Raw genomic sequence first — 247,466 nt, 5'->3', positions numbered from 1 at the left:
GAACATTTTCTTTTAAATAAAATTTAAAATAAAAAAATGATCCGAAAACCAAATAATAATTTCAAAAAATGGTAAAAACGTTAAACTATAATCGAGGGTGGAATTTTTTTCAAATTTATTTTTCTTTCTTCAAATCAATTGAAAATCAGTGAAAAATTTTAACGCAAACGTACAGCGGCGAGCGTCGAACCTACATCCAATTTTCCGAAAAGTGCTACCCAATTTGGTTTCGACTTAAAAAAAATCGTGCAGAAGCAGTGAAGCCTCATAAAGCTTATCGCCAAGCACAAAAAGCTTGCCACAAAGCTCTAAAAGCTTATAACCAAGCCCAAAGTGCTTTTCATCAAGCCCAAAAATCTTGTCACCAAGCCCAAAAAGCTTGTCACCAAGTCCTAAAAGCTTGTCTAACCAAAGATGCATCGGGCGGTTCGCTTGAAAGGTGATTTTATTGACGCAATTTTTGTTCTTTTAAGTTAGAACAACCAATCATCGGGATTTTTACTCAATCAACAAGTATTACATCAGTTCGGGCATGGCCCGTGACAAACATTTGTCTTATCAGAAAGTTTCCATTCGCCATTGCCGATGTTAATTTCTCACTGATCAAACTGGCGCACGAAATTCCAACGCTGCGTTACAATTCAATAATAAAAAGGAAAATGAAATGAAATTGAACACCCGATAATTCTGTGATTTATGATTAAATTTTAAATAGCGAGAAAAGTCGTCTGCCCCGGTGATTTCGTATTTTATTTTATGAATTTTGATTCAGCGACACATAAGTTTGATATTATTCCGGTAATATTATTAGACTTCTTTAAGAGCTTTAAGCTATCGAATGTGCGTTGACTTAATTTGTTAATTCAATTTTGTAAAATGTTAAAATTGTCCACTGTAAAATATTGGCTCGATTGGAGAGTCTGAATTACATTTTATTATTTTTAGAGCCAATGTCTTACAGTCAAAGTTTTAATAATTTTTTTATATCAACATTTCAACATCCATACAAACGATATACAACCACTGACAACAATAGATACCTCATTTTATCATTTTTCGAAGAATAAAAAGACGCAACTTTTCTCCATTAATTTAAGAATTTTTGTTAATTAATTAATTTGCACATAAAACATCAAAAAATCTACCTTACAATAAAAGAGTAAATTTTTTGTTCTTTGCTACAAACCAACTTGAGTTAACTAAAGACGTAAATGAATACCTCATTTTTTTTTAACAAGAAACTAATGATATAATAACAGTGAAACAATAGACACGGGTGTTTTTTTGAGATAATTTTATTTTTTTCATGAAACGTAATTTAATTTTTAGTCAATCCTACAAAAAAAAAGTTCTGACCGGCTCGTAAAACATAAATGACCGACTAAAACAGTTACTCGTTTTATGGACTAAACTGGTAAAAGTTATTGGATTCCAAAATCTGACTTCGAAAAATTTGCTAAATGGAATTCGTTTACTGCCATTCAGTACAAGAAAATCGAACAGCAAAGTTTCTGACTTCATTTCACATACGAAACTGATTCGTTTTGTATCAGGAACAGACGTCGTTTTCCAAACACAATAAGGCCTGAACTGGCCATATATGGCAACCTGGATGTCATTTTAGTCACCTTGACTTTAAGCGACTTTCCAAAAAAATAAGCCAGGTCGGCCCTGAACAAACGAGATCTGAATACCAAATTAGTGACTTCAGTTCACATACAAATCTGTTCCATTTGATGGGCCCATAACCTGTTAAAAGATGACAAGTATCAGTGGAAACACTGAAGAGACGCTAACTTAATGCAAGTTATGAAGATTATAACACAACATGCAGATATTGTGAATAAGGGAGGGGACTGTCACTGTTATGTGACTACTACATCTTCATTCAGCCAATTAATTTCGATATCAGTACTGTAATTACATTAGTCATTACTTGCAATACAATACATTTTTATGGCCAAACCTGAAGTTAGTGAACGCTTGGAAATCCAATAAATAGCCAAAAAAATTCGATGCAAACGTTACAACGTTAAATTAATAAGAAGTAACTTCTACACGCGCAAATGATGAAGAAAAACGATTCAAATCGATTTACAACAATAAAAAGTGGAAAGAAAGAAAATTCCAAATGAGAATTTCAAGTTCAAGTTAAAAACTAAATTGGTAAAATGGTGACAATTGAAAGGTTTTAAAGAATTAAAATAGAAAAAGGACGAGAAGAGAGGGATGAATAAATTAGAAAGTTGGACGAAGAAGATTTTAGGATAACAAAATTAAAGATTTAAAAAAAAGTGGAAAAAGATTTAAAAAAATTCAATGTTTAGGCTAAAAATTTGTTTTATCTTTTGGATGATAACAATAACGAAAAATTAAAAAAAAAATGATTTTTGGAACGTAAAACAAAATTATAGATAGGATTTTGTACATATTTTTGGGACATTCAAAAAAAATGAACATGAAAATAGGTAAAAAAGGAAAATCTTCACAGAAGTAAAAAAATTTAGGCAGGAAAATGTATGTATATTGTATAACCAAAATTTTACTATAAAAAAATAATTAATTTTAGGCATCAATCATGCATTGAAAAAGGAAAAACATTTAAATTAAATTTATATTTTTGGACGACAAAATACGAAATACAAAAAAATAATTCGAAGGCGTCACCATTTTGCACATTGAGCTCTTCTAAAATTATATACAACCAACGACATCATTATTAGTCATAATAATGAATGTCAGCGATTGTCGAGCTCATAACCTGTTAAAATAAAATGATTTGATGAGAAAAGGGAAACGTGTAGAGAAAGTTTGGTGTGCGTAAGAGAAGTGTTAAGTTTTTTTTAGGAAAAGTTGTGCTGTGCAGTGTTTAGTAAGGAATATGAGTATGACAAGAAAAGCCAGCAAGTTGACGCTGATGGGAAAAAATTAATGGTTTATGTTGTAAGTTTTAATTGTTTATGTTTTTGAGTTTCGAAATTATTTCTTTCAGATTGTAATGTTAAATTGAAATGTTTTTGTTTTATTAAATGGGGAACGTATTGTCGGGATTTAGAAGTCTTACAGACTTGATGGTCATCGTTTTCTTTACAAAGAAATATATCCTGAACGATACGTTTAATTTTAAATTTTTATTTTTTATTTCAAAGAGAAAAAAATCATTTTAAACGCATTGAAACAGTAACTGATTTTGAACAATTTAAAGACAAAAGTTTTTTTTTCTGAAATCGAAAAGAAATATTTTTTTTAAATAAAAATAAAAAAAACTCAACTAGTCACATGTGCAACACACTCAGGTAGAATATAAAAATTTTTCAGTTTTTATATTATAAAATATAAATTTAAATAAAAACAAGAAAATGAAAAAAAAAATAAGTAGAGAAGGATGTGTAAATTAGCCGTACATATTTTATAAGTGTAAAAATAATCATTTAAACAAGAAGCAAAAAAAAAAATATATAAAAAATACCCCCAAACGAGTAGTTCTTACGTTGATACCACACTTTTCGGTTTATTAAGATTTTTTCTTCTAAAATTTGTTTAAAACAAAAGATTTTTTTTCTAAAACAAACAAACTTCTGATTCAGACGAAGAAATATTAATTTTTTTCATTTGAATTCATCCTAAAAGAATGTCTTTAAACAAAAAATATTTCTGCAAACTCTGTCAAATCATTTGTTAAATAATGAAAACCTAAAACCAATCCCGAACCAATTCGAATTTTTAATAAAAAACAAAAAAAATTCTAATAGAAAACAACAACAAAAAACCAAACTTAAAACAAATCAGTGCCAAACAATAAAAATCAACTTAAAATCTGTTAACAGTTTTCCTTAAAAAATAAAGAAGAATTTTCAGACTTTTTTTTCTTTTAATGAAAAGTATTTTACACTAAAGTTAAAAAAAATAAAAAAAATAACAGAAATGCCTCAATCTCCATAGTAAAAATATTCTTCCAATTTGTAAGATCAAGTTCACCATATTTAAAATAGACAAAAAACTAATCCAGTTGTTTTTTACATGTATACAGAAACCGTTACAATAAGCTAGTCCAATTTTATTTTCAGCACAACAGGTTAAAAATGTGAAAATCGAGTTAATTCAATTGAAATGGATTAACCAACATCAATTGAAAACTTATAAAAAATCAATTAAAAAAACACCAGACAGATTTCTACAAATAAAAATAAACATTTTACGATATACACCACAGAAACCAATAGTTAATTTTAAAGTTTAAAACACAAAAAAAAACTTATAAATAACAGTTAAACAGTTTTTCATTTATATTTTGTATAAAATGAGTCCGTTTTATTACTCAAAATACCATCAAAATAACAATAGTCTAATAAATTATTTAAACTCGTTAATATGATTGTTATATCAAAAGCTCAGTATTCTTTTTTTTAATTTAAAAGGAAACATTTAGACCAAAACCATAGACCTGGCATTTTATTTTTTATTTTTTCAAACATATTATACACAATTGAATCAACCCGAAATCCTTTCTTTTTTAAACATACGACTTAAAGACAATAGAACCAATAAAAAAATCCAGTTTTTATATTTATACAATAGATGAATTAATTAAAAAGAATAAAACAAGCGAATCTTAAACTAAATAACCGTTACACCAATCAGAAGAAAAATAAGAAAAAGAATTAAGAAATAAAAAGTGAACTATAAAAATAGCATAAATTTAAATAATTTACTGTATAGAAATTATAATATATATATAAATGAAAAGCATCCCCTCGCCCTACAATCTATATATATATAAAAATATATGCGCCTCCTCCTCCTTCCCCCCTTGAAATGAAAAAAAACCACACACACAAAAACATTCAGTACCCATTTACAGTACTGCCTTTTTATGTAAATTTTGTTTATTATTACAACTTATTTTAATGAATTTTAATGCACAGTTAAAATTTTGGATTCTTTTTCTTTTAAGTGAAATTAAAATCGTTTTGTTTCCACATTTTTAAATTGACTGATTGAAGACAACACTTTTTATTTATTGATTTCATTCAATTGGTCAATTTAAATTTATGGAAATTTAAAAAAGAAATTTGAATTTAAAAGCAAAAGAAAATCTGAAATTTTTTTTAAATATTTTTTTTAATAAAAATCCAATGACAACATAAAACTTATTCGATATAAATTAAGGAGTAATTTATAACTACAAGTAATTAGTTTTATGTTTAATTATCAGTTTTTTATTTACAGTAAAATTTCACCAGCAAACTTTTTTTTTAATTTTTATTATAATTTACTAAAAGAACTTTGTGAGATTTTTCTATGTACTCACACTGATTTGCTGTGGATATTGGAATTATTTAAATACGCTGTCATCTAAGAAATTCCAGTAAGAGACCAAACTTTCTTCTACTTTGGCACCTCAATTTGTAAAATAGGAGAAAATAGGAGAAAACTTAAATTCCTCATTTTTGTTTTCATGTTAATGTTGACCTGGATATCGCCAAAGATCAACAAATTGTACACGAAAATGTGACTTCAAACTGATCAAATTGAAACATTTTAGCTGGTTTAAAAGGATGGGCTCCTGAAGTTTAATTAGCCTATTTACAGTTAGATAGTTTAAAAAACTTTTGAAATTTTGGCGCTCTTAAGGTGAGAAGTGTGAAAACTACCAAAATAATATCCGCAGCATTCAATCATGTGAGTAGTAGAAAAATGTTCATAAAGATCTCAATGGCAAATCAATTAAACGAATCGAAGTACAATAGAACCGGTCACATTACCAGCATCATTTATCTAAACAAAACGAAAAATAAACAAAAGAATTCATTTAAATGCAATCAAATACAAGCAAATTTAACCGCAAAAAATATAAATAGAAACAAAAGAAAACCGGAAAATGTTAAAAGTTAAAATATTTGACAAAAAAGAAGATTTGTGTTAAAGAAATGAAAAAGAAAAAATTTTACACGAATGAAATTCCATCGTACCATTTCTGGAATCACATACAAAGAAATAAACGGAAGATTATAAAACAAAAAAACATTCTGAATGAACGTGAAGAGTATATGTGAACGTATAATTGAGATTTTGTTTTATTTTAAAATATTGTTTTGATGAGTAAATGACGCTTCAATTATCAAAACATTTTTTTTTTGAAATTTATATCTATCTCGGACACATAATTTGGATGAAAAATAATAAAAAAAATTTATTGAAATTAAAAAAAAGAAAATATAAAATTTATTTAATGGAAAGATAAAAAATAGTTTTAAAAACAAAAAATTTTTAAAAAATTTAAAAAATGTTTTAACATTACAACAATTATTCAAAGAATTTTCGCTTTAAAAATTTAATTTCCTTCTTATTATTTTTTTTGGGTTTGGTAAACATAAGGTGTCGAAAAGACGTTAAATTCTTGCTTAAGTTATGAAAAACAAAACAACAAATCGCAAAACATTTATTACAACAACAACAACAAGAAAAGGGAAAAGATAAAAAAAACATAAAAATTCAGTGATTTCTCTTGTGTTTATTTTGTTTCGTTTTACATTTTAGAAAAACAACATTTTACATTTCTTAAGTTTATTTTTTTAAATAAATAATTTTGAAAAAAACATTTGATTTAAAAACAAAATTATTCTATCACGAATTCGTTACCTATTAAAATTTAAAAAATTGTATTTTGTTTATAAAACATCAAAAACAAAGATTTTAAATTTATATTGTGTTAATTAATTTAAGTTACGATTACACTTATTTTTACAAATTAATCACAAGTTAAAAACGATTTTAATACAAAAAAAAGAAATTTCAGTGTTTGTGTGCTGATGTGTGCTATGATCAAGTTTGACCGAATTTATTCCTTTCTTATCAATTGTACAAAAAATAAATTATTGTTGCTCTACCCGTTGCTCAAAGAAAGAAATCTATGTAATAATAATGTCTTTGTTTTATCTCAGGGAATTTTTAAAAGAATGTTAAGTATTATTATTATGTAATTTTTTTTGTTGTAAATTATTGTTTTCTGTTTGCCCACATTTGATTGAATATTTAAAATGTTTTAGTTATTTTTTGCTAATTTAAATTTCGTTTAAAAAAATATTTATTTTTCTTACTAAAAATTTTTTAAATTATTTTTTGTACCGGCAACTAATCATCTCTGTTAGCACACAAACATTTAATGATTAATTAAAAAAAACATTAAAAAATTTTGCAAAAAAACTTTAAAACAAAAATTTCTTGTGGTTATATTTTAGCTCTTACTTTATATTATTACGCATAAAAAAATCATTTTTTTTGTTTATATGAATTGTACTTTTAATTTCTATTTTTTTGTTTTGTTTAACTCTTTCAATTTATTAATTTAATTTGATAAAATTAAATTTAAAAAAAAAACTCTTTAACTTTCGGTTAAGCCTTTAAGGAGTATAAACTTTTATCGATTGTGAGTAACATTTTTCGTTCGTCTTTTTATTTTGAATTTCTTTTATGTTGTTAAGATTTATTATTACAAATAATAGTGTTATTGAAAAAGAAAAGAAAAAAAAAAACAACCCAGTTCAATGTCAAACATTTTTATTCGTTAAAGAAGATGAATAATAACAAATATTAAAATTATTATTTTGTTTGGTTTTATTATGATTTTCGCGTCTTTTATGTTTCTTCTGTATCGATTATGACACTCTTTATTTGGTACTATATACGAAGAGTTAATACAACAGCGGTACACGTAACTTTAGCGACTTATAAGAAAAATGACATTTCATTCATGAAGCTATGTTTCGAATATTGACATCACCACCGTAAGCCAATTACCGGTGCTAATTCAATGAAATTCAATTTTTCTTACAATTCGCTAATGTTTCAAGTACAGTTTCTGCATTTAACTGTTCAATACCGATCGACGCTTAGAAGCAAAGCATCATCGTCTCTGGATTCCAATTGGGACATCGATTCCTATTTTGGACTTATTAACACAAAAGTTGCATCAGGCGCAAAAAAGCAAGTCGAAAGAAGGGCTATTTACAGAATTAAAAGCAAAACACGAAAAAGCTCACACTTGAACGATTTCACCACATGACCGATCCTGATTCCAATTCGATTTTCATTTCACAATCTTTTTCGGCGGGGAATGTTACGAGCAACAGAATGTCACAATGACCTTCGAAAAAATATCGTTCCGGTGCTCAGATACTGAGAAGTTGCGTTGGCTTCTAAGCTGCCAGTTGAACGAACATTGTACTCATCTATAATGTCTGATTAAATTTGACTTTAAATCTCGACAAATATTTCAAATAGTGTTCTCGATGACGAGAGTAAATTCTGAATTTTAATATCAAGTAATTCAATAACACAGTTTTCAATTTGATCAAAGTCATAAGTAACCTGAACACCACCTTTTTCAATTATATGTTGAGCAGAAGTGATCGTAGCTGTTAATGATGCAAGAAAGGGTAAGTGCGAAATACCTGTCAACCTGTCTATCCTAAATAGTGATCGTCCGTTCATCGTCATTTTGAAAATAATTGTGCTAAGAACCGTGTTTGAAGCTCTGATATCAAATGTGAGAATTTCTAACTCCGATTTTTAACCCTAAGTCAATGAATCTTCTCCACTTTCTCATTGAAAGACTATGATTGAAAACGCTAAACAACTTTTACTAAAACTCATCTGTTACCGACAAGGACAACCAAAATGAGCGATGAACTCTGGTTAGTTTACGTACATACAGCAAAATATATGTGGACGGAACTTGTGTAAATCGATGTTTGAACGAAATAAGTAAAAGATTTCCAAGATACTTACTTCTGTCGTTTTTAAAAGATGTTAAAGAATGGCTTGCAGCTTGAGAGATTTTCCGAGAAAATATTTTGGTTTTAATACCAAGGGATGGAATCAATTGGACTAAATTTTCTTCAAATCGATGAGACATTCAGGCAGGGCTATTCTTGGGAAAACATTTTTCCATATTCTTTTGAATTTTCTCACATTTCTAGACTTTCCTTAAATTTCCCAAAAAACTTTTTTGGTAAAATTTTGAAAAATGTAAGCAAATTCTTCAAATGCTGGAAAATTCAGGAAAATATTGGAATAAATAGCTATATGTAGAAGGTAACAAGTCTACTAAAAGGTCTACTTCATAAAATAAATTTTAAATTCAACAAAATTTGCATGATCATGTCCAAAAAACGATAATTAAAAAAATGTTTTGATTGATGAAGTGTGAATGTTTTTGGTATAAATGAATGAAATTAAAAAAATAATTTTATGAAATAAAAATGAAAAACCGTACGATCATTTCAAACGGTATTCTTCAAACAGAAAAACATTTCTTTAAAAAGTGCATAACCGTCCAAAATTCTTAATAATATTCTTCGCTTAGTTCTGTAAATATATTTATATTTCACATTAACAAAAAACATCTTTGGTTCGTATAATAATACTAACAGCACGTGCATTTCTTTGGCAAATCTATAAAATAAAAATTATCGATTAATTTGGGTGAATATAAAATGTGTAGAAAATGTAAAAAAAAGTTAATTTGATGGCACAACATTCAGTGAGAATGACAATTCACGAAAGAAAAAAAAAAGAACAAAAAGAAAAAAATTTCGATTACAAAAATTGACATAAAAAATAAAAAGTTTTTATTTATGAATTGCATTTGTGATTTTCGTTTATTTGATTTTTTTAACATTGACGTTAGCATTTATTAGCAATAAACAAGAATTAGAGAAAAGAGTAAAAAGAAAAACAAAATTTCACAAAACCAACATTTAGAGAATAAAATTTGTAGTGTTCGATGTAACATTTTAACGGCTAGAGGAAGCAAAAAGAAGTCATTGTTAAAATACTAAATTAAGATTAAATAAATGAAAATGATGTATACTATTTCAGTAAAAAAAATACTATTCGTGTGTGTAATTAGGTGTTTAATGTATATTTTTAAAACAAAAAGAATAAAGAAATTTAACAAAACAAAATGAACAAAAAATTACGATTCAGACAACATAAGAAAATTTATAATCGAAACCTTAAATTTAACTTTTTGGTCAATTGATAAGAGAAAAAAATTTGAAATAAAAAAATTTCTTTCGGAACACCACCTCATAAAGTACAAATTAATATTACGAAACATTTGATGGCAATACATTTTTGGATTATTTGGAGAAAAAAGACCATATTGCCATTAAAGAGATTTCAATTTTTAAATTATTTTTTTTCGGAAAGTACAAAATTTCAGGGACTAAAAATGAAAAACAAAAAATTTACAAAAAAAATTAATGAAAACAAAAAAAATCTTTTTTAAAAATCGTTCTTTTGGAAAATAAAGTAAATTTAACAGAAATACGTAAATATAAGTAAAAAAACGAAAAGAAAAAATAACAAAATTTTGGAAAGAGAAAAATAATTATAAAATATACGATGTGTCATACATGTAAACTACCTAATTATACCGAGTATTTCAGGAATCTGAACTTTTCAATCAACATCATTAAGAAATAAAAACAAAAACAAAATTCTTTCGCTTCTAAATTTTGATAACAACGCTTCGTTTTTTCAATAATAAGCTTAAAGAAGCTGAATTTCTTTTAAAATATTTTCTGTCACTTTATGTTTAAAAATTATTTTTTTTACTGATAACACCCAACTATAAACCAACTCTATATAAATAGCTTAACTGAAACAAACTGATGAAAATGTCAAAGAAAAATTATTAAATGAAATAACAAACAAACAAAAACCCTAGTAAAATGCATGTAAAAAAAACTAATTTTAATAAATTGTAGCTAAATACATATAAATTATATCTCAAATTGTTGCAATTAATTTATTAATTGATTTGTATACTGAAATAAGAAATAAAAATTAAATTAAAATTAATGAAAAATAATTAAAATAAGAAGATGACGGAAGATGGAAGAACAATTTCTTTCTGGAGACAAGCGAAAATAATATGATAAAATATCTAATATTTAAAAAGGAAAGCAGAAATGGAACGATTATCATGTTATTTTAATATTTAAGCATATTATGTCTGTGATTTCATAATATATAATATATTTATATGAATATAAGTAAATAAAATGAGAAAATAAAAATAATATAAAAAGTTCAAGCAAACCATCACCACCCCACCACTTTCCACTGGGAAAATGGTGAAAAAATATTTAAAGATAAAGAAACAAAAACTAATTTTTTGGAAATAATTTAAGACAAACATAAAATTAGTAACCATCTCTTTTCGACAAACAAACAAAGGAATAAAAATAAAAAACAAATCTAAATTAAAGAGCACGAACCTTAAATGTACGATTCAAACAAAAAAAAAAACAAATAAACCGTAGATTTAGTAATAAATAAAACATAAAAAATAAACAAAAAAAAATATATTCATATAAAGAATTCACTTAAATTTAACAAAAAACAAAAAAAATATTATTAGGATGTAATAAAGATGGACACATTATTATGATTATTATTATGAATTTATTATGAATTCTTATTATTATTATTATTATTATTATTACAAAACATTAAATTAAACAAAAAATGAAGGAAAACTAAATCGATAAATGAAGACAAAATTTTTGTGAATCACCCACTTAGAAGTAAAAACAAAATGAATTTTTGACAAACAAAAACAAAATCCATATTATGAAATTATGGTGAAAATTAGACACGTTTATGTATAAATTATATGTTTGAAATCTCAATTATGTACTCCTGGATTGATGGAATTCACAAATGAATATAAAAATAAAATGAATTTGTTGCTAAGTGATGTGTCTTTTTTATGAAACTGTTTTTTACTTTACTAGTGAGGTAATGTGGCTTTTCCCTCGCTCGTAAAGAAAAACGTTATACACGTGAAATAACTAAATAATTTTATCGCATACGCGGTGTCATTCCCCGAAAAAATTATTCACCTAGGATATATAAACAAACATTATACTTCTGTAAATTGTCAAAGTGTCATTCGCATATCTTGTTGTCTCGTTTTCGCTTATGCGATAAAAAAGAATATGCACGTATGACAAGCCGTCTCGGCAAGCCTCGACCGCCTTGTCATACGTGCATAATATTTATTATTTACTCATCTGGATACGAGTTATTAAATTAATTCACTGGTAGAGTAATGTACTATTATTCAACAAAGAACGGCAGCCAGGTTTCTAAATTGAACTTGTTTCGCACAGCCTCACAGGAAATTTACCTAAAATTTCTTTTGTTGAAATGTCAGAGAACAAGAGAAATAAACGCCCAATACAGAGGGTCGCATTAGGTGTTTTTCGCGTTAGGTGGTTTTCACATTAGGTGTTTTTCGCATTTTGCACTAGATGTGTGTAAGTAGGGTTTAGTTATAAAAAAAGTCGTGCGCAATTGACTTCTAAATTTCATATAACCGTCCGTCACTCTCTCCCCACACATATTCCATACACTGCATTAAAAATGGCGTCATAATGCCATATGATTTGTATTCCGCAGATAAATGTCAGGAGTCATCGATAAAAGACGTTGATTTTTTTCCCCAGTTTTTAGAGACTGTCCTTCTCCATCAGCCAGAATCCATATATTAGGATTGAACAGCAAAAGTAAAGAACCCTGAGCCGCGTACATGCATTGTTAGAGAATCCCACAGTATGTCTATAAGGATCATTTTCAGTTTATAATGCGGGATTAGCGATCATAAACGAGAAATTTATCGCTGCAGCAGCAGTTCATTAGCAAGTAATTTTAGCCGAGAATGTTTATATATATATATATGAATTGAGAAGAAAGAACGCTTTCTCCTCCAAGAAATAAAAGTAAATAGAAACGAAAGAAAAATAAAATAAACAAATTTTAGCGTCCGTACCTAAGACCATTCGTAAGCGAAAATATTGTAACCAAAATCTATAGTAGGCCGCTGAAGATGTTAAATTAATTGGGACATGCATCTGTTATCGATAACGACCTCTGCTATAAACGACAAGCTCTTACTAATGTGGTCTTATATTGCGAAAAGCATTGATCAAAACAAATGAAGTAAAAGATTTGAAATCAATCTATTGACAACAATTCGATCAAACGAAGTAATAGATCCAATAGGAAAACTACGGATATGCTTGCCGTCTATTTTCATTTTCGTAGCTAGGCTAGGACTCGGGCCGGGGCAGTAGAAAACCAAATAATAAACGCTTAACATTAGCTGGTTTTGACTTTATTTACTCCAAATATTTTTGCTTTCAATTTTTTGCAAATAAAAGCAAATATTTTCACTCCAACCACCAGCACAACGAAAATAAAAGCCACCACATCCACCATATAATATTGGAAAATATTCAAATGGACAGCCGAGCTCTGCATGTGCTTGGCTCCATTGTGTCGAATCACATATTCGATCCAAAACGCGGCCTTGTCTAGTGGATGTTCCGGTCGATCCCTATACAATGCAGACAATTTCTGCGCTCGTTGCCGGTATTTCGGATTAACAATGATCTCATCAAGGCTCTTCGAAAATATCGTTTTGTTCAGATTTCCGAATGGAATTTTCAAGGCCCATTCTTCGGCTACGAGCACATCAATGTTACCCAATTGTTCGGCGAACAGTGGTATACCCAACACAGGTACACCATGGTACTTAGCCTCCGTGACGCCGCCTTTTCCGCAGTGGGATATGAAAACTTTTACATTCGGATGAGCAAGGATATCGTTTTGTGGTAGCCATTTGCTGACAAACACGTTGTCCGGCTTATTTGGCAGGTCAGTCTCGAATTTCCACACAACTTTTTGTTTCATTGATTTGAATTTGTTGATAAAAATTGACAGTTTCTCATCGGATAAGTCGGCACTACGGACATTCGATCCAAGACTCATGAAAATTGCTCCATCGTGGGCATTGTCCAGCAACTCTTTAATTTCCTGTTAAACGAAAAGTGGTGAATTCAACTACGAATAGAAAGTTCAACGCTAGACAATACCGTTGGCAACGGCGATGGTTCTTTCTTAATGTGCATGCCAGCTACTTCAATCATTCCAGGCACCAATGCTTCGGCCGGTCTTTCACTGAAATGTTGACTCAACAAAACCAATGAGACATTCTTCACCACTTCATCAAAAGTGGGATAAACGTCCGGCGGAAAGGCTTCATTGTACATGGGTCGATTGTATATGTAGTCAACGGTTTCAAGCATAACTGGTTCCATTAACGCAACAAAGAAATTGGCCAGCCGCTGCAAAAATGTCATCGGCGTTTTGCTTGACACAAATGGTGCCGGCACTGTAGACACACTGTTCGGACTACCAGCAAATTTACGCATCAGATAATTGTTCACATTCGGGAAAATGACGACAGATGGACAATGAAAGTGACCGGACAATCCCAATGTAAACTCGTTGAAGAACCAACCGACAATCAACAAATCAAATGATTCCTTTTTCAACTCTAACACCTTAGGGTGCTTCAACGTAGCAACTGTCTGTGACATCAACGGTTGGATTAGCTTAAGAATTCCCGCCATGTTCGCGTTGTTCTTGTTGGCGTTCTTTAACGCGTTCTCTCTGAAATCGTCAAAGGCTGGATGGTCCAAAAATTCGGGAATGGCAATGTATCGATAATTATCGATGGGTGGCTCGGACGGTTCGTAGGCACTTAGAACGGTTACCTAAAACAGATCGTTTGTTAGTTTTTTTTTAATCCGTTAAAACCTGCTCAATATAACCAAAAAACCTCATGTCCCCTTCGTGCTAATTCTCTCATTATCGGTTCCTCGACAACCAGATGCGATCGACTCAGTGTGACGAGAAATCCTAAAATTTTCGCACCATTTATGAACGGTATTTTTATCGAACAAATCAGCAGCACAATAACCACGAAATTTAACGTTCTCATTGTGGGGCCACAATTCTATGCAAACACTACCGGTAAACTACTAAACTCGAATCAATTCCAGCCTATTATTTAGTTTTAAAAAGACTCGCAGTCATATGTGAACATTTATCTTATGTATCAGTTATACGCGTGCGAAGCGTTGGGTCTTTTAATTTCGTACGATTTTTTGTATATAAGACAATAGGTCATTGAGGCAATAAATCGAGTTCGTGAGTTTGTACAAAGAAATCCAGCCGTACAATGTCCAATACAATCACCGCATATCTCTAACGTTTCCAATGCTAAATCATACACCTTGAATGATACGATACAAATGCTATGCTACCCCAAAAAAAGGATTCTGACTTTACCTATCGATTGATTCAGGAAACTCAAAATCGTTTTGGCTATCACTGTAGTATTGTGTAACACAAGATTAGATTAGACGTTAGACTACGGACCTGCATACTTCGTATCACTTATGATTGGAGTTTCTTTGTGTGGTATGCATAGTATATACGTGAATTAGGGTAGCCAAAATATTTCCATGGAATCGAGAAACCATGTTCTGCAGAAAATTCTTCGATTTTAGATTTTTCATAGATTGAATAAACCATAACACTGCTCCTGTTGATACGATTGCAGGTAATATAGGTTTCAAATAGGGCTCGGAATCGGTCGAACGTGGTCAAAAACCTGACCTGAACCTGTTTTATTTAAGCGTGACAGGTCTCGTTTCAGGTATACCTGAAATTTTCATACAACTTTTCAGGTATATCTGCAACCTGACCTGACAGGTTGAACCTGATGATTATCTTCAGGTTTTATGTTAATTCTCGCTAGGTCGGTCAGGTTTATGTAATACTTGATGACTTGATTCGGAATTCAGCTCTAAACAAGGACGTCAGTAATTTTACTCACCCCGAAAACTTGGCATTACACGTTAAATGTAAAACTCGTTTTTGCAGGGAGAGTAGTCTGATTGTCCAAAATGTTCGACAACGCTGATGCTGATCAAGGATGTATATTTGGGGAGGTCACGCAGATACGCCCAAAGTTTCCATACTGATGGCATCACTAAGTCTATTTGTCATCCTGACAGTCGTGCGGAAGTACGAGAATTGTCTTGTTTCAAACTTGGTTTATCGAAATTTGGATTAATTCGTCCAGTACAAATAAATAAGATTTTTACCATTTTTGAGTTGGTCAAGGATGCTTACGATTTGTTTTTCTTAATTCAAAGGATTCGGACATTGGAGTTGCACATGTGAAACACGTTTTACTGATTTGGTCCGAACATAGGTACTAAAAGTAAGAAATTTTGTAATGAATTAGCGATTCTATTCTGACCAAATGTTAATTTACAGAATTCGAATGCTGCACGAATAAATTTTCTTCAACGTTTACATCAGATTTACAGAATTTGAAGCTCTCTCTTTTAATTAAACTATGAAATATAAATTTAGTATGGTGCTATCAACAACGAACCGATCTCGGTAACCAGAACAGGTAGTCATCTGTTGCCGCCAACGACAACAAAAAATATGAGCGTCGAGCACTCGCCTTTACTGTCTTTTATTGTAAAGCGAATGTCAAAACAAATCCAGTACAAGATTTTCTGTCCACCACCGGACGATATTTTAAACAATAGAAATAGCAGATTTAACGATTGTGCCGTGATACACCCTCCGTTTCCAATCGGTTTTAATTGCAGTTAATTCGATTCAATTTACGTTTTAAGCTTACCCTATTATTCAATTGGTTGATTTTTTGTTGTTATCTGCCGGTTATTGTTACGCGTTGGTTATGAAATATTTCGTCATCTATGAGCTAAGAATTGAGCTGTATTTGTTTTTGTATGTAACAGCAACACTGTTCACATATGATTGATATTGCTGAATTATGTTGTCTTGATATGGTGGTGATGTAAAATTTAGTAAAATATTCGTGTCACCGTTCTTGACTCTGATTAAATTAAACAAATTGAATTCCGGCCACCGTTTTTCGGTTCAACCTAACTCAATTTTGTGTACGGTGTCAGTATTTTAGAGATGTTTGACAATTGAAATGAAACAAAAATTGATATTCAGAATAGGTTATTCTATCTTAATGGGTCGTGTCTAAGTAGTGACAGCGCTAGTCTCGGGTGGCAGATAACAAAAACAAAGATTCGAACCATCCAGCAGATTTTCTTTATTGCCGAACACACTTATTCCAGACAACATGACTCGTTCAATTTCACTACTCGCTCTTAAGAGTGATATCGCCAAAACTTGAACCAATTTCAAAACAACGGCTCAGCGATTCGGGCAAGCTATAGCTCGTTTGAATCGTCTTTCAATTCTGAGAAATAGGGATCTTTTACTTTTTCTGTTAGTTTCCCATTTTCGGAGTGAACACGTGAAAGTAATAGCATGTCAATTGGTCGTGAAAACAGTTTTTCGGTGATAGCTCGAGATAGAAATCTTTCTAAAATGTGAAATTCCTACGACCAATTGACATGCTATTACTTTCACGTGTTCACTCCGAAAATGGGAAACTAACAGAAAAAGTAAAAGATCCCTATTTCTCAGAATTGAAAGACGATTCAAACGAGCTGTAGCTTGCCCGGATCGCCGAACCATGGTATTCATTTTCACCAAAATTGGTTCAAGTTTTGGCGATATCACTCTTAATTGTACTGTGTGTGTACGTAATACTATGGTTAAAATAGATTGCTAAATATGCAAAATATGCACAGATGTTTTAAGACTTCGGTTTTCAAAGACACAGTTGTTGATTATATTAGGGTGTAGGGTTTTGCAAAAAGTTTTTTATTTTTTAAGGTCTGTGGGTATATATATTTTTCGAGTTTCTTCCACCATTGCTTGAACTCACTTTTGAGGATGTGGGTATGTTTTATCCAGAATTGACCCATTATTACGAAAAAGTTAATATTTGTTTTTTAAAGTTCAGACCTTCCGTGTGCACACATGAAATCGGAGGTTTGGTACCGATTGGAATTTTAAAGTTATTTTTCACCTAGTAGTGTAAATAGGAAGTTACTGTACCGGCATGATAATTACTCCTGGAGACTTTGGCTTCAATTTGTTTGTACTTTACAGTTCAAACAAACTCTGTATTGCCATGGAAATAAAATCGAAAAGTGCTACTGACTTTGACTTTCGACACTTTGGATTGTCGTAGTTCCTATGAATGGAACGTAAAATTACGAAGTTCGTTTTACAGGGAATTCCAAGGACTATCAAACAGATATAAGATTGATGAAAAGTGTAGATGGTTCTTAGATCACTTCAACTATTTTGCATCAACAAGAGATGGTATCACTCTCTTCGTCTTCTTCTTCTCTCTTTACGGACTTAACCTCACATCCTAATATTGAGAAATATTTCACTAAATTTCACCAAATTTCACTGAAAGAATTCACTATATTTAGGGAATTTCAGTGAAATTTCGGGAATTATTGCTCAATATTAGGAAACAGTGAAACTTCAATGACGTCAGATATAATGACATTCAGAGAAAGTTCACCTACGTGTACGAGGAGAGTTGGAAATTTAGGGCTCACCAAGCGTGAGCGGAAAAGTTTTGATCCAATTTTCAAATTATGAAAGTTGCTAGCTCTGATAAGATAAGACCACAATTTTCATATCAAAAGAGTTCAGGAATTTTTTTTGATTTCCTGTGTCATGTACCTAAATTAATTAAATTAATTGACGAATTAGAACGGATCGTTTTGAACATTAATTCACAGGTCGTCAGGATGGAATCAATTATAGCTTCTTCGTATAGACCTTAACGTCATCCCTGATGTCTGCTTCTAGTAACTACTGCAAAAACAAATCATGACTTCATACGGATATGCCGCCGGCTAGAGCATCGCCCCGGTGCGCTACTTTTTCGTTTCAGGCACATTACGACCCATTTAATTTTACTCATTTCTGTTCTAATGGTTCGTTGGCAAAGCAATTCTCGCGAAACAAACGACATTACAGACCGAACTCTACGTTTAGTGTACTTTCCATCAAAGATAGAACCGACTGGTTTAATACGAGACAATAATCGAAAGAAACCAGATGACATCCTCATGATTTTATGGAATTGAAGTATATCATCTGTTGTCGATGAAGACAATGATAAGCGATAATCTCTGGCAAGTGCTTTCTTAAATGATGAAATGAATTTTGAGTTAAACAATCGGAGTAATAGATTCGACAATTATAAAACTGACAAGCAATGTGCTTGTCTTCTGTGAAAAAATATATTCGTGGACAAAAATGCCCATTTGCAGTATAAATTGTATGTAACACGTTAACCCAACAATATAAAAGAAATTTTTAATCACACAGCACGGAAAATGAGTCATTACTTCATTGACATGAGTGTTAAAATTCATTTCCCGGGGCTTAGTGAGTAAAATGAGTGAGTCGCCCACAGACACAACTTATTACGTCATATTGATGCGGTCATCCCAGGAGCAGAAGAATCAATATTATCGAAAATTTAGGGAAAAAAATTTCGCGTACGATCCTCCCTAACATAAATTTAATAATCTAATTCGTGTAAATAATGTCGGTCCGATAAAAAAAATTGATTCCTACGAAATTGCCGCATTATCAAAGTATCGAATGTTCGCTACGTTGTTTCTTCTTCAGCAGTTGTAGTATCAATACGAAATTTGTTTCAAGTTAATTGTTAAAAATGAAGCTCATCGGAGTGTTGATGCTTTTGGTGGTGCATACAGCTAGTGCATGTGAACAAGGAAGAGCAAGTACGTAGAGACTTTACAAATTGCAATAGCAGAGCAACACTCAGCGTTTTCGATGTTTCAGGTCATTTCATACTCGACACGATCGACCACAATAAAGTTGTGATATTCTCAAAGACAACCTGCCTGTACAGTAATCTGGCGAAAGAGCAATTCCAAAAGCTCAACTATCCTTTTCTCGCTGTTGAGTTGGATGACAGACATGATGGCAAAATGATTCAAGATATTTTAGGCGAAATGACGGCCGCTTCGACGGTACCACGGGTGTTTGTTGATGGAAAGTTCATTGGCGGCGGAACAGAAATAAAGGCAATGTATGAGAGTGGAGAATTGAAGAAATTATTAAAGATTTGAAGTGATAATGAGTTGCAAGAACCTTTCGAGTTTGATTTATTGTGAGTTAGAGCTTTTTGTGGATTTTATCGTTGTGCGAAGAGCTGTGAATTTTTTTGACTGTTTTGCTGGTAAATAATAGACGTGAGGGTTGAGCCTGGACCAAGAACGCTGAGGATAACCAGAAGTCTGTGCTACCGACTGGTAGCCGGAAGTCTGTGCCACCGCAAGGAGTTTCTCGTGGTTTGCCGTGACGGTTTTTTCTGTGGCTGATTCATAGTTTCAAGTGGTTCTTCTGTAGCCGAGGTCTTTGTCCGAAGTTTTATGTGGCGGTTTTTCTGTAATTTTCCCGTGAGAGTTTTTGTGAAGCAGAAGAGTTTTGTGTAATCTTTCCATGGAATTGTTGTGGGTGTAACCCTGTGAGTTGTGATGAGTTTAATTTCCTTGTTGATTGACCGGTTGATCGAATTGCCTTTGTGAAATTGGTGTGTTTTGTCAGCGGTCTTGGAAAGGTACGGTTTCAGTTTTCGTTGGTTTCAATTTTGATTTTGATTTTGCTGCGTTTGGGGATGAATTTCATAGCAGCTTCCAAGAATGTCCGAAATTCCATCAGCCGATGGCAATTAATCTGAAAAAACTGAGATCACTTGTTCGAAAATAAAGTTTTTCGCTGTCTTGTGTAAGAGGCTAACGGAAGCAACTGAGGGTGGTCAGTCCACTCTGACCAAAGACCGCCGCTAGTTCTCGAGGTCGAAACAGCTTTTTTTTTATCTTTGTTACCACTTTATGTGATGTACGGGCAAGGGAAGAGCTAAGACTCTGTTTGTCGTCTGAAAGAGTTTTTATTTCAAAGTCGGAGGTGTAAAAGTGTAAGGAGGAGTTCAAAGTTTGGAGGTCCAGAGAGTGGTTGTAAATTTCAGGGCGAAACATCTTTTTATTATTAACCATGGCATCCTCAATCTATTGTGCTAACAACCGGTTAATGAATCGAAAATTGAAAGAACCGTCAAATGCAATTGCCAAGCCAGGAGCATTACATCATGTATCAGATAAAGAAAAATAACTGAATTATCTCTCTCATAACGCACGGAAAACAAAATTTTATTCGTTGTAACCTGCCTTAACAACCCAATTGAAGCTAGATCATTACTTTCACTGCGTATGGTGTCACCCTCATATACACTTTCACTTTCTATCTGTTTAATTGGGAATAGTGAAGCTGAACGAGCGACATGCCATGGGCCACCTATGATCTAATAGGAACGAGAAAATGGTGTAATAGATTGATGCGTTCGTTTCGTGGAGAAAAAACGGTTTTTATACCTTGCACGTATGCACCTCGTTTGCTCTGGCCATAAAAATTCGCTCTTGTTGGAATTTACTATTTTCTCCCATAACAATAATTGTGAAAGCTTTTCACCAAACTTAAAATGACTTCAACTGATTCACTCAGCTAAGGTTTGTATACAAATATGACTATGGGAGTAATTCACGACGAATATTTCGAGAACATACTTCGGTGAATTTTTGGACGCTGTGAGCGGAATTTCTTTGCGAGGAGACATTAGGAAGGCTTGGCGAGATTGGTACTCTTCTCAGTGGTGTGTCACTGCCAGGACTCTTAGTTGCTTTGCCTCACTCACCAGCTTTAGCTCTCGGTTGGTTCATGGTCTAAAAGTTTACTCACTGATGTGGCTGGGTCTTATTTTGCTTCTATATGAGTAAAATGATCCGGACTATTCATAGAGCTTAGGCTTTCGGGCTATAGAGTGGACAAGGTCGACGGATGGATTGGTGGTGTTATGCCGCTGAGAGATGCTAGTTTTTCCCGGCTTTTATTTTGATTCCTCGCAAAGACAACGTACACTCGATGAGGGTACATCTCTCTGTATTAATATTCGAGGAATGTATTCCATGTTGTGCAAAACTCTTTGCAAAGGGACGATATGGTCGCCGTGTCGGGTCGTTGTGCTATTCAGTGGTGTGCCATCGTCTGGACACGCTGTCATTTCGCTTTTTTCATCGAAGGTCCTCGTCTCAAAGGTGGCTCGTCCGTCAGTCTAATTTGGAAGTAAGAGCTTTTGGGCTAAATAGTGGTTAAGTTTGGCGGTTGACCTTTTGGTGGCGCGCTGCTGAGTGACGCTTCTGTCTGGCTCGGCTTTCATATTGGCCCACTGCAGAGAAAGTTTACGTTCGAACGGGCTAGTCTTATAAAATATGAGACTGGACCAGGTCAATATCGAGCGGAATGTAAATCACAGGCTTTATCAATCCCAATGACAAGGACTGTGATTCGGGCGACAATGTTGCCTTACTCGCTGTCATTAGTGTAAGGTCTAAGGGGTGAGACACAGCTGTCCTCCCAGTGGCTTTCTAGAATTTACAGTCTAATGAAACGAGGTTGACGCCAGTCACTCTTTGCTTTCTGCCCTAAGGATTAGCTATCATTTTGGTACCTAATCATAGGGATCAGTTTGCTCGCCTGGAGTGATTCGTGTAGAGCGTAAGGCAATAGGTTGAGAAGGAGATGAGGTCCTGAAAAGGGCTTCAAGATTTTCATGATGACAGGGTAGCACAAAGGATTCCATGATCTGTGTGCATTGATCAGAAATGATCACCCTAACTGATTAAATCTATAATGGGTGCAAATCTGTTTGTCGTTAAATTTTGAACTCATAGTGGCACCAATGTTAGGTTTTGTTCGGTCCTAAGACTAAGGAATTAATTTCCAAAGTTCCCATAAAATTCCCCAAGTTCCCATTCTTAGGGCATTTACAGAGCAAATTTCCACACCTATGAACCAACACAAAAATGCTGACTCGGTCGCTAATCCTAAGAATCTGTGAACATCTTTTTTTAAATTTTTGCTCCGAATTTTTAAATCAACGATCCTGGCTATCTGGACACATCAGGTTTTTCATCTTCCTACGCCCTATCGAATGAGCCCACTATCGAGTTGAAATGTAAACTTACATTGCCTCCAAATTGAAGAAAATATGAATTTTCTGATTTTGACCTAGTGACCTTTTGACCTCTTTACCGTCATTAGTTCCTCTATCGTTATCAACACCAAATGTTAACAAAAACAATCAGCACTTCATTTTGTGTGCTCATAAAATATAAATGATCTCCGTCAATTATTATACAATTGCATCCATTCCTAACAATTTATTGACGTAATGCCAATCAGTTTTCGTTTATCTCTAATCATTAATTAGAGTGTCCCATTTTTCTTAATGTGATTTTTCGTCTCGACGAAATTTTCCTCGATTTTGGAGGACCAACAGTGTCTGAAATTGAGGACTAAAATTGCCGACTGACGAATTTTTGATCAAGAACTCAGTGAATTCGAAGATACTTAAAAAAAAATCTGTTGAAACTGTAAACACCCTACTAATCGTGACGACTTAGCTTATCTACATTAACTTACGATTTTTGACTTTGATAATGTGATGTTGGAACTAAATACCAAACGAACAATCAGCGATAATCGTTGGTCAGTTTAAATTCGTACAGCTTCTGCTTCTGATGTTCTTGTTTTAATGAACTCCGAATCAATAGAAATGAATTTGAAATTTGTAATTTTTCAATGTGTGATCGGTCTAACTTTATTACAAACGAGATGTTCAAACGGCGCCCGGATATTAGGATTTTTCGGAACTCCCATTCGATCACACTTTATCGTTGAAGAGCCACTTATGAGGGAATTAGCTAAACGCGGGCATGACGTCACTGTCGTCAGTACATTTACTCAACACGGACGACCATTGGAGAACTATCGCTACATTGAAATATCAGACTTTCTCAATGGCACGTTCTTTCACAGTCTTGCATCTGCGGCAGTCCAATCTAACACTGAAAAATCGTCCGCATCAACCTTATTCAGCATTGTCAAGAACTTGGTGGGTTATTCAATGAACTTATTGAAACATCCAAAATTTCTGGCATTAAAGAACGAACACTTTGACTTGGTCATAATTGGATGGTTAACGAACGATTATGTCCTTGGATTGTCTGGACACTTCCACTGTCCATCTGTAATAATAACGCCGAATGTAAATTTTTATCCGATCAGACAATACAGTGGTAACCCTAGCAGTATGTCGACCATTCCATCCGTATTAATGGGAGTGAATCCAAAAATGGCCTTTTTCGACAGAGTTTCCAATTTCTTCGCATACATCGTGGAGTTTTTTGTGTTCGAGTTCAACTTTTATTGGTACGCAATGCCCTACTATAAAGAAGCATTTCCACCGGATCAATATCCCACATATGACGAAGTCTTGAAGAACGTGTCGCTGGTCTTGGTTTCACAGCATTTTAGTGGACATGTTCCCGAAGCATTACTGCCCAATGTGATCGAAATCGAGGGATTGCATGTCGAAAAGGAGCCATCGCCTCTACCTACGGTACGACAACTTCAACATGTGTGGTATAAATGATTGATGTGTGTGATCCTTTTCAGGATATCAAATATTTTTTGGATAGCGCCACTGATGGAGCCATTTTCTTTAGCCTCGGCTCAAGTGTGAATAGCTCTGAATTGCCGCCGGAAAAAATTTCGGTTATTTTACACAAATTCCAGAAAATGAAGCTAAAAATCTTATGGAAATTCGAAACAGACCTGCCAAAACTACCGGACAATGTTAAAATTGCAAAATGGTTACCTCAAAACGATATCCTGGCGCATCCAAATGTGAGACTTTTCATCTCGCATTGTGGCAAGGGAGGTATTACCGAAGCAAAATTCCACGGAGTACCGATACTTGCGATACCCATTTTCGCCGATCAGTTCAGCAATGCAAAGAAAATTCTCAACGAAGGATGGGCAGTGAGTCTTCCGCTTAGTGAGATCAATGCCAACACCTTTTCTACCGCTGTAGACGAAGCTTTAAATAACGCTTCCTATACGCACGTTGCCAAGAAACTATCGACATTATACAAAGATCGACCAGCGCATCCACTGGATACAGCTGTCTTCTGGGTGGAATACGTTATTAGACACGACGGCGCTTATCACATGCAGAGTCCTGCTGTTCATCTGAATTTCCTGCAGTATTATTCGGTCGATGTGCTTGCATTTATTGTTGTTGCTTCGTTCGTGCTGGTTAGAGTGATTAGGATTCTGTTTAACGTATTTCTGATGAAAGTGTTTGGGATTCGGAGGCGACATAAGGTGAAAAAGGAGTAAATTTTAAATAAAATTGGTTTATCGACCTCAAAAATAGTCTTTGACACTTATAAGTGTTAAGCTGGGCGAGAGAAGCAGACGACAAAAATTTATTGATTCCTTAAGTTTAAGGGGAAAGACCTGAACGATAACGGTTGAGTAAAAAAAAATTCACATGCGGAAAGTTGACATTTACATGTGCCCTCTCGGAAAGTGGTCATTACACGCATGTTTGGAACCCCACGGAAAGTGTTCATCCATGTAATAACAACTTTCCGCATGGAACAGCGAAATAAACAACGTTGGATACTAGAAGTAATTCATTAATTCGAGACAATTCGGGTGTTTTAAGCAACTCGCATTGGAATCTGTTATTTTGACTTGTGCAGTACCTACGCAGTAGTTGCTTACCTCGGCATCGGCTCGGATATGCAAACTTGTCGCAATAGCAGTTTCCAAAGCTTGTTGCTTAAATACACACTCGTGAGTTCGACTCGTAGCACAAAATTGATCTCACATCCAATGTAATCTACTATTTACGTGAAGTGAAATATTGCGTCTGGAAACTATGTAGATTAGCCCATTACATGACCCATTTTAGTAGATAGCCAGAAGCCGGTTTTCCAGACGTTCAAAGTGAAATAACTAAATAGTGGATGAATCTCTGAAGCAAGGACGTGGAATTGTTATGTCAACCGTATTATGCGGGGAGCCCGAGTAAAAAAAAGAGTTCTCACAAAGCCTAAATTGATCGAATACAGACTTCTCACTGTCTCAGTGAGGAAAATTTTGTATGAAGTTGAGGACTGAGAAGTCGGAATTCGTTAGATTTAGGCTTTTGAGAAGTCTCACTTACAATTTTTTTTACTGGGGAGGTTCTGGTAAGTAACACTCTATGAGGATGAAACTGGCCAAGGGCAATATTACGAAACTAAGTGGTCGCTCAATCTATTACGCACTCTCAGAGCCGGATTAACCCATGGGCAAAGTGGGCCCGGCCCAGGGCGCTGGGAAAATAGAGGCGCTGAGAAATTAAATTTTTTCGACAGTGTAATCATTTCACGTTCAACATAAGTCATGCACAAATCAACGTCGATTAAAAAAAATTCGCTTCGCTTGCGTCTGTACATTACATTCTTGGGGTAAATGTGAGCTACAAGAAATGCATATATACATCTAACTTGATATTTTTGAATAATACACGCACATCGACTAACCCAAGGCTGTTCGTATTTGGTTATTTAAAGCGTTTTTTTGATGGTCCTGCTTTAGAAAAGTTGAACTTTGAGGCTTCTGGCTGAAGACACTATAAATAATTTTCAATAACCATTCCATTGCTTCATTTTCGTCAGCCGCCGGTGATAGTCGGATGATGGAAAGCTGTTAGCTCATGAGGAATTTTCGAAAATTTTGTAAATTCCTCATGAGCTGAAACCTGCTCATGATCGCCGGACAACGGGAGTTTGGAACAAATAAAGCAGCTGGAAAAGCTGCAGAACAAATCCGTTTCCGCACATTGAAAATTGTTCATGGCATATATTCGCGATTTTTAGACCCGTACGAAGTACTGGGGTCTTATGGGTTTACGCATACGTTTGTAACACGTCGAATTGGACTCCCTGAGTAAGGGGAAACCTATTGTGGTTGTCTAGAGATGCCAAATCCGCGAAAAAAAAATGTCCGTCTGTCCGTCTGTCCGTCTGTCCGTCTGTCCGTCTGTCTGCACGATAACTTGAGTAAAACGCATCCGATTTTGAAAATTCTTCTTTTTCCCGTTTGGTAATGTCAAAAGACAGGCTAAGTTCGAAGATGAGTGATTTTGGATCGACCCCTCCCGAGCTGTGGCCCAATAAGTGCTTTACGGTTTTTCGAAGATATCTCCGGACATTTAAACGTTAAACTTGTAAGTGATACGTCAAATAAAAGGTATTTACAATACCGATCGACAAAAAAAAAGTTTATGGAAATCGGATGACCGACTCGTGAGTTAGACCCCTTGGTGTGGAACAGGCACAGGGCGGCAAGCAGTTTATTAGATAGGTATTGACCGTACCAATCAGGGAAATTTTTTTTTATGAAATTATGTTCTCCGGAGCGTGAGCTAGGTCTCTTGGAGTGAGCTCTTATCTGGCTACTCGGAAGTACAGTGAACGTGGTGTATTTTGACAATATCTCGAGTAAATTTTGACCGAATTTCATGAATTTTTTTTTGTTTGAAAGGTATTAACGAATGTAAAGCGTCGGTACTATTTCCGGTCTCCTAACAAAATGGCTGCCGGCGGCCATATTGGATTTTAGTAAAATAGAAATATCTTGGGAAAAATGATACTTAGAGAGTTTCTGTTAACATGGAAATAATTTGTTATGTGTGTGGGGTTTCAGGGATTCCATATACGGACATCTATATATACCTATATACAGCTATATTGAGCTATATACAGGCATATAGAGCTATATAATAGCATATATTTATCTGTGAAATGTTTATTTATAGTGAAATATAGTTAAATATAGCGGTATATAGCTGTTTAAATAGGAATTTATGAAATTTGTCTTCGTACGGGGCTGTCTATATTGCCTCCGGCAATTTAGTTGTATATGATAACAAGGCAAAGAGTGGATAATGTAAGTGATTTTAAAGGGAGAATAGTTTTTCAGCAGAGAAGAAAATGAAGTAAGAGAAATGAAGAGTTTCACATTAAAGGCTTTTGATACGAATAGGTGTTTCGTACGGGTCGGCGTTAGCTATGTTTTTTTGTCGAAATCCAAGGCCAATTACCTAAATTGACGCCGTAAGTGCGGTCGAAATTCAAAATTGAAAGTGCGGAGGTCTTTCTAACGTAGCGTCATTTTCATACAATGAAGCGTTGAAAAGTATTTTTTGGTTCACTTTTTCATCGAATCGTTCACTTAAAATTCAAATTTTAGGCACACTTACGGCGTGAATTTCAAGATCTAACACTTTCAGAGTGAAGACAAAGGATCATTATAGAGTGCCCTAAACTTCAATACTTTTGGGATCCCGAGTCCTAGATCCTTGAAATTGCTTCAACGCAAGTCGTTTTTTCCGAATCATGACCTTACCCAACGCACTGCTCCTAGCATGAACATAAGAAATATTTGGAGGCTGATGAAGTCACAGTAGGCACTGCGTTTCTTTCGTGAAGATAGGTGACTTGTTTTAGTTGTGTGAGTTCAAACACACAATACAATCAATCTTAAGCGGTAGCTCTCATCACAAAAGCCTCCAAATTCGACGTTTGTCAAAGTAGTGTTCATGCTAGGAGCAGTGCGTTGCCTTACCAAGTAGAGTAAATCTCGCAATATAATGAAACTTTAACAGTATCACAAATATTGTGTCAAAAATTCACGTTTTTTTCTTGGTTTTTCCAAACAACGCGTTCATGTTCTAACGATCTTCCAAGGGAAGTGAAAAGTGAGAATAATGAGAGGACATTCGAGTGTAAATTGAAAGAACACCTGAATGAAACTATAGAATTGTGATGTAAATTTGTATTGTAGTGTTCATTTTTCAATGTCTGTGATTATGGAACTTTGTATTTGAAAATAGCTATTTGCTAAATAAATTTGTTTCATTTGATTCGTTCTTCAAGAAGAATTTCAAGAAAAAATTGTTTCGGATTCATTCTACAAACTTCAAACTTAAAATCCCGAAAAATACGAGCGAAACCTTTTTATAACTTTACTTGATTTTTGTTTGTGGGAAAGTTTTGCGAATTAATCACGAAAACTGTGGTTATATCATATATCTCTCATTCATATATGGTTATATGTTATCATAAGCTTGCCACCTCGCCTCGCTCGCCGTTTCTAACTACACATTACTTAGAAAATAATATTCTTGAGGAAATGTTGAAAACATTTTATTTGATTTGGTTGACAATGTGGGAAACAATTTCTTTAATAAATTTTTCATGCGGCGCTGCAAGGCTCATTGCCCAGGGCGCTGTAAATGCTTATCCGGCCCTGCGGCACTCTGATCCTACTCGTATCGTGTGGTTAACACAAAATGCGACAATTTAATTAATTAATTCAATTGTCGCAAGGTGAGCGCTTTACTCACTCACGTTTTTTAGTGGCAACGGCCCTGAGGGCTATTAATTGAACGAATTGTATGTTTGAGTGATAATTGTAACGATGAAGAAAAAATAGTCTAGTGATATGAAGGCTAACGGGTGCAAATGGTTCAAGATACAGTGCACATACAATTTTCGTTTGTCACTAAACGATAGGGTGACGATTTAAAAAAAAAGTTGATTGGATCAAAATACGGATTTTTTTACTAAATAAAATTGACGATAAAATGTAACTTTTTACATTTAAAGTGGCGACAAATATTTTGTGCGTGAAAAATTTGAACATACGTATGTCCTATATTCATATACTTTAACATAGAAAGTAGTATCATTTGTTGAAGGTGAAAATCGGAAATATTTTTTGAAATACTTTTTGACCGAAGGTTTGTTTTAAATTTAAAAAAATGGTTTTGACTGAACTGAGTGAAAGTTTGGATGGACATTGTTGTTGGATTCCATGAATTACATCTAGTTAACGAGTTATAATTCAATTAATGTTTGATCATAGTGAACGATTTACTCTATTTGTAAGTCTTCTCCATTAAAGATCATTTTTCTAAACGTGCGAGTTTTCTTTTAACATCAAAAAACTTTTCATGGAAATTGTAGACACCCTACCAATCATGACGTAGTATATCTCTACTAACGTTAACGCATGCTTTTCTGTCTATGATAATATCTATAATATAAAGTTTAATATTTATTGGTCTAGTAGTTTATTTGTCTCTCTATAGACAGACGAAAAGTCGTAGAGACAACATGCTTGGTATGCCGAATGCAGAAACGTTAGGACTTACGCGCCAAAAATTTTCCACTTTCACGAGTTTATTTGGCTCGTGAACTTTTTTTTGTTTGTTTACTTTGTGGATGCATCAAAATATTGACGCCTCAAAACATTGTTTGGGAAGAATTTATTTGACGGGTGAAAACATTTTTGACGCGTGAAACATTTCTTCCGCGTGAAAATATTTAAGTATTTTGTCATTATAGTAATTCCGAGCAAAGACGGGTTTTCTCCTCTAGTCTGCTATAAAAACTGTCATAAACGGATAATCAGCGGTAATCGTTGGACAGTCACACATCCGCTGCTTCTGTTGGTGTTACGCACGAATTAATACGGAGATGAAATTGAGTTTTGTAATTTTCCGAGGTGTGGTTTGGTTAATATTATCACAAATAAGATGCTCACATGGTGCCCGAATATTGGGATTTTTCGGAGCACCTATTAGATCCCACTTTATCGTTGAGGAGCCACTTATGAAGGAATTGGCTAAGCGTGGACATGACGTCACTGTTATCACTCCATTCAGCCAGCAAGGATCTGCTTTGGACAACTATCGTTACATTGAAATATCAGACTCTCTCAATAGTTCGTTCTTTCAAAGCTTTACATCTTCAGCAGTCCAATCTGGCGACGAAAAATCGTCCATATTAAAGATATTCAATATGCTCTATAGCATGGCCGGAGAATCAATGAATTTATTGAGGCATCCCAAGTTTTTGGCATTAAAGAAAGAACACTTTGACTTGGTCATAATTGGATGGTTTTTGAACGACTATGCCCTTGGATTGTCGGGCCATTTCCACTGTCCATCTGTAATAATCACGGCTAATAAAAACCTTTATCCGATCAGACAATTCAGTGGTAATCCTAGCAGTGCGCTGACTATTCCAACCGTTTTGATAGAAGTGAATCCAAGGATGGCTTTTTTCGACAGAGTTCTCAATCTGTTCGCATACATCGTGGAGTTCCTTATGTTTGAATTTATCTTTCATTGGTACGCAATGCCCTACTATAAGGAAGCATTTCCACCGCATCAGTATCCCTCGTATGACGAAGTATCGAAGAACGTGTCATTGGTCTTGGTTGCGCAGCATTTCAGTGGACATGTTCCCGAAGCATTACTGCCGAATGTAATCGAAATCGAGGGTTTACATGTCGAAAAGGAGCCATCGCCTCTTCCTACGGTACGACAACTTCAACATGTGTGGTATAAATGATTGATGTGTGTGATCCTTTTCAGGATATCAAAGATTTTTTGGATAGCGCCACTGATGGAGCCATTTTCTTTAGCCTCGGCTCAAATGCTAAAAGCTCCGAGCTACCGCAGGAAGCGATCTCGGCTATTATACACAAATTCCAGAAAATGAAGCTAAAAATCTTATGGAAATTCGAAGCAGACCTGCCCAATAGACCGGACAATGTTAAAATTGGAAAATGGTTGCCACAGAACGACATTTTGGCTCATCCAAATGTGAAGCTTTTCATATCACACTGTGGCAAGGGAGGAATTACTGAAGCAAAATTCCACGGAGTACCGATACTTGCGATACCAATGTTCGCCGATCAATTCAGCAATGCTGTCAAAATTCTTAACGAAGGATGGGCTGTGAGTCTTCCGCTTGGTGAGATCAATGCCAACACCTTTTCTGCCGCCTTAGACGAAGCTTTAAATAACGCTTCCTATACGCAAGTTGCCAAGAAACTGGCAACATTATACAGAGATCGACCAGCGCATCCACTGGATACAGCTGTCTTCTGGGTGGAATACGTTATTAGACACGACGGCGCTTATCACATGCAGAGTCCTGCTGTTCATCTGAATTTGTTGCAGTATTATCTAGTTGATGTGATTGCATTTATTGTTGTCGCTTTGTTAGTAGTGGTTAGAGTGATTAGGATTCTGTTTAACGTTTTTCTGATGAAAGTGTTTGGGATTCGGAAGCGAAAGTTGAAAAAGGAATAAAATTTAAATAAAATACAATTTTTGCAACCAAATTGGTTTCTCTACCTTGAAAATAGTCTTTGCTATTAATATGTTGGGAAGCGGACATTATTAACTGCATGATGTCGATATTGTACTTTTTCAGAGGGCTCTTTTTTGAAAGTGGACCAGCCTCCGTCAAATCAATTTTTAGCGATGCTTTGTTTATTGGCCCAGATAGCCCTTGACCCTAACAGTCTAGAACCGCAGTCGTTTAATTTTAGTATTCTTTTATTGGCTAGTGAACTTCTACCAAAAGTCGAAAATAGTAATTTACTACTGGCTATGGACATTGGACATACTTGTGTGGGGCTGGGGGCTCATTGGGTAGGTATTGTCCAGGCGATACTGGGCAAAAACAGATGAACAAAAATAATGTTTCATTCAATGAAGTTTTGATGGACTTCAAAAGGTGATATCTCCCATCTATTGAATGTTTATCTTTAGATTTACTTCGAGGATTCTACGGGGTCAAAAAATGTACCGATCATAAATACAGTTCCAGATACAATTGATTTCACAATTTTCGTTTTCTAAAAAAGTCGCATTGTCTGCGGTGGTTGAAGCACTTTCTGGACTAAATTTTATAAGGGTCGATGAAAAGAGACGCGGGCTGATAAGATGTTGCTTTAAAAATCTGTGAAGGCAGCTGACGGCATTTACGGATGTTCTTTAAGGATGTCGTCAAGTGTAAGGCTCGGAGGTAAGGTGAGGAAAAATGCTAACTGTCCTGACCAGGTTTCATGTGATTTTGTGTCGGGTCGAGTCAGGTCGACAGGTATTTTGAAAGTCTGTTTTCAGGTTGACCTGACCTGTTCCGAGCTTTAGTAAAGTTGCCGGAAAGGGTTTGTAGTGTAGGGCTAACACCTCTAGCAATCAACCGAAGCTGAAAGTGAAATGAAAGACAGATATTTCTTTTCCTTGAAATTCGACTTTATAATTTCATTGTTTTTTATATTTGAAATTTGTTTTCTTTCTTTTTAACATAATATCTTATAAATATATATATTTTCTATTTTAATAATTTTTAATTGTTTTTTTCTTTTTTTTATAATATAACAATAAAAAAATTAAACATTACATTCTACATACACATATTGTTTTTTTCATTTTTTTTATTTTGTTTATTATAGATTATTCATCATTTCCATTGTAATTTTTTTTAGTACATTTTTAAGGGACCAGTTTAGTGTTTTTTGTAATAAATTTTTTGTATTTTCTTTTTCATATTTTTACCAATTAAAATTATTTTCGATCTTGTTAAGGATTTGTGCTTGTCATATCTTCATTTTTATTGTTTTTTTAATTTTACTTTTACTTAATCAAGTGTGTATCTAAGAATGGTAGTAGTTTGATGAATTGTTTTTTGCTTTTTTTTCTCTCTCTCTCTCATTCTCTCTAAATTTATTTTCCTCTTTTTTCCATTAACATTCTGTTATTATTATTCACAGAGAGGTTTTCTTCGCCTTCTTCAAGTTTTCCGCATTTAAATCACTACTCTTTACCAATGATGTGTGTCTTAATAAAACAATTTATTCGTTCACAATTTCATATGGTTTTTTTTGAAACAATCACTAAGAACTGGCACTTTAAATCACCATTTATGGGAACCAAAAAAAAACAACAAGATTCTACGTTCCATATCAATTTTACTCAAGCTACTCGGGATATATTCATATATTTATAAAAAAAGTACACCGATTATTAACCTCACGGTTAAAAAAATTATCGACGACTGTCGCACCCGTTTTTCGAGAGTAAAATTAATTACATTTCAATGAGACTTATGGGGTGGGCGGAAATTGTGGGTATGATTATTGTCCTCAGAGTGTTATTCATCTATTAATTAGATTCTAACGCTTCTCGCGTCGTCGAGGTAACAATAATGAATTTACCGCCCTTCGTCTCACACAGATATGTAATCATACCATTTTGAAAGTAAACTGTTTACTAAATTGAACGAACAAAAAAAAAAGTTAGTTTTGAAAGAATGAAAGAAAAAATTGAAATATTACAAGCGATTTTCGGATTTTATTTTAATTTTTTATCTTTTCACTTAAAGTTTTTATTTTGTTTTTTGTATTTTTTTCATCTTCTTCTTTAAATTTGTTATTTTGTTTGAATAATACATATACACATATCAATCAATTTCTCAATAACATTACATAATATAAATAAGAGCGAGATCAAATAACTTAATTTTCAGTTGATTTGTACTCCCTAGGTAATTCAAATTAGTATTTTTCTTTTGTATTTCTTTTCTTATTTTTTTTTCTTTTAAGTTTAATATTGATTTTGTTTTGACCTATTTATAGAAAAAAAAACTTGCACACAACTTCCACGTTTTTTTAAAGAATTTGTTTTTTTTACTTTCTTTCATTTTTTTTATTTTTTATTTTTTAAATATTTTTTTATTACACAGCATCTACTATTATCAAATTTTGTATTCACATTGAATTGATTAGGTTTTTCTTTTAAGTTTATTCTTTCAAGTTTTTCTCTTTTTTATAATTTTTTATTATTTTAAATTTTGATGTTTTCTTGTTATGTGTTTTAGTACGAACTCGATTTTTATTTTAAAATTAAAAGTTTTCTTAAAAATTTTTCCCTCTTGTGCGTGTTTACTTTCACAAATTAATACAAAAAAAACACGCGCCAGCTTTTCAGTTTGAAATTGAAAAAGAAGTTTAAAAAAACGAGATATTCAAAGGTAAAATCGACTTATTTAATATTTTCATTTATTCATCTTTGATTATCTATTGCTAAATATATAGTTCAATGTTTACTTATAGTTGTGTGTGTGTACAAACATTCAGCTACATGATTTTTTGCGTGAAGAACACGTTACAAGGAAAAAAAAAATATTTTAACTGATGATTTTTAAACGACTGCTTTATTATGATATTTTTGTTATAGAATTAAAAATTTGACATTGTTATGGTTAATTTATTATAAAGAAAATCATGGAACAATCGATGGAGTTTGGAAGTTTGGAAAAGAAAAAGAATTCAACGAAACTATGATGTGTTGTATTAGACGGTGTCACGTCACAACATAACCTCACAATGATTAAAATTCTAACAGAACATGCTATCAAAAATCTATCAAACTTGTTATAGAATTTGATTTTCGAATATTTAATTTATTGGAAATTTAATAGGAAATGCTGTGCTGTTCCGAAACTAACTCTCAATAATGTAATAGATTTTTGTATTGGTAATTATATTCCATTTCTAGTACATTTCGTCATAAAATTACTAATTTCAACGCTCTATTTTTGTGTGAACTGATTCTACTAATTTCTAACAGATCGAGATGTTTCATTTTTTTTTAAATTTTCCAAAAACTTACGTTTCCTCATTGTAGAAGAACAATGTTTTTGAAAAAAAAATAATCGAGAAGTCGCATCGCAGCATTGGTTAGTTTTATAAACGAAACAGTAGCAGTAATGAAAAAAGCAGTTGAACCAGATCTTAAAATGAAACTTACAGGTCAATTGCTTATTTGAAAGATTCCTTAGAATGTATTGAAATTTCGCTATTTATAGACATTGAAAAATAAAAAGGAATTTATTGTCGTGGTATTTCTTCGCGCAAAATGTTATTATTTGTCATGCGAAAAGAACAATGACATTTTGTACGAAAAAAAGACGAAGCAGGTGAATTGCTTCAGTAAATTGCCTTTTCTTACCGAAATCGTTAAAATATCAATATTTCCTAAATAATTGAGTGTGCAAGAGAGTCGTGTTAATTACACGATAAAGAGTTTGATTTATGGCTAAAAGAAGTGAAAAATTGATTCAATATGCGTGATTGGATTAGTATAGATCGGAGGAATCAATGACACTCCTCACATCTAATATCTCATTAATTCCTTTTTTAAATGTTTAAAGTCGCAGTGACTAGTTTAAGGAAAACGTTTTTCCGAAAAATGGAAAAAATAGATCTTTCTAATCATCTGCTGTCGACAACAATGCCGGAAAAGAAGCGATGAGGTCTGGCTACAAATCGTTTATATCGTTTAAACAATTGAAGTAACAGATTTTATTTTAAACGACGAGACTTTAAACAAACCAAGTTGCAGATTTTATTCTCAACTCTTTTGTCATTCCAACAATTCCAACACCATCGAAAATGTTACAGGATTCCAAGGTATTATTGGTTTTAAAAACAAAGGTATGGCTTTGAATTCGTACATTCGAAGCAAAATACATTTTGTAATTTAATTAATTAAATTGTGGCCTTTTTAAGAATCTAATTATTTTTTTTAAAATTTTTGTTCTACTAAAACACTTTAAAATTATTTATTTTTCTCCTTTTAATGCACAGAAATAAGTCGCAAGTTTTTTTTTTGTTTTTTTCCTTTTCTTTTAAAGTTTTTATCATTACGCATATTTGTTTTATGAAAATGTTCATAACGGACAGACAGATATATAATATCTATCCGCCTTACAATTGTGTATCCAATTACTTTTTTTCGCAAATTTACAAAGGCGATTTCTATAAACGAAATTAGTTTTTAGTTTTAAAGGATTTTCTCTTGAGATGACCATCTAACTAGTCTTCTTATAACAAACACAATTTTCTTATCTGTTTTGTTTGATAATTAGAATTCAATGAAAATAACCTAATTTGTACATGATCCATAAGCTAAGATGTAATTCCTTCACACCAAAGTCCATTTTTTGTCATTATGAGGTCACTTACAAAGCAGATAAAACATTAGGACAATAAGCGAGGGGGTGGGATGATGGTGGGGGCATTGTGCCAAAGAACAAGTGACTGAATTATATGGACACGAACAACGAACACGAATAGGTTTCTTTATAGCGATAATTTGTGAAGATTTTATTAAAGTGAAGCTCACATATCACAGACGATTTTTCAACGTCGCAAATTTTTTGTTTTTTTTTTTACTTAGTTAAAAATCTTCAACGGAGAGAATTATCTTTTCAAATTCATCCCTGCATATCCAGAGATCAGAAATTTGTAATCAGTTTCATTGAAGACAGACACAGGACGCAAGCCATTACTTTGTTAAGATCTTTGACAATTCTATCAATTACTTGGTTTTGCATGCCTTAAAGGTGCAGTTTACATAGATTCGCGTAGCGTATATAAGTGAAATTTTTAGTTTTGTTCTCTTTTAATGATACTAATTGCGTGTGCTAAAAGCGATGGTTCCTTCAGATTTTCGGTACGCTTAAGTCGAGTAAGCCACCTAAGGGGCCATATCGGAATATGATTTTCTCTGACAGCATAAGAGATCATATCTTGAGATGGCTTCATTTCCCTCTTTGTGCAGAAACGAATATGTCTGCCCGCCGAAAAAATACTTTTTCTCGAGTTAGACAGAAAGAATTAGTAAACATCAGAATTGGTACTAATTGGTTATTGCGAGACTGGCAACGAGATATTCTGAGTTGATTTATAAAGTCCAGACACATCGACCAAATTGCATTTTAAAATTGAGTCGATTGGGTGGGTACATGGTGTAATGCCATTTGCCTAATAACTTTAAAGCCTTTTTTGTCTACTAGCTGGAGAACTTCATCCAACTCTTTTGATGTCCTTTTATGTCACTCTATCAGATAAAACGAAATTGGCTTCGATATTTGACTAGTGAAATTGTAACACTTAAGTTTGCGTTACAGACTTCCAACATGTCCTGTACGTAATCTACTGGTAATTTAGTAAAAGAAAAACTACGTTTCAAGTTAGATCCTAGTCTAAGCATTATTTCGATGAATTATGATGATCATTTACACCTTGATCAATTAAAATAAATTTTGCAGTCACACGATATGTGCGTATACTAAAATGTGAATCGAGGCGCTGATAATTGCAGCAACTTTTTTCGGGAAACTGTTTTCCCACATTTCCCAGCTTCTCCTGTTAATTTTTAACAAATATTTGTGGGAAAATTCACAAAAATGTGTGAAGATCTAGGAAAATGTGAGAAAATTTTATGAAAAAATGGGAAAATTCGTATATTTCGTTGATTTAAAAAGCTCTGAGGATTTTATATGATTTTCTTGAGATTTTGTTTGCCGTTTTTGCTGGATTTTTCGAGATTTAAACAAATTCTTCAGTATTTCCTTTTTGAGCTTTGAAGTATTTCATTTGGTTGGCAGAGAAATTTTTAGTTTATCTATCCCTCGATATATGATATTAGCAAGCCATTTCGTTTGGGAAGTGTTTCAGTTCACATAGCCATGCTCTGTAAACTCTACTTTGAAAACCAAGTCTTTTAAACACAATTTACCCCTTTTGTTTTGATACGCAGATGGAATATTTAGCAGTTTCTTGTACACTAAAAACGTAATATCAATTTTTATTTTCTCTCTTTAAAATATGTAATTTTTTTTTTTAAATGGAAATTAATGAAAAAATTATCATTATCACAGCTAAAATATTAATGAGTAGTTTGTAAGTGTGCATCAATATAAATCGAATTAGTTTTCTTCTTTTTCTTTTAAATTTTATTTTTTGTTTTGTTTCATTTTATCTTTTTAAATCTTTAATTAATAAGAAAAAGATTAGTTTTTCCTTTTCCATTCCACATACTTTCACTGTTTGCATTTTTCATTAATAATTATGGCTTTATATGTACATTGATTCGTAAATTGTATTTTTAATATATAGAATTCCTTAGAAATTTTATATATTTTTCATGGACCTAATCAAATAAAAACGGTTTCCAAATATACAACACACGTTTCCATATTTTTTGTGATTTGTTTTTGTTTTTTTAAATTTCAGTAGCCTCGAGTAAAGCAAAATATAAAAATTCAGATGTCTGGGCGTCTAACAAGCATAAGGTTCAAGCATAGCCTATTTTAGGAATTATATTCCAAGAAATTCTTAAAAATTGTTGAAAATTATCAAAGTTCTCCAAAAATTTATAAATGTAAGAATTTTTAAAATTCGAAGAATATCAAGAATTTAACGCAATTTTTAAGATTTTTGGAATTTAATTCTTCAAATTCTCAAAATCACTTTCACTTCAAGAATTTTTCTTACAAATTTTTAATTCAAGATTTTGAGTTTTTGAAGAATTAAATTACCAAAACTCCTCAAAATCCTTAAATATTGGATAATTTTCAGAATTTTCAGGAATTCATTCTCCAAATTCATTAAAATGTTTGTAAACTCTCAAAATTGCTGAGGAATATCCGCTAAAGTAAGCTAAAATTTTAAGTAATCTGGAGTACCATAATTCCCAAGCAGGACATTCAAATAAGCATTAAATGATACCTCGATGAATATATTCAAATTTGCGTTCTATGGATTTTAGGGCAGAACATATGTGAAGTATTTCCAATTCTCCAAAAATTGTTTAGTCAGCCCAATTGAGAGAAATTACAAGGAAGTAAAGGATCTTCATATTGCCAAGGATGCTAGTATTCAATCAAGTAACTATTTGATCATTTCTACCAGGTTCCGAACAAAAACTAAAATTTATCGAGCAAAATCCAGAATGCAGCTATGTAGCTACGTATTTTTTGAGTTTCAGAGCCCATATTTTCAAATAATTGTTTTCGAAACCTTCTTCTAAATTATCATATCGTAGCCAACTAAATTCAAATTGTTAAATGGGATAACCGGGAGAAAGATGATTTTCTCAGAAAAAGAGGCATTGCCACAAGAGGTATAATAGAGTTTGGTTTGCGGTTCTTACACTCAATAATGTTTTTATGTACTTCTTATGTCCACACTATTAATTTGACTGTGCATAAAATCTGATTCAAATGTACATGGGGAGAGCAGAAACATCAGTCTTTAGGTATGGACAAAGAACGTCGGTACTTAAGTGAGCGGAGTCAAAATATTGAATTTGTAAAAAAAAGAAGAAGGAAAAATTCAGTGCATAACTCTACCTGCACGTTATAAGAACCGATAATTTCCAACAAGTTCATGCAATTCATGCCACATGTGCTATCGACACTTTACTATATACACCCGGCGTATTGTTGTACTCATAAGGTAAAAGTGTGGAATGAATGTCTGTCCATTTCATTCCACAAGCTTTACCGTATGAGGATTAAAACTGTCCTTTCTTTTAATTTCCTACAAGTAGAAATATGCAGAGTTAAATGCAGAAACATTAGCGACGTATGAAAAAAATTAATATTTTTTTCATTTATCTCCGTTTCGAATAGGTTAGTGTCAAATCTTCTATTAACATGGTCACTGACGAATCGTGAGTCAATTTAAAACGGAGATAGATCAATGAAAATTATTTTCTTTTATAATTAGCTAATGTGTGACATGACCCATTTCTACATTTACGCAGCGTTGTATTGCGTTGATTAGACAGTTCCTTCACCGAATTTCTTTATTGAAATTTCCTTAAATGTGATACATCAATCGAATCAAAACTTCCAACTGATTTCCTATGGATCGGCAATAAGGTGCTGGAATTTCTAGATACTAGTAAACCCCAGTGCATAGATTCTATTCATATAATGCGTCTATTAACACTGTACACACCGTTTGTTTTGTTGTTATTGCCCGTTGAACGTTATGCTTGTTATGTTAATGTGGATGAGCTTTACAGAATTTAAAAAAAATGGTTGAATTGTAAATTAATATTTGAACAAAATGCGATTGAAAGAACACCTCTCTCTCTCTCTCTCACTCTAGATGTATGTATATATTCTAGGTAATTATAATTTAATATAATACACAAGCACATCATACTCATACTATATATAATGTTCATTCAATTGTAGTATGGTAGATATATATAGAATTTATATATGGCATATATATATATTTGGATAACATGCACACAATGAACAAAAATATAACCAAAATAAATATTTGTTTATGGAAGCACACCAAGAACTAAGAAATTGGTTTGTTACGTGTAATTTTGGTGGAATTTTTCTTCGATTTTACTCTTTTTTTTCTAATATTCCTTTTTTTATAAGTGACCTAAGGTGAAATCTACAGTTTCTTTTTTTCAATTAAATAAAAAATTTATTTTTTGTTGTAATTCTAATAGTACAGTAGTATAGCTACTAGGAGTGCGTATATAAATGTTTAGTAATTTTTTTTTCGAATATTTATTTTGTTTGATGAGATGGTACTAGATGGGGTGGTCACAGGTATGTCGATTCGCCTGTAACACACAAATAAAATGAAAACACTACAATAAATAAATGAAAATGTGAGAACACAAAAATAAAACCAAAAATTCTAAGTGTTGTTGTCTCTTTTCATCATTGTGTTAATCATTTGCGCTATTGTTTTCCTAAAACATTCGGCTGATCGGAGGGACACCTAAACTTGGGCTATATACGTACAAGTAGTGGGAGAATGAATCTACAAGATTGGTATAATTATTGAAATTTGCGGGGGGTGGGACGTACCGGTTCACAACGGTACAATTTGAAAACTTGCGAATGAAAAAATGTGAACAATTGAAATCCTAGATGCACAATAAGAGTAAATAATTCGTATAATAATGGTAGGCGATCAGTGCCAATATTTGTGAAATTGTTTCTGGAAAATTACTGAAATTCTTCAATATTCTCGAAATTCATGAGAGAAGATTCTGAAAATAGGCCCTGAAAGAAGTCATAACTTTATTGATGACTTTGCTTGAATACGTTTGTTAATCATCGGAAAATTCATACTAATCAGTTGAGAGTCGGTTAGTTAAGTCAATTACATTATTACACTGAACAGGAAGAACATGAAAATTTAAAAAAAAGGAGCAAAAATTGTCGCAATTTTCGCTAGAAAAATTCTTTTGTCTATTCGGTTATGGCAAAATCTCTGAACAAATACGACGAGTGCAGATGAAAATATGATGAAGTCCTAGGTTCCTACCTACAATCATGCCACCAATTGTGGACGTTTGTGTTTTACCGAATGGAATGAAATTTGTGCATAAAAAGGGAAAAAAGGAAAATGATAACCAGAACAGGAAGAAAAGGGGGAAAATTGAAACGAAAATATTGACATAAAAATAACATTAAAAGAAAGTAGACGATTAAACCGCTGGCATATTCTCATTAGCACTTATAAAAATGACAAACAATCTCAAACATATTTTTTCCATACATCCAAAACTTTGTTAACTTTCGCTCTCTCATTAAAAATAGAAAATTCTTAAAACTAAATTTTAATTTTTTTTAATGAAAAACTGCCATGGGCTCAATTTAAAAAATTTGTTTTAAAAAAAGGGGGAGGGGAAATTATGGTGTTAGATTGTTAGTAAGTAGTTTAAGTATATAGTAGTAAGATGACAGCTTTTCTTTCCACTATATGAATATTATTTTACCAATCGCTTATTATCAGTACGTTAAAAAATATTTACAAAAAATTCTTAATTTTCTCATCATTTTTTTTTCTGTAATTGATCGTTAATAATGTCAGTTTTATTAATCATACAAAATTTGAAAAAATATTTTTTTTTGTTTTTTAATTTTCTCATACTTTTCTTCATCTTCTCTTTTACTTTGTTAATTTGTTAAGTCTAAGTTTTAGTTTTATTGAATAGTTTTCCACATTAGTTTTTACAATTCTTTTGTTCTTTTCCATTTTCTTTACCAATTTATTACTTTTGTGTGGATAGAGAATTGTAAAAACGAAATGAAATATCCAAAAACGAAAACATTTACAACAAGCACACATATATAAAAATTGATTCACAAATTCTCCTTTCATCTCGCTCGGGAGGAAAGGAAAATACGACAAAAAAAGTAGTTTCTCTGTCCAAATTTTTCTCTCTTTCCCATCCGATCCAATTGATTCATCACTGTAACTTTTAAGCTTGCACTAAATTGTTGTGCGAGTCTTGTGAGTATACGGCTCCGATGTCCGATTCTGATAACAAACGATACCGTCCGATCGGACTTTCTGGCGAATCAGCTGTATATATGCATTGTGCGCACGTGCAACATCCACAGATTTTGTTTAAAATTTCATTTTGTTGTCAATTTTTTTTTTTAATTTAAAACCAGAACAAAATGATCCACACAATTTGTACAACAGAAAGACAATATTTTTAAAAAATATTTAATATGTACAAAACACACAGGAAATTAGTCACCACAAATTGGAAATATGGTTAATGATGATGATGGAGTAAGCAAGCAGCATGTAAAACAGTTAGTAAAAAAAATATTTTTGTTTTATTTTTAGTTCAAAATCAATATTTAGTGTTAGCAAAAATGCATTCAAAATTTGTTAAAAGGTTAGTGTTCAAAATTTATCTAAAAATTTCTTCCCTCTCTTTTTTACAACCAAAACGGCACCACAAAAACAAAGCGTTCAGAACAGTGAAACTTGTTGATTTTAACAAAAAACAAAACCAAAAAGAAAAACTTTCATTTGGACATTATTTTACAGTTCAATTGATATACGACTGCGTAGAGGTAAAGTGTCTTGTCTTCACGTCTAATTTAATATTTCACTCTTACACCATTGGCCTAATCTGTGTGACTTACAAAAGTAAATCGCGTCTGAACAATGACGGGTAACCTGGTACAGTTCATAGTGACTCAGACATAAACAGATTTGGTGATATTCTACCAGCGACAATTCTTGGAAAAACGTTTTCCCATTTCTTCACTATTTTTCGCAAAAATTCCAACTTTTCTTTAAAATTTTACCGAAAAAATATTTTCCGAAAAACAAGAAAAGTTCGGAAATTTTCCCAAAAATAGTTCCTGATTTTTCCACTATCCATCGAAACAACAACAACCTGAGCATTACAATCGATCTGGTTAAAATTCTTGCTATGGAAAGGAACATACCTGCGGCAGGCACATTTTTTTTGTTAGTTTTTGATTTATAGATCGAGTGTTGGTTTTATTTACCTATGTAGTTGACCGAAGGAAAAAAACCTTTTCATCCCTTGGTCCACTTCTCCTGTAAAGATCTTTAAACCAGCATTTGACTTTAAGTATTTCGTCAGAAATAAAAACTAACCACTGGGATAGAACGTATTGTGCTAGACTACAGTTAAAGTCAACCATTGCTACTAAGTTTCCTTCAGCTGGTCCACTCATACAAACACACTGTCTATACTTCCTTATGAGAGTATGAAAGTTACACGCAAGCGCGTCGTAGCCTTATATGCAGTGTGAATGTATGAGTGGAACAGTTGGTAGATCAGCTGAAGCAACTTTAGACACAGATTTGGTTGACATTACCTGTACAAAAATTGAATTGTAAAACTTCTGGTACAGACGATAATCTGGCAAAACATTGAGATTACCTGCGAGGGAGCCACAGATCCAAGCACAAAGGAAGTTACGTTTGACAGTATGTCTGTTGGTCACTGTGTCTGTGTGGTGTGAGTGTTTCCATAATGCTTGAGCTTTTTGAATGAGTTTGGTGGAAACGTTTATGTATAGCATTGATCAACGACACTATTCCACATCTCTCATATGTCGAACCAGACATGAGAGTCATTGAAAATAGCCGAACCGCGTTCCACTCTATTCCATGACGGAAATATGTAACTATTATGTATCGGTGGTAGTTTGAACGGCGGCTCTCACGCCTGGTTTAAAAATATGCAAATTTGTTCATTTTGTAGTGACTAAACTGGTCGAACTGTGTGAATCTGTGATTTGAAGCAATGAGACAAACGATTTGCTTGACGACAAATGAACAGTTAAAAATAGCAATGCGAGACCGAGAGTAATTCAACAACACAAATTTGTTTCGTTTAATTTACGCCTATGACTGAGACGTCAAGCGCCCTCATATTTTGCAGTAATTTTTACGTAAACATAAACTTTGTAATCACATATAAGTAACGGTAAAGCAACGTTTTTTTTTGCGCTCCGCATACACAAAAACGAAAGATAAATTTAAACTTAAAAACAAAAACAGAAAAAAATTAATTAAATTAACTAAACATATCGGAATGAAACCATCAATGGATCAGTGTGGTCTCGTATTTCTGTCATCTCGCAATTTATGTTCCACAAAATTATAATAAACACAAAATTTATGTAAATCAGCAGGAAAATCATAATTTTACGGACTAAAATTAATTTAAATTCTAAATTAATATTATCGCAGCATTTCAGTTGCAAGTATTGTGTGTGTGTGCGTGTGTGTGTGTTTTTTTATTCTGTGACAAACAGCGACCACTTAGAGTGTTTGTGTGTGCGTGTTTTTTCGGTTTGTTTTATTTTCATGTGGACTGCCGTCGAATAGAATTCCTAAAGTGATTGGATAGCAATGATATGACTCCATCGCTGAGAGGAAAATGGGACATTCGTCGGTCAGAAGTTACAATTGTGTCTTTGTTTCTATGCACTTGCACGCTCCGGATATTTGTTTCTAGAAAATATTAGTTTTTTGGTTCAATAAAATCGTTTCGATTATAAGTTCAAATAAACAAAAAAAAATTGTTTTTAAAGCTCAGTTATGAATAAACAGTCTGTGAAGTCAGGAATAGAACCACTTAGAGCGAGTATAGTTAGGAATAAGAAGGTAATTGAGAAAATTATGTTTTGGGATTCAGCCGCCTCCCACAAAATCGCATATTTCTGGTCGACATTCCAAAAGAATAGACATATCAATTGCCCAGTGCCTGTAGTCCTTTTGGAATCAAGAAAAATTTACATTTAAGATCGTGGTCTTCGTGAACAAATGACTCTAAATTGTCAATATACATTTGTGTCGTGGTTGTTAGATAAATTCTCTTTGTAGTCACTTCATGAAGTTACCCATTCCGGTCTAGATGTGAGCCCTCTCGTGTCTTTTCTTTCGTTCGGATGAACAAAAAAGAAGAAGATCGATATGGGTTCGCATCTAAACTGGCGCTCGCAACTAGCCCGTTTACCCCATTACCAGTGGTCATTACCACTAGTCATTGTCACGCATTTTTAGGAGTTATTAGTTGATCGGAATGCCACATTTGAAAATACAGAGTGGATGACCATCGCTATAGTCATGGAAAGAGGCAACACCCGCAAAACTCATCCTACCATTCAGGATTTTTGTTAATGAATAAATTAATTGGATAGCAACGATTCGCAACATAGCAACTTATAGCCGGTATGCACTCTCAAATGATCCTGGGTACTTAGTGGTCGATACGTTTTTGTGGACCAAGGCTTTAAATTATAAATCCGTGGAGATGATCGTCAAATCACTGCAAGCGTAACGATCATCTCAACAGGTTAGTCAAGTCAGTAGAGCCTATCTGCTTTTGTGGATTGACACCTCAGGCCGATATTCACATCTTTACACTCGCTCTAGGTTTTTTACCTTTCGGTATTATGGACTCTGTGATGGGGTGTGCCTTAAGCACCTTAACGAATTTCTATTGAAAACTGAGAGATTTCAGCATTAGAAGTAGTAAGGCTTGGTTGGTTGGAAAAAGATACTTAATCTGTGTTTCCGCTTCATATTGTGGAAGTTTCCGACACTCAAATCCTATCTTATCTAGATTATCGCAGAACAGTTAGCACATTGAGACTCGGTTCAATTTTTGAAAGTTTCGGAGATTCTTGAAATTTCCTGAAGTTTTTTTATTTTATTTTATTTTTCAATGCATCACATAGTATCAGAACACGATTTCCGAAAAATGAAGACTATGCGATCGTAATTGCGACATTAAACGAAGTGAGCAGGAAGAATTTTGAAACCGTATAACTAACGGCAAAAGACAGGGGTGTTTTCGAATTTCTTTATTTACAGACCGACAGGTCGGTATGGACTTCTACCAGAGTTATCTAATTAAAATTTCTATGGATACGACGTAAGACAAGACGTTGGTGTGGGTTTCTTTAACATGTTCTTTGGTATGTTACAATTTTCGTTTTTCATTATCAAAAAGTAAAATTGTGTCGTTATCGGGCTTCGGTTCATGGAATCGCCCGTTAAATCAATATCCTCAAGACTAAATGCCAGCTGACTGACCAAGAGACCATCCAAACTTCCATAGGGCGACTAATGTCACACTAGCTAAGACGATTTTTTTACATTAAGGATCATTTGATTTTGAGCGCTAGAAAGACTCTAACAAAGCCTGGTGTATGTCTCATAGTTATGTTACATCGTAGAAAAAAACCAACTTGATGTGGAAATGAAATAAAATTAAATTTTGAAGAAAAAAAATTGAATCTGACCATCCCGACAGGTTACGAATTCAGAAGTTGTCTGGGACAACAAGATTTTTAAATTTAATTTTTTGATTTTACCAAGTGGCAATGATTCCTTCACGAAGATAGGAATCAATTAATGTAAAACGACTATGAGACATGCTTCCAGGCTACACTTATTAGATCTCTTCTAACATTTAGAATCAAAAGTCTCAAAGCAATTCGTCCAAACTTTTCAGGAACGGCTAATCGTCTGTATCAGGGCTGAACTGGTTGACACCAAAACAGTGCAGTGAATGACGAAAATTTGCTAATTTGTTCACATAAAAAACCAAAAAGCCCTTTAGATATTGTCCGAATGCCAATAGCGGGAGTGTCTGTTACAGACAACAATGACATTGAGATATGACCTACAATTCAATTTGGTTGTGTTGAATTGTTGAATTGTTAAACGAATGAAGTACAAGATTTTGCATCAGATTGTTACAGATTTAATATGGTTTGCCGTTCGTTACTAGGCTAAGTAGATGACAAAACATGGGCTTATGAGAGTCTGACATACGTGTATGAGCGTTTGAGGTATTTTACTTTTCTCCGCAAACCCGTTCTGTCAGTCAAATATTGGATCTGGGTCGAGAGCTCCCAGATTTCTGTTGGGAGGATGGTTTAATGTTCAGGCTGTATCGAAATAAATTTTTTACCTCATAAAAACGGGATTAGGTATCAGGTGATTCATAGGCAAGAAAATCATTGAAACCATTTGGTTTGAAGAGAAATAATAATAACAAAACAAGCGAAAATTCGAGGAAAAATAAATTCATTTATAAAAATTACACAGATTAAAATGATCAAACTACAACTGGTTGGTTATTGATGGTTGGTTATACAAAAAAATGTTTTTTTTTTAAAGAACATCGTTGCTGTACTCTACGTAAATTATTGTAAATTTTATAAAGTTTTGCTCTCTCTCTCTCTTTTATCAGTTTCTCTTTCTTCATCTTTCTTCCGTCCTCTTGTTATTTAATTTGACACACTTAAGTCAACATTTATAGCATAAAATCTAGAACTTAAATTTAAAAATGAAAAAAAAAATCATGAAACAACAACGAACGCGCAAATTAAACTTTTTTTTTTGTTTGTTTTTCACTCATTTTTCATCTACAGAATTTTCCCGTATGACCGATTGCAATTCGTTTCGTATTTCATCGAATTGAAACGACGAACTATTCAAGCTAGGAGCAGTAGTAACACACAAACTAGGAACATCTTCTTTGAGTAGTTTCTTCGACGACACATTGCGTTGGAAAAATCGCGGCCGAAAACTGGTCGACACCAGTTGTTTCTTTTTCGTTTTATCGAACATGTGATCGCATTTCGTCGCCGACTGATGATGATCATCCGAATTCGGTTTAGCCGTGTCGCTACCGGCCGGCTGGCGACACTTTGAACATAAATTATCACAAGATGGTAGCTTCTCGGAAGCTAAAAAACAATGATTATCATCTACCTTAAAACCTATCGCTTGAGACTCAATTGGCTTGGCTACCACTAACACATCACATTCGTTCGATGGGTGTTGATTATTCGAAATTGTGTCGATCTGATTTGGATTGGATTTGATTAGCAATTCACTGGGACTTTTGCACGGTGAGCCGACGCTCAATTGATTGTCGCACAATTTCGAATAATAGTCCACGTCTAACAAATTGTCGTTTGAGTGTCGTATACGGAAATTCACATTGTTGACGATTTCACAAAAATCGGGATCACTACGCATGGTCGACGATAGCCATCGTCGCCGGATGCCATTGTTATTTTTAATCTTAATATTATTGGACTTTGCTTTGAATTGTTGTGGTTGTTTAGTGGCGATAACATTAGTTTTACTTGATTTTATTTTGTTAATTTTACGCTGTTTTGGTCGTTCTACGTGTTCATCAATTGTATAGAACTCACCAGATTCCCAACCGTCACTGGACGATGAACCGGAACTGGACGCCTCGGTATTTTCGGATGGGGTGTGTGCATCTTGCAACGAAATCATACTTTTGCTGTGCATGTTTTTATGAAGACGATCCTCGTCACCGATTGCTGGCATATTTGGAAAACGTTCCAGAGCTAATTGTACCTGCACGCGATCGATGTGGGGTGGGAGGGAAGAAGAAAACATTTTTTCATTATTCTTTTTCCGCAAATTGATCGAATGAATCCGGCCATACCTTAAAGTTAGATGGATAAATTTTGTCTTTTTTATCCTTATGGGCACAGTCGATTTCATTCTTTGAAAGAGTGAAATCAAAACAGGCAGTATCACTGTTATTTTCTGGAAAAATACAAACAAATACAATTGCCATTAAATAAAGTCGTATCGTGTCATCGTAAGGTCAAATTACTTGCTAAAAATTCGATCACAAAGTCCTTCCCCAATATCACAAAATTTAGGGAATATTCAACGCTTTTAAATTCTCTGGAAATCCGTAAATAGTTGGAGCGCCATGAGAGTTATCACGTAGGAAAGTCATCCGCTCAAATATTTGAACCTTTTTTTGTAAAGACTTGCTTCTTCTTGAATGAATCTAGTCTTTGAAAGACAATCTCCGAATATTGAGCGGGCATCTTTAAGTTACTCTAATCCAGCGACTATTTTTGGGAAGTCATTTTCCCACATTTTCTTGAATTTTCTCCAATTTTCCCTGCTCGTCCCTAATTTTCCCAAAAAAATTTTTTGAGAAAATATTGAAAAACTTAGGAAAATATCGAAAAATATTTTCTCACAAAAAAGCCACAGTGTCGTTGAACAAAACTTAAATAGAGTCGCGATACCACCTCTGATTCTTTTTCATGTTCTTATTGAGTAACTCGAGTATTATAAGGAGCCACTTTCAGTTCGTGGATCCATCCAGCCGTTTCGGAGAACCGGAACTCATGGCCGTGCGGGACCGACGAGTCAATTTGAATACAGATTGTTATCGTAAAGGATAGAGGGACTAATTCTAAGCTAATTCGTGTTAAAATGGCTTCACTCGACAACCTGACCACGTAGACACAGCCAGCTAAAATCGAAAATTCGACATTTTTAAATAGTGATATGTCCAAGATGAAGAGAGTTTGAAACTCTTTGAATGGCGATATTGGTAGAGGATTCCATGCTCTATTAAACGCCTAGAATGGATTTTACAAAATTTGTCTAAATTGTACAATATTTGAAAAAGTTCATTTTCACCATCCTCGGCGAAACTTGGACTCATCTGTACTACACAGGTAGATCCATCTTGCAGCAAAACAATAATGCCTGATCACGTTGCAGTCTAAGCTTTAAAACGATACCAAACTTGCCATACCAGCCTCACAACAAGTATCTGTTACGACATTTTGTTTGCAGCAAGGTCACTCTACGACAAACTTTTCAATTTATGTCCCGCACGGCTATGAGTTCCGGTTCTCCGAAACGGATAGATAGATCCACGAACTGAATGTGGCTCCTTATAGTACGCGAGTCCCTCAATAAGAACATGAAAAAAAAAACAGAGGTGGTATCGCGACTCTATTTTAGTTTTGTTCAACCCCACCGTGATAGTCTGGCTCCAGTCAGAAGTCAATACTGCAACATTGCCCTTACTTGTGTAAGTTACAAGAATCGAAGCAATGAACTTAAAACTTAGAAGAATAAAACCTTAACACATCGGTGCCAGCTACGTAAAAATTGAAGTGGGTCAACGAATAAGTTGTACGTTCGTTGATTGTAATGGTCGCAAAATTTTATAAGGGGTTCTGGTTAATGTCGAAATTAATGTGGTCTTACGAAATGTTCTCTAAAACCTATCGAAGTAATAGATTTTGCATCAAATGATCGAAATACTAAACAAGACAAATTAATTGTCTCAATAGAAATGTTTTCTTTAACTTAATGGTCAAAGGTGCAATCGCAGAAGTGGTTGGTGAGTGAATCCAGGTAGTTGTAGATTTAGACGAGACAGGCAAACAGTTAGTTCATTCAATCTGAGCGTACCTTCCGAATCAAACCTCGAGGAATGTTAGGCGCATAACTAATATCTTGCCTAAATTAATGCTAGACATTATGTACACTCTTCATCGTATTTGGGTTCCGTCGTACGAATCATTCAATCTACAAGAACCACCATCTACACCACCACCTAAATCAGATCGTCATCACTGCGTTTTTTTTCGCTAGGAAAACTCCATTTGGAATTTCTCCTACACATTAATCCAACACTAATTATTATAGAAGGCCATCCCAATTTAAAAAAGCATTCGGATTGTAAATAAGAAATGGCTAGTCATCTGCTATCGACAACAATGATAAAAATGAGCACTGAGCTTGAACTATTGTCTTATTATAAAGCAAAATCTCGGTCACAACATATGAAGTAGAAGATTCTGTATGATACACCGAACGGTCCTTTAAACGAGAGACGTAAAAGATTGAACCGTAAGATGACTTTGCTTGACTTTTATGAAAGGTTAAATTTGTTGCAGTAGATGCTCCTCCTAAAGGTTTCCAATTTATTGACAAGTTGGGATCGTTGATGAAGAGAGCATCAGGGGAGCCACGTTCCAAAGATTATCTGTTGCAGAAAATTTCTATTGCTATACAAAGAGGCAATGCGGCATGTATTCTTGGAACTTTAGGAAGTAATAGAGCGGATGATTTTTATTTATTGTAATATTTGTTGATTGAAAAGATCGTTTTTTTATTGACTGCGCCGTATGCGAGCAGTCTTTTTTTTCGCTTTGAATAAATAAATAAATGTTTCCAATTGTCTTAGTCTTGGGTTTTGATTTTTCATATATTCTCTTCTGAGGCTCGCAAAACCTTCTCTATATCGAATGCACATATTATGTCGCTTGCTACAAATTAGTTCACATATATTCTACAAAACGTATACTAAGATCCAAAAGATTTGTTGTATTTAACACTAACCGGCGATGCTTTAAACAAGTGAAGTAACAGATTCGTCACATAAATAGTGGTACAATTATGAAGTCAATAACCGTAGCTGTTTTGTGATCGAATCGTTAGGTGCAAAATGGAATAGTCACTGCAAATCTTACCCGCATTCTCCAATTCGACAAAGTAGGTGTTGAACCAAAACCGAAACAAAACTTTTTTCTTTTTCGCCCTCAGATGTGATTCGCTGTAAAATTCTATTTTAATATCACCAGATAGCTGTACAACATTCGGATCGACAGGAATTGTGATGGAGTCGAACGATTTTTTACAATCAGGTACTTCTGAAGTGTGAATAACGCGAACTTCCCGTCGTTCTGATACACTGGTTACACTGGATACGCTAAAATGCACAGTTCCCTGATGACTGTTCAGTGATGGCGGCGACGACAATTTGATTTCCTTAAGCTGGTTTTTAACCGGGGGTGGGAAAATGATAGTCTTCGTTAGCAAAATGTCTGCGATTTGTTAGATCGACTTACCTGTAACAGATTTCGCCTGTACTCTTTAACGCCTGATTTCAGCAAACGGGCATAATATTCAACGTATCTCCTCTGCGATGGGATGGTCACCCCTTTTTTGTCATGCGTGCGTGTGTCACTGAAATGACTTAATGCTTCTGAAGCACTGTCGAATTGTTTACTGTATAACATGTAACAGCAGATCATTGTCCCTGGAAAATGTAAAAAAAAGAACAATCAACGAACAAGACAACATATCTGAGAACTATTTGAACGTTCAGTGGTAACTGGACACAACTTAAAATGAGATTTTTGTCACCTGATACGATGCTATAACAACTTGATAAATCCGTTCAACAACGAATGTCTGACCGAACGAAATATTAAGACCAAGGGTGTTAGGGAATCTCGCGCCGCTTCATTCACAATAACTCACAAAGTGACATCTTCCTTATACAAAATGTGTCAAAATGTGAATTATTGTGAATGACGCGGCGCGAGATTCCTAGCAACCAGACCGGGACCGTGGTTACGGCACTCTATTTTTTCTCTTATTGTTGGCGTCGTATTGAGCACCAGCACTTGAATACTGCTCATAACAAAATTTCGTCAAATATATTCCTGCTTAGAAGTCGCCTCATCATCGAATGTCTCTTAGATATCACACAATCCTCAAGGAGAATCGAACCGCAACCACTGCGCCAATATTTCCCTTCTTCTATGGAAGAAATTAACGAGGCCGGATGCGATGTATTGAAGTTTTCCTTTTAAGTCAGTCAGACGAGCGACTAAATGAGGTTAGCGTCGACCGAGGTCAAAAATATGAAACTTCAGGTCAGGTCAGGTAATTTTAGAAAACCAACCTGACCTGAATCTGGTGTCAATCAAACCTGTCAGGTCAGATTTGAGATTCCTGGTGACTTGCATTTCTCATACAAATTTTCGGGTTAATCTGTCAGCTTTCCGGTCATCTCAGACCTGGCCACTATAATCAGGTTTCAGGTAAAATAAAGTCAGATCAAAATTGATTGAATCAGGTTCAGGTACTTTCAGTTCAGGTTCAGGTAAACCTGATCTTGTCTGAGCCTTAGGTGTGACATCTTCATGCATTAAAAGAAAAGTTTCAAACCAACAAATGGAACAGTAGGTAAGTCTACACAACTTCGATTAGAAACCTGCAAAATCTACAACAACTATCAAAAATGGATTTAACGGATGCACCCTCCGGATCGCCAATATCTATGAATTTCTAGCGCGACTCATCCCATCTTCCTGTGATTTATAGAACAAACTTAAACAAGAAAATGCTCCAAACTTACCCGTTCTACCTTTGCCAGCTTTGCAATGCACGGCAGCTACATTGTTTTCGTTTTCATTTAGCCACTTATGGACATCATCACAGAAAGCTTGAATTTGTTCAATATTAGGTGGATTATGGTCGTGAAATGGATAATGTTCAACTCGCTGGAAGAGAAGAAAAAAGCGAAACAAAATTAGTCTACGCATTGAGTTAACAGTGCGCGTGGCTGGTACACATACCGAATCAAATTTCTTAATATCATAGTCTCTTTCCGAGCATAAATTATAAATTTTATAAGCTCCATCGTGTTTGGTCTTAAAAAAACGGACTACATGGTCTATGTGATTTCGATAAACTCCTTCAAGGCTAACGGCAGGAAATCCCATCGCTATTAAATTTGGCAGGATATCTACAAACCAAAAAGAACAAAAATTAATATCCGCTTTCCGGAAGCATCTCATCATCATCATCATCATCATCATCATCATCATCGTCATCACTTACATGATAGATCCAAATCGAATCCACCTTCTGTGTAACGCTTCTTTTGTTTACTGACCAGCTTCTTTATTGGATTTTTCATGCTGGACATAATATTGGCCATACTATTTTGTACCGATTTAAGAAAGAAGGTCTTCGTTTCGTACAATGGACATTGATACTCTTCTACTATCATATATACCGATTGTAAAGTGTCTATTGTTGGATTAGTGAAGAGCGCACTCTTTTATATTTTGTGGTTGAAGTCGGTGTATCCGTTCCTCTAGTTCTGTTTGCATCGAATGTATGCATCGAATCTATCGGTTTTTTTTATAGCGGTTCGTTTCTGTTGTCTGTACTGAAATCTGAACGTTTCCGTTTCGGTTGGATTGCGGTTATTTTCCTTCTGTGGTATCCTGGTTATCGGTTTGCTTGTTGTTTTTTTTTGGTATTCTAAAAATCTGCGGATTTTAAGTCGGGTAAAACTTCTTTTTCGGGCGGCACTTTCATTTATCACGAATTTTGTTTTGTATTTTCGATCACCCAAATTTGATTTCTTCCTGTTTTGTAGCTACCAGCTGAAAGGCAACAAAAGAAACGGAATGTTAATTTTGATTTCGTGTATGAAAATAGAAATGCTCCGACAACATGTAGATGTGACATAAAATGGCATGAACAAATGAATCGAATTAGAAAACATACACACTCACACACGAGAACAACAAAAAAAGGAATGTAAATTATCCGCTTGCAACATTAAGCTGCACTAATTAATAACGATCTATCATCAGAGCGAAATGTATGCGAGTGGATCGTCAAACATTCAGTTGGCAGAAGATATACAATGTTGCAATCGTCCGTAACGCGTCGTAAAGCTTCTTAATTTAGCAATTTAAATTACAATTCCAAGTCGTTTAATCAGATATCTAATTAAATCTGAAAATGTCTTTTCTTTGCAATCTGCAGCGCTCATACATTGTTGTTTTGGCTCCAGTGTCACTGCAATTATTACGGTGATTGTTCAATCAACTGAACTTCGTAAGACTTCTATTCGTTACAGAAAAGTGGCTTGTAATCGCGTGAATTTGTTATAATCCTTCAGGTTGAGGAAAGATTCGATAGACTGTTATGATCAGAGCGAGAAAACCGAAGAATAGTTATTATAACTTGCCTTGAGGTACTTGTCAAAGTATTTACTTATCTTTCAATGTGGTACGTTGAGAGCGATCAAGGCTGTATACTTTGGGGTCCCCAAAGTATACAGCCTTGGAGAGCGATAGGACCGAAGACCAGTTTATTATAACTTGCCTTGGGGTACTTGTCAAAATATCTCTTTCTCTTTCATCATAACTCTCTATTAGCTATTTTACAGTCGAGTCACGGACATAGCCGAGAAAACCGTACCAAGGCCATACGAATTGTCAAATTTCATCCATAGAGACATAACCTCATCAATATTTATATACAAACCGATCTCTGTGGATGAAATCTTGTTCGTTCGGCCAGTGAAAATTCGTGCTTACAGTTACTTGGAACAAACCTATGGGTAATCGACCGATTTATCTTGAGCGCACTTATAATTTAAGTCAAATTACTATGAAAATGAGTGCGTTTACAAAAGCCCAATATGCTACGGGCCGATATTTGACCATACCTATTCTATACGTTCATTGGCATCAAACCCATCTCAGGAAAAAGCCAATTTTGTATGACAGAAATTTTTACGCTCAGCAAACACTCTATTAGAAGGAAATGTGAAATATGGGTAGGATGGGAACGTTTAAATAATTGTTGACAAATTGCTTAACTCAAAATATAAAATCAATATTTTCAATGGTTGCCATTACAAGACAGTCGCGTTTTGTTTTCAAAATCTTATCGTTTCATCAACAGGATTTTTCGAGTGGCCATCGACTGATAAAAATCGAGTGACACCATTTGCCTATTTCGTTAGAATATTCCAGTGTTTTCACAAGAAATTTACTCTAATTACATATAGCACGCCTAGGTCAGATAATTCAAATGTTTCGTTTGTTCTTCTGTTTGACAGTATAACAAAAGAATAGTAAATTTCATACGTGTGGCGTGAATAACCTTATTTTCTCCATTCAAATGAGGTAAAATGGCATTTTGTTGATGCTCTTCTCTGACGACAGTTCAGGTGAGAAAATTTCTATTTTCTCAACTCTTGTTTTCTCATTGGGAGAACAAGAGTTTTTTCTCTTTACAACTGTCACTTTGATTGGTTCTAAAAAAAATGGTGAAACAAATTGATGTGATTGTTTCGTGGATATAAACGAATATATTCACGCCACACACATGAAAAATTATGTGTTCACCTCCACGGTGAACTTGTAAATGTCCATACCTGATATGTCATGCACACGACATTTTTTATTGATATTAGTAGATGGCAGCCCCGTGATTAAGAATAACATAATATTAAAATCGAATGTTCGGCAAAGTTTTGAGATAGACAAATTTTTCTTTGTTTGGCTGAGGTAGCCTAGAGTCTCACCTTTCCAACGATACCAAACATGCTGTGCTTCAACATGGACAAATAAATTTCTTGTGTCTGACATATCAGGTATGGACATTTTCAAGCCTCGTTGAGAAAAAGGAATTTTCAACTCGAGCGATCCTAAAAATAAGACTTTGGCTGTGGTTAAAGATTTTTATCTACCTAGGTGAAATAATAGCAGTGAAAAAGTGCTATTATTTCGCCGTCGGTAGATAAAATAGCGTATTCACCTCTGTCCAAATGTTTATTTAGACACTTGGGGTTATACCATTCGCCTTCGGCTCATGCAATAACTCCCCAAGTGTCTAAATAAACATGTGGACAGAGGTGAATAATCTACTATTATTTTCAAATGTTTTCCAAAAGGACTTTAACATCACTTGCACTTTCGTTTAGTTCAATAGTATTAAGTTGACTGAAGCCTTTATCAGATTACAAATCCCATCTGTTAAACGACAGATAAAGACAATAAATTCCGAGTTTTAGTGGCGATTAGTTCATAGTCTTCTGAAAGATTAAACCGAAAACAGAAGAGTAATAAGGGTCCATTCGGCGCTAGGAAGATCGAGTTTATTAAGTAAGATTTGTTTTTTGTTGGTTGTTATTCGATGCCCTCGATGCCCTTTACAAATTTTCGTCATTCAATGCCCGAAGGGCTTTTGGGCCACCAGCCTGGCCCTTTTTACGTATCGAACAGATCTTAGTTTTCTCATCGCAAGTGATATTCTTCCAAATTGGAATTCGGGGCAATAAAATTCGTAGCATGACAATCAATCGGAAACACCACTGATCGTCATAAAAGCAACAGAAAGAACCCAAGGAGGAAGGATCTTATCAAAAACCAAGATTGACTGGCTCTTAATATTTTTCAGTAAGAAGCAAAATATGGATCCAATATCAATGGAAACGTATGCTATACATATACGGTACGTATGCGACAACGATACAGTATGATAGGTTGAATCGAATTTGAGAAGATGAAAGTTGATTCGTAGCCATAGCGATACGATTTAAATATACGCGATACGAAAGTCGATACGATTTAACTGCCCAAACTGTGCTGAACACTTGTTCAAATGGTCATTCTTTGTATATAACTCCTGGAAACCCAGAAACTTTGAGTTGGTAAATTTGACATTTCACTTTGACGTGAATACCGAGAAATTAGAGAACCGAGACAGATAGAACAATATAAATTTCGATTCAGCTTTGTTGACTGGCTGTCAGACCTGTTACTTTCCGGTGCTAGTTCCGTTGAATTTGGATGATATACAAAAAAGAAGTCAAAGCTCTTTGACATCAACGTTAAACGAATCGTAAAACAGCACGACCTGATACAAAGAATAGTGAGTTAAGTAGGTAAGGGGATGTTTACAAAAGACGTCCAGAATAAGATGGGGGGACCGGCAAAATTGGAAGTGTTGAAAATATAGGAAAAATCTGGACGTAGCGAATGGTGAGGGTTTCAAAGTCTACCAAAAAAAAGTACTGATGCCTTTTATGGACAATCCCTAAACATACGACCAAGATGTGACGACAATTTGTTATGTTGAATATAAAACAAAAACCACAATTTTCAATGGTAAGCAGCAGCAGCAGCTAATGGTCCTTTACTGAAATCCACTCTTTTAACCATTAAGTCATCATCGTGACCATAATTAATTAATTGCGAAATAATAAGAGCGCAACAAAATATAGAAATATAAATTATGGAAAGACAAGGGAGCACAAAAAAAAACAGAGAGATACATCGGCGAGAGGACAAGACACACCGAAACAAGAAAAGCTATTTATACATGAATTACACACAATTTCCAATGCCATCCAAACCCCCCAAATTTTAATTAGACAAAAGCGAATGACACAAAAAGAATTTCTGCCGTCACAATCAATTAATCATATCCACACGAAGAATATCATACCAAATACACATCGTTGTCGTCGGGTTTTCACCAATTTCACAAAGATTTAGTATTGATTTATCGCTCGTTATCTTCTCCAGTTATTGTTTCTTGTGTGTGCGCGAAACATGTCGATGCAAGATTCTATTTCGGTGCAGTTAATGGAGTATTGATTAAATAACGAAACACACAAAAAAAAAATTAGATAACGTAAGCTGCTCCTCGTCTACCATTATAATCGAGTTGTACGAGTGATACTTGTTCTTCATTAGCTCTTCTTAATTAACAAAAAAAAAATCGATTAGCCATACCAGAGACGATAACGAATTTATACATTTCGTGTATAGTAATATCAATGAAATATTACACTCCAGAGCGGTGGCAGTCAAGTTAATATTAGACACACAAAAATTGAATTATAATGAACCGTTTCGCATAGCATTTTACTGCTATGTGCCGAGATAAGCAATTGAGACGAGTTTACCGCGAATAGATGCACTGTGGAATTGACTATACGTTCACAATCCCCTTGAATAAATTAGTTCGATTCAAGTGAATTGAGGTAAAGTATGCATGGGAACACTCTGATTACTCATTGCAAATAGAAAATCAAATGAATTGATCCAACACTGAACCGTTGCATATGATCGCATGAATCATATGCATGTACGGAATGACGAAGTTGATAAACGTTTTTGATCAGTTCACCAGTTGATTACACCGTGATAATAAAATCTTGCGACACAATCGGAACGATCCTGTTGCACACAGCTTATGAATTTAATTTGCCGCAGTCACACTCATGCTGTCCCGGTTATCTACTGAGGTATCAATCTAGTTTCGTGTGACGCAAATAAATCATTTCGATAAATGTAACATTTGACTCTAATAACTGAACGGGCACTAAAGTCCACTGGATAACCATGGTCCGATACACAAGTTTTGTACAGTACAGTACGTTAAACGTGTATTGTGATACAGATTTTACTCGAATGTAATTAGGTGTCATCATAAGTGTGTACATGTGTAGCTTGATGATGATGGGTGTGTCTGGCAGGGCCTGTTTACAGGATTTTTTTTCGAGAATGTGCAAGAATTTTATGAATTTAAGGTTTAAACTCTTAAAAATTCTTGAAAATTTCCATGAATTTCGAGCATCAATTTCACGGAAAGGGTTCATCTTGACTATTTGGAAATTATACAACAGGCACTAAGAATTCGAAAATGGTCTCCACATGATTCAAGAAAAACATCAGATTTTTTGTCCAATTAGTTTTTGAGTTTTTTTGAGTTGTTTCTCAGGTGCTTCCGTTTTACAACTCCGTTAAAAATTTCCAACGTCTGAAACGATCGTCTGAAAAATATCAACCGAATATCAACTCATACGGTGGGATATTAAACTGCTCTAAATACAGTCTAATGTATGTGACTTTAGGCATGTTTAAAGCATGAACCGCAGTTAAATTATCAACTTAGCGATTCCGATTCGTTGATTATTATCGGACGATTGTTTTAGCCAATATAAATCCTTAGTGGCTAACTAAGCGGAGAGGTAGAGAAAATGGGAACTTTAACTTTAATTGCGCTTAAGAGTGACTCTACCTTCCTTGATTACTATCCGGCAATATTAGCTCTTGTGGTACACAATACCCAAAGTGTAATTAAGGTAATGCAAATCCTCAGCGGATCAGAGAAATTACAGATCCCGACTTTCAGGTGAATTCATTTTTGTAATGTTGCCATTATCATATTTTCTTGTGACTTATGTGGTTTCACCTGCTTAGTTTGTAAGTTTGTAATCGAATTCACCACTAGCTGCAACTTGACTTGACGCAAATGAATTCAATTCAACATAACGAAGCCAAATTCACCTGAAAGTGGGGATCCGCGCGTAACTACACATTTGCATTACGTTTGCATTACGTCTTAGTACTTTGATAATACCAAGTCTGTATTGAGGAGGTCAAGCAGATCGCAGATCTCGATGATTTTACATACAAAAAAAATTAACCAAAAATCATCACGGCAACGACAATCATCACCGGATGTGATTTTTTATGAATTTCATAATACATTATCGTGTTACCCGCGTATCTGCATCCGCGTGACCTCCTTTTGAAGTTTACAACCTTGCACAACACATTCATTGATCGATCCATCTGGTTACGCATTCACTATCGTTATATAACTTTCGAAAAATGACGAGCGCCGAGATATCAAAACTCTATACGGTGCAATTCTTAGAGTAATTATATAATTACTCTAAGGTGCAATTTTATCGATGTGATGACATTCTGTCGAATCGGAAACATTTGTTTAAAAATGACATCGTAATCTTGTACGTTCTTTCAGAGGGTCAATTACATAATAAGTGACAAAATATTCAAACGTAGGATTTTCGTGTGACTTTTGTTGATTCGAGGCGAAGCGGACGCGGAGGTCAATATACACATGAAAATGTACGTTGTCAATTGTATTCTGAGTTTCGTAATGTTACGGCAGTTCATTAAAGTCGATGAGAAGAACGATTTTCGACCCGCAAGTATATAAAATAATATCGCGAGTAATATCGTGTGGTCGTTGGTTGTCTGTGTTCCGCAGACTCGGAAATGAGTTTGTTATGGAGTTATGGACATTCGAAATGATTCTCGTTCAAAAAATACTTTTATCTCTTAACTGTGACAAGACAGTATCGACTTGAATGACTGTCCATCTATCTCATTCAGAATCTTGTGTACTTTCGACACACCCAAACGCTACCAAAATCGGATTCGAAAATACCGTTTAAAGGAATGCCCTACTCAAACAAAATTCGCTCGTCTGATATCGACTTTCAATACATTGAAATCAAAACAAAAAAATTGGAAAATATTTTTTGTATAATTTCACGTTTATCATTTTTGAACGAGGTATATAAATAGCAACGAACGTGATGTTTGTAAAGAACTTTAAATGGTTGGGTTATGGATATTACTCGAATTAACAGCGAACGTGACATGATTGTTATAACAACAAATGGACAGGACACCGTTTGTTTTTTAGCAATTTAATTACGAAAGAAAGACATAAGAAGTCCATCAAATCTTCAGTGCGTTTCCTTTGACATTCAAGAGTATAACCAAATTGTCGAATGTGGAGCATATTTTGGGCTATAAAATAAAAATGTTTTAACACAAAATGCTCGTGGTCAATTCATAGATAGACTTTCATTGGTTAATTCACCGCAGATCAAAAAACAACTCCAAATTTTGATACAATTTATTGAAGTGGGACGTGAGGCTAAGACTGAACTGACTACCCAAAAGTCCTTCGAGCATTGAATGACATGAATTTTAACAAAACCCTTCGCTCATACAAAAAGTGGAAAGGCTTTTCAGACGTCGCCCGAATTCCTATGTGACAAGCCCAGCCCTGGGTGAGGAATGGCGATGAACATATTTTTTACTGAAAATTATTCTTCTAACTCCCATCAAGAAAACATGACTCTTGTCTCAACGAAAGAAATACAGAGCTCCTCTTGATGGCTGTAGCCTCCAAATATTTTCTGTGTTAATGCTAGGATCAATGCTATGCCTAAATTCATCCTTTATATCGAATTTGCTCTGAACAATTTTCGTGCTTGTGGACTGTTCACAACTGTCACACGGTTGGTAGACAACTAATTTTGACCATTTTTATGTGACGAAGGGGTGCCGAAAAGTCAGAAAAGTTGCGTGAAGTTATTGGTGAACAGCATCTTACCACGAATCAAGAAGGCGTAATTTTACACCAAGCGCATAAGGGCACGGTGTGTGAAAATGAGTTCAAGAACCACACACATTTGTGATGTTACTACTGTTGTTTGGGGAGCCATGTAATCAACCATTTAATCTTTCCAATTTGGTCACTAAACTTAAATGCTTGCACAGATACACAAAATAAAACGATTTACCCAATAGTTTGACTTTTAAAGAGAGCAGTGTGAAAATGAAGAGTGTCAAAACTCGTTTCAGCGGGTTTTCTCAGCGAAATCGACACAAAAGATTATCTCACAATAAAACATGGAGAAGTGAAAGTGCTTGGGTGAAATGTGATGGCTTAGAACTGCAATTTACCGGTTTAGTTTGGTAGGGTGATGTTTTCCTGGTAGAAAGAAGGTAATTCTGCACTGTAGCGGAGAGCGGAATAAGGAGATGTACCAAGCAGAAAAATTCTTTGGCGGAAAACGTTTTCATCCGGTTGGCAACAGAGTTTACATGAACAAGCGAAAAAATTGAACTACAAACCAGCCATCAGTATCTATTAATTTTTTGTATTACCTGTCGATTACCTAGGTAGATGGGCTAACAAAGCAAAGACATTAAATGGTTGTAGTAGCGAAAAAAAATGAACCGTCGCACAGGTGAGTCAAGATCATTTTTCTCGTCAAAGGAACATTAAGAAAGGAAACTGCACGAATCTTCTTGGATAATGTTTACTTCCGGTATTTCTTTGAATGAAGTTTACAATGTCAGACACTTTTGACGGTTTGCTGTCGTTCAGTTCTTTGCTGGAAAATGAAAATTGTTTTGAAATTGGGTGCGTAAAATACGTTAAATTACAATTACTAAATGGCCTTACTATGTGCTACAACAAATACTGCCTAATTTTCCCAGCTGTAGCGGATATATACCATAAAATTTCCAAGCTCAAACTCATACCCAATACTCATTACATACGTTTACTGGTCGAAATAAGCGAATATTATCGAAATTTCGTAATATGTTTCTCCATTGCATTTCTCTTATGTAAATCATCGAGTCAATGACCGAAAATAGTTTACTGATAAGAATCAGTCATCCATGATTTTTCGCAAACAAAATAGAAAGGGACAAAGAAAGTGAACGATGAATATCGAAGGGCAAATTAGAAAAGAGCCAAAATCTTGTGATCGAGACTATCGATTCTGATTAGATTTTTTTTGCGAACAATCGATAAATTGGAAAAAGGTTCACTTGCGTGCAACTTCACAGAAAAAAAAATCCATCCTAAATCACTTGTCACCTTTAATTTTGTACAAATTGCACGAGGACACAACGAACCCGATTGGTCGGAAATAATTTTCTTTTTCTTTTGTTTTAATTGTTCAAACAGAATAGTATTGGATGATGCGAAAGTAATTCATTAAATGAGGTAACAACTTTGTAAGTAAACCCAAAAGTGTGTCTTTGAGCAACAAGCTCCGGCAACTGTCTTTTCGACAAGTGCAGAGTTTGTATATCCGAGCCAAAGGCCACCAATTCAAATTATTTAACATAAACTTTAAGATAATCGAAACGTTCTGGGTGACACTACCAAGCTGACTAACCGGAAAACATAAGAACCAATGCAAGTAAACGGGTTTTACTTACTTTCGGAATAATTATTAGCTGAAAACATGGTTTTGCCGTAAATCTTTATTGAAAATCGCAAAATTCATTTTGTGGGGAATGCCGAAATCAGAATAATTACCATAAAGTTACCAAATAATGGTACGCTGTATGTAAAATGTATCGACACAAAACCGACCAAAAATGCAAAGGTAATAAAATTTCGGAAAATTCGGAACGCTTTTTTCGGTGTTCTTTGTACTAGCAAAAAGCAACGGAGGAAAAAATGAAAATTGATGAAAAATCGATATTGCAAAAAAAAAGACCGGTAAACTTGGAACAATTTTTCGGATAACACACTCGAATCAAATACCCACTTTCAACTGAACTATATTTAGTGTGAATTCAGTCACCAAACGCATATCATCTAAATTGTCAAATTAATTCACATTTCACACTTTTTTATTAGCCGATCAAAATTCAACACACAATCTTTGTTACACCGAACAAAAAATGCATCTGCTTTGGTATTTTATATTATATATTTTTCAACATGGAAGAGAGATACCGATATACCGATTGCACATACTACAAACCGAAATCCGATTTTTTTTTCTTCTTCTGTATTTTAATTCTAACAAGAACGAACGTTCATAATTAATTTAAAAGGAAGAAAAAAAAAATTGTCGAAACAAATCTGTCGGAATTTAATTGAAAATTATGTGATGGAATATCCCGTATTAAGGCTTGGGATTCCGAAAAGAAAGGAAACGAAATTATAAAAAGAAATATTCTTTTTTTTATATTATAAGAACACACTCAAGTGCACACACATAATTTCATCGTGTAATAGATTTTTCAGTAAAAAAAATTTATATGAAAAATATATAAAATATCCGAAACGTTCTGCTACAATTTTCAATATAATATCGTACAATTCGTACAGCATTTTCGATCGAGGTCATTTCATTAAAACGAATGAAGATGATTGAAAAATTATGATTTTTTCCATGCTTTTCGGTTTTGCATGCGATGCAAACGAATCGGCTAAATGAACGGATTGAGTTTTCACATCGATTTACTTACCTTTTCGGATGAAAATTATGAAAAAAATCCAAATTATCACATGACATGTCGGGAAAATGGAACAAAAATTTTTTTTATTAAAAAGAACAAAAATTTGGATGAAAAATTTATTAACACCTCCACTACACACACTTCCTACTTAATTAGATAGAACGAAATGCTTTTTATCAATTCCAATTTGCCGTAAATTAAATTGAATCGACATAAATCACAAATAAAATTTAAAAAAAATTTTCTTCTTCTCTTCAATCAAAAAAAAACTCGAGTTAACTTTTTCGCTGCCGCACTTTTTCTTCGACCGATTTTCACATTTTCACATTATTTCCAATACATTTTCGTCACACACACTTAACTAGAATTCTTTGCGAATTTAAGTATTACAAAAAAGAGTCAGTACAAATTATCGCAAATTTGATAAATGTGCCGTTTTTTCCTGTTCTTTTTTTCTGAAGTTTCTGATTCCATTCACCAATAAATTATATTCTTTGCACAATTTCGAATTTCGAACATCTTCTTGGCGATGGCGTTCAAAGAGAAAAATTTAGTGTATGAAATACCGTGTGTGCGTTCACTCACACACACTAACACCATATCCAATCTCTCTCACTCCATTCGGTTGCCAATTGCCGGGTCTTGAGTGAACACATTTTTTTTCTTTCTTCTTTTTCTTCCCGATCGGAATGAATGATTTGAAATGAATTCATGTTGAAATTATTGTGGCAAATTCAAATTTTAATTTGTGCTGGTCTTAGAAATCAGGTCAATTTGCTCTAGTGTCTGCTAATTTTAATGGGGTAATTTTATTCATCGATGAATCGATGAAAAAATGAACTGCATAGATTTATTTATTTTTTATTTATTTATTTTTATCAACGGCAATACAGCTTACTGATAATTATGGTAGAGATAGAGGTAGATAGAAACATAGAAGTACGAAATGAGAAAAACAAAAAACAAATGTTAAGGCTCCAATCGAACCCAGTCTTAAAAAAAGTTAAATAGATTTCTAGACTATAAAAGGTGAAAATGTTCATTGATGTTATAGACTTCTCTCAAGAAGTCAGCTGAATAATGAGCCTGTCCATTTCAATACCAATATTTTTGATTGTAACATTCCACACAGCAAGCATAAGAAGTAACTATTAATCGAATCTATTACTTCTTTTGATCTAAGTAAATATTTTCAACACAAATTAATGCAAAATCTATCACTTCATTACGTGTTTACCACCCCCCCACCTAAGATACAAATTAATAAATTTTGTATGGATCGTACGAAACCACGAAATTCGAAATTTCTGCTTTATTAATAGATTGATGAACGGTCTTTTGCTTCATAAGTCATAACCTACACACATTGCTGCGTAGGGCCACATTCTAGGTAAAGCTCATCATTTTTTCCTTGTCAATGCTATTGTTAGAAGACCTTTTCTTATTTCAGTCATATGGAAGTGGTGAACCGCTTGCAATATTCACTATTTGTAGCTTCAGTTTTTCACAAAAAGTATTTCGTTCATCACATAATTCTACATAAAATATATATTAAACTTAACAACAAATTCAAGTCATTAGTGTGTCATCGGCTTATGTCAAAGGATAATAAGTTTCATGATACTTTGACAGCAGCACACAAAAAATCACATTTTTTTTTCTAAAATGTTGAAGGTTTATGAGACATTGAATCTCGAACGGAAAGTAATGCGAATGTTTACTCTATATCGAACAAATTTACAGTCTGAGCAGCACCATTTAAAAAAAAATTAGATTACACACGACATGTTCGCTGATTTTTTTGTGATGATTAACTGATAAGATCGCTGACCGAAATTAATTTCCTAAGATTTTCCGAAATTATCCTACAAAATGTTGGGAGATGTATTCAGAACATTCTATAAGATGAACAAAACTTTCTGCATTTGAAATTGTATGTATTGTATTGTACAACCCTGTCAATTTATCTTGAATTCATCCCATTTAATATTTCATTCATTTTGAATGGCCTCTCTCTCTGCAACAGAGAGAGAAAAATGTGAACAAAGCGAGATGATTTTCATACACTCGTTCATTTTTCCCGTGTATCGTAGGTATCGTACCACGCGTTCTCTTCATTTCGCAAATTGTTGATTTCGAAATTGAAATGTCAAAAAATTATTCTTTGTTCATCACACGAGCAGTGGTTCACTCTCCAAAATATTCCTACATTGCTTATTGAATGACCACAGAAAATGAATGTCCAATAGTGTTGTATCGTTAGAGATTTTTGTGAATTTGTGTGTTCATCGGCTGGTAATGGATTAGAAATTAAATTTTGTTGCGAGTACTGATACAAATTCTATGGGACTGTGTGTGTACTACTTGTGTAGGGATAATGTCTCGAGATTTCAACCAATGGGCAAATGATAATATGCTTGACTTTGTTCATCTCCAATAGGCATCCAAGTTAACGATCGACACTTTAGAAGACAAAATTGACATTGATTAATAGATTTCACCTTTTTCCTGTCCTGTTAAGTTGATCCAAGCTTTTGATGAAAGGAATTTTTGGAACCGATTTAATGGGAAGCTTTCACGTAATCGTTTTGTTAGCTTTCTGGGATTATCCCGGGAGATAAAATAAGACAAAATCTTTGCGAAATTGTTTTGAGTATTTGAGTACATAAATAAACGAATCGCTGATCATTGAATCTGTTTCTTCATTTGTTTAAAGTATTATGGTCTAGTGTTCGATACAAAATCTATTACTTCGTTGATTTCAGTAAATATATCTTGCTTATACATAAGTCAATATTAACTAGGAGTCGCTAGCTTATTTTAGTCGTATCTGTCCATTGCAGAGGACTAACGCGTTTTAATCTTTTGATTAAAATATTGAATAAATGTTCCACCGAGTGTTTTGCACTCTGATAAAAGCTACCAAATCCGAAAGCTGCAAATTCACAAAATCCGCGCCATTTATTCAAATTTCATCGAGACATTCAATCCGAAAATCGAATGTCACACAAACCAAAAGTAGGAAAAATTTTAGGAACAAAGAATTTTTACGCAATACACATTTGGCTACACGGGCTACACATATAAACATCATCATACCTCACCTCATATGGCAATGATATACACACCTATACACTGTACTCAGTCTGTTGCAGCACAGCAGCAGCACTACATATTATCAGTATCGGCAAGAATTTACTGTTTATTAGTTTCCATTCAAATCAAATAATTTTATCAGAATGGAAAGCGATATCAATGGAACATTGGGAAATGTGGAAGGCGGTAGCATTCAAGAGTATTCTAATTTGGGTAAGATTTTCATATGAAATTATCGGAATCATTTCCTATTGGATTTTTCTGCCATCGATTCAATTCAGAGGTAGAACACAGACTGGTTGTTTGTTAACGTAATTCGGAGCTGTAATTGAATGGGAGTAGTTAAATTTGCTAATTGCATCATAACTACAATATTAAATCGAAAAGGTCGACAGTAAAATAGCTGTGACACAACGCAGGTGTTCGATATTCGGATGTATTGAATAGTTTCAGTCAGCAATCGCAAGACTAAAATATTTATAAATTCGCTTCAAACTACGGTATTGGGAAGTTATATTCATTGCATGTGTAACGTGCATAACATTCAGAAAGTGGTGAATCGTTGAACTGACTAAACAAATATAATCCATCGGAAGACAGTGTAAAATTTAAATCAAATTTCTGTAGAACTTTACGTTGAGTGACTAAAACTTGTCACCAAAACAGACCTGAAAAAAAAATCGTTTTCCCATACCTTTCTTAAATCACCTGTTAGACCGAGAGCCGTTGTGTGTGCATATCAGTCCCTCCTAGGACCTAGGTATTTAACCTATGCCATTTATAATTACATTACCTGAATTATTTATTTTGTGGCTTTCTCACATTCAATGTAAAAGCAAATAGAACTAAAGTCCTAAAACTCCAAAAGGAGCTCATGAACCACTTCAGAGGTTTAAATCAAGATCCGTTGTGCAGCATAGGCCAAGGTGATATATGGGCTCACACTATATCTTGATAAATACCAAGGTATATGGGCGGAGGTAATGCCATATGTATACGAATCAGAAGTGCGGTGGCACGAAAGTTCAATACAAACGCCATCTCTTTACTTTATTAAAAGAAAAGAAATGCATAGATACGTGAACCATCTGGTTTTTGATTGGCACAACATTTTGTGAAACACAAAAAAAACCGAAGTCAACCATTTGACAAAGAGATGTCATTAGCATCGAACTGATGGGCTATGCCTATCGTCTGATAGGATTACCTCCGCCTATATATCTTTGCTGTAATGCCACACTAAAATTAAAACAGATGTCGCTGCGCTGGTTACAGGGCGGAAACAACGTCATCTGTTATGATCTATCTGAATAAGTCACATATTTCAAAGTCGCCGGCTGTAATGTTATACAAAATAAAATCTTTTAGTTCTTTAATTTAGTCGAGAGTTTATCATACATTTTCTTATATAAATAAACCCTTAAGGGCCTGTCGTATATATTTGTGGTCCATAATTCCATATTAACAAAAAACAAATAACCAATTTCCAGTTTGGTACGAAAACTGCTATAGGCAGCAGAACACTGATCAATTTATGGATCAACAATTATCAGCTGATGCATGCAATTAAGCTACTTATCTCACTCCTCTAATCTCGTCTTCGAAATGTAAATATTGAACTTGAATTCATTTGTTTCTTGTCAATACTACACACGGGCTCAAGTGATAACGAACATAATTCTTCTTTACTTTGCTTATCAGTTTTAACAAACGTTTAGCAAAAGGAACCGTAATTTTTCACATAAAAATACTTCCTAAGGTTCACAGTCACATTTCGTTTTATTCGTTCGTTGCGGGGAAAAATAACTGAAGCCATGAGCCAGATCTTGGACGAAAATCTTGTGCATCAATATGAAGAATTGGGTGAGGATATTGAGTAGAAACTGATTGCTCCTGTACATCTCTCTAATGCGCCTGCAAAACTGACGACTTTATTTTCAATTTACAGACCCAAGTGCTAAAGAACTGATCCAAGCCGCCATCAAGGTTCGTAACAATGCATACGCAGTCTACAGTAACTTTCAAGTCGGTTCGGCCCTCCGCACCACAACTGGCGAAATATTCACCGGATGTAATGTAGAAAATGGTGCATATAGTCCCAGTGTATGCGCTGAACGAACAGCGATATGTAAAGCAGTAAGCGAAGGCCATCGTGAAATTGCTGCAATTGCCGTGGTAGCGTACCAGGAGCATTCGTTTACCACACCGTGTGGAGTGTGTCGACAATTCATTAGCGAATTCACCACCAAAGATATTCCCGTTTATGTGGCAAAACCAGCACCGGTTCGAGTTCTGGTCACTTCAATTCGTCAATTATTGCCGATGACTTTTGTGCCGGTTATTTAGTCAAGTTTAGTCGTATTCATTGATTTAAACTATTTCTGATTTGTGTCCCATTAAAGTGTTTCGGGAGACACTGGTGGGACTAATGTTTTTGTATGTTTTTTTCGTTTGAAACGTTTGATCTTTTAACTATGTGTATTGATACAGCTTCGCCATATGATGGTGCTAACCAGCTTAGATTAAGTATTTGTACACACGTTTCCGAGCAACGATATTATTACCTGAGGTTGTAATAAAAATCAACATTTTTCTGCAAAATGATTTTTGTCTTTGTATTGTAGTTCAGTTTAACGTATCTGAATTGTGGCACAAAGCCATCTCAAATAATAAAAAAAATCTTTTTAGTTCAGAATAAACGTACCTTAGGACAGTGAAGACAGTCGTCCATGATTGCGCCACTAATTTTTGGATGTTGACCTTTGGTCACCTCAAACTTGTCAAGCCTCCAAAAGCTTTTTCATACGTGCGGCATAAATAGCCGCATTTTCTCCACTTGAGAAAATGACGTTTTGCCTGATAGTATAGGTATTTTCTCCCCCTAAAATGTCATTTTGTTTTGGTTTTTGAAAATGGTAAAACCAAAGCACCTAGCAGGGTAATAGAAAAAAATAGAGTAGTACTTTAATCGAAGTATGCGAATATTTCCATACCTTTTTTTCATAATGTCATTGCAAAACTACCATTAAGGCTGCTAATGGTATTATTGGTATCAAAAAACTACTCTATTTGACGTGTAAAAACCTCTATTACCCTGCTAGGTGCTTTGGTAAAACAAATTCATTCGTCGAAAAATGGTTGTGACATGCTACCGTACTTTTCATGTTTGAAGCACGTCTTTCAACACACTCAGCATGTTATAGTTATTTGTGTATCTGTTGTGGACGATCGTTTTTAGGCAATTTCGCGAGTTGTAGCCGGAACGAAGTGAGTAATAAGAGGTCGAAAATCAGAGAAAAATCTCAAAACTCCATCATTTTCGGCCCCGACACATGAAAAATCCATTACATAGCTCGGGATAAAAATGAAAAGTCCCCAAGTAGCATTTCAGAAAAAATAACTTATTCGTTAGAATAACGTTGTAGCAACGTTGTCACAACGGTTTTGCAACCGTTGTTGCCCGGTTATAGTTTAACCTAGGTCAATTAACCGTTGGATAACAGTTAAACAACGAAAAAGTTAAAAATTTAAGGTAGAGCAACTATAATTTTTAACTTTTTCGTTATTGAACGGTTATCCAACGGTTAATTGACGTAGGTTAAACTATAACCGGGCAACAACGGTTGCACAACCGTTGTGGCAACGTTGCTACAACGTTATTTTAACGAATAAGTTATTTTTTCTGAAATGCTACTTGGGATCGTTTTCGTGGGTTTATTTACACTAAAACTTTACTTTTCATCTTTTTAGCCCTAGTACGTATGAAAAACGTTGTGTTCACCTAGGGGAGAATATTGGAAATTCCAACTCGAGCCATTTTCGGCACTCGCATCTCTGGCCGCAAAACTTCGCTCTTGTTGAAATTTCCTATTTTCTCACCTAGGTTAACAAATAAACATTTCATGATAACGATGCGAAAATCCTTATTTTGTCGAAAATTGTGTTTTGTTGTCATTCTAAAAGGCGCTATTTTAGGTGAGAAAATAATCATTTTCTCCACTAAAACGGCGTGTTCAGCCATATCGGGTGAGAAAATGATCATAAAATCAAAAATCTAAAATAATTTATATGTAAGCCGTAACTCCTTACGGTTGCACAAGTGCTGGTTCTCAGAAACGGCTCAGGAGTTTACACTAATACTTGTTGATTTAATTAATACTTCCCTCCCCCAACTCACTTATGAAAAAACCGGGAAGTTGACGTGTTTGGTTAAAGTTTGTTCATTCTATTCATTTAATGGCTGTACGTCAACTGTTACTCAATCTATTTGCTAAAGTGGAAACAAAGATAAAATAAAAAAAAAAATATCGAACCGAACCGTTTCTTCTTTTTCCTCTTCGTTGTATCGAAATATCACTTCTTTATCTCTCCGAGCTTGAAAAGTATGCATTATTGTTGTTCATTTAGATTTGATTTGACTTTGATTAATTTGAAAAGGTCTGATTGAGATAATTCGTTTGTGAGCAACCTTTGGAACCTTTTCAAGATGCCATTTTATTACCACAGTTTATATTCCTCAATGGTTTTGTTTCACTTAAAACTCCTAAAAATTCTTAAAATTTACAACTTTTATGTCATTTGGTATGGAATTCGTTGTGCTTCATTTTCTTGCGAAATACCATTACTCTGGTCATAAAATGCCATAGCCACAGCATCAGCTTTGAAGTTAAAAAAAAGTAGAACACAGCCATTCATAAATGAAACAAACATACACAAAAATCTATTACATTTGCCTATATTTCCCTTTATCCCTGTTCCATTGATCGACAACTGAAAGCAAAAGTTCGGATTTTTGGACGATATCTTACCTTTTAATAAAGATCACAAAATTCATCAAGGACGACAACATTCTATCAGCTTATTCGACGAAGCTTTTAAGCTCTTTCCAAACAAAGCTTTAACGTAAATTATCGTAAACTTCCGATGTAACACTCTGGATTTTCGGTCAAACGAAAGATAGTCATCGTAAGCCTCAAATTATTTTAGGCACTAAAAAAACGGCTGTTCGCCGGAAATACTTTTCATTTAAATGTGTACACTTTTTGCTCTTCTTACAATTTAGGCGATTCTGAGATAAACATGTACGGTCGCCTGACTGAGTTTCACTCAAATTGAAATGGTTCTGCATGGACCAATTAGCAATTCTAGTGTTAAATACCACAATTTTTGTCATTTACGACAGTAGAACAATAAGTTTTCTTAGAATTAACAGCAATTTGATACGTTTGGTAATTTGAATCTGCCGCTATTTTCAACAATCTGCAGCCATTTTGGATTTTATCTGTAGGGTAGTCGATAAATAAACTTTTGTTTTATGAAATTTTGAGCTCCTACACGTGAAAATTAGGCAAGATGTGATCGACTTATTGTCATTTTGTAGTATCAGGCGCCATCTTAGATTTTAGCGCCATCTATAAATTTATTTTCACTAGAAATTTTCTAAGATGACCAAAGGATCACATAATCCATATCAGCCGGAATTAGCTCAATCGGCGCAAAATGGATTTTATATAGCCAAAAAAACCGTCAATGGCTCAATGTGCGGCAATGGCTCAGGTACCCTAACTATGGCGTTTTCGGCTATATAACGTCGCGATTTTTCATCTGGTATCGATTATCTACAATAATTGCAAAAAAAACGCTTTTCATAATCGAAATGTAACTCCTTTTTGGACAACTCGCACCTGACTAAGGTCGATGAGCGCAATTTATGCATTTGGCATGTTCTTTTGTAACATTTTCGTGCATGGTATTTTTTCAATGCAAAATAAAGATATTTTAAACATTGGAAATGATTTAAAAACTGTTTCTAAATGATAAATAAAGATGAATTTTCATATTCAGACCAAAAAATAATAAAGTGTTATGAAAAATCTGCCAAGTACACCCAAATCAAGCGTCGTTCCGAACGTTTCTAAAGTGAGAAAAGTTGTATGCAGTCATCGACGGCAAAGGTGTTTTCTTATAGTTTCACAATAAAATTTTAACCATTACTTCATTTAAAAATAACAAGAAGGGCAAAACTTCATTTTAATCACGTTTTAAGTTAAATTTGATTGTGAAATAATTATAAAATAATTAAAAATGTCACCGTTCCGAACGTTTCATTAGTAAAAAAATCTAAAATGTCATACCGATAGGCAGAAAGTTTTCGAACCAAACGCTACTAAAGTTAAATTGGTTACATCAAATTGGTATCCAAATAGCACTTTGTACGCTATTTTACATTGAAAACAAAAGATTAATGACGCCAAATACCGGTAGAAACCAAAAATCCGCTACAAATTTCTGTAAAATACCGGCAACAAAAAAAATGTGCTACGAATGTATATTTTGAACACTAGTACTACTGTCCCTATGTGTGTTAGTACAAATTGTGAATTCTCACTGAGCGTGGAAACTGCCATTTATAATTTATGCATTAACGAAAAACACTTTCATATTAATCAATGCTGTAATAACGAAAATCACTTGTATGAATTTCGCCGTCCAACAGCAGACTGTGTAATGAGTCAATTCGAGCGTTAAATTATTATTCGTTTTCTTTCATATTTCCATATTTCATGCAATGTTAAGCCAAATATTATAACATTATATGAAAAGAAGAAACATAAACAAAAAGTATGCAATGAATTGGTGGTTGGTGCATCCATTGGTGTTCAACATCAAGAAGCGTCTGGAGAAAGAATCACTCATTTTGGAGTGATGTCGAAAGAGAATTGCACATTTTGGAAGGAGCTTCAAGAAGATTCTAACTTTTTACTATCCACTTCTCTGTATTTAGCCAATGACCACCACGTGGGTAAGTGTGGACCACATTCTTTACGTGAATTCCGAACCACGCCTGCAAGTCAGCAAATCATAGTCTTATTTTTTATCTGATGCTAATTGGATCTCCGCCTTAAGTTAGACTCAGGTATTTGTACACAGAATTCATCGTGAATGGGTGTCGTCATACATGTCATTCTAATGAGTACAGTTCGTTGAGGGCACCAAAAACCGCAACTACCCAAATTTTGAAGCTTGGGTACACCTAGGAACGTTACTTTCATGCTAAACTTTGAAGAAAAATCATATATAGAATTTTCCTTCTCTGGGATTGCACGAACCAGGGTTTTCTTGGTGGATGGCTAGTACGTTACCACTGAGCCAACCCGTTCCTTCCCAGTAACCACGTGAAAAATACCTTAACGCAACTCGAAACATTGCAAGTCATCGATTAATAAGAAAAAGAAAGAAACACTCACAATCGACCGTATAAATAATTCGCATGTTTGATCTAAACAAGAAACGCATTTATAAATCCACATCATCGACATTCCACATCTCCTAATTCAATGTAAGAATGTGACTCGGAACAAAGTCGTATTGAGCCCTTAACGGAAGTAATTAATCAATAATATAACTAAGTACCTATATGAATAACAATTGTGTCGACGATAATGCGGAAATTTTGGAAATGTCAATGTCAACGTTGAGTTTAAATTACTAACGATTGTAATAAATTTGTTTAGAGATTCGAATCAATATAAGTTAAATATAATTGCGTGAAGGTGTTATACATCTGACAAGAGAATCAATTACAAGAAAACAATTATCTCTCTCTGTCGTTGTACATTGCTGTACATTGTTGTACATCTGGTGTTGTAACATTGTAATATTAATAATTATAAAGTTAATCATTAAGCGACCTCTTAGCTATAAACAGCTTTTTGCTCCTTTTACTTTAATTACGACCATGTGATGGAATCAACCTTGTCGTCGAAGTCGTCGTTGAAATCGTCTTCGCTAGAAATCTTGCCGCACTGCGCGTTGTGATCTAGAATATCCATCTGGACGCAGTGGCCGACGTTATTGCAAGTGATTTGGCGGAGATAACGTCGCGATGCCTCGGTGAGGTACGAAGTTCGGGAGAAGAGGGAGGCAAGGTCTGGCATGAGGAACCAAATTTTAATCAGTGAAAATTGGAAATTTCAAGTAAATTATCATTTGAGAGGTCAAAGTAAAAAGGTCGAAATATAAAGATGGATGGATAATTATGAGTTGGATAGAACTATTTATGTGCTCACCAATAGCACAAGCGATCTAGAACTCGATACTTTTGTATGTGAGGTCACCTCAGGTCAGTCTTACTAGACTCAATAGTCTTCCATATTTCTGTAGCCCAGAATTTTGTGCTCATCAATGAACCATTGCTGGGCACGTAAATAGCTCTAATTCTGAATCAAATTAAATCCAAAGAACTCACCGGTGTAAGTTCCATCATCATTATTTTGACAGACGTACATCATACAGTACGTGTCGTAATCGGTAGACAGTATGCGGATGTCAAACTGCGGGTTGCCGGGCAAAGTTTCAATTGAGCAGTTCATTGTCGCCGAGATTCTGTAGTCAGTGTTGAACAAGCAGAGGCCAATCTGCGGCTTGAAGAGAGGATTTCTGCGAAGGAAAATAGCGTATTGCAAACTAGTCACACAATCGTTTGACTTTCCTCAAAATTATTGGAGCCACCTTCATTGGACATTGTTGTACACAAGGTTTTGAAAGAACAGGTCAAGACAACTCTAAGTTGATCACAAAGGCGGTGACACACAAATTGCGTCGACATTTACGAAGTTTATAGAAACATGTCAACTTAACAAAAACGAAATTCCGAATTTTCCCGAAAAACATGTTCTTCAAGTTGATTACACACACAATCTCTACTGAGTGCATTTATCAATTTCGGTGTCACCTGCCTTCGTGGCTGTCTTAACCTGTTCTTTCAGAACCTTGGCTGTAAATGCCCTTGATCGCTTGATTATAAAATTTCTGTTGAAATTGATCATTTCACCTGTCGTTGTAATGTTGGCTGCCGTCAATGAATTGGAACACATTGTCGTAAATGTAGGTGAAATTGGTGGTGGTGCAGAGATCAACGGGCACGAGACTGTTGGATCGCTCCAGGATGTACCAGATTCCCATCAACTAAATTCGGAAATTTAATGAAACGCCTAATTATTGTGAAGTCTTGATTATTTTTTTCATAAATGGCCCGCGCTACATTTTACTTAAAGTCATTCCCGAGAATCAAGATAACCTTTTGAAGTTTAGAATTGTGAGGGTTGTGGTCATGTCATTATCAAAAATTTTACAATTATCGATATGCACGAGAATTTGAAATTTAACTATCAAAACCTTGATATATCGATATAAGAATGACTCAAAAAATAAAAAAAAGAGAAAGCTAGACGATGTGAGTGGGTAGGGTCTCGGAATTTTTGATAACCTCATGATTGAAACCTCATTGCCCACGTAAAAATTTCTGATAGTCTGGAATGAACCAGCCAAATTATTTTTCGCCATCCTCCTACCAAATCAATACCTTTCACCTAACTATACACACTGTACTCACCCACAATTTAAACAAACAGATATCGATTAAAGTAATCTTTTCGATTTTAACTAAACTTTTTCCAAGAGTGGCTTACAGATTCTTCAACCTTCAGATATTAGTTCTACACCTTTAAAAAATTACTCCAGATTCAGATTCAGTCAAGAGAATAAAATATCTTTCAGGGGTCACACACTTGGAGAAACCTATCCGGCCTCAATCCGTCAAAAAAAAAATCGCTCACCCTGCGAACATCAATATTTCGTTGATTGCGGGTGACGGGACAACGACCTGGGTGAGTGTGTGAGCCGAGCGACGTGTTTGCTCCCGCTTTCATATAGTTCAAATTTTTTGAGATAATGTCCAACTGATCTCTGTCGACATTTGTGTTGAAGGAATCAAATGAATCGATGCGCCGACCTGCGCGAAGATTGTCCGGGTAGAAAACGTTCCCAATGTTGTTTCCCACTTGCGTGTTGAGTCGATTTCCAAAATTAACTGCAACATTATATCCATTGTACACTTGGCCAGAGATTAACTGTGGCTGGCAGCAAATGGCAACGAGAATTGTTAAGCAGGCAGATGAAAACATTTTCACTATTTAAACACAAATCACGTTTGATTGCAATAAATCCGGAGCATCAAATCAAACTAATTATGAACACAACGAAAGTAAACAAAATCTCACAAAATAAAGCTTAAACTTAGTTGACAATTACAGTTATAGTCCTTTCCCACTATCGACTCAATCAAGTGTCACACACTCAATGTGTGAAGTAGTCGCTTTAAACCAACGAAATAATTCTGTTGCTCCAGTGCCGGCTGGAGGAGATACAGCGCCCTGCGCCTTTAGATACCAGCGCCCTGGGCTTCGTCCTTAAACCGAGATTCATATTCCGATTTACCATTTTACAGTGCCCCTATTTTCCCAGCAGCCCGGGATCATCCCACTTAGCTCATGGACCTAAGCCGGCGCCGTTGTCTAACTAGCTTAGTTTGTTGTTGTCCATAAACAAAACAAAATTGATGTCATTCGCGTATATTATGATACATTGACACCTGTTTGCAAACCCATTTGGAAAACCAGTAAAAAATGACATTGAAAAAAGTTAGACAATCATTCCGAATTGGAAAGTGTAATTACTTTTTTTTATTACAAGAGTAGTATTGAATAATCACTTTCGAAGTTTAGATCAGGTTGTACAAAGGTCATAATGACCGTCATTTAACTCGAATTAAAATTTCTATTTGATAACTAGTAAGGGGGCATTTCGTTTCTAGCGATCCTTTGAGTTTATCGAAGAAAAACTTTTATATGATAATTTTAAGCACACGTTTAAAAACATTAACAAATTATCACATTTTCGTTTTCAATAGATACATAAATCAAAAATGTGATAATTTGTTAAGTTTTTTAATTAGTAGTCAAAAAAGCACTAATTAGAATTTTTCATGGCAATGGATCAACATGCTTGTTTTAACAAACAAAGTTTTGAATGCCAATATGAAATCAGCAGGTACAATGTAAACATTTCATTTCTTCGGCAACTTACCATTATTTTCAACGGTGATTCTATATAAAATATGAAACCGACTATAAAAAGGCGACATATGTATGCACAGTGTTTGGACGTGATTTTTCTATATGTCGTTACTACATTCTTACAAGCATTAAGTATGGTTTCCTCTCTTCAAAACGTACTCTGTGAGATAGCGAGCTGTCAAGTAAACAAAGCAAAAATTGGAAAAATTCCATTTTGTCTCACAAGTAGTACTTTTTAGGTTAGTGGAAATCAAGCCGAGTTAACGTGGCCTCAGAGGTCCGTTTTATCTCCGTTTTCATTCCGTTTTGCCTCCATGTACATGATAGTTGACATTTCATACAATATAGCACATTGTTTGAAATGCCAACTGTCACGCAACGGAGGCAAAACTGAGACAAAACGAAATGACTGTGAATTCAAACTAATAGTTGGCTTTATATTTTACATAGAATCACCGTTGAATATAATGGTAAGTTGCAGAAGAAATGAAATGTTTACATTGTACCACAGATTTTATTTTGTTTGTTAAAAAAAGCTTGTTGATCCGCGCCTTGAAAAATTCTAATTAGTGCTTTTTTGACCATTAATTACGCTTAAAATTATCCCATAAATTTTTTTTTTGGTGATCTCAATGCGAACGAAATGCCCCCTGACTATACCAAAAGGTTGACACAACGTTGTGGTTACCTTTTCTAAACTGTTGACATTGTTGGTATTTTTACTTGGGTATATCGGCCGATAAAAGTTACACAAAAAACCAAATGGTTGTGAAATTGTCATAACCTGAAAAGTTGTAGTCTAGAAAACAGTTTATAAACTGTTAACAGACGAATTATTATTTACAACCAAAATGTTAAATAACAGTTCACGGGAAAAAAAATTGATGGTGCTACCTGTGCAGAACTATTTTACAAGACAGCTGAATATTACGTTCCGCATATATGTACATTTTACATACTGGCCACACTAAGTGCTACGTTAACAAATATACTTGTCCCGAATTTGTACAGTATATGAGTATATTTTTCGTGGTAGTTGAACAGTATTATTGTACTGTTGAACAGTACTATTGTCAAGAGATTAAGGAATTTGTTTATATATCGTCCGTTGACAGGTGGATCGCCACTGGTTTCTGGTGGGTTTGGATTTTTGTTTGTTACAAGTTGCCTCACGTTGTTAACTATTAATAGATATTTCAATTCGGAGGTTATGCAGATTGCTTGGTGAAAAACGACTTCACCTGGTACAAATTAAAGACCTTGCACATACATATAATTGACATTGTAATGTTGGCAACATGGAGAAATTTAATTTCAAAACACAACGAAACCCCGTGCTTCCATCGACATCAAAAACACATACCGAACGAGCCAATAATCTATTGAGCTACACTATGTACAAGATAGATGAGAATGATGGCCTGCTCAGCTGAATAGTAATGCATTTTAGTTGTAAGTCCTATAGCTACGTTACACATTTGTACTTGTCCCGCTTCAAAAAAAAGTGTTTAGCTGTGCTGAATGTAATTTTTTGGGTGTTGAGTCACTAAATTGGTTACGTTTTGGTAAAGCTCGGAATTGGTCGGATTTGTCAAAAAAAAGGCCAAATTCGAGATTAGGGTTTTAGTATCACCGAACTCCGACCTGTTCCGAGCCTTACTGGAAAAATCGAGTTACTCGAGGAGTTACTTCAAGGGTAACACGAAATTTCATTTTTGACATATAACTTTCTGCTGGTTATAGAGTGTTATGATGAAAGAGAAAGAAATATTTTGACAAGTACCCCAAGACAACTTATAAGAGACCTGTCTTCGGTTCTCTTGCTCTCAACGTAGCATGTTGAAAGAGAAAGCAATATTTTGACAAGTACCCCAAGGCAAGTTATAATAAACTAGTCTTCGGTTCTCTCGCTCTGATCATAACAGTCTATACATCCGCGTTGTAAGAAATTTGTAAGAAATCAAAGCAAATATGTGATGTTCAAATATAGTATGAAACTGATCATGTATGCTTTGATCAATATGGAACATTTCGAACTAAAATAGTTCCTAATCAACTTCAACTTACAATTTGAAGTAAAAGATTCCTTATCAATTTCGCTTTTTTCCTTTAATTAAACAAGACAAACTAGATTATTTCAAACATATTTTATTACTAAACAGTAAAAAATCATTTAAATATACAAAAAATTAATTCATATTTCTAATTTTTCAGTTATACAAAATTAACTTTGCAATATTAAATCAAATAATATAACAAAAATTTAAAAATAAATTTTCTATTGATTCTTAACTTAATATGAATATTTGACTTATTCATCAAACGATACTACTAAATTTAATATTAAATGAAATAATAAGTAACAATTTTGTAACAAAAAAAAAACTTTCCGTTAATTCTTGACTTAATACCAAACATTTACCTTATACATCAAACGGTATAATATTTTCATTGATAAATTTTCTGTCATTCAAAAATAAAAAACCGTTGACACCGTTAAACAACATAAAAAAACTTTCCACATCGGTTTTGACTCGGTGATATAAATTCTCCGATATATCAGACGGAATCAAAAAAGCGACGATTGATACGCATAGATCGGGAGCATTGAGAAGCATATATTGCTGTCAATATATGACGATTTAAAGCTATCACAGTTCGTAAAGTAAAATCGCACAATTTGCCATACGAACACAAAACCGATCGATGTCCAACATGACCGTGTCGAATGGTTCGCTTTGCCGATTTGTCATACTCATGATTGTCATCGTTTACACTCGGCCGAGAAACTTTGCAAACAGGAACACTCCCGTCCTCGGCAGCCTTTCTTTTTCCGTATCACACGAGTATCACTCTAATTCATTCTATTTACAACAAAAACATTTAATACCTCAGCTTTCCAATGATAATTTTTCCGACTTTATTTCTTACATAAAATGCGACTTTGGTCTGAAAAGTCTGAAACAGCCGAGTTTGTGGTTGTTTGGATGCGTGTGATAAATGCTCCTTAAACCTTGGGCTACATTATGGAACAGTTTGATGTACCAAGAAAACTAAATTCACATGACAGTGGTCACTTTTTACCAGAAATTTTCGTTTTCTTTCTGTATAAATAGAAAATTTTGTTTTTCCACGACAGAGGAAAGATAACCAGGCAGGAGCGCTGATTTGACTAGGGACCTGAATAATCTAGTAGCTCTATATTTTTGCAAATAAAATTTTTCAATTTATGTCAGTGTTCATTTGAGTTCATTTTCAACCAGTGTATTAGGTCCCTTATTTGACGTTTCGAAAATGAACCACTCCTGCCTGGTTTATTTTACTCTGCCGTGGTTTTTCCGATTGTTTTGAGTGACAGGCAACATATGATGTCAGTGAATTGCGACAAAAATTGAAACAAAGAAAGGTTAAAGAGATAACTTTTAGGTTTTTGAACTGATATGCGATCAATTCGCCTGTTTCTTTCAAAACTTATTCGTTCAACAACTGTTGCAACACCAAGTTTTCTCATGTTTGTTTTTGCTACTTGGGTATTTCCGACCATCTTACTCATCACTTCTTTCAAAATCACACATTATTGCATTTTTTGAACCCAATTTACTAACATATATCTTTGAACTCTGATTAAGAATGTATAAAAGTTGCGCTAAAATTTTAAAAATGTGGATAAACGAAACAAACAAACCAGACTACCGTTGCCCATTTATTTCGCCTAATGTCAAATATCTCGCAGGGTGTCACGGCAGAGTAAAAGTAAACCTGGCAGGAGCGGTTCATTATGGAAACGTCAAATGAGGGACCTAATCCTTTGTATGAAAATGAACTCAAATGAACACTGACATAAGTTGAAAAATTTCATTCGCAAAAAACATAGGCCTACTAGATTATGCAGGTCCCTAGTCAAACAAGCGCTCCTGCCTGGGTTACTTTTACTCTGCCGTGAGGGTGTTGATCTCGAATTTTATGTTCGGTACCCATCTTTTATCAGTATATATGTAACTTCTTTGGCTTAAATAGTATTGAACGACATTCATTCCACAATATATTTTCTAGATATTGTGAATGGTCCGGCTGGCATTGTTTGCTTAATCAGTGAGCAAAATAATCTATATTAGCATTTCTTAATAAAAATTGCATACAGAACAGAACACGTTTTGCTCTATTTGTTGTTCTCTAATCTGATTTCGATTAAAAAATATTGCGCCATTTCTTTAATTATTATTGTTGTAAATGTTGCGCCATCTTATGAAATGTAATGCAAATGACAGTCAGACCATTCACAATACCTAGAAAATGTAGCATGAATGAGGATTTAAGAAGCATTTATTAAAGGCGAGTACACAGTTCCTGAAAAATGACTGAAAAAAAGTTGTAAGTGAGACTTCTCAAAAGCCTAAATCGAACGAGCTTCATACAAAATTTTCCTCACTGAAACGGTGAGAAGTCTGAATTCGATCGATTTAGGCTTTGTGAGAACTTTTTTTTTTACTCGGGTCTGCAAAATTAGTGAAAAATGGCGGCGCGAAATTTTGAATAGTTTTTCTTTTATGTGATTTATTGATTAGTTACTGTTCAATACTATCCTTTAAATATTCCTAAATCAGGCATGGATCATGGAACATTTAAAAAAATTGATTTACCTAATTCGGATGAACAATGAAATTTATAGAGCACTTTTAGTTTTTGACGTCATCTTGAATTACGTCGCCATTTTGAAATATAAAACTTGACAGCTCCAGTCTAGAAGATCAAATCATGAACTCGTTTTCAACAAGCCGATCGCGAAAATTGCAGCTGAGACCAGACTAAATTGTTGTTACAACCATTGAAACTGTTTGTTGTTGATTACAAGGTTCTGAACGAACAGGTTAACACCAACTTTATTAACCGCACTCATTACAATTTTATGTAAAAATTCAAGTTGAACAGAAAAATTAAAATTTTTTTATTTTTGTTAAGTTGAAGTCGTCACATAAATTTTCATAAACATGACGGCGCCACAGAGAAATATTGGTGTCACCCGCCTTTGTGATCAGCTCAGAGGTGTCTTAACCTGTTCTTTCAGAACCTTGGTTTATTAGAAAAATACAAAAAGAAATTGAACAAAACACTGAGAAGGTGAATTTTCGTATAATTTACTGTTCGCCTACATTGATAATGTTGAGAAATAATTTAAAAAAAAAAACTAAATATTTTAAATTTAAATGATTTTGGTAAATGTAATAATGCATTGACTTAGGAGGTGAGGAATGCCGTTAAATGCAATTTATGCATTCATGCATTGCATGTATTATATTATAACGAAAAACCGTTTCATATTCTTATGATTTAAAACGAAAATCACTTGCATGAATTTCGTCGTCCAAACGGAAGCGTAAAAGCGTGACGTAAACAAGCCCGGCACACGCCATTCATATAATGGCATAAGTCGTTCATCGGCATTCCTCATCTCTTAATTTAATGTAATAATAAGAGTCGGAATAAATCCCTTAATTAAAGTAATTAATCAATAATATCACTTAGTAAACGAATAACAATTGAGCAAACGATAATGATGAAATTTTGAAAATGTCAATGTCAATGCTGAGTTTAAATACTAACGATTGTAATAATTATATTGAGAGATTGGAATCAATTACACAGTTTTGATGAAAAACGATGATGAAAATGATTGACAAATAATAGTACATTACTTACCAATGGAGCAAATGATGGATATGGAATACCGGTCGGTAAACACATAAGAAAGACCATTTCCATCATTTGCCTCATTTTATTCAAAAACTGGAGGGAAAGTTATGGATCCGTTAACTTTACTAACTTTACCTCACGTTTTTGAATAAACAGAATTTTGGTTGATTTTGTTCTTCAATTTTGATACAATTGCTAAAAGTTTCCTATGTGCAGAATGAGCACCAGCTGAATATCACCAGCTGGTGTGCAAACAAAAACACTTTGTATTGTAAACAATGCAAAGACAACCTACACACAGTGCATTGCTACGTTAGCGCACATAACACGTATGAATGAAGTAAACACATTGTTAAACAATGTTTTGATTGTTTATCATACAATAAGTGTGTGTTAGTAGATCCAGCTGGTGATATACAGCTGGTGCTCATTCTGCACATAGGAAACTTTTAACAATTGTTTAAAAAATTTGCAAAAAATTAATAATTTGCCAAAATCAAAAAATCTAAAAAAAAAACAAATTTTTGTATTTGAAGAAAAAAGAAATAGCAATTTTTGCCGAATTCAGTAAGTCTGCAGAGCGTTGATTTATGTTCGTTTTTCATCGAACTGTGTAACTCATCTATATAAGATGCGTGATTAATAACATAATAAAGAAAAATTACAGAACAATTATATCTCTCTATCGTTGTTACAACACCATTGTAATATTAATAATTATGAAATTAATCATTAAGCAACCTCTTAGCTGTGAACAGCTACTCTTTTTCATTTACAATTAATTTATTTGTATCTCGTCGTGTCTTTTGAATTTTTTTGTCGAATAACGACCATTTGATGGAATCAAGTTAGTTAACCCCAGTAACGGTTGCCAACTTTGCTGTGGAAGTCGAAGTAGTCGTCGTCATTGAAATCGTCTTCGCTAGAAATCTTGCCGCACTGCGCATTGTGGTTAAGAATATCCATCTGGACGCAGTGGCCGACGTTGTTGCAAGTGATTTGGCGGAGATGACGTCGCGATGCTTCGGTGAGGTACGAAGTTCGGGAGAATAGGGAGGCAAGGTCTGACAAGAGGAACCAAATAATAATCAGTGAAAATAAATTCATTTGAGATCACACAGTAGAAAGGTCTTTGACACTCCGTGTTTTTGAGCTGGACTGATAATTGAGAAGAGATATGTATGAACCGAACCATTTTTATTGTCGTTTTGTGACGGTTAGTGCATCACTCTCCTCAATTATGAGTTAGACAGAACTATTTATGTGCTTTAATGTGCTGGAACTCGATACGTTTGTATGTGAGGTCAGTGTTATAAGACTAAAGTCTTCCCCATTTCTGTAGCCTTCTGTAGCCTTCTGTAGCCCAGAATTTTGTTCTCATCATTGAACTATTGCTGAGCACGTAAATAGCTCTAATTCTTAATCAAATTAAATCCAAATAACTCACCGGTGTAAGTTCCGTCATCATTATTTTGACAGACATACATCATACAGTAAGTGTCGTAATCGGTGGACAGTATGTGGATGTCGAACTGCGGGTTGCCGGGCAAAGTTTCAATTGAGCAGTTCATAGTCGCCGAGATTTTGTAGTCAGTGTTGAACAAGCAGAGGCCAATCTGCGGCTTGAAGAGAGGGTGTCTGCGAAGGAAAATAGCATAATGCAAACTAGTCACAAAATCGTCTCATTGTTCACAAAATTCTATTGGAGAAATAGAAAAATAAACGATTTTGTGACTACTTCGCCTAATAATTTCCGTTTGACATTTAGAACGTCACTTTGACGGATGGAAAACTACGAATTTTGGGAAACGTACAGCAATTATTCGTTAAAATTAACCAGGGACGTTTTGACAGCTCTACTGGTCTACCCATATATCGTGTATGGGTAGACGGGGTAGACCTATCAAAATCTTCAACAGTGAACTTCACTGTACATTGTTGTGCTTGCCCTTGATCCCAACTGTCACAATTATGAAATGTCTGTAGGTTTGTTCCATGAAACTGTTAACACAAATTTTGACATATCGAACACAGCCGATTTCATCCACAGATCAAAAATTTGTTCACAAAACATTATAGGGTAAGATCTATGGATGAAGTCGGGTGTATATTTGACGCCTGATGAAATTGATCAATTCACCTGTCGTTGTAATGTTGGCTGCCGTCAATGAATTGAAATACATTGTCGTAAATGTAGGTGAAGTTGGTGGTGGTGCAGAAATCAACGGGAACTAGACTGTTTGATCGCTCCAGGATGTACCAGAAACCCATCAACTAAATTCGGAAATTAAATAAAACGCCTAATTATTATGAAGTCTTGATTTTTTTCAATATTTTTTCAGCGATTATAAAACATGTTTTAGGGTTCGGCCTCAATCTTTCGAATTTTCACTTCATCTGATTTAAAAAAAATCGCTCACCCTGCGAACATCAATATTTCGTTGATTGCGGGTGACTGGACAGCGACCTGGGTGAGTGTGTGAGCCGAGCGGCTTGTTTGCTCCCGCTTTCATATAGTTCAAATTTTTTGAGATGATGTCCAGCTGATCGCTATAGACATTTCCCTTAAAGGAATTAAACGAATCAACGCGCCGATCTGCGCCGAGATCGTACGGGTAGAAAACATTCCCAATGTTGTTTCCCAGTTGAGTGTTGAGTAAATTTCCAATATTAACTGCATAACTATATCCATTGTAGCGTTGGCCAGAGATTAACTGTGGCTGGCAGCAAATGGCAACGAAAATTGTTAAGCAAGCAGATGAAAACATTTTCACTATTTAATAAACACACTTCACGTTTGATTGCAATAAATCCGGAGGATCAAATTAGACGAATTATGAACCTAAATTGGAGAGTTGCTAGAAGTAATGAACTGATTTGTAGTTTTTAATTGCTCAACAATGAGCGTTTCAAGCGTCAGATAGTTTAGGGCCCCGTCCAGAAAATGATTCTTTATGACTCTATACCCGAATAAAAGTTCAAATTGTATGGAGAAATACCGTCTCCATACATTCCCATACAAAGAAATGGACTGAGAAGTACATGTGAAAATTCGTGTTACCGATGTGTCTAGTTCCGCCTTGTTACTTAAGTCTATAAGAACGTAAAGAAAATCGCTTTAACTGCCTTGGGTTCTCCGGTCCTAGGAGAACGAAGATGGCAGACTTTTGATAATGTTACCAATGTTTGGGTGGTGGTATCTACTATCCTTAAAAGATGTGTTAATGAAGACGAATACCGATAAAAACAAGTGATAACTTTAGAAGTTTTCTGTAATTTCCAAGAATAGAGGAAGTAGTGGCGTAGCAACCGTCTAGAAGCAGTTTAATAAATTACAACTGATTAGGAATCTGGAAAAATTAACAAAAATCCCTGTTAGAACATCCATGCCATTTCCAGCCAATGTTTCATGCTCAACAAGACAGATCAACGGCTCGGATTCGACAATTAAACTCCAAAGAATCCTTCTGTTACTAGATTTATTGATTTATTCAATTTTTCATAGTCGGCGAACTTTGACGACTCACAAAACATAATTTTTCGTCAAACTTCTTTCGGCTTTTATTTTTTCCAGTTAAATTGGACCCCAATTAGTCGAATAAGACTAATACAGCTAAGAAAAATCTAAAAGTAAGTTTTTGGTAGAGGTCAAAATATGTGGGCAACCGAAAACTCGAAAATTTAGTTTCTTTGATTTTACGCAAGTTGTAAATCAATTTAAAAAAAAAAATTTAAAATCGATATTTGACATCTAGGGATGAAAAAATTTTTTTGTGGACTACGCCAGTCTCGGTTCCTTACCCATCGCACACCCCTACTCATCAACCTTATTTGAAAAGGTCTAGAGAAATCGTTTCAAATCCTAAATTCTAGGAACCACTACTGGAACATCTCACTCATGTCGCCAGTCACCCAATTCCATCGTAAAACTTAATGGAAGTTGGAAGGTGCTAGGAGCCACCACTGGAGCCCCTCATTTAAGTCACTAGTGACCCAAATCCACCCAAAAGCTTCATGGAAGTTGAAAGGTTCTGGAGAAATCAGCGGAAATTTTAAATTAAGGGAACCACCACTGGAACACCTTTATTTCCAAAATATTGAATCGAAACCGCTGCCAATCATAACTCTTCATAGCTGACACTTTACTCCCACTCTTTACATTCCCTATTGTGTATCTCAAATGTTACAAACGGCAACTTAAACGTAAGAGCCCCCAGCACTTCGTTAGAGGCTAAAAATCAAAATTTATAAAATTTAACGTATGAAATGAACATTGATTTGTCATCGTCTCTAGATATCATTCAGCTCACAATTATTTCAGCAAATCCGCGGCCAATAATCGAAAATTATATAATCACCGTGCAACTCAAAGCGAACCGAATCTTTTAGCACAGAACATACACTTAAAACGCTTAAAAAATAACTAAACAAATGGAAAATCGATCAGAAATTATATTCACTTTCGCCATGTGATATGTATGGGGTGTTACGCGCTATTAATTCTATGGTTTGTAGAGGAGGTTTATAGTTATGTTTGAGGCAAATAAAATCGAAAAAGTTTCGCTATATATTTGTTCGTGGATGACAACATATTCTGTCGTTTCTTCACATTATGTGTCCTTTAAATTCACAGTACATAAAATACTTCATTCACATTTTTCGAAACATCGCAAGTAGCCATCGATTGCCTCCGATTTTAAACCTCGAACTTGGGCAGTATAAACGACTCGAGCAGAGCAGTTGATATGGTGCTTTAATCTACCAGTACCGAATCGATTTCGATAGGTCCCTTCCGCGGGAGATACAGCTTAGAGAAAATTTTATTATTTAAAAATTATATTTTGGTTTATTGTCAATAGACAACAAGGACTTTGGTCACAGTCATTTAAGAGACCATGGACCACTGACCCAAATTTGACAATCCCTTTTTCTTTCTAATCCGATGTCTAATCGCTTTTAAAAATAATTTTCGTTTGATGCATCACTTGCGCTGAGAAACTTCGTATTTCCAGAGATATACCAAAAACAGACGAAGTTCAAGACCACGGCAGAGTAAAGTAAACGAGGCAGGAGCGCTTTATATGACTAGGGACCTGTATTATCTTATATTTTGCGAATAAAATTAATTCAACTTAAGTCAGTGTTCATTTGAGTTCATTTTCATACAGTGTATTAGGTCCCTTATTTGACGTTTCAAAAATGAACCGCTCCTGCTTGGTCGCGTGTCCCAGATTCCCCGATGCCTCAGAACTTCAACATTCTTTTTGATCAAAAATACGATATTCTTAAAAATATTTGCAATGTTCAAAAAAAATTTGTGTAAAAATTAATCAAATCACGACAGAGAAAAATAAACTGATAAAAGTGTGGAATCGAGACAGAAACACTGATCGATTCATACGACGATGACATTGTCGTCCCTCCTCCGACTAATGAAAGTGGTTCTGTGGCTCCATTTCGAACGACTATGCTAATTTAAAGATCGAAGATGATCTGATTCAGAGTTGGATCGATTATCCGAAAAACCGAAAATTTCGGTTCGGATTTCGAAAAACCGAAATCTTTATTTAACTTAACGACTATAAAATAAAGCCGGCATTGTTCTAGTTGAACTTCAAACTGACCCCTTTTCCTAAATAAAATTACAAAAACAATCCTTACGGTTGATTGTAATGGTACATGGTAATGTCAACAGGACTATAGTTGTCTCCTTTCGCATGACGTCATATGGTTTCAAGGGCTACCTAAACATCAATAACGAACTCATTTTATGTAAATGAAATTGAGAACCCTGATAACTGATGTAACTGTATATAATTGAAAGTACTTTCTTCGTCTGTTCAATTAACACGCACAGTGATCCATTTGGAAAAATGCATTATGGATGCTGATGAGATATATGAAAATCTCAGAGACGGTCTTTTTCATTGTACGGTGCAACGAAGAATGGTAAACCATTAAAATTATTTAGGAAAAAGGGTCAGGCACAGTTTGAAGTTCAACGAGAACAATACCGGCTTTATTTTATAGTCATTAATTTGGTCCGAACCGAATTTTTCGGTTCGATTCAATCCGAACCGAAATTCTCGGTTCGGTCCAAACCGAACCGAAATTTTCGGTTTTTCGGATAACCGATCCAACTCTGCTGATTGTCGTCGCAACAGAGCTCGAGTGCTGTACATCCGACAGCTGCGTTCCACCAACTGAGAAGACTGTCACAAAAAGACATTTCCCAAATAAAAAATTTTCGGTTCATGCACATCTATCCTCAACTGATCTGATTGTCATTCCTTGCGAGACCGAGTTCTCTACATCCAACGATGCTGTCACACTTAGCCCACCAAATGGAGAGAATCGAAGTATGGCATCCAGCACATCCAGCGAAGTGGCTTCACAGACCTAATACATTGAGTCGGCCCAATGCAATCCGACGCTTTAAGCCGAGCACAACCAACCGAGCAGGGGCTACAGATTATGACCCGAAAATACGAAAGTTCTTCAGCAATAATATACGGATAAAGAAGTGGGTCGTGGTGATCCGAACAATTTAACAGTAGCGTCAAACACGAAACTGGATCTCGTTCTGTACGTCGAAAGAAAGTCCGATGAAATACTTATGAGTTTTATTTGTTTGCCTTAGAGTAACGCTTCCTTATACAAAGAATTGAAAATTTGGCTCGATCGAACCAAGGTTGACAGTGAAAATCAGATTTGTTGTGCTGGTAAATCGAGATTAACCGTATTCATATAAACAATAATCGTACTCTTCTTGTTGTAAGGATGGACGACTAATTTTTTTATTGTAGATGTTTAAATAATTGTGTTTCTTCATTACATATTTAATACTTAATTCATAATAATAAATATTGAATAACAAAGGTTTTTTTTCTTCTTTTTTATATTTTTTATTTTCGGTCGGTTGCTTTTATTTCTTCCATTCGCCATTATCATTTTATGTTTTTTTTTTAATTGGATGTGAAAATGGAGCTTTGTTTTTGTTTCTTGTTGCTTTTTGTCGAGTCTGTGTGGTAGTGGTTAGTCAACGGAAGTGTCTCCGAAAATTTTCATTGTGCATCAGGCAACTGACATACGACGTGCGGGAAAAAAATCATTTCTTTACGATTTAAGTATTGTGCGTGAAAGGAATTGCATGAATTTTTCCATAACTATAGATACGATTGATCAAATTTAGTATGGTGAATGTGAAGTGTATATATTTTGAAGTAAATTGATGTGTTTTGTCTATTTCAGTTGTCCGATGCACAAAACGTTGTTCGAACCTCGACAGGAAAAAAAGCATTTATCATCGAATTGTATACAACATTTTTCGCCACAAAGGCAACGGAAACTTCTACTTCTTTCGCTGGAAACCTTGCAGACATCAAATTGAACAAAATAAAAAACAACAACAAAAACATGAAAAGAAATCTTATGTCGAAGGATAGAAGATTAACGCAAAATAATCAGTTCTTTTGTAAGTGGACTTGCGTCACACCTCCACTGTAAGTGGTTTTGGACGATTGCTGCATATGCAAAATATATGCACAGTTTGGTACAAAAACTGCTATATTGGCAACACTGCCGTAATTTGTAAGAAAAACAATCGTTTTTTTTTCAAAAAATATTAATGGTCGTTTTTGCTGGAGATTGTCTTTTATAAAAACAGAAAAAAAAACAATCTGTAAAATTGAGATGTTGAAAAGACAATTTGCTGAAAAATCAACCACAAATAATATTTATAAAAGACAATCTGCAACTTTTCACTAATTGATTTGCAATAATTCCAGTAATACGGCAGAACATATTACAGATCAATTTATGGATCAACAATTATCAGCTGATGCATGTAATTAAGCTACTTATCTCACTCCTCTAATCTCGTCTTCGAAATGTAAATATTGAACTTGAATTCATTTGTTTCTTGTCACTACTACACAACGGCTCATGTGATAACGAACATAATTCTTCTTTACTTTGCTTATCAGTTTTAACAAACGTTTAGCAAAAGGAACGTTAATTTTTCACATAAAAAGACTTTCTAAAGGTTCACAGTCACATTTCGTTTTATTCGTTCGTTGCGGGAAAAAATAACTGAAGCCATGAGCCAGATCGCTGACGAAAATCTTGTGCATCAATATGAAGAATTGGGTGAGGATATTGAGTAGAAACTGATTGCTCCTGTACATCTCTCTAATCCGCCTGCAAAACTGACGACTTTATTTTCAATTTACAGACCCAAGTGCTAAAGAACTAATCCAAGCCGCCATCAAGGTTCGTAACAAAGCATACGCAGTCTACAGTAACTTTCAAGTCGGTTCGGCTCTCCGCACCACAACTGGCGAAATATTCACCGGATGTAATGTAGAAAATGGTGCATATAGTCCGAGTGTATGCGCTGAACGAACAGCGATATGTAAAGCAGTGAGCGAAGGCCATCGTGAAATTGCTGCTATTGCCGTGGTAGCGTACCAGGAGCATTCGTTTACCACACCGTGTGGAGTGTGTCGACAATTCATTAGCGAATTCACCACCAAAGATATTCCCGTTTATGTGGCGAAACCAGCACCGGCTCTAGTACTGGTCACTTCAATTCATCAGTTATTGCCGTTGACTTTTGTGCCGGTTTTTTAGTCAATTATAGTCGTATTTATTGAGTGAAATAGTAAGTTATGCAAATAGTTGTGAAAAGTGGTGGTTTTTGTCACTAGATATGATATTATCAAGTGAACGTAACGAGTTTGGTAACAACATCGTTGATTTTACAAAATACTTGGTGGACTTGGTGTTACCAAAAGTTAATTCAAAAATGAAATTGATGTGTTTACGGTTCGTTTGTATTGATTGCTGGACAATTCTATAATATGCTAGTTTGTAAATTTTACAATTTGCTGGTAACAGAACATTTTGCTGCCATTTCAGTTGGTAAATTTTACCAATTTTCTGTAATGGTTACGAATTTTCGTTTTTTTCGTAACCATTAGGGATCGTTCGTAAAGTATGTCACGCGTGATTGCTATTGTAATATCTTTCTAATAAATTCTTAGCCATATCTTGCATTCCTTTCGCACGCGTGACATACTTTACGAACGATCCCTTGCAAATTTTCTGTAATGTTTACGAATTTTCGATTTTTTACATTTTTGTTGGGACATTAGGAACATTGTTTACCAACTAGGATTGATAAACATTAAGAGTTTTCTTGTAAATCCTAGTTGGTAAACAATTTTCCTAACAAAAATTTAAAAAAAATCGAAAATTCGTAAACATTACAGAAAGTTTGCAAGGGATCGTTAACATTACCTCACGTTTTTAAATAAAAATAGGTAATAGGTAATTGATAAACATTTTTAAAATTTATCAGTGAGAATGTTCCACGATAACAAGTACGTACAAAAATAGAAATTGAAATTGAAGTGAGCAAATAAATAACTATTAAAACCGGAGTTGTTTTTTCAACGTAACGTTCAGCTGCCTTTGTTTCGTGAGTGTCCTAACCTGTAGAAAATATTCGGAGCCTGATGAAATGGCTCATATCCACGAAAGCCTCCAAATTTGACATTTGCTAATTCAGTGTTAAAGTAAGAAGCAACGCTGTATCTTTCCTCAACGCAGTGTTTCCCTAGGGAGATATATAAGACATTACTTCATGCTGTCACTTTGGAGTTTGGTTTTGCTTCGAGTGCGTGTCTATGGAAGATATGATGGAAAATGGATTTAACGTCAGTTAAATTTGTCGCTCGCCCAAGGGCTCGGTAACACTCCCTTATCAATTTTCCATCATCTTTCCTATGTAGAGGCGTCACAATTTTTTTAGTACTTTGCGCTCTATTTTCTGGTATCCATGAAATGGCCAAGGTAAATATAGTGAGGAGGTAATGCCATATATAACCGAATCAGATGTGCGGTTGCACGAAAGTTCGATACAAACGCCATCTCATCCCTTCGTTGAAAACAAAAATTGGAATAGAAAGTCAGGCCATCTGTTGTGAGATAGCGAAAATATTTTTGTGAAATACAAGTAAATCGTAGTCAATCATTTTAAAAAAAATGTGTCATTGGCATCGAACTTATGTGCTAGGCCGCGCGTCTGAATGGCATTACCTCTTCACTATATTTACCTTGGAAATGGCATAGCAGTGAAGTTAGTATTAGAATTATATCAAAATCTATTACATTTAAGTTTGTTCCCAACATTCCCATTTCCCTGTGTAATCGATGGAGGGAGAAGTTACCTACAACTTTCAAGTTATAGGTTCAACTTATTTAAAATCGTAATCTCTCTATTATTCTATTTTTGCCTTTTTCATTTTTTTTATTTTGTTCGCCGAATTTTTTTTATTTAATTATAAAATAGCTGTACGTCAACCGTTACTTAATCTTTTTGCTAAAGTGGAAACAAAGATAAAATAAAAAAGTACAATTGCTAAAAGTTTCTCATATGCAGAATGAGCACCAGCTGGTGTACAAACAAAAACACTTTGTATTGTATACAATTCAAAGACAACCTACACACAGTGCATTTCTACGTTAACGTCATCTACGCGCACATAACACGTATGAATGAAGTAAACACATTGTTAAGAATGTGTTTTGATTGTTTATCATACAATAGATGTGTGTTAGTAGATCCAGCTGGTGATATACAGCTGGTGCTCATTCTGCATATGACAAATATTTACAGGCTGTAAATAAAAATATCGAAGCGAACAGTTTCTCCTTTTTCCGCTTCGTTGTAGACATATCACTTCTTTATCTCTCCGAGCTTGAAATGTGTGCAGATTAGATTTGAGTTTGATTAATTCAGAATGGTTTGATTGGGATAATTCGTTTGTGTGCATTCTTTGGAACTTTTCAAGCTGCCATTTCCTACAATTCACAGATTTCGTCAATGGTTTTTTTTTTGTACTTTTCGTATGAAAATTGGAAAGTTTTTGAATGTCTCGAGACGGTAACAAGGCTTATTATTCGGAAAATTTTAAGAGTCTTTTAGGATTTTTAAGAATCTATTACATTTGAGCTTTGGTTTCCAATTAGTATTTCGTTCGCTGTTTCACATAGAGGTAGACTACCCTTGCTGTTGCATTGTATCTAGAAGCAAAAGAACTTTTTGTTTTTAATTTTTGTCAATTATTACCGAAAACGAAACTACGGACTTCGGAACATTTACTCGAATATGGAAACGAAAACTCCGAAGGAATCGTTTACAGAATCAAATGCTCGAAATGTTCCACGTTTTACGTTGGTGAGACGGAAAGATGCCTTTGTACCCTAACGAAGGAGCATGACTATGATTTTAGATGAAGGATCAATCCTGGCTCAAAAGCTGCTCAGTCCGACATTGTTCTAGACAATGTTACTCACGAACCAGATTTTGATGAGAAAGAAGTGAAGATACTGGACGTCGAATCAGATTGGTACAAGTGAAAAACGTCAGAAGCAAGCTACATTTGACTTTACGGCGATTCTGCTCAAACCTTCAAATCGTTGAACATGCTACAGACCAACAGCCTCGATGAAGCGGGGAATTTCGAATTGCAATGTTAATACCTAAGAGTAATTAAACCTAGATAGGAAATTTGTACAACGAAATGAGGTCCCAACATTAGTTTGTATAAGATACATATTTCGTATAATTTTACACCAATACATGTATGCGATGACGCATACACTTACACATATCAATAAACATTTCGTATTTTATGTTGGGACCACATATTTTACGTAATTTTGTTCGAAATTTCCTCTCTAGGTATAATTACTCTTAGGTTAATACAATTGGAATCGCATCCAATTTATGGTAATTTGTTTACGCGATTTTTTATGTTATAGCCTAAAGATAACCTTAATGTAGTTCTAGCTGAAGATGGATGACACAACAACATCCGAAATATACAATACGTTTAATTGAAAACAATTTCAATTTTTCTTTGATTTTACATCATCATAGCCAATCTAATCTCACAACCAAGTCGTAACTTTTTGTTAGCTTATTCAACGAAGCTTTTAAGCTCTTTCCAAACAAAGTAAATCTTTAAGCTACATTATCTTTGACAGATCTGCGCAAACATTTTCTCGCATGCGCATGATAGACTTACAACAGCAGTAACAACCTTAACTCACATATTAATTTACATAACTAGAGTTTTCGTGTTGAATTTTGTTGAATGGATTTTACATGCTAAAAGTAGTGCTTGAAACATGAAAAGTGCGGTTTTCGGTGCATGTAGCATATATATTACCTATATTACGTATATTTTTACCTGCTGATCGTTTCGCATCTTTTGCTATGCTTGGAGAAACATAAAGGGAGTCGTTGCACTCACTTTTATGTCTGCGACGGCGGAAATGAAAAGGGAGATGCTACTGTTATGTTTGGTGATTCAATGCATATGGAAGGAATAAAACGATACATATGTCAAGGCCTACGAAAGGTAATGTTCCCTCATTCGCGTTGCGAAGGTAGGAATTATCGCCCCATGACCTGAAAACAATATGGAAACAAAACTGTTGAGTTGACTCGTTGAGTCGTTTCAAACTGATTTTATTATTTAGAAAAATTGTACATAAAACTTGGGTTCAGAATACAAAACACACAAACCACACAAAAAGTAAAAACTCATATTTAATTGAGTTAAGTTTTAAAGTTTCAACTGATTCAGAAAACTTAGCAACTAGATCTACCAAACTGGATCACTGATAAATTTCCACACTGTTTGTACCGTTTGTACTGTTTGAGCTATTTAATGCTTTGATTAATTTATCAAAGATTGCACTGGTATAGTACATTGAATGACAAGGGGCGAAAGTAAAAAAAATCAACCGTGTGCGAGAGTTGGAGCCCGCGCCGAAGGCAAGGGCTCTAATCGCACAGGTTGAATTTTTTTACTTTTGCCCCGAGTCGTTCATACTATTTTTTTGATAGCAACATTGAAAATTGATACGTATCGCAAACATCGCAACAAAATGTTGAAAAAAAAGGCATTTAGCCAGAAAATGCGGGGGTCCAGGGGGCGGCAGCCCCCTGGTATATGAAAAATTTAATAATTTAGCCATCACAACAATAACACACACAAAAATTAAGATATAACTAACAAATCATTCAGTAACAAAAAGTATCAACTTTGTATGCTAATTTCAATAAGAACACTGGCGCACAGTGTTTTACAATTTTGATCAAAGTATTCTGCATAATATGAGCGGATTTTGTTGACAACTCGACTCATTTCTCTCATTTTCTGTGACGTCAGTCACTTTCGCTGTTCGTTCAGTTGCGTTCGCTCTTCGTTAAGTACTTTCTCCCCGTGGGATGCATTTTTTTACTTTCGCCCCTCATATGCGGGGCGAAAGTATCATTTTTCAATGTTGGTATCAAAAAAAAACCTATGATATTAGTCAATCTAGTGCAGCGCAGATAAAAGATGTGCGGGCAAATGAATTAACTTTTTTTTTTTTAAATAAACGGAGTAGAAACCAACGCAGTTTACATGTCATGTAGGGTGGTACATCCGATTTTTTTTTTTGCATTTCACGACGTATGTAAACCGACCATCACAGTGTTATTAATCGAAGTTTCACTCGGAGGATTAAGTAAAAGATGAACATAGGTCAGCGTTCGGATGATCCTGTAGAATAGGTTTTACTTCAGCAAATTTTGTAAAAGGGATAATTAAGTTGATGACAGAGCTAACAAATATTTAAAGCATAAAATTTGCGTGTGCGAGATTGTGAGAAATGGAATTTAGAAATATCATATTATTGCTTCGTGTGCCAGATTACCCGATACCTATCGAATTTGCGCGGTAGCATGGAAGTCAAGTGGACAAGTTTCTTAAAAGTTACATGCATCAATTTCAATTTTTGTTTTTTTACCACTACAGACCGAAGGCTAAATCACTTTTGGGATTAAAGGGGATTATTTTCGGATCAAATTGGATTATTTAGTGATTACATAGGAAGCCATTTCCCTCTTCGCACCAGACACAAACGAAAATCTGTTCAGCGAATATTTTCTCATCTAAAACTCAAATTTCACTCTGGTTTAAACTGTACTTTGTGTATCTATTCCACAATATGAACGCACAAATGCCCTCAGTTACTACAACTCCTGAATCAACGTTGGTATACACGAGATAATAGAATTTACAGATACAATTGATTCATCATACCATGTATAACGTGCCCACATAAAAGATAAACGGCAGATTCGCTTTAAGTGGATCCAATTTTAATATCAACAGCAGATTAATGAATGGGATTCATATCAACTGATACCAATGCTCGAAATGTTACGGGTATTTAAAGCTCAGCACTTTTGTCGATTGCTTGATTTGTTGTGTCTTACTTTTCACGTAACATACTAAAAGAAATCGACTAAAATGTTCAAGGAAATTATTGTCTTGGTGTTGGCCGCATCCTGTGTTTCTGGACTCGCTTTCACCGATTGTGGATCCACTGCTACCGTGCACGCGTTGAGAATCCAAGGATGTACTGCTCAGCCATGTATTTTCCGCAGAGGACAAACATACATTATCGAGATGGATGTTACGTCTAGTAAGTGATAATCAATTTCGGAAATATGTTCTAGTAAACGCTGGGGTTATTTCGATAGCGCAGCCTCTTACAAGTGTTTCCCAGAATACAAAAAGTGAAATAGAATTACTCCTCAAAGACACATTTTAACATAAAATTCATTGAATTAGGATCCAACAGTAACGCTTTGCCATTGACGATAACCGGACATCCTCCAATCATACCACCAATAACCGTTTTCTCCGGCAATGCTTGCACTATGTTGACCGCAGGATCTTGTCCATCCGCTCCTGGCAATTTCAAAACTGCGCGCATTCCATACACTGTTGGAAACTTGTTGCCAGCGGTAGGTTATTGAATAAAAATTCGACTTTTTCGATGTGTGACCGAGATGTCCCGATTTATTGTTGAAAATAATTCATTTGGTTCACAGATAAGCCTTCCAGTCAGATTCACAGTCCGAGATGATTCAGGTGCCACTCCAGTTTGCGGACAAATTCAAGTGCAAATTCAAGGTTAAAAATGTTCAATAAAAATACAGTTTAAATTCGCAGCAAGTTTGTATTTTTAATGAATTTTACTCACTGCACTCACTGCCGGGGAAATGAGTCATTAATGTGAATGTTTACCGAGGGGAGAAAATAGAAAATTCCAACCAGAGCGAAGTGAGGGCCACGAATTGCTGAAGTAAGAATTTCTTAGTTTTTTCCGAAGTAAACACTGTCTTTCAAGTGTAAGCAGTGTTAATAACCGTTTTTCTCAACGAAACGACAACATCAATTCGATAATAGAATTTTTGAATACGAAAATAAAGTGACAATTGATGCGGGACTATTTTCTTCAAATGGAAGAGAAAGAAGAAGTTTTGTCGCCTGAATTGCCAACAGACGAGACGTGAACAAAATGCCGTTTTGTCAAGGCACTCTAAGTGTAGAAAATAAGGTTATTCACACCGTATACATGAAAACTAATTTTCCAGGTGCTTAGTGAGTAAAATACCTTGCGTAATTGTTTGGAACCTTTAATTTTGCTAGTGTGAAAGTTGTAGTCAAACTGCAATCACGCAACAGCCATTTACATTTTATATTTGATCTGTTAACGTCAGTGCCGACAAAAATAGGCAATCATTCGCCTATATTAGGTCTTATTTACATATGATAACCGTTTCATCAACAATCCAATTCAAATTCTTCGATAAAACGAAAATAATTTGCACCTTTGAAAGTTAAAAGTCCATTTCAAACACACAATAATTTGACGAGCAAAAATGAAATTTTAAAATTTCTATCGACCCAATCAGATAATATGAACCACCAAAGACGCCACAGGTTGAAATTTTGAAATCAAAAATTCTACTTAAAAGTGATAAGACAGATGAAAATGAGTGCATGGCATATCTGTGACGAAATTGCCACACAAAATACGCAACTGTATGATAGCTAAGGCTTACAGGGGATATTTTTCAAAAACTATTATCCAAAATCTCTCTGTAAGAGATGAGACAATAGAAGATCATGTATTAGTTTGGAGATTTTTCCGTCTGTGACGCTAGCACCTCGAGCCAAACCGAGGGATACAATCACACAAGTCAAAAACAAATCTCCAAGCTTTTGCGTAGTAGATTTCACTAGCGAATAGGCCCGCACTGGCCATTCCCTTTTGAAAAACTTGATTGTATATTACAGGAATATGCGTCCTAAACTTAAACTCTGAACTAACTCTGCGAGATATAAAATGGAATAAAGAAAAAACCTAGCTAGAAATAAAATTGCTCGCCTATGCACGCACTTACAACTTATGGTGTTTAAATTTTCGATAGAGCGCTCAACCTGTAAGTATGGTCTAGATCCGACTCTGACCGGAGATATATTCAGAACACTGCAGACTTAATTTATTGTTCAAATTGAAAATGAATCGAAATAGTTCATCTTTGTGTAATCGTTTAACGCACTAACTATATAAGTACTTTGTGACTACGACACTGCAACATAAAGTGGCTATTCATTTATATACGCACACTTTATTCCAATTCAACCGACTTTAACCTGCCATTACGTGTAGTGTAGGTACTTCATTGCTTGTATGTTTATACTCGCACTAAATTCGTGAATTTCATTCATCAGCTGAATGAGTGTTGAAACCTCTCCTCTCCAGCGATCAATTTGTTTCATGACATTGAGGCGATATTGTTGTAAATTTACTTTCGAAACGTTAATCAGTTCTCAGTTCAATTTCGCCAGTGAGTTAAAGAACAAGTTTAAAACGCAATAATGAAGTAAGTGGTTTCTTTCTCGTGTCGTAGAGAAAATTTGTTAATTAAATATAAGATTTCAATGCATCACGTTTTTAATGGACATACCCTTTCAGGGCAATCATTTTTTTCATTTTATCCGTGCTGCTGATCTGTGCTAGTTTTGTGCTGGCTGACGAACCGTCAACCTCAACATCTACAACCACCTTAGCAACTGAAGATCCAGATTGGAAGGAGAAGACCCAGAAAGTGTTCGATCAAACAGTCGATGGAGCAAAACAAGTGGGTAATGCTGTAGCTGAGAAAACGAAATCGGGTTATGTGGCCACCAAAGAATACTTTTCAAATAACACGGTCAGTGATATAGCTGAAGATGTTGCGGACGGAGCGAAAAATGTTGGAAAAACCATTGCTGATGGCGCTGAAAAGGCTTGGAAGGGCATCAGTGGTTGGTTTTCGTAACCGAATCGTTCCATATTGAATCATGTAATTTATTCTCTGTAATTGTAATTTATGCGACGATTCTCTAAACGATCTGGTTTTTCTTAAATAAATTCAAAAGTTTAATTGAGAAGAAAAAAGAATTATTGCTCACGAATTGGTGACCTTTAACATACCAGCGTTAAATGCGACTGATAAAAATATTTTTCAAATTTTTTCTTAGTAATGTACGTCTACGTCATAACCAGACCATAACTTTGATGATTAAGTTTCTCGGCACGTCGTACAAAAATGAAAACAAGTTTGCGAACACTTATTGTTATGAACGCGGAAAGCATTATCGGAGACAATAATAAAATGATTGAACAAAGACAATGCATCATAATTTTAGTACACTAATTTTGGCAACACCACTGATAAGAGGTACTTCATTCGTCAATAAGAAATGCAGATCATGAGCCATAGGCTTCATCCTCCCACATCGGGCCGCGAATGGAGACTGGTTTAATATTGTCAGAATTTGCAAGGCGAAAAACTTTTGTTTTACGACTTTTGTTTTTGAGAGTTAGAAGAGTCCTAAAAGAATATCTAAGCTGACACACATCGTTGGAAGACTCGACATAAATGACGACCACTGATCGAAGTGAAAATAAAAATGTTGGCTGTAAAGTGCCGTCATTGTGCAAAATTTAACGAAAGTACACCATTCGATGAGGGACGATTAAGTCTGTCGGCTTTAGGTTTAATATGGGCCGGTGACTATTAGCACGATCGAAGAATGAGGGTATAACTGATTTCACAAGAATTTCGTTGAACAAATGAAAATCTAGATTTTTATTTTCTGAATTTTGGTTAGGCACGCGCTCGCCACAAGCCCACAAGAATGAATAATTAAACAGACTTTGGCGAAATAGTGAGTTTTTATCCCGACTGGCAAGAAAACAAACTTTAAAATAAAAATCTAGATTTTCATTTGTTCAACAAATTTTGTGTGGAATCATTTAGAAACCACAATAAATCTCAAAAGAGAAACATGTCTATGAATATTACGTCGTTATCAGTCTTCCATAATGTCATATGTTACGGCAAAGTAAAATAAACCAGAAAAAATATAGAACTACTAGATTATTGAGGTCATAGTCAAATCAGCGGGTCATAGTCAAATCCTGCCTGGTTAACTTTACTCTGTCGTGCAAATGTTACTTACTTTGAAGTCCTTTAATTAGAAAAACTATTTCTGTTGTTTGTATCGACATCTAAACAATCATACTGTAAGAGAATTACTTTTTCAATCTAAATTCTTTTCTTCATTTCCGTCTGAGAACAACATTACGACTTACGACACATTTATATAGGACGTGCTAATACAGTCAGAGAAACATAAGTTTCGACACATTCGATTTCCACGTGGTAATACCTTTAATTGTTGATAATGTGTGTTGAATGAATGGGATTGTAATCAATGAATAAGTCGAAACTTATATTTCTCGGACTGTAGTAGACTGGTACTGTCGATAAAATAAACATTGGTATATACCTATACTAGCATGAATTGGATTGAAATTGTCGGCTCATATAATTCTCTCTGTATAAGCACTTTGGCTTACATATTTGTATTCAATGAAAAGTCTACAATTACGTGCTCTGTGACACTAAGAATGGTAAACAATTTGCGTGAATTGCTTGCTGTTCTTAGAATAGATTAGATAATTGCAAATAAGTCACATTTTCTTTATTGAAAACTAACATATTTTGGAGGTGAATTGTCGTTTAACTTTTTTGTTTGTACCGTACCAGGGACTTTGCCAGCAATTTTTTATTAAAATTCTTGAGTTACATTCGGCGACTTTGAAATAAGTGACGCATTTCTTTTCAGCTGTTTTTAGCTGGTCCACTCCATACAAATGTTCTCATTTTATCATCTGGTCGATATCTTCTTTTTATTTGTGATTATAAAACTTGAAATGAACGACTAATTCTTTATAACTAACTATATAGAGTGCAAAATAAAATTCAAATAAAAGTTGGATCATGAAAACATTTTTTTACGATTTTAATGCACAATAAAGTCAATTATTTACAAACTCCGACTAATTAAACTTTTTACCCACACGTCGCGTCATTTGTATTGTGTTTAGTCTCGAAGCATACCCCAATATTAGTTTAATGATCAACAAAAGGTATTATTTTGTTGATTGTGAAGTATTTATGAATGCAGAAATAAACCAGCTTTTTAGTCATCGTTTTTTCGACTAAACAATGTGTGATATAAATGAAGAGCCAATTCAACATATTCGCACAATAGAAGTGTTATGATCAACGGCGTGACCTTGAGACAGTGGAAAAATTCAAAAAGTACATGCAACACTATCATACTAACAGGAAATCTGATCACTGCCTAGGCCATACTGAGAGTTGCGAAACACCGGGTTTTCTTTAATTTCCATCATATACCAATATGTTTTCAGTCTGAGAAAACCCGCTAGCCACGGCCCTGATAAGCAAAATTCTACTATATCAAGAAAGAATGGTTATTCGTTTACCAAGGGATGAAATTGAAACTTCCAACAAGAGCGAAGCGAGTGAAACCAAGTGACAATTACAAAAAGAAAGACAAAAAACGCTTGTTAACAAGCAATGACATAAAAGTGTAGTAGACCGGCATTTCATACATTTAAAAGTAAAGCAAAAGTTCAGTGTAAAATTTATGGTACTTTTATGGTACTCGACTGATATCTAGGAATAAACTAAGATGTTTTTTGAAGTGAATATTGATTAATGTATATTTGGGGTATAAGAACCTAATTTAGGTGGTTCTACCCAAACCATACATCTGATCTCGGCTTAATTACTGAAAGAAGTTCATGTTACTTTGGCTTCAATTTAATAAAAAAATGTTCTACGAAGGGCCAATCTATACTCTATTAAATCATTGGAAACAAGAGTTCAAAAAATGAAAATTTTCTCACCTGAACCGTCATCATACGGTCTCATACGGTCAACAAAACGCCATATTCTTATCGCATTTGAGTGGAGATGGAGAACGCCGTACGATGAAAGGAATCATTAACTGAAAAAGCAGAGAGTGTGGTTCAAGCATAAATGTAGACTACAGGTTCAAGGTTTTTTTAGTTTTGCAATATTTGTATCCATTAAGAGGCATGGATTATAAACTCAGCTGAATTCACACCCGCCCTGAACAAAAATAAAGTTTTACCGAAATGCACCCAAAAATTGATCGCTGTTCTGAATAGAGGGACCCTAGGGGAGTTCAAAACGATGGTCCGTTAAGCTGGACCAGATGCTTCCCCAGCCCATACAATTTTTTCCTTAGTTGTATGGGTGTGGGGAAGCATCTGGTCCAGCTTAACGGACCATCGTTTTGAACTCCTCTAGGGTCCCTCTATTTAGAACAGCAATAAATTTTTGGGTGCATTTCGGTAAAACTTTATTTTTGTTCAGGGGGGGTGTGATGAAATTAGAGTCTAAATTTGGGGCTTTCGTGATGTATTTTCTTACAAAAATCCTCTTAGAATGTGAGACGACTATAACCACTACAAATTCGTTAGATGATTCAAGTCACAAGTAAATCTATTTAAAGCTAACAAATTTGTAATCGTTTTTAAGTTTAGCATTCTTCATAAAGGATTCCTTTCGGAATTGAACAGTTATTAAGGTTCACACGGAGTTGTATACCAATCTAACAAGGAAAATTATACAAAAGCTTTCCTCATAGGAACTCCTAAACAGTATTCCAATTTTCCTAACTGCAGAAACATTCACCACAAATTTGAGTCTAAAATCGATAAAAATTAAATAATTATTTCAGTGTAGGACCTGCTGTGTCTTAAAACTCATCTTGGTAAATGGGAAATCGATTAGTCTATTACAAAGCTAGGTGCGTTTTGTTGCAGACTGTAGTGTCCAGTATCTATAAGTGAGTGGTAATTACCGAATCTATATAACTCAAGCATATTTGGTACTTTGAAACAATAGTTATTTGTGTATCTGTTTTGGACGATTGTTTTTAGGCAATTTCGCGAGTTGTGGCCCGAACGAAGTGAGGGCTACATGCGAAAGTGCCTAAAATCAATCGTCCAAAACAGATACTCAAAAAATTTTTCATGTAAGGGGTCGAAAACCCGAGAAAAATCTCGAAACTCCCTCATTTTCGGCCCCGACACATGAAATAGTACATTACTATACCAGTGGCTCTCGGATACTTTTACTCATCTGGATACGAGATATCAAATTATTTCACGAGTAAAGTATGGCGTTTTACTTTACGAGCGAGGGAAAGGGTCTTCACTAGCGAGGGAAAGGCCACATTACCTCACTAGTAAAGTAAAATATATTACATCGATTTAGTTGTAACATTTTGAAAGATCACTTTTGACGGAGTGCATCGCTTATTTTTGTCGTAGTTGTCGGTAACAGATGACACAGTTCCCAAAATATTATCATGTTCTCAAACTTGTTCTGCAAATTATGCATCGACGTCGAATCAACAATATTTGATCGAGACAAATTCAGATTTCAGTCCGATAAAACCTGAATTTTTATTTTATGATTATGATGTCACGCTGTGCCGGGGTAATCCACCTTACAGTCTGACGATGCATAATTTTTGAAAAGGAAGGCCTGAGATAATAAAATCAGGTGTTTACATTGCTAACGATACAAAATTATTGATTTTGTTTTACTTGTTCAACGCGATAAGTGTATAAGACATAACATTAGGTTGGTCGGTCCCATTGTTTCGTATGACTTTTTGAGAACCGAATTGAACATTTGATAATAAACTTGCTGCTACCAACTTTCGAAAAATGAAAACATTGTCAGTCTATTGTAACGGAGCTAAATCGATAAAATTTCATTTTTCTTATAATTTGCTAATGTCACACATTAAACTGCACTTTATTAAACTATTGGTACGCCCTAGTATCACGAGTAGCTGTAGCTACACATAGCGACGTAAAGGAGATCAAATTTTTTCTTTTGTTCTCCTGTCAAGTTGAAGTTTCACAGTATAACAAAGGAAAAAATTGAGTTAGGTCTCTTTCGAGTCACTATGTGCAGCTGGAGCAACTATCGGACCGTGCGTGTTTCCTACCTCGCTAGAAACAGTTAGACTATCGGATCGCTAATTTTTCCTTTCAGAAAATGTGTGAGGGTATCATCGTTGCGGTAAAGAGACCAAGACACGATTTTTCGCTAATTTGTTACATATTTAGATATGGTTTGCGTGTAATGTGTGTGCATGGCTGTGTTAGCCTATTAGTTGACAGATTAGTTAGACTTTGATTGTTGATTCTTTCTATTTATTCAGCCGAAAAGTTTCTGTTTCGATTTACGTTTATTATTAGCACCTTACTTAACGGCACCATCGAAGTCATTGCTTCCCCTCTCTGCACAATGTATGTCTTTGTATACGGGACGTTGAAAAAGAATTGTCCGAATAGTTATGTGCTGGAAAAGAGCGAAAATGGTAAGGCTGAATTTGTGTGTGAGGCCAGAACAGAAGAGCTGTTTCCATTGATTGTGGCGTCCAAATACGAAGTACCATTCCTGCTGGACCAAACAGGAATCGGAAATGTATGAAATAAATTGAAGTGTACTCCATCTGAATTAATACCTCTCCCGTTACAGCATGTACTCGGCGAAGTGTATGATGTTGACGAAAAAATGCTCGATACATTGGATAAATTCGAGGGAGCTCCCTTGCTGTATAAGAGACGTTTGGAAGTGGTAAAGCCGGTGAATGGTCAAAGAGATGCTTCGTTATCGGCGTGGATATTCACGTTTCATAGTTTCCACGAAAAGCTACTGAAAGAGACGTTCTATGACACCTATGTATGTAAGAATTACGATTTGCTGCGCTCACTATCTGGGAAAATGTCACCCGAAGACAGAGCACAATTTTTTAAGGATTTGCGAAGCGAAATGTGAAGACTGGATCGTGGATTGTGTGCATGATGTAGCTGAATAAATCAATCAATCGGTCTACAATTCTTCTCTCACATCACTAATTAAGGGAAACAAATTGGAACGAGGCTTAATAGCAGAAGTGCATGACGTCGAATCCCGAGTCCACCTTCAGTTAAGGATTTCTCAGGAGTTAGATCTTTTGGAACTTAAAGTTTTCAAATTTTTCAGACTCTTACTTCGGCAGCTGAAGGTTCTCGTTAAAACCAATTCATTTGTCTACTAAGAATTCTGTTTATTTCGACAACAAAGTGACCTAGTCCACCAATTTCGTCACTTAAATACAATGTCCAGTGAATTACATTCCACAAAAAAACTCTCCTCATTAAATGAACGGCTTACACAACGCCAACGTATGATCCACACCACAGCTGACTTTCAACACTTTAGCCGTAACAGCAATTTTAAGCGGAAAAAATTGATCATCCGTATTGCCAAGTCCGAGGCAACCGAGTTTATTGCGTCCCCACATGTACACATCGTTGTCACTGTTGATCGCTGCCATGTGGCTAATGCCACACGAAATTGAAGTGACACGAGATTCTGGGCTCAATTCATTTCGGCCGAATAGTGTTGCCGGTATTTGAGTGGGTTCCTTTATATAGTCGACTTTTGGACCCAGGCCGAGGATGCCATAGCCCCACGTGAAGACGTCACCGTTTTCTGTAATTGAATGTAGAGAAGACACATTTTTAAGTAAAAATGAAATGTATGGTCCCATGTGAGCGGGATGTGTGAGTGGCAATGATCGAAAATTCAGAGAATGCTATACTGAGGCCAAAAATGTTGTCTCATGCAACATTGGCTGATTTGGATTTAGAAACTGAGACACGAATGGGATAACTTCCTTAATGGGTCTTTCACAACTATTTTACAGTCTTACCATTAAGAACCATACAGAATGAGCCACCAGCAGCAATGTCGACAATTTTCCCCAAACCTTTTGTAAAGCTTACGAATTTCGGTTCATTGACTTGTTGACTGTCTCCTACTGTTTCGAGTTGTCCATATTCAGCATTGCCGAACCCAAACACTTCGCCCTTATCTGCAATAAAAACCGAAGTAAAGGTTGAGTCCAACCATTGAGATAACACATGCAAATGTAAACGTTATTCACCATTTAACATCAGCACACAATCAACAGTGCCGGCAACTTTGACTATGTTCTCCGTAGAAATATCTCCACCGATCAACGTTGGCACATCGACCGATTTGTAATGACCTAATCCAGTTTGACCATCGGCTCCCCATCCACACGAAAATACTGTTCCATTGTTCAACAGAAAGAGACTATGGTCTTGACCGCATGTGATGCCAGCGATTTTTGTACCATTCAATTCTTCGATTCGATGAACTGTCTGACTTGCTGCGTATTTTTCATTTTCCACCACCGGCCGTCCGCACTGTCCGTACGCATTGTTACCCATTGCAAAAACAACACCATCCTCTGATAGTGCAAGCAAATGGGCTCTACCGGCAGCGACACTTTTTATTTGAATTTTACAGTCATCCGTACGCTTCGGGAGTGCTATTGGCGCTGGGTATATCATCAGTTCCATGGGTCGATTTGTGACGCCTCCAAATTTGTGGAAACCGACTTGAGAGTCTGTATTGATGCCACAGCCGAAAAGGCTGATGTCATCAGAACGTTTCACGGCGAAAGCTGAAAATCCATAGCCACAAGCGACATCGATTACGTCTTGCACTTCAGCGAATTGTAGGCGGGATGGATGTTGAACGAATTGGGTGTGTTTCAGTTTTTGTTTTTTGAGTGATTTTTGGTATCCGAGAGCTCCAGTTGCTGCATGACCCCAGACATACACACGGCGTTCAGATTTGGAAGCGAGAGGATATCGGTCAACTACACATAGAGAAAAAGGATTTATTGGACTTAAAACTGCGTTGTGATTGATGTGCAAAAATTGTCGGCAATTCTTACCCGGTATTTTGTCCTTGTCCTGTAGAATGACGCACTTTTTTATTTTGGTCGCAAAGTGCCGCCTGATTTGAACGTTCAGAACTGGGATCAGTGGTTTCAACATTTTTGTAAATTTATTTTAAATTTACTAGCTTAGCAATGTACAGTGGAAGTGTTTGAAATCATTTTGGTAAACACCATGCTTCACATTTCGAACAATAACATTCAGTGACATTTACTGTCACATCGAGAATATTCGCATATTCGAGGCGCACAATTTTGAATTGACAACCTTATGTGCGCGACAAAGTGAAATATAATCCAAATAATTGAAGTCAGAATAGGTCAGGTCTTTAGTACGACATTTCCATTTAAGTTTTGTGTGGTTTTCTTGCTAGGAGACGACAAAAGGTGAAAATGTGAACAACTCGTATTGACAACGTTGTATGAATAATCAATCATCGGTAAATATCAATCGCCACACCTTCGATCAATGAATTAGGTCAACGCTGGCACGCGTAATATTTATCAGTATTGGAATGCACAATAATTCACCGTTCACCATGGCATGTACATATATTATTCAACATTGCAGCACGATACGTTGACCCGATGCTTCCGCACAATCAGTTTCGATCCGCTCTGGTGAGACTTCCCGGCGCGTCGAAGTGATAAATCATTTGGTATCGCCGCGCTCTGTTTGAACTTGCTTTTACTTCAGGTTCGGTCTAATTTTCTTTTCTTGACCTCTTACCTTTTACGGTTTTTTTTTTCACAGAAATCACAGCATGCAATAGTATTTTTCCTAACGCGTGCTAAGAATTTTTTTTTAGCGAACGAAAGGTATCGAGCTCGCTAAACAAGCCTCTTAGCATAAGTTAGGAACAACTTTTTGTTTATAGTGTGTCGGAAATGAGCGACTAAGTCGCGATATTTCGACACTAGATAAACAAAATGTGCGATATATCGGACCATAACCTGTCCTTAAAAAAGGCCAGGTTATGCGTCCTGACATATGTGCGATATATCGGACCATAACCTGTCCTTAAAAAAGGCCAGGTTATACGTCCTGACATATGTGCGATATATCGGACCATAACCTGGCCTTAAAAAAGGCCAGGTTATGCGTCCTGACATATGTGCGATATATCGGACCATAACCTGGCCTTAAAAAAGGCCAGGTTATGCGTCCTGACATATGTGCGATATATCGGACCATAACCTGGCCTTAAAAAAGGCCAGGTTATGCGTCCTGACATATGTGCGATATATCGGACCATAACCTGGCCTTAAAAAAGGCCAGGTTATGCGTCCTGACATATGTGCGATATATCGGACCATAACCTGGCCTTAAAAAAGGCCAGGTTATGCGTCCTGACATATGTGCGATATATCGGACCATAACCTGGCCTTAAAAAAGGCCAGGTTATGCGTCCTGACATATGTGCGATATATCGGACCATAACCTGGCCTTAAAAAAGGCCAGGTTATGCGTCCTGACATATGTGCGATATATCGGACCATAACCTGGCCTTAAAAAAGGCCAGGTTATGCGTCCTGACATATGTGCGATATATCGGACCATAACCTGGCCTTAAAAAAGGCCAGGTTATGCGTCCTGACATATGTGCGATATATCGGACCATAACCTGGCCTTAAAAAAGGCCAGGTTATGCGTCCTGACATATGTGCGATATATCGGACCATAACCTGGCCTTAAAAAAGGCCAGGTTATGCGTCCTGACATATGTGCGATATATCGGACCATAACCTGGCCTTAAAAAAGGCCAGGTTATGCGTCCTGACATATGTGCGATATATCGGACCATAACCTGGCCTTAAAAAAGGCCAGGTTATGCGTCCTGACATATGTGCGATATATCGGACCATAACCTGGCCTTAAAAAAGGCCAGGTTATGCGTCCTGACATATGTGCGATATATCGGACCATAACCTGGCCTTAAAAAAGGCCAGGTTATGCGTCCTGACATATGTGCGATATATCGGACCATAACCTGGCCTTAAAAAAGGCCAGGTTATGCGTCCTGACATATGTGCGATATATCGGACCATAACCTGGCCTTAAAAAAGGCCAGGTTATGCGTCCTGACATATGTGCGATATATCGGACCATAACCTGGCCTTAAAAAAGGCCAGGTTATGCGTCCTGACATATGTGCGATATATCGGACCATAACCTGGCCTTAAAAAAGGCCAGGTTATGCGTCCTGACATATGTGCGATATATCGGACCATAACCTGGCCTTAAAAAAGGCCAGGTTATGCGTCCTGACATATGTGCGATATATCGGACCATAACCTGGCCTTAAAAAAGGCCAGGTTATGCGTCCTGACATATGTGCGATATATCGGACCATAACCTGGCCTTAAAAAAGGCCAGGTTATGCGTCCTGACATATGTGCGATATATCGGACCATAACCTGGCCTTAAAAAAGGCCAGGTTATGCGTCCTGACATATGTGCGATATATCGGACCATAACCTGGCCTTAAAAAGGGCCAGGTTATGCGTCCTGACATATGTGCGATATATCGGACCATAACCTGGCCTTAAAAAGGGCCAGGTTATGCGTCCTGACATATGTGCGATATATCGGACCATAACCTGGCCTTAAAAAAGGCCAGGTTATGCGTCTTGACATATGTGCGATATATCGGACCATAACCTGGCCTTAAAAAAGGCCAGGTTATGCGTCTTGACATATGTGCGATATATCGGACCATAACCTGGCCTTAAAAAAGGCCAGGTTATGCGTCCTGACATATGTGCGATATATCGGACCATAACCTGGCCTTAAAAAAGGCCAGGTTATGCGTCCTGACATATGTGCGATATATCGGACCATAACCTGGCCTTAAGCCAAATCCCTTGACTCCGGTAGCTTCGATCAGACAAAATTCAGAACAAAGTCTTCAGAACCTTGGTGATGATTAGTGACCTTTGTGATTATTTGTCCCAGTTATTTTATTTGTTTTACTTTCTTATATTTATAGCGCTTAACTCTGACTTGAAACTGTTACTGTGATTTATGAATAAGGATCCGTCGGCTAATACAATACACACACGGAATTTTGAAAACCGGCACATTTTCTGTTTACTGATTTTCTTTTTTGAATTTTGCATTTGCACTTATTTTTAAATGGAAAAATCAAAAACTCAGAAAATGTGTCAATTTTAAAAATTCCTTGAGTGAAGAATTATTATTAAATACGAATGACTACTTGCCAGCGCTGGCGAACAGCATATTATAGACTATTCACACACGCGAGCGATTATCATCTTATAGACTAAACTTACGAAGAAAATAAGCTTGAATTTCAGAAATTGTAACGCTGCAAGTGTGAAGTGATTCACTTTACAAAATATAACAGAATGCACTATTGGCCAAAACAAAGACAAAGACTTGGACTTTTAAAATAACAAAATAAAATTTGACAATACTGCGCTTGATCTTAAAGTTTAGAAGCAAAAGTTGGTCACATATCACTTTTTTCTTGATTCGTTTCATTAGTTACTCTTTCATCTGATATGTTTCTACGCTATTTTCACACTTCCTTAGCAATGCATACTTAGCACATTTCTATAAGATGCCTTTCAGAATTTCAGAAAATTTCCTCAAATTTGCCCATTTAAATTGGAATTCAAATTGTGATTTATCCCTCGTTGCCCATTCGATTAAAGTATAAAATGCAAAAGATCATCTGAACAAATCATCATATATTCGACCGTCGATAGTTGAGACTTATATATTTAACAATCTTCAAATTCTACCTTTTCCGCGCATGATTCCGTAGTACGTGAGTCTTAACTAAATTGTATGTAGCAAATTTGGAACCACAAATGTCGCATTGGTAATTCTTCTCTTTAGTATGCGTTAATATGTGCCGATTCAAAGCACTTTTGGTCCGAAAAGCAGTCGAGCACACGTTACACACAAATGGTCGCTCATTGGTATGAATACGTATATGTTCGACCAAATTCGGCTTCAAATGAAATCCCGCTTTGCATAACGTACACTTGAATTTAAACTCCCTGGAATGTGTTAGAACGTGGTTGCGTAGACTCGATCTATGCTTGAACGTCGCCGAACAGGTGCTACACTTGTGACTACGATCATAGGTGTGCACAGTAAGATGTAGACGAAGACTGCTGTTACTTGAAAATGAGGCCGTACAAACTGGACATTTGTAATCGTGTTCGTACTGAGCGTTCTCATAGCCATGGTGCGATCTCAAGTGACAATTTAAGGCATTTATTTGCTTAAAGGCTGCTGGACAGTGGCCACATTTGAATGGGGTCTCGCCGGTGTGTATTCGAACGTGAGCATGCAGAGCGCCACTCTGCCTAAACGTTTTCGAGCAATGTACACATTGGTATGGTCGTTCCTTCGTATGCGTTCGGATATGTTGTGTTAGATGATACTTGCGGACAAAGGCGTGTCCGCACACTTGACATTCAAATAGCTTGACGCCAGCATGAATCTTTTTATGAACGTCTAAGCTCCGCTTGTGCTTGAAATCACTGTCGCATAGGTCACACTGAAACTCTCGAACGTAACTATGGGTCCGAACGTGATTGTTCAAAGTGTACTTCTGTTTGAAGGATGCAGAGCAAATGGTACATTTGTGCGGTTTGTTCGATGACGAACCCTTATGGGCAAGGCTCACATGTTCAGTTAAACGTTTCCGATCCGCAAAATCCATTCCACAGTCCTTACACTGTAATATGTGGCTAGAATTCTGCTGGTTTTCTTGCTTCGAGACTGTCTCTTCATCGTGCAATGTTGCCATGTGTCGATCTAATTCAGATTTAAGGTTGAAATTCGAGAAACAAAAATCGCATTCATAAGGTTCGGATGAGCTCTCGCACTGAGCGACGTCCACGATTTCAAGTTCTGGTTTGATGAAATACTCGTCTTCGGTTGCCATGGCTTCATGTAGTCTGTATGTTTCCTGAAAATAATAGTATGTCGTTTCACAAGTGTTGTAATGTTGATTTTTGGGTCGGGTACTGAGATAATTATTTTCCTAACTTATGCTAAAAGACTGTTTTAGCCAATAAGAGGTTTCCAGCACGAGCCGGAGGCGAACCGAATTCGCTTAAAATAATCCTTTAACATAAGTTAGGAACATTGTTTTTCCTAAACGACGTTAGAAATACGCAACGAAATCGTGACATTTTAACACTAGTTAGGAAATAGTTATTTATGCCACTCACAAAATATGCAAACTTTAGATGCCTCTCTGGCATAAAACGTTGAATGCAACTCGATGCAAAGTACTTTATTAGGCTCACGATATGTATTATGACACACATAATTACACATCTAGAGCCCAATAAAGTACTTTGCACATCGGTTGCATACAACGCTTTTCGCAATAAAGGCAATGGAAAGTCCTACTTTTCGTCACTAGTTGCGAAAATAGTTATTTTCCTAACGCATGCTAAAATAATTTTGGTTGATCACCCGAAAGAAAAGTAGAGATAATCAAAAATCGATTAAAACTGTCTCTGTAATGCTGAGATAGTAGATTTAATATCCTCTGTCTAAAGATGATGGACCACCGCTATCTTTATTGGAAGCACATTTTTTGGACTCTGGTTTTAACGGTCTTGCATGTTATATTTCTAAATTAGAATCAGTTTTGTTTACCTAATTCTTGATTGGTTCCGTAAGCCTTTTGGTGCAATTTAATTGCAACTTCTATTCTCGAACGTTTATATCGTATATCGGAATTTGTTTCAGATTAGTAGGCACTTTTAACTGTAATTATCAAACTTCCGGTTGTCTTTCAGTTCCGTTATAAACTTTACCAATTTATAAATAGTACTGTTGAATCTTTTATCATAACTGACGTTTTAATGAATAACAATAAACTCCGTCATTACACAAACGAAATGTCAATGGAAATTAAGAGGTTATCCGCGACATCTATGTATTGTCGTTTGAAATAGTATTTTATCTGCTGTCGGTAACTAGCTGTATTTTTGCCGGTAATTTTCGGCGGTAGTTATTTGTTTAATTACACTAGGCAACACAGGTAATGTACACGGATGGTGACATAGTGCGTTGGATAGGTCTTGGTGCCCTGAATATGGAGCACACCTCCGTTCGTCCCAGTCTGTGTGGAGAGGTAACATACTCGAATATATGACAATGAGAGTACAGCGATCCGGTCGGCCGTTGGTGTGATAAGTTATTCGGACCTCCTGAGTTCAAACAACAACACCGTTGGTCTCGATCACCTATCTGTGGTTCAGACAAGCAATTTTTTCGTCTGTGTGGGTGCAGGTGGCATTAGCATCGAACTATTCTGTCTGAATGGCATTACCTCCGCCCATATATTTACCATGGATAAATCAAATAAAAGGAATTTACAATCAAAAGGGCACTCTCAATATTTTAGAAAGGGATTTTGCTTTGCCAATGGCAGTTCGGTTGCGTTAATCCGGTGAAACCATCTACAACTTTGTTTCTATTGTGTCAGCATCATGGCCAGCTTTTCAGCTCCCGGCAGAACTCTTTGGGTGTAGGCCAGAGATCATTCGTTGAAATGGCTGGTTGCTCAACAATTTGTTCTTCGAAAACTTCCAATAGCCCGTATTGCTTGGGGTGAGGTAGAACAAAAAAAAAATATCTCTAACAGAGAGCAATCACTCTCTCCTATACCGAAACAGTCTGGTAGTAGAAATGCAGATATTTTTTACCGAAAAATGAAAAGGAAATCGAGAGCGTACAAAATTTGGTTAGTCGCAGGTAGAACGTTGAACGTTAAACAGCAAATTCAAATAATTAAATTGTGCTCAAAAATAAATTGATTTACAAACGAAATTTAACTGAAATCGAAAATGTCTGGTATGTAAATTTTATAAAAAACTCTATGAGTAGCATAACAAATTGTGTCATATTTTGAGAATTGTGTACGAATTTTTCCGTTCGTGATAATTTATCGTTTTCCATGAGACTAAAAAATGTCTTCGACTGTTAACGTATAACCATTACACTCCCCATTACCATTTAATCGAAAGGAAAAACAATTGTTGTCTTGTGACCAGGAAATCATTTCCTGGAAATGAGAAAAACCGGCTTTGAGCAAGACATTAATGACACATTTTCCGGCCACAAGACAACAAAAACAATTTCATCATAGTGGAAAGTTACCAAGATACATCTGCGTCGCAATACAATTTTCACTCAACTGCCTATGATAGAGTTTAGTGCAGAATGCGTATAGAGCACTCAGTGCGATAAAAGCCAAACAACCAAATTGACCTTGACATTGTTGTTCGGATATATCAGAATTCGACTAAGAATGAATCCTCGAATAATACATAAACATTGCAAATTTGGTATTTAGTTCAAGAGTTAGGAGTGATAATTTTTTTTTTTTTAATTTGTTCTGGAGTTCTAGCGGAGACAAGCATTTACAAGTAAATGTGTATGTGTGTGTTTTCATATGTATTTATTTTACCGCATTGGGCAAGAGTGTGTCGGTGGACGCATATCATCATTGAATTTACATCAACGCTATTTATCGCATACGGTGTGTATCTATTGTGCGCTATATACGCGACGTACATAACAGTAAACAAATTTACCCAAGAGAGCTAAAGCAGGCATCCATAACGTTATAACCGAAATCGATTTCGTTACAAGAATAACGTTATTCGAGTAACCGAATTCATTTTCGTTATCGAATAACGTTATTATTAACGTTATTCGATAACTGAAATGAATTCGGTTACTCGAATAACGTTATTTGAATACCGAAGTTAATTCGGTTATCGGAATAACGTTATTCAAAAAACAGAATGAATTCGGTTATTTCAATAACGTTATTCGATTATTGAAATTAATTTCGTTTTTTAGCTCCGTCTTTCATTTTTTTAAAAAGAAACTGAATTTTTGAATATCGTTATTCGTATAACCGAAATTATTCGGTTTTCTGAATAACGTTATTCGAATAACCGAATTCATTTCGTTATTCGAATAACGTTATTTGAGTAACCGAATTCATTTGGGTAATCGAATATCGTTATTCGAGTAGCCGAAATGATTTCGGTTACTAATAACGTTATTGGGGATCCCTGAGCTAAAGGTTTTGCAAGCGAAATTATATCACTAGAAAAAGAGATGTTTGCCTACTGCGATAAAATACCTCACTAAAGGCTGTATATAAGAGACTCGTACTAATACTCACGCAAGCGCTCGTATATGTTCACGTCTCTTATATACAGCCTTATAGCAGTAATGTACTATTATTCAACAATGAATAATTTTCCGACCAGGTAGTAACATGAAATTATAAGTCAGAGAGTCAATTCATCAAAAATATAAATGTTTGCAAGATTATGTGAGTACCAACGTGAATGTTTATGAATGAGTTAGCGAAGCGAACGAGTGTTTGTTAGCATTCACAACGAGTACATATGCGATTGCGTACATTCATACAAGTGATTATGTGACTTACTCTCATTTGGTCAATTTTGACAAGCAAAACGTACACATAGTAATTACAACTTACCGATCACCTATGCCATAAAAATATAAGAATTAAAAATTAATTCGAAGAGGTATGAACAATGTGCCAGAGAAAATAGTTGATTGTAAATTTTTGAATACATTTTCGTCAATGCCGGTTGTTGCGTTCTTCGATTATGTTGTATTTGTTCTTTGGATCTTTTAATTATATCAGCATTTGTGCATTGGTGTACACTCACTGTATAGCTTTAGCATCAAATTCTTATTGACCGTCCAGGTTTATTTTAACTTTCATGATCCTAAATTCTCTGACGATTTAATTTCGATGTTTAAATTGAAGCGACAACATTTCCCACTTTTTTTTTTTTTTTGCTTATTGTTTACAGTGCCCCCCGAGTATAAAGCATTTTTTTCGTATTATTTCAGAGATTGTTCGGGAGCATAACAGATTTAAATTAATTTTTCTAACGAATCACCATTTCAATAGAAAAAACTGCATCTGGTACAGATGCCTCTAATGAAGATGCTACTTCATCTGGCATGATAGAGAAAGAATTGCCAGTTGCTGATTCAGAGAAGGAAAACGTGTGGGACGAAAGTAAACTAAGACTCATTGAGTATTCGTTGGGAAGTATTCGCAATGATGTTTTTAATATGCGGAACAATGACAAATACATGCAAAAAGAAGCGGATGACGGTGGTTTCGGCGCTATTTTTGATGGTTTTGATGCTGTATCTAGCATTGATAATCCTTTGAAAGAAGATATTGTGGGTTCCGGTAGTGAGGAAGAAAAGTTCGTTATAAAAGGAGGACTGAAAACACCTCATAACGGTTTAAAGCGAATTGAGAAATCCATAAATCATGCCAATAAGGACTGTGATACAGCATCCGACAGTCTGGAATCCAGCAACATTTTTGGTTGGAAGAAAAATAGGTCAGGATCTTTTGGCAACGCTTGGGACTCTACGGTTAATTTTCTAAAACATCCTTGGTCTTCTGTGCAATCAAATTCTAATCAATCACTTGACAAAAATATGGAGACAAACGAAGTCGACTCCCCAGACGCCTCTGAGTTGTCAAAAAAGCAAAACGAAGTTGTCCCCCGAGATAGCGTTAATTTCACTAAAAACAAGACTTCGTCGGCTTGGGAAAATACGACAAATTTTGGGCCGAATATTGCAAACAACGATAGGACAAGTAAAAACAAATAAATTTTAATTTGAAAACATTTGTTAGTAATTTGTTTCCTTTAAAAGTAGAAATGGATCCGCCTGTCTTTGACACGATTGGAGGAAACTACATTTCATCCGGTACACTACTTTATAATAAAAAAAAAAGTTTGAATAACTTTTTTTTTCTTAGCTTTGAAAAAACAGGACATGGTAACCATGTGAGATATCTAAGACACTGAGCAGAACCATGTATAGCTCCTTAGCTTCCAGCAGCGACATGTCAAAAATTTGGAGGATGGTGAGGATAGGATTTTTCAACGACGGCTATTCCATTCTTATTTAAGCAAATAATAATAATATACTGTGGGTGTATGACATGAAAACCGACAATCATAGCACTCAACCAAGCACTAGAACAGATTATTTTAACGGATATTTAGCCTATCTAATATGATCTGCCACAAAATAAACAACATTTTTTGAACCGCCACAAGTTCAATTTAATAGGAGCCTCTACAGTGGCAAAATTTGCAAAAGGTCATTTCAAACAGATTAATAGAAATTCGCACAAGTCAAATATTATTCTTTAATGAAAATTTGTCAATAAACAATTATGAGGAAAAATTTTATTATCGAAACCAAATTAATGTCAACAACTAGAGCATGTGTGTCAAAAATATAGTAAACCGGCAACTCTTATCTTTTAAACTGACAGGGTTGTATACACAGGTCCCTCTTGGAAAATCTGTTCATCTGCTTGGTTGCAGATGCTATGCGACAATATAATCCCCAATATTTAGACTTATTTTTATGAATGATATCAATATCAAAACTTGTCTATTTTATAAATAAATAAAAATTCGTGCGCCACAGCCCCAATCAATGAATATAGAAACATTAGTATCGGTTTGTTCCAATGCCATCATAGTAAAGACGACCATAGGTTGGGCTTCACCTCGTTTTATTCGGTAAAACAGGTACTTGGAACAAAACCTATTACGTAAGGATATCTTTAAATTTGTACTTAGAACAAAACAACCATGTAATTTGCTGCAAACACTTCGTTTTAAGGCCAGTTCATGGCTCTTTACACATTTGCGATGTATGTATATGACCATGAACTGGCCTTAATGATTCAATTTTAATTTCATTTCGTTTCTGAAAATGTGTACATTTCACACAAGATAAATAATGAAGTAACATGGTGTGAGAGATTCTTTTGAAAATCCACCTATCAAAATCGGACCAATTTCGTCTGGGATGGATATATACATGGTTTGAAAGGTCTTTGCCAGTAGACCTCAAAACAGGCCTCACACCTGGTTGCTGGAGGAAGATCTCCGAAGTTGGAAAAATAGTGTTTTTTATCCGAATTTTTTGGCTGTTATATATGATCATTCCAAGTAAGAGTGGGCTCGTTGGAAAGCTGAGCTTAAGTTCTTTCGGGTCATGCCTAGTTTGATTAGATTCTTTGATATATGTTTGCAAAAATTTGCAAGAAAAATTTTCAAAATATGTGTGAACTTTAAACAGGTCTGGGCTGGTACTGATGACGCTTAATGTGAACCTAAGATGCTAGTCGTAACATACATTGTCTAAGCTTTTGATTATGCAGTGCTGGTGATTGCTGACATAACAGAATTTTATGTTAATACAACCGCTACTCGTAAATCTCGCCAGCAATCACCAGCACTACAAATGAGGTATTTATGGAAAGCTTAGACAATGTATGTTACGACTAGCGTCTTAGGTTCACATTAGCCATCATCAGTACCAGCCCAGACCTGTCTAAACTTAACACAGATTTTGAAAAAAAAAAATCATGCAAATTTTTGCAAACATATATCAATGAATCTAATCAAACTAGGCAGAACCCGAAAGTACTTAAGCTCAGCTTTAAGACGCGCCCACTCTCACTTGGAATGATCATTTATAACGGCCAAAAAATTCGGATAAAAAACACTATTTTTCCAACTTCGGAGATCTTCCACCAGCAACCAGGTGCGGCTCGAGACTGTGTGAGGCCTGTTTTGAGGTCTACTGGCAAAGACCTTTCAAACCATGTATATATCCATCCCAGACGAAATTGGTCCGATTTTGATAGGTGGATTTTCAAAAGAATCCCTCTGTCGATTCGGCGCACAATAATAGTAGATTAATTTGCTTGCAAATGTGTTGTTTTGACCAAGGTAAATAAAGTGTGGAGGTAGTGCCATTCAGACGCGCATAAGCTCGATGCCACTGACATCTTTATTTAAAATGGTTGTTGAATAAGGAAAAATTTTGTTGACTGTGATTTACTCATGTTTTCGGTTACATATGGCATTACGTCCACACTATTGGTTAAAATAAATGAACAGTTTGAAGGAAATTTGGTGGAGTCACCCTCCTAAATAAATTTGAAGATCTAATACGTTTTTAATATTAATTTTGGTTTAATGGCAAATGAAATTTGTCGTGGATGGTACCTTTTCACCTGTTACTCATATGCGATAGAACAACACTGCTGTCGACTATTATTTATCGTTCAAGTACTTTAGAAATAAGAATAAAATTCCTATTTAGTTTTAGTATTAAGTCAACAATATTCAATTTTCTCTTGATTCTCTTGATCATGGCTCTCATTAAATTACAAATTGCATTACCAGATTTGAGTTTTTTTTTTCGTATTCGAGATTTGATTTTCATGGCGTTGTAAACTCACTAAATAGCAAAATACAAATGAAATGACTTCGGTCAACGCACTCCAAGAACAGGCACGAGTTATTGGAGTGCGTTGCTTCAGTGAGACAACTAAACACTAATTGCTGCTCTTCCAATTTCTAATCGAAATGACACATTGCGTCTGGTGGGTACGACGTGATTCATCGTACAGTAAGTAGCAGTTGCATTCGTCGTTAGCTTAGTGCAAATGTGTTGTAAGTAATAACCTTGGAATAAAATTGAAATTGTCTGAAGAATATAAATTTTAACAACCTTTTAAAATTCAGCTATTAAAGAGCCCAGCATTTCAAAACTCGACGCATGACGGGTCCATTTTACACAAAGTCTTTGACATTTGTTATTTGACGTCAGCGGTATTTTGTCCAACTGTCAGTTGAAAATATTTAGCGCACTAATGGCTTAGAAAAAGGTCACTTGTTTATCGTAGACTATTTTGTTTATTTGGCATCCATAACTTTTAGGAAATGTCTTGCACTCCACGCACTTACGCTAATTATGCTCTCCGTGTACGTGACAGGTTGTTCAAATATTAAGGAAAAGAGGCGGCGTTTTCATTGTCATAAACAAACTGTCAAGTGAACGGTGAGCTAAACGGCCTAGGTGCGCGGAGGCAATTACCTCCGCTACGAATTGTTGGAAAACCTTATACTTCGTACGAGGCTAAAAAATAAAATTTCGCCCAACCTTTCACAAACAGTAATCCCAATGTCAGATTATTCAGTCTGTTAAATTTTCCTTTTAAAATGCAGCCCAGTGTTCTAAACAAAATATTTTACCTCACACTGATCCTCCGGATGTCCAATATTCGTTCAATCTGTTGAAATAGACTCGAAAATTGCATCAGCGATTGAATTGACTGCAAAACATGAGGATTGAGATCACTTTCACACAATTATTCGAATACATAAATATCGCGGATTTAGCAAACTAATATTGCGACGAATGGCTCGCATTTTATTGAAATTCATGATTGAAAAATCCAAAATTACTAAAACAAAATTAGAAAATGGAACGAATACAAGAACACTGTGCGGGTTTATGTTCGATTTCTCGTTTACGATCGGTGTGGCTTCCTTTGCAGTGACCACGCACCAATCGTGTACCGAAACCAAATGAGAAACAAATCCCTTCCCATTTGTAACCATGACCAGAATGGCGTTACTTTCGATCCATCTATTTCAGTCCAATTAACGGCAACTTCCCGTATTGGCATCCGCAGCGCCTGCGCAATGTATAACAGTTCCACATCGAATGCCCATCGTTCCACGTGCATTATTTGGAATAACACCCTTGCCGTACGTCGAGTAAACATTTTGAAACCGCACTGAGTGTCACGAACGCCACGAACGGCAAACAACCAGACCAGAAAATGAAAGCCATGCATTAGAATTGTGCGGAAAAAACTGCGAGTAGCAATGGCATCGTCTTCTAGATGGGCACGTGAACCAATGACGATACCTGATTGGGGAAATTTCACTTTACAGTTTATCATTCATGAAAGATCATTCAAAACACGTACCATTTTCCGTCCATTGTTGGGTCATTTCAGCTTCGAGTTTGATAAAGTCACCAAATTTTGTGGCTCCATCGGCATCGGCGAACAAGATGTACTTTCCACGGGAACATTGAATGCCCTAAATGGATAAACTGATTAAGAAAAATTCGTGTGGGGACGTTAATATACTTGAGATCGCGTACACTGAAACATTGGTTGTCAGTTCGTAGGGATCCCACTCAATTTCAGACATTTAATATCCTCCTAATATAACAATCGGCGCATCTCTTAAAAAATGCTCAGATTTATAAGCTTGCGGACCCTGATGACTTTATAGAATATAATTCGTGGTGAACCCGAAAAGAGACCCTAGTCGGTTCCAGCTAAAGTAACTGGCACACACCTACAACTCTTTCGTATTTACCGGTTTTCCTTCTAAAAACTGACCACTTGTCTCAAATGAATCGCTCCTTCACTGTCTGCAAAGCTACAAAAGTCCTCTCAGCCTATTTCCAACTAACAAATCTCTACATGCAACAGATCTAAATTAACGTAACTGATGTCCAGTTAGTTTGCTTCTAGCTAGTACCAAATGGTGTGCTTATTTCGATGTTTATTCACAATTTATAGTCTCAGTTGCACCACAGCTTTGTGCTCTCTAGTTTCACTCTACGTTCCTTCTATGGACACATTTTTTCATACAAGCAACGCTCTCTCTAGCACACCGAAGAGAGAGCCTATCTGGAGAGAGCATTGGTTCAGGTTGTTGATTTAGAAGAAAATGTTCGTGGAGTCACATCAGGCAACAATTTCGTCATTAGATGACGTTTTCACCGGAATTTCACCGAATAGAGTGCACACTCAAGTCTACCGTGAAATTGATTTAAATAAAAATTCTTACCAAACGAACCGCTCCGCCTTTTCCACGATTTTCAATCAATTCCAACACTCTAACCTTCCCGGTGCCATGCAATTCGGAGTATTTCAGTGCCACTGAAACTGTTGCATCATTACTGCCATCGCTAACTACAATGACTTCGTACGTACAGTTCTTTTTCTCTAAAAATGCAATTGCCTCGTCAAGCATTAGCGGCACTGTAAATGTGAAACAGAAATACGGAAATGAAATGTCGCATTCCAATGAATTAATTTAAATTTAGAGAGAAATAAAACCACAAAGACGAATCAACTAACATCGTTTCTCTTCATCGTAGGCCGGTACGATGATGCTGAAATCAATTTCCGGATCCGAATCGATTGTCGGAAATTTTTCCTTTTCTTTGGTCCTTGGATTGAAAAAGTATTCCTCCTCTTTGTGACGTTTAATTATCGGATGGGGTGTCGTTATTGCCTTCATGCAGATGAATATCTACGATTGGCAAAACAAAATTTATTTACCACTGAGTCACACTGAAATCATCACAAAACTTTACCGCTACAAGAAATGTCACCAAAAAGGCTGAACCAAAGAAGAAAATGTTTTGTGGATCTGTCCATGACGACATTTTTAATAAATTAAATTAAAACTACAAAAGTGTAATGCCACGTTAAATTTCGGTTTAATTTTTAATTAAAAAATTTCATTCTGAAAAGATAAAGAATGCCACGGATTGACGGCTTCAATGTTGTTTACCAGATTATGACAGAACTACTGTCAAAACACAGAGCTGTCGAACAGTTGAAGCGCGCCGTGACGAACTGCAGATGCGAACAAATGCACAATCTATTGAATATAAACCACACAGGGATGTAAAAATCGAGGCAAAAATCGATCCAAAATCGATTCTCTAGATTCGCTGAAATGTGTAGCGTAAGTTACACTAGACAAGAATTTGAAGCGTTTGGAATGTAGACAAATGGGTGCGTTGGATAAGTCGGTGCCCTGAGTTACGAAATAAGCATCTGTCACAATGACGTCTGTGGTTTTGCTGCAGCCGCTTCACAAAAAATTTAAAAAGTAATGGGAACGGAACCGCAGTATGTAAGGTGCAGTGAGTTCAGTGAGTTCAAATAACCACTGCAAAGGAAGACAAAAATTACTCATACATATTAGTAGTGGAGACCTGTGGAGTGTCCCGTTTCCATCATTTTGTTAAATTTGGTTGTGAAGGGGCTGCAGTGGAACCGCAGACTTCATTAGAACCAAGGGATGTGTGAATCGTACTCAGGGCATCGAGACCTATCACTCTTGCCGCCATTTTTATACAAAACCATTGATGATTGATCTCAAATCAGTAGTGTCAGTCTGATATGTCACTGTAGTCACTGTATAGAGTGCTTAAATGAGAGAGATGGCGAAACGACAACCTATTGTTCCATCTCGAGGTCTGATATCAGATTCTTTTGTATTATCGATGACAGCAGACTCCGAGTTGATTTTCCATCTCGCTCTACTTAAACACCGTATAGTCATAGAGAAATAATTTGAAGTAATGTTTCTATGTCGATGTAGTCCTGTCATCTACACACAATTTTAACACTTTTGATGCGTTGCTTGGCAATGACGACGGCTTTGAAATGTCAACGTACATAAAGTTCAGTGGCACGATTCTTCGTACCACACAAAACGAAGAAAACTTTTGAGTTTACACGTGCTTTGGGATCGACTTTTAATGTTACAAAATCAACGATAACTATTAGATCGACAAATTCACAAGAGTGCAATTCCAACGCCCGACATGGACGCATTATCATTTAGAAGAGTTGCCGGCGGGAGTGTCATTGACAATCCGCCGCTATTTTCGCAGAACGGAGAGTAAGTGTTTGATTCGGTGAATTGTTGCACCAATGACTAACGAGAATGTGTGTCTGTTTTTCCTAATGTTCCAGCATACTGTTCACGACTATTACGAGAACTGATCTCACGAGCATTAAAACTCGCTTCCATGCGAATTCAGTGAGCACCATTCGCGCTTACAGTACAAAAACTGGGGAATGTATTCACGACATCGAAGTTCTGGCGAAAGTAGTCAGCATACGAAATATGCCTGGCAGTTCGACGACGCTGGTGGGATGCACAGAGAATGGTGTCATTGTTACGTGGGAACAAAGGTCCAGGGCTGTTGACACAAGAGTTGTGAGTGTTTTTGTTTGAGAAGTTTTTTGCGATCGGAGTGATTAATAACATGGAAATCGTTTCTAATTCGTAGGAAATGTCCTTCCCAGAGGGAAAAGGTACAGTGACAACGTTCAACGTTATTCCGTTCAAAAACACATATGTTGGTGTGGCCACTTGGACGGATGGTACTTTGGTGCAAATGGACATGTTCGATTTAACTACTGGCGAATGTCATAAATCGACAATTCTACAGTTGGAGGAGTGAGTGTTCAAAAGGTGTTCAAGGAGATGTCACAAGACAGTGAATTTGCACCGTTCTCATTTTAGGGGTGAACACAAGGTAGCGGTGTCTGGAAATAATCACAACATCGTTGCAGCCATCCAGAATCATAAATTGTTTGTGACTAGCATTAATAGCCGAACCGGAAAAAACAAGTCGTAAGTGGGAAATGTCCATGATTTACTGTCGATAATCGCATCACCTTCGTCACTTGACACCCTCTAGGTCATCCTTTACCAACGCCGGCAAACAATGTTTTACAGCCATTGCATGTCATCCAGTCGAGGAAACTGTGGCTGCGGGCGATGTGACTGGCAAAATTTTTATCTACCACGCACTGTTTAACAGAATGAAAAGTCCAGTCACAACGCTCTACCATTGGCATCACAATCTGGTGGAAACGATTGCATTCACTTCGTCGGGAAGTTTATTCTATTCAGGAGGTTCGGAAAGGGTCCTGGTTGGATGGAGTTACAATGACGATGGAAAAAATGTACTACCTCGGCTCAATGGTACAATTGTTCACATAGCCGTCAGTTCAGACAATCAACAGATCGCAGTATCGACCGATGACAATGGTATGGGCCGCAAAAATGAGACAATTTATCAGTATATTGAATGAACCAAACGTTTCGATTTATAGGAATCATCGTCGTCAGCCCACAGTTCAATCCCGTTACAGTCATACAAAATTTTGTGAGGGTCGCTGATGACGGCACTCCATGGCCACAGTTTCCATTTGGTCTGAAACTGGATCCACGCACCGGATATATTGTTCTGAATGGTCGGATCGGTCAGGTGCAGTTCTATTCTCCACACGATCGAACATTCTTCAACGTAAGTTACTGCAAACCTGCTCGTGAATGATTCGATAAACCAAAATTCTCTACCCTTTCAGCTGGACGTGACCATGGAGAATCGTTTGTCATTGGAAAGTGATAAAATCCTCTACAACACACGCATAACACATTTGGCATGTAATGTGGATTGGCTGGTCACGGCCGAATGTTTTGACGATTTGGCACATTTCCCGGAAGTTCGGCTGAAATTTTGGCTGTTTGATGTCACAAGAAAGACCTACGTGCTGAGTACACAAATCGAAACACCACATGAGGGCGGTGTAACTGCTCTGGAATTCTCGAGTTCTCACCGGGTTGAAAAGTTGCTGTGTGCAAGCAGTGGCCTAGACGGAAAAGTGAAAATTTGGTCGTTGGAGGAGAGTGAAGTCTACAGTGAATCACCGGACTCGGAAAGCGGTAACAACGCGACCAGTGAGTATAAAATATCTAGAAGTCGAACCTACCATCGCTAATTTAACGTCATACTTTCATAGCAACGAGGAAGTATTGGGTATGCCGTGAACAGACCAGCTACAAAAACTTACCAGCCAATGCCTTAGCATTCATGTCCGATGGGTCAACATTAGCCGTTGGCTTCGGAAACACTTTATGTATTTACATTCCGGAAACGCTTCGCATTAGAGCTGTCTTGAGTGCACCGGGTGGTCAGGACGGCTCAACCAACAAACTGATTGTAAGCATGCCAAAGTCATTGGGTAATTCGAAAATGACGAAGAAACAACAGGAGTTGGCTCAGAAGCATGAAAAACTCGTTAGGAGTTTCCTGGAAAATGACGACGATCAGCTGATAAACGACCTGGTAAAGGAAGCTGAAAAGGCACCGCGAGAAAGTCAGAATAATCGATTGGATCCCGACGGAACGGGAATTGTAGACAAGAAGCTTTTCGAAAAAATTCACGCGCTAAATGAATTGAACTATTTCCAAAAACTGGAACTATTCCAAAAGATGGGCGTTCACATCAAACTGCCGGCCGACTTAGAATTTGACTTTAATTCGTACGTCATAGGCACGATGTATGCGGCGGAGAAGGAAACATATTTAGCGAATTCCGTTGAGCGACTTCATCCGAATAAGAAATTCATCGGTCAGTGGATGCTGCACAACTATTTAACGAGACGAAGCGAAGCGGCGTTCAATGGTTTACATTTGAAAAATGTCACCTTCAGCGAAGAGGCAAATGATAGCCACACCACTAATGGAATCGAATCAATGGATATTGAATGTGACCAACCACGGTCGGAATCGGCTAATCCGATTAGGAAGGTAGCCAAAATCAAGCTGGTTGTGTTTGCGACTGGTGACTCTAGCCACTTGGTGATTGTTTGCACCGAAAACCGTTTGCTCATTTGGAATACGATAACGTTACGTCTTCAATCATCTTGGAAAATAAGTGTTCGTCTCGCGGTTGTTGATCCGTGCACAAGCCTTGTAGCCGTTAACACAATATTCGATGAGTGTAGGAAAACTGAATCCATTCAACGATCCCGGACCGTTTCTCATTTTAAAAATTCTTTGCAGTGTACGTTCTGAATCCGAGTAAACAATACGACCTGTACAAACGGAAAAACTTGCCAAAACTCTCAGGCATGGTATGGTTGCCCAGACGGGAACCGAGAAAATCATCATTGGACGTAGACTGGCAATCGGTCTCTCAATTGTTCCTGTTTACTAGAACTCAGGTATTCAAGACATCGTCGATTTATTGAAAAGATTTGACCAAAAAAAATGTCCATGCAGGAGATGTTGTACCTGGTTCCTGACAACGATGAAGATTTGTTCGCTGACAGGGGCACCACTTTGAAGGAGGTGGACCAATTAGAGTCTCAGACACATTTCGGCGCAATGTTTGCGAGACAGGTCACTAACAATTCTGCTGCTCTGGCTGGTCAACGGAACATTGCCGGTGGACTGGTAGGAGAACCTACAACAATGGGTGTCAAAGCGGTAAGTTTTATTCTATCCCTCATTCTATCTGATTTTTAGAAGTCATACCATGACTGTTGTTTCCGCTGAATCAATAGTCAAATTGCGACTCTGTTGTTAAATGTTCATGTCGTTTACGGCAGACGGGGCAGACTTTTTGATTTAGTGGCACACGGTTTCGTGCTTATTGTACCGCTCAGATCGATTCAAATCGCAAAATTTCCTATTTTAAACCAATCCATCTGTCTCAAGTAAGCTGACGGAACTTTGTGCCATAGCTTCGATGGGTGCCGTACTTCTTGGATTAAATCCTATACGATTCAGTCCATTTATTCTACGAAGTGTGGCACCACTCAGGAGACTTTTACAAAAGAGAAGCGTTTAATTAAATCTGCAACGTCATTGGTTGAAATGGCTAGGGTGTGATGCAAAATCTTCTACTTCATTTGTTGTATTGTACATGTATAAAAGACGGCCCCAACCAGAGTGCATCGCTTTTATTTTGATCATCGTTGTCGATAACAGATGATATGACCAGCCATCTCTTGAATACTACACCGTTTTATCTAATTCTCTAATGGACGAATGCCACAACCAACTTTCATTTCATTTCATTTGTAATTTTCAAACCGAACGGTATAACAAAATGCAAACTTTCTCAAGTACATTCAGTGCTACCATTCACTGTGAAAATGAAAAGTTTTTCCGATAAAACTTTTACCAACGAAATTGCAACAGTACTTTCGATACCACTTACCATTATGATAATAAGTAGAAAAAACATATTTGCGCAAACCTTGCTCTACTGCAGTGACAGTGGTAAACGGATGGACAACACCAAGTTTTTAGCAATATTGTATGTCGATGACGATATCATAATGGACGTACCGTACTGCGAGAAAGTGGCATCTTTAACGATTAATTCCGACGACAAAATGTGTGACTTCCTCGTGGGATTCCATTTAATCTTATACATTTTAGTACCATTTCTGTCCATCAAAACCATCAAAACTAAAACCGTCAATCAACGGTCCTTTTGATTTATCATTGACAAAATACCTTCCAATCATTATCAACAAATTAAATTTGATTAAGACCAGTTCACAGATCGTGTCTGTGGACGAGAGCAATTTCTTTGCACATTTAAAGATCTCAAAATCACACTTTGTGATGCAAATTTTCTATTTTATGTATGTAGGGAACATACTAGATGGAGACCAGGTTTGGTACCTGTGAATCTGTTTGAAATTATCAGATTACATGCTATTTTCGGCAATGAAAGTACAAACCAGGTATGGTCTGTCCATATAAACCGGAGAAAATAGCGATTTCTTATAAACAAACTCACCTTTCAATGAAAAGCATTGGGAGGTGAGTTTGTTTATATGAAATCGCTATTTCCTCCTCTCCATACAAATTTTAACATTCGATCTATAGAGTATACTTTCACTGATTTTCGGACCTCATTTTAAAGATTTTCCACGTGTTCGACCACTGATGGGGAATACTCTTGTTTCACTTACAAAAATGACCGATACCAATGCTTCTGATTACTTACGTTATCGTTACACTATGAAACATGCCGCTTTAAGCTGTTCCACGCCTGTGTTTACTTCAGTATGTCGTGGCTGTTCTATCTCTTGATATTTCCTCTCCTTTATTTAACATAGCAACAGAGTGTTGCGTTAAAAGTCTCGTTTTCGTGTGTTTGTTGATCCGAGACGTAGTCGAAAATTCTACTTTTGAGCTTTTTATCCCTGGCTATGTAAAGTATTTTTCCTTTCAAAATGATTTCCCATACACTTAAAAATTCTAACTAGAGTCAAGGGCCTAGACTCGAACAAGTGGTCGAAACAGAAAAACAAAATTGACTGCAACTGAAACAATACCGTTGTTAAACTAGAGTTGCACAGCTTAATTATCCCATTTGAAATTATTCCAAATTAATCTGCTCTGCTCCCATAGCAAAGGGTAGAAAAACAAGGTCCTTTTAATACCTTTTAAGTTACAAAAAGGGTTCTCAGCTTCAAGCTTAAATCATTAAGCTTCAACGTTTTTAAGAAACGTCCTGCTAGGCTCTATATAAAGAACGCTATTTTAATGTGGAGTTGCTTGTTTTTAGACCCGTACGAAGTACTGGGGTCTTATAGGTTTACGCATACGTTTGTAACACGTCGAATTGGACTCCCTGAGTAAGGGGAAACCTATTGTGGTTGTCTAGAGATGCCAAATCAGTGAAAAAAATGTCCGTCTGTCTGCACGATAACTTGAGTAAAATTGAAAATTCTTTTTTTTTCCGTTTGGTAATGTCAAAAGACAGGCTAAGTTCGAAGATGAGTGATTTTGCATCGACCCATCCCGAGCTGTGGCCCAATAAGTGCTTTACGGTTTTTCGAAGATATCTCCGGACATTTAAACGTTACACTTGTAAATGATACGTCAAATAAAAGGTATTTACAATACCGATCGACAAAAAAAAAGTTTATGGAAATCGGATGACCGACTCGTGAGTTAGACCCCTTGGTGTGGAACAGGCACAGGGCGGCAAGCAGTTTTTGCTTGTAGGTCGGCCACATTTGAACATATTTCGTCTGTTTTAGCTTTATTAGATAGGTATTGACCGTACCAATCAGGGAAAAAAAAGTTTTTTAAATTATGTTCTTCGGAGCGTGAACTAGGTCTCTTGGAGTGAGCTCTTATCTGGCTACTCGGCCGTACAGTGAACGTGGAGTATTTTGTCAATATCTCGAGTAAATTTTGACCGAATTTCATGATTTCTTTTTGTTTGAAAGGTATTAACGAATGTAAAACGTCGGTACTATTTTCTCTCTCCTAACAAAATGGCTGCCGGCGGCCATATTGGATTTTATTAAAAGTGATATATCTTGGGGAAAATGGTACTTAGAGAGTTTCTGTTAACATGGAAATAATTTGTTATGTAGGTAAATATAGCGGTATATAGCTGTTTAAGGAATTTATGAAAGTTGACTTCGTACGGGGCTGTCTATATTGCCTCCGGCAATTTATTTGTATATGCTAACAAGGCAAAGAAAGATAATGTAAGTGATTTTAAAGGGCGAATAGCTTTTCAGTAGAGAATGAAGTAAAGGCTTTGATACGAATAGGTGTTTCGTACGGGTCGGCGTTAGCTATGTTTTGGCTGTAAGTGTCGAGCGCAAGCAGTGCCTATTTTTAAGAATTTGATTCCTAAAAATTCCTAAAATTCTTAATATTTCTAAAAAAAAATCCCAAATCCTAAAACTCCTAAAAATTGCTAAAGTTCTTTTACACAAATTCAAAAAAAAAATCTCATAAAAAGACCCTCAACATCATAGACCTAAGGTTTGAATATAGTCATTGAGAATGCAATACCGAAAGATTCCGGAACATAGAACTTTATTTGAAGGGAATCTTCCAGAATATTATTCCAAGAATTTTGGGTATTTCTGCACAGCAAGTAAAAAATCGATCTTTCCAAAAACAGAAATTACAATAAATAAAAATCGTCCACTCTATTCCTTCCAAATGTTCCAAAAATGCATGCTGCGTTTCCCCTTTAAATAGCAATTGAAATTCTTTGCAATAGGTAATCTGTTGAACGTTTTTCCCCTGATGCTTTTTTCATCAATGATCCTAATTTCGTGACAAATTGTTGTCATTGCTGTAGATAAAGATGAAAACCCATTTCTAAATGGTTGAGGGGAATTAATTATCTATTCCACACAGCTTATGTGTCGCACTCCTTTATTCTTCATGGAAACACTTTCCTGTGCTATATGCGGTCATGTCTAAAACAAATCCTTTTTTCGTTTTACACAACTGAAATAAGACAACGGTTTCCTTTATACTTGGAAATGTTTTAATATTCATTCAACATCAATATTCATAAATGTTTGACTTTGTTTAAAAACAATATTTCTTCGCTATACAAATTTCTCAGTACATTTTTTTTGATCTTGCACTCGAATAAATTATTCGGAATAATTATTCGTCAATTGAACAATCATAATTTCCAATCCAATCTCAAATTTGAAACAAAAACACAATTTACCAGAAAATGTTATACATTGGATGGTGGATTTTCAATCAATATATCTACTTTATTTATACATTTATAAAGACTTCTTTTGCACATCACAATAAATTACTAAAAGCTATGACTAAACATAAAAAAAATATACAAAATCATGGAATAAATGATGAACTGTGTGTGGTGATGGTGAAAAGTGTGTGTATGAGCAAAACAAAACAAAAAACTTTTTTTTGTGAAATTTTATATTTTTCGCTTCGTTTTTTGCTACTTTGATGGTTTACGTATCATTGGAACTCGATGATTTCGGCATCGACGCATTAAATGAACATCATGTTTGAAATAGCGCAGACAATGCCACTGTGGGATTTCCATTAGCGTTTTTACGGCCTGAAAATTTGCAGAATTTTATTATGGCTATTAGTAATTTGGTTCTGTGATTTGAATTAATTTTTTTTCTTATTTTATAGTAAGTCGTTCATTATATTCGTTAACGCATTTCTACCGAAAACAGACTATCATCATCAACACCGACGCGTCAAGTAATTGAATTGAAATGAAACTTTTGCTTCATTGAATCTGGGCCTGAGATGCATTTTATCTTTAACTTTTGTATATTGGAATTGTGACCACTTGGTTAACTGAAATAAGTGAATGATTGCGTTGTTGTGTTGGTTTTAGTAGTTGAGGAATGTAACTTTTACAAAAAAATTGTTTTTATTCTAAGAAAACTGGGAGATTAGCACAAAATGATTTGGCTAGGAAAATCTATTTTGAGGAGAAATATTTATAGAGTCGAAACGATGACTAGGCTACAGCAGTTCTGTCCTGAAGGAACATTAGGCTTAGAATGTCTTAAGCCTTTAAGGAAATCTTTCTTCAGATTTTTGTTTAACTTTTCTGGTTTATAGAAAACATTTTTTATATAAACGAGTGACGTTGAAACAGGTGTGAAACAGCTACGTGCATCAATCAGCTAATTTATGAAAAATCACTTTCCCTTTTCTGAATCAGTTTCCATATGTATTTCACACACAGCATACCAAACTGGGGATGTGCATGCAATCATATCTTTTCAAGGAAATGTTCGTTTTTCATGAAATTATGACTTGGGGAGTGAAAGAAATAAAAAAAATCAGAAAAACAATTTTCCAATATTCCTTTAAATTTTCCTAAATTTTCTTAGACATTTCCGTATTTTCCTAAAAGTTTTTAGGAAAATTCGGAAAAATTTACAAAAATATGGGAAATTGCTTTCCCAAAAATAGTCCCTGGTATGAGTCCCGGCTGGACGGACATTGCATTTTCAGCACTCAATTTCACTCAGAATATTTTTTAAATTTAATAATAAATTGGTGTCCTTTGAAATACCAATTTGGGGTGATGGTTCAGCAGGTCTTGCTCTGACGCAACTAAATATTAAGTTTCCTTCGATGAATTACAGTATTTGGTTCTGTTTGAGTGTATTTTCTATTCCGTTATATTCCTCTGTCGCCGTTGCAGAATAGAATTCGTTGAATTTATGAGATTTAGAAGAAAATAGAAATAAGAAAAACCTACGAAACCTATGTGAGTTTAACAAAACTTTGTAGATTGTTTGATTGAAGAATAATGTGGAGAGTTGGTGGGAGAAAACTTCGGAAGTCTGTAAACACTCAGTACTCCACATCCACACTAAATTTAATTTTGCCAAACTGAACTAAAACTACTCACAATCTCAGCCCGCGAAACCGGCCATCCCTTAATAAGCGAACAGCAAACGGACAGCAATGCTACAATCGTCAAATATCCAAACAATTTCATCTTATTCTTCTCGTAAAAATTTATTAATTTAATGAACACTTCAATCAAATTTCCGTATTGTTTTCGATTTATTTCTTGCACTTGTGCCGCGTTCCTCTTTAACTTCCTTAATTTGTAACTTAAACAAAGTTGTAATTTTACAAATTTTAAATTGTCAAAGTTCTGACTCAACACATCGAATGAATCAAATTTATTCAGAAATCATTTGCACACACGCGACGAACAAAGCATTAATAACAGCGCTTCAAGCTGCACTTCGAACCGCTCGATCAAACGTCTACTAAAGTAATGTGTTCACGATTTAATAAGAACAGAAAATCACTGGTTCGCGTGTCTCACTTGTTGTGGCTTGGTTATGGTGTCGCAATATTACAAAATATTATAAATCGTTCCTCGCAGATGTTCTATTTTGAATTGGTTTGTTAACTTGCTGCATAATTCTTTATATAGTGAGACCTGCGTCGCTATGATATGCGTGTGTATAAATGTTTGCTGTACAATGGTATATGCTTGCTGTGTACTCAACATTTTCTGTACACATAATACAAGTGCATCGCATTACACCAAATTAAAACATACAAAGAGGAGATCGCACTTCCAGACCCGACCGGCCTTAACTGACTATGCGTTGGATATTGTTTTTTTTTTCCTTTAGTGATACTGATACTTTCATTGCGGCAATATCAGTTATCGCCGTTTGTCTTTTTTGGGTTTTCACTTTGTGTAACATAATGAAATTGGAGGCAAAGTTGCATCAACTTTTAACAAATTATGAGTTGATGAGTGTGGTGAGCTTCTTCATGAAGTCCGAAATTTTGCTTTAATCAATGCTTCGTGTGTATAATGGGGTCGTTCATGAATTACGTAAAGCAAAGGATTTTGTATTCACCGTTACGCGAGGCTTATACTTCTACCCCTTTCTTACGGTGCGTAATTTATGAACGACCCCCATAACAACTCCATCTCAATATTTTTGTTTTTTTCCTCTTTTGCGTAGAAAAAAATTCGCAAAAAATTTATTGTTTTTAACAAACCTTTTTTGTTCTTAATTGCGAATGGAAAAAGCCAGTAAACAACAAGTTTACATGACTTTTCTGATATCAATTAAAGTTCTGGATGCATTTTTTTTGGTCAGAACGTATCATCTTTTCAACCTTGTATAAACGGCAAATACATTGCCACATTATCATTGAATCTGTTACTTCAATTGTTTAATCTTTTACTTCATTAATTTTAGCACACATTTCAGCTATATAAAATATCTCAAGACCGAGTGCATCGTTCATTGTTGTTGTCGCTCTCGACAACCGATGAGTTTCCGGTTAGGATATGTTAAACATATTTGACAGAGAATTCTCTACAGAAAATTCCCTAAGGATTTTCAATGATTTCAACAGGATTTTCTTACCTGTTTTTCCTGGATTTTCATCGATTGTAAGGATTGTCATCATCCATTTTAAGGAGATTTTTTACTTTTCTGAGGATTTTCTAATCAAAATCTTTCACTCTTTTCAAAGGATTTTTTTTCGGTTGACCCATGATTCTCTCCTGATTCGTCGTTTCTACGAGGTTCATACCTCGTGCTCGTGCCATCGCATTTGGTCTCTAGTACACACACCTCTTTTCTCTAACGGTTAGCTGACGGCCGTCATTAATTGCGTCTTTCATAAATTGCTATCTACTTCCAAAAATATCCGTTTTGACCTTTTACGTAAGCCACTCAATTAATTCATTTCAATCTAAACATGGCTCCCTGTGTTTGAATCAAATTATTCCGAATTGCGAGTTTTATTCTTAGAACAGAATTTTTTTGAGACATTAAATTGATTGAATACCGATAACACTGTCTGTATGATGTTAGGTTCAGAAGCTATCGTCAGCTGCAAAAAGTTTTTTTTTGCGATGTTTTATTATGTGGTTAGAACTGTATGTTCAGACGGTGGGAATGATTTTTTCTTTTTATTTGCTTACGCCAAATTAATGGAAATTTCTTTAGAATTTTAATCAATGTTTACCAATTTTCTATTTTTAATTGGGTTTTTTTTTTGTGGCGATCACCAGTCCTTGAAATTTACATCTACTAATATCGCTGTTCGTTTCATGAAACATCGCATCTAACAAATGTTAGGAAGATCAGCAATAAAACATCTTTCAATTTTATTCTTGGTATCCAGGTCGTGTTTCATTTCTAACCCAAAACCCGCCTGAGCATTAATAGAAGAAACCTCCACTGCCAGAAGAGCAATTTAGGAAAACTCGGGAAAATATATGAAAATGTTTTCTCACAAATAATTATAATCTCTATTTCATTTCTTAGAACTCAAGCTCATTAGGGGGAAGGTGGCAGAAGAAAACGTGCGCTTCAAACATTTTCAAAAAACTGTCCATACGTTTTTGCACACTTTCGAATAGCGACTATGCAAAAATGACGTCCACATTTTTCAGTGCTATTAGTAAATTGAATCCATCGATAACTCGACAAAACTGCATTCTTTGCAACCAAATCTGTGTCCTACCCCCTTACTATTGTCGAAATGCTGAGTTAATATAGCCCCTAGTACTAACAATCAAAATTCTGCGAAGAGAAGCCTTTTTACAAAGTTCCTTTATTTGTTGCAACTGTTGAAATAAAATTCAGTTCTTCATCCATATAGTTTGCATTTTATCACTGATATAACTCGGTCCAACAAAACCGTCTCGAAACTTGAATAGTTTATAAAAGAGAAAGAGAAAAACGTGCGCCTTATTTTCCTGGTTGCAACTATCTTGTTGCTCGCAAAATGTACGAATTATGTTTTTATGCATAAAACTGAAAAACTGCAAATTCTGTTCACGGTAAAGAGCTATTTATATACTTCCCATTTACCTCACCCATGATGCTGATGCTATAACCCACGTTCTATTCCATTTAAGAATTACTTTGTCGAATAAATTATACAATGCGAAGCTCTGCTCATCGCATTACTTTTTTTCCTTCTTTGATCTTGTTTTTCAGCAGAAGAAGAAAAACTCGACTTTCAAAGTGTATAATTAATCAGCGAAAAACATTGTTACAGTACATGCTTTGGTTAATAAATATAAATATATCAAAAGTTCGTTTAAAAGTTTATCTCTTGCGGGTGCGACCTCTTTCATTCATTTCTTAATTGATTTCTCTAAGAAAATTGTAAGAAGAATTCTATAACAACCGCGTACATGCACTTGATCAAAGTTCAATTTCGTAAAAAAGAAAACTTCAACAAAACCAAGCACCTTAACCTGTTACAGACGGCAAGCATTTGAACGGTATTATTATCGGGTCTATTACTTCCATCGATCAAAGTATTTTTAATCTGTTGATTTCCAATCTTGTACTTCAATTTTTTGAACATGCATTTTACCATATAAAGGACAATATTACACAGACCTTCTCATTATTTTTGTCGTCGTTATCGATAACAGATAAATAGCCGTATGTGAGACCTTTCACACGCCATTATTCAGTGTGTGCGCTATAAAGTCTAATTACATGGACCTTTCACCCCGTACACACAATTCTATATAAAAAGATTTAGGAAATGTGTGAAGCTTTCGATTTCCATCTCTTCTTCTCTCCCCATAAATTATGAGTCATAAATGACACCGACACCTTGTAAAACGAATATCGTTTCAATACGAACACCTTTATTATCCCGAGCGAGCTCCAAATCAAATCCTTTCAAGTTTTCCATTGCATTGTAAAACGAATTAATTTTGTTGATCCAAATGAATTTGGCCGACATAGTCGTAGTTAAATCACATAACATATACACTGAATGTGGCACGCGTGAACTTTCGATGATCTGGTGTGTATTTACTCACGATTAAAGAGCGTGATGACACGGCCTTAAACTATAAACTGAAGAAAAAACATTCGGGACGCATGATGAAAGTCTATGGTGTTCTTACGTTTGCTCTAATTTCCAGTACAGCTTCCTGTTTGCTATATTTGTTTTGGCTTATCGCACTGGTAGTGTAAACATTAATTGTTATGAATTTTTAAATTTGTCTTTAAAAGAGAATGGACCGGTACGTCCCATTTTTAGCAGCAATATTATTAGAGATAAAAGTAGATTCGGTTTGATGCTTTATAGGGTGACGGGGAGCCAGTAGAAGAATCAGTTATATCATAATATTGGACAAGAATAGTAGTTACATTGGACGTCAGTGAAATTCAACCATGAATTTGTTTCAGCTGATTCACTCATAAAAACAAAACTTTTTATGGAATTTTATCGACTTGCGTGTGTGTAACTATTTCGCTCGTGGAAACAAAAGTAATCGCTCGTGGAAACAAAAGTAAGCACTTTTGTTTGTATGAGTGGACAGCTAAAATAGGAGCATTTAAACACTTCAACTTCTCATAGTTCATTGCAGATGGTTCCAAACCCCCAAGACCCTATTTGTTCTGAAAGGAAATGAGATTACCTTTCTAATGACATCCCACACGACCTTGTACGTTTCGTGTACCCGGAAAAATTTCTGTAGGAAAACACATAAAAAATCCACTGGAAAATGCGTTCGATTTCGGTAGACTGTTTTTGAAAAGAATCTTGACGTTAAGGCCAGGTTATGGTTCGATATATCGCACATATGTCAGGACGCATAACCTGGCCTTAAATATAAAGTGCAATGTCTTTTGTTGTCTTGCAGACATCGACTAGAACAAATCTTTTACTTCGTTCGTTTTAACACAGATTTTTCTATTTTTGTCGTTGATGTCGATAGCAGATGATTCCGAGGTTTCCGAAAGTTTTCTCGTGGTAAATATTCGTGTCAATAATTTGAAAACATTGAAACACCACGCTATATGCAAAGAGATGAAACTTTGTAGCGAGCAGAATACATTCCCTTACAAAAATTTAGAATACAAATTGTGTTTGTGAACCCAGTGAACGTAATCGGTTGAGTTCTTTGTTTTCTTATCTCACTACTTGGTGTGTTGACCCTTTCGGAAGCGTGCAAAAATAATGTCGTACGTTCAATCATTCGTTGTTTGTTTGAGAAACTTATTAATTAGTTTGATAACAAACAATAACAAAAATCTTTATGAACGAACATCGCAGCATCACGTAACGCACATTCAACATGTAGTCATACAACGTTGATGTAAAAGTGTGGGATTTAATCCGTTGCATGATTTCTTTTGCTGATCACATAAAATTTACGGGAAAATTATAATTAGGCACTGCTTTGTGTTGATATGCTCGTTCTTAATGACCGTACGTCGTTTAAGGTTGCATCTCTTAACACTTGGCTAATTGCGAAATTACTTTGCCCTAATTTCATTAAGCTTTAATGGGCCATTTGACCAAGTACAATCCGATGTACACACATTTAGTGGTATTACAATAATTGCTCGTTCAAAATGCAATTTATGCATGCAATTACGTGTGCGGTTCTTTTTTGATGAATTGCTTTGATTGTGGGTTGACTGAAAGATCCTTCCGATTGTTATAATGATGAGTGTTCAATCTCATAACTGATGGTTCTTGTATACGTGTCGTTTGGAGAAAATTATCGGCTAAAGGAATGAAGCGATTTGAGTGATGAAATAGATTATAGCATAGAGAGTCGAAGTGGATTCTTCAAGTTTGCCATTAAAATTGTGTTGTTATCACCAGCTACGAATGGTTGTCAGATTCTTATTTCTGTGTCATTCTGTCTCATGAAAGAACAAGTTATTACATCCATCTAAAGGGAAAACCGTGGTGGAAATTTGACACAGAGCTGTTGTTTTGTGTTCCGTTGTAAAGTTCGTCGATTTCAAAAAAATTTCCTGTTGTCTTCCAAGGATTTCAATAGGATTTTTTACTGATTCTGGACTGACTTTCAAATGATTTTTTTTTAAACTTTTTTCTTTTGATTTGATTTTTGATTTAAAATGTAAGGAATTTCTTTCTTAAAATTTTGTAGGATTTTCTAAGGCTTTTCTTTGTATCAACAAAGAAATTTCTATGAATGAATATTTGACCCTCGGTTCCGTTACACAACGAGACAATATTTGCTGATGTAGGAGCAAACAGTGGAATTTTCATTGATACGGAAGACTGCTGTCCAACAAAATTTAAATTTGGAAGCATCCGTCTCGACAATATCCCTTGAAATCCTCTTGTCAATGATTTGCTGAGGGTTTTCTTTACCAGTAGTTTCTTTATGAGTTTTGAGAACTCTCTTGGATTTCCAAGGATTTTTTCAGTTTTCTAAGGATTTTTTGAAAATTTTCTTTGATTTTTGGGATATCTGTTGAAAGGAATTTTAAGATATCAAAAATTTTCCAAGGATTTTCTTGGTTGACAGAGGACAGATTGAGGGGAAGATGAACGAACATAGAAAATCCTTTTACATTCCAAAAATAGTGATTTGTTAAGAAAATCCTTAAATTCGGTGGAAGTCAAATCGTAAGTTTTATTCATTTAAAATACATGCCAAGAAAAGGTGGTCAGGCTTAGCCGTCATTTCGACCTGTAGAATTTTAAGAAAATCCTTGAAAATCGTGGAAACATGCTTGAAAATCCTTTGAAATTGGCAAAAAAAATCCTAAAAATAAGAGAAAATCCCATAAAACTGTTTGAGGATTTTCTTCTAGAAAATCCTTTTGCACTCAGACCAGAACTCGGTTTCCACAAGAATGTCATAAATATTCACAATAACAAGTCTATGAACGATCTAAAATCACAAAAAAAATCAATATTCGGTTCTTTCGATTGTTTTAACGTTGATCAATTGCTATTAATGCAAAAGTACCCGACGAACCACCATACTTTCTCACAAACTCATGTTACTAAACATTCAGTAATCGGAAAACGGAAACGAATGTTAACAAAAATATCTTAGAAATTGTCAACTTAAAAAACAACTCACATAATATGTCAACGGCAGTGCAACAACATTGTGTACACATTCCACTAAATTGAATCATCTACTTACACTAAGTGTTTTCGTGTTAATAAGATGAATGTGCCATTTCATAAGTTCGCAATTGCAACAATCTCTTTTGTAAGAATAAAATAAATTCAACTTAATTGAAATAATGACTGGAATGGTGTAGAAGATGTTTTGTCTAGTTTACGTTGGTTTGTCTGTCTGCTGAAATTTTTGTTTACGACTTCTCGTTCTGCTCACATGACTAAGACCACATTATTGTACGTCTTCGTGACAAGTACAGTCAATTTTAAAATCCATATTCGATTTGAAATATAGCTTTCACAGACCGTCATAATTATCGAATCTGTTACTTCTGTTGTTCGAAGTCAATGCAACAAACTGATAGGAAAATCTTTTACTTCATTAGTTTAAACATCCTCAATATAAGAAATTGTGTTCTGTGGTCATTGCGTAGTTATGTCATTTCTATCGATAACAGATGAACATAGCTGTCAAAATGGGTATTAAATAATTGTTGTGCACGAGAAATATCTGATACTGTAGACCATTTTAGAAAAAAATACTCATGGGACGTTAGTGAAATGATGCTTTAGCTGTTTACAGCTGTTCCTTCATACGAACAAAAGTAGCTGAAGAGAGTTGGAGAGTCGGAGAGCTGAAATCAAATAAAGGTGAAGAAGCAGTGTTGTTTGTATGAGTGGAGCAGCTGAAAATCAGCTGAAGTAAATTCATGTCTAAATTTCACTGACGTCCCCTGTAAGGAAGTATCTTAAATTTTCTTAGAAATAACTACCCCGTCGTACCCGTAAATCTTTTTGATTAACTTCACCAAATCAATACATCAACGGAGTGAATGGAGCCCTCATAAGAACTATTATTATCTGCAGATAATCTTCTTTCTGTCAAAGTGAAAATAAAAAATAAAAATTATCATCGAAAAAGATGTAACGAATCAAGACTACCGACATAAATATTCCATTTCACTTGCATTCTATTTATTGAAATGGCAACATGTAGTTTTAATCGCAATTTTAAGATGCAACTGACAGGAAAATTGATTAGGAATAGCTGATGCTATTTACGTTTCGTTGCATAAAATATTTTATTCATCATTGCAACTCAACAGTGAACTATTTAATATTGCAAAGCGTCAAACGCGTCTCTCTTTGGCATTTTCCTGTTCGATGATATTCACTTTTTTCAATTCTACTTTGGAAATTTGTTTGCACGTTCCTTTTGCTGCGTGAATAGACATTAAAAAAAAACAGAAAATATGAAAAGACACCCTCCATTTCAACGAATTTTTTGGTTATCAATCAACAGGTCTAATTAATTAATTAGCAGAGGTATGTAAGAGGTGACTGCTTAAAAAAGTAGCATCTGTTCTAGTTTCAGAGTTCGTTCAGACTTTGCATCGAAATTTTTCCAGTTTAGTACTTTTTGTAACTTCTGCTAGTATGCCGGAAACGGGTGACCAAGTCGAAATAAACAGTTGTATCGTACACCATGTTGCACAAAGTCACTTTTGTAGTAGTAGTTCAAGTTTTTCATACTCCGTGTCTCATTTTCGGAACACCAGAAGTTAGGAAAAGTACTAAACTGAAAAACTTCGCCGCAAAGTCTAAACAGACTCTTGAAAAAGTTTCAAATTTTCTACTGATTTTGAAAAACTCCGAGACGCCAAAAGTCATTCATTTCGACACAGTCAAGAAAAGCATGTCAATTATCTTGTTTCGATAGATTTTGACACTAGCTAAAATTGTTAGAGAAGTGACAACAGGTGCCGTTTCGTCGGTGTGACACAACGCCATCTGTTATCATTTAAAGCTGTTCGAAAAAACTTAATTATCGACATCGCTACCAACTTCGCAATCTGTCATGTTGCAGTTGGCAATCGCAAAAAAAAAACTTTTCCTCGACTCAGTGACGAAAAGTGAAATTTTCGTTGGCTTTTTTGAAAAAAATGGCATAAATAACTCTTTTGCAACGGTGGTAACTTTAAATATTTTCAGCTGGCTGCTCCAGGGTCTGGATGCCGAAAAATTTACTTCCAGGATAAAGTTTATTTTGTCATGCATTGACTCGATGTTCCTGACCAATCTGTTCTCATTATATCAATTTTCGATTCAACATTTCCTAAAAATATTCCTGGAAATATTTTGTTGCTCTCCTGTGAGCGATACTGATGTTCTACTACAAAAACCTCTAACGTTGATCGTAAATATAAGAAAATTTCTTTGTTTTCATTTCAGATAACCAATCTTCAAACGCACACAATGGCACCGGTGCATCTTCTGTCTTACGGCTTCCTAACATCAATGCTTACGAAACAAGCCGCCCCATCGAGGAACCCATCCAGAGCCCAAAATGGAGACAACGACGTCGACATGGTTGTTGATTCGGAGACGGAAGAAAATATGGAATTAAACAGAACAAGTTCCGAACGACTACGGGACAATATGGTAAACGGATCGGCCGAAGAAGATACGGAGAACAGGAACGCAGAATTTAACAGATTGTCCAACGAGCAGCCTAGAAATAGTTTCACATTTATGTCGTCGAGTGAGTAGGAGTTAGGAGTGATGGTTCAGTGGATGCGTCATTCAATTATAATTGTTTTCAAATGAAAGTGTTTTTATTGTCACCGAATAATAGGTCGAGCAACTCTTCGATATTCTCCATCACTACGTCTTTGAATTGTTCATCGTCAGCCATTGCCTCAAGCATATATTCCATGCGATCGACTAGTAGAATGCGATGAAACTTATCCGCATCTTCGTTCTTCATTTTCAATTGTTTATCGGGCTGCAAGTAGACCAACGGTTGAGCCACACAATTGTAGATTACCGGAAACTGTCGCAGATCGTCACAGCTCGATCGAAACTCGTTCCACGGCAAAATTTCATCCACATCCAATCCACGGCGTTTCAGTTCATCGCTCAAGCGTGAGTGGTAATATTTGAAGTGCATTTCGTAGTTCTGACGTCGATAATCTAATCGTGTGGTCATCGTGAGTAGTTGTAGAACATCGATTGCTGGTGGAGCGTACCTGTAGAACTGGAAGTCCATGAAGACGGAGTTGATAGGTCTATCCAGATCTGATTGGTTTGAGTTTGGCATCGGTTCGAATTTAAACATTCTGAAATGGTTACGAGTCTTATGACCACCGCAAATAATTTACCGTCTTAAGGAACTCACATATTGTTCGCCCAGAGATCCTGATGGCACAGAACATTTCGATAAACTTTCGATGGCTTCACAATTTCGTACGTTTTCTTAGTACGCTTATCAAATTCCTCATCCGACCATTCGTCTTTGTATTTGTAAAAGTTTTTCGCCAATGGGGCGCATCCCTTGATTGCCTATTATATGATTCAAAACAAATGTTACGACTCAATTTCGGAATATATCCTTAACGATATCCAGCTATTCACATACCCGTAGTCCACACTGGAACCATTCATCGTCTTCTCTAATGGATATCTCGTTCAAATAATCTGCAAATTTCTCCTCAAACTTCTCCTTCCGTAGTACATTCTCAACGTATGCAATGCTATCGGCATGTAGCTTTGCAACATTTCTGAGACAGCACTCAATCATCGCTGTATTGAAACGACTGCGATATTCGATATGTCGGTAGCCCAATTCGGTGAGATCTTCCAGAACGAGTACGTCTGGCCGTGCTAGATAACACTTTGCATGCCACTGACTGGAATCTGAAGAAGAGGAATATTTTCACTGACATGAGCCGTAAACGTACAAGTGAATTGGGTTAGTAAAGTTACCGTATCCTTCTTGGAAATGTGGCAATAGTTGACTGTACATGAACCATTCCTTGCTGAACATATTGAACTTTTCCATGTGTTTCCTCTTTACTTCGTTCGAGATTGGAAGCGATTTGATGAAGTAGACAAAAGGCTTTGACTGATCATCGGTACCATTTTCCTGCAAGTGGTAATGATTGAACTGTAATGTATTGACCTAATCGTCACTTTTATGGAAATGAGGAATCAAGCGTCAAGCGCACCACTAGTATTAATACTGAATCTATTACTTCGCTTGATCAAAGAATCACTAGGCAACAATTTATCACTTTTGGAAATTAGCGTCATAGCGTCATAGTAGGTTTTGTCCTATCGTTGCCCTGAGTATGAAAAACACACCTGTTGGTCCCAACGACGCCTTGCTGGAAGGGTAGCCGGTTGAAATAAAAAAAGAATAAAAAGGTGTCAGTGGTCGGCGGGACAGAATAGTCGGATATTGTGAGTTCAATAAACAATACCATCTGTCTCGAACACCTATCTATTGTGCAGTATAGATAGGTGATCAAGTCCTATAGAGTTGCTTTGTGAACAATCCGATCCCGCACTTTTTGTTATTGTTTTTTCTCGACCGGCTGTCCTTCCATTGCGACCAATTAAGATTTGTTTCTTACTCAGAAATCAGAGCCCTATCGAACCAACTATGCCACCATCCGTTTACAAAACCTGTGCAATATTCAGCGTTTTGAGGCAAAATCTTTTACTTCAATAGTTGTAACATCCAAAATTTACATTTAAAGACTACATTAGCAAAAGCTCAGCACTCATATTTGTCTTAATTGTCGATAACAGAACACAGACAGAGGAACAGTGCGGTTTTCGATGTTGATGAATGAAATGATGAAATAAAGTGACCAGAAACGAAACTCGACATAAATTAGAAATGAAGAAAAAGCGGACTGAAACAAATAAGAAATACCTTCGCTGTACTTACCGCTTCTGATTCGTTGCCATCATTGACATGAATGATCAACCGGAAATATTCACCCAAAAAACCGAAAACTGTTTTATTACCGAACAACTCGACACTTTTAACGGAAACACTTTCACGATTCAAAGTTTTTCGGACGATTTCCGCACATTCTTCTTCCGAAAACAATTTACTTGTTTCGATCAATTGTAGATTCGATGTCGACATCTTCTTCTTCTTTCTGTTTTGGTATTTCACAATATTTGGCAATATTAACTATATACTCAAACGTCTTGCAAGACTTCTTCACCGTTTGAGTTCAAATTGATGTATAATTTTTTCGGTTCGTCGGTTGGTGAAATCGGGTTTTAGAATCTCATATATTTTTAGAACATGAACGAAGAATACCAATGTCAAACTCACAGCTTCTTTAATGGAATTAATAAAAAAGAATTGTCGTGAAGCGCGTCGAATGATTGTTAACGATGGCAATATGATTTCTTAAAGTCTAATTTATTCGATATAATTTTCGCACTACTTGGGCTTACTGTTTTATATATCTATCAGACAAGCTTTATCTTTATGATTTATATCATTATGTGTAAACAATCATGTAATAGGTCCAGAATAACTCAAGTATAATAAAGTAAGATATGGCGCGATAATTGATTTTTGAAGTAAGTGTGTAGTTCCTAGGAAGAGCCGAAGACAAGAGAGGAAAATCATAAGTTTGTATGAAAAATATGAGGCACTCTTATACACCATAGGAGGATATAAACGGTTTTCAGTCCCCCTGACAGTGCAGCTTATCAAATACCATTACTTAACGTTACCATGAAAATCTATACTCTACAATGTATACATAACGGTGGGTTGGTGATAAGATAAGAACACTATATCTATGTTATCTCCTTAATTCGAACTTGAACGATCATGCATGTACATGCATAACAATCATTTGATTTGAAATTTATTGCAATTTTGAGCTTTCATTGTTGCATCATTTGGAGGAATTGGTTACTAATGGATACATGAACATTTTACTACCAAAAATGTAGCTTAAAATTTAAGCATTCTTGAGAATTTACGGAAATTTTTAGCAATTGTGTCTTGATCATCGTATGGGTCCTCGCCACTAAGAATAGTTGATTACATACTCGCCTTCGGCTCAGCATAAAAACTCCACACTCGTGAACAGAAAAAATTGTAAGCCTATTCGATGCGGAGGTAAATGAATGAAATTTCATTTTTCTTATAATTTGCTGCATTTAACTATTCATATGTGAGTCGGTTACAATGGATAGTATAGATTATAGATGGAACTGTTACTGTAAAAAAGATGCACCACTAACTGGCCACTTTTAGCATCGAATCATAAATAAATTGATTTGAAGCGGATTCATTTCAACAATTTCACTGATTTTACGAGTAGTATCTTCGTTTCAAAAGTTCTAAATAGCTTTTGTTTTTTTTTTTATTTTGTCTAATGCTATATTTCTGAACAATAATATTTATAATTTCAATAAAATACATTAATCATTTAAATTATTGGCGGTCCCTGACGTGCCAATAAATTTCTGAGAACAGGTCTTCGTCATTAAGGTTTTGCTGCATCAAGTTGTTTTTCAAAGCAGTTAAGTTGGTGCAATTGATAATGTGGTCGGATGTTTGTTCTGTTAAATTGCATAACGGACACAGTGGGGAACTTTTGACACCAATTCTGTTCAAGTGTTTGTATAGCAAGTCGTGGCCAGTCAGTTTGCGGAAATTCGCTGCATAAATCTTCCTCTTTTCCGACTTGATTGAATTTGTTGTTAGTTCGGACCATGATTTGCTCCTTGCTTCAATTGATTGGCGAGTAACAGTAATTTCTGCCAGTGTCTTTTTTATTGAATTTTTTGCCATTTTAAATTTTCTCATGTTTACTCGTCGCTTCTTCTTTGTTGTAAAACGGCGCACATTCATTTGCAGATTCAAGTCGTATTTTGTATGTAAATCTTGAATTTTGTTGAAAAATGAGACTTTCGATCGTAGGGTATTGTTCATAGGTTTGATGTTGTTCCAAAGGCAGTTCGGGATTCGTCGAATTCTCTCAAACATTTTTAGGGCTGCTTCTTCACAGAACAATTCAATTGGTTTGACATTGCTGAACATTTCCATCGCAGTAATGGGAGTTGATTTAATACCTCCAGTTATGATTCGAAGTGCTTTATTTTGCACAATTTCCAGTCTTTTTATTTGTGATTTACTTGTACAAATCAACAGTTCGCTGCCATTCATCAGCACTGGTAAAATGTACGATTTGTATGTCAGCATAAGTGTATCTTTTGATGCACCCCACTTCGTGCTTGCTAGACGTTTCAATATTTGGAGCCTTTTTTCTGATTTGTCGACTACCTCGGTGATGTGTGATTTGAATGTCAGCCGTTGATCAAGAATAATTCCAAGATAACGTTGATTAATAGTTTCGGTTACCGGTTCATTGTTGTATGACAAATTGAATTTTCTGCAGTTATTTTTCATGCTGAACAGTTGATAATTTGTCTTTTCCATGTTTACAGTCATTTTATTCGAATTTACCCAAACCGATAAGATGTGTAAGGCACAGTTCATGATGGATTCCATAATCGATATATCATCGCCAGTGACCAAAATAGCAATATCGTCGGCAAATGCGATTACCTCTACACCTGGGATTGATTTCAGTAATGTGCATAGATAGCTTTTGTGAGCTTGAAAGTTTTAGAGAGCTTTTTACGAATTTCTTGAGGATTCTCTTGACGTTGAATATTTTGATTAGTATGTAAGTAAAAGCAGCTCAAAGCCTGCAAAAGATTTTCAAAAATCTTGCTTAAATTATTTTATGTTGTTTTACCTTAACATGGTAGCTTAAACTGATTTTTATATTCAGTTACAGCAGCACTACTAACCACCGATTGATCACTGGTTAATCAAAAACGGATCGATCCACTTGATTAAGAGAAACACAAAACAACAAAAACTGGAAGGATTTTCAGAAGCCCAGTCGTTAAAGCTAAACAAGTTATGAAAATCCAAGTACCTTTTTCGACCTCATGACATTTGGCTAGTGGCAGTCTCGGCTAGGTAAAACTAGTACTCTTCAGTTGCTCCGCAGGGACGGATTCAGATTACATTTGACCTGACCTGGGCAGTTAAAAAAGCTTTGAAGAAATTGATTTTCTTGGGACGAATTTAGACTTTTGATCCAGACGATAGCGAACCGCTCATAGGTAGATCTGCGCATGTTGCTCCACTACTTGGTCAGAAATCTTGCAAGTGTTCTGTGAACAAATTTATTGCCCTTTGTTGCAAATTTGCATAAAACCTATGTCCATGTTTTGCATTAAGTATGGTTTCCACTTAACAAAAAGTACCCTGTGTGAGTGCAGTGAGAGAGCGAGCTGTCAAGTAAACAAAGCCAATATTGAAAATATTCAATTTTGTCTCTCACACGGAGTTCTTTTTTGGTAAGTTGAAATCAAGCCTTACACCAAATTTCGTGCCGTAGAATTAAAAGTGTTCTCACAGAATCGCAAAATCAAAAATATTTTCCTAGCGTTTCAAGGCTGCTACGCAATAGTCATTTTTTGGACGATTGATTTTTGGCAATTTCGCGGATTGTAGGCCGAACGAAGTGCCTTAAATCAACCGTCCCAAACAGGTGCACATGTGAGTTTTCATGCAGAGGGCCGGAAACCCGAGAAAATTCGAAAAATTGCCCTCATTTTCGGCCCCGAAGCATGAAAAATATCTGACCCATGCACTACTCTTCCTTTGTTCTATATCCTAGGTTAGAAATTTGAGAAAATCATTCCTCCCCGGAATCAACATACGTAAGACCAATCCATCATTTGGCTCTTTGACACAAACTGTATGAGACAAATAAAATCGAAGAAATCTCGAAGTGATTTTCAACCGGATCTAAATGAAAAGTCAACCAAAAGTGTTCCATTATAGTCTTACTCATTTATTCCAAACATACAGTCCAACAGTTCACTGTAGCTTTCCATCACAATTTCTTTATACTCAGCATCCTTTTCCATGTACTCCAGTATGAATTCATGCCTATTAACGGTCATAGTTCGCATGTACCTGGCTGGATTCTCAGTCTTCAATGACAACAAAATTTCGGACGATAACGTAGTCAGTGGTATACACACCGCATTGATGGCCAAGGGAAGTAATTTCAACTCTCTGGAACTTTGAACAAATTCATCCCAACTAAGCTCGTTGCTCGCCTCAATTTTGTACTCGTTCAATTCCCTTGCTAAGGCATCATAATAATATCGCAGATAACGACCATAATACTGTTTACGATGTTCAAGCCTAGTGCTGACACTAATTAAGCCAATAACATCAACAACTGGTGGTAGATAACGACAAATTTGATAGTCAATCAGAACACATTCAATTGGTTTGGATTGATCAATGTTATCATTCACGTTTCGTTCGAATTTGTAAACTAAATTGCTTTGCCAGAGGTCGCGATGGCATAACACATTTCGGTATTTTGTCGATTCCAACATCATTTCGTAGATGGGTGCGATCAGTTTGTCGAATTTCTGGGTCGACCAGTCTTTGTATTTGGCAAAGTTTGGAGTGAGTGGTGCAATAAATTTTACTGCCTGCATGTGAATGATGGTTTATGTCTGCGTTGATAAAATTATAGTAAAATGAAACAGAAATGATGTGACGTTACCTGCAGTCCAACCAAGTGCCATGTATTCGTTAAACCAATCGATGGCTCAAACAGCACGTCTTTAAACTTACTACCAATGTTAGTCGCTTCCCTCGTCTCGTACGCAATGCCCGCTGCATGCATTTTTGCTATACTATTCAACGTACATTCGATATGTGGAATTTGCAGCGCCGTACGATGCTCCAAATGGGAATATCCGAGAAGATTCAGATCTTCGAAGACCAGTAAATCGGATCGAGCCAAGAAACACTCTGGTCTCCATTTTGCTGAGACTGAACTCGAGTCGGTTCCACCTAGTTGCGAGAGGAGGTCATTGTATAAGACACCCTCTTTCTGAAACATTCCATAACTTTCGATGTACTTCCTCTGTGCCTCATCGTTGATGGGAAGAGACTTTATGAAGTACTTTAATGTTTGGCTTGAAGTTGATGTTGTCTGAAATTAGTAATCGGTTATACGACAAAAATAAGCGACAAGTTCTGCGTTATGGCTAATGTGACATAGAAAAGACAATGTTGAAACTAATGAAGTAATAGATTTTGTGCGAATTTATTAGTAACACTCGTCTGCACAGATTCTGTAAAGGTAAAAAACAAAAGAATGGTTAAAGTCACTAAACTGAAGGTCCTAGAAGGTCTGCGACCCCAAAAATCACTTTATCTAAAATCGAGCAGTCTTCACAAAGATCGATTTCATACCGGAATTTTTCTGTTATACCATACGAATGGTGTAAAGTCGTCAGTTTACAAAAAGTCTGTACAAGTACTTTTCGTTCGGTGCACCAAATTTACTAAATTTACTCCAACGACTTATCGAAGTGTTTGATAATATTTGCTATCACAACAATTTCTTTCCGGTTTTGATTTCTTTTTTTAGTTTATCATCTTCTTGGACACGGATTTTTACCTCAAATCTAGATTTTGGTGAAGGTTGATGATTGTCTGTGTCCATTCATTCGTTTACGATAATAAAATAGATAAATTCGCACAACCCAAGGCTGGATGGCGGTAATGGAAATATATAATTTCGCATTTCCGTAAGGGCCAAGGTAAATATATATGTACCTTGGTAAGGGCAGCGTTTAGTTCGACATTACCGCTAAGTCTACTTTCCCGAAAATCCTCATTTTGACAATTCAGAGTATCAGTGCTGTAACTGACCATCGATTGCTTTATAAACATGAAAACAGCAGAAGGTTAAATAATATTTGAAATAAATATTTTGGGTACTCAACTGAACAAGGAGATCAACCAAATTTATTGGTAGATATGCTACGAAAACGTTTCTTAAGTCTAAACGCGTCTCACAATATCTTTTCTCTCTAATAATTCCTCTTAAATTTCACTTCCCAGGTCGTCGACTAACTGGTCTTTACCGGCAATAACAACCAATTGGGCGAAATTTTCTAATCATTCTTGTTGATAGTCAAAAGAAGAACCTGAAGATCTCCAGTTTACATTTTGAGATAAATCAAATTAAGCAATCGAAACCACTTATAAGCATTATGACGAAAAGAATTTTAGTTATAGCACATGGACTGCGTGTCGTTGTCGTGATCAGCTCTTCTGTTTGATAAGACCACTATACAGCGTTCCAGGGAACACATTATTATCGCATAGTTCAAGATATTGACGATGGTTAATAACGGACCTCATACACACTTTGGGTTACATAGGTTTGTTGGTGAGACCATATTTTCGAGGGTGGTTGCTTCAGACTTAACTAGGAACTGTATTTTAGGAAATGTTTTTTTTTCTGCAATTTTCTCGCTTTTCCCATTCTTATTTTACTGAAAAATGTTTTTGTAAAAAGTGGGAACATTTCAGAATAATCGGGAAAAATTCCTCAAAAATAATCCCCTGGACTTAACCATTCACGTAGAGCAAACATGTCGGATCGAATCTATTACTTCATTTGTTCTAAACATTTTCAAGAGATTCATTTCGATTCTTTTACTTCATTTGTTTGAACATTCTTTTTGATATTGGATCGCATTTTGCAGGTTTGTCATTTATTTCTGAAGTCCTTCTTGATAACAGATGATATGATATCCGTCCGAAATAGGTTAAACACTGAATGTAAACAGAAAGACTTATTGCAAAGATATAAAGGGATCAACAATTTAGCAGTGCTTGTTCTAGTATAGAAAACCGAAACTATTGCAGAATGGACAGAATCATAACTTAAGAGAACGATTCCATTGGACATGATATTCCCTTTAAGTAGTTGATTATTTTGTGTTCAGTTGCAGTGTTGGTGCTAACCGAGTCCACAATTAAATTGATCCAATCAATGGAACATTCAATTACGTCTTTATACCTCAATGGTGAGCTGATGATGAGGTAAACAAAAATTCCCCTCACACTGACAACGAAAATGATAAAATAAAATAAAATGTGAAGATGATACGTCTTTCAACTGATTAAATTGGTTGAATTGCTCGTTTCACTTAATCTCAAGAAACGTAAAATTATTTAGTCGATGAGTTTCCAAAATTTTACTCAATCGTCGCTCATCCATTCAACGATGAAAATCCTAATAGCGATTTTTCCGTTACTTATCAGTTCGGTACTTTCAATAGAATTACTTTTACCGTCGCAAATACCACCGCAGCTATTTAAATCTCAACTGATCAATCGTCCATTAAAATCGGGATTGTTCAATGAAAATTGTGACACAGCGAATGGGATATTGTTGGATATAGCAATTGAAAATTGTACAAGTATCGATGCATGCGTCATCATACCGAAAAGGGAGTACAATGTTCGGGTAGAGTTTTTGGCAAGTAAGTCTGGCTGCTGGAGCATTATTTGAGTGTAATTCAGGTAATGGTAAAATTAATCGAAATTTTAATCGGAAAAGGAACCGCAAGCACGAACTTAATTTGGAGAATCATAACCGATGAAGAGGTTTTATCTGAAGAACGTCTCGTAGGCGACATCAGACCGGGACTTTCATACACAGTCACATACTCGTTTGCATTCAACAGTAATGCTGAGGGAGTAAGTAAACAGAGAAAATACGACTCATCATCACACTTTCTGCAAAAAGGACTCATATTCTTCACTCATATCTCTAGATGATAAATCATTGACGAGCGCACTATCATTCAAGCAAAAGCCATTTGTTTATCAACGAAACACTTCATGAATTTCATAAGACAATTTTCGCGGTATCAATGCGAGTCGATAAGTGAAAATCTTCTCTTTTAGAAAACAGTACCTGTCACATTCCAAATAATCGACAGACCATCGCAGCGAATTGAAATATGTACGACCTCTACGATGGATGTGAATTCTTGGCACATGGTTCCGGAGATACTTGGTCGGATCAGGGCTCCAACATTTCGTAACGAGAACTTTATAATAACAAACTACAATGCAGTTAATGATGGGGTAACAGACAATACAGAAGCATTTAAAGCGGCTATTGAGGCGTGTAATGCTGCTGGAGGCGGAAGAGTTGTTGTACCAGAGGTAAGTAATCGCGCGATCTTACAGCGTTTATATCAGCACACATTACTTGAAGAATACTTCTCCAGGGAACATTTTTGACGGGTGCCATTACTCTTCTGAGCAATGTGAATCTGCATCTGATGCAAGGATCTACAATATTATTCACTCATGACACAACCAAATATCCAAACGTTCTCAGTCGCACAGAGGGTATGGAACTAATAAACTATTCTCCGTTCATTTATGCATACGATGCGGAAAATATTGGGCTCACCGGAGCAGGTGTGCTTGACGGAAATGCAGATTGTGATAATTGGTGGCCATGGAATGGAGTGAATAGTAATTTGCAAGCGTTGTGTAACATAACCACCGCCCATCCTGGACAAGCTGTCGATCTGGCATTGCTTACAGATATGGTTGCCAGGGGTGTTCCAGTTGAAGAGAGAGTATTCGGACCTGGCCATTTCTTACGACCGCAATTTGTTCAACCACAACGAAGTAGAAACGTATTGATCGAAGGCATTACATTGAGACGATCGCCAATGTGGATACTGAATCCAGTTTTGTGTGAAAATGTGATCGTTCGAGGAGTTACTATTGAAAGCAAGGGTCCAAACAGTGACGGATGCGATCCAGAGTCCAGCAAAGACGTTCTAATCGAAAATGTTAATTTCCATACTGGTGACGATTGTATTGCTATCAAGTCTGGAAGAAACAATGACGGAAGAAGAGTGAACGTTAAGTCGGAGAATATCGTCATTCAGAATTGCCAGTTTCAAGATGGACACGGTGCGTTTACGATCGGATCGGAAATATCAGGAGGTGCGAAGAACGTCTTCTTTCAAGATGCTGTAATGAGCAGTCCAAATTTGGAACAGGCTTTGAGATTCAAAAACAATGCACTTAGGGGCGGGCTCATCGAAGACATTTTCGTGAGAAATGTTCACATTTCCGAATTATACAATGGTGCCAGTTCTACTAGGGGTATGGTTCTCTCCATTGACTTTAACTATCAAGAAGGAGCAGCTGGCGATTACAGTCCAGTTGTGCGAAATGTTGATATTCGTAATGTAACTGCTACTACGGCAAATTACGCTTTCTATTTGCGTGGATTCCCGACGGACCACATCTCGGATATTCGTCTTTACGATTGCAATTTCGATAATGTTGTTCGTGACAATATAATCGAATTTGTGGATCATCTTCATTTGGACAACGTAACAGTCAATGGTGAAATATTCACGGGGCCAGATGTGGGAGACAATGGAACTGATTGTGGTAAGTTACTCAATTCCAATGTTAAATTTTTGTTCAACGATATTTTGCATCAGAATCTGTGGGATCGCTTCGTTCATTTACAATCGACAATTGTACTGACACCACGGCATGTAAGATCATCACGAAAAGAGAATACAACTTCGGAGTTACTTTCGTTCCGAGTAAGTTATTGGGATTAGGGAATGTAGACGTCGAGAAACACATTAACTGATGTAATCAATCTGTGCAGGTGCTTTCAGTGGAAACTTAATTTGGAGAGTAACTGCGACAATTGATGGTAGAGAAGAATTACTGACGGAGCAACCTATCGCTATTGTTCTGCCAACCATTGAAAATAGCTTTTCCTTCCCCATGCAATTTGGAATGAAGCACGAAGGCGTACGACAACACCATTCTCAATTTTAATGCAAAAAAAAATTAAAAAATTATTCGGTTGCAGCTGTCGTTTCCTATCACATACCAGATACTTGATGCTGCGCAAGGAAGAGTCGAAATTTGTGGCTCCTCTCAATTAGACGTAAGCACTTGGCACATGGTACCCGAGATCTTAAGTAGAATCAGTCCACCAATTTTCCCGAATCGCGACTTCTCCATCTTAGCCTATGATGCTGTTGAGGGTGGTGATGTACTTAATACCGAGGCATTTAGAAGAGCTATTGAAGCTTGCAATGCAGCAGGTGGCGGAAGAGTAGTTGTGCCAGCTGTAAGTACTTTGATCATTAGAACATTGCACAACAATAACCACATTTCTCGTGCGCCAGGGTGTATTCCTTACCAGCGCCATACAACTTTTAAGCAACGTAAATCTGCACTTATCTGAAGGATCGACAGTTCTCTTCACTCAAGATGTAAGCACATATCCGATCGTCCGTAGCCGTTGGGAAGGTATGGAACTGATGAACTACTCACCCTTCATCTACGCATTCGAGACGGAAAATATTGCAATCACCGGCACCGGTACACTTGACGGAAATTCTGACTGCTTTAATTGGTGGCCATGGAAGGGACGCAACAACAATTTGGAAATCATCTGTGGTCCTCCAATCGAAGGAGACCCTACTCAAGAAGCTGCTCGTAATGTTCTCTTGGAAATGGTGGAGAATAACGTGCCAGTTGAAGACCGAATATTTGGCGATGGACACTATCTACGACCACAATTCGTTCAGCCCCATCGCAGCAAGAACGTTTTGATTGAAGATATCACGCTAGTGCGGTCACCCATGTGGATTCTTAATCCAGTCGAGTGTGAAAATGTCATCGTCCGAGGTGTGACAATTAACAGCACCGGTCCAAACAGCGATGGCTGCGATCCAGAGAGTTGTAAAGACGTTCTGATTGAGAATGTGAAATTCCGAACTGGAGACGATTGTATCGCTGTGAAATCAGGACGAAATGCTGACGGCCATCGCATAGGAATCAAGTCGGAGAACATTGTCGTCCAGAATTGTCAGTTCGAAGATGGCCACGGCGGTTTCACAATCGGATCGGAAATTTCTGGTGGAGCACAGAATATTTTCTGTCAGGACTGTGTAATGAGCAGTCCACAGCTGGAACAGGCCTTAAGATTCAAGAACAATGCAGTCAGAGGCGCACTGATCGAGGACATTTTCATTCGAAATATTCAGATCTCGGAATTGTACACCGGGACGAGTACATCTAGAGGAATGGCTCTGTCGATTGATTTCAATTATGAAGAAGGACCAGACGGAAACCGCAAGCCAATCGTTCGTAATATTGACATTCGAAATGTGACGTCGAACAAATCGAAGTACGCTCTGTACCTGCGCGGATTCCCGGACGATCACATCGAAGATGTACGTCTGTACGACTGCCATTTCCATAATGTGCAACTTCCCAATGTCATTGAACACGTTGATCGACTGGCATTTTTCAATGTAACAGTTAATGGAACAGAACTTATCACACCCGTACCGGATTGCGGTAAGCAATGCATTTAATTCCGAGCTTCCGAGCACCGATCACAAATATTTTTTTTTGCAGAATCCCTGGGGACACTCCGTCAATTTACAATTGAAAATTGTACTGACACTACGGCATGCAACATAATCACGAAAAGGGAGTACAACATCAACGTAAACTTTGTTCCTAGTAAGTACATGAGTCTGTGTAGCTGACTAAAAGAATATAAACAAGAAATGCGTTAACCATTCAGGCACAGCAAGCTCCAACTTAATTTGGAGAGTAACCGGCACAATAGATGGTGAAGATGTAATACTAACGGAGCAACCTCTCGAATCAGATATTGTGCCAAACATCGAGCATAGCTTTTCCTTCCCACTACAACTCGGAACACAACACGAAGGCGTAAGACTTAAACGGTTAATTTCGATGCAAAGAAAACTGAATTTTCTTTGTTCGCAGCTGTCGTTCCCTATCACATACCAGATACTTGATGCTCCGCAAGGAAGAGTCGAAATTTGTGGCTCCTCTCAATTAGACGTGAGCACTTGGCATATGGTACCCGAGATCTTAAGTAGAATCAGTCCACCAATCTTCCCGAACCGTGACTTCTCCATCTTGGACTATGATGCGGTTGAGGGAGGTGAAGTACTTAATACCGAGGCATTCAGAAGAGCTATTGAAGCTTGCAATGCAGCAGGTGGAGGAAGAGTAGTTGTGCCAGCTGTAAGTACTTTGATCATGAGAACATTGCACAATAATAACCACATTTCTCGTGCGCCAGGGTGTATTCCTTACCAGCGCCATACAACTTTTAAGCAACGTAAATCTGCACTTATCTGAAGGATCGACAGTTCTCTTCACTCAAGATGTAAGCACATATCCGATCGTCCGTAGCCGTTGGGAAGGTATGGAACTGATGAACTACTCACCCTTCATCTACGCATTCGAGACGGAAAATATTGCAATCACCGGCACCGGAACACTTGACGGAAATTCTGACTGCTTTAATTGGTGGCCATGGAAGGGACGCAACAACAATTTGGAAATCATCTGTGGTCCTCCAGTCGAAGGAGACCCTACTCAAGAAGCTGCTCGTAATGTTCTCTTGGAAATGGTGGAGAATAACGTGCCAGTTGAAGACCGAATATTTGGCGATGGACACTATCTACGACCACAATTCGTTCAGCCCCATCGCAGCAAGAACGTTTTGATTGAAGATATCACGCTAGTGCGGTCACCCATGTGGATTCTTAATCCAGTCGAGTGTGAAAATGTCATCGTCCGAGGAGTGACAATTAACAGCACCGGTCCAAACAGCGATGGCTGCGATCCAGAGAGTTGTAAAGACGTTCTGATTGAGAATGTGAAATTCCGAACTGGAGACGATTGTATCGCTGTGAAATCAGGACGAAATGCTGACGGTCATCGCATAGGTATCAAGTCGGAGAACATTGTCGTCCAGAATTGTCAGTTCGAAGATGGCCACGGCGGTTTCACAATCGGATCGGAAATTTCTGGTGGAGCACAGAATATTTTCTGTCAGGACTGTGTAATGAGCAGTCCACAGCTGGAACAGGCCTTAAGATTCAAGAACAATGCAGTCAGAGGCGCACTGATCGAGGACATTTTCATTCGAAATATTCAGATCTCGGAATTGTACACCGGGACGAGTACATCTAGAGGTATGGCTCTGTCGATTGATTTTAACTATGAAGAAGGACCAGACGGAAACCGCAAGCCAATCGTTCGTAATATTGACATTCGAAATGTGACGTCGAACAAATCGAAGTACGCTCTGTACCTGCGCGGATTCCCGGACGATCACATCGAAGATGTACGTCTGTACGACTGCCATTTCCATAATGTGCAACTACCCAATGTCATTGAACACGTTGATGGACTGGCATTTTTCAATGTAACAGTTAATGGAACAGAACTTATCACACCGGTACCGGATTGCGGTAAGCAATGCATTTCATTCCGAGCTTTCGAGCACCGATAACGAATAATTTTTTTACAGAATCCCTGGGGACACTCCGTCAATTTACAATTGAAAATTGTACTGACACTACTGCATGCAACATAATCACGAAAAGGGAGTACAACATCAACGTAAACTTTGTGCCTAGTAAGTACATGAGTCTGTGTAGCTGACTAAAAGCATATAAACAAGCAATGCGTTAACCATTCAGGCACAGCAAGCTCCAACTTAATTTGGAGAGTAACCGGCACAATAGATGGTGGAGATGTAATACTAACGGAGCAACCTCTCGGATCAGATGTTGTGCCAAACATCGAGCATAGCTTTTCATTCCCACTACAACTCGGAACTCAACACGAAGGCGTAAGACTTAAAGGGTTAATTTCAAGGCAAAAAAAACTGAATTTTCCTTGTTCGCAGCTGTCGTTCCCTATCACATACCAGATACTTGATGCTCCGCAAGGAAGAGTCGAAATTTGTGGTTCCTCTCAATTAGACGTGAGCACTTGGCATATGGTACCTGAGATCTTAAGTAGAATCAGTCCACCAATCTTTCCGAACCGTGACTTCTCTATCTTGGACTATGATGCGGTTGAGGGTGGTGAAGTACTTAATACCGAGGCATTCAGAAGAGCTATTGAAGCTTGCAATGCAGCAGGTGGAGGAAGAGTCGTTGTGCCTGCTGTAAGTATTTCGATAATAAGAACATTGCACTAGAATAACCACATTTCTCGTGCGCCAGGGTGTGTTCCTTACCAGCGCCATACAACTTTTAAGCAACGTAAATCTGCACTTGTCTGAAGGATCGACAGTTCTCTTCACTCGAGATGTCAGCACATATCCGATCGTCCGTAGCCGTTGGGAAGGTATGGAACTGATGAACTACTCACCCTTCATCTACGCATTCGAGACGGAAAATATTGCAATCACCGGCACCGGAACACTTGACGGAAATTCTGACTGCTTTAATTGGTGGCCATGGAAGGGACGCAACAACAATTTGGAAATCATCTGTGGTCCTCCAATCGAAGGAGACCCTACTCAAGAAGCTGCTCGTAATGTTCTCTTGGAAATGGTGGAGAATAACGTGCCAGTTGAAGACCGAATATTTGGCGATGGACACTATCTACGACCACAATTCGTTCAGCCCCATCGCAGCAAGAACGTTTTGATTGAAGATATCACGCTAGTGCGGTCACCCATGTGGATTCTTAATCCAGTCGAGTGTGAAAATGTCATCGTCCGAGGAGTGACAATTAACAGCACCGGTCCAAACAGCGATGGCTGCGATCCAGAGAGTTGTAAAGACGTTCTGATTGAGAATGTGAAATTCCGAACTGGAGACGATTGTATCGCTGTGAAATCAGGACGAAATGCTGACGGTCATCGCATAGGTATCAAGTCGGAGAACATTGTCGTCCAGAATTGTCAGTTCGAAGATGGCCACGGCGGTTTCACAATCGGATCGGAAATTTCTGGTGGAGCACAGAATATTTTCTGTCAGGACTGTGTAATGAGCAGTCCACAGCTGGAACAGGCCTTAAGATTCAAGAACAATGCAGTCAGAGGCGCACTGATCGAGGACATTTTCATTCGAAATATTCAGATCTCGGAATTGTACACCGGGACGAGTACATCTAGAGGAATGGCTCTGTCGATTGATTTTAACTATGAAGAAGGACCGGACGGAAACCGCAAGCCGATCGTTCGTAATATTGACATTCGAAATGTGACGTCGAACAAATCGAATTACGCTTTGTACCTGCGCGGATTCCCGGACGATCACATCGAAGATGTACGTCTGTACGATTGCCATTTCCATGATGTGCAACGACCCAATTTTATTGAATACGTAGATCGGCTGGCATTTTTCAATGTAACATTTAATGGATTAGAACTTGAAGTACCACCATCACCAGAACCTACAGATACTACTCCAACAGATCCCGCTACAACAGATCCCGCTACAACAGATCCTCCTACAACAGATCCTCCTTCAACAGATCCTCCTTCAACAGATCCTCCAGTGACTCCAACTGACCCTACAGACGGACCTACAGATGAACCTTCATCTAGTTCGTTGTTTGTTTCAAAAACATACGTTTTGATACTTTCAATAATGGCTGTTGAAGTTGTAGTGAAAATTAGGCAATAAATTAATAATTGAATTTCACGAATAAAAATTTCTGTTGGTTTTACAACTGGCTACTAATTTTCGATTGAAGTTTTTAGAAACTGCAAACGAATTTCTATTTCAAAGTTCATAGTTCGTTTATTTCAGCACAATTCTTAACAATACAAATGTCTGACAATTTTTTCTGAGATCAGTCTGGCCCAAAGACTTTGCAGCAGTTAACCACGTGATAAAATTAAATAGAATTAGCAGGGCTGCCGTGAATGAATTCAGAGGGAAAATGAAACAGAAAAACCTCTAAACAAACGAATTTCTATTGACTTATCGAATTTGGTACTTTTTTTTATCAGAATGTCGCCTAGTGTTATCAAAGGATGTGTTACTACTTCTAGAGAATAATCTATTTTCTTGAAGATTTTTAGCTCCAATAAAACTTTGTAGAAGAAACTATGTTGGAAATTCTTTATTGTTCCAACCTAGAACGGGGATAAAAATATAAATCATGAAAAGCAATTTCGTATCATAAACAGAACCGTCACTAAACTTTGAAAAGATGAGAAGGGTTGGAAAAGTGGTGAAATGCTTGTGGAAACGTTGAATAAGTATCTCAAATCAAAGCTATTATTGATGCAAGAAAAACTTTAAAAAAATCTGCGTTATGACATACGTGAATATGGAACCATGAAAGGATTTCGGTCGGCCGGCTGGCTAAAATCAGAAACATGAATTGAATTCATTTTCTAAAATTAGTTTGGAAGTGACTGGGAAAATGCCATCAAAGTTGATGAATTTTCTGCGACACTTTTTGGAAAAACCCTAACCACGACCGCGTTTCCACTGAAGCAAAAACAAAATCTTAAAATAGGGCACACTACTGAAAATAAATTCTGGCGCCTCTACAGGCCAACTATATAATGCTCTAATCTATGACGAATTAAAATCCACACAGCTACTTCACACAAAAAATGAAAAAGTAGTGGGAGCGTTGTTGCAGCACTAATCTAGCGTACCGTGAGTTCAAATAACCACTCCATAGTTCTTCACTACCTGTCCTTAGTAATATTGACGGTAGACATGTATGAGTAATTTCTGTCTTACTTCGATGTTGTACTAACGGTAGTGTGTCGTGAAGACCTTTGGAGTGATTATTTAAACTCATGGTGGACAGCTATCTGCTGCACCAAGAACTATTACGTTCATACTACTTTTTACATTTTTGGTGTGGAGTGGCTGCAGCGGAACCGAATTCGGATCATTGGGACCAGCCGATGCGTGTTTCGTACTCAACACATCGAGGACTGTCCAACGTACTATACCACCATCTGGGTATAAGTCAGGGCGTACTTTTTAGAAACTTTTAGAGAAAATCGAGAAAATCAAGAAACTTTGAGAAATTCAAGAAACTTCCAGAAATTCAAGAAACTTCGAGAAATATTTCTTGAATTTCTCAAAGTTTCTTGATTTCCTCGAATTAGAGAAATTTCAAGAAATTCCAGAAAATTCAAGAAATTCGAGAAACTTCGAGAAATTCAAGAAATTTCAAGAAACTAATTTCTCGAGTTTCTTGAAGTTTCTCGAATTTCTCGAATTCGAGAAATTTTAAGAAATTCGAGAAAATTCGAGAAATTTCGAGAAATTCAAGAAATTAGTTTCCAAAAAGTAGGCCCTGGTATAAGTTGCAGCCAAAGCTGGGACACACTCAAACTTTTCTCACATTATATTATTCATGAATGAATGTGTATATGCTAATTCAGGTGAACCGTAAATCAAATTTACATCTCCAAAATCATGTCGATTAATTCAATCGAATTATGTGCCACCGACAATAACAAATGTGTCACAATATTTTGTCAGGTTAATCAAATTATATATAGTGAACTGAATTAGAATTGAGTTCATTTTAAATTGTCCATATGTAAAATACATGAGCGAGAGTATTAAGAGGTGTTCCAATGACGAACATTACGATAACAATTTCTTGTGTATACAAATAATATCCGAGAGATAAATAATATCAAACAAATCTAACGAACACTCAACCTTAACCCAATTCAACGAAATTGAAATGGAATTGACTGATTTAATATTGCCAAACCAAAGAGTTTTACTTCAATTGAATTTTTTTTTGCCTTTTCAAAATGTAACACTTACACTTTCCACGTGAACGGTCAGCCGAAAATACTCGCCCAAGTAACCAAATGCATTCCGATCGGATTTTATTTCGTATTCGGTAACATTGACTTGGTTCACAGTTTTTAAAGTTTTCCGAACAATATCGTTCAACTCGTCTCCGGTTAAGATGTGGTTATAGCTATCCACCGATTCCGATCGTATCGATACCATGACAGTAAAAGCAATAATTTTTCGCTGTGCTCGTTACAAATTTTATTTAATGCCGAAAAATAGTACTACTAATTTAGACAATTAAGAGTAAAGTGTTTGTTTAAGACATCTAAATACAAAACATACAATCAACAACTCTGATACATTCGTCGTATGACAAATATAAGACTTCGGTACGTTGTCGTTATCTCACATAGGATGTTATCTAAAAATAAGTTTACTATTCGTATGGCACAAACAACTAAGTATACACCTTCATGTCAATTGTGTACACATAAAGAAGCGTGCAATGTTTGTTCGTTTGTAGCGCAAAGTATTAATGCAGTTTCTTACATTGTACCAAGTTGTGCATCATTTTTCTTTGATACCAAAATCAATTTTTTGTGTAGGCAGGCACGGTCCCCCTGAACAAAACGTTTTATCGTAACATAGCCAATAGTACTTTTGAGTGGCTATCTTCGAGGGGAAGGCCGAAAACTCATGTTTCATGTTTTTAGCGCTGCTTTCGACGCTCTCGGATTAACAAAATTCACACCAACACTCCACTCATCGTCTTATCACTAGTCATGTAATAGTTATTTGTTCAACGAGGGAAAAAGTTGGAAATTGGATTTCGGAGGAAGTAACCCGAGAAAATGCAATTTCCACCTTTTTTCGATGTAAAAACAACTTTTTTCAGAACAAAGGCTTCCGAAGGCTTTAGCAGAGGGTAGAAATAGTACATCACTTATCAATCGAGCAAATCATGGAAATGGTTCCCCATTGCCAAGTAAGGTATTTTATTCAAAAACGTGAGGTACGTCGAAAGTTGATGACAATGAATCGAACGATTTTCGTCTCGCATTAATTACACATTCAATTCGAAAATGTTTCGGGATTATAGTTCCCACAGCATCCCGCTTTCAAAAAGACAGGCAGTTTTTGGGTACATTACGATAAAACTTCATTTTTGTTCAAGGGGACCGTGCAGACATGCTTGTTACATGTTACAGTTAAAAAGCAAAAATGTTTCAATATCTTGATATGGGAACTCGTGGGTGAAAAACTAACTATGGAATAAACGATAAGCATTGGGCGTTGTTTGCAATCACTGGGGTTGGGGCTTTTCATTGACATCATCTGGGACGTGACACGTGACGTTACGTTGAGTACTTGGGTTCTTAATAATATAAAAAGACAAAAATTCACATTTTCCTATTGAATTATAAATGAATTTCGAATAAAGATTTGCCTTCTGATGATACCATCGATAAAATGTAAGTCGTCGTACATTTAATTGCACTGCATTTGGGATTTAGAGCTAATATCAACGTTTCTCGCATTACACTTTTTGCATAGAATAATGTTTTACACCGATTACGACGAACCGAAAGATACCAACCCAATAATCAAAATTATATATTCATCTGCTATCTGCAGCGTCGACAAAAATAAGCGAATCGGTCAAGCTAGTGTTCTTTAAAAAAGCAGAAAGTAAGTCAAAAGAAATGAACTGACAGATTCTCATAGGCAAACACTAGCAAGTGAAGTAATAGATTTGTAGAGTTTAACATTACTTTTGCCGTTCTTAAGAAATTGGGTCACATACGTTTTGTTTTTGACAAGAATATGCAAAGTTGCTACGAAGAATATTCAAATTGGTTCCGGTAATCTGTCGATACTTTGAAAGTACAAATAATCATGATATTTTGTGATTGATAAATGAAAAAACGAAGTTATCAAATCGCTCGTCATGGTAACAAAATTGTGAAAATTGTGTGCATTAGTACAAACTTGTAGGACATTGTCTTCAAAGGTCCAGATAAAATTGATATACCGGAATCTATCAGTATTTCAACATTTCGTCATAAATCATGGGATGGGGATACCCTTTATTAAATTTTTTAACCAGTCACAATATATGAGAATCAGTATACCACCTGACTCAGAGTAAAGGGACATTCGAATCTGAGAATTAATATTTAAGCCCTTTGCCAGAATTAATTTCCAGGACTTTTTTTTCGAGATTTTTTATAAATTCTCGATAATTTCCCGGATATTCATCAATTGTTCCCTTGACTGTAAGTCATGGGTTTTACAAAAGAAAATACACCGTACGTAACACGTTCACTATGATTAAAAATGTATGGAAATGTGATGAAAAAAAGTTAAATGTTAAAATTTTGTGCCCTTTGTTAACACGATAACTTGAGTAAATCTCAACCGATTTTCAAAAACTTTTTTTTATTCGACGAAGTAGTGAAATCCTCAGGTCAAGTTCGAAAATGGGCGGTATTGGTTCAACCATCTGGTGATAGTTCTCGAAAGAAGCCCTTTCTGCTCTTTGTTAACACGATAACTGGAGCAAAGTTCAACCGATTTTCAAAAACTTTTTTTTATTCGACGAAGTAGTGAAATCCTCAGGTCAAGTTCGAAAATAGGTGGTATCGGTGCAACCATCTGGTGGTAGTCCTCGAAAGAAGCCCATTCTGCTCTTTGTTGACACGATAACTGGAGCAAAGTTCAACCGATTTTCAAAAACTTTTTTTTATTCGACGAAGTAGTGAAATCCTCAGGTCAAGTTCGAACATGGGTGTAATTCTCAACCGATTTAAAAACAAAATGTTTGGTGGAGAATGGAATCAATTCCTGAGGTTAGGGTTCTAAGATAGATTATGTTGGTCTAACGAACAAACTGATGTTGCTAACAGAATTTTTGTATCTATTTCAATAGTAGTTTTCTTGTTATGTGACTTTGCCTTGTAAACAAAACCGAATAAATAGAACAAAAATTAACGAGTGTGAAGTTTGCCAGAGCGAAGCGAGGGCCGCAATTGACACGAGTTTAAATGTTATTGAAAACCTACGTCATTTTTTACCGGGGCATTTTATATACATAGTTTCGAAGATTTTCAGTGAAACTAAACAGAATTAAATCATCAATGAGAGATTCATTAGACCGTTCTAGTAGTTCTTCTTCTAAATGCGTTTTTGTGGCAATCAACATACAAAATTACATTTCATTGAAATAAATCAATAAATCATTGTCAATAAAAATACTATTGAGAAGCTCAGACAAACAGTCAAGGGATCTGACCTACCCAACAGGTAGTAAGAGTATCGACAAATTTAAGGATTCAAATTCTTCAAATTTCTTGAAACTCCTAATTGTTAAACATGAATTTCGAGAATTTACAAGAATCATTTTCGTGAAAACTTTGGGGGTTAACGCAGATCCCCATACTATTATATATGCGGGAAGACGTGGTGTACATAACTTTTGATGATTTTACATACAGAAAATTTCACCACATCATCACAGCGACGAAAATCATTCCGTAAGGTTTTTGTATAAGTTATATAAATGTTGTGTGGGGTCACCCTTACATCATTTTGTATCTGCGCCACCTACCCACAGTATACATCCTTGATCTTTTCGTTTAGTCGAACAATTTTGACTCTTAGCCGCCGAAAAATGTGGTCAGGCTACCTGTTACTGGTGGTAAAATGAAGATGTTCCGTTACCCCACAACCCCACACAGTTCCTATCAAAAATCAATTTGATATTCATCATAGCACAATGTAAAATGCGTTGAGAAACTAGAATTGATTGGTATCATTTCCATACCGCCACAAATCAAACTCATTCAGTAAATATCAGATTGAATTTATTACATGAACTGAAATTCGGATTTAATCAACGAAATATTTCTGCTCAATTAGTGGGCAATTAAGCGTCAATCTAAATACGAAGCGTACAATGTAATGACTAAGATTTATGGGAACCAGATCAGATGTTACAATTGAACATAAATTGTTATTGAGTGCACGCAATGTGATAAATATTGTGGTATTGTCCATTGTCGATCTGAATGATAGTTTATTATTTAGTGAATCTCTCGTCGGAGAGCATATAATCGAATGGTTCAATTATGGGCTTCAGACATATATTCATAACTTACCTGGAAAATTCATCATTGCATGGGGCGAGATTTACAGTCGAAAAGGAGAATCATTTCACTGAAAAGTTAGTAGCGCATGCGATGCACATTCATCTACTGGATGTGTGAACGTGAACCCCAGTAAATTAGAATCTGGATTCTTTATAGTCGACTCACCCAAAATGTTGATTGATATCCCTGCATTTTCTTAAGTTTACTTCCTAAAACAGATTGTTCTGGGTGGTTTGCATTACATTGGCTTGGATAGCGAGTGGTTTTCTGATTATGTCGGCGTGGGATGCATTTCAGCACAATGCGATTCAGTTTGTCGTTGAAACATCGTACCGAGACTGGGACACAGATTTTCCGGCCATTGCCATTTGTGAATCAAAGAACATGGACAGAGTGTCCAAAGTCTCTGAACAGTTTTGTGTAACCGTATTTTGTAGTCTCTTCAGTTTTCTTAAGCCACAAAAACAAATCCATTTAGGCTTTGGGGATCCGATCACGATTTCACGTTGGAGGAAGTACTCAGCGAAATTGCCTATTTTCGCGGTGAATCATATCACACCGTGCATGAATGCTATGCGGACGATGAAGGGGTGGACAATTGCTTGCAAACGAATTTTTCGTATTATGCCAGTTTGGTGAGGAGCAGCTGCAAGGAAACGCTAGATTTGTGCTGGTGGAATGACATTCAGTTTGATTGTTGTGAGTATTTCCATCCCATGGAAACTGAATTGGGTCTCTGCTATGCGATTAATTCGAATCAAGTGAGGTGAGTGTGTTTTGGCAATTTTTTATGAAATGACACCTTCCGTGATGTTTTCGTTTCTTTAATTTTCAATTTCAATGAAAGGACATTCATATTTAAGTTAAGAATCGAGATCTGTTGGTGCTTCAGCCCAACACAAATATCAAGCATGTCAACCAGGTGCTATTACTAAATCTGTTTCTTCTTTTGTTCAAAGAGTTTTCAACATATGGCCCAAAATCTTCTACTTCATTTGTTTTAACATTCGTTGTGCTATATAAGAGCTAATTTGCCCAACCTAATCGTTTATTTATGTAGAAATTGGTTCTTTTAACTGTTTCGCCTCCCTGTAACTACATTACAAATGGCATTTCATACAATAGAGCACTGTCAATGAAAACGGAGACAAACTTTTACTGCAGGCGGTCAGGGACTTGGAAAATCACCTATTTTTTCTCCAAAAATCATTGTAATCACCAACAGGTCAACATGGACCTGGTGGTGTGTATACTCAAAATATGCGTCTCTTCAAGGCCTATAAAGCTAGCTGAAAAAAATTTCCTCAAAATTGTTTCCCTCGACTAATCGCAAGAAAATGATTTTGAGGCTCATTTGGCAGACCCTTACTTCTTGACCTCGATCGTCGACAACAAAATAAATTTCACCAAACGTAGTACTACGTTTTACTCGCAACAGTTCAACGAATCGAATGAGTTATAACTCAATAATATTCGTGACCCCTTGTCCCAAAATGTTCGATTTTGTTCGATGTTTTGGCGATATCACTCTTTATTTAGTTTTTCTTGATTTTTTTGGCGACTTCAGTTTGGCATTATTTCTTGGCGTTTTTTTTTCATTCTCACTTTGGCGATTTAAAAAAAAAAACCAATTGCCACAATGAGAATCCTCTTGTTCATTCTTCCGATAATCGTACTCTATTTACAGAGCACTCGCTTCGCGCGGTCCACTCGCTGACCATCTGTCCTCGCCAGAGCCGGGTGCTTGTCCTTGTTTTTCTTCTTCAGATGATCGTGCTCCATCTTCAGAACACAAGAATAAGCGGGTGACAGTTGAAAGGAGAAGAATCACCAAAGAACAAATTTTGAAAAAAGTCCAACTTCCAAGCGACTTTTCTCATTTTGGTGATATTTCTTGTAGATTCTTCTTATTTTGGCACGTGCAATTATTTCCCTAATGACTCTCCACACGACCAATTACGACCAAGGATTTTTTTGTTTTTTTTTGTTTTGTTTCTAGGAACCAATACCTTTCTAAGCACACATAAAAGAGTTCACTGGAAAATAGGTCCGATTTCGGTAGGCGGTTTTTTAAAAGAATCCCTCTGATGGGTTGCTTATGTAGGTCGATCTGAGAGTTATTTTAAAGATTCTTCATCCTACTATAACCAGCAATTTACAAATAAAACTTTCTTTTAGAACACCAAAGGCACCCCGGTTTCCGATGAGGTCAAATAAGTACACAGGACCTGGATCCATTAAAATTCAAATATTAATTGAAGCAAACGTGAGTTTTGTATTTGGTTTTGTTTGATTGTTTTGATTCCGTATTTCACTCGTACAATGTCTCCATCAATTCTTCGATACTCTCCAGCACCACATCCTTAAATTCAACGTCCTGTTCCATATATTTTATGATGTAATCGTGATGATTCTCTTCTCGTACCCGTCGAAACTCTTCAGCCTCGCTACTTTTAATTTTCATTTGAATTTCATTCGGAAAATAAGTGAATGGCAGAGCAACACAGTTGGACACCATCGGCATCAGTTTCAGATCTTCATAACTAGCCCGAAAATCGTCCCATGACAATACAGTCTCACCATTTAGCCCGTGCCTTTTCAATTCGTTATGAAGGCACTGGTAGTAAACTCGACAATAGCTCAGCAAATATCTTTGACGGTGACTTCGACGTGTTGTCATAAAAATTAACTGTAATACATCGGCAATGGGAGGCACATACCGTGGAAATTGATAGTCCATAAGTACACAGCTTGAAGGTTCAGATAGATTGTCTTCCCCATTAATTTGGGAAAATTTGAACATTATGTTACCTGCCCATAGATCTTGGTGGCAAAAAACATTTCGATATTTGGACGATGGCTTCACCATTTCGTAAATCGGGAACACGAGTTTGTCGAACGTTGTGATTCGATATTTTTCAGGGTATCTTTGGTAGCTTTTCGTCATAGGAATAATAGCCTTGATCGCCTAAATAGGTGGCATAATTATTTAAAGCAATTTGTGAGACCCAAACAAGTGTTTCTTACTTCCAATCCTCTCTGGAACCATATCTTATCCGGTGCGATTCCAAATTCCTCTCTGTACTCGCCGAAAGCATCAACAATGGTACGAGGGTGAATTTTCATCTCATAGGCGATACTGTCAGCATGGATGGCAGCCACGCTACGTAAAACACACTCCACAAGCGGACAATCGAATCGAGTCCGATGTGTCAAGTGTTTAAATCCGCTCAGATTTAAATTCTCGAGCACCAACAGATCTTTTCTCGCTAGGTAGCACTTTGGATGCCAGTGAGTCGCTTCCGTTGCTATATTAAAGTAGACCAAAAATTAGTGATCGATTCTGGCCCGGGTATAGCATACGAAGCAGAGATTCATAAATAACAGTTCGAGGTCGAGGTTCGGGGTTTAATAGTAAAATATTTGGTTTTGCGGTTCCATTCGGTTCAGAGGTTCGGTCTAAAAATGAATTATGAAATGAAGTGATAGTTTGCAGCGTACTCGTTTAAATTGTTAACTCCTGAACATTACCGCACAGTACTTTCATCGCCATCACGCATAAAGTATGTCACTCCTAGCAACTATGTTTGCCTATCTTTCTATCACATTGTCAACCATATATCGCCTTCGCACGCGTGACATGCTGTATGAATGATCCCGATCGTTGGAATTTTTTACCATTAAATTTCAGCAACATATCAGCATACATAAAAGCTTCTCGTTCGAACATCCACGTCAATTCACTACGTCGAATTTTGCCATTACTGTCCAATGGAACAAGCTTAACGAAAAACTTAAATTCTTCTCTGGTCTCCTCATCGTTTCCCTTCGAAAAATTTTGTCATTTTTTATTAGCTGAATTTTTGAATTCGATTCAATTGAAAGCAAAATACTTTCCCCATCCAAATTGTCAAATGAGCAAGGTCGGCAATATATCCGAACGAATTTTCCATTACGTTCAACTCATGCTGAATATCCGTCTCGTTAGCTTGGATGTTAACAGCTTTCCATAAAATTTCCTTACACTCTTGTGCCGATATTAATTGTTTAGCCATTTTACCGATATCATTTAAAACTTTCTCGATTTGAGATTTCATTCGATCAATTTAATGCTCTTGTGTAATACTGAGATCATTTGCCGTTCTACCGTTCTGTTATATACCAACTTAATCTAGTCTGAATTAGACCCGTCAGCTAAATTGGCTTTAGCATGTGGGTTCCCTAAGTTGCATTCATCAAAAATGAAATTCGAATTTTGTAATTAATATCTGAAAAGTTCAAGGAAGGACGAACAAAAAACTGACTTTATAACCAGGGACTATTTTGAGGAAAAAGTTTTTATGATTTTCCAAAGTTTTCGCACATTTTTCCATATTTTCTTATTTTTTCCAAAAATAAAATTTGAGAGAATTTGGGAAAAAGTCGGAAATTTTCACAAAAATAGTCCCTGCTTTAAACAGCTTATCTTTATGATTTCAATGTGCCGCGCAGAATTAATTGATTTTTCATTAATGATATCGAAATAATACAGGCGCATGTGTGGGATGTTTCCCTGAACAGGGCGCATCGACGCTTTTATTCAATCTCAATTCGTTGATATTCGTGGCCTGTACATTCGACCTATGTTTCAGAATGCCATTCCTATTCCTTTGATGCTACTATACATAATGAATGGTAGACCTAGCAGACACAACTTGTTCAATATATTTGGCCAATTGTGTGCTCTTTGTATCTCTTAAATTGTTCTGTGTAAATTTTGATAAGTTTTATTGTCGACAAACGGCGATTCAAATAAAAGATAAAATTTTTATTATGGCACACGATGTTGGCTGGAGTGAATGGAAATCATGTTCTGACAAAGTCTTCGTTTTGCATTGTCAAGGCCACATTATGTAATCTCAAAAATATTGACCCCATTCATAAATAAAGTAGAATTAGCCAGAATTCTATTAGAATAGAAGACTTCAACATAGCCCCATATACACAAGGTGTATACGAACCTGAAAGAAATGTGCAACTTGTGCGTGTTGAGCTATTTGGCTTAGGTATTTGTTTACCGATGGAAGAAAATAGAAAACTCCAACAAGAGCGAAACGCTTGAGTTTTACCCTTTTTGCGTCCTGAGATGGTCGCAATGATTTTCATACATGCGAGGTGTGATTACGAAACAAAAACATCAATTTGTTACAAAAACAAAAGTGTCAAAACCACAGGGGAGAAAATATACACTTTTTCTATCGAACTGTCATCTGACAAAGGCTTTGCCACAAACCGTCAACACTCAACATTCATTTTCTTATGGCCTTTTTAGTAGATAAAGATAAAATGGGGTTAATCACACGGCACAATGATTTTACCCAAGCAGGCGAGAAAATAGTCATTTTCTAACCTCAGCTGAAACTTCGGAAGCCCTTGTTGTAAAATCGTTGTGTAAAAACGGGAAAAATTATGGAAATTTATTTTTCTAGGGTGACTCTTTCAACAAATGACTATTGATGGTAAGGGCGAAAATGTCCTTAATCTGAGCATTAACCACCTCAGATAAAGGAAGTTCGATGTCCAATCGATGCATTTTCATATAGTTCGTTGGTTTTGTTATGAATTAATGTTACCGAGTTTTCTTAGTCCGTTAGTAGCTACTGCCCTGTTCGTGTTTTATCAATCTCCGATAATTATAGTGTAAGAATAGACACAACCGAACAGCTGATTAATTAAAATCGTATACAGAAGGATAACCAGTTGTTGCACTTTATGCAAGTATAACACACAGGTGCTGAGCAACAATTTTTTCTATGATTACGAAAATGTCCGTCGAAGCCAATTAAACAATTTTTGGCTGGAAATATTTTTTTTCTTTCATTTCAATATCAGGTCTACGTAATTGGTGAAGAAGACGTCCCGAATCTGGTGACCTCTAAGTCAGATATTCTCGCCGTTGGTCCGTACATCTCCTATTTGTGAGTTCAAAACTTGATTTTCTACAGAAAAACTTGCTGCTGCGGCTCTTAATGATTTTGGTATTACCTTTTTAGACGAAAAATCTCTGTCAGGAACATTGAAAACGATCCACTTACTAGATCAGTAAGTGTGGAGCAGAGAAACTGTCGGTTTCATGATGAGCACAGTCTAGATGTTCACACTCATTACAGGTAGTCTCTCTTAATGAACTTAATGAGCCATCCATAATTTCAAAATTAAATTTAAAAAAAAAACAGTTACAGCGCATGTTCTGTACAATGCCGAAAAGATGTAAGTCAATAATAATGATTCAATGATCTGATCACCGATCAATCGTTTTTATACTTCTTTTTGCGTTACCTTCGTGGAATTTCTAGAAACAATTGGAACTGTGCGATTGTGTCAGTCATTTGATGCCGAACACTGACCCTCGCGTATACTGTAACATGAGTGGACTAATTTGTTTGAATGAAAATTACGAGGAACTATCCGTGGTCATTCCAAAATGGTCGAAGAGTCGCAAAGGTGTAATTTGTGATTGCATGCCATCCTGTACGGAAATCGATGTTTCATTGGTGCATGACTCAAGGAATAAGTAAGCATTTTTATTAATTATGTTCTTAAACTCCTTACAAACGACAAAGGTCACTGTAAAAATCACCTGCCTCCGGAAATACGTTTATCAATTAAAGAACAATAGCTGGTATATGTCAGAGGAGACTGGTGCGGCGCCTCCACCCTACAGACTTGTCTGAACACATTTTTTGTATTCAAACTGAATACTCACTAAAATCGCTTTCTGTTCGGAATACGCAAACAATCTTCGCAACTAACGTCTCTGTCATCTTTTGGGGAACTTAAATGCAGTGTCATATTGCGTTTTTTATATCGCTAACGATTTATATAGAAGCGATGAAATGTGGTTAATATTATTAGTTATTTGCCTGGCGCATGCTTAATAGTTATTTATCCAACAAGTTGCGAAATGGGGTTGTTTTCGTCACTAGATGTGATGTTTGATAACATGTTGCGTAAATGCCTATTACATAACTGGATTTAAAGATATGAAACGTAGTTTTCGTGTGAATTTTGTTGATCCGAGGCGAAACCGATGTCAATAAACGCACGACTGTGACACTTTACATTTTGTAATTGAGTGTTTTTCATGCTAAATGTAAAGTTTAATGCTTCGCTAGAAGATAAAAAGATTCCACTCACTATAATAAATGTAACAATCGGTCTCCCTCGCCTAGGAAAACAAACTCATCCTCGCAGGAGAAAAATTATTCGCTCGTGGTGACGAAAATAAACATTATGAATGGTTTTTCGTCGTTGATGTTGTTTTAGAGCTTCGGATTGTCTGTTGTGTGAGATATTTAGTAGGTCCTTGTTTGTACATGCCTATTTTGGAGGCAAGAACTGTTATGCTACTAATCAAATTGAAAACGTCTAAACAATTTCGTGAGTTAGTTCGCTCAAAGTCCCGCAGAAATAACCACAAATGCCATCAGTAAATAAATCATTACTGTGAATTGCTGCGAGTATATCGATAATTCCCGTCTAAATTGATAAAAAAATAACCGATGAATTTGATGTTTTACCTTCTCAGCACGATAAATAGGGCCAGTGTTCCAGTGTCCGGACATTTTTTTTCATTCCATTGACAACATGTTAATAAATGAAAGAACAATAGGTGTCCAACTACTCATACATGTCCGGAGACTGCTACACTGCCCCTACACTAGAATAAAATCATTTGATATTTTCATAAATTGTTTAGCATTATGGAGCATCAAAGGCCTATGTCACTAGTTGAAATTGGATTGATTAATCTGCCAACTGAGAAGTACAAGAGAAATGTGGTTCGTGGCAAGCTCGACCTAGTCGGTAAATTTAATTTAAAAAATTGTAAGAAATTTGTTTCCATCATTAATTTCAATTCTTTTCCTCCAACAAAATAAAAACCAAATGAAAAAGTCTCATTCGGTGGATCAGCATCGCTTTTCCTCGGTTGCAGCTTATTGAGTTTCGTCGAGGTCGTTTATTATTTCTTTATACGACCATACGGATTACCTGCAGACGACATCGATAATAATACCGAAAATAAATCAGAATCGACTGGAAAGGCGTAATAAATTGCAGTGTCAACAATATTACATGCACATTGCACTGCACATGCTTTTCTCGTTATGAGAGGATTTGATATTTTTGTCTTCAACATTATAAAATGTTTGTCGGTGCATTTGTTACGTTTTATTGATGCAGCAATTGAAAATGAATTTCAATTAAAATAGAAAATGTGTTGGGTGGAGTGGTATTTAGCAGTGGGGCGTATTGCTTGAGGACCGACAACGGAGATGGTTTACGTATTTTGTGAGTGCACATAATTTCTGTCGCTATGAGACATAAAATGCAATTTGATATTGTACTGAGATAACGGTGTGTATTCTGAGTTACATTGCATTGTATACATTTCGTGTCTTGATGCACCGTGCGAAGAAAAGACAAGCCGCTGGCAATCATTTTATTTGTTCCGTGTCGTCGTTTGTCGTTTGACTGGAATTGACTTTTGATATTATGTGTACACACTCTCTGCATTATCAGTTGTGTATTGACCATTGCACGGAAATAAATTGTTTTTGTAACTGGCTCTAAAAGACTTTGTTTTGAAATAAATTTGAAATTTTGTTATTTCGTTGAAAATTAAAATGTAAGTTCGTTGAGTGAAAATAATAAAAAAAAAAGAAATGCAAAATGTTCAGGTGTTTTCAGTATTATGCATTTGATTCATCGTTTATCCTTTTTAAAACAGTGTAACGATAAAATCTTTCGTACAATTGTTAAATGTTTGATACGAAGTCTTGTACTTCATTTGTTCTTTATCGTATATTTTGGTATAAAAGACAAATTAAGCTGGAAGTGAATGTTCATTTTTTAAAACCGTTGTCACTAACAGATGATTAGAAACGTCTTTTTTCTTTCTGTACAATAGAGTACAGATCATTTTAGAGTGTTAGGTTTTGAGACGGCTGCGAAAGTAATGACTCAACAAGTTTATCGAATGAAAATATTTTTGTAACGCGCATTATCCCCCAGTCAAATAACATCCACAGCGTCCATTAACTTCCCATCTAATAGCGTCCAGTCCAATAATATCCACTGTCCATTTTCATCCAGTCCAATAATATCCACGTCAATTTCATCCAGTCCAATAATATCCAGCCATCTCAGGGATATTTTCCTTACACAAAAAGATTTTCCTTATACAAAATGCGTGGATGTTATTGGACTCGATGAAAATGGACAGTGGATATTGTTGGACTGGATGAAATTGAACTGGATGATATTGAAATGGAAAATATTAGATTGGAAGTTAACGGACACACTGTGGATGCTCTTTCAGAAGCTAAGGAATTCTGAGTCAAAGTGGTCTGGTCAATTGTTACTCATAGGTGTTAGTTGGTTGCTTTTTGCGTATGTATTAATTGAGTCACCTCTTTCGACCGTAGCGCCTAAGCGTCTGTAAAATTTAAAGAGCGTTGGAAATGGCATTCACGTTAAGAAAATCATGTTATCAAATAGCCATCATAGTTTGACAAATCCCATAAAAATAAAGCGAAGGCGTAAATTTATCAAATTTTACCGAAATTTATCTAATTTACTGAATTTATCGAAAAATAATTTCGTTAAATTTGGTTAAATTTACCACATTTTATAGAAATCTACTGAATTTATGTTGCGGTGAATTCAGTAAATTTCAGTGAACTTCAATACCAAATTTAACGAAATTATTTTTCGATAAATTCAGTAAATATATCATCTTGAAGATACGGTACTTTCAGACGTAACCTCACTTAAGTTTCGTTCATTCATTCATTTGCATGAGATTTTTTTAACGTGATTGACATTTCTTGATGTGGATGGCATTTCAAACGGCCTTGAAGATGATCTATATTCATGAATAAGAGCTCGTCGATTTTGTTTTTATTTTAAAAGGCCTGGCCCCAGGCTGTACTCAGAATTGACCAAGGAATCCGAAACAGCAAATTTTTTTTTTTTTAAATTCATTTTTCCCTTGCTTCTAGGCTGATTTTTGATTTTTGGGGTAGTAGCATGAAATTGCACACAATGTTGACAGATATCTCGGGCAGTTGGGAACAGAAGACATTGCTGCTTACTGTAGTGAATAGCTGAGGAGTCCAGCTCTGAAATACCATAAGAACGTTGTTGTTCTTCGCCTTCACTCGGGCAGGGTAACTCTGTCAGTGTTCCCAACTAAGACTTTTCAACCAAAAATTTCAACTGTATTTGCAAACAAAATTGGACTCCTCAGCTATTCACTACAGTTAGCAGCAATGTCTTCTGTTCCCAACTGCCCGAGATATCTGTCAACATTGTGTGCAATTTCATGCTACTACACCAAAAATCAAAAATCAGCCTAGAGGCAAGGGAAAAATGAATTAAAAAATTTTTTTTTGCTGTTTCGGATTCCTTGGTCAATTCTGAGTACAGCCTGGGGCCAGGCCTTTTAAAATAAAAACAAAATGAAAATACGACCCACCCTAACATTTATATACTTATGCCTTTTCCGAGTTGAATTTGCGCCCTTTACTAAGTCTTTGCGGCTCTTCGCTTTTTTGTAGCCAGTTTATGCACTGCTCGGTGCAAGTGCACACACGGAAGTTATGACCATTTTTTTTTCTTTTTGAGAACCTTCGCCTGAAGAATTTTCCTAGAATCTAAAGCACATCAAAGCTCACACTATCAGCAAATAAAATTGATTCCAAAAATCAAGAATACAAGGACATTAAATCTAACAACTAAAGTGAAAGCACGTTGTCCAATTACTCGATGAATTTCTTTTCTATTTCGCATAACTGTTACAATTTATAAAAATATTAATTTCCGATTCGACACAGGAAAAGGAAATGTGGTAGCGGACGTTAAACGATCGAACCAAACAAACAACTTTAAACATCTCTTCCTTTACCGCATCACTGCAGCCGTATAATATTCAGCTCACATATCGTGCAATTCAAAATGATTTATGAATCATGTGAATCTATAAAGAGCGCGTGACATTATTAAACTTGATTTCATTTTCTTCGGATGTGCATTCATTCGCATGCAACTAGTGAAAGTGAAGCATTAATTACCTGATGAAGATGCATAATAGCGTAAATGCAATAAAATTGAGACTCGGAAATTGATCATAATTTAAAGAAAATAAATTCAATTGACGCTCGTGAAGCTATCCTGTCCCAAAAAGTCGAAACAGGAGTCAAAATCACTAGTGTAAGAGTAACACTGTATATACCGAATCTGTTACTTCTTTTGTTCAAAGTATTTTCAAAAAGATTGTAGAAAAATTTAATAGTTTTGCTATGAGTTGACCATATCAGCTAGAGATAATAGTCTATTTTTCTCGTCGATGTCGATAACAGATTTCATAGCCGTTCGTAGCCAACGTAAAATTAAACAAGTTTACCACTAAAATGATTTCAGGCGAAAGCTCACTTCATTTTTTGGACTTATATTCATTAGCTGCTATGCGCAAGCACAATACCAACATCGAGCTGTGCTGGAAAATGAAGCATTCGAAAATTTGATTCCCTCACATTATCGCAACAAATTTCTGCAGTCGCCAGAATTCCGCAACATATTGGCTAAAAGTACATGGTTTGGACCGGGTGAGCATCCGGTAAATTTTCAAATTCGAACATCTACAAAATACCGCTAAGATAATTGGGTAATTCTGTACAGGTCTATCAGAGGGAGGCAGATAAAATTCATCGATCGGAGATTTATACGGTGCTCACACATGCTGGTTTCGTTGAACGACAGATTGGGAAATTTCAGTAAATGAAATCCGGTCATTAAAAGAAACAATAATAAACACAACAACATCATTGATAATAAATTTTGCTATCTACATGTAATTTCGGGATAATAATACTGAAGGTGAGTGTATGCTACAACAACTAGAGAACTGCATCGACAGGCCCTACCGACGCCACCGATATCCCCTCAGCCAAAAACAAGATCGTTCAAGTCGTTACTAGTTTGGAATATATATTTAAAAAAAACTAAAATCAGTGAATAGTCTGTTCAAAATAAACAAAGTTTTTGCAGTGCCAAGTTTAAAAGTACAATTAAACACATTTTCTTTGATTCATGTTTTAGTGGCTCCTGCGAACTATCCGTTTCACAGAGTTTGGGTGTTTGCCCAATTCCTGTGGACTTATCTCCTAATCCATGCGTTCCATTTTAATGTTTCTTTTGCCGGTCAATTCTAACTCATATTTGTAAAACAAACACATTTTACTTGAACCTTCTAGCAAGTCTCTAAAAGTCTCTAGACCGATGAGTGACGAATGACTGATGAGCACTTGGAATTTCGATTCGATGCATAAGATAATTGTTTCTCTCTTCTCTGTGAGAATCTGTTAAAGTGAAGTTTCAACCAAAAATGAAACTTTTCTTTTAAAAAATGCAAAGAAAAGTCATACAGTCGAAGAAAAATAGATTTCGGTTTTTTCAACGAATACAATCCAAACGATGTTATTTAATCCACATGCGATTTACAAGTTATATTACATATACAATAGGGTGTAGCGTTTTGACGAAAGTATTTTGTTTTTTAAGGCCTGCGGGTAGGTTCGATGCAGAATGGTCCACTGAACACGAAAATAAAAAAAAATAAATTTGAAGTTCGAAGCTCCCATGCGCATAAATTCTGTGAAAATTAAAAAAAATATGGTTTTTCTCGTACCATTTTCTACACACTAGAAGGTCATCGAATCTGCAACCCATTGAATCTTTACGTCAAGTCTATATTCGTTTGAAAGCTCTTGAAATTCCCTTTAAAATGAGCTATGACATGACTATATTCCTTTCCAGTCACATATTTTAGAAAGCTTATAATCCAAAAAAATTCTGAAAAAGTCATGGTCGGGAGCACTATTTGTAATTGTTCAACGGTGACTCAAATATTTATAAATTTTTAAGTATGCCAAATTGAAGCCACGGTCTCTACGATTAATTATCATATACACTTAAGATATATTTTTCCACACAGCCGGCAGAACTAATCTCACTATGGCTTTGAGACCAAAAAAGTCGGTTTTCAGAGGTGCGCATGGGAGCTTCGAACTAAAAAAATTTTTTTTTTGGTATTTTCGTGTTCAGTGGACCATTCTGCATCGAACCTACCCACAGGCCTTAAAAAACAAAATACTTTCGTCAAAACGCTACACCCTAATATCGAGCCTAATATACATTCGTAAATATCGTATCATTGGTAATGCATTTGGGATAAATAGCATTGATTGGATTTTATTGCCAGTTTCTTATTTTTCTTCGACTGTAGAATCATTTTCTTTAGATCAGGTAAGATCAGGTCAGGTCATTTCATTAGAAAAAACCAGAAAGGAACCAGAAGAAACTTATGAATTCCCTGCAGTTCTATAGCTTTAGGATAGAGAAGACAGAGGACAATGAAGACGTACGTCACTTATATTTTTAGGAAATGGCCTCTGGTGACTTCAAACTTGTTAAAATTCCAAATGTCAGCCGAAAAAATGGCCAAAAAGTTGGTCTAGTGTCTAGAACAAAGAAGTACTAGGAACGTCAGAATTCGACATTCGATTAGTTACTCCATAAACAGTAAAGAGGAACGGGATCAATCAAATAGTTATGTCGCAAGAAAAAGCTTTCGTAGACGTAAATTCGAATTTTTGATAGAGAAAACTGTCAAAAAATTTAACTTTCCATTATCCTTGAGCAGAAATCAAGGAGAGGGGATGTAGTGATGAAATGGACAAGAAACACAAGAACTAGTATCCCAAATTATAGCTATGTATCTCTTATTGCTCTAGAAGAAACTTAACAAATCCATATTAGGACTTACATGAGCTTATCAGGCCATAATATCTCAGACTCCTGGATCATGAACGGCCGGCTGAAATCAGAAGTACTTGACTGTCCCTATTGAATGACATCTCATTAAATTTTATGAAAAATGGATTGAAAATGATTAGAGGCCATGGCTTCAAAGTTGATGAATTTTTCGTGACACTTTTTAGGGCACCCTAATACCGACTATTCCAAAAAAACGTTCTTCCATGAAATATCGGTGTGAGACATACTTTCGAGAACAGATGCAATTTTTTCAAAAAGATATTGCCTTACAGGTTTTCATATAATAGTAGATTATTCACCTCTGTCCACATGTTTATTTAGCCACTTGGGGAGTTATTGCATGTAATGAGCCGAAGGCGAATGTTATAACCCCAAGTGTCTAAATAAACATTTGGGCAGAGGTGAATACGCTATTTTATCTACCGACGGCGAAATAATAGCACCTTTTCACTGCTATTATTTCACCTAGGTAGATAAATGACTTTTCCGGCTTGAAAAACAATTTTCCATTACCAGGAATTTTTTTTTTTGATTTTACAACTTTTCATGACAAACAACATGAAACAAGTTTATGCAATTGATTGCTGGTATTTTTGTGCAGACACGCCGACTCCTGGTGGTCGTTGGGTGCCGCCGCACCCGACAGAAGGATTTGTTGGGTGCGTAGCACCCACCAGAATAATGCTCTATTTGATAAATAAGAATTCGAAAAATAAACTTTTCTAGCATTATGTCAGTTCATCCAAAAATAAAAATATTTCCTCGGAACCCATTACAATGCTTAGTATCTTCAGCAATCACATTTACTCTTTTTGAAGAATATGCCTGTCGTAACGGAGACACCCTTATTCAAATAGCCGCGCCTTCACGAAAGTGTTGTCTCGTACTTTATTACTTTCATAGCTTCGCAAGAGGACTTAGCATTGTGTAGTTACTCAGACTAAGTTGAAGCAGTGACTAAATTGTCTGACCTGACACTTAAAATAGTATGTAGTTTCTAAACTTCAGAATCTATTCAAGAAAGTATAAATCTTTTTGTAGTCGAGGGTGGAACCGGAAACGAAAGTTCACTTATCTCTTGAAACCTTTGAGCAAAGGATTTTTTTTAAATCAAAATGTAAGCTTGCGCGAATGGTATTTCTGAAAAATTTCGTGTTTTTTATAGTTCTGCCATATTTAGTGCTACTGAACTTGGAATATAAGACTTTTTACAACATTTATATTTTTAATAAAAACTCTTTCCTACACAGGCCTATTATGTAGAATCTCTGGGTGAATCTTGCAAATCTTGTGAACTAATTCTACATAATAGCCCCTGTCCTACAATACATCAGAAAAAACAAAAGAAATATTGAAAAAGTTTTGACTACTAAATTTGTGGTTGCTTCAAAGTTGACTTTCTTTCGCCAACGTTTTTGTTTTAGCTTAATACAAATATTTGTGGTATACAAAGCGGGTTTCAATTTTTTGTTGTGATAGCTTATTTTGAAGGTATTGTGATGGAGATTTCCGAAAAAAAAAGATTTTGAAAAAACTAAAGATTTTGTTTGAGTTATCACCGTAATACGGCCTCAAACATACAAAATTCTTGTATTTTCTAATAGTTGGAAAAATATGATTTTTTTTCGAAAGCTTGACTTTTTATTTTAGTAAACTAATCTTAATAATTCAGCGTATTTAACATATTTGTTTTTTTTTTAATGTCAATAAAGATATCCTGATTTCAGCATATTTGAAAAAATCCTTCTTTTTTTCAAAAAGTATCACAAGATAAAATTAAGAGCCGTTTTCTGCCAAAAATGTTTGAATTACGCTAAATTTTTTTTTTTAAAGTTGACAACTGTCAACTTTGAAGCCACCACGAAATGAGAGGTCTTGCTTTTTTCAAAATTTGTTTTGTCTGTTCTGATGTAATGTAGAATATAGTTTTTATTAAAAATATAAATCTTATAAAAAGTCTTATCTTCCAAGTCTAGTAGCAATAAATATGGAGCCACTACAAAAAATTCGAAATTTTTCAGAAGTAAAAAAAAATCTTTGCTGATTCAAAGGTTTCAGGGGATTAGTGAACTTTCGTATCCAATTCCACCCTCGCCTAAAAAAATTTGAAATTTGGTGTATAACTGTTTCCTTTAATTTTTACCGTGCAAATAATTTTTAGTTTCTGTACTGGATACCAGTACCGCGTCTTCTTGATACCAATTAAGTCATTTTTAGAAACGTTTTTTTTTAATTGTGATCTTGTGATCTGAGCGATTTTTGAAAATCTTGTCATATTTGTACCTCATCACTTATGTATTGTTCACTTATATTGGTTTTTTCCTAGAGCAACATTTTTAGAATAAGTTACGGTCGGAGAAATATAACTTTCGACATATTCATCGATATCATCGTTTCTCTAATTCTCTCAATTACCATTTGTAATAACATGCATAATGAGAGAATACAGAGAAACGATGATATTGTTAAATATGTCGAAAGTTATATTTCTGAAACTGTATGGTATTCAACAATTTCTTATTAAAACTCAATAATTCGAAAAATAAAAATTATATACATAAGTCATGAAGTACGAAAATCCCTTAAACAAACTTGTTCCATAAAATTATCAGTCGAACATACTCGATAATTCTAGAGGTGAAGAGTTTCGATAAAAAAATAAAAGAGACCGATCCCTTCCGTAACCGTTGTACAACCCACCCCTAATTTAATTACAAAGCCAGTCTTTAAGCACATACTTTTGCTGACATAGTTGTGCTCTTGATGCAATCAGCGTTTGATTTTTAGAAATTGTAGTAGACTGGGACCATTGCAAGGATATTGGAAATTTGCTCATCGTCAGTCGGTCAGAAGATGCAACGAGAATCTGGATATTATAACATTTACCACAGACCTATTTTTTTGTTTATGCCTGCACCCAACACCAAAAAGGAAAGTCGGTGTGTCTGATCTAGTGAGAAAACAGGATAGCCAATAAATGTAGGAAATTTCGATGAAAACTTTTCCCGCCTTTCGACCAGTTCACGAAACGTTAGCATTAGTAATCTAAATATTATCGCTACCACATGGCATAGAGCAAGGACAGTACGCAGGTCCAAAACACATACACTTTTATTCTTTTTACACATTCTTGAATACATTCCACCGTATAAACTGTCGTGCTTACAACAAGGCGTTTAACACAAAAACAGTACTCCACTAAACTTTCGTGCATATCAACCGTATACCAATAGAAGCGTGGACGTGTGCACATACAACGCGATACTTTTTTTCCTCTTTTACTTCGATTTTTCCAACTGTAATTATATTGCGAGTCGCCTGTGTGTATGGAGTAGCTATTTTTCTATGTTATTTTTGTTCAAACAACACCAAATTAGAGCGTATGTTTAATCGATTGATGTTGTTTTCCTTTTCCACTAACTCAATTCGATTTTCTTTTGTGCTTTGTGATTAAATGCGAAATAAAACCAATAAAGTGCAGATTTGTGATGGCATAATATATAAAATTTGCAAACGTTAAAACGAATTGCATGTTACCCGACTGAACAATGATGGATTGTAGCCGAGCTGAGATTGGTGAAAATATTATGGAAAGAGTTTGATTTTTCTTCATCGCAGGGTTGAAGACAAACAATTGTTTTGTAGATTTTAAGTGATCGAATAACAAATGTATGTCAATTGAACAAAGTGGTCGCGCAGTGTTTGTGAAAACCCTTTAGTAAGGATTACGGGCAGTAGCCTCGACAGAAATGTAAGTAAATGGCATAGTAATGGAGTTACTTCTAGAGTGACAGCTCAATTCCATTGTTCCTTGAAACAACTGCAACTGCAACAAATGCTTAGTGTAAAATGGACTGAATTTTCTTTTACTGAAATTGGTGCAATGTGGCGCTAGGCTCCTACGCTAATGTTTATGTTAGCTCACACCTTTAATCATTCGTTTTTTTACTAACACAAAATTTCCAATTAGAACCAATTTATTGAATTGTATCCGGAACAGATACATAACGAACAATTTCGCCCTATTTTATGATCGTTTTGAACTTACGTATAGGTCTGGTGTCTCAGGCTTCGAAACGGTTCATAAAAATTGTTGGCCTCCATAAAGAAGTTTAATGATTTTAGCAATTAATTCCAATCAAAGTCCATGGAATCCAGCTGACGCTGATGATGAAATGGATGCAATAAATAATATTTGCGTATGGGCGGCAAATCTGTTTGCTTTGTATAATTTCATGTGTTTATCTTGTCAACATTACATTTGGGTATGTACGAAGCGAAACAACTTTATTACAATTCGGTGGCTTTCTGTTGTACAAAAACAGCACATATTTACTTTCACACATATAATTTCGTATAATGAAAATTTGATTTATATCATAGAGAGAATGGCAAGGGTTTGTAACCTATGCCATTACACTATTAAATATGAAAACATTTGTTCTGCGACTTTTATGTTTAAACGTTAGGAAAACTCTTACATAAGCAGGCCTAACGTGAGTATACCTAACGTGTGTAGACCTAACGTGAGTAGACCAAACTTGAGTAGACCTAACGTAAGTAGACCTAACCCCAACGTGAGAAGACCTAACGTGAGTAGACCTAACGTGAGAAGACCTAACGTGAGAAGACCTAACGTCAGTAGACCTAACTTGAGTAGACCTAACGTGAGTAGACCTAACGTGAGTAGACCTAACGTGAGTAGACCTAACGTTAGCAGATGTAACGTGAGTAGACCTAACTTGAGTAGACCTAACGTGAGTAGACCTAACGTTAGCAGATGTAACGTGAGTAGACCTAACTTGAGTAGACCTAACGTGAGGAGACCTAACGTGAGTAGACATAACATGAGAAGACCTAACGTGAGTAGACCTAACTTGAGTAGACCTAACGTGAGTAGACCTAACGTTAGCAGATGTAACGTAAGTAAACCTAATGGAAATAATTCTACATCAGCCTTCACACCTCATAGAAAAATCGAAACTGATGTCAAAATGAAGATATTGAATCCAAATGACATGGCTAAATTGTAGCCAATATTTCGGGGCAAAAATATTATTATTTTGTTGATAATTTTGGAAAAAGTTAGGCCGTCGTTTAGTGTTAAACACGAGTCCAAAATTATCATCAAAATAATGATGATTTTTCTCTCAAATTTTAGGCAACAATTTAGCCATGTTTAGATTGCTCTTAAGTGATTGATATTCTCATGGTCCGGAACCTTAATTAAAAGCTTTATTTTAGAATTTATCTACCCATAATCCACACAAAGTAGAGCTCGGTTTCGGCTCTTTTTAATCAGATCATATGATAAATAAGCATAGATGACATGCCGTCTAGGGTGCAATTGTGTACATAATATAAGCTCAATTATGTAGTATTATGCCACAATGTCAAAATGGTCATTCACAGACGACAAGCATTTTATGGGATATGGGATAGTTATCTAACCATTTACTTCGTTTGTTTAAAGTTTAAACTACTGCGTATAGTGTTTGGATACAAAATCTATTACTTCATTTATTTTATGGATTTCTGGATTTTTATATATATAAGAGGACGGTAGCTGGAGATCAGTATTTATTTTTGAGACCGTTGTTGATAACAGATGTATTAGCATCCCTTTCAAACTTTTTATCAAGCTGCAGACCTTGCAGCGCAGGGCAATGAAAAGCTTTTTGCAAATTTTCGCCGAAAAAAAATCATTCGTAAAAATTCTAGAAAATTCACAAAAGTTTGGAATATCATTTTTTTTATGAACAATGAACTATTTGCAAATTTAGGGGGAAATATATTCGTTTTTTGATGATTTCTTTGAACCAAAATCTTTGAAAAAGTAAAACCATTAAAGCACCCAAAAATGTGTTACTTTTAAAGAAGAAATTAATTTAACTAAATTTAATTAAATTCACTCAACCCACTTGGACAAACCTGTGCAGATTACATAAATTTACACACAAAGGTTTCGCCAAGTGGGATAAGTTATCACCCACAAACCAATTTTTCCTTTAAAATACCACATTTTATTGGTTTCACTTCTTCAAAAAAAGATTTTGGTTCAGAGAAATCATCAAAAAACGATTATTTTTCCGACGGAATGTAGGCTAAAAATTTGCAAATGGTCCAAGGTCCATTGCTTTTAAGGCAGGTCCTAATCTACAACATTAACAAACAACACATGACAATCATTTAATTTCCAGGATAACTGCGATTTTTCCGTCCGGCACAGCAGGTCGATGGGGTTTCGGTGTCGTAATTTTGATATATTTAATCGTTTACAATGAAAATGGTGGTCCGACTACACTAATTGCAACAATTTTGGCATCAATATGTGCCTTATTCTCAGGTGAGTTCTTAGAGTGTTGTTGAATGTTATGTTGCTAGTGGCAATTTACGGAGCATATTGTACAATAATTGAATTAACATAATAAATTGCATGTCTGTATGATGCATGAATCATTGAGGAAAGGTTAAAGCGGACTAAACTGTTGAATTTAATCGATTATTAAAATTCTCATTTTGGTCAACCGTAACTTTCTTTGTTGTCTCTTTCAATTATAATCGGAACATTTTTAATTGGTCTGCGACCTATGTCAAATCTGACATAATTGATATTGTGAAGCAATCGAATCAATAGAAGACATTTGTTTTGTATGTAAAAAAAATTAATTGGGGGAGAGGTTGGCTTTCCATTTCTTTCGAGGTTTCTTTTAATACTAAATTCACTGAAAGTGAACTCAAAACGATACCAATGATCGTACTGTGACATTTAGACAGAAATTTTGTTTCAGCTCTTTCTTAGCTGGTCCACTTATACAAAATAAGCTGCCCATACGTCTTCACACGATTTTAACACTGCCACTGTAATGTCACCGCTATAAAGACATGTGAGCTGTTTTGATTGTATGAGTGGACCAGCTGAAAACGACCTGAATCAAATTTTGGTCTTAATCTGACTGTCGTCGACTGTATAGATAAATCTGCACTAACCCTAACCAATTCTAAAAGGCTCCTTAACCAATTTCAGCCATTTGCAAAAGTTCACTGCAGAACATCCAGATAGCATACCTGAGAGCCACACAAAAGTTCGATTTTTTCTGTTTGTTCCTTGCTCTATGGCTGGACATCTTAACACTGCTAACGGCATGCGGAGCATTGGCTAGAACACTAAGCACATGTCTAGGTTCGTTAAACTTTGAGGAATGGACCCGAATAATGTGATTATTTAAACAAAAAATGATTTTAGATGCAATGACCGGTGGAATGGCACGAATATATTTGCTGGGTCGGAATTCCGATGAGAATGAACCATGGCCGGATGTGCTAGGAGTTTCGGTTGTGTTTCTGTTGACCGTTATGTTCATGTTGGGATTGGAGGTAAATGAAAGAAAAGCGTGCCTGGTCAGCAGCAAACCAATGACTTACAAGTTAACTAAAAATTGTATTTGAATAATTTGTAGAACACAAGAGTCTTCGGTATTCTAATGGTTGCTGGTGTCATTGGAATAACAGTAATTGGGATTGCTTTATCGTACATACGGGGAAACCTGTACGAATGGCAGAGTGATAAGATAATGCCAAATGGCTGGTTGGGGCTGTTAAGCAGTGCGGCACTATCGATTTTCACTTTTCCAACTGAACTGCCATCAAACGGTGGCACATACAAGAAATTAATCGGTTTCGGAATTGTTGTAACTGTTGCTCTGACGATAGCCGTTTCAGCCGGATGTCTATCAACCATCACGGAATTTAGGTTCGTTAATGTCACGCCAATCCATGCCCATCCATTATTAAAGTCAAGAGAATTTTGATATTTTCATTTGCAGTGAAACGAAACCATTTATCGCTGTGCCCGTTCTGTCTATATTGGAGAGTCAAGATTTCCATAAAGTCGAACCGGCTGTTGCATGTCTGTTGGTATTGACATGTTCGGGGGCGTTTTTGGAACTATTTCCGGAGATGTATTCGCTTATTGTAAAGTTAACCACTTCGGAGTACAAGATCTTGTCAAGACAGATTGGATATGAAAACGGCGATAGCGGTAGTCCGGTGCTGGCCATTTTTACTGGTGGAAGCTTATGCGCTATGCTGGCCTTTGCTTGTCCTCTACAAAATTTAATTTACATCCTAGCGGCTAGTAACTTATGTGCAGGAATTTGTCGAGCGTTCTTCTTGTTGTATTCCCCATACAGACCGAAATACATGGCCAATAACACAAGTAATACACCGGAATTCGATTGCATCACATCAAGAACCAAATAAATCGAAAACCGAATTCAATTTTCAGATGAAGCTTCCTTGGCTTACAGTCGATTGGATGCACCAAGACCAAGTTCATCGAGACGTAGTCTTTGGTCATTTAATAAACCGAAAACGATTACCATTCCAGTCGCCAAATCGCGTCGAAAGAAGACAAAACGTGACATCGAACTTGAAAGGGAATGGCTGTTGCTGGGTGAACCTCAGTCGCCGATACCGAGAGTGGCTGTTCTTGATTCACCAGAGGCAGAGTCGAGTATTTTAACGGAACCAGTTGTGTCAGATGTCGATTGCATTGATCGGGAAATTTTAACCGACACCGATAGTTCGACGGATATCGATGCTATCGTAGACGAGTACAGACAGAAAGTGAAGGTGAGTAACGAGTTCAGGATTGAGAATATTCCATACAACGCAACACTTTACATGTTTCAAGGTGTCGACGGCCGGAATGGAAATGGAAAAAGTTATTCGAATTCCAACGGTTAGTTCGTGGCGACTTGCATTGTTTCTCGTCTTTCTGCTCGTAGTCGCGACGGAAATATCCATTTTCGGATTGACGAATGAGTCTCCGATTTTTTTCGCTTCTGGTGCTATTACCGTCCTCATCATCAGCATAATGATGATGTTCATACCGAAATATGATCATTCACAATCAGCACCGTCGTCTGTAACCTGTGCGTTGGCAGTTTTACTACAGTTGATTTTGCTGTATTCAACTCTGAAGAGCTCTTGGCCCGCCATTCTATTTTGGATAGGAGCAGGTGAGTTAAGACCAATGATGTCAAAGGGCCACCACTTTTCCGGACTCACAACTCCCACTTCTATATCTCGTTCTCCCACGTCATTTTAATTCTCCGAATCTATTCTAGGAATCACACTGTACACGCGCTGTCACACATGGTGTTGCCTATGTCTCGAACAACAACGACCCCAGCTGCTAATACCAACCGTAACATCGAATATGACATCGATACGGATACCGTGTCCGCCGCGTGGCTCACTCATTCCGTCACGAATATCCGGCCACAGATGACACATAGATTCGTCGGGGAGTGATATCTGTGATGAGGACACAACCGAAGAATGGACTGAGTAGATAAATTGGCTGAAATTTTGCTGGACAGAAGGTCGCATGAAAATCAAAATGAATTTTTGGTTTAATTTTTGAACTTAGTCTTTTACAGTGGTTAGGCTTTTGCGATGAAAGGAATTAAAAGAATTTGGAAAGCGGTGGAGGGGTAGGAAATTACACCGAGCAATATTGTAGATAATGCGTGAAGCTTATAACATAAAGTTCAATGCAACGCCCGTACAAAACGAATTTTTGATGGTACAATCGGTAGTTAGAATTGGAAAATTATTTTTTAATGAAAAATTGTTAAGTCTGCGAGCAGAATTACAATTCGAAATGTAAATTAAAATCAAAAGTATAAATGTTGAACGTTCAAGCATGCAATATAACTCCGCGTCTTTATCACTAAAATTTGTATCGAATCCATCAATTTAACACCTTTTGCAAACGGCACCATATAGGGACAGGAAATTGTTATTTCTACCACGGCTGTTACCGGTAGTATGCGGTATCAGGATACTCGCTTTTTGTTTTCCGATACCGATTTCAATACGGAAATAAGAAATGCGTACCGAAGTCTACACATCTTGGAAGGTCACTCAATATTATTGGATTCGCGGGAACCGGGAACACAACTTTTCAATACAAAGAAATTCACCAAAATCAAATTAGTGATTCCGTGGTGAATTAGTTTTGATATGTAAAATCATCAGTAGAAGTGTATTCCCGTGTATCTATTTGACGAAAATGGAGTTCCTAAAAACGCCCCAATGTAGGTTTTTCGTGAAATGAAACTGTTAGTCCGACCTCCGACATAAATATGGACATGGACTGAATGTAGGCAATTACGTAATATGTGTCCATTTTGTTTTTGGTTACAAAATGCTGGCAAATAGAAGGTAAATAGGCTGGCTTAAGAACGATGAACCCTTTGCAAATTTGGGCCGAAAAATTGCCTTTTTTGATGATTTCCTTAAACCAAAACCTTTTTTCTTTTAAGTAAATTGGTTTGTGAGTCATAACTTAACACATTTGGAAAAATCAAAAAAAGAAAAAATTTCCGCCCAAATGTAGGCTACACATTTGCAAAGAGTTCATCCATCTTAAGAGGCATCGATGCTTTGCTGAAAAGCATACATTAGGGCGATTTTTAAATACTGGATTTTAGTTTACTTTTGATGATATCTTTCCATCAGAATTCTTTTTGAAAAATGTGCGACCGCAATTCCGACCACGAATGTGGTAGCTTTCAACAGAAAATATATTTGGTTGTAGCAGTTTGACCGGCTCTGAGAAATGTGAGCAGTTTATGAAAATTTCGTTAAACTGCTCACTTTTCTCAGAGCTGGTCAAACGATTAGAAGAAAAACTAATTTTTATTTAAAGCTATCATCTTCGTCGTCGACGAACGGGCGTACATTTTTGAAAAAGGATTCTGATGGAAAGATATCATTAAAAATGAAATATGAGGCACACAAATGTAGGCTACAATTTCAGCTAAGTGCCGGTGCCTCTTAAGAGTATTTTAAGGTTATAGGTTGAGCTAGTTATCAATTTTTTTAATAAAGACGTTGGTAGTAAAATAAATCTGCTCTAAAGGAAGTGCATGACTAAGCGAATAGTGTCGCTGTGTTTTTAGCGAATTGACAACAAAATGTTAGTGAATTTGAAAGCAATCCTTTTCTACCCAATTATTTGGACAAACAACACCATTCAATCTTTCGGTCAATCGTATCTCTTTTATCTACTCGATTGACGGCTTTCGTAATGGGTACATGTAACAGGAAACCGGAAACTAAATTTTATTAAGAAAAATGTGTAATCGTTTGGCACTAAAAATACGAAATATTTAATTGACGAATATCAAATCTTATGCAAAGAGGAATCAAAGTAAATTTATTTTAAGGTAAATACAAAAAATTTTTGCTATTAAACTGCTGACGAATTAAATGTGAAGATTTTCTCATGTTCCTTCTTTTGATGTAGAGAAAAATTTCTAATTTTTTATGTTTAGCTATGAATCTTTCAAGTTGGTGTAGGTTGGTAATATATTTATTTAAAGAAAGAAAATTGAAAGAATAATAAAACTATAACTACTGTTTCGTCTTTAAAAGTGCTTGTTTCATTTTAAACGACGCCGTTCATATCTAAAATCACGACAGAGTAAAGTTAACCAGGCAGGAGCGCTGATTTGACTAGGGACCTGAATAATCTAGTAGTCCTATATCTTTTGCGAACAAAATTTTTCAATTCATATCAGTGTTCATTTCAGTTCATTTTCATTCAGTGTATTAGCTACCTTATTTGACGTTTCGAAAATGAACCGCTACTGCCTGGTTTATTTTACTCTGCCGTGCTAAAAGTCATCTTTACCATCTGATTTGCTTTGCTTACCGAATAATTCATGAACTGCTCAATTTTGTCAGAGCTGGTCAAACTAAAACCTTATTTTTTTTGAAAGCTAACATATTTCAGCTGGAAATAAAAGTCGTAGTTTTTGAAAAATTATTTTTATAAAAAGACGTCGAAAATTAAATACGAAACGCATTTGTGCCAATTTCTGCCAATTCCTACCCTTTTAAAAAAACTAAGAATTGGAATCTCGCTAAGGTGATCTTTATACTAAGTTTAAGATCAATGGATGCCTACCTAAAATTGTAGCCTATATTCGTGAGTTTTTATTCTATTTTCGATGATTTTTTTTTACGATTTGAAAATCGAAAGCTTTTCAACGAACGAAGTAATAGAGTTCTTATTAACCTATTGACCACATGCCTACATTCTTGCTGTCTGTGAAAATTTCGAATATATTTGAAATTGGATCGTTATATTTGTTAGATCGATAAAGTCTTTAATCTCTGATACGTGCTTCCTCCAAAAATTTTCAGTACTTTTGTTTTAGAGCTGTAGAAGAACCGTAGCGAAGGTTGACCTAGTGTACAGCTCAGTGTCCAGGCAACAGATTTTATGATTACTCATCAAAATTAGATAATTTTTGGACATTTACCCAAGACTAATTCAACCGTCTATTTCATCTGGCAACACTAAGATTACAACACTACACGTTATCTTCTATTCAACCATTTATTTGTAACATTTCTACGCGAAAAACAATTACATAATTCAGGCATCTGTTCCACCAATACTCATCTGAGCAACATAGTCATCGATGATATCTTCGATCCAAGATGTATAAGCACTGACACGAACAAAAATTGCTGGACGCATCGGTTGACCGCAAGGAACCCATCCCCAACTAAAAATGCCCACAGCAACACCATTTTGTGTCAGCGAACCACCACTATCTAGCGAACAAGCACCAACGCCACCATCCAAAGATCCAGCGCAAATATGCGAATCATGAATGGTATCGGCATCGTAGTCCCAACTAATTCGACAAGTTTGTAAGGGAATGATCGGCATACTGCCAGATTGAAGAACTGACGGATAGTCTGGGAAGAAAGAGTAAGACACACTACCCCATCCATGAAGTACTGCAATGCCAGTTGGAATTTGTTCAGATTGGGGCAATGCAATCGCGCTGACAAGTGTGTTGAATGTAAATGGGGTTTGGAATACCAACAGACCAATATCGTGCGGTCCTACAGAGCCGTCATAATCTTCATGCACCCATGTATTGCTGAGGGTTACGTGACGAATTTGTTGAGCGGAACTAAACTCATTCAAATCGTTGAGCCCTGCTACCACTGTTCGGATACCATAATTTGGAAATGATTGGATGCAATGTCCAGCTGGTTTATTTTTGAACGGACGACAAACCGATTAGTTTTTTGTGCGCACACTTTTCAACTAGAATAACTAGAACTCACCGGTTAGGACCCAATTCGGATTTATAATTGCTCCACCACAAAAGTGAGCTGGTCGAACCGTACCCCACTGAAGTGATGCCATCCATGGAGCACTTCCAGGATCAGCATTTTCACCGCCGACGATTCGACTATTGGATTTCAAATTCGATGCGGCTTTTGGTGAGCCATTTCCGACCGGCACAAGAACTCCATTCTGTACTTCAAAGAATTTAGATGGTCGTGATGGGGTTGCTTGAATTGATATTATTCCGCAGAGGAAAAGAATTATCGTGAAAATGTTCCTCATTTTCTTACTTATCGATTCGATTCGGTGACGATGATGAACTGAATCTCAATGTTCCGATTGTAACATTGATGCTACGTGTGGAAGATAGAATTGCTTATCATTTTACTTTCGGGTCTGAAAATGTTGATCGATTTTGAATTTTCACTTCTGTTCTGATTATACTCGTACGCTTGCAATGCCCTTCTATTATCGGGTTGAGAATGTTGGACTGCAACGAAAATAGGGAGCAAGTATTTAGTATTGCAACTCACTCTTCAAAAGCTGCTTTTAAGGCTGTAGTCTAGAATGCAATCAACAAGTAATGACATACTCACAAAGACAAAAGTGGACAAACGAACGAAGTTTGAAATGATCCAATTTTGGGTCTGATATCTTATCGAGCATGTAGCAGCTAGGTAATACTGATTATGTTTCGTATACAGATTTTAAGTTATTTACGACAGCAATTTAGTGGTTCATACAGATTCACCATATTGCATAATAGATTATAAAATTGAGGACGTAGGTTTAGCCGACACTGAAAAAAATATTTTCTTTAATTTGGTGATTTTGTAACCTCATAGCATCATGACAACATCCAACATTTGTTATTGATAGCAGCGTCAAAAGCAGCGACGACTTTTGCATGATGTAGTTTTATGTAGGAAAATGTATGTTAAAACTAATGAAGTAAAAGATTTTGGGTTTTTCTATTCTGTTGAAAATAGTTTTAACGAAAGCAGAAGCAGAAGACTCGATAATAAGAAACTAATTAAAGCTCGTTTGACTTTCAGTCTGTTAAATATTTTGTTTTTGTAACAGACCCGAAAATGTGAATATTTTCGCTTGCAATAGAATTAACGTGTAACATTTCTAACAGTATCTACAATAGACCTTGATGGTATCTCATCAATTCTGATAAAGTTTTAAATAATTTTAAGAATTTCGGCTATTCATCTGTTATCGACAGCAACGACATAAATAAGCGATGACCTCATGTTAGGTCTTTTGTAGTAAAAATTTTGTTGAAGCAGATGAAGTAAAAGATTTTTCATCAAGCAATAGGCAATGTTTTGAACAAAAGAAGTATCAGAAACAAATATCGTTTTGGAAACTGATAAAAAAATGTGAAAGAAGTAAGAGGCTGTGTTGAGCCACTGAAAGGTATAATCTTTCAGTCTCTTTTAATCATTCACAGACACAGACGATGTTCTTTCCATTTCAGTATTTTCTACAACGAAATTGAACATTTGTAACTCGACTATTATTTCTGTAGCGAGTAGCGATGCCGACAAAAGATGATAATAACTTAACATGTCACCTGTCACAAGCTCTAGGTAATGTGGTCCTTTATAGATCTCCTCGGCTTGCAAAACTGATCACGGCACAGCACAGTGCAGTGGATTACTTTGACTATTTTACATTTTACAACGATATCAGTTGTTTTGGAAGTATACACAATAACTTGCTTCACTTTTTAGTCTTTTAAGGGTTTTTGACTGATCTATACTACGCCGAATTATTCGATAAAAAGATGATCGCAAAACCTCTTCAATCTGTCAAATTGCAACAGAATCAAAATGTATGTAAATTTGGGGTGCCTAGCAATGTTTTAAAGGTAGATTCTGTTCCCTCTCGATCGCTACATATAGTTTTAATAGTCAAAAAGGCTTCCAAACTATGGTAAAAATGTATGAAAATAGATATTTTTCAAAAAGAGTCCCTCGGAATCCATCGGTTATGGACTAGAATTGTCCCCCAGAAACTTTACTTATAAGAAACATAGCTAACGCCGACCCGTACGAAACACCTATTCGTATCAAAAGCCTTTAATGTGAAACTCTTCATTTCTCTTACTTCATTTTCTTCTCTGCTGAAAAACTATTCTCCCTTTAAAATCACTTACATTATCCACTCTTTGCCTTGTTATCATATACAACTAAATTGCCGGAGGCAATATAGACAGCCCCGTACGAAGACAAATTTCATAAATTCCTATTTAAACAGCTATATACCGCTATATTTAACTATATTTCACTATAAATAAACATTTCACAGATAAATATATGCTATTATATAGCTCTATATGCCTGTATATAGCTCAATATAGCTGTATATAGGTATATATAGATGTCCGTATATGGAATCAGCTACAATAATATGTAGTCGGCCCATCAGAACAATGATGTTACAGAGTCACTATTGGAAAGTTGACCATATTTTGACTGACGGTTGGCCATGGGTGGTGAGTGCGGACGTCAGAGTTGGCCAACAATGCTCCAAAGTTTCAACATTTTGGGTTGCTCCTTCCTTAAGTTATTGCAAAAAAATGTTTTAACACCCTTTGACATCACATGGCACATTACACCCAAAATGAATTTTATTTAAAAAAAATGGCAGATACACCTTCGCTAGAATTGAACGACGAATCGAATGAGCTATAACTCAAAAATATCGGAGGCAGCTTGTTTTCCAATTTTTCTTTATTAAAAGCGAAAAAAGGCTGCAAGGCGCAATGGGTAAAGAACGATCTTCTCAAAAAACAAATATTTACAATAAATAAAAATCATCAATTCCATTACGTCCCAAGGTCCCTAAAATGCAAATGTTTTCCAATTGTTTGAGAAATTGGCGAATTGACTCTTAAAGAGTTTGTAAGTCTCGTCTGAGTGTAATTAGCTCTGAGAAATTAGCTGCGCCTCAGAAATTCCAACTATCGTGAGCCTCGTAGAGAGCATAAAAATCGGGAGTGGTTGGGGCAAAATAAAATACAAACAACAGCGGTGCATTATAAAATTGTTTTTATTATTTATTTTTAACCGGATTATTTAATCGTCATGATTACCAATCACAGGGCTAACATAAATTATTGAGAAAAAAAATAATTTTATCGATTTTTGTTTACGAATCACACATCGTCCAACCAACCCCCCCATTCAATTAATTTTTTTTTCCTATACATAAAACATAATCGATGGCTAAATGAACGTAATTTTAAATATCAATTTTGCTTTTCTTATAATTTATAATTCTTTTTGTTCGTAGCTTCTTTTCATTCTTATTTAGACCGGGAGCCGAGCGTGCATATCACAGTCCTTCATAAGGTCACGCCAATATCTTATATTTTATCAATCAGCTTACATCGTAGAGAAGTTAAAGTGAAAATAAAAGAATAAAATTAAAATTAAATAATTCACTGAACGTTCTTCTACCTGTCGTGCGGTCGTGCCAGTCATTAACTCTTTATTTGCCACTCCAATATCTTCATTTTGAAATTGATTTCTTTACAATGTAATCAGTAAACACCAGGCCTGCCCTCATTTAGATCATCCTAACCAGTCCCCTAAAAATGGACTATTTTTGGATTTTTTTTTGAAAAATCTGTGAGAATTTAACAAATTTCAATAAAATATTGGAAGTTGTTTTCAGGAAATCCTTGAAAATCAAAGGAAAATACTCAACAATCTTGTTAAAATGCTTGAAATTCCTTTGAAATTGACAAAAAAATCATTTCAAATTCTTGCAGGATTTCTTTTAAAAACTCCTTTGCACTAAAAATACACGAGCTATTATATAATAGCTATACACTTCGAGCTATTATGTATTAGGTATAGTGTGACATAGGTTTCGAAGCGTGTGACTTTATTGAGGGACTCTTATGCACATCAGCTTCCGGACTGTTTTCATTTTTGATAAGTAGTTCTACAGTTCTCGTCTTAAATAGTTTCGTTTTTGTCAAGTTGTTAATGCGAAAATTGTTCTGGTTAGTGTATGTATAGTTGATTAAGGACTAGAAATATTTACGATTTCATTTTTACTTTATTTTTTACTTATTCTAAACTTAATTCGTACACACGGATGTTCGATGGTAAAATTACAACGATTTTCAGTCGATGCAAAATATCCGTTTCATTTGAAAAACAATATCTGAATTTTCAAATTTAACTAACCTTTCCAATTCACTTTTATAATTGTTGAAATTCTTGTTGAAATAAAACTAAATTTATGCTTCGATGATCGATACACACAACATTCATCTTACTTTGTACTGAAACGAAAGTGCTGAACAGCCAAAAAGAAACAAATTCCTTGCACATCCACACAAACAATTTTTAAATGCAACACTTACGATGAATTGTTTAGTACACACACAACTTCTTCTACTTTACGAGACTCATTTTGATTTTAATTTAAAAATATTTAAAAATTCTAACGTTTAAACGTTGCGCATGCATCAGATCTGTAAATTTGGAAATTATATCTTCTGTCGAGGATTGTATGAATTGTTTTGCTAAGAAATCAAGAAGGCGAATTGACTGAAATGGATCGAAGAAAACCGAGAAAATAGTGGGTCAGAATTGTGTCGAAGAGCAAAATAAAATCAGTTTTGAACAAGAAGTTCAGGGGACAGCATCCCCAAGTAAAGTGTTTTCAATTGTAGTGAGTATAATTAATGACAAGTGGCGCAGCAGGAAAACAACAGGAAAATAATCCTGTCAGTGACTCTCCCAACGCGATAATTTGTGATAATTTCGTTCTGTGTTAAGTGAAAAATTTTGCTCTTCGACACAATTCTGACTCACTATTTTCTCGGTTTTCTTCGATCCATTTCAGTCAATTCGCCTTCTTGATTTCTTAGCAAAACAATTCATACAATCCTCGACATCTTCCATACAAGATGTACTGGCACAAAACGAACTTTGAACGAATACATCAACATGTAAGTTGTTACAATGCACAACATTTAGTTTAAAGAACAGGAACTTCAGTTTTACCAGACTGTTTTTTGATCGAAATCGTATTAGGTAATGGTTTCTATAGTCAAATTTCTAGTTGTTATTCTGACCTTATTCGAGAGCTTTATTCCAGGGTACATTTTTGAGTATTCGTTTCTAAAAGTTAAATGTGAGGTTGTTAAGACAAGGTACAACAACATTGTCGAGAAAATGCTTTTTCTGTGGAACGCAATAGAATTTTTTCGAAAAAAAAAATCTCGGAATAATTTCGTTGGCTTTTGATAAAAGCCATCCATTGTCCACACTAAAATGTCTCTGGAAATTTCTGAAAATCCATCTTTATGATTAATAGTTGTGACGACGTCTAGAGCTTGGTCATCTCTTTGCCACTGTCACCATGCCCTGATGTGATATTTTTTTGAACAGCACTATTAAGTGCAAATCATCAATTTGGAGCTTATAAATCATTTCATCAGATCGAAACAGTGGCAGAAACCCTTTGTTGTTAATAATAGTTACGTATTTCCATACTTCCGAAAATTCGACAAATTTATTGAAAATGTTATGAATAAATTCATTCGCAAATAGAGATGCTGTAACTGATAGACATGAGTGAGCTGCCCGCAAAAGCGGTAAATATGGGTATGGGTATTATGTGCCTCGATTTTGTAAACAATTGAGAGGACATGGTATGGCGCTCGGTAAAATTATTAGGTTTTCGTAAACCTGCCTATTTAGTGCACATAGGCGATAATATAGCTTCGCCAGACGTTCCATTGCCCTACATTCTCATCTCTTTGATTTAGTGGGTATTTTAATGTTGTTGACTTGGTGGTAGTTTTCCTTGAGATACTTGGGTCATCGGTTAAAATTAGTCTGGAGTTTGCTTCAGTTGGTCCATACATACAAACTGCTTGTACTTGTTTATACGGGTGGTAGTGGTAAACACGTAAAAAGACGTATGAGCACTTTTGTTTGTATGAGTGGACCAGGTGAAAAAACAGCTGAGGCAAATTCTTGTCCAAATTTCACTGACGTCCGCTGTGACTCACTCCGAATTCCGAGAAATTGCACAGCGTTTTTTGGTTTAACATTTGACTTCAGATCTAAATTTATTGTTCAAACATAAATTTGGTTTCCAGTTAAGTTTGTCATGTAGGAAATTATGTCATGCAATTTATGAATCGAAATAATTCTTCAATTTTTCCAGAAAAAGAACTTTTTCATTTTCTTATCCGACCGATGAAACGAATTCGATTGTTTATATTATCAGATCTAAACCCATCAATGAATTATTTTTCCGTTATTACTTGACGCATACAGTCACACAATTTTGCTTTCCTTAAAATTAAAAACTTTTTTTTCCTTGTTCACTGCTTACAACGACGACTAAAAATTAATTTTTTCTTTTTATGGCAATTTGGTATTTGCTTTGACTTTGGTATATAAATTTTTGGTTTGAGTTGAGGACGATACAACAGATCTGTAGTTATCACTAGTCAGCTTATGCGGTAATGGTTGCGGATGTCCGACAATTCCGTACGGTCGCAAATGATAAATTAAGTAGTCTAAGACGTACATTTGGTTCGGCGATACGTAATGGAACGATATTGCGTTGTCGGAACAGCAGTCGAGGCCCTGGAAAAGTGATTGGAAATGAGTGATTGATTGTTAAATGGCATTTTATGATTGGAATGCGGATTATTTGATTGAGGAACATAAATAGGAGATGCTTACTACTCATCTTTTATTTGGCAGCACTAAACAGACAGTACTACTCAATGATTTAATAGACACTTGTATGTCATTGGTACTACTGACCCATAGCTTTGAATTATAAACTTAAATTGACCGCAGAATAGTTTTGCGTCACGACGTCATTTAATTACTCACTGCAGCACCAGAAAATTAGTTATTCGGCACGGGCTGCCCTCACAATTGACAAAATTCTAAGCAAGGATAGACTACTCAGTTAGCTCAGTGTCCTTCCACCAAGAATCAGGATCAATAATTGATCGTTGATTGTCTTCATTCATCATTCGACTGCATTGAATGTGTTGGTTCAGTCGTAACTTACTGTCCTTCCACCAAAAGGACCACGACCAGATGGCAAATTCTTTATAGGATTTTCCATCAATGTTTAGCATGAAAGTAATGTTCGTAAGCACAACTAAGCTTCATAATCTGGGTAGTTGGGGTGCTCGGTCACAACATGAATGATGCGACGCACTCACGAAGAATTCTCCGTTCAAATATCTGAGTCGGAATTCACGTAAAGCTAGATTGGTGTTAGCTTAAGGTTTTAAGGTTAGATGTCCTCTTAAGGAAGGCCTACATCCAGCAGTGGATACAAGATACAATACACAGACTTGAAAAGCCTTTTATCTCATAACTTTCCATGACAGTCTGAGATCAATTTGTTAAGATAGACTCGATAGACTCTTATTTATCGAGGGTTTAGTGGATAAGTTAGGGCCATAACTTGGAGAATAAAGTCTTTGAATTTGTCAAATGTCAACAACTGTCCAACTGAGGAATAAGAAAATCTTTGGCCTGGAAGAATCAATGCTCATGTGGCTAACTATTCAAGCAACCATGGACTAATCAATGCAAATTTCTGTTTCTTACCTCGTCCGTTTTATAGTAAATATATTTCCAGTACCAAAAGTCATTGTTCACATGACCCGGTATTAGATGATGTTCCGGAAGGAACGGGAAAAACCTTCCTCTACCAGCCGAATCGCGCGAATCACCAGCAATGACATGGACCTTCTCCAGACATTTTCCTGTTTTGTTTTTTTCGTTAAAACATTTTCTCTCAAATTAAACAACACGAATAACGTAAGCGAATGCATCAATTTACCGATTTCGACATCCTCAGCTCCATCATCATCCTGTCGACACTTTTTCTTATCCGGTATGGCAACTTCAACGAATCGGCGAACCGCTTCTCTACTTAGAACGTAACCAGCTCCGCCAGACATATAGCCCTGTGTGGAATCGATGTGTTGTTAAAACAATCGGAAATGGAATCACTTCGACGTTTTTCGCAAACCTGTTTCACAAACGGCTTGAATCTACATCCGAAATAGATGGGTGTCTCAGCTGCATACGGATACAGCATGTAACGTAAATTCTCAACGATTACGTATGTATCGTCGTCAGCTTTCAGAAACCAATCATAATCGTTGAGATGATTGTCATAAATGTACTTAAAGGATTCTTTGGTTTTAGCCCACAAATTGTTTCTACCTTCTTTGACTGGTAGTGGAATTGCGTTGATTTCCGCATCTTTAAATACGAAATCGTTAAGAAAATCTTTTGTTTATGCATCGACAGCACAATGAACAAACCTTTAGCGCTGCTCATAAATAGCAATTTATTACAGCGTGAGCCCCACGTCTTCAACACATGTTTGGCCTTCTTCTGATGATTACTTGGATTTGTCATAATCCAACACAAAATTTTCACTTCATTAAATAGTTGATCAGCAACCGTACTGTTCTCCAATGCATGTGCCTCTTCGTGTTGACCATGATTTCTGTTTATTATTTTCAATTACACAAAAAAAAGTTCTACGAAATCACATATCATTCCTCCGCCACTTACCCGACATCCAGCAATGGACCGGCCGCATCGGCCAGATCGTGCCCATAGTGTGGATCGCGTAAGTCAACTTTCGGTTCGCTGGACCAGTAATCTCTGGGCGGACTAGTTACGAATAGAAAGGCAAACGAAAATCCAACAAAGACGCCGAATATCAAGGTGGCCACATTTTTCCGAGCACAATTTCGTGACACTGAAAGAAGTGTTGAATGGAATGTTTTATTTCGCTGACATTGTGGTTATGAATGGTATTAATTGCATGAGTTGCAATAGAATTAGATTGCATAGACAGACAATTTGATCTTGCACATTGAAATGCGTGACTTTTTTTGCAAACACATCACGTTGATATAGTGTACAATTAACCTTGGTATTTAGCATGCTCTACAAACTACGTGTACCTCTACCACCTTTCCATTTATTCTAATTACTCTCTCTTATCAATTGATTCTTTTTGTACCGCCAAACTATCACATGACAATCAGACAATCAACTTCAGTTCTTTCTGTAATCAAACTGTAGACTTTTCACCTATTTTCAGACTAGAAAAACCTACACGAGGAAAACATTAGCTCAATTTGCATTGTTTATTTAAAAAAAAAAAAAAAATTGAGTAACATTCAAGGGAAGTCTGAATATCGTCGATGAATGCAAAAAAAAAATATTCAAATCACATCCATCTCAAGTAATTACGGTAATTCTGTGATAGCTCATAGTCAATAGCCGGATTAATTACCAGAAATTTACATTTTTTTAGCATTGTTTGACTCGTGAAGTTGTCACAATGAAAAGTTATTAACTTGAAATTGAGCTTTTGTTAGCAATTTGAATAGAGGTAGAGGTGTGCGGACCGACGTTCTTTGGAAACCCGACCCAACCTGACGCGGATATTTTAAAAAGACCCGGTATAGCCGTATAGCCCAGCCTGACATTTTTAGGCTCTTTGTTCAAATTAAACATTCGTAAAAAATACAGACGACGTCAGTCAAACTTAGACATAAGTTCGCTTCAGCTGGTCCGCTTATGCAAACGAAAGTGCTTGTTTACGTGGGTGAAGTTGTTACATGCACGCGCGTGTAGTGCTAGAACCGTATAACTTTTACTGACGTTTCCTGTATTAATGATGTGTCAATGGACATTAGACAGTGTCAGCACACTCAACACAATCTAGAAAAAGTTCGTACAATCACTAAACCGAACTGGTGTGCATACGATATTTTGCACCAGCTGGTCACATACAATTCCAAATGGGACCAGCTGGTGCAAAATAACGTATGCACACCAGTTCGGTTTAGCGATTGTAGAAGAAACTTTATGAAAATTTTCACGTTCCGAGTCGCGCAAGACAATTTTCATATAATTCGCTAAAAATACACAGCTGATTGACATTTATGTATGACGTTTATATAGTCAGCTGTTCATATTTAGTGAATTATATGAAAATGAAAATTGTCTTGCGCGACTCGGAACGTGAAAATTTTCATAAAGTTTCTTCTACAAACTTTTTCTAGATCGTGTTGAGTATCGGAAAAACGATCCGCACCTGGAAAACTCGAACTTGATTTTCTGGCTGACACTGTCTATAGGACATCGTTTGAATATTCAATTGACAGTTTTTATTGATGCAGGTAGGTCCATTTCGTATCATGGCTAATGGTTTTTTAAATTTGTCTTGGGACTCTGCACTAAAGTTTAGAACATCGTACGTGGGAAAAATTAATTTTATTCTAGACTTAGACTTTAGTTCATAAATGTAATTTAAAATAACGATGATGAGCACTTTTAAACAAGTTTTATATGTTCATACAAATTTGGCCCGCCTCATCGTGGACAGTCGAGTTCAAAAAACCCGTATCCACGGCAGATATATTTAAGCCCGAGACTATTTTTGGAATAACACTTTCCATATTTTCTTGAATTTTCTAACATTTTCCCATATTTTCCTTAATTTTCCCAAAAAAAATTGGAAAAATGAAAAAAAATTCCGACGAAAATTCAGAAAAATGTTTTAAAATGTCGTTAAACAATCGGCTTCGATTCTCGAATGTTTTAAGGTTAAAATCCGGGTCTGGGTTTTTTTTCTGGCGGCCCATAAACCTCTAACCTCATAGAACGGGGCTTTCCTTCCTTCAAACACCTCGTAAATTATGATATGAAAAAGAATTTTTGGTGTAAATTATATAGTGAAAGCAATTAAAAAGAAAAAAACTGTAACAACACAATAGAACGACGTATTTGTTCCGATTTAACAATTGAATTTTCGTTTTATATTGGTTTTTTAACCTATTCCGTCTAACAATTAAAATTAGGTTAATTATAATTCATGACATTTTTTATGCATAACATTACAATACATCAGCCACATCCACACACAAACACGTTCGTACATTTAATAAGTAGTATAGCAGTCATCAGCGAAAAATAATGTAAAATTCATGTGAAAAATGTGAATGGATTTTCATTTTGGTATTGAAAACCATTTTTCAATGTTATTAATCGAAATAAGCATCTCTCGCAAAAATTTGTTTTGTTGACTTCGTCAGTCAGTTTTGTAGGTGGAATTGTATAATCAGCAAAACAAGGGGTGGTCTTGAACTATATTTCGGTAATGTCATTGGAATAGACTTTTAGTTATAAGCTGAACTTGAACTGTAGTATTCGTAGCTATGTCACTTTTGTCGGAAGCACACTATTTTTTGTGATAAATTATTATTTGAAATGTATACAATGACATAGCCACATAGCTTCCACACGAGAGATGTTATCAGTAAAATTATCGTTGAAAGAGAAATTTTCCACTTTTTTCTGTTACCATCGCTCAATGTTAACTTCCTAAAAAATAAATTGTTTCAACGAATGTTGGAAAACGAGTATTTTGAATATGATAGCTTTGATAATGCTAACACAAATCGGAAATTTGGTGAGAAAAACAGGAAACCCGAGCAGACCTTTAATATTTTATTGCTTGCTCCATGCGAAAGTTGACCATTACATAGCAGTTTGACCCCCGCAAAAATGATCCATTATATGACGAATATTTTCGGTTAATTTTACGAGAATTATTTTGTAGTATCAACTTTCGCATAGGTCAGACAATAAACCAGAATACATTAAATGCTGCTACGTAATTCTTTAATTAGAAAACAATTTTGTGACCCGTCACCCGTGTGTTTTTGAGCAACTTGTTTTGGTAAGAATGAGTTTATGTAATGAATTACTTTGGCAGCATCCAACGTAATCTACTAGCACGTAACTCGGACGAAAATTTAAAAGTCAAGTTTTGACGTGATACTAGACTTTTCAACATCTCTGTCTTAGTAAATGACGTCGGAAATACGCAACAAATTTGAATAGGAAAATAGAAGGCTCTCGTTTTGTTGGTTACTATACCGCCCTCACCCCTGACTAATGACTAATAGTATAAGACCTAAGCATTGAATTGTCACATTTATAATGTAAAAATTGTAGACGTGTTTTAGAGACAATTTTGTGTTTTCTTCCTGGAGATGAACATTATTAATAGGCATGGGTTTGATGAGGTATAACACAATTCCATTATTTTAGCATTGGTGTCAGCTGATGATTATTCATTTGTTATTGAGTGTAATTGCCATATTAACATCAGTAAATACGTCTGACTTCTAATCATTTCAGTCAATTTAAATAAATTGGAAAATTCGAAAGTAAACTAAAATCGATGACAAAATGAAAGATTACTTTGACGATCTACAATTGTGTGATGTTACGTAAAGCTTAGAATAGTACATTTTCTACCTTGGTGTATATTTCGAGAATAACTTCGTATGTACAATTGTATATAACGAGCGCCAGCGAGTGTATATACACTTGTACATAAGAAGTGATTCGAGAAATATACACCAAGGTAGAACAATGTTTTATCTCCTGCAAGCTGATATTTCATACATTAGCGAAATAACCACAAATATTTGGATTTAAAACTAATTAATTAAGCATGTTGTTTTAAAACGCATTCACAACAAAAAAAAACGTCATACAGAGAATCCTTTATTTACTTACTCACACACATATACTATCCACCTCAACATTTCGTTCAAATCACATCATTCCGACTACTCTGATTATTTGATCGATGTAGAAGTGACTAACGAACCACTACCGACACCAATTGCATCGCGTTATGTGATTTGTTGGCGTAGTGGTCAGCATGTTTGGTTGATATGCTGCTGGTCCCGTGTTCGCTTCCGCCGTTCGGCGATTTTTTTTTTTTTTTTGAAAATATGTAGATGGAAAGTAAATTTACCCTAGGTGGGTTATGTGTGAATTATCCAATCGTATAGGCTGTGGTTATGTATGTGTTTGTGTTTATATGCAGAAACGCGTAATGTATGAAATATCAGCTTGCAGGAGATAAATATAATATTTGTGCACCTCAATGTTTGCTTATGACAATTCATTTATAACCTTTCGCAGACGGCAATTACAAATTATTATAGATTGCGGGAATTATTGTCTATTGGATATGTTGATATAGTGGCTTTTCAACAGGTTGATGAGCAGTGGAAATAGGTTATCACAAGAGGATTACAACCGATTTTCTAGGTTTTTCAGAGAATTTTCTCAATTTTAATCGAATTTCTTTTAAATAGAAAAATATTAAGGATCGTCTAGACGTCTTAAACGATCTACAACTATTTCACGGATTACAAAAATATTTTCTTCTTTGTGAACAAAGAATTTTGTATCACTTTCATCAGCATCAGCTTCAGTTTCCTCTCGTCTTCTCTAAGAACGTTAATGGTACAAGCTATCCCAAGTAATTATTAGAGAATTCAATTGTTCAAAAAGACCGAATACCTTCGAGAAGGAATTAATGATGTGAAGGTTTTTACGTCAATTTAGACATAAATTTGCTTCAGCTGCTTTTCAGCTCCTCCACTCATTACAAACGAAGTGCTTTTATGTCTTCTAAGGGTAAAATCGTTACAGACACGAGCGTGGTAGTGGACCAGCGGAAGAAAAATTCATGTCAAAATCTCACTAAATTTCCCCTGTGCAATTACTGACTATTCAGTCTCATCACGGCGACGACAACGAGACATTAATTTTTTGAATGAAAATCAATCGAGTCTCTCACCCTACTACATGACCAATCATTTACTGATTTACCTACATTAACAAAGCGGAAACGTAGCAAATAAAACATTCTGATAAGTAAGCGCCATAGAATATTTGGATCCATAACTCAGAAAAAAAAACTTTCTGACCGCCAAGTGCTGATAAGCCAAATTTAAAAAATCTAAAAATGCATTTTTGCAATTCTCATACAGCCTATAAAGACAGCCATGAGATTACAAACACTGAAGTAAAACAATAAATCAATTCCCAAGTGATAAAAAACAAAATTAAATTTTATCTGCAAAACAATTAAATTCCAACTTAAGTATTTCCTTCTTAGAAAATACAGTTTCGGATGGTCTGAATGTGATTCTGCTCGTTTTTATGAGACATTAAATAGTATGCATTTTTGGCACATAATGCGGTTTCTCTTTCTGGGTCAGAGTAATAATCTTAATCGAAATGGACGCTAACATGACCGTTGATATCAGTATATTAAAAAGAAAAATTGATGTCAGGAGTTGCTGCTCGCACATTGCTCAGACCATAATAACTCTTTTCAGACGTTTCTTATAAACAATCTACGACTTCAGATACTTGGTTTTATTCTGACGAATAGTAGAAAGTATTGACGAAGTTAACGTTTTCGAAGCAGCTAGTCATCTGTTACTGTCAACGAAAATGAAAATAGAAATAAGCAATGGATTCTGGCTAGTAATCACTTTATAATGTAGCAAATTGATTGTTAAACAAACGAAGTAAAAGATTATGATTCGCTATGAAATGGTGCTTTAAACAAAAGATGTAATAGATTAACCAATAATATCGCGATTTCTGCGATTTGTGGTATTATAGCCGTTTCGTACGAGGGTACGACAAAGACAAGCAAATCCGTTAAAGACTGAAGAATTTCCACTGAAATTACAAGAAAATTTCGTCAATTTTTTTCAAAGAAATCCTTTCCCTTTGTATCATAAACATACTACTTGGTACTTGCCTCACGCCCTCACAATTCTCAGCGAAATTGCAATTAGAATATTAGAAACTGTAGCAGAAAAAAAGCAACAACAACAACAGGAACAGAAACATGCGTAACGTATGAAACTGTAGGAAAAAATGTTCAGTTTCGACGACAGTATACGAATATCACAGAAAACTCAAATTGGTGCCAAAATGAAAGTACCGTCCGTCCGTCGCCGCATGAAAATTAAATGTTTATAGGAAGACTTGACGTCGCCAAGCACGACAGAAATAATAAAATAAGGGAATAAGACGGAAAAAAATTGGAAATTTCATTTTGGGGATGTTGTTAGCCAGAGCGTAATGAGGGTTAAAAGTGAAGGATATTTGTAAATTTGTCCACGACTCTTGATTGAGTTCTCCTATGTTTGCAATACATTCTGTAAGGCAAGCGGTGTCACTGTGCTTAGAGTTCTGAAAAATGACATCGAACCGATGTATACTAACTAACACAAACACATCGAATGGAGATTGAGATACACATATAGAAGAAAGAACATACACATCATGTGTTGAACCAACGGTTTAAAATTGGATTTGAAATGAAAATGTCCACGGTAGCTCAATTGGTTAGAGCATCAGCCCGGCAAGTTGAAGGTTGTGAGTTAGTGCCTCAGCCGTGCACATCAAAAAACAATTATTTCAAATCCAATTCGATTCTAGTATCTCTAAGCTGAAAATTTAAAGAATTCGTCGCGGAATATAGCGTTTCTCTAGAGAAGATATTTGTAAATTTCGTTGACAAAGGATTTTCAAAAAGACAATCCTCTGAGGATATTTAAGGATTTTACAATCGTTTTTCAAGATTTTTTTAGAGATTCTAGATAGATTTTCAAAGGATGTTCAATTATCAGTGATTTCCTTCTTCTGATTTGATTTTCTTAAGCCTTTCAGAAGATTTTCTATTAATTTGTGGATTTTCTTGAGGATTTTCTATGAAAAATTTTAAGGATTTTCTACGAATATTTACCCCTCGGTCACAAGTCACACGACAAAAATTAAATTGCCCACTTTTCCCCGAGGTCAACACAACATTTTCACAACAAAGGCTACCGAAGTTTCAGCTGAGGTGAGAAAATGACTACTTTCTCGCCAGCGTTGTAAAAATCTATTTCGTCCTCGATAGTGCATCAATATGTCGAAATTTTCAACCCGTCACCCGATGAGAAACTGGCATACATACGTAAGATATTTCTCAGAAATGTGCTGCATTTGCCAGCGAGTAACAGATGCCCTAACGTCCACACATTTAAAGTACTTGAGCAAATACTCCAAAGTATTCTCTTTCCTCTAATTATTAATTTCATTCACGCCATATCTACGCCGAGAATTCAAAGGTCCTAAGAGTGAGAAGGTCCTAACTAACGCAGCATTGAATCACTTCATTGACGATATTCTCACATAAGAAACCGTTCTTTCGGTTCATTAGTCTCCCATTCGTTAACTCGAAATTAAAAATTCTGAGGCAGACGTTTACGGCATGAATTATCAAGCTGCATTCAATTTTGAAATTACGAAGGCAAAAAAAGGAAAATGAGAAGTTCACCGACCCTTCATTACCATAACCAATTCTTGGCCCTAACTCCGAAACTATTGACATGTTTCGGCTCTAACCTATACACACATTGACAGACAAACTTAATGCATTCCGTAGCGTTTCACATTTAAATCGAATAAATCAGTTCGGTCTATAAGTAAACTTACCCATTTCATTCACATGTCCCATATTGGTGGTGTATCAAAACAGTTCATTTGTATCTCACCAGATCGTACATTACGGAACACATTTGCGTTTGTTTTTAAGATACAATCAACCACAACTGTTTTAATCAAATCCAAACCGGCACCAACTAATTTCAAATTTAACAATCAATTTAATGCAACTTTATGTTTCTGTTGTATGGCAACTCCGACCATGGTTTTCCAATGTGAAGTTTAGCTAAATACACATTTGTGTGTGTGTGTTATTATACTGAATTCGTTACGAGTTATGAAATTTGGATTAATATTTTTAAATTTAAAAAAGAAACAAAAAGAAATCAGAAAAATAATAATCAACAAACGGGTCTCATGGACGTAAAAAAAAATATTTATCAGAAAGCGAAAAAAAAAACAAAGAATTTTTGTGCGCTATAATCAAACTTTTAGCAGCTACTAATATAACAGTCGCACTGAACCGCTTTGTTATCACTCGACGATTACATGCACATAATGAACATAATTTTTGAATTTACAATTCGAGTGTAAACGAATAAATAGCAGAGAATTTCAATGAAATTAAAAGTGCAGCAGAGGGTCTGATAAATTGTAAATAATTGTGTTACACTCGATGTGAGTCTATTAGATGATAAGCCTGTTCTTTTGATCGTTTTTTTTTTCTCAAAAAAGATTGAGAACATTAATGTTGAACCGGACGAAAGTCAATGAATGAACAATTCAATTGAATTGATTGGACTGTAGACACATCACATTTGTGTGATTAGAACATTTTCCTGCGTTTCTTTTTTCGCTCAATAAACCAAAACATACGAGAAATTCACTATGGCAAAATGTTGTTGGAACACCCCGCAGCAATGTTTTCCTATTCCTCGACAGAAAATCACACTCTTATCACTAGTTAAACTTAAGCTTTCTATCTTATGGATCACTATCACTAATCTTAACACTGTAATACCATTGAATGTGAGTATTTTGATTAGTTTTAATTTGAGTATTCTAAAGTTATTCGGTTATTTAGTAATGTGCAAGAGTTTATTTTTAGTGCCAGTCAGACGCCATGACCGCGAATTTATTACTGCGCTCCACAAGGGGGTTTGACAGGTTTGACGTTTCGTTTGTCATTTTTATTTTGCGCCATGAACGCTAAACTGTTTTTTTCTTTTAAATTTTGTACTTGATGTAGAAAGCGCGCCAATGTTTAAAAGAAAAATGATTTTTCGAAATTCATTGATAAAACCTGATCTTGATTGCGCATTTCAAGATCAGCTTTTATTGCAGACATAAAATTCTTAGAGCTGACACCATCTCCGACACTAGCTGTTTTTACGAGAAAATCAAACTAGACGAAAATTTTGTATTTTGGCAATTTATATCTCTAAAAGTACCAAGTGTCCCGCCAGACTGTGTCAGCCAGAGAAATGATAAGTTGCTATGCCTGTGGTGAGATAGAAGGAATTTGAGGTTAAAAACTGTGTACGAATTCTCTCAAGAATGGTGCCAATTTTTTCGACATGCTCCTTCTATCTCGTCACAGGCGTAACAACTTATCATTTCTCTGGTGTCAGCTCGCTAAGTTACCTTATATTGTCAAAGATAATAGACTGTTTAAGTGAGAGCGATGGCGGAACGACAACCTATTGCTCCATCTCGGAGTCTGCTGTCCAGAGAAATGATAAGTTGGTACGCCTGTAATTCTCTCCTTACACAATTTTTTAACTCAGTTTTCTTCTAAAATCCACAGGCATACCAACTTATCATTTCTCTGCTGTTGTCAGATGCGCTTTTTCAAATTTTAAACAGACTCTTTTCGACTAAAAGACTTTCAACAGCTTTTTTTAAAGATTCTTCGATAAGGACAACGCACTTTCTAGCACCGAAGCTGACTTTGACGTCACTCAAATAGAGGACTGAACCGATCAACTGGTGTGTGTTTGGCCTTCTAATGGAGTGATGTTAAAGTCAGCTTCGGTGCTTGACAGTGCTATGATAAGGAGCTATTGCCATTAAAGTGACCAAAATTTCACTATGTTGGCAATTTGGTGATTCCTTTAGTCAGAAACACTTTCAAATAAGAGGGAACTCGAGATACTCGAAATTTTTCAAAAGTCGTCTTGGGCAAGCACAAACCGAAACTTTACAAAGATTTTTTTTGCTTTATAATTCTCTAGAGAACTTTCTGCATCGCTGTAGGTGGGTCCAAAAGCCCGGCTTGGCAAGTTCGAAAAATTGACTAACCCTACTCTACATTGCTATATAAGAGCTCAGCGTCTATTTTTACCGTCGCTGTTGTTAAATACAGGCAGCCGTCGAATTAAAAGATATAAAGACTCCAAGTACACAATACGTTCGTTAGATTTCTCATTGATACCTCACCACTATCTTGCCTCATATTAAAGTCGTATTTACTGAACTGTTAAACTCTAATCTAATCATGTACATTCTGTACATTTCTCCAAATCAATGCGATATTAAATAACCAGCAACGAATCCATCTTACTTAATCAATGTTATTAAAACAAAAGATGTTGCCCTGGCGGTTGTTTCTTATTTGTTATTTCTACACGTTATTTGCTGATTACCAGTCCAATGGCGAATTCCTTCGCGTTACAGGAAGAGAATTTACTTACGACAATAAACGAGTATTTCTTTCGGGCCGAATTACGCCTGGTTGTATTACGGATGGGATTTCGGTAATAGTAACTACCAGTCTGCAGGTCCAATAATGGAACAATGGATTGAGGACATCGCCAATGCTGGCGGAAACTCGTTACGTAAGTTTTCAGTCCGGTTCTATTGAACTGCAGATTTGTAACTAAAATGAAATTTCTTTAGGTGTATGGTTACATGTGGAAACAGGAAGTACTCCAGAGTTCGACGCACAAGGCTTAGTTATAGCTCCTGACGGTGAAAATAATTTAGTACGCGATCTATCACAATTTTTGGATGTTGCAGAGGAAAATAACGTCTTTGTTGTTCTCTGCCTTTTCAATGGTGCCTCAATGGGAAACGATAACTATAAGAATTTGGTACTAAACAATAGCATCCTACAGTCTTACATCGACAATGCTCTCACGGTAAGTTGTCTATAAATCAGTAAAATTGCCGCTATTAATCACCAATGACAATATAGCCGTTGGTGACCAGCCTAAGTGATAAGCCAGCGTTAGGTGCTTGGGAGATCATGAACGAACCTGAAGGATCCATTGCCATACAATCGAACGCAAATCCTTGTTTCGATACAACGATACTTGCTCCATATGGTGGTGGTTGGTCTGGTGCTGATGTACCAATGGAAACAATGCTTCGATTCATTAACAGACTAACTGGTGCTATAAAACGAGCTGACCCTAAAGCTTTGGTAACCGTTGGAAGTTATTCGGAAATTCCACAAACTACATCCTTCTCTGGTATGTTTAACTATTATCAAGATCATTGCCTCCAAGCAGCTGGTGAGGACGAACAAGGAATAATCGATTTTTATCAAATGCATACCTATGCGTGGGATGGAACATTTGGTAACCATACTCCGTTTAGGGTGTCAGCTGTCGACTACGGATTGGATAAACCACTGGTGATTGGCGAGTTTTCTTATGCATGTGCTGGAGGTGAGACTGTTGAGGAGCTGTGGAATCTCGGATATGACTTAGGTTATGATGGATTATGGAGTTGGCAATATAATAATGATAACACTGGTTGCATGGATACAAGGACAGATCAAAATCGAGGAATGCAGGCCATTAGTCTACGACCCGGAGTATCTGTAGTAATTCATGATGGTGTGGATGACGGTTCAGATTCACTCGCATGTCGAACGAAATCGCAATTAATTGTCACTCTGTTTTTTGCATTTTTAATCAAATTTGCATGAACAAATTACGATGAGCTCAATCTACCAGTTTTTTCCTTTTCAAACTGTTCCCGTTCTCTCCCGAGAAGGTTCTTCAAAATCAAGTATGTTTTCTCATCAAGACTACCAACAATAATCTTGAGTCGCAAACAAATGTCTAAACTCATTCCAAACGAAAAACAAAAACTCGACAACAACAACTGTTGCACATTACGCCGTTTACGCTCCCTTTGCACTCCGTTTACTCTTTAAACAATAAAAAAGAGCCGTGGTTTAGCTAAACGGAGCGTAAACGGCGTAAGAGGAAATCAAGCATAACAATACTAATCCTCTCAACGGATATCACATCTAATAACACCGGCAGCTCTCTCTTCTACACTGCGCTGGTCCACTGATCCGTCCAAACGGTCCAAACGTAAACCAAATTTTGAGTTTCAACTTTGGCACATGCAGGTTGATATGATATCGCACTTACACCATCATTGAATCCATGTCTCGACTCAACTCTTGGCTGCCATTGTACATTCCGTACAAGTGAAACAAATTCTTCGATCAGGCGCGAATTACGTAACGATACTCTCCTCTCACGCTCAAACGACATCTCGGTCGGAATGCGAACGCGAGGTTTCTTGGATCTGAGACGTTAGTTCGTGAGATCATTCATCATACAGTGTAGGCACAGCACTGCTACTAGCATGAACTCTGAATTCACAAGTGTCAAATTTGGAGACTTTAGCGATACGAGCTACCGCTAAGGATTGTTTGTATTGTATGTTTTAACTCATACAATGAAAGCAAATCATCTATCTGTACAACAGAAACGCAGTGCCTACTCTGATTTCATCAGCCTCCTAATATTTTGTATGTTCATGCTAAAAGCAGTGCTGTGGTGTAGTTCAAATCCTGCACTGCGTGGTGAATAGCCAACTTCACCGCTGAATCAATCTCAATCTTAAAACCTTATCTGAAATGCGACTGTCTCGTCGTCCAACATAGAGAACGGCTAAACTTCTCACTCTCGACGAACGGTGACTAGGCACAACTAATACAAGAAATCACAGCAACAAGAATCCAATGAAAATGGGAAAATGCCTTGAGGTGCTTCGAATAAAATTTTGATATACCGAATACCTTATGCAGTGGGAAATAAATATGGATAAAGGCACAAATAATAGGTTTCTTCCAAGCAACGGTTAAGCCGAACAAAATGAACCGAACACGAACCGATGTCATCCATAGAACCATAACCACAACTTATTTTTCTTTGTTATTTTGAAAATTGCATTTGAAACGACACTTTGGAAACGACAACCTATTGTTCCATCTCGGAGTCTGCTGTCAGATTCTTTTGCATTATCAATGACAGCAGACCCCGAGTTGATTTTCCATCTCGCTCTACTTAAACACCGTATAGAGAAGTGAGCTGACAAATTTCAATGGCTCGTTTGGTTATTTGCATGTTTATCCATACACATTTTGTTCACACATTTTATGGGTGCCGAATTCCAGTCCCATGTTTAAGGAAACATTTTCTATAGGTTTCTTCCAAGGCCGTTCAAAATGTCAATCGTCATCCACATAGAAGCCAATACAACCTCACTTTGAAGTTTTAATGAATAAATTTGTTTAAGTTGCGGTTATGTTTGCCTCTGTGGATGACGGTCGGTTGTTTTCGGCCTGTCAAAATTCGTTTTTACCGTACAATGGAAGAAACCTATAATATTCTACAATTTACTAGATTTCCAAATTACTAGTCACAGGAGACCGAGCTTCCGACAGCAAAGCTCAGTGACAGTTCTCAGAAATAATCGCTCAAATCTACGCTCAATTTCCACTATTTGAAGGAAGACAGAGCCAAGGTAAATATAGTGAGGAGGTAATGCCACATATAACCGAATCAGGTGTGCGGTGGCACGAAAGTTCGATACAAACGCCATCTCATCCCTTCGTTGAAAGCAAAAAATGGAATAGAAAGTCGGGCCATCTGTTGTGAGATAGCGAAAATATTTTTGTGAAATACAAGTAAATCGTAGTCAACCATTTTAAAAAAAGATGTCATTGGCATCGAACTTATGTGCTAGGCCGCGCGTCTGAATGGCATTACCTCCTCACTATATTTACCTTGGACAGAGCAACCAATGCAGATGCTCTTGCTTGTATACAAATTCCGATGGTCTCCCTCTCTGAACCGCACAAATTTATGGCGGCGGATCGTACGCTACCATATGGGAAACATTTTTTTTGTTTATACCGTGACGTCTATTCTACTACATAATCACCTGAGACATTGAATTCAGCAGAAAGTAGAGGCGATCAGCAACACTTGTGTCTAAATTTTATTACCCTCTTAAAATTACCGCTTTGGTTCATTTGGTTCTGCAATAAAACGAAATGAATTTTTAGTGGAGTTCCTATTTTCGGGTACTTGAATTAATTGATCGTCGATAGTTTATAATATTTAGTGTAAGAATTTCGATTTCAAACCATTAAAAATTCATTGAGAAATTCACCAGAAAGTCAGCTAAAGTTTTTGGCCAAAAAGTGTTTCGTGAGATTTTTTTTATTGTTGGCGTTTGACACGATTTTGTCTTGGTATTTTGTTTGTGGACGCAATAAAAAGAAAAATTTGTTACAAGAAGGATTTCTCGCTCTGTATACTCAACCGATGAAGGATATTGTCAAACATTAAATTAAATTGAAACTTTTGCGTTATTTAATAGTGTAACATGTCGCAATCAGCTATCAATTCGCTGAGACAGTATCGTTTTAAGAAAAATGTGCCCACAATATCGAACAACGAGAATGGTGAAAATAAGTCGAAAGGTATGTGAAGCAAAACGTAAATCGATTACCTTGCGGTTTAAAAAGATATTATCACGCCAACGCGAAACATTATCCAAGTAGCCTAGACGATTCGGACACTTTTTTTTGTATTGTTAGTTCGTTTGCTGAAGCGAAACCATTTCCTAATTTCCAGAAACCGTGTTTAAGTTAGCGCCAAATCGTAAGAGGATTCATACGGCAGTGGATAGCAGTGGTGATGAAGAGCCATCAACAAATAAGACCGATCTGACTGTCAAGGAGAAAGAGGCACGTTTGATTGCAGTGAAACAGGCGCTACCACAATGCGATACTATGGTAAATTCGATACATGTTCTGCATGTTTCACCTGTAAGTAATTATGTTTTTCTCGTCCGTTCAGCTATGCCAGGATGTCCTTGCACGTCATAACTGGGATGTCGAGATTGCAATCAGTATTGTCTCCGAAAAAACGGGTAAAAAACGTCGCACTGATTTCGGTTCACCTGTTCCGGACGCGCCGTCGGTTTCACAGGCAGAGTTGACGGCGACCAGCAAGTTGTCGCCAGCCAAAAACGAAGAAACTTCTGCAGTCCATCACCAAGCAAAACAATTGAGCCAAGGAGTCGGTGCTTCCGTTTCGAGTGCGACCAGTGCTGCATGTACTCCGCAAACATTAGGTAATTCAAGTCAGTACAGATCCGGCCAACAAAATGCATCAAAGAAATTGGTTAAGAAACGACGTACCGACTCCGATAGCAATGCTGACAGCGATGATGATGAGTCAGCCCGTCCGAAAGATCGAGTTTTCAATAGTGACGATGATGATAGTGACGAAGAGCATCAAACTTTCCATATGACGAAGGATCGACGTGAGGTGTTCAATTTCATCAACAAAGGATCGCTGACCGACCTGCAAGCAGTCAAATCTTGTACCTCTAAGAAAATCGATGCAATTTTAGAGTTGAGACCGTTCCGCGACTGGCAGCACATGATGCAAAGTTTTCAGGGGGTCAAGGGACTGTCAGCCGAAGTGTTAAATCATTGCCAGGACTATCTCGGTTCGCGTAACAGTATGGTCAAGGTGATGAAGAAATGTGAAAGTATTTGTAGGCGGCTGGAGAGCAGTGTAGCAGCTGGTGGTGGTCTGTTCAGTCAGCCGTCAATTTTAAATCCGAAGTTTAAGTTAGCCGACTATCAATTGGTCGGCCTGAACTGGCTGGTCGTGATGAATCAAGAACAAACAAATGGAATATTGGCCGACGAAATGGGACTGGGGAAAACGATTCAGGTGATTGCGTTCCTCGCCTATTTGAAAGAGACCGGCAAGGCAAAATATCCGCATTTGGTTGTGGTTCCCTCGTCAACACTAGACAATTGGGACCAGGAATTCGCAAAATGGTGTCCGAGTTTAGTGGTGGATAAGTACTACGGCAGCGCCGACGAACGCCGTTCGCTGCGGATAAAATACGTCAAATCCAAACTCGAAGGCGTTGATGTGGTGCTCACAACATATCACACGGTCAGTTCGACACCGGAAGAGCGGAAAATGTTTCGCGTCACTCAAATGCACTATGTCATCTTTGACGAGGCGCATATGCTGAAGAATATGACGACACAACGGTACGCTAATCTCTATACCATCAAATCCGAACGACGGTTGCTCTTGACGGGAACTCCGTTGCAAAATAATTTGTTGGAATTGATATCGCTGTTGTGCTTTGTCATGCCGTCGCTATTCGCTTCCAAGTCCGATGACATTAAGACTTTATTCCGGCAAAATGTAAGTGTTGTGCCATGGATGGTACGCTTGGTACAAGTTAACTGACTTTTTCTATCTCCGTGCAGAAACAAATCAAAGGCGAGGATGAAGTGTCAACATTCGAACAGGATCAAATCTCTCAGGCGAAACGTATTATGAAACCGTTTGTATTAAGGCGATTGAAAGCCGATGTTCTGGGATCGCTGCCACCGAAAACGGACCACACGGTAAGACAGAACCAGACCGATTCCGGGCGCAATAATCCACAGATTCAAATTCTTTCAGATCAAGGTACCGCTATCCGCGTCACAAAAGGAAAAGTACAAAGACATGGTGAGTGTCCACTCCAGCGAAAATGGCATAGTTCGGGCGACCAACGAACATTCGGGAATGTCAATTATGATGGACATGCGCAAATTGTCCAATCATCCGTTGCTGATGCGATATTACTACACGGATGAGAAGGTGTTCGAACTGGCGAAGCGGCTGTCTACTCATCCATCATGGAAAAAGACCACGAATCCTCAGCACATTTTCGAAGAGTTGGCCATCTGTTCCGACTTTCAGTTGTATCAAATGATCGAGAAATATGTACGTACTGCCGCTCTTCCAGTTCAACAGAAATTCAAAAAATTTTCGGATTTTTTTTCTCCAGAACATACCCCGAATGGACATTCCCGCCGGATTGATTTTAGATTCTGGCAAATTTCGAGAGCTCGACCGTCTGTTGGCCAAATTGAAAGCCGAAGGTCATCGGGTCTTGATCTTCAGCCAATTCACCATGATGTTGGACATTCTGGAACGTTATCTGGATATACGGGATCATGGCTACTTGCGCATTGATGGACAGACTGCCGTCACTGAGCGCCAAGATCTTATCGATCAATATATGGGCGATTCGGATATGTTTGTGTTTCTATTGTCGACCAGAGCCGGTGGACTGGGTATCAATTTGACTGCTGCGGACACGGTAGGAGCGTTTTACCAGTTCCGATTTTCACTTTACTAACACACGCATTCTCGTCGATTCCAGGTGATTATCCATGACATTGATTTCAATCCGTACAACGATAAACAGGCTGAGGATCGTTGTCATAGAATGGGACAAACCAGGCCGGTGACAATTTATCGTTTAGTGTCCGAAGGTAAGAGGCTTGGAAATTGATCGGCGATGGAACTGCAAAGTCTAATCCATCGGTTTCGCTGTTTATAGGTACAATCGAAGAAGGTATGCTGCACGTTGCAAAGGAAAAATTGAATCTGGAGAAGGAAGTTACCAACGAGAATGAGAACAGCGTCAAAGAGCACAAATGTATGGTTCGTTTGCTGACAATGGCGCTGGGAATGGATGAGGAGAAGGCAGACATTATTTTAAGTCCAACGAAACCGACAAATGCTGGTGCTAATTATTGAGAAGAAAAAGAAGAAGGAGAAGAAGAATGAATTGAGGCTGGTCGGGTTTGATGTACCTACGTAATTTATTGTTCCGAAATATTTTTTTTTTAGTAAATTAAAGAAAATACGAAATCACAATGTTTTTGAGTGGCATTACTCTATCTGGACATCCTAGGATGACTGGCGTAATATAAGTTAAAAGTTTTTAGAGTCTTGCCGCTGAGGTTCCATGAATAGACTTATTTCATCAATGGAATTATAGCTTGAAGCCTGAAATCATCTGAACTGAAATCACATTTTCTTTCAAATGAGATGACCTGACCCGATTCAACGTTAGTGTATCTCCACTATCCAGGATACCGGGAAATTTTTGGATTTTTTTGCGGTCACTGGGAATAACCGGGAAGAAAACATTTTTTGCAACTCCACCGTTGAAATTTTCTCCGGTCCGGTGAATGCCACCTCAGGAGAAAAGGTTGCCAGTCAAAGTTAAGCTTCGTACTTTCCGCATTTTTGTGCTTTTACTCCAATTTCTCATACAACTCCATTATCTGTCCCCATATTTTTATCATAATAATTCATGAAGAGCACTTGTTCAGTAAAGTCATCCATATCGAATCTAGTACTTCTTTTGATATTAGTATTTTCAGGGAATTGATAGAAAATCTTTTACTTCATTAGTTCAACCATGATTTTACTTCATAAAAGTCCACTATTAACCCCAAATCATCGCTCATTTGCGTCGTTGCTGTCGATAACAGATGACTCTGATTACAACAAGATGTGTTCACTGCATTTGAATCGTACGATTACACCCGATTACACCATACCGAACCAATTTATGTCTTTCGGTTTTACAGTACATTCATTGTACCAATCCATTTATTTTTTTAACATGCATTTTACCCAGAGCTTATCATTACTTTTGTCGTCGTATTTATTTTGTCTATTTTGGACTAATAACCTGAAATCACCGCTTTGCAACGGGGTAGGGTAATCTCGCACACCACACAAATTCATGGTGTGCGAGATTCACCTCTAAGTGGTGAATCTGGCACAGTCATGACATTTCGTTACATGTCGCAAAAGGACGCATACTATGATCGCGTGTGCGAGATTCCCCGACACCCTTTGCAACATCAACGTCCGTGACAACTTCACGACCAAAAAAAAACACGACTCATAGCCCATTGTTCGGTTTCTCTTAAACTTAAACCTACTTGCAGACCCTCCATTCCCAATTATTTCAATTCAATTTCAAAATAGAAATCATTCATTACATTCGCTTCAGAATTCGAAAAATCCTCAATATCCAACCCCCAACCAATGATGCGGTTTGGATGGACTGTAATGACATAAAGACTTCCGTCCTTTACCCTGTTACAGATGGCAAGCATATGACCAGTATTAATATCGGGTATTACAGGCGCGCCGAATATAGTATGGCGACCGTGGCCAATGCCACATACGAGAAAGTTGTAAATATAACAAAAAGTTTCGCCTGCGGCGCACTATCAAAGAATGTAAAGAGTCAATCATACTCGCATTATTGATAACATTCTTTGCTTTCTAATGTTCTTTCAACATTCACAAACCGTAACTGTACCCTTGTCCCGTAACAAACAAAATTCTAAACTGTAGGATTTTTCTTAGAGCAACTTTCATGGAGCTGGTGGACTGAATTCAGGAGAATCCAACATACCCTTAGAAAAGTCTGATAGATCATGAGATATTTGGGTTTGAAGTTTTGTTACTGTAGATTCACACAGTAACGCCAAATCATTTGATACTCTTGTTACTGAGCATACGGTATTTTTTACGTTGCGATTTGGCAAAGGACCAAATGCAACACTGGAACTCACCCACAGCGCGAGGCTATTAATACTAAAGCGAGTCAAAAAGCAAACAAACGGAGCAAACAGCTCTTCCCTTACCCAGCTTGATCACGTGAAGTGAAAAACAGTGAAGCAGAGACGCTGTTTCGACCTCGGGATTCAGTGGTACAGTAGTGTACTTTTATTAAGGAATTACAAAAAGCATCTAAAATAGTTTTTCTCGCTACGCTCGCAATTCATAATCATGCAGATAGCCGGAGCGAGATAGTAGAAATTTCCCATTGTTGAACAAATTAAGGATTTGGGTCTTTAATACCCTGTTTTGCACCCAATGACTCAAACAGAAGTCTCAGCGTGTCTGTTATCATTCATCAAAGTCGAAAAACTTCTGAAATAGAGGATGCCTCCATATTTTTAAAATTTCTAAGTCAATCCCTGAAATTGTTCGCCACATACGTCCAAAACAAAACTCGGCGCGTCTGGTCTATTACTTCAATCGAACAAAGTATTTTTAATCGGTTGATTTCAAATCTTGTACTTCAATTTTTTAACATGCATTTTATTATATAATAAATAGAGGACTTATTATTGAACTTGTCATTGTTTTTGGCGTCGTTATCGATAACAGATGACACGTCGCACGGTCTATATGCTTGACAACTTCGGCAGTAATTCCGGCATTAAGATTGAACCCGAAATCATCGCTCATTAGCGTCGTCGCTGTCGATAACAGATGATCGATTTAAGATCGGATTGTCTTGAGTTGTTAGCATTCCTAATCCTAAATGCTAATTACTCCTTTCACTAAGCAGTAGGTATTTGTACACAGTCATTTGGCGCTAATTATAGCAATTTGTTTTGATCTGTATGTGAGAGATATTTCCATTTTTCGCCCGTTGTAACTTTGGAGTGGTTGTACCTTTCAAGCAGTTATAGCTTTCGAGCAGTTGTAGCTTTCGAGTAGTTTTAATTTTCGAGCAGTTTCAACTGATGAACTTACAAATTTTACTTCAATATAAAAGAGTCAAAAGCCAAAAAGAGAATGCCTAGCAATGGGGAGAAAAATTCAACACGTAACCACAAGTCATCTAATAATCGAAAGCGGCCAAAAATAAGCAATGAGCTTTGTCCAGTGAGCTTTTAAGAAGGAAAAAGCAACACATTTTGTCAGTTTCTCATTCTTTATACGATTTTGTAGGTACCAACAGTTAGCACATATTTACGAATGAAATCTCATTTCTGATATTGTTTCACTAAAATTTCAGTCAACCGTTTCTTGCGACGCTGTTCGTCGTACATAAATCGATTGATTGTGAAATCTTCGTGAAACTTTCGAATTTGTCCCTTCATGTCGTCGTTTTCTTTTTCCAACATCGAAATTCGATCCAATAACTGGTCCCGCAGCATATTGCTACGAATTTTGTTATTTTCCAATTTCTTAATGATTCGTTCGTGATCTAAAAATTTGGACATTTGTTCGTCGTGTAACGGACCCGTGCATTCTTCGTTCCCATCGGCACAGTTCCGCTCCATCAGTTGTTTCTTCAAATCGGTGATGGTTAACATTTGACTGTTTATCGTATCGGCTCGTGCCATCAATTTCTCTTTCAGCTGAAGTATCTCTTTTGTTCGTAGCTGATCTTGCTGCCGCACTTCGTCGTATTTCAGCAGCAATTGGTCGTAGTCTTTCGCTTTATTCGACTCCGAATTGATCATTTGTTTTAAGCTTTGGATCTGTTTGTCTCGTTTACCAATTTTAAATTGCAATTCTTTGATGTCGCCATTGGCAGAGACTAATTGATTTGATATCTGTTCGTAGTTTGAACCTTAAATTAAAGAGAAATGGAAAATGTGAGGATCTATGCGGTTATTCAAACACTGTCGGGAGTGTGCAGTTTTGTTGGACAGAGAGACAGCTGGATCAATTGTGAAGTATGCCTAATACATCGTTCCCTAAAGCCAACATTCATAAAGTATGTCGCCAACGCACTGTCTAGCACCGAAGCGACAGTGCGTTGATGTCGCACTTGGCGACCCTTAACCAATGAAACTTCTTCAAGAAGTAGAGAAACAATGAGATTTTAGTTAACATCGATTTCGAACTGGCAGAGACAGTGACTGCGACTCTATCTTACCGTTTTCCTCAAGAAACCTCGAATTTGCATCTCTCATTTCGTCCAACATCTTTTCAAGTCCTTCGTACTTTTTCCGCTCTTCATTCAAATCGTTTTCGAATTTTAACTGCTTTTCTTCCATTTGATGTTTCTGCAGGATGATCTTGTCTTCCAATTGCTTCATTTTCTCTGCCATCATTACTCGCAGCTTCGTTTCATCGTTCAGTTTATTTCGGTAGTTGTCGATTGTCTCTTTTTGGGATTGAATTTCTGAATGCAGCGTCTGTTGATCATTGCACGGCGACATGCCTTCAGCAACGTCACCACAGTTTTCTGCGTTCGGGTTCTGATGGACCGCTTCTTTGTTTTTCAGATACTCGATCTCCTGGTTCTTAACATCGATCTCGCTCTGCAACATTTTGGATTGCACTTCCAGACGTTGAATGCCTTCCCTTAAAGCAACGATTTCTTCATCTTGAATTTGTAAACGGTTGGTGGTTTCATGTGGCGTCGGAGTTCGTAACATATTTAACTTTTCCAACAGTAACTCCATACTGATATCTTGTTCGCTGTTCACGGTCTTCACATAGTCTTCAACTTTCGAAAAGATTTCCTGAATTTTCTGTTGAAGTTGCTCCGTTCCATACATCTGAATGTGCTTAAAAGCGTCCGCGTTCAATCTGATCAGATTGAATAGACAATCCTTTATTCTTCCGCGAATTCGTTGAACTTCTTGCTGAAATCCATGCATGCTCTGAGCACCATCGCCAAATCTTTCGGGAGTACTGCCAATTCGTACGTTTCGTATACCGTCACCACATTCACTGCTGACATAGTCGTTAAAATCGACTAACTGCAGCGTTTCTAATTTGAAATCTCTGCCTCCGAATTGCTTAAATTTATCTTTGAGCTTTTGCAATTGCTCGAAATCTTTCATCAAATTCGTCTGCTTCTCGATGAGCTCTCTCTTGGCAATTTTGAATTTTTTATGTTTTGTAAATAGGTCCGATTCCACGGTCGCCCGGGTCTGCTTCTTCAAATAAGTGGGTAGAACTCCTAATTTGTGAACTGTTGTGGAATCGCCGCCGGCCGTACCAATGGATGCATTATCATCGTTACCTGATTTCCATGGTAGTGCACTACTTGGACGTGTTTTACTATGATACTCCGGATTTTTAAAGATTCCCTTTTTCTGTACAGATTCTGAGTCCGTTACACGCGATTGAATTGTTTGATTTAGCGATAATTGTGACATGATTTGGTTCGAACGTTTTCTATTATGAAAAATGTAATTTTAATGAAACGCTTGACTGCTCTGTTTTCTGAAACATAAACTTTTGGGGGTGTATGTAAATCTATTAATCTGGAGACCACACCTTCCAGAGGTGACTCCATTTCAGCTAACTATGATTCTTATCAATGATAAAATGCGGTTATAATTAACAGTACATCACGTTTGGATTTAATCAATCGACTTCAACCGCCTGTTTTCCATCGATTCGGAATCTTTTACTTCATCAGCTGAAACATCATATCGTTTATTTTTGTCGGAGCCTTATTCTTTTCTTCTTCGGCCACGAGTTCTAGAAGCGCCAAGTTGTGTATGTGAAATGTATTTTACTAACGAAGTAAAAGTTCTCGCATCAAACACAAGATTTCTTGATAAATTAATAAAGTTGCAACGCTATACGAGGCTTGAACGTTAAGCTGCATAGATTACACCGTGTTATGTTTGTCGTCTAAAAGGATTTAACGATAAGCTATTATAGATCATATTATAAGGGATGGTGCTAGTCCTGAAGGGAAAAAAATGGTGGAAGCTCTTGTGTTCCACGAGTTCTAGAAATGGGAGCAAACAAGAACGATAAGGAATAGTCCAACGTTGGGAACGACCTCCGGAAACATCGAAAATAGTTTGAATGCAGAAGAAAATTGAGAAAAACTGCTGAATCTCCATGTCCTCCCTAAGTTCTAGCTCTAGAAACGAAACTCTGGAATAGCGGATGTTCGGATCTCATTCTGGGCCACTCAAACTGTTTGTATAAGAAATATCTCAAAACCATCAGAATGAATCTTAAAACAGACAAGTTTTATTTAAAGACAGGTGTACATGTGAAGAATAGAGAAATTGCTTTCCAATGATGTTGAATACTGTTCCACCAATAGGTATAAGTCCGGTGGCTGTGGTTGATAGCACTAGTCACCAGATTTCAACAGATCGTCAAATGATCAAATGATGTTTAAAATGGCCACGGAAAATGAGTCGAGAGTTAGCGATTTTACCGGAAAATTTTCTAAGAAATGTGATAGGTAACTCTTCTGAAGGAAAAAGTTCATTGAAAAAATGTTCAACAGGAAACTATGAGTTCTCTATCACAACCCTTGGTCAAATTTCCCCTTCGAGAGGGCGCCTTTCTCCAACTTAACGATCTGAACTACACTGGGAAAGAGAGAATAGCAATTTTATGTTCGCCCCTTGTCATGCAAAAAACTATTGTTTCAACATATTGATGACGTTTTTCATGAAATGCATGCAATATTTACAACGAATGATGCAAATTCTGTTGATGAAATTGCGTACGTAATTGATTCTCAAAGTGTAGATTGACAAACTTGCTTTGTTCGGTTAGGCTTCGTATTCAAAACATAAAAGAGAGTGAACAGAATTCGGAGAATATTTTCCATTTTCATCCGGACTCCAAAGTTTTTCTTTCACTCGAATTTCATCATTTCATTTATAACCAACGCGCATACATCTATATACACCTACTAGAACCAAAGTAAAATACGCTCGGGCGAGAAGGTGGATAGAATAGTCGTAACAGGCGCTTAGTCGTTGAGTGTGTTGTGTATTTTTGCTGTGGATGAGCGATAAGTCGTGGCTGTGTTAAGAGACTCAGTCAAAAGATTTGAAATATAAAAATAATTCAGTCGAGTGGAAGTGGTTGCAAAGTGTATCGCAAGTGTGGAGAACACATAATAGATATAATTTTTGTGTTTTGTGAACAGCGAAATTCGGCATCATGGCAGATTCCGTACCGGCTAGAGGCAATGTTTTAGGGTGTAAGTTGGAATTGTTATCCTTCGAATTCATTTATTGCCTTCCATATGGCATGGTTTGTTTTACTCATACATTCGGCATACCTGTAGCGATAGAAATTTTCCTCTCTGAATCGAATTAATTCAGTCAAACTATCGGCTTTACCTGTTGAATTTAAATTGATAAAGTAATTGATGGATTATTGTGAGCTTTAATCTATTTTCGGAATATATACCAGCATACTGTTGGGTTGATTTGCACCGTCACATAAAGTCATGTTTTATGTTTCATAGTTGGGGTGTTTTTATTCAAGAACGAAATTGTAATGCTGGTGAATTATAGACTTTCTATCGGCTAAAGTTAATGAAATTATCATCGACTTGTACCGTGCATAATTCTGTGGTCATTCATGAAGCACCTTCTACTAGAAGACAAAACCTTCGTGTCTCTGATGGCCTTATGGAAAATTCATCGATGTTTTCATGTCGATTGTGACGACAGTTTTTTGAGTAATTTTTTATCACTCGAATCAAAATATTTGTTAATACCAATTCATTCATTTATCCGTATTTGTCTGTTCACTCCTCTTCAATCAGGGACTATTTTTGGGAAAACATTTTCCACCATTATCTTGAATTTTCCTAGATTTTTTCATATTTCCCTTAATTTTCACAGTAACCAGGAAAATGGAGGAAAATTTATCGGAAAATGTCTTCCTTAAAATATTCCCTATCCTATCTCTTCACCATGGCCTCTAATAGGAAACGTTTTTCACTTGGTTTCACTTGCCCCTTCGATCGGCATTTTTTTTACCAGTGTGAGACTTAAACCTATGCACATCCTCAGTGATTGACTCTTTCCACCACAAAAATTCGAGAAAATAGGCCCTGCTTCATCAGCCAACCGTGTCGAAAAACATTTATTGTTTGGTTAGATGTTTGAGGTAAAGACGAAACATTTTTCGCAAACTTTTTTGATTTGACAACCGATAAAATCGATTGTTTATTAACATCTGCACACACATTATGTTGACGAGAAAATGTATTCGACGGATTCTAATAAATCTGGCCGTAGACAGATAAGAATGATATCGTTACGTTAGCTGATAAATAAAATAGTAAAGAGACGGCGCATGCGAAATCTTGTTTTTGTTTAATTCTTTTTTAATTGCACAGCATTATACTAAATCGACATTAATCTGCCAGGAATTATGTAAGTCTGACGACGATAACTCAATTTCATTTTTTTTAAATCAAATTATATGGTGTCTAATCACGGATGCAATCGCATCCTCTCGAAATGAATTAATTTTTAATCATAAAATTAAAGAGCGAGTATCAGTATCAGCGTTTCGAATTGTTTTGACTATGTTGCCTCATCAATGGAAAACATTTCTTCACATTTTGCCGATAGAACTCTTACTACAAGAGAAAGGTCACACGAAGGACATCTCTTTAACAATATACATTGCCGTGCCATTCTTCGTGAAAATCAGTTTTCCACTCTCTTTCTCCGAGATGAAAATTTTCGGTCAAATGACGCCTCTCTTTTTTTTTTCTTTTTTTTTGTTTTTAGAGACAAAATCCAGTTTTAGTTCACTGAATCAAACACATGGTTAAAAATCTGTTGTATGGCCTACGAGATGTGCAGTTTATATTTTTATCCGAATGATCAACAGGCGTCAGGCGAAATGTTTTTTTTTTTTTTTTCATTAATAATTTTAGCAAAAGTAAACTCATAACAAGTCGGCGGTCAGATTTTAATTCGTGTTGAATGAGGACAGCACAAAATAAAGCTCAAATAAAATTTGATTGTCTGAAATTAAGAGCAGACCAAATGGAATGGTGCATTTTAATCAAAAACCAACATTCAATTAATAAACAAAACTAAGAATTAAATCTTCATTATGTTCTTATACTCAAAACAACTTGTTGGACGTATAAATGTTTGCAAACATTCCACACCGCCGACTGTACCGACCGACACTCGCTCACAGATCATGCGCCCTACTGAACTCTATATACGACAATAGATATGACTCTTGTAAATATACACTTGATATTTATAGAAACATTTCAATTAATTTGGAAATCAGAATTTTGCATTCTATGCCGAGCCGACCTTGTGAACTCGTTGGGTTATTTTTATCTGACGAATAAAAGCCACGATTTTATTTTACTATTAGGGGTCGTGCCAACGCACTTCAAGCATGAGTGGTATTTTAAACAGGGTACTAAAACTGGACAGTGTATCTGATACACTGTATCACACACTCACACACCTATAAAACATTGTACAAAATAGTACTCTATTTGGCAGCTGTCTATTATGATCACGTTTGCTTGAAGCGCGTTGCGGTCGTATGTAAATTACGTAATGTCCGTGACATGGGGGAAAAGAGTTTCAAAACTTCTGATTTTTGCGTTGCGTAATTTATAAATGACTCCATACTGAAGAGATTGAGATCTGTTTGCACATGTATGTCGAGTCGACATTGTCGACTCTTATTCGAGGCAAACCAATGATTGTGTCATTGACTTTAGTCAATTGGGTACACAATCCATTCCAGAGAAAGCTTGCATTAATTTCATACACGACAGAGTAAAGTTAACCAGGCAGGAGCGCTTGTTTGACTAGGGACCTGAATAATCTAGTAGCCCTTGATATTTTGCGAATAAAATTTTTCAATTTATGTCAGTGTTCATTTGAGTTCATTTTCATACAGTGTATTAGGTCCCTTATTTGACGTTTCGATAATGAACCGCTCCTGCCTGGTTTATTTTACTCTGCCGTGTTTCATAACATTTTTATGTTTAAAAATCGAATTTTCAAAATTAGAAATGCATGAGTGAGACCATGTCACACTCAGAACAGAACTTCAATAATTGTACATTATATTACCTCCCGTGGGCAATGGGCTCAAATTTATTTATTAGTTAATCGAGGTTTCCGTGATAATTACTTCATCGCCGTATCAATGATAATAATGATTACATTACGTATGTTCGTCGGTGCTTAGTCTAAAAACAGGCCACGTCAACCTGAAACCTAAAAATTCACCGGAAATATGACGGGCTGTGAGGGAAGGTTTGATTTTTTTAGGAAAAATATTTCAAAAAAAATTAACAAAATTTCTCAGGACAGTTCGGGTTGAAGATAAATCAGGTCAGGTCAGGTCTGGTTCAGATTATTTGGAAAAATGCTTGACAAGAACTTTTCAGGTCAGATGATTTCAGAAACATGACCTGTTCCTCGATATAGATGATGAAATTTGTTGATCAGAGCCGCCGACGAGGTCATTCAATATATTTTGAAAAGATATTTCTTTCAAACTTTATTTCACCTTTTCAGCACTGATTCCGGCCAGATACATTCTAGCCATACTAGGTAAGCATCAAACTCTTTAGAAAATGAAATTTTGCGACTTACATTACTAATGGTGTTCCTAACAGGTTCCATTGCCATGTCCATCATCTATGGCCTGAAAGTGAATTTAAGTGTTGCCATGGTTGCAATGTTAAATCATACAGCCATCCGCGAATCATCGGGAGTACCGACCGTACACATAGCAATTGCGCAAAACATTACCACTGACGATGCATGCAGGGAAAGCAGTTCCTCTGGAGCCGTTGAAGTATGTAATAAAAGCAAAGACCATTTTCTTCCCGAATATAGTACTGTTGTTATCGCTTAGGACGGACCGTTCGTTTGGTCAGAGCCGTTGCAAGGAACGATTTTATCTTGCTATTTCTGGGGTTATTTAGTGAGTCAGATGCCGGGTGCAAGAATTGCGGAAAATTTCTCCGCCAAGTGGGTCATGTTCTTTTCGGTTGCCATCAACATTGTGTGCACTCTGCTAACACCGATAATGTCGGAACTAGGCTACATGGGAATGATTATGATGCGTATTGGTGAAGGTATTGGCGGCGGTGTAACGTTTCCAGCTATGCATGTGATGCTTGGTAATTTTACTCCTTAAGCTCTGCACCAATTCCATTTTTGATAAATTTACTTTCATGATCAATCCACATGTTAGCGTCGTGGGCTCCACCGAACGAACGTTCAATGATGTCGTCGATTGTGTAAGTGTGGCAGATGTTTTTGTGTGTTCAGCTCGTTAAAAGTTATCTCCATTTAGATATGCGGGCACATCATTAGGAACGGTCATTTCCATGTTAATGGCAGGAATATTGGCCGGAAACTGGGGTTGGGAATCAGTCTTTTATGTAATGGGTGGACTCAGTCTAATTTGGACAGTTTTATGGGTATGGCTGGTACAGGACACACCAAATAAACAACCGTTGATCAGTGCAGAGGAGAGAATTTTGATCACATCATCACTGGGAACGGCTGATAGCCATGAGAAAACGCAACCGAAAAAGGCTGTCCCTTGGAAGAAGGTCATTACCTCAACACCATTCTATGCCATTTTAGTCGCCCACATCTGCTCGAATTTCGGATGGTACATGTTGTTGATTGAGCTTCCGTTTTACATGAAGCAAGTGTTAAAGTTCAACATCCAAGAGAATGCAATCGCAACGGCGGTGCCATTCTTGACCATGTGGGTGTTCTCGATGGTAATCAGCAGAACTCTGGACTCTCTGCGACAGAAGGGGAAAATCAGTACGACAGTTGCAAGGAAAATTGCCACATTGTTCGCTTCCGTTGTGCCAATGGTTTGCTTATTAATTCTGTGCTACATCGGTTGCCAACGATTTTTGGCTGTTATCATCATGGGAATTGGTGAGTTTTACTTTCTTCGTTGGTCAGAGGAAAAAAAATCAGTTTTTCTGACTACCTGAATTTTGCAGCCATCACTAGTATTGGAGGTATGTTCTGCGGCTTCCTAAGTAATCACATTGATATTGCGCCCAATTTCGCCGGCACTTTGATGGCGTTGACAAATACTGCAGCCACAGTCGGTGGAATTTTCGTACCAATTTTCGTTGGAAGGGTGACTCACGGGAACGTAAGTTCAAAAGGAATTTTTTTTGCTTTCAAAATTTTCGTTGATTTCGGAAATAATTTTTCATCTAGCAAACGATTGAGGCCTGGCGTATCATATTCTTCGTGACCATTGCCCTGTATTTGATCGAAATTTTAGCGTACACAATTTTCGGTTCCGGTGATGAGCAACCGTGGAACAAAGTTAGTGAAATTGCGGAGGAATGTGAGGAAGGAACACCACTGAAAGGAACTGAAGCTGAACGAGAAGGGCGGAACAGTTACACTGTCAACAAGTAGATTGATGCCAGCCAAGGGCTTGCGTCGAGAAACGTGTCGGCCGTACTCATCATGCTAAGCTTTGCATAATCAGCAACTAACGAAGTGGTCAAACGACCATTGAGTTAAGGGATTTTGTTTTGGATTTTTGCCAGCCAAAAGGAGTTATTTTACTAATGTACGCTTAATCAGTCATAGGGGATTTTTCTGAATTATTTTCCTTCCCATTCTCATTTTGTAGACACATTTTATTTTCTAAGTTTTGTTTTGTCGTGAAGCCACACGAGATATTATAATTTATTCGAATAAATGTATAATCAAAACAGAATTGAGTATATTACTAAACCATCATCAAGACCCATTTCTTTCAATTTCTTCACTTCTTCATCGGGAGTTTTACTTCCACTGCGGCAAATTTGATATGACCTTACACAAAGAACAAGCTCATGACTAAAGTAATTATCAAACCTGTCGAAACTTCTGGTGATCTAAGTATTTTAGAATACTCGGCCGATTAACACATCCAACGCTGCAATAAGAGGTGAGCAGGCGGCCCGGATTTTTTTCTCTTTTCGATGCTGGTTAATAGACACGTGATTGAGACCAATGGTGTTGTTAGTTAAATTCCTCACAATGTCTGAGGGCTGCAATACCTTTCCACATGTCATCTACGAAAGGTTAATAGATCCTCCGACTTTTGTTTGTTCCCTTCGTTCCAAAAGAGTAGCAACCTTCTTTACATTTCGTTCATTTCACCTTAATTGAATGCAACTGTCCTTCAGGGGTCAGTATTCTGTTCATTTTGGAAAACATTGCTATAGTAAACTGCTTTACGAATCTGGCCTTAACAAGTTTTCAGAAATTTTCAGAATTATTCAAAGTTTTCAGAATGAAAGTTCCAACTAATAAGTCCTGCCCAAATAGGTTTGTTCCAAGGTCATTTCGAAATGTCAAATTTCATCCACAGAATGCAACTTAACCTCAACTTTCAGGTTGACGAAAATTTTAACGAAAAATTTACGAAGAAATTTGTTGTCGTTTAGGTTATGTTCATCTCTGTGGATGAAATCGTCGGCGCTCGTGTTGTCAAAGTTCGGGTTTACAGTTATTTGGAACAAACCTATCAAAGGCAGCGTTGTGTTTGTTCAACTTGCTTTATTTTGAATAATTGAATCAAATATCATGAAAATTCAACATTTTTGGCGCGTTAATATGTGAATTGATGCAGTAATTAACAAAAAATTTGCCGAAATTCGCCAAAATTCTCCAAATTCACTAAATTCAACAAATCCGCGAAAGTTACCTTTACTTACTTTTTTTTTGCAATTTCCCGCATCTTTCTCAGAGAAATTATGAAAAGTTAAACAAAAATCACAACGTTGTGTAGTCTACTCATTTGAAAGGACATTTATGAACATTTACCCTAGTGCTGCCAACCAGGTCCCTTTCAAGTGAGTATACAGTTGCAGTTGGTCCTTCAAACGAGATTGTTCGTATACCTCCCTAAAATGAAGATTGTCATCATACTTTTCTGTGTTGTTGCGAGTCTCCGTGGTGAGTCCAGAGTCGCATTGCACATTTGTGTATACTATATCTCTTGTCCTCACGATTCGGTTACGTTTAAGGGGCCGGGTACCGGATCAAAGTGAGTCTCAAGCGCAGGTTGGTGAACAAGGCGAAGGTGGTCAATTTGATAAGCAGGATGGCTCAAATTAAAATGGACAGACAGGTGAAAAATGCGACGAACGAGATCGACAGAACGTTCCAATTTAGCAACATGGCCGGTCGATTTATGGACTTGATAAAAAAGGGATCCGGTGTGTTTGTAATAAATGAACTGTCGTTCACGATAGCTATTCAACCAACATTACCGTATTCCGTGGAAGTTTCTAGAAAACATTATCGTAACTTATTTCAAAGTTTGGTTTCAATTAGAGCAATAAAAATCATAGTAAAGCATAGCAACATCGGGATTTTTTAATTCCCCCAGAATTCCCGCAAAATTCGCCTCATTCATTGGTTGAGACGAATTACGCCCACATTTTGCTCGTAGTCTCGGTATTATTTTGGTATGCGTCATTTTGACTCTTTGGTTCTGGTGCCATGTCTGTCATGGTCAACGGCATCATCCATGTTCACACAGGGTGTGATGAGTCAGTCAATAAATTGGTAAGTTGGAAATATATGAAATGTAGGATGTCAAATAGGGTGGGTCGCATTTTCATTTTGTTTTTATTATAAAAGACGTGGCCCCAGGCTGTACTCAGAATTGACCAAGGAATCCGAAACAGCAAAAAAAAACTTTTATTTAACTTTTTCATTCTAACAAAAAATTGCCAACTTTGGGCTTCAAAAACAAAGCTCCTTTGAGTTTTTTCAACTTGTTTTCAAAAAACGTCTCTGCAATGGATTCTCTATGAGATTACCTGTTCAGACATACCTCACACGATGTATTATGTCGTGATTTGCCGATTTTGTTTGCAAATAAAGTTGAAATTTTTGGTTGAAAAGTCTTAGTTGGGAACACTGACAGAGTTACCCTGCCCGAGTGAAGGCGAAGAACAACAACGTTCTTATGGTATTTCATAGCTGGACTCCTCAGCTATTCACTACAGTTAGCAGCAATGTCTTCTGTTCCCAACTGCCCGTGATATCTGTCAACATTGTGTGCAATTTCATGCTACTACCCCAAAAATCAAAAATCAGCCTAAGGCAAGGGAAAAATGAATTTTAAAATTTTTTTTTTTGCCGTTTCGGATTCCTTGGTCAATTCTGAGTACAGCCTGGGGCCAGGCCTTTTAAAATAAAAACAAAATGAAAATACGACCCACCCTAATGTCAAATAATTAGCCGGTTAATTAGCCGATCACCTTTTTTCCATAGAATAAAATCGAAGATTTGATGGACCGTTTGCGATGTGCCGAGGAGAATCTGGAAACGAAACGGAAAGAGCTCGAGGAAAAGAACGAGATGTACGAAACGGCACAGGAACGGGTCATCGAATTGAGCGGTGAATTGAATGCCATTCGGGTGGAGTCAGATACTGCGGGTAGGTTCGGTGGCATGTTTTTTTCTTGTTCGAAACATCAGTGATCGTATTTCTATTGTGTTATCAATCGTTTAGCTAAACGAGAAAATTCAACGAATCGCTTGCGCTCTATGAAGCGATAGAAAATGGCAAAGAGAACCGGTATTATGTTTTCTGGGCATCGAAGCAATGTTAAAATGTTTTCTTCTCGGTAACCAAGTACACCGAAACCGAGGAGGAAATAGCTCCGAGAAAGTCGTGGCCCAGTGACGAAAAAAGTGACAAAATTATCCGGAAAAGTCACAGTCCTGGCCGCCGTTTTCGAAGTAATTTCCCACACACTAAAATGACTTCCTCGTCCATACATTTCCCCTAAATTTATTCGAATTCCAGATTAAATCCACATGTAGTACGTGTTTCCCGGTAGCCCGTTACCAAGCTACCGCATCATTTCCATGGCTGATGTTTTCATTGATTGACACAAATCATATTAGTAATGTGCTATCCAAGGCTCCGCGTGATTCCGTCATTTTAAAACTTTTCAAAGTTCTTAGAGTTTCAAATTAGGAGACTGCAGTGTCGTTTTGCAATTAAAATGTTTATTTTATTTCTCCCCCGTCCGTCTCTGTACAACTTATGAACAGAGAAAATTCGATCTTCTAAAATACTTCCAACTGTTCGATCGGCAGGGTTTCAAGCAATAAAGCTGCGAAACTGAAAATATTTCGATTACCCCAACTATCTTGCCACTTAAATTTCCAATTAAATTGATTGAAATAAAAACACCAAAAAAAATCGGATAATTTTTTCTTTTCATTTTTTATTTTATATTTTAAAAAATATGCAAATGGAATTACTGTTATTACAAATATAAACAACCAAAAGAGGAGAGGAAAAAAAAAACATAAAACGAGAGAAATTCTCTCAGAGAATATTGTAAAGGAAAAAGACGAAATATAGTTTTTGAACAAACCAGGGAGACTAAATTGAAAAAGTCTTTTTTTTTTGTAAAATAAATGAAATCGAAATAATTTATAAAAGCACACACTTAACACACTCACAATTTTTTTTGTTTAAATTTTTTTCTTTTTGGGTTTAATAATTTTTTTTTTGTTTTTTGCTTAAGTTTTTTTGCATTTCATTTTACTTTAAATTGCAATTCGTCACTGAAATGTTTTTAATTTTTACGTAAATTTGTGATGAATAAATCTTAGTGAATTTTTATCGGTTTGTTGTTGTTTTGCTTACAAAAGAAACTGATTGTTGTTACACAATAACTCGTTGACTGTTTTGTGTTTTTCATTTATTTTATGTAACGAAAAACAGATGAAGAAAACTGAATTTTCTTTTGATTTAGGACGCTATGTCACACAATTATTTAAACTTTTTTTCTTCTTTATTTTTCGTTTTTTTTATTTTTATTTTTATTTTTTTACTTCTTTGTCTAATTAAGATTGTTAAATGTACACTCTAACAATTGTTTTTACAATTTTTCATTTGTGTCTGAAGGGATTATCTTAATATTTAAATTGTTGAATTTACTTACAATTCTATGATGCGAAATAAGGAAAAGACGAGAAAAAAAATTTGTTTTTTTTAAGTTTCTTTAATCTTACATGTCTAGAATGTAAACCATAAAGAGGGATGATGTTTTCAGTTTAAATTTAAAAGGTAAATTGAGGGTAACACGATACGTAACGTCTTTGTCTTGTGTTTTAAACTCTAAAAGCGCTTAGCTTTCACTGTCCGTTCCCTTTTCTCATTACAAACCTATAATCAAAAAAGAAATTTTCTACTAAAATAAATGCCCCCAAAGTCACCATCGCCGCGTACCCCGACTATAAGAACACAAAAGCACACACACTCAAAAACCGTCCAGTCGCCAGTTTTTCTCCCCTATTCGAATGGCGTACTGAACATGTTTATGTTCAAATCCTCGAATGTGGCCGGTCCGTGGTCAAGCATCGTTAACATTTCGGTTAGCTCTTGACCTTGTGGTTGTCCCTGAAGATTACCGGCTGATACTGGTACGGCAGTGTGATTGCCGCTCGAACCAGGACCTGGATCGGATGACTGATTGGGATTTTGCCAGCCCCACATTCCTGTTGTTCGGGAGAAAAAAAGTTTTTTGTTAGTTTGAGTCGATTCGGGCAGGTGTGTGACTAAGTAACCGAGAATGTTTTACCTGAATTTGCTTGCGGTGCGGTTGTTGTATGATAGTTCTGTCTATTGTTTCCACCACTAAGTTGAGTGTACGTGGGCCCGCTTGGCGATCGAGATGGACTAACTTGGTTGTAGCTGGGGTAACTTTCAGTTACGGGTTGCTGCTGTTTTGAGGAGAATAATTTCAATTATTGACTCAGCCAAAGGATCGTTGTCAGAGATAGATCGATCGACTAATCTTTCGTCTAGTCTCGTATAAGGCTAATGTGTTCAGTATGAACAACAAAATGAAATGTACCTGTCGCAATGTCCATGCGGTCGCAGCGGGCGTAGGTGATGTTTGATAAGCAATTGAATTTTGAGCACTATTCGGACGCTGTACAACATTATTTTGTGCCGGAATGTGAGAAATCATGCCATGGGTGTTGTAAACTGAAAGACAAACAATCCGTAATGGTAAAACCGACCCATCCACACTTCTGCATTTCAATTTCATCTTACCAGCTGCCGTCGGAGTCGGATCTCGTCTTCCTCCCGCTTGCAGTGAATAATCGATGCCTGGTGCCTGATAGACTTGTTCATGTTCGGGCGTGGCCAGTTCCTGAGCACCCGCATTCATCGGCTTAAAACTGTTTGTACACACAATATACTCGACGTCTTCGGAAAAGGGATTCAAAAATGCGTACGCCTGTGTCCTCAACCACACCCATTCGCGATTCTTCGTCCGAAAACGGTACATAACATGCGACATTTGTCCCTTCTGCTTCAGTACCAATTCGAAATTCTCTTTCATATGTCCTTGGTCTTCCAGGTGCACGAAGTCGTAACAACTTTTGCCCAATAAATCGGTAGGATTGTATCCCAGCACGTGCATCACCCTCTGATCAACAAACGTAAATTTTCCATCCATCGCATGACGAGATATGAATTCGTTATTACTGTTGCCACCAGCCAGATCCGAGGAATTTGCCGTAGATGTGACCTGTAATCGACCGATTGCCACCAAACAACAGTGGGCGTGCATGTCATCCTCTTGATTTCGGTCCATTTGAACGTTCGGATAGATGTCGGTCGGTGGCCAATTCTTTATGTAGCCTGTACAATGAACGACGGCATAGTTGACTCCATCTCGTGACGGGCCCAACGAATTTCGTTGTTTCAATCGATTCAAATGTGGAGCGACCATACTGTCCGAACTAACGTTGCCTACTTTCATTCGACATATAAAACCACGACGTGAACCCATGTGCAGTCTCATGGATGCTATTGGAATAAAAACATTTTCATTCAAAAAAAAAGTTCAATTAAATCGAACGTGGTCCAGTATAACTTACATTGATGTCCCTCCTTTTTCACCGTACCAGTTTTCAAGTCCAGAATTCTGCCGGTATTCTGCGGTTCCTGAGTTGATAATTGTTCTCGAACTTTTTCCCGATCGTCCGGATGAATGTTCTCGAACAGCGACGAATTGTACCAATCATTTTGTGAGTGATTCAACACCGGCTGGACCGAATCCGACACATAAATGATTCGTCCAGTATCACAAGAAACGACAAAAAGAAATCCGTCGGCTGCTTCAAGGATTAGATGCTTAAGTTCCTGATCGGTTAGAAATGATGGTTTGTAGGTGCCATCGTTGTTTGTGTTGCCCGTACCTGGAATTAAAATTGGAAATTTTATTAGGATTTTTCGATTGGCCGACAGTGAATCTGAAGTTTTAAAATATAATTTTGAGTCATTGGCCACATGAGGTATGTCCTAACGACAAACAAATGTTTGTTGCAGACTTTTAAATAAACCTTAAACAGACGCACATCGTTAACACCACCGACACGGCAGCAGTAAAATTTCATTAGCCCTTTTGTTATATCAAACAGCAATTATCCAATCCCATTAGGAACTTCTCACTTACCGCACCACTATTTAACACCCCGATTCTGATCTAAAACTTAAATTTTCACCCCCTCTCCCACCTTCACAGCAGCACATCCAACACAGCTAATCTGTTTTGTTTGTTTCAAATTTTATGTGATGCTTAAAATCCACAAATAAAATGTACATTTCCCACTTCGGCTGTATCATGCAGGGATTTATGTCTCTGTGACTGCTTAAGGTAGAACTTCACAAACAATTTTCCACTATCACGGAAAAACTTTCCTTTTCGGGATGTTAACTTATGCTCTTATCGTCATTATAACTAACATTTACAACTTCATGTCTGTGTGAAAATATTTTCCCTTTTTGTTGTATATATAGTAGGGTCTGTCGAATGGATGGAGGTTTTCCTTCGCTGTAATGTTTTGGTGAAATCATGAACTTGTATGAATCTATGCAATTCGAATATAATAGGAAGATCAAGCACCTATTGTTATTTGAATTGAAATAATTATTTGTTTACCGAGGGAACCAAATAGGAAGCTGTAAGAAGAGTTTTGCGATTAGAACAGACCGAAGGCCGCGAATCGCTCTAATCAAAATTTCCTTCCTATTCACTTTCAAGAAACCAAAACATTTCAATTAGATACAACTAAAACAAAGGTGACAGTTCAGGGTAGAAGATTTCTATTTCTCCCTGTCAAAATAAAAGGGTAGAAAATAGACATGTTCTGCCCCGAAATGTCATCAGACAAAGTGTCAACAGAACGTGATTTTCTTATGACCTTTTCAGTGGAGAAAATATGGTTAATCACACCACACATATGAGAAATTAATTTTCAGAAAATTTTTTTGTAACGGAAATCTTATAATGGAGGAAGTTTTTTCTTTCAAGCGAGACATTTCGCAAGACATTTTGAATGAATGATGAACTACAACATATAATTGAATGATTGAATTGAAAAAGCAACGTAAAAAATGAACCAATGAATGAATATGCAAATAAATGAATGAATGGCCGTAAATGGAAGATTGAACAAATAAACGAATAAATGAACAAATGAATAAATTAATGAGTGAATGAACGAAAAATGAATAAATGAAGAAATGATTGAATAAATGAACAAATAAATGAGTGAATGAACGAATAATAAATTAATAAATGAACAAATGAATAATTGAACGAATAAATGAGTGTTTGAATTAATGAAGAAGTAAATGTATTGATTAGTGAATAAATGAACAAAATAAATGATTTCACATAAAACTGTTTCAACGGGCGTCGTATGAAGATATTTTTTAAAAGGCCCGTCGTTGCCTTTTTTCCAAACATAAACCAAAAGGCCCTTCGGTAATCCTTCGACCATAACCAATAGAATTTAAGAGCTTTTCTTCAATTTTTTTGGCCAATATAATTCCGCAATAAATGCCTGGCGTTTCCTGTATAATTATGACCCCTTATGCCCCCAGTTCAGTCATACAGATTATTTCTACAAAATTGAAATTTAATGGAGTTTTGGAACTACTGTTACATATTCTAGTGGTTAGTCCCTCGGTCTGATGACACACTTTTAAACTTGCGTTATTATTTGATGAAATTTAATCAAAACTCCCACTCCTTACTCAGTCACTACAATTATTTTTGCAAAAAGGAAATTTCACTTTTGACATTAAATTTCTTAATTGCAAACATTACAAGAAACAAAAAAGAAATGAACTAAAATTATCGCGATCTCTCCACTATTAAATGCTATGATGTAATACAAGCGCGTATACTAAAAGTGATGTGTTCATACAGCACACGTTTATTATCAGTGGCTTTTCCTTAAAAACATACATGCCTAGGCAAAAAGTAAAACATAATTTATTCTCTAGTGTTTGTACCAACGACTTTCATGTGAAATATGTTCATTATATGACTCCCACCTCGGGGGCTTTTTCCATATCTATAAAGTCCTCCTTTCGAAAATGTGTATACATATAAGTCTCGCAAAACTTAATGAAAAGTTTGCGCAAAGATTTTGCTTTATTTTGGTACTAATGGGTATTAAAGGTATGTTGATGTGGTATATGAATGGTGTTTTTAAAACAACCGAAGAGTTTTTAGCTGCTGGAAGGGATCGGTGAAATAACATTGTGGGTAACAATCACAATGTAAAATTAAATGGGATATAAATTGTAACCCAGGTTTTTCAATGGAAAGGAGTGTGTGCTATCTGTATAGAGATGTAGCTATATATATATGTGTGTGGGTGGCTCGAAAAAAGGGTGTGATAGCTAATAATGATACCCGTTGTTTCAAAGAAGATGTTTGATTTTATTGAAATTTAATGCTAATTGAGAGTACAGAGAACACAAAATCAGCGCGCAACGTGAGATCTCAACGTAATTTCAATTCAAAATATTTTCTTTTTATTCATTAAACCAACAAAAGTAATCTTCACGGTGTAAACCACCATGAAAGCTGAACGGTTATCGTTTCGATAAAAACCGATGTAGAACTGTTATGACCTGCCCGAGACCGGCTATGATCGACAATGGCCGAGAAAAAGGAGGCTTATCACTTAACATAATTTCAGATTTTGTTTTTTTGTTGGTAAAACAATGGAAATAAAGTGAAGAAATTCGAATCGACCATATCATAATCCGTTCACGAATATGAAAAAGAAATAATTTCATGCTGTGTCGGTCTTTTAAATGCCCTGATTAAGTATGCTTCTCGGCTGTTTGGTGTGTTTTTTTTTGTTGTTGCTGTCTTTCTTTCCGATTATGCATCGTATCAACATTATTACCCGACATCATTGATGTGACAGTCTAAATGTGAACTTCACAAAATACGTGAAGTTCTTAGCTAATGGAACATTCGATTTGTCCGTACACCAATGGACGAATTAACGCTACGACATTAGATTGGTATATTTTATGAATGAAAGTTTTAGTTTGAAATAAAGGAACGAATAGAAGGCCTGGAATAGGTCGCCTGAGGTCCTGGGGTCAGATATTTTTTTATGAAGCAGCCAGACTCGGCCTGAACCTCAAGTTTTTTGAAAGTTGTCAGGTCTCAGGTTGACCTGAAGTTTCAAGAGATTTCCATTCGAATTTCTTTAAAAAAAAATTAGTCAACCTGAAACCTGACCAGGAGGGTTGATTTAATTACAATATTTCAGGTTTCAGGTCAGGTGAAAACTTATCAAATCAGGTTCAGGTCAATCAGTTTCAGGTAAATTCACGTTTTTGTTACTTTAAATCTCCAACGACCAATTATTCGATACGGAGCTGTGACTAAAAATGTTGATTCGGTCAGAGAAAACATTGTTAAAATTTTTTAAAGGAATGAAAGAATATTTTATTTTGATGTTTGTGATGCAGCCGGGGTCGGGAAGTAACGGCTGCATTCATAAAGACAGGTCAAATAATTATTTGCTGACATAATAGAAAAATAGAGAACGAGATGTACTGACTATTTCTTCTTGTTGGAACTTCGTATTTTGCCGAGTGTAACGGTTGCAGCCAGAGCCGAAGGGCCTCCCATACTGTTGATGTCTTTATCTCTTTAACGCTCATTACAATGCAGTAATGACCTTTTTTTGGGGATGCAGTGAGTAAAGACTTTTTTATCGACGTAGAAAAAGGATTCCCTCACGCGAAAATAGTTATTTATGCCACCGAGTGATAAATGCTTTTTTAGGCATTAGATGTGCCACATGAAATTTACCAAAGGCAGCGAGAAAACACCGAATGAATAAAAATAGATATAGGACATAGTCCTGTTAGGACTTTACACGTTACACGTTAAGAACACAGTGCATCTACATCAATGTAAATATGGGTTTAGGGTCTGATAAAAAAAATCGTATGGACTCAGACTCGTATGGACTCTGGTTTGGTCGAACTTCTTCAATATTAAATACATTTTCTTCAAACAAACGAACAGCGAAATGTGAATTTCTTCAAATCAAATCACAAAAAAAATTCCATGTAGATAGATACACGTAAGATTCAGTCGCTTCGGTATGCACCATAAAGATGTTAAATTGCCTCTTTCTTCGACAACTGAATCGAATCAAAACGGAAAATACGTTTAGCGCAAGTTTGTTAGATTGAGTACTGATTAGTGCTGGGTATATATATACAAATACCATTTCAGTATTTTTGCGCCGTGGATATCATCAATCCCTGCTTACACTCAATAAATTTAATTCGCTAATCCAATAACTTTGACAGGCTGTAAGTTCCATCGGTTTTTTTTTAGCCTAGATTATGTTGCGTTTTCATTGAAATCGCTGGCGAATCATATAATTGCAAAATTATTTAAGAGAAGAAGAAGAAGTACAAAAAAAATGTATGTGAACGTCGTAAGAATTGTACAATGTTACGATGTTTTATGTGTATATATCTAGGTGGGTATACAATACCGAGAGACCGAACAATTCAAACATAAATTTTACATCGTTTGCTTAATCTCAAATAAATTGCCTTTTGAAAACAAATTACACTTGGAAAAGAATAAAACTAACCATAATTGATAAGAAACTTTTTGTAATTTTTAGTTCTTCCTTCTAAGCGCGCTAAGCATGGACGGTCGTTCTTTTTTTCTGTTGTACATTTTGTTTAAAACAGGGAAATAGAACCAGAGAAAAAACAACAACGACGAACTGAGATAAATTGCTCGCAAGTCTTCAATTCTAAACCAACATGATGTTAATGTGAGGTTTTATTTTGTATATTGTAAGGTGGTGTTGCTTTTGGTTGTTGGTTGGTTTTTTCGCCAGACTTTTTTTTTCTTTATTTATTTTTTATGAAACTGTCTATATGGAAGAGAGCTGGTTAAACCGTGCAACTTTTCATCTGATAATTTAGTTCACGTAATTAACATTGGCACAACAAAATGAGCTATACCTGCATTATCTTTTGTAAAAATAAGAACAAACTATAAACAACAAGTACACTTACAAGAGACTCTCTTTTCCATATGGTGGTATATATATAACCACCGCAGTAATTTATTATTTTTTCTGGTAAACTTTGTGGCTTAAAAATATATTATTTTTAGTCTTTGTTTTTCCAAAACAAAAACCTAAAGACAGAACAACAACAACAGCAACACAAAAAGTTGTTAAAGATTAAAGTGTGATTTTTAATTTTAATATGGGAAAATGGATAGGTATACGTTACTTAGCTCGTTGGTTATAATGATTTATGTTAACGCATCTTAACTGTTGCAACGTAACGGGTATTGTTCGTTTTCTTTTTGCCTCCTTTAGCAATTAATTACTTTTCAATAATCTTGTACCGAAGAATACAAAAGAAGGAAGAAAAAACAAAAACGACGGGTGACGATTGTACCTGGAGATAATTTTCTTTCACATTATTGTGTTCGTTGGGCGCCAAAAAGCACATAACACGAGCTGTATTTATGTGTCGCCCTTGGACACACACAGTAGAGTCCTAGATTATATTGTTCGGTTTCGATAAGTTTTTTGTTTTGGTTTTTCCTTGCAAACTTGTCTTAGAACATTATGAGGATTCCTCATTTTCTCTGGTTCAAAGATGAACACCACCCAGCTATGGTATAGATGCCATTGGAGGTATATTCAAAAAGCTCTTTCGACCTGATGTATTGAGAATATAAACCGAAGTGTGTCTGATGCTCACCAGATCGGAAATTAGGCGAGTGCACCAGATCGGAAATTAGGCGAGTGCACCAGATCGGAAATTAGGCGAGTGGTG

At 36.2% G+C, this 247,466-nt stretch overlaps 28 protein-coding genes, 1 long non-coding RNA gene and 1 pseudogene across 51 annotated transcripts in view; 18 read left to right on the top strand and 12 right to left on the bottom strand.

Moving 5' to 3' along the window:
* Positions 1-13,171: 13,171 nt before the first annotated feature.
* LOC119070950 (UDP-glucosyltransferase 2-like) lies at positions 13,172-15,114 on the bottom strand. The gene is made up of 3 exons (XM_037175502.1): positions 14,699-15,114; positions 13,950-14,633; positions 13,172-13,890 (listed from the first exon to the last, which is right to left on the bottom strand). The coding sequence occupies exons 1-3, from the start codon at positions 14,858-14,860 to the stop codon at positions 13,174-13,176; spliced, it is 1,563 nt and encodes a 520-aa protein (XP_037031397.1). The 5' UTR covers positions 14,861-15,114; the 3' UTR covers positions 13,172-13,173.
* Positions 15,115-19,429: 4,315 nt separating this feature from the next.
* LOC119070949 (glutaredoxin-C4-like) lies at positions 19,430-20,047 on the top strand. Its single transcript, XM_037175501.1, has 2 exons — positions 19,430-19,610; positions 19,672-20,047. Exons 1-2 carry the CDS (start codon positions 19,541-19,543, stop codon positions 19,959-19,961), a joined length of 360 nt encoding a protein of 119 aa, XP_037031396.1. The 5' UTR covers positions 19,430-19,540; the 3' UTR covers positions 19,962-20,047.
* A 3,380-nt stretch (positions 20,048-23,427) lies between these two features.
* LOC119070946 (UDP-glucosyltransferase 2-like) lies at positions 23,428-25,152 on the top strand. The gene is made up of 2 exons (XM_037175499.1): positions 23,428-24,349; positions 24,406-25,152. The coding sequence occupies exons 1-2, from the start codon at positions 23,483-23,485 to the stop codon at positions 25,129-25,131; spliced, it is 1,593 nt and encodes a 530-aa protein (XP_037031394.1). The 5' UTR covers positions 23,428-23,482; the 3' UTR covers positions 25,132-25,152.
* A 5,123-nt stretch (positions 25,153-30,275) lies between these two features.
* Positions 30,276-31,981, top strand: LOC119070948 (UDP-glucosyltransferase 2-like). Its single transcript, XM_037175500.1, has 2 exons — positions 30,276-31,175; positions 31,232-31,981. Exons 1-2 carry the CDS (start codon positions 30,330-30,332, stop codon positions 31,952-31,954), a joined length of 1,569 nt encoding a protein of 522 aa, XP_037031395.1. The 5' UTR covers positions 30,276-30,329; the 3' UTR covers positions 31,955-31,981.
* Positions 31,982-39,103: 7,122 nt separating this feature from the next.
* LOC119070941 (phosphatidylinositol 3,4,5-trisphosphate 3-phosphatase and dual-specificity protein phosphatase PTEN) lies at positions 39,104-65,677 on the bottom strand. 6 transcript variants are annotated; one of them, XM_037175490.1, is made up of 10 exons: positions 65,100-65,625; positions 54,289-54,842; positions 54,024-54,193; positions 53,804-53,948; positions 52,506-52,696; positions 52,128-52,431; positions 49,274-49,377; positions 49,011-49,182; positions 42,705-42,855; positions 41,831-42,671 (listed from the first exon to the last, which is right to left on the bottom strand). In XM_037175490.1, exons 2-9 carry the CDS (start codon positions 54,458-54,460, stop codon positions 42,752-42,754), a joined length of 1,362 nt encoding a protein of 453 aa, XP_037031385.1. In that variant the 5' UTR covers positions 54,461-54,842; positions 65,100-65,625; the 3' UTR covers positions 41,831-42,671; positions 42,705-42,751. The 6 variants fall into 6 exon arrangements, with proteins under 6 accessions (XP_037031386.1, XP_037031385.1, XP_037031384.1 ...); XM_037175491.1 differs by lacking the exons at positions 41,831-42,671; positions 42,705-42,855 and adding an exon at positions 39,104-41,098 and having other exon boundaries at positions 65,100-65,624; XM_037175489.1 differs by lacking the exons at positions 41,831-42,671; positions 42,705-42,855 and adding an exon at positions 42,924-45,285.
* Positions 65,678-68,218: 2,541 nt separating this feature from the next.
* LOC119070944 (cytidine deaminase-like) lies at positions 68,219-70,787 on the top strand. 2 transcript variants are annotated; one of them, XM_037175496.1, is made up of 2 exons: positions 68,219-68,399; positions 70,135-70,787. In XM_037175496.1, the coding sequence occupies exons 1-2, from the start codon at positions 68,330-68,332 to the stop codon at positions 70,530-70,532; spliced, it is 468 nt and encodes a 155-aa protein (XP_037031391.1). In that variant the 5' UTR covers positions 68,219-68,329; the 3' UTR covers positions 70,533-70,787. The 2 variants fall into 2 exon arrangements, with proteins under 2 accessions (XP_037031391.1, XP_037031392.1); XM_037175497.1 differs by lacking the exon at positions 68,219-68,399 and adding an exon at positions 69,816-70,049.
* A 3,706-nt stretch (positions 70,788-74,493) lies between these two features.
* LOC119070943 (apolipoprotein D-like) lies at positions 74,494-89,200 on the bottom strand. 4 transcript variants are annotated; one of them, XM_037175495.1, is made up of 5 exons: positions 89,104-89,200; positions 87,214-87,651; positions 86,934-87,067; positions 86,241-86,431; positions 74,494-76,116 (listed from the first exon to the last, which is right to left on the bottom strand). In XM_037175495.1, exons 2-5 carry the CDS (start codon positions 87,559-87,561, stop codon positions 75,917-75,919), a joined length of 873 nt encoding a protein of 290 aa, XP_037031390.1. In that variant the 5' UTR covers positions 87,562-87,651; positions 89,104-89,200; the 3' UTR covers positions 74,494-75,916. The 4 variants fall into 4 exon arrangements, with proteins under 4 accessions (XP_037031390.1, XP_037031389.1, XP_037031387.1 ...); XM_037175492.1 differs by lacking the exon at positions 74,494-76,116 and adding an exon at positions 85,511-85,857; XM_037175493.1 differs by lacking the exon at positions 74,494-76,116 and adding an exon at positions 85,511-85,857 and having other exon boundaries at positions 87,214-87,635; positions 89,104-89,191.
* Positions 89,201-92,732: 3,532 nt separating this feature from the next.
* Positions 92,733-94,085, top strand: LOC119070945 (cytidine deaminase-like). The gene is made up of 2 exons (XM_037175498.1): positions 92,733-92,941; positions 93,027-94,085. The coding sequence occupies exons 1-2, from the start codon at positions 92,893-92,895 to the stop codon at positions 93,422-93,424; spliced, it is 447 nt and encodes a 148-aa protein (XP_037031393.1). The 5' UTR covers positions 92,733-92,892; the 3' UTR covers positions 93,425-94,085.
* Positions 94,086-99,104: 5,019 nt separating this feature from the next.
* Positions 99,105-99,875, top strand: LOC119070940 (NPC intracellular cholesterol transporter 2-like). The gene is made up of 3 exons (XM_037175485.1): positions 99,105-99,343; positions 99,493-99,668; positions 99,756-99,875. The coding sequence occupies exons 1-3, from the start codon at positions 99,169-99,171 to the stop codon at positions 99,840-99,842; spliced, it is 438 nt and encodes a 145-aa protein (XP_037031380.1). The 5' UTR covers positions 99,105-99,168; the 3' UTR covers positions 99,843-99,875.
* Positions 99,876-101,377: 1,502 nt separating this feature from the next.
* Positions 101,378-102,154, top strand: LOC119070939. Its single transcript, XM_037175484.1, has 2 exons — positions 101,378-101,597; positions 101,690-102,154. Exons 1-2 carry the CDS (start codon positions 101,593-101,595, stop codon positions 102,033-102,035), a joined length of 351 nt encoding a protein of 116 aa, XP_037031379.1. The 5' UTR covers positions 101,378-101,592; the 3' UTR covers positions 102,036-102,154.
* Positions 102,155-107,237: 5,083 nt separating this feature from the next.
* LOC119070938 (putative gamma-glutamylcyclotransferase CG2811) lies at positions 107,238-108,029 on the top strand. The gene is made up of 3 exons (XM_037175483.1): positions 107,238-107,320; positions 107,381-107,609; positions 107,664-108,029. The coding sequence occupies exons 2-3, from the start codon at positions 107,430-107,432 to the stop codon at positions 107,961-107,963; spliced, it is 480 nt and encodes a 159-aa protein (XP_037031378.1). The 5' UTR covers positions 107,238-107,320; positions 107,381-107,429; the 3' UTR covers positions 107,964-108,029.
* A 194-nt stretch (positions 108,030-108,223) lies between these two features.
* Positions 108,224-110,142, bottom strand: LOC119070936 (RCC1-like G exchanging factor-like protein). Its single transcript, XM_037175482.1, has 4 exons — positions 109,939-110,142; positions 109,117-109,860; positions 108,883-109,044; positions 108,224-108,662 (listed from the first exon to the last, which is right to left on the bottom strand). The coding sequence occupies exons 1-4, from the start codon at positions 110,039-110,041 to the stop codon at positions 108,325-108,327; spliced, it is 1,347 nt and encodes a 448-aa protein (XP_037031377.1). The 5' UTR covers positions 110,042-110,142; the 3' UTR covers positions 108,224-108,324.
* Positions 110,143-113,645: 3,503 nt separating this feature from the next.
* Positions 113,646-115,808, bottom strand: LOC119070926 (zinc finger protein 501-like). Its single transcript, XM_037175469.1, has 2 exons — positions 115,592-115,808; positions 113,646-114,890 (listed from the first exon to the last, which is right to left on the bottom strand). Exon 2 carries the CDS (start codon positions 114,864-114,866, stop codon positions 113,706-113,708), a length of 1,161 nt encoding a protein of 386 aa, XP_037031364.1. The 5' UTR covers positions 114,867-114,890; positions 115,592-115,808; the 3' UTR covers positions 113,646-113,705.
* An 877-nt stretch (positions 115,809-116,685) lies between these two features.
* LOC119070932 lies at positions 116,686-119,984 on the top strand. 4 transcript variants are annotated; one of them, XM_037175479.1, is made up of 4 exons: positions 116,686-116,794; positions 118,908-119,609; positions 119,681-119,731; positions 119,784-119,984. In XM_037175479.1, the coding sequence occupies exons 1-4, from the start codon at positions 116,788-116,790 to the stop codon at positions 119,813-119,815; spliced, it is 792 nt and encodes a 263-aa protein (XP_037031374.1). In that variant the 5' UTR covers positions 116,686-116,787; the 3' UTR covers positions 119,816-119,984. The 4 variants fall into 4 exon arrangements, with proteins under 4 accessions (XP_037031374.1, XP_037031373.1, XP_037031372.1 ...); XM_037175478.1 differs by having other exon boundaries at positions 119,678-119,731; XM_037175477.1 differs by having other exon boundaries at positions 118,908-119,618; positions 119,678-119,731.
* A 3,251-nt stretch (positions 119,985-123,235) lies between these two features.
* LOC119070929 (dolichyl-phosphate beta-glucosyltransferase) lies at positions 123,236-125,465 on the bottom strand. The gene is made up of 5 exons (XM_037175473.1): positions 125,246-125,465; positions 125,007-125,181; positions 124,714-124,907; positions 123,837-123,951; positions 123,236-123,775 (listed from the first exon to the last, which is right to left on the bottom strand). The coding sequence occupies exons 1-5, from the start codon at positions 125,315-125,317 to the stop codon at positions 123,372-123,374; spliced, it is 960 nt and encodes a 319-aa protein (XP_037031368.1). The 5' UTR covers positions 125,318-125,465; the 3' UTR covers positions 123,236-123,371.
* Positions 125,466-126,342: 877 nt separating this feature from the next.
* Positions 126,343-145,302, top strand: LOC119070914. Of its 2 annotated transcripts, none has more exons than XM_037175448.1 (11): positions 126,343-126,567; positions 126,642-126,888; positions 126,962-127,131; positions 127,198-127,308; positions 127,376-127,728; positions 127,794-127,987; positions 128,049-128,421; positions 128,484-129,467; positions 129,530-129,690; positions 129,749-129,955; positions 144,926-145,302. In XM_037175448.1, exons 1-11 carry the CDS (start codon positions 126,491-126,493, stop codon positions 145,241-145,243), a joined length of 3,195 nt encoding a protein of 1,064 aa, XP_037031343.1. In that variant the 5' UTR covers positions 126,343-126,490; the 3' UTR covers positions 145,244-145,302. The 2 variants fall into 2 exon arrangements, with proteins under 2 accessions (XP_037031343.1, XP_037031342.1); XM_037175447.1 differs by having other exon boundaries at positions 126,642-126,894.
* On the bottom strand, positions 145,284-165,309 carry LOC119070699. The gene is made up of 9 exons (XM_037175150.1): positions 165,047-165,309; positions 152,125-152,559; positions 151,389-152,050; positions 149,985-150,126; positions 147,429-147,680; positions 146,459-146,618; positions 146,112-146,389; positions 145,872-146,035; positions 145,284-145,812 (listed from the first exon to the last, which is right to left on the bottom strand). The coding sequence occupies exons 1-9, from the start codon at positions 165,236-165,238 to the stop codon at positions 145,293-145,295; spliced, it is 2,805 nt and encodes a 934-aa protein (XP_037031045.1). The 5' UTR covers positions 165,239-165,309; the 3' UTR covers positions 145,284-145,292.
* LOC119070913 lies at positions 154,610-162,962 on the top strand. 3 transcript variants are annotated; one of them, XM_037175446.1, is made up of 17 exons: positions 154,610-154,909; positions 154,987-155,126; positions 155,337-155,600; positions 155,666-156,857; positions 156,911-157,018; positions 157,087-157,235; positions 157,297-157,560; positions 157,619-158,798; positions 158,859-158,966; positions 159,031-159,182; positions 159,240-159,503; positions 159,562-160,741; positions 160,801-160,908; positions 160,973-161,124; positions 161,182-161,445; positions 161,504-162,749; positions 162,780-162,962. In XM_037175446.1, exons 1-17 carry the CDS (start codon positions 154,651-154,653, stop codon positions 162,914-162,916), a joined length of 7,167 nt encoding a protein of 2,388 aa, XP_037031341.1. In that variant the 5' UTR covers positions 154,610-154,650; the 3' UTR covers positions 162,917-162,962. The 3 variants fall into 3 exon arrangements, with proteins under 3 accessions (XP_037031341.1, XP_037031340.1, XP_037031339.1); XM_037175445.1 differs by having other exon boundaries at positions 161,504-162,755; positions 162,786-162,962; XM_037175444.1 differs by having other exon boundaries at positions 161,504-162,962.
* A 3,811-nt stretch (positions 165,310-169,120) lies between the features above and the next one.
* Positions 169,121-177,340, top strand: LOC119070924 (sodium channel protein Nach). Its single transcript, XM_037175466.1, has 10 exons — positions 169,121-169,244; positions 169,389-169,583; positions 169,649-169,936; positions 171,349-171,436; positions 175,042-175,127; positions 175,203-175,319; positions 175,386-175,419; positions 175,506-175,723; positions 176,909-177,015; positions 177,106-177,340. The coding sequence occupies exons 1-10, from the start codon at positions 169,150-169,152 to the stop codon at positions 177,258-177,260; spliced, it is 1,383 nt and encodes a 460-aa protein (XP_037031361.1). The 5' UTR covers positions 169,121-169,149; the 3' UTR covers positions 177,261-177,340.
* Positions 171,362-173,322, bottom strand: LOC119070925. Of its 2 annotated transcripts, XM_037175468.1 has the most exons (5): positions 173,064-173,322; positions 172,849-172,996; positions 172,198-172,478; positions 171,982-172,138; positions 171,633-171,859 (listed from the first exon to the last, which is right to left on the bottom strand). In XM_037175468.1, the coding sequence occupies exons 1-5, from the start codon at positions 173,265-173,267 to the stop codon at positions 171,777-171,779; spliced, it is 873 nt and encodes a 290-aa protein (XP_037031363.1). In that variant the 5' UTR covers positions 173,268-173,322; the 3' UTR covers positions 171,633-171,776. The 2 variants fall into 2 exon arrangements, with proteins under 2 accessions (XP_037031362.1, XP_037031363.1); XM_037175467.1 differs by having other exon boundaries at positions 171,362-172,138; positions 173,064-173,320.
* Positions 177,341-177,798: 458 nt separating the features above from the next.
* On the top strand, positions 177,799-181,280 carry LOC119070933. Its single transcript, XM_037175481.1, has 3 exons — positions 177,799-177,838; positions 180,634-180,829; positions 180,892-181,280. Coding segments are annotated over exons 1-3 (297 nt in total). The 5' UTR covers positions 177,799-177,836; the 3' UTR covers positions 180,991-181,280.
* A 4,948-nt stretch (positions 181,281-186,228) lies between these two features.
* Positions 186,229-193,383, top strand: LOC119070919 (probable cationic amino acid transporter). 2 transcript variants are annotated; one of them, XM_037175458.1, is made up of 10 exons: positions 186,229-186,428; positions 186,525-186,799; positions 189,249-189,394; positions 190,076-190,231; positions 190,295-190,425; positions 190,509-190,801; positions 190,875-191,266; positions 191,336-191,682; positions 191,744-192,071; positions 192,180-192,627. In XM_037175458.1, coding segments are annotated over exons 2-10 (1,959 nt in total). In that variant the 5' UTR covers positions 186,229-186,428; positions 186,525-186,797; the 3' UTR covers positions 192,344-192,627. The 2 variants fall into 2 exon arrangements, with proteins under 2 accessions (XP_037031353.1, XP_037031352.1); XM_037175457.1 differs by having other exon boundaries at positions 186,238-186,799; positions 192,180-193,383.
* A 2,064-nt stretch (positions 193,384-195,447) lies between these two features.
* On the bottom strand, positions 195,448-196,584 carry LOC119070931 (trypsin-1-like). The gene is made up of 2 exons (XM_037175475.1): positions 196,213-196,584; positions 195,448-196,134 (listed from the first exon to the last, which is right to left on the bottom strand). Exons 1-2 carry the CDS (start codon positions 196,496-196,498, stop codon positions 195,506-195,508), a joined length of 915 nt encoding a protein of 304 aa, XP_037031370.1. The 5' UTR covers positions 196,499-196,584; the 3' UTR covers positions 195,448-195,505.
* Positions 196,585-200,240: 3,656 nt separating this feature from the next.
* On the bottom strand, positions 200,241-213,739 carry LOC119070927 (glycoprotein-N-acetylgalactosamine 3-beta-galactosyltransferase 1). Of its 3 annotated transcripts, none has more exons than XM_037175471.1 (8): positions 213,466-213,739; positions 212,641-212,908; positions 204,823-205,012; positions 204,567-204,754; positions 204,269-204,504; positions 204,077-204,203; positions 203,842-203,999; positions 200,241-202,851 (listed from the first exon to the last, which is right to left on the bottom strand). In XM_037175471.1, the coding sequence occupies exons 2-8, from the start codon at positions 212,660-212,662 to the stop codon at positions 202,624-202,626; spliced, it is 1,149 nt and encodes a 382-aa protein (XP_037031366.1). In that variant the 5' UTR covers positions 212,663-212,908; positions 213,466-213,739; the 3' UTR covers positions 200,241-202,623. The 3 variants fall into 3 exon arrangements, with proteins under 3 accessions (XP_037031366.1, XP_037031365.1, XP_037031367.1); XM_037175470.1 differs by having other exon boundaries at positions 212,641-212,875; XM_037175472.1 differs by having other exon boundaries at positions 212,641-212,875; positions 213,611-213,738.
* Positions 213,740-215,177: 1,438 nt separating this feature from the next.
* On the top strand, positions 215,178-216,532 carry LOC119070697 (annotated as a pseudogene).
* A 2,259-nt stretch (positions 216,533-218,791) lies between these two features.
* Positions 218,792-222,590, top strand: LOC119070915 (SWI/SNF-related matrix-associated actin-dependent regulator of chromatin subfamily A containing DEAD/H box 1 homolog). Its single transcript, XM_037175449.1, has 8 exons — positions 218,792-219,325; positions 219,480-219,640; positions 219,705-221,084; positions 221,150-221,290; positions 221,349-221,654; positions 221,719-222,033; positions 222,097-222,208; positions 222,277-222,590. The coding sequence occupies exons 1-8, from the start codon at positions 219,229-219,231 to the stop codon at positions 222,474-222,476; spliced, it is 2,712 nt and encodes a 903-aa protein (XP_037031344.1). The 5' UTR covers positions 218,792-219,228; the 3' UTR covers positions 222,477-222,590.
* Positions 222,591-225,455: 2,865 nt separating this feature from the next.
* LOC119070920 (early endosome antigen 1-like) lies at positions 225,456-227,718 on the bottom strand. The gene is made up of 2 exons (XM_037175459.1): positions 226,429-227,718; positions 225,456-226,119 (listed from the first exon to the last, which is right to left on the bottom strand). The coding sequence occupies exons 1-2, from the start codon at positions 227,660-227,662 to the stop codon at positions 225,527-225,529; spliced, it is 1,827 nt and encodes a 608-aa protein (XP_037031354.1). The 5' UTR covers positions 227,663-227,718; the 3' UTR covers positions 225,456-225,526.
* Positions 227,719-229,229: 1,511 nt separating this feature from the next.
* On the top strand, positions 229,230-234,983 carry LOC119070923 (sialin). Its single transcript, XM_037175465.1, has 8 exons — positions 229,230-229,470; positions 232,799-232,834; positions 232,900-233,081; positions 233,142-233,409; positions 233,484-233,529; positions 233,586-234,190; positions 234,259-234,416; positions 234,485-234,983. Exons 1-8 carry the CDS (start codon positions 229,431-229,433, stop codon positions 234,689-234,691), a joined length of 1,542 nt encoding a protein of 513 aa, XP_037031360.1. The 5' UTR covers positions 229,230-229,430; the 3' UTR covers positions 234,692-234,983.
* Positions 234,984-236,772: 1,789 nt separating this feature from the next.
* The window catches only part of LOC119070935, a 17,030-nt gene continuing 6,336 nt past the window's right edge, over positions 236,773-247,466 (top strand). The window contains exons 1-2 of the long non-coding RNA XR_005086569.1: positions 236,773-236,839; positions 243,854-243,859. This is a non-coding gene — a long non-coding RNA (uncharacterized LOC119070935). The remainder of the gene's footprint in view (positions 236,840-243,853; positions 243,860-247,466) is intronic.
* LOC119070916 (aryl hydrocarbon receptor nuclear translocator homolog) overlaps positions 238,862-247,466 on the bottom strand; it is a 145,370-nt gene continuing 136,765 nt past the window's right edge. For 2 of the 4 annotated variants that reach the window (XM_037175453.1, XM_037175451.1), the window contains 5 exons: positions 241,196-241,516; positions 240,363-241,124; positions 240,160-240,293; positions 239,884-240,022; positions 238,862-239,800 (listed from right to left, as the gene is read on the bottom strand). In XM_037175453.1, the coding sequence (XP_037031348.1) occupies positions 239,595-239,800; positions 239,884-240,022; positions 240,160-240,293; positions 240,363-241,124; positions 241,196-241,516 (1,562 nt within the window). In that variant the 3' untranslated portion in view covers positions 238,862-239,594. Of the gene's footprint in view, positions 239,801-239,883; positions 240,026-240,159; positions 240,294-240,362; positions 241,125-241,195; positions 241,517-247,466 lie in introns of all 4 variants that reach the window. The other 2 variants (XM_037175452.1, XM_037175450.1) reach the window with 1 other exon arrangement.

Source organism: Bradysia coprophila, assembly GCF_014529535.1.
Source record: "Bradysia coprophila strain Holo2 chromosome IV unlocalized genomic scaffold, BU_Bcop_v1 contig_106, whole genome shotgun sequence".
NCBI classification, from domain to species: Eukaryota; Metazoa; Arthropoda; class Insecta; order Diptera; family Sciaridae; genus Bradysia; species Bradysia coprophila.
Note: the sequence above shows the minus strand (reverse complement) of the source record. Positions and strands in the feature narration are given on the sequence as shown.

Coding starts and splice junctions, on each gene's coding strand:
- LOC119070940 (XM_037175485.1), top strand. CDS start 99,169: ATGTTCAAGGAAATTATTGTCTTGGTGTTGGCCGCATCCTGTGTTTCT. Junction 99,344..99,492: donor CGAGATGGATGTTACGTCTA/GTAAGTGATAAT, acceptor TCATTGAATTAG/GATCCAACAGTAACGCTTTG. Junction 99,669..99,755: donor TTGGAAACTTGTTGCCAGCG/GTAGGTTATTGA, acceptor TTTGGTTCACAG/ATAAGCCTTCCAGTCAGATT.
- LOC119070938 (XM_037175483.1), top strand. CDS start 107,430: ATGTATGTCTTTGTATACGGGACGTTGAAAAAGAATTGTCCGAATAGT. Junction 107,610..107,663: donor ACCAAACAGGAATCGGAAAT/GTATGAAATAAA, acceptor CTCCCGTTACAG/CATGTACTCGGCGAAGTGTA.
- LOC119070932 (XM_037175477.1), top strand. Junction 119,619..119,677: donor TGCAAACAACGATAGGACAA/GTAAAAACAAAT, acceptor TTCCTTTAAAAG/TAGAAATGGATCCGCCTGTC. Junction 119,732..119,783: donor AGGAAACTACATTTCATCCG/GTACACTACTTT, acceptor TTTTTTTCTTAG/CTTTGAAAAAACAGGACATG.
- LOC119070941 (XM_037175487.1), bottom strand. CDS start 54,460: ATGATAGTAGAAGAGTATCAATGTCCATTGTACGAAACGAAGACCTTC. Junction 52,697..53,803: donor AGCTGGCAAAGGTAGAACGG/GTAAGTTTGGAG, acceptor TACATTTTCCAG/GGACAATGATCTGCTGTTAC. Junction 49,378..52,127: donor TGTCGAATTGGAGAATGCGG/GTAAGATTTGCA, acceptor GTATTTTTCCAG/AAAATAACAGTGATACTGCC.
- LOC119070950 (XM_037175502.1), bottom strand. CDS start 14,860: ATGAGAACGTTAAATTTCGTGGTTATTGTGCTGCTGATTTGTTCGATA. Junction 14,634..14,698: donor TAGCACGAAGGGGACATGAG/GTTTTTTGGTTA, acceptor GATCTGTTTTAG/GTAACCGTTCTAAGTGCCTA. Junction 13,891..13,949: donor AACCATCGCCGTTGCCAACG/GTATTGTCTAGC, acceptor TTCGTTTAACAG/GAAATTAAAGAGTTGCTGGA.
- LOC119070919 (XM_037175457.1), top strand. Junction 190,232..190,294: donor AACACTAAGCACATGTCTAG/GTTCGTTAAACT, acceptor AAATGATTTTAG/ATGCAATGACCGGTGGAATG. Junction 192,072..192,179: donor TCTATTTTGGATAGGAGCAG/GTGAGTTAAGAC, acceptor AATCTATTCTAG/GAATCACACTGTACACGCGC.
- LOC119070913 (XM_037175444.1), top strand. CDS start 154,651: ATGAAAATCCTAATAGCGATTTTTCCGTTACTTATCAGTTCGGTACTT. Junction 155,127..155,336: donor TCAACAGTAATGCTGAGGGA/GTAAGTAAACAG, acceptor CTTCTCTTTTAG/AAAACAGTACCTGTCACATT. Junction 161,446..161,503: donor GAAGAGTCGTTGTGCCTGCT/GTAAGTATTTCG, acceptor CTCGTGCGCCAG/GGTGTGTTCCTTACCAGCGC.
- LOC119070944 (XM_037175496.1), top strand. CDS start 68,330: ATGGAAAGCGATATCAATGGAACATTGGGAAATGTGGAAGGCGGTAGC. Junction 68,400..70,134: donor TCAAGAGTATTCTAATTTGG/GTAAGATTTTCA, acceptor TTCAATTTACAG/ACCCAAGTGCTAAAGAACTG.
- LOC119070946 (XM_037175499.1), top strand. CDS start 23,483: ATGAACTCCGAATCAATAGAAATGAATTTGAAATTTGTAATTTTTCAA. Junction 24,350..24,405: donor AGCCATCGCCTCTACCTACG/GTACGACAACTT, acceptor GATCCTTTTCAG/GATATCAAATATTTTTTGGA.
- LOC119070923 (XM_037175465.1), top strand. CDS start 229,431: ATGGCAGATTCCGTACCGGCTAGAGGCAATGTTTTAGGGT. Junction 233,530..233,585: donor TCAATGATGTCGTCGATTGT/GTAAGTGTGGCA, acceptor ATCTCCATTTAG/ATATGCGGGCACATCATTAG. Junction 234,417..234,484: donor GAAGGGTGACTCACGGGAAC/GTAAGTTCAAAA, acceptor TTTTTCATCTAG/CAAACGATTGAGGCCTGGCG.
- LOC119070927 (XM_037175471.1), bottom strand. CDS start 212,662: ATGGGACATGTGAATGAAATGG. Junction 204,000..204,076: donor AGCTGAGGATGTCGAAATCG/GTAAATTGATGC, acceptor AAAACAAAACAG/GAAAATGTCTGGAGAAGGTC. Junction 202,852..203,841: donor TTTACTATAAAACGGACGAG/GTAAGAAACAGA, acceptor TCACTTTTCCAG/GGCCTCGACTGCTGTTCCGA.
- LOC119070929 (XM_037175473.1), bottom strand. CDS start 125,317: ATGTCGTCATGGACAGATCCACAAAACATTTTCTTCTTTGGTTCAGCC. Junction 125,182..125,245: donor TGGTGACATTTCTTGTAGCG/GTAAAGTTTTGT, acceptor TGCCAATCGTAG/ATATTCATCTGCATGAAGGC. Junction 123,776..123,836: donor CCAACAATGGACGGAAAATG/GTACGTGTTTTG, acceptor TTCCCCAATCAG/GTATCGTCATTGGTTCACGT.
- LOC119070924 (XM_037175466.1), top strand. CDS start 169,150: ATGGGCTTCAGACATATATTCATAACTTACCTGGAAAATTCATCATTG. Junction 169,245..169,388: donor GAGAATCATTTCACTGAAAA/GTTAGTAGCGCA, acceptor TTCCTAAAACAG/ATTGTTCTGGGTGGTTTGCA. Junction 177,016..177,105: donor TGGCAAGCTCGACCTAGTCG/GTAAATTTAATT, acceptor CAAATGAAAAAG/TCTCATTCGGTGGATCAGCA.
- LOC119070699 (XM_037175150.1), bottom strand. CDS start 165,238: ATGGTATCGATACGATCGGAATCGGTGGATAGCTATAACCACATCTTA. Junction 147,681..149,984: donor TACACATCTTATCGGTTTGG/GTAAATTCGAAT, acceptor TTGAGTATATAG/TTAATATTGCCAAATATTGT. Junction 146,619..147,428: donor ATGGCAACGAATCAGAAGCG/GTAAGTACAGCG, acceptor TACCACTTGCAG/GAAAATGGTACCGATGATCA.
- LOC119070943 (XM_037175492.1), bottom strand. CDS start 87,561: ATGTTTTCATCTGCTTGCTTAACAATTTTCGTTGCCATTTGCTGCCAG. Junction 86,432..86,933: donor AGCCAACATTACAACGACAG/GTGAATTGATCA, acceptor TTTCCTTCGCAG/ACACCCTCTCTTCAAGCCGC. Junction 85,858..86,240: donor TGATGACGGAACTTACACCG/GTGAGTTATTTG, acceptor TCCTCTTGTCAG/ACCTTGCCTCCCTATTCTCC.
- LOC119070925 (XM_037175467.1), bottom strand. CDS start 173,267: ATGAAATCTCAAATCGAGAAAGTTTTAAATGATATCGGTAAAATGGCT. Junction 172,997..173,063: donor TGACAATTTGGATGGGGAAA/GTATTTTGCTTT, acceptor AATTTTTCGAAG/GGAAACGATGAGGAGACCAG. Junction 172,139..172,197: donor GGTTCCAGAGAGGATTGGAA/GTAAGAAACACT, acceptor CCACCTATTTAG/GCGATCAAGGCTATTATTCC.
- LOC119070926 (XM_037175469.1), bottom strand. CDS start 114,866: ATGGCAACCGAAGACGAGTATTTCATCAAACCAGAACTTGAAATCGTG.
- LOC119070933 (XM_037175481.1), top strand. Junction 180,830..180,891: donor TTGGACCGGGTGAGCATCCG/GTAAATTTTCAA, acceptor AATTCTGTACAG/GTCTATCAGAGGGAGGCAGA.
- LOC119070931 (XM_037175475.1), bottom strand. CDS start 196,498: ATGAGGAACATTTTCACGATAATTCTTTTCCTCTGCGGAATAATATCA. Junction 196,135..196,212: donor TCCGAATTGGGTCCTAACCG/GTGAGTTCTAGT, acceptor AAAATAAACCAG/CTGGACATTGCATCCAATCA.
- LOC119070949 (XM_037175501.1), top strand. CDS start 19,541: ATGAAGCTCATCGGAGTGTTGATGCTTTTGGTGGTGCATACAGCTAGT. Junction 19,611..19,671: donor ATGTGAACAAGGAAGAGCAA/GTACGTAGAGAC, acceptor TCGATGTTTCAG/GTCATTTCATACTCGACACG.
- LOC119070948 (XM_037175500.1), top strand. CDS start 30,330: ATGAAATTGAGTTTTGTAATTTTCCGAGGTGTGGTTTGGTTAATATTA. Junction 31,176..31,231: donor AGCCATCGCCTCTTCCTACG/GTACGACAACTT, acceptor GATCCTTTTCAG/GATATCAAAGATTTTTTGGA.
- LOC119070920 (XM_037175459.1), bottom strand. CDS start 227,662: ATGTCACAATTATCGCTAAATCAAACAATTCAATCGCGTGTAACGGAC. Junction 226,120..226,428: donor GAGGTTTCTTGAGGAAAACG/GTAAGATAGAGT, acceptor CTTTAATTTAAG/GTTCAAACTACGAACAGATA.
- LOC119070915 (XM_037175449.1), top strand. CDS start 219,229: ATGTCGCAATCAGCTATCAATTCGCTGAGACAGTATCGTTTTAAGAAA. Junction 219,641..219,704: donor TACCACAATGCGATACTATG/GTAAATTCGATA, acceptor TCGTCCGTTCAG/CTATGCCAGGATGTCCTTGC. Junction 221,655..221,718: donor ATCAAATGATCGAGAAATAT/GTACGTACTGCC, acceptor TTTTTTCTCCAG/AACATACCCCGAATGGACAT.
- LOC119070936 (XM_037175482.1), bottom strand. CDS start 110,041: ATGTTGAAACCACTGATCCCAGTTCTGAACGTTCAAATCAGGCGGCAC. Junction 109,045..109,116: donor TTGTGTGCTGATGTTAAATG/GTGAATAACGTT, acceptor TTTTTATTGCAG/ATAAGGGCGAAGTGTTTGGG. Junction 108,663..108,882: donor ATTCTGTATGGTTCTTAATG/GTAAGACTGTAA, acceptor ATTCAATTACAG/AAAACGGTGACGTCTTCACG.
- LOC119070914 (XM_037175447.1), top strand. CDS start 126,491: ATGGACGCATTATCATTTAGAAGAGTTGCCGGCGGGAGTGTCATTGAC. Junction 127,132..127,197: donor ACAATTCTACAGTTGGAGGA/GTGAGTGTTCAA, acceptor TTCTCATTTTAG/GGGTGAACACAAGGTAGCGG. Junction 129,468..129,529: donor TAACACAATATTCGATGAGT/GTAGGAAAACTG, acceptor AATTCTTTGCAG/TGTACGTTCTGAATCCGAGT.
- LOC119070945 (XM_037175498.1), top strand. CDS start 92,893: ATGAGCCAGATCGCTGACGAAAATCTTGTGCATCAATATGAAGAATTG. Junction 92,942..93,026: donor GCATCAATATGAAGAATTGG/GTGAGGATATTG, acceptor TTCAATTTACAG/ACCCAAGTGCTAAAGAACTA.